Source organism: Metopolophium dirhodum, chromosome 7 (genome assembly GCF_019925205.1).
Source record: "Metopolophium dirhodum isolate CAU chromosome 7, ASM1992520v1, whole genome shotgun sequence".
Classification (NCBI taxonomy): domain Eukaryota; kingdom Metazoa; phylum Arthropoda; class Insecta; order Hemiptera; family Aphididae; genus Metopolophium; species Metopolophium dirhodum.
In genome coordinates, this window is record NC_083566.1 from 8,334,933 (window position 1) to 8,547,846 (window position 212,914).

The 212,914-nt window shown below is 29.0% G+C and overlaps 12 protein-coding genes and 1 long non-coding RNA gene across 25 annotated transcripts; 6 read left to right on the forward strand and 7 right to left on the reverse strand.

Annotated features, from left to right (window-relative positions):
• The first annotated feature begins 9,398 nt into the window (after positions 1-9,398).
• Positions 9,399-12,423, forward strand: LOC132948960 (endocuticle structural glycoprotein SgAbd-2-like). Its single transcript, XM_061019680.1, has 4 exons — positions 9,399-9,423; positions 9,951-10,108; positions 11,167-11,312; positions 11,644-12,423. Exons 1-4 carry the CDS (start codon positions 9,414-9,416, stop codon positions 11,948-11,950), a joined length of 621 nt encoding a protein of 206 aa, XP_060875663.1. The 5' UTR covers positions 9,399-9,413; the 3' UTR covers positions 11,951-12,423.
• A 4,687-nt stretch (positions 12,424-17,110) lies between these two features.
• On the reverse strand, positions 17,111-28,202 carry LOC132948155 (uncharacterized). Its single transcript, XM_061018504.1, has 8 exons — positions 27,665-28,202; positions 24,649-24,746; positions 21,542-23,138; positions 20,509-20,567; positions 19,590-20,109; positions 18,630-18,793; positions 18,412-18,552; positions 17,111-17,606 (listed from the first exon to the last, which is right to left on the reverse strand). The coding sequence occupies exons 2-8, from the start codon at positions 24,739-24,741 to the stop codon at positions 17,331-17,333; spliced, it is 2,850 nt and encodes a 949-aa protein (XP_060874487.1). The 5' UTR covers positions 24,742-24,746; positions 27,665-28,202; the 3' UTR covers positions 17,111-17,330.
• A 300-nt stretch (positions 28,203-28,502) lies between these two features.
• Positions 28,503-31,165, reverse strand: LOC132948158 (uncharacterized). Of its 3 annotated transcripts, none has more exons than XR_009665002.1 (5): positions 30,912-31,160; positions 30,713-30,850; positions 30,422-30,639; positions 30,178-30,270; positions 28,503-28,815 (listed from the first exon to the last, which is right to left on the reverse strand). It is a non-coding gene; the product is annotated as an uncharacterized LOC132948158 (long non-coding RNA). The 3 variants fall into 3 exon arrangements; XR_009665001.1 differs by having other exon boundaries at positions 30,430-30,639; positions 30,912-31,157; XR_009665000.1 differs by having other exon boundaries at positions 30,178-30,639; positions 30,912-31,165.
• Positions 31,166-31,325: 160 nt separating this feature from the next.
• Positions 31,326-34,753, forward strand: LOC132948157 (ring canal kelch homolog). Of its 2 annotated transcripts, XM_061018506.1 has the most exons (11): positions 31,337-31,964; positions 32,031-32,183; positions 32,276-32,504; positions 32,583-32,758; positions 32,831-32,927; positions 33,038-33,194; positions 33,277-33,389; positions 33,450-33,749; positions 33,818-33,958; positions 34,024-34,279; positions 34,357-34,753. In XM_061018506.1, exons 1-11 carry the CDS (start codon positions 31,939-31,941, stop codon positions 34,539-34,541), a joined length of 1,833 nt encoding a protein of 610 aa, XP_060874489.1. In that variant the 5' UTR covers positions 31,337-31,938; the 3' UTR covers positions 34,542-34,753. The 2 variants fall into 2 exon arrangements, with proteins under 2 accessions (XP_060874488.1, XP_060874489.1); XM_061018505.1 differs by having other exon boundaries at positions 31,326-31,964; positions 33,277-33,749.
• A 5,899-nt stretch (positions 34,754-40,652) lies between these two features.
• Positions 40,653-71,139, forward strand: LOC132949580 (phosphatidylinositol phosphatase PTPRQ). Of its 4 annotated transcripts, none has more exons than XM_061020550.1 (20): positions 40,653-41,052; positions 46,831-47,124; positions 47,997-48,272; positions 48,727-48,881; positions 49,148-49,271; positions 50,142-50,423; positions 52,247-52,576; positions 53,204-53,376; positions 55,576-55,714; positions 56,750-57,070; positions 58,161-58,328; positions 58,830-58,935; positions 59,491-59,705; positions 59,789-59,856; positions 61,226-61,360; positions 61,979-62,110; positions 63,297-63,439; positions 66,747-66,885; positions 67,586-67,664; positions 70,315-71,139. In XM_061020550.1, exons 2-20 carry the CDS (start codon positions 47,013-47,015, stop codon positions 70,392-70,394), a joined length of 3,177 nt encoding a protein of 1,058 aa, XP_060876533.1. In that variant the 5' UTR covers positions 40,653-41,052; positions 46,831-47,012; the 3' UTR covers positions 70,395-71,139. The 4 variants fall into 4 exon arrangements, with proteins under 4 accessions (XP_060876533.1, XP_060876529.1, XP_060876530.1 ...); XM_061020546.1 differs by lacking the exon at positions 40,653-41,052 and adding an exon at positions 41,681-42,021; XM_061020547.1 differs by lacking the exon at positions 40,653-41,052 and adding an exon at positions 41,681-42,021 and having other exon boundaries at positions 46,834-47,124.
• A 5,979-nt stretch (positions 71,140-77,118) lies between these two features.
• On the reverse strand, positions 77,119-132,322 carry LOC132949632 (bestrophin-4). Of its 2 annotated transcripts, none has more exons than XM_061020613.1 (11): positions 131,750-132,322; positions 120,059-120,169; positions 119,482-119,656; positions 118,559-118,688; positions 111,501-111,739; positions 102,524-102,658; positions 102,266-102,373; positions 95,098-95,346; positions 89,100-89,397; positions 85,855-86,021; positions 77,119-77,595 (listed from the first exon to the last, which is right to left on the reverse strand). In XM_061020613.1, exons 1-11 carry the CDS (start codon positions 131,818-131,820, stop codon positions 77,176-77,178), a joined length of 2,103 nt encoding a protein of 700 aa, XP_060876596.1. In that variant the 5' UTR covers positions 131,821-132,322; the 3' UTR covers positions 77,119-77,175. The 2 variants fall into 2 exon arrangements, with proteins under 2 accessions (XP_060876596.1, XP_060876595.1); XM_061020612.1 differs by lacking the exon at positions 111,501-111,739 and adding an exon at positions 114,669-114,907 and having other exon boundaries at positions 131,750-132,319.
• A 354-nt stretch (positions 132,323-132,676) lies between these two features.
• On the reverse strand, positions 132,677-139,823 carry LOC132949633 (uncharacterized). 2 transcript variants are annotated; one of them, XM_061020614.1, is made up of 5 exons: positions 139,512-139,823; positions 137,768-138,686; positions 136,068-136,209; positions 134,525-134,761; positions 132,677-133,325 (listed from the first exon to the last, which is right to left on the reverse strand). In XM_061020614.1, the coding sequence occupies exons 1-5, from the start codon at positions 139,542-139,544 to the stop codon at positions 133,265-133,267; spliced, it is 1,392 nt and encodes a 463-aa protein (XP_060876597.1). In that variant the 5' UTR covers positions 139,545-139,823; the 3' UTR covers positions 132,677-133,264. The 2 variants fall into 2 exon arrangements, with proteins under 2 accessions (XP_060876597.1, XP_060876598.1); XM_061020615.1 differs by having other exon boundaries at positions 134,496-134,761.
• Positions 139,824-147,331: 7,508 nt separating this feature from the next.
• On the forward strand, positions 147,332-157,657 carry LOC132948511 (kinesin-like protein KIF20A). The gene is made up of 25 exons (XM_061019013.1): positions 147,332-147,572; positions 149,039-149,268; positions 149,358-149,431; positions 149,488-149,642; positions 149,715-149,911; positions 149,979-150,255; positions 150,868-151,051; positions 151,118-151,246; positions 151,313-151,602; positions 151,676-151,734; positions 151,795-151,904; positions 151,977-152,088; positions 152,147-152,272; positions 152,340-152,402; positions 152,471-152,581; positions 153,657-153,752; positions 154,053-154,202; positions 154,260-154,287; positions 154,381-154,441; positions 154,510-154,627; positions 154,711-154,752; positions 154,819-154,883; positions 156,470-156,492; positions 157,081-157,202; positions 157,266-157,657. The coding sequence occupies exons 2-25, from the start codon at positions 149,062-149,064 to the stop codon at positions 157,338-157,340; spliced, it is 2,874 nt and encodes a 957-aa protein (XP_060874996.1). The 5' UTR covers positions 147,332-147,572; positions 149,039-149,061; the 3' UTR covers positions 157,341-157,657.
• Positions 157,658-158,547: 890 nt separating this feature from the next.
• LOC132948512 (serine/threonine-protein phosphatase 2A activator-like) lies at positions 158,548-161,217 on the reverse strand. 3 transcript variants are annotated; one of them, XM_061019015.1, is made up of 7 exons: positions 161,119-161,217; positions 160,830-161,001; positions 159,938-160,141; positions 159,652-159,869; positions 159,444-159,568; positions 159,172-159,380; positions 158,548-159,114 (listed from the first exon to the last, which is right to left on the reverse strand). In XM_061019015.1, exons 2-7 carry the CDS (start codon positions 160,899-160,901, stop codon positions 158,938-158,940), a joined length of 1,005 nt encoding a protein of 334 aa, XP_060874998.1. In that variant the 5' UTR covers positions 160,902-161,001; positions 161,119-161,217; the 3' UTR covers positions 158,548-158,937. The 3 variants fall into 3 exon arrangements, with proteins under 3 accessions (XP_060874998.1, XP_060874999.1, XP_060874997.1); XM_061019016.1 differs by having other exon boundaries at positions 161,104-161,142; XM_061019014.1 differs by having other exon boundaries at positions 160,830-161,162.
• Positions 161,218-164,484: 3,267 nt separating this feature from the next.
• LOC132948487 (kelch domain-containing protein 3-like) lies at positions 164,485-169,597 on the forward strand. Its single transcript, XM_061018973.1, has 8 exons — positions 164,485-164,945; positions 165,150-165,447; positions 165,536-165,697; positions 168,059-168,246; positions 168,322-168,535; positions 168,601-168,912; positions 168,988-169,087; positions 169,207-169,597. The coding sequence occupies exons 2-8, from the start codon at positions 165,297-165,299 to the stop codon at positions 169,301-169,303; spliced, it is 1,224 nt and encodes a 407-aa protein (XP_060874956.1). The 5' UTR covers positions 164,485-164,945; positions 165,150-165,296; the 3' UTR covers positions 169,304-169,597.
• Positions 169,598-170,211: 614 nt separating this feature from the next.
• Positions 170,212-175,195, reverse strand: LOC132948486 (protein croquemort-like). 3 transcript variants are annotated; one of them, XM_061018971.1, is made up of 10 exons: positions 174,873-175,195; positions 174,546-174,812; positions 173,989-174,142; positions 173,579-173,739; positions 173,296-173,437; positions 173,019-173,237; positions 172,702-172,916; positions 172,133-172,409; positions 171,142-171,215; positions 170,212-171,068 (listed from the first exon to the last, which is right to left on the reverse strand). In XM_061018971.1, the coding sequence occupies exons 2-10, from the start codon at positions 174,593-174,595 to the stop codon at positions 170,837-170,839; spliced, it is 1,524 nt and encodes a 507-aa protein (XP_060874954.1). In that variant the 5' UTR covers positions 174,596-174,812; positions 174,873-175,195; the 3' UTR covers positions 170,212-170,836. The 3 variants fall into 3 exon arrangements, with proteins under 3 accessions (XP_060874954.1, XP_060874955.1, XP_060874953.1); XM_061018972.1 differs by having other exon boundaries at positions 174,636-175,195; XM_061018970.1 differs by having other exon boundaries at positions 174,546-175,195.
• A 7,984-nt stretch (positions 175,196-183,179) lies between these two features.
• LOC132948107 (leucine-rich repeat serine/threonine-protein kinase 1) lies at positions 183,180-200,430 on the reverse strand. The gene is made up of 30 exons (XM_061018423.1): positions 200,125-200,430; positions 199,881-200,040; positions 199,768-199,808; positions 199,423-199,588; positions 194,328-194,487; positions 194,117-194,261; positions 193,922-194,058; positions 193,712-193,853; positions 193,325-193,627; positions 192,914-193,270; positions 192,552-192,842; positions 192,212-192,486; positions 191,948-192,154; positions 191,671-191,870; positions 191,415-191,599; positions 191,197-191,350; positions 190,860-191,137; positions 190,513-190,803; positions 190,207-190,456; positions 189,902-190,126; positions 188,422-189,806; positions 188,151-188,357; positions 187,693-188,086; positions 187,353-187,585; positions 187,091-187,280; positions 186,351-186,546; positions 186,047-186,292; positions 185,808-185,986; positions 185,250-185,383; positions 183,180-185,172 (listed from the first exon to the last, which is right to left on the reverse strand). Exons 1-30 carry the CDS (start codon positions 200,164-200,166, stop codon positions 184,888-184,890), a joined length of 7,458 nt encoding a protein of 2,485 aa, XP_060874406.1. The 5' UTR covers positions 200,167-200,430; the 3' UTR covers positions 183,180-184,887.
• Positions 200,431-200,599: 169 nt separating this feature from the next.
• Positions 200,600-205,003, forward strand: LOC132948108 (probable pyruvate dehydrogenase E1 component subunit alpha, mitochondrial). Its single transcript, XM_061018424.1, has 6 exons — positions 200,600-200,918; positions 202,992-203,057; positions 203,141-203,314; positions 203,473-203,691; positions 203,815-204,312; positions 204,518-205,003. The coding sequence occupies exons 1-6, from the start codon at positions 200,880-200,882 to the stop codon at positions 204,704-204,706; spliced, it is 1,185 nt and encodes a 394-aa protein (XP_060874407.1). The 5' UTR covers positions 200,600-200,879; the 3' UTR covers positions 204,707-205,003.
• Positions 205,004-212,914: the final 7,911 nt, after the last annotated feature.

The window sequence follows — 212,914 nt, forward strand, 5'->3', positions numbered from 1 at the left end:
AAAATCTTAATATTATTGTCATATTTATTAATTATTTAGTATTTTTGTAGGAAAAACTTGACACGTTCTACAATACATACTAAAATGTTACTTTTTCTGACTCTAAAGAACTACATATTAGTTATATGCATATAAATAAAACTCTAACCTTCATAGGTGTATCATCTTTTCATCATTGTTGATTTCAATGACACATATTTTAAAAATATTGTTCTAGATAATTAAAACATTTATATATTGCTGCATCTGTGTTAGAAGTGACATAAAATAAAAGTGGAACGATCAAAAATAAAAAAACGATAGGTGTTGACATTAAAAAAGTGGGTAAGTGGATGTTGCTCTGCTGTTCAGTAGGTTACATATTTCTGGCTCTTTTGAAAACTATTGGGAATTTTAAATTTTGACCTCCCCAATGCACCAACAATATTCACTTTCCCATCTAACAAGATAATGAAGTTGAAAATCGAAGCATTATTTCGACTAATATTATCGTGTACACAGACACAAAAAAAAAATAAATAAAAAAAACACACATCATTATAAAATCAATACATTCATCGTTTCACTCAAAATCTAAAATAGTTTTTTTTTTTTATTTATTTTTAAAAGAAATTTACAATCTATACCTTAGGCACAATAAGTAAATGTGAACAGGATATATATAAGGTATCAAAACAATTAATATTAATAATAAAAACAGTTTACAATAAATTATATAGTACATTAAAATCTAAAATAGTAGACCTACTTTATATTTGATTTATAACCTAAGCGTCCTAAGCATAAAAGATGTTCCCAAAATCCAAATTAATATATTTATATAATTTATTATAGAAAATAACCTCTTACCTATAGATATACCTAAAGAAAATTAAGTTGTAGGTTAAAATATAAAATATGTAAGTGAAAAAAAATAATAATCTTTCCGCTGTTTGTGCTTCAAATGTTGACTATTATTTTCAAATGCATCTTACAACACAAAGACTAAGGTTTACTGTTTAAATAAGTACCTTATAAATACCTATTTACTTTTTATAAATGAATTAATGTAAAATATGAATATAAATATCCAATCTAAAATTAACCAAATTGCAAGTTAAATATAATATAAAATGATCTAATACTAATCGAAAATATTTGTGATGGTATCACAGGTACCTACGATTCATTCAATGGAAATGGGTATTGCGAAAATCGCTTTCGCATGTTGTGAAAAAACCACAGTATGCAATAAGATTATCTTTACCTACATTGTGGTTTTGATTACTCGTCTCGTATTACGTTTTTCCGTTAGTATTATACTATTATGATGTTTTACGACTATTGTTCATAATATTTCAAGTATAAATGTATAATCGTTTATATTGTATATACAATATTATAAAACTCTTATTAATAAACAATTTAATTTTTTTTTTTTAACGAAGTACAAAAGTGATTTAACTAAAAATCAATATGGTTTAACTTACATAATATTATGAAAATCAATTTTAAGTAGCAAATATAGCCCTATATTATTCGTTTCCAAAAAAAAAATAATCATGCAATGCATTGTACAATATGCAAAGTGACTGTTCGAAGATTATTAGGATTTTCTATTGCTATATAGCGATACATCTAAGTATATATATTTATAATATATATATCATTGAAGTGTCGACGAGCGATTCAACCGAATTGTTGCAGTCAAAATTCAAATACATATATTTTTTAATCTTCAAGAATGTCACGAAGTTCGTGCAGACACATCCGTTAGTTGCAATAATCTAATCGGCCGCGCGCTTTTAATACCAGCTCGTATTACGAACAAATGGGCGGGCACGTGTTGCGAAAAAAAAGAAAAAAAATTAGAAATGTAAAGCGAAAGCATAATAATTCTATTTCTGACAAACCTCTCAAATGCATATCAAGACGGTATTAAAATAATAATAATAATAATAATGATAATAATGATAATGGTAATAAAAATCCGATCCCGGGGCATATACAATAATAATATTATGTGTAACGACGAATGTGCACCATACCGGCCGTGATGAAGTCACTTTAATTGTCCGTAGCTCAAGCATAATAATGCATATAGTGCTGTAGGCCTTCCTATCTATATAATTCCTTTACAGTATTGTGTTTACATATACTTGTGGTATAATGGCGGCTATTTTAAATTACTCGCATTATCATACGAGCGACTGATTTATGTGTTATTAATTGGACATATTATTATGTATGGAAAATGATTAGCGCATACGACCCTGCTGATCCGGTGGGATGATGTGCATGACCGGGTATGAAGCAAGACGATATATATATATATATTATATTATTTTCTGATTGCATCAGAACGATAGACAGACAGACATACAGACAGACCTTTAGTCATACCTTAGAATGAAAAGATATAAAATATAGAAAATGTACACAGGCGATTACATTATATTATTGTCTATTGACATTATACATACTGTGTCTAAAAATTATTAGTAAATACATAAAAAAAAAAACGTAAAATAATAATTATTTTTGTATTTTCAAGTAAACTGGTGGGTCGTAGGTGCCTTAGTGCTTATACAGTATATTATACAGAGAACATTTTAGCTTTAAATAAGAAATTGTACCTACCTATGTCATATACATTTTTATTATCTAAACAGTATTACTCAATACGCTTTTAACAATACAATTATATTAACTAGGTAGGTAATTAAAAAATAAAAAATCACCGAAATTTAGCTGAGATTACGTGTTAGACCGGTTAGTATATTCCCATTCTCATGATCCAGAGTTCAAACCAATCTGGTATACCTAAATAATATTATATAATAATAAATAAGGTACACTTGAATATTGTAAAAGCGATTAGTGGTGATAGGGTCCAGACCAGGGTAAACGGTAGGTATGTGAAGAACGACTAAAAGAGTGTCATAAGTTTATAAATTGTACATAGTTAATAAACACAAGTACAACAACACAAGTATTATACTATTGTCATAATATTTTATGGAAACGAGAAGCGGACTACATTTATATAAATAACACAAATACAAAATATAATAAAATAATATTGTTCACTTGTTCTCTATTATTATGGTAATAGTTTCAGCTGTAGTAATGACTCACCTTGATAAAATACCTTTATTTGGTTTTTTTATTTTTTATTTTATCCAGTCTTAAATGGAGGAAATCTGCGTTATACAGTTACATAATAGATACAAGATACTTATTATAGTAAATTACTATACTTCCATGTATACCAATAGTTATAAGTACCTAATCTTAATTAAATAGGTAGTTGTCGTCACTTAATGACATTTAAAAGTTTTTTAAAACTAAAACCATCCAAATAAATTTTTAACAGTATTTGGAAATAATTATACAATTTTATGGTTTTTAGTTTTTACTATATGCCGTTTATTACGTCTGATGTATCATATTATATTATTACATGCAATATATTATAATATGATAAATGATTATGAATAATGTTACCTTAAACTTTATGATTCATTATAATTTATAACTAGGTAGTCTGCATGTGTAATAAAACATTATAGTATTGCATTTTATATGTGTAAAGTCTATACTTACTCGTTTTATGTTTCAAAGTAATAATTGATTTTTGTACATTAAATTAAATTATAAGTAAATGTAAGGAATTAAATACCTCACGAAAAAATGCAAATACGTACAAATAATTATAATAATTTATAACCAAGTTATAAAACTATCTTATAAACTATTAGTTTACATAAAAGTTGTCGAAACACACTTATATGAAGGATACAAATTTTCAAATCGCTATTTAATTATAGTTAATAATACTCTACTACCTATATAGTTAAAACATATCGCCGTTACTTGTTAACATTTCTATACTTATTATATACCAATACAGTCATATAAGATACTATATTTTTTATGGTATTACTTAATATAAATCTTGAATAGATGAAAATTATATATTGTAATGGTTTACTATAGGTACGTCTATCATACCTACTATGAACGACAATCTATACATTTGGATTTGAGTATTTAACTATGATAATAATATGTATTATGTAATAGTTAGGTATTAATTTTAAGTACCTACATATAATAATTATTACAAAAACATTTATAACAGCCTCACTCTTTTTATAATAATTATAACATTACAATTTACAGTTTTGTCTTTGTAGATGCAATAACTACATTGAAATCCGCTTATCTGACACGCACAATTGTACATTAACTGTCCTAAACATATTTTACTGAGAAACTGAGTTAAGTCTAATATTTTAATATACCCCAGAGCAATAACATGAGTAAAAAACCCAGGGAACACGCTCCGCTGTATAATTTGTGTCTGCAGTACCTCGTTATTTAGATATTAATTATTTACTTTCATATTTACTGGTGAACCTGGGGACCCCTTTAAGTTTTAAATAAAGTAAACTTTTTATAAACTGTAAAAAAACACTTATTTAGCCTTTACACATTAGGATATAATGGGTCACTATTATAAGTATAATGAAAAAGGTACTGGAGTTATATATACCAGGCCTTAGTAACCAGGGATTCTTGGAGTTGTAATACTCCAATCTAGTGAGTGATTCGTGACTGTTTAAGTACACGTACTTATTAAGATCATAGGGTCATTTCCAGAAATTTAATAAACAGAGATTTATACTACGACCACGTGTACGATTTATTGGTAAATTAATTAAATCCTTAACAGAATCATTACGGTCACATATAATTGAGCTATGAAATCACGAATTGTCAAACAAACGATAACATTAATGATAATACGGTCTATAGGTATATTATATTCATGCATTTCATTAAAATAAATAGGTACCTACGCTCAATACTTTCACGTTAACTAACACGACGCGTGTGAACATTTATGTTAGCACACAGAAAAATTTCATCGTATTATATTCTAGTCGTTAGCAGTTGTTGACATTTTTTCATAAACGCAGTGCATTCTGAATCATAACTTTTATAATCGTATTTGGATAAATATTTGATCTTATCGATTGATAGAATAAATGTGTACATTTACTTGAGCTTTGAACTTATTAACAATAAAAATGACACTTGTGCACTGGAACCACATGTCCGATTGTCAAGTGATTTTGTCCATTTACTAATAATACTCTACATCACCCATACTCGACCATTATTTTACTTGGATCCCATATTACATATTTTAATTATCTAGATTACGCGAGCTACGATTACTATTGTAATTAAGGTCCTAGGGCAACACATAAATATAACATAAAACTTTTAAATATAAATTTACAATTTTATAATATTAAAAATTTATAACATTTTTATGATTCATCGTATAGTTGAATATAATTTAAATAAGTTTGATATTAATTTTGAGTTATTTTTTTGGGCCACATAAAAAAGCTTGGTGGCCATAAATTGCAAAATATTATATAGCTGTTCTGCTTTAAACACAGGTACTTGTAACAGGTACATTCTTAGTTAGCTTCTATATTTTAAAACATTTGGATACACAATTTCATTACAGATATTGCTTCTTTCGAAAACAATTTAGAAAACTTTTTTTCTTTTTACTAGGTTAGGTGATATAAGTATACTATTATTAGAATATTAGTTATCAATTTTCCATTTATCACTCAATCGGAAAACAAATATAACTATTTCAACTATTTCGAATACAATTTTCAACCCTGCCCTCAGACAAAAATTTATAATTTTAAAGTACCTATATACCTACTATCATAATAATATATTCATATGTGTCTGATTTCTAATTGACCTACCTAGTAGGTATATCTAAACATGTAGAGTAGGTGTTTTATTGGTTATCAGTTATGAGTTAAATAATATTTTATAGTGTTACTTTAATAGTACTCTAGTAAGAGACTTAAATAGATTATATTTTTTTCTATAAAATAAAAACATTTCAAGTCATGCACACGATATAACTATAATGGGTTCAAATAAAAGTATTTATTGCATAATTTTACAACAATTCTGCAGAAATATCAATTTTTACCCTGACATTTAGCATAGCAGTTTCAGTGGGTAGAATATTATTTATTGACGCATATTGATGCTAATAGGCCAAGTCTACATAATATTATAAATTATAGTACATTTATTATATTAGATATAAGTTTATAACTAAATGAAACATAAAAATACGATAAATATTAGTTCTATTAATCCAGTGAATGAAAATCCAACGCAGAACCACGATAAGTAACTATAATAGCGCGTTCAATTTAAATATATGACACGAAGTAAATAAGTGTATATTAAATATAAATTGTATATTAAATAAAAAACCTTTCAAAATAACTATTCAAACTGTTTGCAACATTCGTAATATTGGGCTTCTGCATTAAGGAATGACGTTCACATCATTCTGAATGACCTGCCCTGCGGCATCCGACCTGCCATTTACCATTAATAATGATACTGTATTCGATTTGCTGTTCGATCGATTTCTTCTGCATTTTTCCGACAAGGTTTTAGGTCAGCATTTTTTTAAAAATAAAATTTGGGAATTGCATAATATTCGATAAATTTAATATTCTAAGTAGCGAGACATATACGATATAATACGTATATTTTTATTTCAAGTTTTATTTTGGAAATTAAATCGGTAGTAAAGATAGTCGATATTATTTAAATATATCAAGTTTAATTATACGTAATACAAAAATTATAAAGCAACAAAAATCAAAATATCTTTATTTACTTTAATTTATAATAATAAAATTGTCAAGTTTTTCTGTTTGATTATGCGATGATACATAATATAACATATTGACAATCATATTCTATACAAATAATATAGTGTATGTATAATATTACTGGTGTACATATTATGATATAGGTACCTACCTAGTGAAAAATATGAACATCAAATAATAATTCCCAATTCACTTACCAATGTTTATTTATTAATCATGCATTTACATGATCACACGAGTAGAAAGAGGCTTAAGAATACATATGGGGTCAGTATACGCTAAACCTGTATAAGAATATAAAAATCAAATTATGTCATTGCATAATCATTGTATCGGAGATGGACCGATTCAATTGCAATATTGCAAAATATATAACCGAAAACTTGTTATTACTACCTAACGCGAATTCGGTGTGATTAAGATTAATTTAAGGTCTTTCGATGTCTGGAAATTACATAAAAATAAATAAAAATCTATGCAAAGTGAGAAACAAGAGTTAGGTGAACCACTACAGGAATACAGAGAGTACCTATCTGTTTTAAATTTTAAACATCTTCTGAGCTTAATTTACCGAAGAATGGTGAAGGTTTTTTTTTTTATTGATTAAGAAAACGCTTCAACAACAATGGTTATTAGCGTGTGTGATTAAATTTTTTTTAAACAGTATTATTATGAAGATATTTTGCTAAATAAGTTTGTACAAATAAGACATTTTTAAAAAAATTGTTATTTTGTTGTTCGCATCTTCGCCGGGTCCCAGGATTTCGAATAATTGTTCAGGCAGATTTATTTGTTTTTGTTTTGATTTTTTGTTTTATTGTTTTTCTTGTAGGTGAAGGTTTTGTTAATAACGGAGTACCTACTTGTTCAGATTGTTTGTAACAATTATTAATGCTTCACGGTTTTTTGTGAATTTTAAGAAAACAGTAGTTCAACAAATGAATATTATTATGACTTTTAATTTAATAAAAATACAATTCAAATAGAATTAAATAAATATTGAATAAATCTTTTCTTAAACTGGCCATAGCAAAGATGATAAAATATATATATGAAATGTACCAATATAATTTACATAATATTTACCTTTCATCTAGTAATGCTTGGTATTAAAAAATATATTTTACTCATTAGTTATTAAGCAATACAATTATAATTTAAATTACAATACCTATAGATATTTGTTATTCATTATTACTTTCGTAAAAATATATAACATTAAAAACACGTGTTTTAAATAATTAGACGGTTTAATCAAATTTTATAATTATAAAAAATGAAAGAAAAAGTGTAACCTCTGCTCAAATGAATTTATTAGTTATTTATATATTTACTATTTAGTACGTATGCATCAATGTATGTTAGTATATTTATATTCATTTTGTAAATTAACCAATACACACTATTATTCATTGTTGGGGCTGAGAATATATTTTTAAAGCTTACCTAATAAATAAATTGAAACGTACGGATTATTATACGTAGGTATACGTCGGCACGGTTTGTTTTATGATCAGCGATCACAGTTCACAAGACAAGTATAAATAGTACCTATTCTACCTACAGTGTACACGGTGTGAAAACCATACGAATTAAAATTTAAAACCCAAATACATACGTTCACGTCTTCGGCTAATTACATTTATCTAAAAATCATAATGTACAACTGTAGAGGTTACGTTTACGGTATGTTAACATCTCACATCTGTAGTAACTATTGTAAATATCAGTATATATAATATATACTATACCTTATCTGCTTATCGTTACACGTGAAGCAATGGATTCAATGTAAGACGAATACATTTAAAAAAAAAAATAATATTAAATACACAGAAAGGAAAAAACTATTAACGTAACCCAATATGGTTGTACATTTTGATGGTTTACGAAAAAGTCGAAGAATCTGACACTATGATAAATGATCGAATTCTTATGCACTTTGTACGTATACTTGTCTCGGTTTCCGAACCGCTTGATCGTCTACATTATGCTGCAGCGGACAACGATCGGTATACTCACTGTGGTGTTTCACGGGTATGATATAATAATATCGTTATCGTATACTAATATTGTGGACGGACAAAAAAAATTGAGTGAAAACAAAATATGGAAAATAAATGTTGACGCATAGTTTTAGTACAAAAGTACTGACCATCGTATATAATATATTATATTGTACAGTAAAACGCGTCACGGAAAAGAATAAGACCGCGAATATCATATATGGGTAGTGCACTAAAAAAAACCATACTACCATACTTAGTGGACAAAAAAATCGAAAACGGAGAATATAATATTAATATTATATTTATTATACGTCTCCTCGTTGTCCCATATAAAAAAAAATTGTATTGCGTCCTCGCAGATACTTAGGAAATATTATAAAAAAATAAAAATCAGCGTACGGCTTAGCGGGACGTAGGTATACATACACGTATGCACTGTTTCGACCGGCCGGTCGGTTGTGCTGAAGAGCTCTGGATACCGCGACCGTGCAACAGGTATCACCGCCGTCGTCGTGAATATATAACACACCAGAGATGACGACGACGACGACGACGACGAGTAGTAATAGAGTAACTTGTAGTAATAATCGCCGACACGTATGTACGAAAACGGCGGCTGCGCCAAGGAAGAGTCGTCGCCGCCGCCGCTCGACCGGTCATCTCCATCCGTCATACGCGACCAATGGTTATAGGTATGTACCATCATCCACGCCGCCGTCGTGATATAGTTGCGCAACACTTAGCGGCCCACGCTCGGGTTATGATATTTCTTTTTCTTATTCCATTATTATTATTTCATCCTTAAGGTCACCGGGCGGCCCCTCCTCGGCGACGCTTCGGGTTATCGCACGCGCGCGCGTAAAATCCGACACCATCCCGCGCTCGACCTCATGCTCTGCTCCTCATGCAGCTCATCATCCTCCCGCCACCGACCGCGTGAATTCGAAGGGGAAACATATCGCAGTGGTCGTCTCCGTTTTTTGTCTTTCCCCTTTTTTCTCATTTCTTATTCGTGTTGCGGTTCCTATTTTCTCTCTCGCACTCATCACCACACACACATACTCAATACTCACACACCACACTCTCTCTCTCTCTCTCTCTCTCTCTCTCTCTCTGCATCTCTACATCTCTCTCACTCGCTCTCGTCTCTGGACGTACGCCGTGTACACCGTGTATGCGTTTTTGATCTAGTGCGATACCTGCACCGTTTTTTATCCAGTCGCATCGCACCGGGGTGGGGAATTCGAGTATTTAACAGTTTACCGACAGCCAACAGACAATTGTGTGCGCTCTCAAGTCCGTCCGACAACAGTTCGCTTTACTCATCCAGACAACCGTCAACAAACACCAATCCAAAAAATCAAAATGTTCTTCTCCGTGAGTATATATATACCTATTATAATATTATTACCTACGTATAATAATATGGTTTTAATTTTTTTACACATATTATAATATTGTATGTTATAAATTACTTACATATTATACTTTTAAACCCGCCGCGGTTCGAACGCGAAAAACTTCGTTCTTTTTTTACGTTTTCAACGGTCGTTTTTTTACCTCGTGTTGTTAATATACATCTATACGTACTGCACGTCATTTTATTATATCTATTACATACAAATACGCGACGAACATATTGTGAGGCCGACCGTGGTGGTTTCATCCGGGAATCGTGTTGTTCGCTCGTACCTCATCGGATTACTACATTCGCGGGACATAATTATTATTATGGGACGCGATTCGAACTATAATATTATATTATACTCTACAATATCAGTGGTGCAGTTGCGACGCAGGAGTTGTGAATAAAACACTGCGAGCTTAAAAAAATTAATAATAATAATATTGTGCCGTGACAATGCGTTTTTTTTACGGGCCGCGGTGGCCAGCAATAATAATACACAAATATAATAAAAGCTTATTATTATAATATCGAGCCGAGCTGCACGATCACAACGGGAAAAAGAGTTTCAAAAACACGTAACGCACAACACTTCAGCGCGTCCACTTGTAATAATATTATTATCATCGAGTAATGCCCACGAATTCATTTGATGTACGCACAAGACGTATAACCGCCGCTTTTTTAATTATTATTTTGAGCACCGCGTTCGGCGTGAAGCACCAACCACGGCGACTCATATTATACATTATTATGATTACGGCCAACATCCAAAACATACTTAATGTACTTAGCACAACATACGTATACTTCAGCGGAGTATCGTACCGTGTATTATACTATTAGAACACGCAATAGATTTGTATGATTACAATGTTTTCTAATCGCATATAGTAATATCATAATATACATACGTATTGGCTATTATTATTATTATTATTATAAAATCGAACACAATTCGGGGGCACGACTATAATATGAGATAATAATTTTTTATTGTCCACTTAAATATCGATGTTTTATATTACAGGCTGCATTTGTCGTTTTGGCTTCGGCCTGCGCTGTCTTCGGCGCACCACAAGGTGCCTACTACGCCCCGTCGGCCGCCGTCACAACCCCCATCCCGATCATCGCCCAGACACAAGAACTCAACCTCGACGGATCTTACCAATACAGGTGAGTGATGGCTATTGTACCGATCATACATATACATAGTTACTTGGTACACGCAATAGTAGAATGGTAGTCGCGGTATATAATATAATATTGTATAATGTATTGTATTATTTTCCTCCACGGAACACTAAGAAAAACGAACAATATTACAATATGTAATCGACGAACGTCTAATACCTACATACAAATATACAATTATTATATTATCGTCGCCGTTATCATCATAATAACTCGTTATTAATAATAATTATTGTTACCAATACCATAATATCATCATAATATAAAACATCAATGACGACACGTGCCCGTTTCCTTTTCCCATTGTTCGCAGCTACCAGACCGGAAACGGAATCTCAGCCGGCGAATCCGGATACCTGAAGAACCCAGGCACCGAGGCCGAGGGACAAGTTGCCCAAGGGTACTACCTGTACACCGGCCCAGACGGCAATGTCTACCAAGTGGAATACTACGCAGACGCTGACAGCGGTTTCGTCGCCAAGGGAGCACATTTGCCCACACCACCACCACTCCCAGAGGCGTTGGTCCGTGCCAACGAACTTGCCTACAAGAACGCCGCCGCCGATGCCGGTCAATACGACGAGAGGGGTTTCCCGATCAACACCGCCAAACGGTATTAGATGATATATATTATGACGAAATCAACGAATCCAACAACTGCCGGACGTTTATTTGTGTAAGCATCAAATAATCGAACCTCCAACACTTCTTCCTTCCCTCGTCTTGAAAAAGAACAAGAAAAATAAAAGAAAAAAAATTCTACAATTCGGTTCGGTTCATCGTTCCGATGATTGGTTTTTATTCAAATTGTATTTTTATCAAAAACCCGAAATTCGGACTCAATTGAACTTTTTTTTTTCTTTTCGTTTCCTTTTCCTTTTTTTTATCTTTCCCGACGAACGCTATAAAGAAATGTCTCTCATAGTTGACGTTTCCGTCGTCACTTCTTTATGTATGTACTCGTTTGACGCATATAGGTTATATCAGCCTATATGTATGCCCAAACGAACATATTATTTTTGTTTACCATGTGTAATATGTATGTCATTATGTAGAGTTTAAGTTTGAAAATAAAAACAATTTGTACAACAAATGGGACGTTTTGAATTTATTTGTTAAAATCTTAACCTTTATTGCGTATACTTAATACACAACATATTATTATTATTCCACAATAATAACAACACACAACGATTAAAAAATATTAAAATGTCAATATCAGGTAAAAAAATCTGCAAACGATTACAAGACCATCTTTTAACGTCTATAATCCTTGGCAGTGCTCTTTGGATTCTCAATCTAAAACCAGAAAAACCGGGCGATTCACAATCGCAGACATAATAATATAATGGCTGAACAAATGCGTGTGGTTCGTTTCATGGGAATTATCCAAGAATTGACACATTTTTTCCGTAATCAAAACTGGTTTTTGGTGTCATACCAGAAATGTTAAAAAAAACTTTACTAATCGAAAAACACATTATTTAATAGTGGATTTCACAATAAATTACATCAGCCAAAAAAATAAAAGATGGTATAATGATGATACCGATTTCACTTGAAGTTTGCCTTGGACACGAAATTTTATAGTTGCAATATAAGTATCACTCAAACAAAGGAACCATTAGTTATTTTTTAAATGTTAATACACACTAAAAAACATTTTATGATACCTATACATGGATCCTGGGTACCTGCCAATAGTTTTAAAGTTTTATTAGTCACGAAAAATCATTCTAAATAATATATAATATTATGTTTAAGTATAGAAATTTGATTTGATGCCTACGAAATTTAAATAATTTTACATTTATAGAACATAAACCGAATGGTTGGATGTAAATGATTTTTTTAAGACTTATGTTGATATTATAATTCCACTTGTGCTTAGGTATCTATTTTTAATGAAATAATTTAAAATGTGCTTTTTGATTCAAAGTTCGTAAGTGATAAATAACAATGTACATGAAAACAATAAACTATGGAATTAAGGACCCGATACTTAATTTAGACCTATAATAGGTAGATTTAAAATAGAAGAGTAAAAAATCTAACAAAGCGGTTGTTAGCAGACTTAAGTGTGCAAAACAATTAACAGACAACAGTGTATTAGTAATAAAATTAGTATACGATACACAGACCAATAATTAATAACTAATAAGGTATTCAATATATCGTAAAAAAGTTACAAGATCATAAATGTCTATATTTTTAAAACTTCATTGTGTAACATTGTAAGTCTGTAGCCTGATTTTTTTTTTTTTTTGGGGGGGGGGGGGGGAATAATAGTTATACAAACTACAAAATATGATGCACCTATATACCTACCTATTTATATAATTGCATAGTAACTACCAACTAGTAACTTATAAGACTTTAAATACAAATTCTAAGTCTACAGAAATCCACATTTTCGATCTATAACATTGATTGCGATAACTTGCGAATATTTGTGCAATGTTTATTGCAATATACTTAAAACGCGTAATTTGAATTTTAAATAATGTGTCGAGGTTATTATGTATTTCGTGTAAATATTAAAACTACCGAGCAGATTAGTAGTATGTAGTATTTAGTGACATATAAATTATTATAATAAATTAGGAATCGCATAATTTTATAATAAATTAAAATTATCCGCTTACATTACAATATTATAATATATTAATCAAATCTAAATAAATTCCAAAGTATCCACAAAAAAAAATTTACAATATTTTCGAAACTTCTTGTTTTTATAAGCCACGTATAATTAAATATAGTTAAATTATTGCTATCACTGATTATTGGTTTTTATAAAATAATATTAGTTGTATAAAAAAAGCAAACGATTTGAACTTTACGATTATGACATTATACAATCAATTTGCCTATCTAAAACGCCTGATTTAAGGCAATGTCAGAGCCCGCAAGAAAACAAAACAATTTGATCTTCATTGAATATTTGATTATTAGGTATACGTTAAACGGTTAAACATTTTAAACTCAATATTTTTCACGGCTGATCAGATCAGCGGCCTATAAAATATTCATTTAAACGTTTGGCGTTCGCGACAATAATATTACCTATATGTAACAACAAATCGTCTGCCCTCATAGATTTTAAGACTTTTTGCGTACCTATGCCTACCTATATATATCATATACATATGATGTATAAGAAATTAATAACTACCGCAGAAACGGCCAATGAAAATCGAGTCCCGTCGCATCGTTCGGCAAATAGGTAGGTATAATACACTATTTTTTTTCACCGATCCGTGCCAGTTTAATTTATAATGGATTTTTGAAAAAAAAACTTTATGTCTTCTTTCCTATGTATACCTACCGGCCAAGGCCGCCGACTGCAAGTCCGTGCCAAGTGTATATACAGGTACTTGTACATACATAAAACATGCGACGGTTAGATTAGGTGGTTATAGGGCGCAGAGCGTGTGGAATTCATTGGACGTCATTATTCGGACACACGGCAGCCACTGCGGGAAACCGGTTGCGTCCTTATAACATTATTTGTCTGTGCGTGTGTGCCGCCATAGGTATATTATTAGTAGTTACCGAAGTATGAGATAAAATAAAATGCGATATTAAACGGCTCAAGACAATAAAATGGCGATAGTTAAGACACGTATACGCATAATAATATGCGCGTGTCACGCACATACACCGATAGGCTAAAGTGATGTACATTTTTATGAAAATATTTGTTTTGTGAACATTTCCGAAAACTGGATTATTTTTCATATTAATTTCTTATCAAATAAATCAAATTATATTTTGTATACAGCGAGACTCCCGTCAAACGAACGTCCATAATTTAACAAAATGTTCAATTTATCGAAATATTTATGAGAACCAAATTTATTCAATTCTATTTATCGAAATTCTGTGTAATACGAATTTTTTTTATGCATGATACACTATGGTCTATGAGACTTCGTAATATGGAAAATTCACTGTATAAATACTAGCTGTCCCGCCCGGCGTTGCCCATGACAAAGATTTGTTTTTTTTCATAAATATATTTTGTAAATTAATGTATACCTAATATGCGCGTTATTTCTATACTAATTATAATTATAGTTTGGTATATGATATGTACCAATGGGCAATGACAACCATTTAAATAAACAAAAAAATATTATTTTTTCGTGAGCTGAAAATAAATGTATATCTGATAGCTACCCTTTACTTTAATAGTGGTTGAAAAAAAATTTAAAAACACCCACCGAGTCTCAAGAAATCTATTGGTATAACTTTTATTGAAAACGGTTCATCAATCATCATGCAGTTTTGAGTCAATTAATTTAGGATAAACCAACATCTACTTATTTTTAGCTATATAACCACCCGACTTAGGCCGTAAAAAACGAAAAAAAATATAGTGCTATATAGCAGTGGCGTATTTACGGGGGGATCAATCCCTATAGGCTGTACATAATATGCAAAATTTTTCAGGGTCCTAACTTAAGGCATCCAACTTTAAATGCGGGGCTACTGGATAAAATCATATCCCCCCCCCCACGACAAAAACCTAATTACGCCACTGCTATATAGGTGTATCATGGACCATGGTTTTAGTGTACCTATCACAATTCACGAGCAAATCGGCGTCGCTGTAAGTCTCTTTGAGAACTAATGCGACCGAGATGGACAATTATTCACCTATGGCACTTGGTATAAATCAAACAGCGTTCAAGCTACACTATACATTTTCCTAATATCTCTAAAAAAAATTGAAATTTTCACAAAATCGGTCGAGTAGTTTTTGAGTATATAACTCACACACATATTTGTTTTAACTTTTTAAGATATAATTTCTCTGTTCAAGGCCATAAAGGCATATAGGGATGATTTGAAGCATGCTTTTACTTCATCTATACCCGAGTAACCAGTGGCAACCATTTGCATACCTACAAAATAGTACCAATGGCAACAAAACCATTTTTGATTTTCATTACAAAACTCGAAATCCTCGTAAGAACGCTATAATTAGTATAACAACATCCTCCAGGTTCCATGTATCAAGGAATCTATTGATATATAAGTATACAGCTTTCACTTCAATCAGTCAAGTGCTCAAGTCGTTCAAAAGGTACCACACGAACAGTAATATAATATAGGTACACTAAAAAATTATATATATATATATACCTAAATTATAATATTATAATATATTATGAAGATAGAAAAGCGAATGGCCGCCTATCTGCTGACATTTTAGAATTCCTAAAAAATAAACCAGTTTTCTTATAAAATGTATAAAAAAATAAAATTTTCATCAAAAATTTTTTTAAAAAGGTGGATACTTGGATGTCGCTCTGCTGTACAGTAGGTTACAAATGGGTCACTGTAATGGATGGTGTTAAATTTGAATTCAATGATATAATATCATTGTATAAGAAAAAGGATTCTGAGCGAAAACGGTCAGTCAGCCTATGATATTACCAAGTATATTTGATGATATTATTGTGAATAAAGTAATTTATATATAACCTATTTACGTGGAGCCTTGTTTTAAATTTTCAATCCTTAGCCATAAAAGTTAAACATTTTATACATTTTTAACTACAAAATAATTAATAAATTATAAATTTGAACTTTAAATGCTTTTAAAAAAAATTGTGCCTATGTATTTTTAATATTTTTCAACTGCTATTAGAACGATATATCAGGAGCCTTATATTAAATATTCACGCTTTTTTACCCTTTTTAAGCGATCAATAATATGTCATAATAATTAAAACATTAAGTAAACAACAATTTTTTTTTTATTAAGACAATTTACTGTAACTTTATAACTCAAAAAACTCAACATTTAATGCTTTACATTAAAATTGGGTAATCATAATATTTTTTTAACTTTTATGGTAAATTAAATTTATATAGTATTAATCAACACTTATGCATATATAAATTAAATTCTTGTATTTATACTAATATAATAGCTTAGAGTAAAAAATGATTTAAACAGGAATTTAAAACTTCTTGCATTGAATGGACTCATGGTTCTGTATTCTCCTGGGACAACTGTTTCATTTTGGTATAAAATATATAATCTATCTCAAGCTTGACATGTTGTTTAATAGTTGTACTTTTGATATTTTTAAGCCTTTGTGTTACATATTCTCCATACAGTTGGTCTCCATCAAGTTCACATAACTTTTTGATTTTAAAAATCTGTGTTTTATTTGTCTTTGGTGGCAAATTTGTTCCATCAAAGTTTTGCGATTTAACAATTTCTATGAATTCTGAGTCATTTTCAACTTGATTAAATACCTAAAAAAATAAATTTATACATCAGAACATTAAAATTATAGAAAACATCGAGAAGACTATTTGAGATTATTATTTACCAATAATATGTTTAATGTTTATGTATACTAACTTTAGGGCATACTGACATAACCGCAAAAAAATTAAAATAACATGAACTACCTATTTATTATAAGTTTGTAGGTACCTAATTCCTTATACCTATAATATATTGTATTTTAATTAATGCACTAACTGATTATTTATATAACACAGGATATAAAAGTAAACTTATATCCAACATCACAATATAATCATAATTATTGTTGGCTACTATTCAATAGCGTGTTTATGCAGGCATATAGATTATAGGTATTCATTAAATTTTAAACATGAATACTTACATTTATTTTTATTTAATACTATTAACTTATATTTTTTTAATGATTTATTATTAATACTAATTTGCAATACAATTAAATATCTACACTCATTATTTAAATAAATATGTACTTATTGTAATAAAATTAATTTTTAATTTATATAATTATTACATTATTTTCTAGTAGGTATATACATTATTTTGTGTTTTTTTTCACAAAAATGTGACATCACAACAAAATACTTAAAAACTGTAGAATATTTATACATAATCAGTGGCAAGATTTAATCTTGCACTTCACAGAAAATTCACCCATAGACTTTGGAAGTTGGAATAGGAAAATCTTTCAAATTTCTAGATGTTTTAATCTGTTTGGTTTTGATAAATGGTTGAGATATAATATTTTTTATCAATACTATTATAAGACCAATAAATATAATTTATTACCAAATCATTGGTTGAAACATTTACAAAATTAATGTTTTCAGTCATCTTCTCCACAAGCGCATTTGATTGATGTGGAATAGTCATCAATGTGTTAGCCAAGTTATTTGATGATGTAATTTCACTATGAATCAGTTTAGCTGCCTAAATAATAAAATTACATACATAACTAATATGAAAGTAACAAAATAATATTAATAATGACTAAATTATATTAATACATTGGAGGCATTTGTCTTATCGTTTTTGTGTTCGTGTTGACTTTCAGTTTTATCAAGTAACAATATAGTATTTTTCATCATTGGATCTTCCCTACTTGTACTCGGTTCTTTCATTAAAAAACAATCACTGTTTTTGCTATCAATATCTTTAGAATATTTTGATTCTATAACAAATATAAATAATAATTAATTCCTTTCAAACTAATTTATCTTTTAAAAATTGTTTAAAACTCATTGTTAATTGCCATGGAGTATATTAGCTACACCATAAGTGCATCTTGGTCTTTTCGATTGCAAGGGATCAATATAAATTTAAAATACAAATTATTTTATTTTAATTTAAAATCTCAAATTGTATAGAAATCAATATTATGATCATATTTACAAAATCGAATTAAAAAATATTATCAAATGATAATTTGATAATATATGATAATTTAAGATGGTCAAGTTTTACTGAATAAATAAATAGATTAATGGTCAATATGACCACAATATATCATAATATATTATTAAACATAACAAATTTTAGTTTTATTTTAATACTGCTAATAATTTTGATCTGATAAGAATGTATTTAAGTCTAAATACCTAGATATGAAAATATTTTTTTAATAGAAGATACTATTTAAGTGCAGTTGTTTTGGCCATAATGCGACAAATGACAGGTTAATATGAGTGACATCCAACTATAATTGACATAAGACTGTATAATAAATAGGGTTACCTGACACCTGTTTTTCCTAACAAACATAATATAAATCAAATGGTTTTTTTTTTAAATTTTCTGGTTTACCAGAAGGATACAAAATTTGATTCCTGGTCGTGAATGTGTAAAAATTTAAAAAACACTTATGTATAAAAAATGTAGTTTAATCTTAAACAATGCTTTAACAATTAATATAAATCAAGTACAAACATTTCTTGATAAATACTAACATTATAATTTTATTTTATTACCTTTGGCGCAATCAGTATTGTTTAACCCATTTTTTTCTTTTGGTTTTAGGTTTAAACAATTTTTATCTGAAGAACAGCTTTCAACCAATTTTACTAATGAAGTTTTTTCCATTAAGACTTCTACCGGTTTTAATGATTGTAAAAAGTTCAAAAGAGTACTGTGTTCTATTGTACGGTTGTGTTCTCCACCAACAACAAACATAAAGCATGTAGAACAATAAGTTATAGGTCTATTGCTATCTAAGGGATGTTCTGTTTGATTGTGTTTGTCCCAGTTATATTTTTCTACAGCAATAAAATCACATACATCACAATAGTATGACAAAGTTGTCGTGACAAGATCTTCATATTGTCTCAGCTTTTTCAATAAACTCATTTTATGTTTGAAATAGTTAGTGTATTGTTGCCATTGTTTAATGTGATTTGGTATCATCAACTTCCTGTTTTCATTAGACTTATTACTGCCCTTTTGTACATCATCATTCAATTTTTCAAGGATATTATTGTTTACAAGAGACTTCTGAAAATTATATTGAATTAATTTACTATTAGAGTTGAATTAATTAATTTCTACACATAACTAAAAAATGGGAACTGTTACTATATTTATACAAACCCAACCCATTCAAAGTACAATCAATGTTAAAACACCTCGATTATTTTTTGATACTAATTAATTACCAACTATATAAAAACTTCAAATTAATCTAAATACAACTATATCATGTTATATACTTAAAAAATTAAAAATATTAAAATAAATCAATCAAAAGAAATGATTATGATTACAATTGTAATATAATGATTTATGATTATAACATAAACCAGAGTTGATTTTTCAAATATAATAAAAATATGGTAATATTACTTTCGGTTAAAAAAATGTCAGTATATATAATTTATAAAATTATAATTATACCTGAACTGTTTGAATATTATCTAAGATTGTTCTTCCATCAATATCAAGATTTATTGGACCTAAAATCAAACATTGTGGATCAATATTTCCTAACTTATTTTAAACAATAATTTATAAATTATGAATTGTTACACCACTAGCTAAGAATGTTCATTATAAAATACAGTAGAACCTTGATTATCCAAACTAATTGAGATTACACCTAGTTTGGAAACGTGAAAGTTTGGATACTGGAAATTTGATTTATATATTTAATATCTAACACGAAAATACATACATAATATGATAATATATGGATATTTATAATGTATTATTAATATTGAATTATTATATACATACCAACTACATGTCTACAATATTATGTGTACAAGCTTTACAATGCTTATTGATTTTTGGATACATAAATTGCATTTAATATTTGTTTGGATAATAGAGGGTTTGAATAACAGAGGTTCTACTGTAATATTCTTAACATTTATAATCAATGTATACAAAACAAAACTGGTGTAAGGAACATTTAGTTAAAGAGAAAATATTTACTAAATATCTTGCTACTTAAAACATGTACATGATACTAGATACATTACATAAATAACATATTCAGTAATAACTATTTACTAATATTTATCATTGAATACTTACTAATAGTTAAAAAATAAATTTAAAAATGTTAGATCTGAAAGATAATTGTTAATCTATGTGTCCCTACATTTGTATACATCACTTGAATAATACTAATATATGTTTTCTATTATTTGAATGACCTATTATTAATTATACTTTTTAATTTTAATAAAAATATAAAATTGAAAACAGATAAGTATATACTGGGTGATTGATTTAAAAACACTCTCAATAATATTCTAAAACTGAATAAGAAATTTAAAATGTATATTATTTAAAAAAAGTAAAAACTTTAAAAAAAACTGTTTTCAAAAATATTTTAAATTAACTCAAATCGTATAAAAATGTATTTTAAAAATATTAAAATGAATTTTTACTCTTAAAAGATTCAACTGTACATAGCACTTACTTTTATTTAATTGTACATTTTGAGTTTGGTCACTTTTACTTTTGATTTCATCATATTTTTGAGATATTGGAACATTCTGTATTATACTTGGTTCTATGGTTTGTATTACTACATGTTCAGTATGGTTAGTTGTACTTACATTTTTTATTTTTTCCTTTTTATTTTTATTTCTTTTTCTTTTTCTTTTTTTATTATTATTCTTCACAGCTTTTGGGATTACAAAACTCAAAATAATATGTTCACTTGTAACTAAGTGCCAATTATAGTCAGATAATGTCTCAAATTTAATTTTGCACTTGCGACATTTAAACGATTCTGTTTTAGAACATTTTATTGGTTTGTCAGTACTATGATAATGTATAAATTCAACTCTATTTGCATTTTTATTAAACTCTTTGAATATGTTTGCCATAAATATAGAAAAAATAGGAAATACTATAGTTTTCATATTCTTATGACATAGTGTAATATGATTGAGAATTGCAAATCTGTAACTATACATATATCTATTGCATTCATTACAAAAATATGAATAGTAATTATTAGTATCATAGCAGTTAGAGAGATGTGAATGTGAAATAATATGCAATATGTGCTGATTCATACTATTTGTAGATTGATTGCATACACCACAATCAAATGTTTTCACAGTTGTTTTATTTGATTTTGTGAAATCATATGTGTACTTACATTCTAACAAATGTGATACTATAATTTTACTGTTCCAAATTAATGAAGCACCACATAATTTACAAAGACCACGATATTGACTGATATTTTGAAATCTTGTTAATATTATGTTTGGCAATTTTAGTGAATTATTTGTTAATACATTTTGAACATCTGATAAATTACTCTCATTATTTTGATTCAATTCTTCTGATAATTTTATTTTTTTTGAGTTTATCTTAGTTTTTGAGCATAATTCATCAAAGCACTTTAATGTCGTATGTTCTAAGCTTAATAAATGATAATCAATCATTTCATGGCTAGATAAAAATGTAACCCTACAAAACCTGCAATAATATTCAATAGGAATTTTTATTGCATTATTTAATAATTTAACATCTGTATGAATTGGCGTTTCTGCAAAATTTTTACAATGAGAACAGAAGTATAAAGGTTTTAGATTATCTGCTAGATATCGTTTCATTACTTCAGCCATTAAAGTTGACATACTAAAAACATCACCATTATATAAATGTTGGTCCATGTTATGTTTAATTAATAACTCTTTTGGTCCATACAATAATAGTTTGCATATTTTTTCGCAACAGACATATGAATACAAATTTTTAATTTTGTGACAATTCGCCATATGAGGTAATGACATAATATGACATTTCCAATCATTAAATTTAAATGTTTTAAAAAAACACACAAGGCATTCAAACTTATTTATTTGCTTATACTGATTTAAATTCATTTTTGAGTCTATTTTATCCCATTGTTCAACGTTGTCCAATAATTTACTAATATCATTGTGTAAATGTATTTGAGTGATTGTATTACACATAGAACAATCTTCACAATTAGTATTATTCCGTGGTTTGACTTGGTCGTTTATATATTTTCCAAAAGTTTCATAATTTAAAATCTGAAAAATTATTTATAACTTATAGAAAATATGAATTTAAAAAAAAAGGAGAATTTTCTCTCCTGTGTAGAAAGTTTAGACTATTTAGAGCAGCAGTTACCAACCAGTGGTCCACTGAATAATTTGAACATTATTTGCAATTTTATTTTATTTACCTTCCAGCTGGACTGTGTTATATAATAACCATTATGTATACAAATATTGTATTATGTCACCGTGTTTAGGTTCAGTTTGGTAAACGGCAAAAAAGAATGAAAGCGTAACAATGTAATTATCATTATCACATGTTATAAATAGAATACATAATATAAAGTTTAAGTGGTCTGTAGAATTTAGAGGTACGAGAGGTCCATAAGGTTGGTGATCGTTGGTTTAGAGTGCACCTAGTTATTGAATTTGAAGATACATAATTGTGTACGTAAAAAGTCAATACTAACAGAGGAGATGAATGGGATCACTCGTGAGCATCTAGTTTTAAGGATAGTTTATCAGTAATTTTATACCCATAAAATGTAGGTCATCTATAATATTAATCATATTTAGAATTTTCAGCAGTACGATTCGATTTTACAATAATGTGTACCTGTCAAAAATGCTTTAATCGTCAACTGAAAATGTAATACAAGATCTTAGTAATCTTACATATGTTGTTCTTTTAGCAATTTAAAAATATTAATTTGTTTTTATAAGCGTTTGAAGTTTAAATTTTGACAAAATTGGATATACAGACTTGTCTCCTTGAATGATTTATCATTGAATTCCAATTCAACACATCCATTACTCTGATTTACTCAATAATGAGGTCATAGTAGGTCAATAATGAGTCAGGTAGACTGAACTTTTACTGTACAAGCAGAGCTGTTACCTACTTTACCACTTTTTACTATTATTTCTATAACTAGATTTTACCAAAAATATCACAATCGGGTACCTTATAAGTCAATATTAACATACCTACCGGCTACCGTATTGGTATAAATATTTTGAAAATCATATCATGTCTAGAAAATGATAGTATAAATATTTGGTTGAAAATTCAAGTCACTACGATTAGTCCTTTCTGAATAACAACAAGCAACATAATTCATTTTAATGAGAACTGGTGTTTAGTTAATATTCCTATATTGCCCAAAATTGCTTGTTCATTTTACCAAATTAATAAGAAAAGTACTAAGAATTTCTTGCTTTTGGCTCTCCAAGGAACAATCTAGATCAGATTCACACACCAGAAATCAACCACAAAATTGGAGACTGAAGCATTAAGATTTCCTGAATCAAAACATAATGACAAATAAAAATATATAGATCTAAAGACATTATTGAAAAAAAAAATTGGTTAGGTTATCAAGCTTTTATCTAAAAATGATTAATAAATAGGTATGTATTAAAATAAAACACATCAATAAATGCATTTTAAGGAATTGGTAAATATATTTATCGACATTTTTAAGTTTTAATAGGGATTTATAATATGTAAATAGCCAATAGGTATTATTTAATACCAAATTACCTTTGTTTGTTTCTCAAAGTACACACGCTCTGCATCAGCATAATACGATTTATTGAGCCACACTTTTTCTTGAGCTAAAATCTCCAACGTCATTTCATCTAAAAAAAATATGTATAAACTTTAAAAAAAAAATCAACGAATCTAATACAAGTAAATACTATTAGGTTTTTGTAAAATGTAAATTAATAACTTTACTATTTATAAATATTTATAAAAGAAATACATTTTTTAACCCAACATTTCTAGAGACTATTTTAAAGTTCAGTAGGTACATCAGGGTGGTCCTTATTTTTCAACTTTAAAATTTTGTTTACAGTGCCTACGCAAATTGTTGTATAATATACAAAATAAATAATATTTGCAAAATGTTGACTTATTAATCAACCTCTTTCCATGCCTCAAAGGGGTTAAAGATTGAAAAATAGGAGTATTTTTTTGGATTTTTCTGTTTATTACAATAAATATTAAAGCTAAAAAAAAATTATAAGACACAAATTATATATTCCACAATTTCCCATAAAAAAGATAACCAGTATTATCTTAATCAAAACCTGTAGTAAAATAAATTACTTGAATATAATATAATTAATTATAATAATTCATAATTATAAAATCATACATATTAAATGTAGTGCATTATAATTTATAATATTTTACTTTTATAAGATGACTAGCTGATCCCGTGAACTTCGTTGCACAGCAACCAATAATTATTATTGTAATAGCTTCTAAATTTATTATTTGTTATAATTTACTATTTATTATTATATATTTTTGTATTGTTTTATTATCATTATTATACTTATTATTCTGTAATTATTATCTTATATATATTTAATTATGTCATTGAATTAATTATTTTAAATTATGTATTATTGTATTATGTTAAACTGTTGAATAGGGCCCAGCCCGTTAACAAATAAATAAATAAATAAACCCGTGGCAACCATTTATAAACAAAAATGTCCATCAGAAATCTCAAAATCTCTGTTTGACCACCTCCGGGGTTGGTCCTCTTCCTTTTTGAATTAGCCTATCTTCTGCCCAGAGGTCTAATCTATCTCTGAACCAAATGATCCTGTGCATTTTGTTGCCCGACAACCAATAATTATTATTATAATGGCAACCATGGCAACCAAAGGACACACAGATAGACAGACAAGCATTCATTTTTATACAATATAGACCATACAACTATATACAACTTTGAGGTTTATCTAATATTGAAATGCTCGTTACAACAAAGAGACGAGCGAACAAAGAGCAGTCATACTTTTATCACAGTTATCCATAGCAGAACCAGGTTAATAAATGAACTAAATTACATGGAAATTAATACATTATAAAAATTGTATGTACTAAATACTTATCTATTTAAATATGATTTTGATCACACAATAATTGATCTTACAATAATGTTTTTTTTTGTCTGTCATCACTCATCAACTTTTAGGACAGCAAAAATGCTTAGATTTAGGTTAGGTGCTCAACAGTATCTTGTGTGATAGGAAAGTGAATCTAGTTGGTACTTTGAGGAGGTCAAAAGTAAAAAATTCCTAATAATTTTCGAAAGCGCAGGGAAAAAGAAAAGCAAAATTTTTGTAAGTACTCCATTTTTTTTAAGTTTCCACAAACAATAACTGTATTGTTATAAATGACCTTGTATTACATTTTTTATTTTTTGAAAGCGACAAATTATTCACCGACAATAATTTAAAAAAAAAACTTAAATCGAAATATTCTGATGTCTATAAATAGCTCAAAATGAGTCGAAATATTTTGAAAGTTGTATGGTGTATATTAAATGCTATTATAAACATTCAGTAATAATTTAATGTAACTATTACGGTAAATTTTTTTTAGAGTTACACAAAAAAGGCAAAAACCTAAATCAAAAACTGATTTTGCTTAAAAGTTCCCGTTTTTTTATTTATCTCGACACTTATGGAGACAACTGGGAATTTTTAACTTTGACTTCCCACATGCACCAACTAGATTCACATTCCTACCAGAAAAGTTACTTAAGTTGAAAATTGATTCATTATTTCGACTATTTATCGTGTACCGACACAAAAAAAAAACATCATTGTAAAATCAATACATTCATACTTATTCTAAAATATGTACGTATTCCTATATACACAATACTTTTGATATTTCACGGAAATGCTGCATGTTTACAATAAAAATGTTCAGTGACACGTCACTACGTTAGTTAATGAACGAATCAACAAAATGTACAAGGTTCAAATGGGCAAACTCTGCTTTTAGATATAATATTAAACATTTAAACCACCGTGGAGCTCTTTTTTGTTAACTTAGCTATATAGCTGGATTTTACGATTTTAAGAATGATATCATATTTTATTATTTGTGCAAGTATGCTGTATGAATGTACGAATATCAGTGAGACAGTAGTCAGTAATCCAAATAATAATAATAATAATAATAATCCAAACAGTCGACTGGTTTTTGAGTTTTAGGGACTAGCGGGACTAACGGACAGCTATTCATTTTTATACATTATATAGATAATAACAAATCACTATTTGAGTCTATTTCACCAAGTTGCAGGACGAATGACGATATACCTAGCTATGCATAAAAATAGGTAGGTACCCGCCCCACATGGCCACATCACATAACCCGAAAAACGAGCCGTAAGCCCCCAATGTCTATATCTGTGGTAATCCCGTACCACTTTAATCTTTTTTTCTATGCCCGTAACTGAATAGAGCATACCAAAAACCTTAAGCAAAACATTAAAAATAATAATGTAGGTACCCATTGCTATTAGCTGCAATAAAATCATACCTACTCATTAATTGCTGGAGTAGGTGACAGGTAATACAAACTACCTATCTCAAACTCAGCGGATGAAGATCGCCGATGGGAAAAAACTAAAAAAGCACAAAATGTGTTAACCTAACCTAAAAATATAATTGGTATAGGAAATCGCTAAATTTTTATATTATGCTATTTTTGTCATAATTACAAATACAGACGTAATACTTACATAATACAGATCCAATCAAACGAGTATAATTTTCAGGGAAAAAAAATTCACAATATTAATTAAGTGTCTGCCAGTTTTTCGGTCTTCGGTATTAACTATTAAGTACTATATTAACTATTGATGTCTGCCGAACTGGCGGTTGGCGACATGTCGATATGCACGATTTGTTAAATTTGCGGCGTGACAAAAACAGAAAGCTAAAATTTGTTCCTTCGAACACAGAATGAATCAACAATTTCAAGTACTTACTACGGATTACGAAGCCCTAATCATATATAAAAGATATAATTGCCTTAATGGCCGAGTGAACCACTTTATTAGTTTTAAGTCTTTAAACGATTATATAGCAGCAACACGAAAAAGTGTGAAATATATTTCGTCAATGATAATAGATAAAGAATTTGGCGCGTAATTTTAATCAAATCCAACACATGTTTGGCAAAGCATCCGTCTAAAATCCTGTCGCGCGCGCGTTACAAAAACAGAAAATCACGGTATGGAATCCCCTTAGATATATCTTAAATCATGGATAGTACCGCAATACTGCATGTTATGTTGCCTATGTAATTATTAAAGGGTCCTACTAATAGATGAAGAAATATTATTTATTATTTAAGTACACAAAAAATTAAGAACATCTATAAATCCTAATACGAGTCAAAATATTTTATAATGTATATAAAATGATGAAATAAACATTTGGGAAAAATAGCAAGTACTTTTTTAATGTGTACATATTACATACACACAAAAAGAAAAAATCATTGAAAAATCAAAAAATTCATCATTATACACGGAATCTAAAAGATATAATTTAAATAGTAAATTATAGATACAATTTGACTGATATATTGCAATAAAATTAACTTTAAAGCTTATTTTTATTATTTGAAAATAGTCAGCATAAATTATAAAAAAAAACAAAAATATATAAAACAATATATGTCATCATAATTTATACAAAAATATGTTCATATTACTACTAAAAATGAGTACTTCTGTATGCTGATTAATTATAATGATGTGGTCTATCAACAACCACTTCACCATAAATGTGTACTTCATTTCTTGATAATATCTCCATGGTCCAAGTATTGGTGTTCGGGTTGTAAATTTCTACAGTATTAACAATAGATGATTCTCTTTCTCCGCTAAAAACATACAATAAACCATCTAGGTAATATGGCTACTACTATAATATCAAAATGTAATTTAAATTCAATATATAATTAAAGTTAGCTCTAAAATAATTTTTATTTTAGTCACCATGCTTGTATCGGGAGAAATACATATCAGCTACAGACGACCAAACTTCATCACTTGGTCTATAAACCTCAACATTTTTAAGATTTTTTCCATTGAAGCCACGTTCAGAAATACATATTTTTCTAACGTTAAAAAACACTCATTGGCTCATAAATTCAATGACAATTTGTGGGTTTCTAAATAGGCTTTTTAAGCGATATTTTTGGATGGTTAAATGAGTTGAGATGCAGGGGAAGAATAGAAATTTTATTTAAGTATTTCAGAATAAATTGATATTAGATAAATAAATAAATATACATATTTACCAATTTGATGATAATAATAAATGAATTAATGTTGAGTTTGAAATTATGATTTTTTATTTTGGGTCACCAAAAGTAAGATGTTAGGGTCACACTTATAAAAGGTTATAAACTGCAACTGTAGAGCCTAGACCAGTGGTTTTCAAACTGGGTGCCGCATGCATTCACCGAGTGTGCCGTGGTCTTATAAAAAACTTCAACTATTTGTCCAAGAATAAAATTATAAAAATAAAATTAATAAAAATTTGTTGGCCCATCCATCAAGCACACATTTCCAATTAAATGTATATAATTATAATTCAAAACAATTTTGTTCATCTAATTATTTAGTGCAAAAAAAAAAGATCAGTCAAATTTTTTGAGGAGCTTGGTGTTCTGTTTAATAAGTTTGAAAACCACTGGTCTAGACACCAACGGTACTGTACAGTAGAGCGATACTCACTTCCCCATCTTTTTAAGAGGACGCTACACCCACATGTGTTGTTTCCATCTTACAAATGTATACCCTAGCAAAAACTGTTTTGCGCGGGAAAGAACCGAGAGGCTACAATCATAATTAAGAAACGAGATTTTCACCACATAAAAGAGAGAACTTTAGCTGTGCAACGTTATTTTTATTTTTTTGATATCATTTATATGAAAAAAGTTTTTCAAGTTTGAAAAACACAAACAATAATGGTTAAACAGTAAGAACTTTTTTCATATAAGTGATATCAAAAAAATAAAAACAACGTTGCACAGCCAAAGTTTTCCTTTTTATGTGGTGAAAATCTCGTTTCTTAGTTATGACAGTAGCTTTCTCTGTTCTTTCCCGCGCAAAACCGTTTTTTTTCCATGTTGTACATTTGTAAGACGGAGATGACGCATGCGGGTATAGCGTCCTCTTAAGTTGATTTTCCATTTTCCATTTAAAATATTAAAAATTATAATTTGCAGTTTGCTTACTTTTTCTTCAAATGGAACAGCATTTAACAATGATTTTAATGGAGGAAATAAGTTTCACCAAATCTTCAGAAATCTTTGCCTTTAGCTACTTCTCTGGAAATAATAATTATTATTATTCCCCCAAAACAAGCTTATGCTTAAAGGGGAGTTGCAAACTTGTGTTCTACATTTCTTTGCATATATTAGTGCAAATTTATATTGTTTTTGTTGAAAATAAATTATTATTTTTATAATAATTAATTACCTACTTACTCTAATATAGAGAATTAAATTATGTTTATCATACAAAAAATCTTGTTTAATATATTCTTCAGAACTCGACAACAATCCCATACAGTAGTGTAAGTCAACAAATGCTTTGATATCAATACAATTTGATGCATCCAGTTGTTTCTGTAAAAACTCAGCACATGCACTACTTACATAATGTAATTGTAAGATATTTGCAGCTGGTAACAACCCCTTAGAAATCAACAATAATTCACATTATGATATGTTGTTTTAAGTTTATATCAAATCAAATATTTAATTATACCTGATCATTTTCTTTTGTGACCATAATTTCTCTAGTATAGATATAATCTACTAATAGCTGTAAAATAGTGGAATTCTTATGCCAATAACAGTTTTGCCATCTTCAGCTTCAAATTTAACATCGCATAAGACTTCATTTCTAAATACAAAAATGTAAGTGATATTTATTTTGAATGAAGGTGAAATAACTGTCAACGTACTTGAGTAGAAATTGTAAATCTTCTAGTATTCTTACAGAGTGAGAGTCATTTCTAAAATTAATTGGTTCATATTTATTTGATTTCAGAACTTGCTTAATGCTTTAGATTATTTTCACAAGATGGATGGTGTCCATTTCTTCTGAATATGTAATCTCTAAATAATGAATATACTCAATACTCATAGACTGATAGCAGATAGACTCATTACTCATAGACGGAGCACGGACTTAGTTCCAGCGGGCCCACTTGAGCGCGCTGTTCGACTATTACTTAATTACTGCACACATGCGCAATAGAATTTCCGGTTGGGCGTTCGGTTATAATTGAGTTTTAACAATTATTGTATGATAATGGATTGATGAATAATAATATTTAAAATTTTTATAGTTTCTGAATGAATAATATATTCATTTATTGAATATAATATGATTTATTATTAATCAATTATTATGGTAATTATGATTTTATAAATAATATGTATTTTTAATTTTGTGTTTCAATAATGTATTGTATAAATGCGAATAAACATATTTTATGTTGTCAGAAATGACAACATTGCTATGAAGATGGCGCACTGCGCAGTACAAGAGTACAACTTTACTGGTACAACCATTGTTCTATGGTACTAGTTTGGTGTCCTTATTTTAGTCTTCATGGATCGATCAATAATTTTTTGATATTCTTATCAGTCATCATCGATAAGTGATAACATAAATTCGAAAAATCACTGTCTAGAAAGTGTCCATTGTTAGAAAATGTGGAATATGGATCTTAATTTATAATTATTATTTATTTAATAGATACTTCTACATGTTTATTGTTTTTTGTTACTTCATAACTGTTATAGTTGTTAATTTAATAACCTAATCATTTGTTGATGAATTTAGTACCTATAGCGTTTCAACAAAATAACTTATTTTCGAATTTAGAATGATGCCATGACCTTTTCTATTTTAGCCTAGGTACTGCAACTATGTGTGAATGAACTAAGGATTTTTAAACTTAAGTTCTCACTGTGGCTTTCAATATGGAAAGCGATAACCTTTTAACAGGGTAAGTTTTGAGATGATCTGTGCTACTTATTCTTATTTATTAATGTCAAATTATTATTATGTTTAGAGGGATGGGTTTATTATTACGATATGCAAGTCAGAATTCATTGGATGAAAGTTCTCAAAAACAAGTACCAAGGTCAGGGAGACGTGAACGAACTCCATATAGAAATAGCTCTCATACAGTTCGTGCATTTGAAGTTCTACAATCTTTGCGAAGGTATATTGTATTGTTGTGAGAGATTTCAACTTTTAGTCTTTAGATAAATAAATATTAGGTAGTATAATTGTTGTAACATATTTTTGTTTTAGAGATGAAGTTTTTTGTGATATTAAATTAGAAACGGATGATAATACAGTAGTATTTGGACACAAAGTTGTTTTAGCATCTGCTAGTCCTTATTTCCATGCTATGTTCACGAGTTTTGAGGAGAGCAGTAAAGATCATGTAATTATTAGAGAATTGGATTCTACAGCATTAAAACTCCTAGTAGATTTTATTTATACTGCCCAAATAATGGTCAGTGAAGAAAATGTACAGGTATAATCATATTTATTTTTTATGAACATTGAAAACTAATTTAAATGCACTATTTTTAATTTATCATTTTATTTTAAGGTATTATTGCCAGCAGCAAATCTCTTACAATTACACGATGTACAAGATGCATGTTGTGATTTTTTACAATCACAACTGCACCCTACAAATTGTCTTGGTATCAAAGCATTTGCCGATTTACATGGCTGTATGGAACTATTGTCTAGTTCTGAATCATATATTCAACAACACTTTTCGTATGATATATTATTTATTTGTATGATAGTGTATGGAAATTGTATTAATTATTGTTATATTTTGATACTTAGAGAAGTGGTTGAAGGTGACGAGTTCCTATCCTTATCATCCGAACAAGTAGTTAAGTTAATCTCCAGTGATGAACTCACAGTTCCATCTGAAGAAAAAGTAGGTTTTAAAGAAATTGTTACATATAAATATAATACATCCGATAAAAGATTAATGGTTCATTTTATTTAATCTAATGATTATTATTTAACTCCTTAAATTTCTTTTAGGTATTTGAATGTGTTATTTGTTGGGTTAATTATGAATCAAGTTGTAGAAAAGATATGTTGCCTAAATTAATGGAGCATGTTCGTTTGCCTTTAGCATCAAAAGAATATTTACTTAAGAGAGTTGAAGAGGAACCTCTTCTTAAAAATAGTCTTGAATGTATGTTTTTTTCTTTGATGTCCCTATTTAAAAGGCTACTATTGATATAAATTATAATTTAATATTCCTCTAATATTTTTAGGCAAAGACTATATAATTGAAGCTTTAAATTTTCATTTACTCAAGTCTGAACAGCCTGGTACTATTCCAAAAACCATTCGTACCAAGCCTAGACAACCTGTTGGTTTACCTAAAGTAACTTTTTCTTGTGATTTATTTAGTTTTAAAATTAATATATCCATTTATACATTACAGATAATACTAGTGGTTGGTGGACAAGCGCCTAAAGCCATTCGAAGTGTAGAATGGTATGACCCAGCAACCAATCGATGGCAGTCTGGACCTGAAATGAGTACGCGCCGTTGTAGAGCTGGCCTAGCTGTATTAAAAGATCGTCGTGTATTTGCTGTGGGTGGTTTTAATGGTTCATTAAGGGTTCGTACAGTTGATATGCTTGATTTGTCATCACCATCACCTTGTTGGGTACCAACAGTTGCCATGTTAGCTAGACGAGGAACTTTAGGAGTGGCTGTATTAGATAATTGTATATATGCTGTAAGTTACCTATATTGAAATATGTCTTATTTCATGTTATAAACTGTAAATAATATAATCAATGTTAGGTTGGTGGGTTTGATGGCACTAGTGGTTTAAATAGTGCAGAAGTTTTTGACTGCAGCACTCAAGAATGGAGAATGGTATCTAGTATGTCAACCAGAAGAAGTAGTGTTGGTGTTGGAGTCCTTAATAATCTTTTATATGCGGTAAATTAATATTTTATTTTGTTATTTTAAATTTGTAAAGTATTTGTTTGAATTCAATCGAGTAGGTAGGAGGTTATGATGGATTATCAAGGCAGTGTTTAAAATCTGTTGAATGTTATCATCCCAGTACTGATACATGGACTCCAGTCGCAGAAATGTGTGTACGTCGCAGTGGCGCTGGTGTAGGAATCTTAGACGGTGTAATGTATGCTGTCGGTGGTCATGATGGACCTGAAGTTCGTAATAGTGTTGAAGCATATAGACCAAGTACTGGAGTTTGGACTTCTATTGCTGATATGCATATGTGTCGAAGAAATGCTGGTAAGTAAAATAATTTTTAATTTTCTTTTAGCAATTGTTTTTAAGAAACATTAAATTTAAATTATGTCCTAATATAGGAGTAATTGCATTAGATGGGTTATTATATGTTGTGGGCGGTGATGATGGAGCTTCTAATTTGGCTTCCATTGAAATTTACAATCCCAACACCAATACATGGTCCATGTTAACAGCCTCTATGAATATTGGCCGAAGTTATGCCGGAGTGGTAGTCATTGATAAGCCTCCACATTTTAATAATTAAATGGTATACAGGTGTATTATTGTTAAATTATCTAGTTTAGGTAATGTGAATATTTTGTTATAATGTTTATACATAATTTAAGTTAACAGAATAAAATAGAATCAAATTAGTAAGCCATGTAGTTAATTAAATTATAATATGAATATTAATATGTAAAAGTTTATTAATGTTTTTTCATACAATTTGATAATATACAATCAAACATGTTTTTACTTTAATAATTTATATTAAACCCTAAGTTAAGGTTAGGTACTAGTTGGTACTTATTGGTACATTCGTACTATTACCGGCCGACAAAGTTAGTACGATAACCAAAAAATACTTTTGAATATACTTTTTATGATGATAATAATATCAATAATATGATTATGAATACAATCGTCAAAAAGGTACTATATATAAAGTAGGGACTCGTGGCGTCGCACATAGGAAATAGTGAAGCTAGATCTCAAGCGCTTATCATATGTCTGTGATATTGCTGGTTGGCAAAACATTTCATTAATTATACAAAATGTATTAAGAATAACATCATTTTTTATGGTAAAATAAAATAATAAATGTAAAATATTATTTTATTTTTTTGAAAAACAACAGGTATAGAAATAAAAAACTACAATACAACATAAATCATAATTAATATCTACCATATAAAATACCAGACAACCAGGCTTCAGCTGATGGCAGTAGTTTGCTGTCTAGTACTTTATCAAAATTTGTGGTATTTATACTCTATGGTATAATTCAGTTAGTTGCATGATAACATTAATAACTCTTATCTTACATCATTATTTGTAATTTGTATGTATTTTGATTTTGAACTTTTTACAATAATCAGTTACCAAGTCAGTTATAGTTTACGGAAGAGTGTGAAATGTAAAAATTAAATTGGAAATTTGGAACTTTGCACTGTGCAATATATATATGTGAAATACTACGAACAAAGATAAATTAGCTTTTATGCTTATGGCTTCGAACAGAGATATTTTGAGTAATATAGATTCTAACCAAATAACTGAACTATTGAAAAACAAGAATAAATTACTTCTTACAGAACTTAGTTAACTTAGTTATTAAGGTTAATATACGTGTTAATAATGAGTAATTCTCAGTTACATGTATTGAGTAGTATAGATTCTAACCAAATAACTGAACTATTGAAAAACAAGAATAAATTATTTCTTACAGAACTTAGTTAACTTAGTTATTAAGGTTAATATACGTGTTAATAATGAGTAATTCTCAGTTACATGTATTGATGTATTAAAAATGTAATTATTATTACCTAATTTAATATTATCTAATTAAGAAACTAAAAATTGATAATTGTGGAGAAAACTGTCAATTATTTTTATACAGTTAAGAAAAGGCAATATACTATGAACAGTTTGAGAAATATTAAAATGTATACATATAAAATGTTTATATCATTAAAAGAACGTTTAAATACCATTCAGAATGTTAATATTTTTATTGATTACAACATTTTTAAGGATATTTTCTGTATCTGCGGAAACAGGTTACACTTTATCACTGATTACCCTGTAAATATTTTTCAATTCTGTTTACGGGACATTAAACTAGACTAATGGATCATACATTTCTATGACTTATAACTTTTTTAACTCATGTATATTGCGTATGCGCAACACAACTTCATTTATTTCAAATAGAAACCCTGTTATTTTGGATTGCTCGTTTTTTAAAATAGTTTTGATCTACCAACTTGTATTCTAAACCCAAAATCGACAAAATTAAAGCTAGGTACAATTAAAAAAAAAAAATTAATTAATTTACTAAATTTGATTATTTCCTTCTAAACACCATTATATAATCAAACTTGTTATAAATTAATTACTTTTTATGAATTACTATTTTATTTTATTATTACACATACCTAATGAAATTACATAATTTATTATTAAAACATGTATTTTAAGAAAACAAAATTCTAAATTTCTAATTAATTTTTTTAACAATTTATAATTTGCAATTGAATTTATAGAAATTACAAACATAAATTATTTGATAAATTGTTGGAAAGTCCCTCATTGTCTAGAGTGCATGCCTCAAATCTAAGTAGGTAAACATTTATTTAATTTCTAATTGTGTGTTTTTTCGTTCCATCAGAATTATTATTATTGAAACAATAATGAGCATTGGTCTTTCTATTTTTGTTATCTACCTATAGGTATAATTTTATGATATTATAATATCATTTGGCATTTATTTTCATATTAAGTATTATACAACTCATTATCAGGGTCATGTGATCTTAGCAGTTCAACGTTTTCTGTTCGTTATTGTCAATATTATAAAGCAAGTAACAGTTTAAAATTTGGTAAAATAAAAAGTTTTTTTTTTTTATATTTAGAGTTTATACAATCTGTAAAAAAAGTACAATAAGCATAAATTATGTTTTTGTTAAAATTATAATATACGTAGTAGCTTGAGTATCTTGAGGGAAGAACCAACCAGCTAAGGCACTTCGGTGTGAATTAAAATAAAAATGTAATTAGTGAAGTTAACGAGAAATGTAATTTAAATAAATATGTATAATGTAACAAGTAATACAATTTTTACCCTACACTGTGCATAATCATTTAAGAGCGTGATAATCAAATTCTTTCTCTGATTTTTTTATAATAATTATTCTAAGTTTGAGAATAACAATTATTTTCATAATGATTAATAGTACATCAATACACAATGATAAATTTAATTTGTTGTTGTTTTTTTTTTTTTTAAATTAAATACTTTACCATTTTGATTATATTATATAAATGTATAGCTGTATAGGGATGTATGGGGCCAGTATATACAATTAAACTGATGCAGATCCACAGAGGTAAGCATTCATTGTATTATATTTGGTATAGATTTTTGAAAATATGCATATTTTGGCTCTCCCTTTTTAAATGGCTAATTGTTATATAAAAGTTGTTATAAGTGTAGTACTTAATACTTATAATTACATATGAATGTACCCACATATTTGGATGTACTTGTACATCTGTAAATTGACATAACAATCTGTCTTCCAATAAACCTAAAAATCAACATGCGAATATTGCTTCCTGATATTTTATGTGACTTGGTGACATTCAAATTGATTTCTACCATTCCATGTTTTTATTACCCTAACATAACCTAACTATGAATATAATTTTAAAAATTTGCACTAACACTACAAGTCAAAAATAAAAAAGATTTAGAGTAATCTAAAAAAAATATTTGATCTAATTGTAGAAATATAGACTCATAGCAAGTATAGGCAAACATAAAAATATTGACAATTGTTATAATCTGCCAAATCTGACTATAATAATGATATTTATTTCTGGGAGGTTACAGTATTACTGTTATTTAAAATTTAAATAAAATATGGTTTTTGATTAAAAAACAATATTGAAATAATTATTCTATTTGGAAACCAATTTCAAATATTGGAAGAAACGATAACTGAACTTGTATAATAAAGAAAAGTAAATTTTCACCCTGTTCAAAAAAATTTAAATAAATCATCAAATCAAAATTAAATTTTTATTATAATATCTAAAATTTTCAACAATTATGTGGTTTTATATAAAAATTGAGTCACTTTAAAAAAAAAAATATTTTATGTTATTGAGTCACTATTATAGGGCTAGAATAAACAATTTATTAGCGTTATTAGTACTTATTTATTAACTTATTTTAAGCCAATTCGAGTTTTTTATAAGGTACCAACATTTAAGCAGGCCACTTTTTCTTCATAATAGTAAATACATATATCTTTTGTGTGTAAGGTATGGTATGGGGTGGAACTGTTGAAAGGTTGTATATCATACAATATTTTAATGAACCAACTCAAATTATTAGTTAACAACTTTTTGCCTTTTGATATAGATATTAATTAGGTGCCAACATTTAACCAAATCAGGGCCGTCCTGGAAATTTTCGGAGCTCAGGGCAGAGTAAAATTGCGGGGCATAAAATGTCATCAGTTGGCAGTTGCATATACCTATTATTAATTATTATGATGTATACAATATAGGGCCCAGGGCTTAAAAATATAGTAACTTGTACTTACAACTAGGGTTTCAAAATTTCATTTCCATGAAAAATAAAAATAAAATGTTTATTATATCTAAAAGTTTATAGTCGTCAAATTCCAAATGAACATTTTTAAAAGTTTGTTTGCCGTATGAAACAAAGAAAATATGTGACATATTTACATATAATTTATAAGTTGTTTAACAAATCTATAATATAACAAATTTAAACATTGCCTTTTAACTCTTAAGTTACAAACTCATAAACCAACTCAACATCATAACATATTGTTGAGAGGCATGGCTCTGCAAATGCATATTATACTATATTATATTCACAATGTATATAGACATAAACCACTCTTATAACAGTCGTGAATCGTGACCTTTTACAATATACAAAATATGATCTAAGTATTAAATAAAAGAGTCCAGAGCACCTTCACATAATCACATCACTCAGTCACATACACACACACATATACGACTTGTGTACACCTAATAATTACTTAAAATATACACTATTATTTCATTTACTGGTTGAAATTGACTTCAACTTTATTTCAAACCATTATCTTTTGGATCACTGACGGTCTGCACACAACAATATATCAAAACTCATAAAAAAGATGTTTTTACTCTCAAAATAATGCTAGGAATATTTATCAGCATTACATATAGAATATATACAAATATGAAATAATAAATCAACAAAAATAATATGTTTCTCTTTATTTCTAAGTGTGTAATCAATATATTATTTACCAAATCATTTATAACCAAACACGTTTAAAAGAAGAGAAAATATTTTTCATAATTTCATTAAAATATTTCAAGAAGAGTAAAATTTTCAATTTTGAAATATTTCAATTGAAAAATTTCAAATTCAGAACCCTACTTACAACAATATATGAATAAATAAATAAACAACACGTCATATACTGATATAATTAAACTTAAGAGGACGTTATACCCGCATGTGTTGTCTCCGTCTTACAAGTGCGTAACATAGAAAATTTTACGCTCAGCAAAACATGTGTAGTTAATTTTAAAATTAGAGTAATTTACCTCTTATAAAATCTAAAGGTAAGATTATTATCTATGCAACCTCATGGGCTTTTTAGTATATTTTAATTTTAAAGCGAGTTATGAGTATTTTAAGATGTATAAAAAAATTACAATTTTAAAATACTCATAACTCGCGTTAAAATTAAAATATAATAAAAAACCCATGAGGTTGCCTAGATAATAATCTTACCTTTAGATTTTATAAGAGGTCAATTCACTCTAAATTTTAAATTAACAGAGCTACACGTGTTTTTCTGAGCGTAAAATTTGCTATGTTACGCACTTGTAAGACGGAGACAACACATGCGGGTATAACGTCCTCTTAATATTGCCAATATAGGTAGGTAAGTACCTAATAATATTGATAAATTAATAAGTCAATAAATATATAGTGCCTAACTACTAAGTTGTATTTACCTAATACAATATAAAAATGTATTATAAATTACCCTCCTATGTCTTAAATCAGCAAGTGTGCCAATAATATCATAATATTTTAGTTGATCACCAATTTATTTTTCCATAAATATTATAGCTAAGTTTTTTGGAGACAGAGTGCTTCAAAAATAGTTTTTTTACAATTTTCAACTTTAAAAATTGAATTTTAATATTTAAAATTAGATATATTCATTTTACGTCAACTAATATAAGTAGGTAGGTAGTAAACAACTATTGAATGTATAAAAATATATAAATGATTTATAGGTATTCTTTTTTCATCATCGAGTTGACTTTTAGATTATTCTGAGCGGAGCATAAATGTATTGATTTTACAACGACGTGTGTGTTATTTTTTTATATTTATTTTTTTTTTTTTGTGCGTCATCACTTTTTAGGACAGTAAAAGTGCTTAGATTTTCTTCAACAGTGTCTTTTCTGATAGGAAAGTGAATCTAGTTGGTACTTTTAATTTTATTTTTTCAGGCGCTTTTGAAAACTATTGGGAATATTAAATCAAAGCATTTTAAAATATAAATGTTTTACATACTTATAAGTTATACGTTATTACTCACTTAAAAATTAAAATAACGTAAAAAACCAACAAGAGAACGCAATATATGTTCTGCAGATAATGTCGTTACTTAAAAGTTTGATGGACGGTACATTCACTCTAAAATCAAAACTCACCTCGCCCTATTGATAAAAGCGAACGTAAATTAGCTATGTCAAACTCGTGCAAGACGGAGACGACTCATGCGGGTGCGACGTCATCTTAATATTAAGTTTTAATAACAATAAAAAAATATAATTTATTGATATTCTTAGTTTACGTTTTTTGTATTATGAGTTTACTTTTAAGTGTTTTTGTTGGGGACCAATGAGGACATCTTGATAATATTCTCAAAAGCGCGAGGCCCTAGATAAATGTCACACAGCCGTCCCTGATCACGCAGACAATGTGAATGAAATCAGTAAGTGAAAATTAATGTGTAATATTGTAATAATTAAATCAATACGTCAAACTGATTTTTTAACCGTTATGATGTATGTATTTTTTGATTTTTATAAAAATCTGCCGATCATAATGTACTATGTTATTGTTGATTTAATAATTCTAATATATTTATATTAGTGTATTATAATAATCTATAATTTCATCGCCCGGGACATATATTATGTCCTACCTATAGGTATTTGCTTTATCAGTGAACAAATTTAATTGTTCAGTTAAAATATAGATTATAATACTGCGTTTGAGTAAGAAATATATTAAATAACTTATTATATATAATAACTTTTAATTAATGATTAAATATAAACAAACAATTTTTTTATGCATTATAATATCACATTATACATAACTTAAAAAACTTTTCTGACATCGAACGAAAAAAAAACCTCGTCTGAGCTCGCATGTAGAGCATAATATATATATATATATATATAATAATATACATTAGTGTTTTTCAAACTAAATATGACTTGTATAACACCATTTATAACATACGTATATAATATTCGACCTTTTATCTAATAATTTTTTTTTTATCGCGTTTAATGTTTATATATTCAATACACCGACCATTGGTCACCGCGCTAGTCGCAGTTGATTTACTTTCGAAGACGAATTACTATTATTTCGTGCAAAAAATATTTTATAACAACTAAATTGTGATTAGACGATAATAATAATGTGGTAGACAATTTTTGAATATTATAATATTATTGTGTATCACTTCAGTGGTATTTTAGTTGTTACACGAGACGACGAATCGTATAAACAGTCGTAACAGCCATAACGGCCATAACAACTATAACAGTAGCCACTGTTTCCGAAATGACAACCACATCAGACATGAACTTGTCTAACAATTTTTTCCAAGCGTCGTTAACGCTGTTAACGGTTTATGTGACTGTAGCTTCTACGCTACGCCAACCAGGTATGATAATGTTATAACGATATAGGTACTTAAAAAATATATTTGATACATTTATAAATTGAACATTTGTTGAGCCGACTGCAAGCCCTTGATCTAGACAGTGGCAATGAAGAATAAAGTCGGAAAACTATGATAACTAGGCATAAACTATCATAGAATGACTATCAGAAATGTACTCTTATGAATCGATAAAGATTGACAAGCTGATTGATGAATTTCAAACATGTTTGATTTTATAGGAAGATTGACAATCACGGTTTTCAGTGTATGTCCGACGCGGTGTCCTAAATAAATTCAACGAGTGTGTGCGATTTCGAATCTGGTCATGCTGTTTTGATCGTCAGATTCGGTGAAATTCAAGTTACTAGTTATTTCGTTTTTTGCCGGGCTAGCCGGAATTACGTAGGACACCGCGTAATCAATTACTAATTTATCATTATAAACTAAACAATACATTTTCGTTTTGACTTTTGATCGTTCTTATAAATTATTCCAACCCGATCGAAATGGTTAGACAAATATACGAAATTACTATACGAAGCTGTGCTGCAGTGCTGAGTGTAGACGATGCTTACAAGTCTTAACGTATACACAACAAAATGTGCCTAGGTGTACGAAGTCACGAAGATAAAAAGGATTTCCTGTGAGAACCAATGGTTTTTCACAACTCACGTCTTATTTTTATTACTTGATTTATATTTATTATGTGGTGCAATTTATGAGCTATTACAATATAACTAATAACACCTATATAATATTATTTAGTTTTATAAATTGTGGGTGAGACAGTGAGTAGTACCTAACTAAAATAATAAATTCCTGCAAAATATAGATACTTATACGTATTTGAAGTAATTAACATAAAATACAATTTCAACAATATTGTATCGGTCAAGTGGCAATTTTTAGAAATTCAACTAGGTAGGTATGAAAAACTCATAATTTATAAAATATATACGATTTAAATGATTAAAATATTTATAATATTATATAGGTATTAGTTATTGACATTTAGAAAACTGAAAAGTATAATGATAAAGAATAGAAACTATATTATGACGTATATTTTATTTATTGTCGACAAATAAATAAATGTTAAGTACTCATTTTTTGAAAATATATCGTATGCTGTAATAATATATTAATATCATACATTTAATTTGAACACGTTCAATATAAATAAACAATTTTTTGGTGGCACACATAATTACGGTAATACGTGATACACTAGTGTGCCGTGACACACCAGTTAAGAACCACTGGTTTAGTAGGTACCTACACAAATAAAAATTATTATATATTAATTTGCAACTGATTGTAATTGGTAATGATCACTCAAGGTCACACGCACTATGACATACCTATCTACAATATTAATATAATATTACTGATTTATTTTTGTTGACCCCATAGTACCCGACTACCCGACAATGGCGGATCCAGGGCTTAATTTTGGCGGGGGAATGGAGGGGGTGAAAGTACAAAAAGTACATACATTTGCTACAAAATTGGCTAAACACAGTGTAAAACAAAGGGAAACTACGGCGATTGAGGGGGGCAATGCCCCCTTTGCCCTCCCCTGGATCCGCCACTGCAGTACCCGAGTTGTTAGTATAAACAGTAATAACATAATATTATTATTGTGTATTTGTGCATGTATTTATGTTTTGAGAGCTTAGTCAATATTATAAGCAAACATATTTTCAAGTTTTTATTAATACAGCAATATGAGAACTGCAGTGTCGATAGGGTTTTATTTTTACATGTGGGTGGTAGACTCCGCTTATAAATAATATATACGAAATACCTATTATGTATTAGGTACCCAATTTTTTTGTTTTAAAAGATTGTTCCAATGTCGAAATATATTCATCGAATCTTTTGATATCGTAAAAAGTCTACGATTATATATGTTACCGGCAAAGTGTTGAATACCTATAAGTATTATTCAAAAGAAATCCTAATCAATCTATGTAGAATCTCTTGTATTATTTGGCAATGTGTTTTTTAATTATGCCTAGGTAATCCATGCAATTCCTAGGATTTCTATATGCGAATGCATGTAAAGCGTAAGTCGTTTTAATTAAGTCTTTTAAAAAAAGTATGAACATTATTATCGTAGCTATATTAATTATGTATTTATATTTATTTTATTGCAGTATACAGCTGATGAATGACATTTTGAACTGCATAAAATATTATTAAAAAAAAATTTTTTTGTGACATTTTGAATTGCATGTTAACCTATTGTCCAGTGTTTTCGTATACTACTGCAGGTTTGCTATTGTCCGTAAAGCAAATATATTTTATAAAGAAGTAAATTTTTTTGTGGAGACTGGAGATTTTAATAATAATAATAATATATTATTCGCAACAATAATATACAATAGATTTTAGGTTATATTTAACAATAGTTTACAACATATATTACCATATAGGCACACATCCATAGTAACGCCTCTCTACCTTTTTTTTTCATAAACGACAAACGAATACCTATCTAATTTTAGTAACGCTTATTTTTATTATTTACTGAACAGTATGGTACTATACATTTATGACTTAATAAGTACCTAGTGGCTAGTAGACTAAGTTCTATTAACTTTTTTATTTATTTATTTGAACATACATTTTGGGCTGATAACAATTATTTATGTATAATAATATTAGCAATACGCCAATACGACTGATACTAACATAGACCACGATGTATTTAAAATAAATGTATTAATAGCGATGCTAATAAGTAATAACTAATAGTGATAATAACCATTGACCTATTATAACAATAATAATAATTGAAAGTATGATAAATAATACACTATATCAGTATATTGTAGTTGTGGGCGTGTTGAACGTTTGGTCGTATTAAATTTGATATCAACTATTCCATTATATATTGTTACATATGTATGAATAATGGTCTCGTATGGAAAAGTGACACTGGCCGAAAAGAGAACGGTACATTTTGGCCGAAAAGGGGTCCGTCCGGCCTCGTAAAGACGTTTAATTTGGGGTATCACATGGTAAAATTTTAGGTAAAAAAAATTCATCTGTAAAAATTATTTAAAAAATACAATTTATAAATTTACCGGTTTAATATTGGTAAATGGACTTACATATCTAGTATTTTCCATTGAAACTTCGTCTTCAATCGTTATTAAAATGTGTTTGGCATATTATTTTGAATATCGAGACCTTGATGCTTATGAGCTTAAATATTTTAAAAGCCCGTACCTATATTTTTTTCCCTGTTTGAACCAAGAACCGGGGACGGAACTGCTTTTGCATTGCTTTGACCTATCCACATAATAACACCTAAAACATTTTTAGCGTCTTCGTGACGTTTTTCGACATCGGGTACAGAAACTCGAACTGTGTAGCACCGATTTCTGCCGGTTTAAGTTTTTATCTGACCATGTATGTAAAGTATATTATTTTATATACATTTAATACACTCCCCCCACTAGCGAGATTCGGAATTATATTGATAGACCTATAGACTATAGCAGAGGTGGCGAACCTTTTTTGGGTCAAGTGCCAAAATTTAAAATCAAGTTTTTTGAAATATGTTCGCGTGCCACCAACAAAAAAAATGAATTTTACTAGGTAAGATGAAAAGAAAAAGCATGCAATAATTACACACATTTTATTAGGTATATACTATATAATTTAATAAATAAATAATAAATAAATAGTATATATGTAAAGTTTTATTTCATTTATTAATGTGATTTCTGATGTTGGTTTTTAGAAGACGACATTTTAATATCTGGAGTATAGTTGGTAGTTTTCAGTGAAACACAAGCAGCACTAGTTTCATCGATTAATGTATTTCTCTGCTTCGTTTTTATTAAATTCATTATGGAGAATAAACTTTCACAAGCATAAGTTGACGAAAAAATCGATAGGATAGAATGAGCAACTTTTTTTAATGTATTAAATATGTTTGGAAACGGATTCCAGACTTTAAGAATTTCAGTATCTGCATTTTTTTACTATGTTTGCTTGAAGTCGGTTGATTTTTATTTCTTCGATTAGTTGTCTTAAGTCAATGAATTTTTGTTTCCACGTATTACAGGATTGAAGATCAATTAACTCAAATTCAAATGTACTTATTTATATTCATCCATTCAAAATAATGTAAATCTAATTCATCGTAATTGCAAGTATCAGGGCATTTGAGGAACTTAATATTACATTCAAACTTTTTAAAATCTATAAACTTGTTATTGAACTGCTGAATTGTTAATTTTATGATACTTAAAAATTGTTTATATTTTCATCTAATTTAGAATTTTTCGTTGATTTCAACCGGTCGCAACCGGTCGCGGTATCGGTAAATTTAAAATAAACTTCGTAATCGAATGTTGGGTACTTTGTACTTCTATCGTAGCAATAAGAGTACAAAAATCATAAATATTATTTATTATAACAATTATAAACACATTTTATTACAAACTTATAAATTTAATTCTTAAAATTTCTCATACTAAAGTTTTAAAATATAATATTTTTTTTTAAGATGAATAATATTTGCGTGCCACTTAAATTTGGTCAACGTGCCACTTCTGGCACGCGTGCCATAGGTTCGCCACCCCTGGACTATAGGTACTAGGTAGTCATTTTATTATAAATTGTATATTATACTTTTCTTGTTAGTTTTTATCATTGCATAGAGGGCCTAGGTATTATATAGAATGCCAGATTCAACACTTTGTCTGTAACATATATACACTATACAGTGATATAATTATTTCATTATTGAATTCTGTATTGTTTTGTTTTTTTTTTTTATTTTACAATTAGAAGATTTCCAAAGACGTGTCATTAAATTGACTATAGACTCTATTAGCCCGACAGCGTTTTATGCCGAATGGAGACTATTGCCAGACATCGACGGCATTGTAAATTATTCACTCACGTATTCCACTCAACTCAACACTGAAGTTAAGTTAACTAGTGGCAACAACTTAACACTGACCGGGTTGATGGAATGCACAGCCTATATAATCACGGTGAGGAGTTTATATTATGGAGCCGGTGAAAATGCGTTTGGCGGTCCATTTACTTCTACAGTTGCGCTGACTTCACATACTTCCCGTGAGTAAAAAAGTGTAATAAATTAAAAACCAGCATAATTATGTCTTAAATATTATCCTATAGTGGATGCCACTTATAAGACTCACGGGTTACGGATAAAAGGTTCAGTTGCTTATAACGCAGTGACCTACGTGATTCCGTCAGAAGCGACGAAAAACAAAACGGTTTGTATTTCGTCGCATTTGTCGGATTCACGTAGGATGCGGCGTAAAATTCAAAATTGCCCGGTTCCGTTAGGAGTGTATCTAAATAATTTTTTTTAAAAAAATTGGTTTTTCTAATACGACCAATTCGGTTATAAGAATATTTTTGGTCAAATATCGAAATAAATTAGTTTTTAAAAAGTTATTTGTGTTATATAGTGGTTTCAATTTATATGTACCTATGTCTTATATGCACAACAATATAGTTATCGTGTTTCACACATCACCGAAGCACTAATTTTCTATCGACTAATAGTCAAAATAGACGAAAGTAACAAAAAAAACAAATTTTTAATAAACATTAATATGTAAGAGTAAAGTGGCAATATAATTTGAAATGTATATTATACTTAATATTAATAATACGATTGATTATGAATACTATAGTATACGATAATACCTATTATAGATGTAATAAATAGGTAAAATTAAAAATAGCAAAATTAAGTCAGTAATTAATTGAAATTTATGATAATTGAGAATCTTTGTTTCTTGGAATCGGGCGATTCGTTCATAGACCTATCTTATTTCTTTAAAACTTCACAATCACCCAATGTGCTGGCCCCAATGTCTTATAAGTGGCGTCCACTGTATTTATTATTTTTCTATTGTGTCATAAAACGTGGATTAAAAAAAAATAAAGTCATGACTAATATATTGTAATTTTAGAATTGAAAGCGGTGAGGAACCTAACCTTAGTGATTTCGAGTCATTCGATTTTGATTTCATGGGAAAACCCGGCGGAACAGAAACTGTGTACGGCGAATTTTCACGTCTCATTGACTTCAATTAGGGACACTGGCCAAGAAATACAAACTGAATTTGACCATCACATAATGACAGCGTTAGAGCCCTGCGTCACATATTTTGGTTACGTTTCCGCGGTCGACTTCGTTGGCGTCAAAGGAAGTCCCGTGGCGTTCAATGTGACAACGGACACTGGAAGTATGTATATAGTACTTCAGACCTCTTTACACTTACCCGAGAAAGCCTTATTGGGTTTTCGAAAAATTTCTGAACACTTAACGATTACTTGACAGTAAACCGAGAGTATTCTATTTATAATATAGGTGTAGTTCTAGGAATATGAAATAAGGGTTAGAACTACACACAACATATGAACCTATACATATTATATAAGTTGTATAAATGTCAATTAAATACTCGTAGTATTATGTATAAAATATTGTATTCATATAAAGAGCCTGAAAATATAGCCCTTGGCACGTTAGTTTTTTCTTGGTCCTTGACAAAACATTGTCGTGTGGTTGTCATTATTTTAAAAACTGATCACACTGCACCTCAACGATTACTTCCCTTCATATTGACCGGTATGGTTAGGTTGACCATTTATTTTTTATTTGTGATATTTGAGTGTTTTAAAGTTTGTTTATTTCAGTACCTGGGCCTGTAGTGAAATTAACAGCTTCGTCAAATGGATCGAGAACTATATTCGTTAGATGGGATAAACCGATTAATTCGTCTTTCTGTTTTCGTCAATACGTAATCGTTTATTGTTACGATATGTTCGTTTGCTCTACAATTATAACTGAAGTACGTACCTACCTTATTCTTAAATCTAAAAACAGTTATGATAAAATGAAGTAAGAAATTAGATTTTTTTTTGCTCTAAAAATGTACTGATAATTCCTTACATGTATTATAAAAAACTCAAAAATTGACTTAGTAAATAAGTGTAATAAATCAGTAATAATTTAAACTAAACTATTGTTAATATTTAACTTATGATTATATTGATATACTATTTATATAGTACCTATACATTGATGATTGATACCAACATGTTAAATTATTTGCAGACCAACTCTTTGACTATTTCACACCTAATGCCTTGTGTAACGTACCAAATAACGGTCACGCCGAAGATGACTGACACCGAGAATGGCATGCCAGCCAAAACCAAAGCCACTGTAATCGCCGAAGGTATAATATTATCTAAGTAAAAATATAACTCAGTGTATCCACAGATATTCTACACTCCTGATCCATTGTGGTATCGATAATACAACATTTCTTTGTCCTACAAAATCATAATTTCTATAATATCATGATTCCTATACTAAAATTATCATTGATTGCTATTACAGCACCATACAACTCGAATTTGTTTAACTCATGTGGTCTCCACCAAACTAGCCACATCGGAATACTTCACTATTCACTTATTATCCTTTTATCTACAACTGATAATCATTTCAAGATAAATTGTATTAAGTCTAAGATAATAGTTAATATTACGATGACAAAAGAATCTTTTGAATATCGTATACTGATACATAGGTAATAACTAATAACTAATAGATATACTTTATGGTATATTATAATATATACGTCATCAAAGAACATTTATATAGTTTTATATATTATAAACTAACCTATCTGCGAAATAAAATAGGTACAGCAAAAATATTATTGATATTAGGTATATTTGAGAGTAATTTTGAAAAAATAACATAAGAACCAAATCTGCTTGAAACTTCCATCTACCTGTCTTTCTTATCTCTTTAAAGTTATGGTTCACAAATTCTAATATAATACACATATACTATATACATATTACATACTCGTATATATGTTTGATATAGGATGTTTAAAATAAATCGAGTTAGATTTTTCATAGTGTTTAAGGTAAGATGAATTTACAAGCGCAGAGAGCGACTTTGATATAATATAAGTATTCCCCTTTTAAAATTACGACTAACTCCCGCCTATGTGGCTGGTACTGCTAGAAAATTCCTGATCGATGAATTCTGAATTCGTAAATAAGTAGTATAATGAATGTTATTTTTTCAGTTTTGGAAAAGCCCAAGAATGGACGAATATTGTTTTTAACCAGTAATAACGTCACTCTGCAGTGGGATCATCCTATCGATTCCGTTTGCAATTTTATACACCAAATCGTAAACTGTTCGTATTTAAATACTTCACTCGAGATGACAACATATACAACAGTCCAAGCAGTGGTCATAGATAACTTGAGACCTTTCACAAAATACATTTGTTACTCGGCGTATTTTAATAAGCAAGGTTATTCAGAAAAGAGTGACGAAATCATATTTCGGACAAAGTTGCAGGGTAGGTATTATTATCATTAAATTGACAATATTATAGAACGATTTTAATGATTTTTTGACTTGTTTTAAGTGGTTACGGACATTTACAGTTTCCAAATTCTTTAGTTTTTTTTTTTTATAAATGACAATAAAATGTTATTCACTGGGTCAAAAAGCTTGTAAATTGAATAAAAGGCTCCTAATTTATTGTTACAATTGTAGTTGAAATATATTAAAAATGCATAGTTACTTTAAGTCATTTAAAGTTCAAATTTTGACAAAATATATAAAAATCACGAAAATGTGCAAATTATTTTGAGTTAGAAATTCGTAAAAAGTTTTCTTTATAAATCTAAGATTAAAAAATTTAATACAAGATAAGATTCCTCATAATTTTGTCTACCTTAAAAAAAATGTCTTTTGGAAAGTCAAATTAAATTTTTATGAGCGTTTGAAGTTTCGATTTCTCATGAAACAATTTTCTTATTTTGTTATAATTCAAAAACGCATAACTGTAGAATGTTAATAGAAATTTATACCATATGTTTATTTTATCAATTCCTATAGTTGATAAAATTTGCAAAATATTTTGACTCATTTTGGGCTGTTTACGGACATTTACAATTTTTAATTTTTTTATGTTTTTTTTCTTCAAATGTCAATAATATTTTATTCGTTGGGTAAAAAAGCTTGAAAACGTAGTACAGGGTTCCTGATATATTTTTACAATAGCAGTTGAAAAATATTAAAAATACATATGCACAATTTTTATAATAATACAACATTTTTAATAATGAATAATGATGTTTAATAATATAATAAATATTATTACTTTTTTTTGATAAAAAACAAGTACCTATGTACCAGCGAACCCAAGAAATTGCTTGTTTAAACTGGGCCATAATATGTAAATTATATCTAAAAAATCTAAACGTAATTTCTTTCAATTTTATGTTGATAAGATAATGTATTAATGTGGGGCTAGGGACGTATGGAAATTAGCATGTTTTTCAATAATCATTCAAAACATAGTTAAGTAATATTTATTTATCGTATGTAAAGTAATATAGAAAATTGTTTCATAATACTAGGAGTTTATCTTAATATTTTTAATTTTGATCATCTATCTTTTTTTCCATAAAAATGCATTATATTATGTGTAATTATATTCCAAATATATTTAAATGTAGGTAATATGTAATATATTTCATGGAAATATGCAAAAATAAAACACCGAACTAATAAACGAAAATGTATACTATATAATATGTGTATGAAATTGTATAATAAAAAGATATTAGAAGTTTAACTTATCCCCTCACCCCACATGGTATACGAATATACTTCTCATGCTTTCAAGACAGGTCCTCCATCCAGTGACTGTGTCTTATTTAATTATAATATCATCCTATCTCAAATCAGCCTTTTTCGTATTGGTTTCTTTTCCATTATCACGCATTCATGCGTAAAAGGTGGTTCTGCTTTGGCATGAGTGTCCAACCCACTGTAATATGTTTTGTTTCTGGAAGAGTCTCTCAAACTCGTTATTTTCCTTTGCTATCCATTCCCTCATCACTTCTTTCAAAAACCATCAGTTTCCTTTCGTCCGTTTTCTTTAGGATCTTACATTATTGCAAATTCGCATAGAACATTAACTGCCTATTCAAATTTATCAGACAACACTACATCAATAATATAGCATGCGGTTGAGGGTCGCCTAAAATGTTCGTCTCAAATACATTTTTTGATTGTGCTGCGGTGACGTGTATACAGAGTACAGAGTGGCATGATAATATTATAGTTATACGCAATATTATATTGTTGACAATAATATTATGTTGACAGTGCCAGACCCACCAACAAATTTATCGATCATTAAATTGTCCGCCAGCAGCGTGGTCCTTACGTGGGCAGCGCCTACTACGATATCGCACGATGCAATCGACGAATACCGTTGGACGGTTACGTTCAAGAATTTTTTATACGATCCACCGAATCACTGCGCTCCCCGAACCACGGAACCCGTGGTCACATATTTCGTTAAAAATGACCAGACGTACCAGTATCAAATTGCGAATCTATTGCCCGCTAGTTGCTACCTCGTAGAATTGAGCGCTGCAACAGAATCCGGTCATGGAAATTCAACAAATATTACGATGCACACGTTATCTTCGAGTAATGTATAAATTATAATTCCTATTGAATAATCTATCAGTTACGTATTATTATTTCACCAGATTAAATGCGTTTTTAAAATTAATTTCTTTTACAAACGATATACAGCAAATATAAAGTTAACTGGTACGTAGGTATACAATGTACTACTATAGGTACACTATATATTATTATCATCAGAGGTGGAATAGTACCTTTAAAGTATAAAACTTAATATTAGGTAAGTACACTAAATTTTTTTTTTAAACCCTTTTTCGTGTTATTGATTTATTTCTCATATAATAATAATATTAGAAAACATAATTATGTTTTTATCTAATCAGGCTCCTTGAATTTTAACTTCAGTTAAGATTTTTATTACATATATGATATTGTATAAAACACTTTAATTGACGATTTTCTACTTTTCTATACATTTAATTTATTAGACAATGTAGTTATTAGTTTAAGCTGTATTCAATTAAACACGAAACCCAATCTTTTTCCAGATGGAATGCCTCGCAATTTATTTTATGTCAACTTAATTTAATCTTTTATTTATATTCATTTTTAAATTTTTATAAATGTTATTGTTTATTGTTCCATAGATACTACCAATATTTAATCATGTTCTATATATTTTTGCAGCTAGTTCTCCGGTCAAAAACCTACAAGTCACATCGATAGAATTCAATTTGGTCGTCCTGAGTTGGAAGTATCCATGCATGCCAAACGGAAAAATTGCATTTTTCCACAGTACACTAGTGGGAGAAAGACTTGGATTTCATAATCACATTTTTAGTATTAAATGCGATATTTCAGTAAGAATAATTATTTTTAATATTCAATATTTATTAGGACAATAAGTTTGAATGTTTGATCAAAATGAAAATTCAATTTATTTTGAGCATAATGTTTTCTCCGAATATTAGTATTCCAACATATATTTCGTATGTTAATCATTTATACTGGCAAAGATTTAAAAATGCTTAACAGTTTTTTATTTTTAAAAGTTGTTTTTTTATTTAATTCATTAATATAATTAAATGTTATCTTTTACATAATATTATATAATATACAAGGCGGTCCATTTAACGTAAGACACTCATTATTTCTATAAAAACACAAAAGTTTTTGAAAGTATTTCTATTGCATAATTTTATTCAGAGTTTTAGAAAACTGGGCAGGATCCGGCCCATTATCCCAGAAATATAACAGTGGCCCTATTCTGACCGTAGGCGTAATGAGTTGGGAGCTAGAGGGGGCTTAGCAATCAAAATATTTTTTTATAATAATATAATGGCAAATTAAAGTAAGTAATTTATAATTTATTCATTATAGAAACTGGAACCATTTAACTATTAAAGTTTGATGACACCTCTGTTATCTATATATATAAAAATAAGTGTACATTTTGAATAAATTTTATAACTCAAGATCCACCAAACTGATTTTGATAAAAATTCCAGGACATATTAAGATTAATATGTAGATGATTTCTATGAAGTTTGTACGCTGTGGGATAAGTGGTTCCGGAGTTATGGCCTCTCAAGTGCACACCTGGCGACATGGCCAAAAACAACATTAACGTCTATACAATTATTTTTATCTATATATATATAACCCATAGCAAACATTAAAAAACAAAAATGTCTATCGTAAATCTCAAAATTCCTGTTTGAGAACCTACCGGGGGTGATCACTTCTCTTTTTAAATTAGCCTATGACACTCACAAAGAATGTGGCTTTGTATTGGTGAAAGAATTTTCGAAATCGGTTCAGTAGTTTATCCCGAACATACAAACAAACGCTATCATTTTATATATTAGTATAGATAAAAATGAATGTTTGTGTGTAGATTAGACCTCTGGGAAAAAGATGGGCTAATTTAAAAAGTGTTAAATTTGTTTTTTTTTTATTCATCGGACTTTAGTACGGTTACGTTAGGCTTTTGTATTAATTGATTAAATTAATCCTCCGTAGGTGGAATTAAGTAAAAATGACCAACTTGGTACAATTTGAATACTTTAGAGTTAAATTATACACTTACGTACAAACCGCACGGGGTCCGCGATCTACCGCAGGTAGATAGCCTACCTGATAATATACTGCTGCGAATCAAAATTTTTATTCCGGGCAACAGAAAAGTTAAGATAAATTTTGAACACCATACACCATACACCAAATATTAAATAACGAACCTAACAAAGTTTGAGTCATGTAGAATTGGTACATTTAATGGTCAACGAAGTGCCAGCGGGATCAGCTAGTATAAATATATAATCCTATTATGTTTATATCATATTACTATGTTTATGTACCGCGATTTCCTATACGATATATTCGATATATTCGTACCCCTTACAAGGCACCGGACCAAAACCCAACCAAAAACGGCCCACTGGGCTAGCCTCCTTTCCCGATTTTAATTTGTTACATAGCAACATTTTTGTAAAAGAAATTTTATTTTTTTACTATTTTTTATAAAGATTTTTCTGTTTTGAATGACATATATTTTTATTTCATATTCTGAACTTGAATATTATTCAGAGTATTTCGTTTAATTTATAAAACAAGAAGTTATAACTGTTATAAATGTTTGAAGTTTAGATGAGTGGAGACGTGGAGTAGTAGACAAATATTTTGCGGGATACCGCTATACCACTTCACTCCGCTCATCTAAACTGTAAATACTTATTAGTTATAACTCATAAGACGTAACTAAGCTACTCGTCCAAAAACTAGATTTTTTATACCAAAGTACTCCAAAATAAATTTTGCTTTGGAATAAGGAATGAAAAATCCATGTTGTCATTAAAAAAATTTAAAATGATAATTGATAGGTAACGATAAAAAGTATTTTTTTTTTAAATGCCGTTTTTAAAGGACTTCAAATTATGTAAAATTAATTTTTGAAATAGAGTGTCTTATGGTAAATGGATCACTTGCCACCTGGTATACATTTTTAATTTAAACCATTCGCGTAAACATGTTTTTGATAACAAAATATATTTTATCAGGACAATGAAACGGAATTCGAATATAGTTTAACTCAATTACTGCCTGAATATACGTACGTCTGTACGGTAGCAGCAATAACCGATTCCGTGGAGAACCCGGGTCAAGACAAACGCATTCGATTTATCACACCATCGACGAGTATAAAACATTTATATTATAATATTTAAATAAAAATTATAGTCAGGGTTTTTATGTTTTTCATCTTTATATCACCTAGTACTTATATTGTCTATAAGTAAATACGCATGCCTCATAGGGATTAGGGGTATATAAGAGTGTGGATCTATTTATTCAACTTATAAATCACATACAATTTTTTTTTTTGGCTCTAGGAAATATTTTAAATTTCTATTTTATATAATATTATTTGAGATTTTGAGAATATTTTGAAAATTATATTTTAGATTCTGAGCGGAGCGAGGAAACTAGTGGTTTTACAGTGATATTTATTTTTATTTTTATTCTGTAAACAAATTTTCTACCAGAAGGAGTGCTTTGATTTCAACATATATGGTGTATTATTTTTTAGCAAATTGGATCAAGATGTTACTTTAGAGAGGTCAACGTTTTCGATTTTGTTAATAATTTTTTAACCACCAAAATACCCTTTGCTAACCTATTTTTTTTCTAACGCTTTGTTATTGAATGTTTATCATCACAGAAACGAATTAAAATTTTAAAATTGCTGCTAAAAAATTAAAATGTATTATTTAATATTTATATTTATTCAATTTACTATTGAATATCAACATAATTTATGAACCTAATTTCAAATTATATAATATTATTTATCAAACATAATAATTTCTATGTATAAATAAATATATTGCTACATATAATTACCAATTTTAAAAATTGTACACTGATCCTTTGCTCAGATTCGTTTTTTAACGAATGCAATAATTACATTCAAATTGAAGACTGTAATAATACACTATCCTGTCCGAGGACTGAAGGGACATACTCCACCACGCTGCACTTACCCACTTTTTATTATTTCTTCTATATTTGTTAATAGTATTCTAAAATTTTAAATAGCCATGTACCATTAATTAAAAAACAACTTCCACCACTTCATTGCAACAACTGCAGCAATTTAATGTCAATAATAGGCTCTATAAGATTTTTAATTTAGCGCAAAACGATTTTTTTTTATTTTACATGATTTTATAGGCCCGGATTTACCTAATAAATACGATACGTACCGCAATTTACGAGTGACCGTGTCCGACAGTCATCTCACGCAGGTCCATTTGTCCATACCCGGCGATTTGTTCACGAGCGCCTCCGGAAACATTCTATACTATTCGATAATCGTTTACCAGGACGGCGGATTTCCGGACAAACCGGAACATGGCAATAGGTTGAATAATCCTCGACAGCAGATGGACGACGACGTCTGGCCGCCCGTAATGCGGACGTGGGCCGAAGCTGCGCCGTACCCTTTCATACTGGCGTACCAGACGACCCCCGACCGGTGGATGCCTTTCAAAGGTGAGTATTGGTGTACACTGGTGTACCTATTTTATTTTGGTGATACGTGTTTCGGAGGAGGAGGCGGGGGTCGTAATACTAGAAAACTAGGAGGGGGTGAAAATCATCCTACACAATATGAGCTATACATAAAAAAAATTATTATTATTTTAATTTTGCAGAGAGTGCTTTGAATATTTTTTGGGGGATAAGCCACACACAATCACCTCCTATGTTGCTATTATGTGCATGGTTGTGAATTTAATACTTTACCCTGTGTTCGTTTTTTTCCTACATAATTAAAGCAATAATTGATCGAGTTAATTAAATTTGTTTTACTTTATCATACTAGCATGATCAGCTATACAAATATGTGTTTGTGGGACTGAGTAAATATTTTCTTGTAGTTCTTATTATATATTTGTAAATTTAAATTATGGCTTATTTTAAATATTTTTTCAATAATTACCTATTCATTAATATTCTAAAATATATATTTTTCTAAATAGTTTGCCCTTTTTTATTCAACTTTTATTATTTATATTTTGAGAATTTAGATTTTTAGAATATACATTTTTTTATATATTTAAATGAACTAATCAGTTTTTCAGTGCATTTTACTAACAGTTAACATCTTTATAGTTTATATACGATATACCAGATATAAGCTGGTTCTAATTTATGTCAATATTTATGTCTAAATGATGTACATATTACTGCTTTATTTAAAATGTTATGTGAGATGGCCCATATTCATTTTTATACGACGATTTTTATTGTCCAATGGGTTCTGCGCAGAGTATACTTTGAACGTTGAATCCATAGAATTATTACGCCCCCGGGCACTCGATTCAAATACCACTCCTAAATATAAATATTACCTATATTTTTTTCGTCCATGATTTTTTTTTTTTTTTTGTGGGGGGGGGATCGAAATTCTAGACTTTTGTTCAAGCTAATAATATTTGAACTTATCAATAATCTCAATGTATTGGATGGATTTAACAATTAAAAAAAAAAAAACAATGAGAACATTCAGTAATTTTTAAGTTTCACATTTGATATATTACTATTATTATGTTATAATATTGTAATTTTGTTCGACGTTTAGATCAAAACGGTGGGGTTTTCGACATTGGCGCGGATGACACCTGTTCCATAAACGATATGAAAAGTTATTGTAACGGGCCGCTGAGACCAGTTACTAATTATAGACTGAAACTCAGGGCTTTTACCGCAGACGGGTTTCAAGATTCGTGGACTGTACCGTTTACTACGCGTAAGTTCTGAAAGAATACGTTAGGTAAAAAGTAGCAACAATTTATCAGCTAATGTAAATTTATCAATACTCAACCTCAATATAAAACGATCAAATACCAAAAAATACAACATTAATATAAAACTAATACATTATACATATCGCCCAGGAACTAAATTAACGAAAGCTGGACTTAAAGTATGTAAATGTTGTATATTAGAGTAACAAATAACAATTATAATAATTATTATATAATTTCGCATAATGGTGCAAAGCATAACTACTGCTCGTAACGCGTAAAATAATAAATATTGGACAAGGTCTGAAGTATTATTTCTCACATTTTCAGGTTAGCATGCCGGTATAAATATATGTGTTACCGAGCCGGTATATATAATATGGTTACTAGGGTGATAAAACCACCACAATAAGAATAAAAATAAAACCTCAATAATTGACCTGGATTTTTACACTTACTTACTGTGAACTTTGATGTTTTACTATTCGTGTACTGCATTTTAGGCGGAAAACCCACTGCAGTCTACTACTTGGTGTTGTATAGTGTACTGTTCGCGGTGATCATCACTGCGACCGGAATGTATTGTATACTCAACGAAAAAGTCCCATGGTACGTAAAACGACACTTTATAATAGGGTAATATATAATATACCTAACCGTGTGTCTGGCCAGTGGCGTATTCAAGATTTAACAGCTGTAGGGGCAACGAAAGTTTGAACAACCTCCCCACTCTTCTCACAAAAGTACAACAACTATAATATCATGAGTACCAACACTGCAACTATTATTGTACCTATAAAATATTTTATCGTGTTCAAGAAAATCAAAAATGTCTGTATATACGTATAGTTACTATAGTATCGTGAATTCGTGTACGAAAAAAAACTTTGGTGTATAGATCTGGTTGTATAGGTTGGTTTTTAGGTTGTATAGGTTAACGTCTTGACGTCTTGTTAACAAAGGCCACACAATGTTATCAAACAATTTTATTATTTATTATATTGACAGACAATATCCTACATTTTCACCATTTTAATATGTAGGTAGGTAGTTAAAAAAGCTAAATAATCAAATAAAAAAAATTCTGCCCGAGGAGATAGGCATCGTCCCTACCTAAATATGCCACAGCGGCACTGCGTACAGGTTTTTAATCGAATGAAACAGGGCCGTACAGTACAGAGTGGTACACCCGACTGGAACACGCCAAGAGCCCGGTTTGCCGAGTGACATGAACTTCAAACACCTGTGGGCCAAAACTCCTCAAGAAATCGAGGCCGAGTACGACCTACTGAATATGTACTCAAAATCAAACTTCACGACGGACGTGGCTGTGATGCCTCAGAACAAGTTCAAAAACCGTTACATCAACACGTTACCATGTAAGACCAGAACATTTAGCGATTTAATAATTTTACATACACTCACCCATCGTGTTGGTCTTGTTGTATAATATATTACATAGATGATTACAACCGAGTGATTTTAAGGTCCGGCGACACCAATGACTACATCAATGCATCTTTTATCGAAGTGAGTGATACATTTTAAGTCGTTGTTAAAATATTATAGTGGTACATATTCTAAAAATATGCGTTTTATATACACATGAACATTGAACATAAATATGTTTTTGGGCTGGGTACAGATATTTTTATTTGCTATCCAATTTTGCGCAACCCTCATTCGTTTATCACCCCATGGAAACGAATAAAATATAAAAATTACCTAATTCTCGCTATGTAGGTATATACTATATACAATTAGTTGTGACTTATTAATACATACCTATTTATGATTCATATTAGCATAATTTATATTCTCTTTTTCATTCCTCAAAATGAAGGGATCAAAGCTTCACATTCAATATTTCATTTGAAGTTGGGTTGTATAGTATAATAATTTTAAGGGATTCTAATTTTGTTCAAGTCAAAGAATCCCCATTCTTTTATTTTTTCAGTTCATGCCCAGCTTTTTTCTATAGTTGAACTACAAATAGTTTTTATGAATACTTACTGTGCAGTTGATGAGATTTTAAGTGCATTTCTTAAGGTTTTTTAATGCACAGTCCTAACGTTCATATACATTCTCAAGTCATAACAATTATGAATTTATAAAGTATTACCGGCAAAGGGTATCTAGATTCTAGAGAGGGCTTATAGCTCCCCTGAATTATTGGGTATAGGTATAGGTAAAACGCTAAAATTATGGCAATATAATACTTACTAATATTATCACTTTTGTAATTATTTATCACAGTTGTGTTTCACATCAGACCATAATAAATAAAATCATTTTAGATTCTGAGCAGAGTGAGTTGGTACTTTTGAGAGGAATAAGGGAATCGAAAATTCTCGGTACTTTTCTTAATAATGATTGGAAAAAATAAAAAAAAATAAGAAAAAACGAATATTTTTAATAGAAAACCACAATAATTTTTTATAAGCGTTTGAAGTTTAAATTTTTTGACATTAGTTATTCCTCAATCGATTTTTGATATTTTGTTGTAATTCAAATACGAATAATTGTTGATACTTGACAATTTCCCCAAATGCTTATATTAGCATTTTCTATACGTACATGGAAATAATTTTGTGGCCTTTTATATTATAGAAATTTAAAAATATTAAAGATACATAGTCATAATTTTTTTTTTTAATTTTTGCAGTAACACAAATCGGTAAAAGGGAGGGTATGAAGGGTAAAGCCCCCCATGAAACGCCACATCGTAAATTTATAGTGGGCTTCAGCCCTTCCAATATATTTTATCACCCTATGCCTATGATTACCTGTATGGCTGTATGTTATTTATACTTATGAGTTATGACTGTTACTGATGATCAGGAGTGTAAAACATTGAATTATGTAGATAATATTAAACAAATTATTTTCATATTTTCAGGATTCCAAAGGTAATCGCCAATATATAGCTTGCCAAGGTCCCTTGAAAAATACTTTCGTTGATATGTGGCAAATGGTTTTGGATCAAGACGTGGCTTCGATTGTTATGTTGTGTCAGATAAGTGAAAAAAACAAGGTGAAGTAAAATGTTATTCCAATAAAATTATAAATTTTTACATATTTTAATCCTAGCTATCTTATAGGTGTTTAAATCCACCATATATAATAGTAGGTAGCAATGAATCATATATCAGTGGAGCCAAGATATATCGAGTTATTTTTTTTTTTTTTGGGGGGGGGGGGGTAGGCTTTAGTGTATAATGAATATGATTTGCACATAAAACAATCAATAATATTGAACCGTTATAATGAGCCTGTACGGCTGTACCTATTATTTTACAAAAATGGCAATGGCGGTTGAGGGGGGGGGGGGGTATAGTGTTAAAAAACCTGGCTACGCAACTACCATCTACAATTTTATGCCACTTCGTCCATATGATTTTGAGTAACCAACATGGTATAGTCCTCTAATTTACAAGTTTCCAACTCTGATTTCTGTCCATTAGTCTAAAATAATATACAATTAACTTTTATTCTAAAAAAGACGTTATTTCGTCATGTTTTGTCAAGTAGATATACTGTGATAGTGTTTTGTATAATAAATTATAAATAAAACCAATAATTATAACCCAATTTAATATAAACTTACCAGAGTATTTTTGATGATTTTTAATTTATAAATAAAATTATTTAGATAAAATGCGATAAATATTTTCCAAACAGCAACGAAAAATTAATCTTTGGCGATATTCAAGTGAAAAACGACATTACGATTGTTGACAAAGAGCGTTATTCGTTCACAATCAGAATATTGACGGTTCTAAAAGTAAGTTCATATCAGCTCATATAATAATAATGTATAAGTAACTGTAAATTAGAGATTTTTAGACGAATTTAATTTTTCAAAAGACCTGAAAAGATATGAGTACTGAACTTTTATCTCGTAATTCACATTTTTAAATACCTATAGTTTGGTGCGTCGGGTTGGTAGTCATTATATGGGATATATAATTTTGTTTGAAAGTTACTATCAAAATTACGACTTATATTAGTGTATTTTTAAAATACTATTCCTTGCTTGGTCAGCATAATATTATAATGTACAAGAGGCAATGGCGCAACTAGGGGGGGGGGGGTGCTTTGGGTCCTTAGCACCCCCTAAAAAATCCCCTAAGTCAAAATTAACACCCCCTAAAAAATCGTTAGGTGTTAGGTCCCATTGAGTCACAAAAAAATTCGCGCCAATGACAAGTCGAGGTAAACTAGCTACCTAGATATAAGTAGCAGTTTAGACCAAATTTATTGTATGGGTAACCGAAAAATTTACCAATAATTGATTTCGATTTATCCAAGGTTAGCTGAACCTCGTTCAACTGTAAGGTATTGTCTACAGTCAATAAAAATGTATTTATACTCTTATAAAATAGTGATAACTATTTATTTGGTAATTCTTTAGAGTTTAGATCATACAACATTACTATTAAACGGTATTTATTGGTAGGTAAACCAATTATATTATGTAGTAATTAACATCAGGATTTTAAAAAAATTAACGGATGGACTAGATCGTTGCCTTCTAGATCCCATAAACAACGTAGTATTTATATAAAGTGTAACAGAACTATTTAATAAATTTACATTACAAACGTTGCTATATTTGTTAAATAGTCCTGTTACACCCTATATATTATGAAATTAATATACAATAGTAATAGTGGCCTGTAATACACATATTCGTGTTAAAAATCTGATTTTAAAAAGAATATTTGAATGTACAACACGTTCTGCAACCTTAACAGTTCAATATTTTTGCTTACACATCATTCTACTTACAGAAACCGCTCTAAAATTGAAACTAATAACAGTTTTGATATCGATCTAAATTGAACTACCAATTACATATCTTAGGAGTTAGGACTCGTGGATGTATGTAGCTATCGTGATGTATCACCTATCGTCAACAGAAAATACAAAATAATAGGTCAAAGTTGAAATAGGTCGTGTTTTTATAGGGCCATTTAAAAAAGACGATAAGACATTTTCAATTTCATGACTGGCCGGATTTCGGAACACCAAACGACCCGTCGAAATTATTGCAGTTTTGGCGTGTAGTGCAAGCAAAATCCCCAACTGGTCTGGTTGTGGTGCATTGTAGGTGAGTGTAATTTACAATATTAGGTATTATTTCTTTATCAATTAATTTTAGATTCTGAGCGGTGCGCTGAATGTATTGATTTTAAATGATGTGTGTGTTTTTATTGTGTCTATGTACACGCTCTAAGTTGTTGAAACAATGCTTCGATTTCAACTTTAGTATCAAAAAAAATTTAAGGAAAATCCAAAGTTTTTAAACAAAATCGATTTAGGAAAAAATCGATTTTGATTTTTGATGTAACTCTAAAAAAAAATTATTGTAAATACATGACATTTTCACTGAATATTTATATTAACATTGTCTATACGCTTTAATATTTTCAGAATATTTTTACTTGAGTTGAGCTATTTATAGGCATATAAAATTTTTGATTTTTACTATGTTTCGGTTTTTTTATATGTCAATAAAATATTATTTATTGGTCAAAAGGTTTGAAAAATAAATTCAAGGCTCCTCATATATTTTTACAATATCAATTTTAAAATATTAAAAATACATAGGCAAAATTTGATAGAACAAATTGAAAATGTACAAATTATTTTGTAGTTAAAAAATTATAAAATATTCTAATTTATACCTAAGAATTAAAAATTTAAAACAATGTTCCACATAAGAATATCATTCTGTAACCATAAAAACTAAAAAAAAAGCGGGTAAGTGGAAGTGCTGAACAGTAGGTAACAAATGGGTCACTGAAATGTATGGTGTTAAATTAGATTTCAATAATATTAAATTATTGTATACGAAAAACGATTCTGAGCAAAAAATCTGTCCTATAATTTTAATAAGTATATTTGATGATGTTATTGTGATTAAAATAATTTATTTAACTATTTCGCGTTAGTAAAATAGTAGGTTAAATACATTATTGCCAAAAAAATACATTGAAAATGTTACTGTGTTTTTAAAAAATAATAATATACTCTAAAAGTTTCATATACCAAATAATATTTTGAAATTACAACAAAATAACTAAAACCGTTATTCTTGGTTTTAATGTATAATTTTACCCAAATTTGAATCTAAAATGTCTGTAAAAAATAACTGACTATATATTTTTTAGATATTTTGGTTACAGTATGAACTATATATGTAGGTCTGTTTTTAATTTTCAATCCTTAGGTATAAAAAATTATAATTTTATAATTTTTTAATTACAAAAATATCAATTATTGATCATTTTAATGATTTTGATAAATTTTTAAAAAAATAGAACTTCAAGCTCGTATAAAAAAAAGGTGGGTAAGTGTATGTCGCTCTGCTGTACAGTATGTTACAAGTGGGTCACTGTAATGGATGGTGTTAAATTTGAATTCAATGATATAATATCTACATTGTATAAGAAAAACGATTCTGAGCGAAAACGGTCAGTCAGCCTATGATATTACCAAGTATATTTGATGATATTATTGTGAATAAAGTAATTTATATATAACCTATTTACGTGGAACCTTGTTTTAAATTTTTAATCCTTAGCTACTAAAGTTGGACATTTTATAAATTTTTAACTACAAAATAATTATTACATTTTAAATTTGATAAATTTTGTCAAAATTTGAACTTTAAATGCTTATAAAAAAAAATTGTGCCTATATATTTTCAATATTTTTCAACTGCTATTGTAACAATATATCAGGAGCCTAGCATTAAATGTTCACGCTTTTTTACCCAACAAATAAAATAATATTGATATTTATAGAAAAAAAAACTAAAAAAATTGAAAACTGACAATGTCCGCAAACAGCTCTAAAAGAGTCAAATTATTTTCAAAATTGTATCGTGTATAGAAAATGCTAATACAAACATTCAGTGAAATTTTCAAGTATCTACAGTCATACGTTTTTTGATTACAACAAAATAAGAAAATCGTTACATGAGATATCGAGTGAATATCAAATGTTGTAAAAATATGAATTTCAAACGCTCATAAAAATTTAATTTGACTTTCTTGTAGACATTTTTTTTTTTTTGATAAAGGTAGATAAACTTATGATTAATCTTGTATTACATTTTCAAATCTTAGATTTAAAAATAAAAATTTTTATGAATTCTCAACTCAAAATAATTTGCTGATTTTCGTGATTTTTCCGTATTTTGTCAAGATTTGAACTTTAAATGATTATAAATAAAAACTGTGACTAAGGATTTTTAATTTTTTTCATCTGTCTTTGAAACAGTAACCTAGGAGCCTTCTATTAAATTTTCAAGCTTTTTTACCCAACAGATAAAATTTTATTGATATTTATATAGAAAAAAAAAAAAAAATGGATACTGAAAACGTCCGTAAACAGCTCTAAATAATTGGAAAATGTTATGGTGTATAGAAAATTCTAATATAAACGTTTAATCAAAATTTTATGTACCTTCGGTCATTTGTTTTAGAGTTACACCAAAAACCAAAATCGATTTTCTCGAAAACTGATTTTGCGTAAAAATTCCCGTTTTTCCTTAATTTTTCTTTTTTGTTTTTCACGTCGCGTTTGAAAACTACTGAGAACTTTTTTACCCCAAAGTACCAACTAGATTCACTTTCCTATCAGTAAAGTTACTGTTGAAGAAAATCCAAGCACTTTTACTGTCCTAAAAGGTGATGACAGACACACAAAAAAAAAACACACATCATTGTAAAATCAATACATTCATCCCTTCGCTCAGAATCTAAAACTACAAAAAATTCAAATTTTAAATGTCTACAAATAACTCAAAATGATTCGAAATATTTTTAAAATGTTATCATGTAAAGAAAATTATAATATACACATTTGATAAAAATGTCAAGTACCTGTAGGCTGTACCTAATGTTTTTGAATAACAACAATATAAGAAATTCGTTGTATGAGCATTTATTAACTGTATGGGTGTATCCAATGTCTAACTTCAAACGCTAGTACTAATAATAACGGTTTTAGTTATTTTGTTCTAATTAAAAAATTTTATTCGTGGGTATATGAAACTTTTAGAGTATATTATTATATTTTATACACACAATGACATTTTAAAATGTAATATTTTCGACAAAAATGAATCGAATCTACTGTAGTAGGTACTAAAATAAATAACTATAATCACAATGATATAAAATAATATATTATACTTACTTAGTAATATAAACTCCGCTCAGAATCGTTTTTCGTATTCAATGATTTTATATTATTGAATTAAAATTTAACACTACCACTTCAATGACTCTAGACACCAATTTTACTGCAGAGCGTTCCCCACTTACCTGGTTTTTAGTCTCGATTAGTCCCGATCTAAATGCGTATTATTAATACCTAACTATGACCATTAAAAAATTGTTCAAAAGTGCTGGAGTCGGCAGAACGGGAACTTACATAGCTTGTGACATGCTATTGCGTCTAATCCACCAGGACAGAACAAAATTAAATGTTTTCAAAACCGTTTTGAGATTGCGCGAACAACGGACTAATATGGTACAAACACAGGTAAAATACTTACATCATTTCATAAACAATCAACATATTATGAATATATTGATTGTTTTGTAAAACATTATTATTTTACTCGAAAATACACTAATAATTATTATATGTGGCGCGGTGTGGCATACACTCATACACTCAACTGCGGAAACACTCTGAGTGTACGTATCGGCCGGTGTTGCTAGCTCCCGGATGGGTGACCACCTGGGATTTTTAGCAATAAATCCTTGCCACACATACAAACCGTGCTCCAACCACAACCATTCCTCCCCCCTACCAACAAAAACAGCTAATGGCCATAGTTGATACCAAGTGGTAATTAATTAGTATCAGTTTTCTTCTTCTTCCTTTTACCACTTTTGTCTGCACGGCTGCACTTCAATTTCGTTCAAAGTTTTTATAATTTTCTACTCTTGAGTATTCTTTGAATCGGATCTAATCATACTTCTTTTTCAGTATTCCTCGTGGTATTTTCATTATTACGCCCTGATTTCCTTACGCCATAATTCCATTATCCATTACTGCACTTATAACTGCTGCTCTATGCATAATAATCCCTCCTCGTCTCATAATGCGCCCTTTGCCAAAACTATATAGTAAATGATAAATTATAGGTTTTGTTAGAATAATAATATATGAAATAAGAAAAATATAGTGATAATACATCACGCACAAAATATTAATCAATTGTATAATTTTTTAGGCTCAATATGAATTCGTGTACCAGTTCTTATCGTATTGTTTAAATCTACAGACGAATTCGTTCAATACAACTACAGCGGGTCAGTAGAAGAGTTAAATATTTTTACGATTATTATTTTTGTAATATAAGTTAATTAACTACTTTGGGGTTCAGAAGGACCAAGTACTATTTTGAATCTCTTAAGTTATATATTATTAAGTTAAAGTGTATCGCACGCGTTGCAGTGATATAAAGCTTATCGATACTATGTGGACATACGATCATAAATTCATAATATTATGATGCAGAGCTAGAGCGGATTCAGGGTCAATTATATTGATATGGGTTAGTACCCATAGCCCCCCCCCCCACCCGGGTATTGGTACACGGGTACTCCATGTTGTCTAAGCCACCAATAAAATAAATTTGTATTATAAATTACGTATATTATATCTAAAATAGAAAGGTATACCCATATTCTTTTAAGCTCTAATTACAATTTTCTTGATCCGTGCCTGACGCAGAGTATCGCCGAGGTACATAATAATATTAATACTTATACAGGTAAGTTATTATTAGCAAATCGAGACTGGCACAATCGGCATACTTACACTTGCACTGTAATCGTATATCGATTTAATATTATTGTAAGTGATGTGTTTTATACGTATTATAGGTATGTCATAGTATATACATATATATACATAGGTACTGAATATTCAAAAATATTTACTGTTAAACAATAAACAACTGCAGTAGGTAGTTATTCACGTTTAGCTTTGTACAAAATATTATAACTAACTCTTTATATAATGCAAGACCAATTCGAAAAGTCATTATTACGGGTAGGTATACCTACCTTATTCCAAGAAAATCTAAACATTACAAAGCGTTTAGTTCATACAAATAAAATATAATATAATATTAATGTTAAGACTAAGTTACAGCTTATCCGGTACCTACTGTCTACGTTTATTACCTAAACAGTAAATACTATTAGTTATTACTTGTACAATTTATCGTGAAATAACTATACAAGAATGTATATTACATTATTAAGAATAAATTACTTATTATAAATTTATAATCTTAAAATATTAAACAATAATAAGTAGGTATTTAATAAAAAATGTATAATCAGACAATGCATATTGCATTGTATGGTTTAAAATGTTATTATAAACTATTCATAACAATGTTCTTTCAAGTACCTATAGGCTATAATAATAATGACAATAATAATTGTATGATCTATATACTGCTGCCCATGTAATTTTAAAATGTCTATTTTAAGTTTATAATTAAAGTTTAAGGTTAACTTCAATATTGTGGCAAGAGTTTATTACTTTCGTTTTTATAAACATTTTTAAAATATAATTTATATTATTGATATTAGAATCGATTTAAGGCGTATAATTAAAACAATTCCAGTGAATACTTACTTAGTAAAATAGTGACTTAAATAGTACTTAAATAGCTTAAAAAAAATGTCATGACATTTAAAAATCCAACTAATCGCCAATATTACACTTTGGTAGTGAAATGTATAAACTTTGTCAAAACTTTTATAATATGTTCGAATAACTTATATTTGTCTACTTGAATGGCATGAAATTTTTTTTTATTTATGCATCGTTTGTATTTATTTTGAACCGATCGTGCCTAAGCATTAAACTGTATTTATATTAGAAAAAAATTAATTCTTCTTCAGAACCGATAATTGTTTCAAAGTTTCACTATACGATATAATAATAATATTAATAATATGTTGTCCCAAAAATGTTGATTTTAGGTTTCTAAACACATGAGTTTATAGATTACCTTCTACATTACAGAAATCTTCTTAAAATAGATAATAACAACAACCCCCTATAAAGTTTTAGTCTTTCTATATAACAGAAACTCCTTTATAACGGAAAAACCAGTAGGCAGCTTGGTACCGATTTCGTTATAAGGAGGTTTTACTGTACATACAGGGATAGATCTTCGATATTTTGATAGGGGGGGGGGGGGGCACATATAAATTGTATAATTTTAATTTTAATTAATAATACATACATACTATTATTTTTAAGCAATAATGATTATAATAAATAATAATTAATAGTTGGTAGTGTTATTATTATTAAATGAATTATTCATTTATATAATACTCGTAGTTACATAAAAAAATTGTCAATAGAAAATTGACTAGAGGGCACGTGCCCCTGTGCCCCACCCTTGAATCCGCCACTGTGTACATAGTTACGAATTACCGATTGTTATTGATATATTAAGATACTAATTCTTTATTGTCCATAGTTACGATTGTTTGTATTAAGTAATCAAGATATTTAATAACGATTGATGATATTAAAATAACTACTAATTATCCGTAACTATAGTTACTCTACATAGTTACTATCGTGTTTAGTAAATATGTCAATGGCTATACTAGTCCAGTGGTACATAATATTATAGTTACTATTGTTATAGATGAGTCATATGATAGCCAATATTAAAAAATAGGCATAGATACCTGCCAAAATTAAAAGGTTATCAAATTCTTTTTATAAATTTTAAGTTTTGTAACAATTGTAATTGTTTATTGTACAGTATAAAAAATACGTAAAACCGGAAATTTAGCTTGCTTGCCGAGTGAACTTTCCTTAGTGACGTATATAAGAATTAATTTCGGGGGGGAGGGGGTTACTGGTTAACCCTGGCTTTCCTAACTTGTTTGATTTGAGTAAACTTTTATTTTGTTCCAGAAGACAAGCCGGAACACGTTTCTCCTACCAGTTCTACCAACGGCACGGACGCGTGTGGTACAAAATTTATACAAGCTTGAAAGGATATTAAAGTATTCAAATTTGTTATAATTCTATATAAAAAAAACCGAGAGTTCAATTATATGGTTCCGTTTATCTGCATTGGAGTAAAAATGTAAAATGTGTGTTACGCGCATACATTATTATTTATTATACATAATATTAAGAAAAATATCACGTCCTCGATAAAAGTATAATACTATCACGTTGGAATCCTTGTTTGACAATTTACAGTCATTTTTTTTTTTATTAAATTATGTTTGACAGTAAACGAAAATAATTAATCTATGATAACCGAGAGTACAATCTAGATGTATATTATATTGTATATACTGAATATTTTTATCATACTACTTATACTGATTATATAATATTAAAAAACATTTAAAAAAAAAATACTAATACCCATTAAAAATTAAACTAATATTTTAACTATGACATTTGTGTTAACCTAGCTGCAGTATAAAACGAATGATGACATAAATCATATTATACAAAAGAAACGCAGCACTGTATACCTATTAATAGTATTTACTGTTTACTATACATTTTAGTAATATATAAAAATAGTCATTAATCATATTGTAAGTAAATATTAATACATTTTAGTGGCTATATATTTTATATTATATACAAAAACGATTTTTATATCTTTTCGAAACCGTTTGTTTAAACTAATGGTAGGTACCTATGTATATTTTTAATATAGCGTAGTAGACGTTTATATTATAAACGTGTTTCGGTGTGTGTACAGTTTTCTTTAGCTTTTACCTTGTTTTTACGTTTAAATATATTATAGTTATTTTTAAAAAAAACGAAAATTTATTAATTAATAATTCATAAAACTAACACCAACAAAATCGCTAAATATTATATAATATTAAAAAATTTAAATTTTGAGGTAATGCCTTATATAGTTATCTAGTAAACAATTGTTTTTTCTATCTATATCTAGATAAATTCAATTTCTAAAGTATATCTATCCATATCTAGATAACTAGAACATTGGTGATAATATATCACGCCAGGGAGCAGACCTATAACACATAAATTGTTACATATAGGTGGTGAATCTTTGCTGATGGAGTATTTACTTTGGATGATTTCTTTGAAGTGGGACTTGATAACTGTCGAATTTGTTTCATACTTATTATACTTGGTTAATTCGGTATTGAGACGGGTTTTCCAAAGCCAAGGTGGACATTTTTGGATTGAAATTTTACTTTAATAGATGTATGGATTTTAAATTTGGTGCATAAATGGGAGAAGGTATCGTACATGAGTGGTATTTGTTTCCTAATTATTTTAGTTGGATTTATATTTTGGTTTTTGAAAATATTGTTGTATCCTATATGGTTAGGTGTGCATTTTCTTTTTATGCCTTAGATGAGTATGTCTTTTTCTCTTTGGAGGTTGAGGGGTACTTCTCCAGCGTAAAATAAAGTGCTGTCGATAGGGCTAGTTCTAAATGCGCCTATTGAAATGCGAATACCTTCATTATGTAAAAGATCTATTATTTTGAGTAGATTTTCTTTGGCAGTGCTATAAATAATTGACCCATAATTTATTCATGACATTAATGACTTATATATATTTAGAAGGATTTTTGTGTCAGCCCCCCAGGTGTGATGTAAATGTGTTTTCATTATGTTCATTTTCATTTTACAAGAACTTTTAAGTTTTTCTATGTGTTGAGTCCAAGTATATTTTATGATATTATTGCTACCTATTAAAGTAATTGACTTTACTTTAAGTAATACAATTTACAAGTAGGTTGAATTAATCTATTACGAAAATATTGTATTTGACAGTGTATCATTGTGTGTATAAAATATAATAATATGTTTTAAAAGTTTCAAGTTCCCATGAATAATATTTTTAAACTAATTGACTAGTTGGTTACAATTTCTAACGAATAATTAATTAGGTAGCTATTTTTTGTGATTATGTCAAAATTCTAACTTAAGACGCTCATAAAAAAATATTGTGGATTTATGTAATTTTTTTTGCATGACACGTAAACGTTTTTATTTCTTGAAATTGTTTTTGTGGAATAATCTGATTGTTGCATATATCCCTGCATAGTGCATTACCTTTGCCGTGTTAACATTTGTTTGTGGGTCGCGTTTGGTATAGACTGCGTAATAGAAAACGGATATAACGCGAGGATTTGAAACAGCGTAATAAGATTTGCATTGGATCATGTATTTATAATTATTATAATTTATAAATTATAACAATTTTGTGACTTTAACATACATTTTAATGATAAGAAATCGAAGACATTTAAACTTTCCTTATGGACACATTCAATTTACATATGATAAACAACCCAGGAGAATCTACAACGAGAGATGACACCACTATAATTGATGCAGTATTTTCAAGATATTTGGAAAAAATTACATCACAAACATCATACGTATCATATTTCAGTAATCACATGCCTGTAATTTCGATTATTGAATATGACTAATACAATAGTAATTAAATAGTAATAATAATCATTTTCATTTTCATTCATTTTCACGTTTACTAATTGATATTTACTCTTATTTTGAATGGTTCCACTAAATTGTATTTGTAATCTATAAAATTTGTTGGAAAAGAAACTACGTTTCTACCGGGTGTCCCATTATTGTACTACGTAGATACTTATTGCATTTGCTATAATATCGTTTGATAAATGTTATATTTACGATTTTAACTTATTTGGTCCCTACCTACTCAACAATTCATCTAAAAAATATTTTCACAGGCACCAATGATGTTGACAAAATAAAATTCTTGCCCTCCCCCCCCTGGCATTAAGATATGCGCACCCCTGTGGATATCTGAAGAATATCCATAATTTTAAATGTAATTTGGTCGACAGATTTGTACCTAAATTATACAACGTTCATTCAAATGATACAATAATAATATTATATCATTACCTATAAATCCTTATGATAATATTATGATACTCTTAATAAATTCTTAAAATATTATAGCTAATTTCCAACAAACTTGTTCTATATAACACATTATCTTCTCGAAAGACAAATAAATAAAAGAATAGTTTGATAATAATATATACCTGATTTGCTGCATCATGTTATATAGTTTTCAATATTTATTTATATTTTTCAGCCAGTCCACGTGAGAGTAGTTCGATAGTACACGCGTAATCGTACCTACTAATAAGCTATCATACATCGATATTATAATATTTATAAACTTAATGAATAGGTCTTTCATTTTATTAGGTTTTCACAACAATATACCTACTAAATAGTTTAAGAAATTCGCTGAGAAGTGTATAATTGAACGGGTTTTATTGTTTGTAAAATTATACATTAACCTTGGAAAAATGTACATACCTACTATTCATTAAAAAGTGAAATGAGTCGTATTTTAAAATTTTAATAATACGCCTCACACACAATAATAATATATAATTACAGGTATATAATTATTTTTCGTTTAAAAAGTTAGTGTTGCAGAGTATAAAAATATTATGGCGAAAAAGACAAACTCATAATATACATATTATATAATATATAATATAAAATATATTAATATTTATTATATTATATTTAATAACAACAAAAATGTGTGCAAAAAAAGACAAAAAAAAAAATTTTTAATCGTTTTCAAACTGTCCACAGATGATATCATATGATATTATAATAATGCATATAAGCACCGCAAAACTATTATGCTCCGAGATAAAATTCACCCGATGTTTTATGCGATTATTCCAAGGTTGAGTATACGTGATATATTTCATTATACCGCGTAAGTTTCATGCAATAATAATTATAGGTATACCTACACAGTCGGATAGTCCTAACAACACACTAATTGTGTACCGGTGCACACGAATCGCGTACCAGTCCCTCGAATTGCGTCTTACCTAAAATAAAGGTATAACACGAATTGCGTCCAAGTCGAGTTATTAAACATATTTTTGTTTGTATGGTTTTCAAACTGATTTTTAATTTTAAAAATACGTTTTTATTTTTTTTTTGAAAATAGGTATTATTAGTATTACAAAATCACCCAATAAGTTAAGAATATTAAATTAAATATTTCCTACAAACATTTTGTATATAGTTTTTAGTGGTATATTTTGTATGTCCAATAAAAATATTACCTACGGACAATTACAAATAAGTAAGTACATTAAATTGTAAATAACTTGTCAAGTGTAAATTTAATTTGGTATTATTATACTTTAGGAAGCACTTATAAATATGTAAGGGAAAAGAAACACTAAGGCGTCCCGGACTCAATTCGTTCAAGGAGGTACCGCTGAATTTGTTCGCAATTCGTGTGAGCCTAATAATGTTATTTGCCCTTACCCCTTCTAGGTTTTAAAATATTATTTTGTCAGATCACTGCGGCAGATTTCAGAAGGGACGTAATTAAAAATTGTTACTTATCGCGTGATATAATAATAAAAGGTAGGTAACGCTAAAATAAAAACATACTTATCTCAACTATTATAGGTTACACAATATTGTATATTATACTATACAGTATACACAGACATAATATATTATAATGATAGATACATTGGACGGCATATTTGGTGTTTTGATTAAGTATCACATTTTGTTCATATTATAATATAATATTACATTATACAGGTATAATATATTGCTATTTGCTAAAATCTAATAATTTAAACGTATCACTATAAGAATATAATATTAATATTATAATGTTTCTATAACAATGGTAAATATATAATATATAACATATAATATTATATACGCTTATAAAAATAATTATTATATATACAAATATTTACGTATAGTATTGTGAATCGTAAACATATTATATTATATACATAAAATATATACATAAATATATTTATCGATACGTGTTATTTTTTATAATAATAAAAATAATATGTGAGTTGGGTTAGTTCTTATAGAATATATATTATATTATATACAGTGGTGATTTATATATAGGTATACATAAAAATATATGTCTCTTTAAATTAATATATAATTGTTCAAATTGAGCAAAATTCATAATAATTTGACTCTTAGGCGTTACATAATATTATATATATTATTTTTTTATAAATAAAAAATGTACAACATCGTGTAATCTCGCGTAGTAGTCACGTACTATATAATAATACAATATAATATTGTATATCATGGTGGTAAGTTTCATACGTCAACAATATTATTATATTACTATTTCTACGTAACGCATAGGTACAATAATAAAACAAAAGTACATTAATTATTATTACAGTACAAATTCTTACCTAAATCACATATTTCATTACTCAATTAGCCTTATATACGATATTCGTCTCGTCACGATAGCTTCTGTTTACTATCTACGTGACACATTCGCACGAGTCTATAATATACATAGGTACCTTATAATATGAATTACGGTATACACATCGTAGTATTATTTCATATAATATATTATAGGGAAATTCTTCAACAGTCTGGGGCTGACGGTATATTATATACCTACTAGGCGATTTCGATTATATATACCACGCGTGGTATACACATCGTCAACAGTCTTCTCGTTCGGAATGGTACCATCTACCTACTATGGTACCATCTACCTACCTACATTATCATGAACGCGTAATAATAATTTATTACTGGTAGCGACTAGTGATGTAACAATATATTTAGGTAACAAAGATTTTTTTGAAAATATCTTATTGCGAATGATCCATTTATCCAGTTGTATAATATATTATAATATTATATTATATTAACCGAGAATTTAAAATAATACCGAAAACCTCACCGATACAGCATAATACCCAACCCTTGTAACAGCTGTTTAGCTGTATAACACATTCCGATGTACCAAATAAAGTGCAAGCCTTAACAATAACATAATAATAATAATGTATTATACATTATACATTATACTCCGAACCACGGACGTAGAGATAGGTACAGGGGTTTCACGATTGTCTATATTGGACCACATCGCTGAGCGGCACTGAATGTTCTTATAAAATCTGACAAAAAGTCGCGTCATACTAGCGCCGTCTACGGCCATTATAGATAATATTATTAATAAGTAACTAATAGGAGTGCTATTATATGACGCGACTTTTTTTTTGTATGTGTATAACATGTAACTTGATAAGAATATTGGATGCCGTAATAATATTATTGCTCGTTGTGCAACCATATAGTATATCTACAGGCAAATCTATCCGTGCTCTCAACTTCGAAATATCTGCAGACCAATGGCGTAATAGTAAAACGGTTATGAACAAAGAAAGTTTCAGCAGGAAAATATGGAAGGCTCGCGTCGAGGGCAGGCCGAGGGAAATGGTTATAGGAATAGACGATTTTTTTTCAATCAACTTAATTTCACTCTGTTTAATTCAGAAGTAAAAATTTGGCTTTACCCTTTTCGGCGAAGAAAATCGTTCTCGAACGCTAAAATATAAAAAATGTACACCTGAGAATGTTTACTTACGATACTTCAAAATAATAAAATCCACAAGGAACCGTATAAAATAATATTACGTCCCATAAAAAAAAGAATCAAAATATTATTATATCTTATTCCTCCCTCCCTCACCCACCCATGCAAGAGTCCAACTGCACCCTCCATTGACGGATCCCTTCCGCCGATATACATAGACTAAAATATAGACCTATCTTCGGAAACAATAACAACAACAAAAGAAATACCGTCAACCCCACGTCAACCCCAATATAACAAAAAACCAATAATTGTGCATTATAATATTATGAATTATATAATTATAATTAACGGAAGAAACGAGAAACAAACGAAACGTGTCTACACGTATACTTCGCCCCGCTTGCGCCTATTGGTCGCCGGTGTCTTCCGGTCGTCCGTGCTGGACACGCTGCCACTGGAACTGCCGCCACATGCGCTGTCGTCCTTGTCCGAGTGGTGCGCGTTGGCCACCGTGGCCGCGGTGACGTCGGTGATGAGCAGCCGCTGCGCGGGTGGCGTGGTCGCGCCGCCGCCCGGCCCAGACACCGCGGTGATGCCCAGCGACGACAGCAGTGGCCGGCTCATGGACACCGTGGACTCGACGATCGGGCTGACCGACATGGTGGTGTACACGGCGGTGCCGGCGAACGCCGGGTTCAGCACGCCCTGACAGACGCTCACGGCGCCGGTCACTCGGCGCTGGTTGTGGAATGTGCCCGACAGGTTGGGGTCCATTTCTTGGATTGGAGACAACACCACCTGCGACGACACCAAAAACAAATTTGTTTTTTCAATTATTTCAATTTAAAATGTATTATTAATAATAATTACCCTGAGATAACTAATAATATTATTACATAAGATTAACAACTGTCAACTGTACATCACTTGTTATTATTGTTTTAAAATTTATATTGTTACCTAAAAATTATGGTTTAACTGGTCAAAGTTAATATTTGATTGTTTAGATTGTTAAAAAAAACCTTTTGATCTAAAAGTATGAAAGAAAAATCTCAACAACTTAAAAGTCAACGTCTATATTACAATATTGATATATTATAATGGTTAAAATGTTAAAAGTTCGACAAAGTTTTAAAGTTCAATAATAGTTCAAATAAGATTCAAGTTCTGGTTGTTCAAACAATTCAAGAAAATAATTAAGTTTGAGTTCGTGAAAATTTAAGTTTCACCCATCCCTAATCTTGATCTTGATTTTTATTGTTGCATCGTACATATTATTTCAAAATAAGTCAAAAATTCGTAATAACTTTATTATTATTATTAACATTATAACTTATAAGTATAACGTGATTATAATATCGTATTAATAGTGTACAATTAGTGTACTACAATAATGTTTTTAAGATAGGTATTCGAGTTGAGTTCAAACTTCGGAACGTTCACCGGCATTTTTGTTCCCAAATTATTGACTTGAAATAATAATCGTAACGACTGGTCGTTTATACATTAAAAGCACCAACGTTTCATAAAATAATTTAAAGCATCAACTAATATTTTATATTTTTAAAAATATCAAAAATGCATTCATAATAATTACTGCGCGAGTAATGGGAGTTTAGCGATGGCTAATTTTATATAGGGGAGGACTATACACCTAGCTCACCAGTCCCCTCCGATTGACATAAATATCTATAAGTATGAGCAAATAATATTAATAATATTAATAATATAAGCGTTTAAAAATAAATTGTTATATTTTGCATAGGTATAACTCGCAATTAAAAGGTCAATAAAGGCGTTTGAGGTATTGAGGTGCCCTAGATAACTTACTAAGTTTGATAATAGGTAGGTCAAATTCACTCTAATATTAAGCTCTCTAATAATAAATAATCTTCACTCTAATAAAGATATAACAGCACAAGATAGGTTTTGAACGCTTTTTGCTCTGTTGATAGAGAGAATACAAACAGTGCACTGACATCCTACTAAATATAATAAAATAAAATTGCTCCTTATAAAACTACAAAATCTACTTATATATAACAAAGGAAAAAATCGCCCAAATAGTAGCTGAATACCTACGATTTTCAAAGATATCAATTTTGAGAAATACGTTTAAACTCGTTGGACAGGTATTTTCTAAGCATTTGGGAAATAGATTTTTGGTTTTTAATTTGGGTAATATATACGCAGTGTGACTACGGTATTATGATCTGTACTACGAATCCACAATGACTTTCTCGAATGAGATAGGTACCCACAACCTACCTATGTAACCGAATGATAAATGTTAAAACATTGTGATTTAGTATTGAAATGAAAACTTAAAAAATTGTCACTATATTATAATGCCCGTGTATAAAATATAAAGTCGTAAAATTTGTCCTTAGAAAAAACGAAAAGACGCATTATAGATGTGGTTTGAGCAAAAACGAAATCAGAGTTTTTATGCGGTTCGGACGAAAGCGGGTGTTGGGCGAAACCGGACCCGACCACACTATACATGATTTCGTGTTTCTATTATCAAACAAACCGTGATTAATTTAATTATTTACGATCGTATCGAAGAATAATTTTAAAAGTGTCAAATGAGTTCCGTGACAAACGCGGGGTAAGATAAATTTAAAAAAAATGTAAACGAACCGCGATTGAAGCGTTTATACAATGTTTACATATACGTATAAGAAAAATAAAAACGAAATAATAAAGTAAACGAATAATATGCTTGGATCACACAATATAGATGGAGCCGTATAAATCAGTACAAAAAATTGTTGCCTATATTATCAGCGACGAGTCACCGAATTAGGTGTTCGATATGGGCATGAGCGACGCAACTTCTTGCATGTTTATCCACAGATAGTTTGTTATCAAAACAACATAATATTATGTTTTGAGTATAATATTATATTCAAAAAATGGTATATTACCTACTGCAATAATATTATAATATAATTAACCACGCATGAAGATTTAGAATAATTCTGTAATAGTAACCTATGGATAATTATGCGAGCAGTTGCATCGCGCATGCTCAAATCGATCACCTTGCTAATTCGGAGATTTGTTGCAAATATCGGCCACAATATAAAACGCTGTGTACTTCCATAGTAATAAAATAGTGTATGAACTAAGATAATAATATGTTGTCGACTGCTTATCGTGTTGATGATATGATAAAAAAATCAAAGATAACCAGTTATTTTTTGACATTGGTCGTGAAGTGTGAACAAATTACGTTTCTTCTGACATAGGTCACTACATAGGTCACTACTGCATGATATGCGGATATGATGACTGCAAGTAAGGCAGCGATCTCCCGCATCGATCAGGTTTTTTTAACTGCTAAGCTACGCCCACGTTCTAATATTATTATTATATATATGATTTATTTTATAAAATAAAAGACAGAATAAAATAAAATAGAAGACAGTTTATTTGGTTTATACGGGAGTGTTGACGTATGCCCCCCCCCACCCACCAAACAAGGGTAATTTTTCTATTTGATATATTTTTGAAACTGTTTTGATGATTTTGAAAAATTATAACTGTAATAATAATACATGATTTTTACATGTTTTTTGTTTGGGTACGTACCTATATTCTTGAAACGATATAGAATTATTAACATTTTTGTTTTCTATAAATAGACTATTCTATAGTCAATGTTAATTTAATACTTAATACTATGGATAAATTATAAATGTGTAGCAGCTGGTACGTAAATAACTAAATATGTTACAAGTCGAGTTTTAGAATTTCTATTGAACTTTTTCATTTTTTCGAAATAATCACACCTTTACTTTTTTTATTCGACAGAACATATTATATTATAATATTGTATAAAAACCTTTCAGATACGTTACGACAACTATCATATTTTACTTGCCGGTAAGCACCTCTACCTACCCACATAATTTTAAGGTTATCGTGTTCGCCCGATATAATGTGGCAAGCTGCAGAAAACCCGAAACACGACTTTTGACTATAATATAATATTATATTAAATTGTATTTGAATACGGCAGCGGTGGGGGAATTTAAAAAACTAACGAATCACGCGAAAATTTACTGATTAAAATCGGTGGAGGTTTACCTCTATATGTAACGATATGATATATTGTGTTTAGTGAATTCGTTTTAAATAATATATTATATGACTTTGGCACACCCTGCCTGTGACTGCTGCGTGCAAAATTGCAAACACACTGCAAATTCGGTCTCGGATTCGACGCGATGGTTTATATTACTACGTATATAAGGTGAACAAATCAGTGACCGGAAATGTATAGGTCTAACATTATTATTATTATGTAGGTGGGTATAGATATTTTAAAACTTAAATTTAAGGAATTGTATTTATTCTAGCTCAACGATAAAATATTTACGTTTTATGTAGGTAGGTACGTCTTAAAGCGTTGGTAGGAAATGTTTGGGTGGAGGGACATTATGTTGTTCAGACAGCAGACTCACCCCAAATCGTTTAATAGCGTCATTATACAATGTATACAAATAATAAAAGACGTTTGGAGAGTGGAGAGAGAAAGATATTGTATATGGAGGGAGTGAGCGAGAATGACAGAGTGTGAAAAGAGGGTGAGAGGGTCTAACATTTTTGAAATATTTTAAATTCTGAACGGAGCGTGGAATGTGGACGACACCTGGGGGGGTCATGAAGATGTAGTTTTTATTATTTTTTTATTATACTTTTATCGGAACCAAGAATGCTGGAAATATTTTGTGTGATATTTTAATAGGAATTTGTGCAGACATTATTATTATTAGTATTATCGTATGGGATTCAACAAGCATTACAACTCAATAAAAATTATTAATAAATAAACTTAATTAGAATAGAACATAAAAATAAAATAAAATAGTAAAGACATATTGAGCCTAAACGACAGTACGTCATTGTTAGATCAGGTAAATTTCTAGTTTCTCAACACAGTTTTTCGAGTGTTGTCGTAAAAATTCATTAAAATTCCACTTGGCACGACGCATGATTTTTAAATAGTTGGTATTCAAAAGAAGCCGTTGAGTATGAACCAATTGGCAATTACCAAATATTTGATAAATATTGAAATAAAATTAACTTTATAGTATTAATAATTTTCAATCACATACTATAATATAGTGGCGATAATAGTGGCCATATTAAATATTATATACTGATAGATATTATTATAAACAATTATATAACATAACTTGTATGGTTGTACATAAAAATACTGGTAATTCATAAACACTTTAATTCAAAATACAGTTACATAATTCAAATTAAATATGAAATATATTGTTTGTAAGTCATAACGGTATAAATAATATATATACCTACTATGAAATATTAAACGTTTGGATATGTTTAGTTAATAATTTGTTGAATTTTATAGTTAATTTATTATTGGTTTTATAACAATTTCCAGAAATTTATTTAAAAAACCTTCAATATTTTAGTTAACCAGGTCATTTAAATAAAGTTACATCAAACTAGTGGGCAGAAGAAATTGTCTGAAATAATGTTTAATAAAAATGAGTAGGAATGATTAGCAAGCAATTACTAATATACAATATGACGTACTTTATCGCAATTTCCACGTAACTACATAATTCCAGTAACAGGTTTCTAAAATGTACAAAATAACCTTTTTAACAGTATTACCGATTACTTTATTCAGTATATGATAATTATTATAGTTTTATGATAAGACGTAATCTAGATTAGAGGTTTTCAAACTTTTTCATCCCACAGGCCACAGCTTCTTTGCGTGTTCACAATATTATTACAGTTTCCAAAATATTATGAAAAAACAGAAACAATACGCATACAATATTATAGCCAATATGGGTGATAATAACAGTGACTGTAGTACTAGAAATAAAACTTCAAATAGTCGGGTAATGTGTTTCATTATTGTTTCCATAATCGCTGTAATGATTATAAATAATATTAATATTAATTATACTTGACCTACATTAATTTGGTTTCCGGTGCTTTGACGCGACTCCCTTCGACAACTCTCGCGACGCCCCTGGGAGCCACGACGCACAGTTTGAATACTTCTAAGCTAGATGATTAAAAAAATGTTTAACACTTTAAACCAAAGTGTACAAAACAGCACATCATCAAACCGTGACCTTACAAAAAGACCTTATTTAAATAGACCTTTTTTTTTTAAAATTCTTGAGATTTTTTATACTACTTAAAGAGTAACTTGTGGAAAATGGAAATACAAATTTCTGTTTTTCAAACGAGAACCCCTTTTTAATAAATAACTGTGACTAGAGCTTGAATGTTGACCATTCTTATTTTTTATGTAAACGAAACACCGCACTGCTAAGAACACTACAATAAATAGTGATATGCTAATGTGCGATGATTCATTACACTACTAAGAATTTTAAAACACCCGCCCTAGTGGCCCACCAGAATCAGTGCATTTATTGTGTCGTAAAAATTATTCAAATATTATTCAATTATTCGTTGAATAATTTATTCGTACGACTTAATTATAATATTCTAATTTGATACATGCAATACCCAAGAAAAAACACAATTTACGAACATTGCCAAGTCTTGTTTTATAATATATATATATATATAAATGTTATTTATGAATTCCAAAATCAAAATAAACAAGCAATAATAATATTGTATTACCTATTACTTTTGACTAATTAAGTGCAATACGTTCAGTTTATACTAAATCAGGAAACACAACGAAACACCTCTTATAAAATATTATAATATAAAATACATATAATACAATACAAAGTATAGTCTCATGAAATAACTACTTCCTATTGATTTAATTTCTCAGATGCCGATTAAACGTGCATAATATACAGAACAGACAACGACATCTCAACTATCACGATGTATAATAATATTATATAGGCCAAAAAATATAGAGAAATAATAGCGTTTTATCGGATGGACACATTGGGGGAATAAAAGATAGGTATATTGTATTTGTCTAGGTGACCTTCACATCTAAATAGGTATTTAATTTTCGTTTCAACATTTTTCAAACTTTTTTATTGCTCAGATTTAAATAGTTGATAAAACTTTTAGCATTACATACTTAATTATTTCTTCAACATAATAGTAGTTATATTATGCTGTTGCCTGTTGGTATATGATTAACTAGTAAAGTTATTTTCCATGATTACAGCGTATTATTAAATCGCGCTTCTCTTAAATTAATAAATATATATTTTTAAAACAATTTTAAATACCTATTATAAAAGTTTGGACGTTATCAAAAAATTCATTTCAAGGTCTAGCGATTCAACCTGATTTCTATAATTTCAATACAACGTCTGCTAAACATTTTTACACACTAAAAAATGAATTTTCCACACAATAAGATGGTTTAAAACGCATCTGAGATCTTAATAAAACACTCGTTAAAAATGACGATGGTTATAAGAATAGTTATTACTTATTATAGTTATGCTGAAGAGAAGATATTTAAAATACTATTAAACTGCATGTTTCAAATTCCAAACAAGAATAAAATATCAAAACCACAGAACGAAGTACAATAAGATATGACGCTATATAATATGTGTTAGTGTGTTACTATAATAGTAGAAATATTAAATAGTCAAAATAATTAAATTAGTATGGCAGTATTATTTCTGTACACTACGAATTTAACATAAGTATAGGTATAACCTTGTATATTGCCTTAATTTAGGGTTCTGTCGCTGAATAGAGAAGTCACATTATTCATGTCAAAAAAAAAACTAACAGAAAGATGCGAAAACATATATATGAGCTTAGAAATATAGATTTATTATGTTGAATTTGAATAAAATATTCTTAATTTAAAACACGTACTTTCATATTATTTGTAGGATAGGATCGAACATTTTTGAGAATTATATATATGTTCAAATTTTATTTTTCAGAACACAAAGCGATAACTTTTAATAAAATAAAATATTTACATAAAAGGTAGGTACGCTACGTACATATTTACACGCATATATATGAAAGTGACAAACAAATTGAACAAAAAAAAAAATTACCTCCATAGAAAATTCACTCAGCACGAATTCCGATCTCGACCTACCAAGGTTGACGCCCAGTCCAACGTCCAACTTAGACTGTTAGTGGCAAAATAATTTTTGATGTTTTTCGAAAAATTTGAAAATATATTAGAATTTCAGGTATAAAAATCGCCTCTCCTTTTAATAATATAATAAGTACGAGGGTTACACGAAAACGATAACGCTCGAAAATTTTCACTGCTCAAGCGGAAACATCTGAAGGTTGTAACATATAAGATGTTTTCACATCAATAAAAATATTTTGTCAAAAAATATGCTTACTTCTTACTTTTTATTATGTTACAGATATTCTAACGATTTACGATATTTTTAAAAAAAAAAATTCCAAAAAATATTAAAATGAATCTTCATTTGTTTCTAGAATCTTTTACGCATAACAAATAAAAAGATTCAAGATATACCAAAGACAAGTATCTAGATTCACCTATTATTAAATGTCGAATGATACAAAGTATGTGTCAGTGTAAGTAAGTTTCAGATACTGCCCAGTGTTCCCGCCTACAGCCTTCCAGTCACCAGAAATCAGAATCAATAGCCAGGAGACAACCAAAAAGTATAGAATACCATATTATTACCATCGATACGAATGATGCATTCATATAACAGTTATTAATTATTAGACACTATTATTGCATTGGGCTAATTTTAAAATTAGATATATATTTGAGTATTTCAGACTTCAACACTAGTTAGACAGAATTGTTTTAGAGCATATACAAATATAGACATATTTTCAAATATTTGACTCATATATTATACGGCCGCATTTCTATCGGATTTACTCACAAGTATACTAATAATATATTATATAGGCTAATGACCTTAGCAGTCGAAAAATGTAATCCTAATAAAAAAAAAAAAAATAATAATAATAATAACACATTATGATAGACTAGGTACGTCACGTCTTTTTTTGGGCATTTCATATTTATTTATTTTTTCAACCAATAAAACTCATTTACTGTATATAATATCATACCTGTACGACTGCGGGCAAATCTGACGGATACGTTCCCGGAGGAATAGAACCGTTGATGGACATATTCTGTTTGTTGTCCTTATCGACGATACCGTCCTTTTGCACATCTGGCGTTGGAATTCTAGGCCTTCCTCGGGCATTCATTTGTCCATTAATCTTGTTCGAACCTAAAAGTAAAACGCAAGATATTTATTGTCCTCATGATAACGTGTATACTGTACAGTATAGGTAGGTAGGTACCTACTTATATTATGTATACATACGACTAACTGATTTAAAATGTGGAACGGCAGACACATAACGGGAATGGCAGCGGTGTTATAACCACTGCGATTCCTAAGAGTCCTTCGCACATATAGCTGGTAATCAAAATATCCTGATTGCATTCAATTTTTTTTTTTTTATATTACAATAAATAAGTGCTTCGTGTCAAACCATCATCTACCTACATATTATATTCAATATGATTACGAAATCGGTAATATACGAAATCGCCGTAAGTAGGTACCTTATACTTATAGAAGATAACGCGAAATAGAATCTGTATTAAAAATTATAAACTTCATGTACATGACCTATGGACTTTACATCGTACGACAATATTGTTAGGTATGTTAAACAGATCAAGTGCCGATCAAAAAGTATAAACGTGTTTGCGTCGTTCATTTACGTGTGCAATTAGGATGAATTTATATAATTTGATGTTCTATAAAAAATCGACTTCTATGGAGAAAAATTGTATAAAAATTAAAACCCGAAAAAAGCTCATTTACCGATTTTTCTTAATCGTTGTGTGATATAATATCAACGATAAGTATAAGTATTAACTGTTTAACTGATTTGAACACTTTTTAATACTATTTAATTACAAAATATTCGTAATATTTTAAAATAGACATTATTCAACATTGTATTCAATCAAATCACTGTAAACGTGACTGACTTGTCATAAACGAGACTATATTGTACGAACTTGATGGATTATAATATTATAAAATCGAAAGTTGGACGGCAATGTTGCTTTGTTACATGGACATGCAAATATGGAGCGAGACTATACAAACTATAATAGTTGATAATCAAACCCTGCATAAATGAATTTGTTATGACGTAATTTGTACCTATTTAATACCGCTCATTTATATATTTATATAGGTACTGAATACACTATGTTTTATAAGTAAATACAATTTAATCTAGTCGAATTGATAATTTTGATGTATTTCAATAATTGTTATAATTACATGGACATTTATTTTTTATCCATTTTAATAGATAATAACAACATTTAAGTACACGCCGGTATGTGTAAAAATAATTAGATATCAATTTTTTAGTTTTTAGAGAGTTTGATTTGATGTATTTTATGTATTAATAATTAAAAAATTTGTTTATTAATATAATTATAATTATTATAAATGTATACAAAACTTGGTGTGTCGATCCATTATACGCGTGACGTCTGAACACTTGTAACTTTTAAGCTCACAGTGTATACGTTATAAAGTATTGGGTACCAAACGTCAAAAAGTGCAGCACTACATTATAAGACACGACTGCAAAAAGGACAGCTCCACATTTCGTAATTAACTATTATAGTATTATACCAAATTGATTTTGTCGGTATCTGTAGTATCTACTCGAGCATATTCGCGTGCCTGAGTTGACGTATTGTACATCGTTCAAAATAATTGCAGTTTCGATTATATTGTCGTAAATTTGACTTTGTGCGGAATTAAATAGGAAATTATAGTAATTATACACGTCACGCAAAATGCGAATACGATAGTACCTACGTTACTCCGTATAATATTTGCACACAGCCCAATGAGCCGAAAAAAATGTTAATAATATTATTGCTGTTTGAATGAAGAAAAAAATTGGTACTCTGAGGCGTTAAGCCATTATAAAACGAATCAAATTCACCAAGACTTGTGAAAACTGATTTTTTTTTTATAAACGAATCACTCGGGTAAAGAATATATTATTTGATTATTAGCCGCCATATGAATATCATGCTAAAAAGTTGAAAAAAAAAAATGTACATTTTTATTAAGTTTTAATAAATCACGTCGAGTACCTATATATATATTATATAATATACAGGTATATAGATGAGTGGGTTGTAAATAGAAACCAAAGTAGACGTATGGGTACCTATATAAAGTGGAATTACTGATCGGCGGCTTCGGATTCATATTTAAATTTTGAAAAATTCCTGTTCTGCAGTTTACGTGCCCAATAATATAATATATATCATTATACGCCTATACATTATGACGTATAGGTACCTATCTAATATAGTAATATTCAAAATGGACGACACGATATTATTATATTCGCGTGTGGTGCAAAAAAAAAGTGAAAACCTGTAGTCCTACAGATTTATTGTAGGTACCTAAGCGATTACGACAATGATTCCGCGTAATTTTTGTTCGGAAATTCGCGGTAACATATTCAGATTTGGCGATTGGTAAACACGACAAGAAAGTTTTTATACCTTGGTAGCTATAATACTTCTATATGCGCGAACGATGATATGATTTCCTTGGCTAATGAGACACGATGATGACGCACTCGGGTAATAACTGCCGATTTAAATCTTAAAAACCGTACGCGTTTTGTCGATTTCTGTTCAATAAAAACAAACACAAAACGAGTTATTAACGCGACGACCTTCAGAACGAATAATGACGTTTAAAAAAGCCCGTGAAATATCAAATATCTAATCAGCGTTTTTTCCGATTTTTTACGTTAACGTCGTATAGTCGTGTAGCCGTATAGGTAGACACATTATAATAATATGTATTAAACATAGCTGTATAAAGGTAGAGGTACCTAAATATTATAGCACGTTAATCGAATGATCAACGCCTGGTTAAATAAAAACAGTCATAATATATAGGGTAAAAAAAAAAATGAATTTTAATTTGAAAACCGATTACATTCGTCTCATGAACTTGTAAACATGTAGGTATATCTAACTTGTTTCCAAATTTTATTATAGTTTCGAGTTCCTATTTTCTCGTTTAATGTGTCTACTGTATGTACACAACTGCGATAAAAACGTAATTTATATTTTATAGATATATAGGTATAAAATTAATTTCCAAATCTAATGTTTTTCAGCTATAGATTATATTGAAATACATTTTAGCGGTTAAAAATGAATTGTGTTCATTATTGGGGTTAATCTGTTGAGAAAATGTATTTTCTTAAGTTCAAGCAACCTGCAGTATAAATACCTTGCGTACTGCCCCGTCGACTTTTCATAGATTTCCTACCCCACAGTCGGTCGTACAGCGTTATCTTTTGCAGATGTGGTGTGCTCCCGTTAATGCCGTTGACGTGGCCGTGACCATTAATACCCGCCGACACGGGTAACCCATTTTCCGGGCTCGAGTACACCGAATTGTGCCTGGTTCGATTGAACAGACCGCCAGACGAATAAGTGGTCGACGACGATCTAATCGATCCCACCCGATGTATTTGCCTCTGGAACCAATTTTTGCGGCGTTCGGCCATTGGCGTGTCAACGCTTTCCTGTAAAAACAAAAAAAAAAAAACCACTCGCATAAATTAATATTTAGAAATTATACGTAATCACAAAATAAAAAACCATCTTTATGTATTAGATAGCAAAAATAGTATATAATATAGTAATTAGAAGGCAAGTAGGTTTACATTGAAGAGGATTGATAGGATTACATCGGAGTTGAAAAATGTTTGTTTTTAAGACGAATGACGGCCGACGGAGGTAGGTATCTATATATTGTATACCTACCTATGTAAAAACGGTGCTGCCAAATAGTTTGATTTTAAATCGGAAAGCAAATTATTTAACGATGTATCTTTTGTTGACAAAAATAAAGCGGTTCGTCGTTTTTCCAATATGTTGGATATCGTGTGTATAGGTATTGTATTTTTTACGAACGATTCTATATCTGCAGCTGCAGCCACCATGTAGTTAGAGAGATCTGAGAGCCCCACACACGTCAAGTGCCGCCAAAATATAATAATCTGGTCGCATTGCAAATATAATATAGCATACAGGTAAAATTCACACACACACGCAAATACACATTGTGGATCACACTGATATTTACAGCGAAAATGACTAACATTTAACAATCATCGGAGAGATTTCACCGGGGTCGATTCTTTTGTCACAGAACACTCACACTAATCCTATAACTTAACACCAGCTGTGAAAAGGTGGTTTGTTCTTACAGTCTTACGTCTTGTTTAGGTCAGTTTGTTGAGGAATATAGTGTTCTGTGACAAAATAATCACCCTATATGCAAGGGTGGACTGGCCCTACCCAGGTGTACTATTGTGTTGTGGGACACCGGGCTGGATCAATGTATGCGGCCACCTAGGCCGGGGACCACTAAACATAATTTGGCGATATTATTATAAATTGTTTTAAATGCCTAACAGTTATAAACCATGAATATTCAGCCAATATAGAGATGAGTGTATTACTATCTAGTGAGTTCATGATCGAAGTTTATAATATAAATATATAGCACCCAGCAAGTTATATGTATTATAAATTAATCAAGTATACATACATCCAACATCCATGTTTTAATAATGAATCCTTCATAAATTATAATACTTATTAATAGTAATGTGATAAAAATCGGATGTTAAAAATGGTCGTTAACCGTGGATGAGCGGAAAGATTTTTTGCATGAAAATTATACAAAACTTTGTTTCAAGTAAAATAAAATATTACACTATAGGTGTATGTCATTTTATATTCATATGAATAGTGAATATTTTGCTGGCGTTCCTAGTATGAACGGTAACAATGAATAATCAACAAAACATTTGACTACCTACTTACTTAAAACGATTTCCTCAGTAGTTGGGTATAGTATATAATATTATATACTACCCAACTATAGTATATAGGTACTTACTCTGAACAAAATGACTATTTTTTCTGCTAAAAGTATTAACTGTATACTGAGTACTTAATGATCAATAACTATACTATTATACTATTGCCTATAGGTACTATAATACAGCCAATACAGGATGTTATAATATATTTAGAGATTATTTTAATATACAAAATAACAACATAACTATACTCATGTAAAAAATACATAAATCAAGATACTATGGGACTGTCTATAAAAATAAAAATTCTCATTTTCACAGTTTTTGGTGGTCCCAGAAATATTCCTTCCCAGGATCGTTCCCGGGAATCTACAGGATTGTCAACCCCACGGCCGCAGTTTACAATTTGTATATTTAAATATATTAGTAATTATTACTAACATTAGTATATGTATACTATGTATAGTATTATAAGTTATAACAATTTTTAATTATTAATTTATTGTAGAATATTAATTATTGTTAATACAAATTTTTTTTCGTAAATAAATACCTAGTATTACTTTTTTTATTTTCCACCGATTGAAATCAAAAACTAAAATGTCGAGTATAAAAATATGATGGTTTAACCGCTGTTATAATCGCAATAATGAATTTTGTATATTTTCAGAGGTTTTACAAGAGTATACAAAACGTACGGCGTACGTATATTATTATGTTGGATACACCACCAGAAAAAGTTTGTAGGTAGTTTATTCAGGGAAAAAAAATGAGTGTATCAGTACGCACACCAGAAGTGAATACGGCCTATGGGAATGGAGCGGTGAAAATGGAAGTTGAACGATAAAATACAAACTTAACATATCTTTCTTTATTGTATATATAAATAGAAATCTCGTGTCACGGTCTTTGATCACACTAATCTCCGAAACAACTTGACCAATTTTAATTATCCTCTTTTTTTATCCAACTTGAGTGATAGCATAGTCATCTCGATAAGTGGCCCTTAATTTTTTAATTGCAAATTTAAGAAAGGATTTCGAGATTTACGAAGGAGGTTTTTGTTTTCGATTCAATAGTATACCGATAATAATTTAGAAAATTAATACCTATAGGTAACCAAGAAATATGTTATACATATGACAAAATATAAATAATATATAATATAGACCATAGTAGGTGGTAGTGAGGGCTTAACGCTCGGTGTTTAATGATTCGCTGTCACCTATAAAATATTCACTTCAAAAAAACGGCCTAAAACTATGTCAAACCTTAAATATTAACATTAGCCATTTTGATAATTTGAAATCATTCAAAAAATATGTTAAAAATCTTGATCTGTCTATTATATAATTAATATGTTGTTATAATTAATTTTGTTCTTCACACTCTTATCTTTTACTCTGTTTAAAATATTGTATATAATATATACTTTGCTACTTCTTAATGCCAACTATCACTAATTTAGAAGGTTTCATTGTAGGTATGAATCAATGAATGTATATTATATGATACCTACAATCTACTGCATACGTTACGTGGCTATCGGTGCCACAGCAGAGTCTTCTTCTATCTATACCAATATACTAAAGGTATCTTCAATAATTGTAATGGTTTTGTAAATATATAAAATCGTATAATATACAACATGTAACGTACGATGAATGACGATAATAGTATATTTTTTATTGTGTAGTATAATTCAAATGAATTGTTTTCCATTAGAAATTAATCACGTTAGATATTATATTATATGAGATAAGCGTCTCAAACTATCGAAACATTATAATAATAATATATATTGTAATATGTCATACACTCGATGATTACATTCATATAAACATTTTTAAAACATAAACGAAAGTTTACATACATATATAACATACATATAGACGAGCGCATGTTCTGCTTTCTCAAAAGCCACCCATGTATTTTATATCTGGGTAAGCATGTTGCATGTACACATTGTACACAAATTATTTTAATTATAACTATAGGTTATTATACTATTTCATTAGAGGAGTAGATGATTTTAAAACGATTTGACTGCGATTACGTGTACGCAATAGGCGCAATCATAATTAGAAAACGGTTCGATTTGTGAATTCAACTCGCATCGACGTCAAAACAATAATAAAAAAAAAAACCACGAAAAAGTTTCATGTTCGCTGTATTTAATGTTAATAATATAATCGACTAAAAACTATTTCGTATCTTCGACATAATATTTTAATTTTGAAGATATATAAAATGGCATACCGATAGCATAAAGAATAAATATTTGGATTTTCGACAGTGTTGAACGAATTTTTAAATTATTATACGTTGTCGGCGAGATTGAGCTAGTCCAGTAGTTCCCAACTGGAGGGGGGAGATTCAAATACTGTATGGTGGGAATATATAGTGATGATGCATTGATAACGACAATTTTGTTAGTAAAATTGAAAACAATAAATTAATTTTACTTATAATATTTAATAATATATAAACATTTATAAAATTGTAGGTATTTAAAAAAAAAAAGATCGTCTAAACTCTAATTAAAGGGGAGTTGTGAGATTTTTGAAGATTTACAAGGGGGCCGTAGAATAAAAAAGTTGGGAACCACTAAGGTAGACAGTAATATAAAGGGTACCTACCTATATTATATACGAGTATACCTACATACAGCAAACACAAATAATAATAATAATCGGACCGACCTAGTCGAGCGCTGCTGCTTCAGTGCTGCAATAATACGTATAGGTACCTATTATTTTTGTTATTATTATAACTACTATACTTAGTGCGTATGTATGGACTAATATTATACTACCGCCACCTGTGGCCTGCAGTGCGCATGGGACTCAGCGATATGCATTCCTACACGACTGCTTGACCTTCGATCGAATATAAGTACGTACACATGTTACCTAGTACCTTGTATCTACATAATATTATGTGTACGGAAAAAAATATCAAAACCAAAATATAAACACGGTGGACACAATAAATTATAATTTATAATATAGTACCTATAGGTATACTTACTACCCGTCCGGGTTCATTAATCTCAATATGGCGAGCCCACGGAGCGGTAAACCTACCAACAGGAGTGAGGGACGTACACAATTATTAGAATATTACTTCTACAACACGTGCAGGGACTGTTATTATTCGAAATACCAGCTGGTTTGAAAATATCTTTTAGTTCTTTCAAAAACAAATATAGGTACCTACAGCAGTGGCTATCCCTCTCACTAAATAAATTATAAATACGCGATTTATGCTGTTTTGGTTTACGCGATCCGCTTCGGTCTTTTTGGAGGGTTCGACACTATATTGTAGCATTTATTATTTGCAAGCCAGTGCTGTAAAGAATATTTCGTAAATATATTTATAATATTTAAAGTATTTGAAATACTTGTCGAATGCCTGATAAGTCAGTCTCTGTATTACAGGACCTACAACCCATGCAAGAATAGTAATAGAGTATCTATGTATGAATTAACGCAGCAAATAATTATTTCGATATAGTTACTCGAAGTTGCTTGTACGTGGTCCCATTATTATCATTTATCACATATTCACATTGGTCGATATTGAAATACGTTCATTCTCAATTATTCCCATAAGATTTTTATGGAATGGTATTGAACTCTGAAGAGTGTAGATCATTCAACAGTCAACACTTAGTAAATCATAATTTGTTTTCTACTACACGTTTTTACAGTAGGTACGTACTAGTATATACGCGTATTATGGTGCATATTTTAATGTTATTTTTTCTTTTCAAACATATTAAATATTAACTACCTATAGATATTTGATTAGTTGTTAGTACTTTAAATCTTAAATGTGGACCATAATATTATAAACGATCGAGTGATGAGGCACAAGTCGATTAAAGAGCGCGCGTATTTCTGACATGTTTTCGATTATCGTAATATCGTGTGCTGTGTGTGCGCGAGTAGGAAGTTTTACTGTTACCTACGTTGAAATATAAAACTATCCGTTGTGCAGGAATGAGGAAGCGCCGCTGTGCATCGTTTCGAATACTTTTGAAAAATAATAATGATTTTAACACCCGACGATTCGGTGTGGCACGTGATTCGCATGTAGGTACAATTATAACCCATAACGCGGTTACTACCGAGCCTTAAAAATATATATATATCGGCTCATCGGTATATAAGAGGGGATATCTAGGCGAGTGATTGGTTGTGTGGAGGGGTGAACCCTGGTTATGGTGTCCCGATGTCCACTATTGTCCGATGTTTGCACAAACGACAATAATAATAATAACAACGATAATTATTACAATTAACAAAATATAAACAACAATATATTATAATATCATGTCGATTAAGTAGGTACCCATATGCTATTATTATTGTGATAAATTGTACTCACGTAGTCTGCGTACACGTCCTCGGGCACCGCGGTCTTCCTGTGCATGTGATGCATCGGTGCCATATTCGCGTACAACGAATCCGATTCCTTGACCTTATAGCACTCGGCCGACCCCTTGGGCTCCTCGCGCCTGTAGTGTTCCGACGCCACTGTGTACGGCAGGTCTTTGGGCACCACCTCGTCCCAATACTGGTCTTTCAGCAGTTCCGGGTGCTCTTCGTGCATTTCGTCAACGATCATGTACGCTGCCTGTGCACATAATAATAAATAATAACATAATATATTATTATCATTATACGATATTATGCGTATATTATTGTGCTGTCCAACCCCCGGGTCATTTTCAATGATCGTATTATAATATATGGCACCCTGCTAAGTCAGACCGCAATATTTGAGCCCGTATACTATTGTCATAATAATACTATCGGACCGAACCTATTCCGGACCCGCAGCATAATAATATTCATTAGATACATGAAAATAAAAGAAATACCAAAAATCGTAGGTCAATCCGAGGACTCTTCCAATACACATAGTACATACGCCGAATGCGGGGTGAACTAAGACTTACCTATGTTATTATATGTTATTGAAATATATTAATATTATAGTACTTACATATATTTACTATTTTAACCTCGATCGACTCGATCATATTTTTTGCCCCCCCCCCTCCCTTCGGACTCAACCGATCACCCTCAATAGACTGATTTTCTGTGTTTCTACTTTCTATTCTTTACCCTACGGTATATGTAAGAAATCACCAATTGCATTCCATACTATGGCTTTCTATATAATTTGAACACATCCATCCCAAGGGTGCATTTGACCTGGGCCCAGGTGAGAAAGAGAAACTATTTTATTTTTTAAATGCACCCATTGAATACAAATTACCAATATTTTTGTTCTTTGCAGAATTAAAAATGTTTTACTATTAATAACCTAAATAACCTGAACCTCGTCTACCATAAAATGCTCATTTGAGTAAATAAATAAAAAATATTTAAGTGCAAATATAATTGAATAATGAAAGTTATTAAATACAATATAAATGTAGGTATACATAAGAATATTAAAAATATAAGTATCTATATTATATAATACATTAAAATGTTTAAATGAACAAATTTTATCATTTAATAGAAATAATACAAGTGAGCTAGTGAGGGGGGAGGTGCATGACTTAATCCCATCGACCTCCTCAAATACACCCTTAAAGTAGGCGGAAGAGATGGTTTTTGGTTTTCACGGTTTTATAATGTTGGTAATTAATGTTCATTGTTGATCTAATTCAACGGTTTCCGCTCGTATTTCACTATAATCATTATCATATCGCACTTACGAAAAATTATCTTTAAAAGTTTAATCTATGATATATGACCGTTATTTTATTATAATATCAACCGCTATAGGTACTCGCGTATATTATTATTAGGAATATTTAAATAATGTATAATTATAATATCGAAAATTGTATGCTTAGTGTATGTAAATACACAACAATCGTATACCTAGTACTGGGCTGCAGGTATAGTCTTGTCATATTGACCATTGCCGTTACCTGGTTAGTCATTATATTTTCACATCAACTATATAATATCATCGTTAATCATTATTATTGTGAGTTATCTATTGCAATATTATGGTCAAATAATATTGTGTATACTGCACAAGCAGCAGTTCCGACTTAAATCCACGTACATTACACTTATCCGTCGGACGATAAGACGTGTCGATAACACGCGATACCGAATACGTCACATTTCTCGCGTAGGTATATACCGCGTACGAACCTACCACGCATATCTGCGAATAATACACGTCTGTGGCTTAGTCGTACGTGCGATAACTACACATTATTAGTCATGTTGTACTATTGTTAAGCAGGTACTGCGCCGTATTATAATTATGATAATAATATGTATTATTATGTTTATCGCGTCGATAAAATAAACTATTGCAGCAGATAATATAATATACAGGGTGATACGTGCGGGTTCGATGCATATAAGGTTGCGCACCATTTTCACAGCCAATCCCTGCCGACGTGTATTGGGGGGGAAAAAAAAATAATCGTTTTAGGTGTTGGCTAAGTAGGTACCTATTATAGATGTCTTACTATTTTTCTTCGTAAAAGTAGTGTTTAAGTTTTTATTAGGTATATTTTATTGGTATTGAAATTCAAGGTTTTTTTTTTAAAAAAAACACAGTTTTTTGTTGAAATTGGTTTTGATTTTTTTATTGTAATTATTCAGAAATTAACAATCACAGAGACATTAGATGTTCACCAAATACTGAATATAGACTTATAAAGGTACAGTGAAACCTTCATATTACGAAGGCTCGAAGGGCAACAAAAGAAATTCATTTTAAGTTGTTTCGACTTGAAATTTTATGTAGGTAGGTATATTATAATTTTTTATAACCAGTACAATTTTTTGAATATGTATACTATTATTATAACACGAACCTATTCACACCATTCTACAGTACGCTGGTATTGACTTTTATGTTTTACACTATGTTTTTGGCAATAATTATTATTTCAAACTACCAAGTTAATAAAATACAAGTATATAATGTTGTGACATAAATTGTTTTTGGAAAATAATATGCTGCTCCACCCGTCTCCTTATAGCTTAGGCCTTAGAATCATTTTTTTTATACTATGATTTTACACATCATCCATTACAATAACCTGGTTAAAGACGACGTTCACTCGAACTTTTAAGTCTCGAACCCCTACCTATAATATATATAGCGTAGTTCGAAAATGGTATAGCTAGTTTCCCGGTTTTTTTTAAAAATTTTATTCCAATTCTGAAACTATTCTTAAACGATACACTTTTGTCGCGATATCATTTAGTAACGCTTAACGATTTTTTGAAGAAAAAAAATAATTGTTAAAATATATCCTGTTGTTTTTTGAAAACATTATACATTTTATACATACATATTTTACATATTTACAAATGTAATGTTAATAATGGTATAGGAAACTGTTAATTGTTTTACGTGTAAACAATTGACATAGTATATTATTATATTCGCAGACGTTATTGTTTAGAAATTTAAAATTTAACACCACGACTTCAGTTTCAGAAATAATAACTGTCAACAAGTGCAATGTGTGAGTATAGTTACTTATATAACAATGGTTCATTTCGAACCACAGTTTCAAATAGTTATATACCATTAACAATTAACGACGTAGTTTCGTCAACTAAATATTAATTTCCAAAAACAACCGGAAAACTCGCTTTGATACGACTGAATCTTACCAAAGTAGAATAAAGTTAATACTTATGAGGTAGGTATATGAAGTAAAAAGTTCTAATAATTAGTACAAATATTTTTAAAATGTCATTGTGTGTAAAAAATATTATTATTATATTATACTTAATGGTTAAAATTTTAAGTCTATAATATGGCTTTCATACCTATCAGAATTACACAAAAAAAAAATTGATGTCGTAAAACGTGTTTCGTAAATATCCTCATTTTAAAGATATTTTTTGTTAGTTTTTCTAAATTATTAAGAAATGTTCTTGGATTTTTCAATTTTTTACTTCACAAAATAGATGGATTTTTTACCAGAAACCACCCTCACAATTAATATTAAAACTAATTGTGCACCCTAAACGTGACGGGAAGGCTTAGTAAGTAGAAGCAATAATGAACAAAATTTCATACGTCACACGGTGGTTTACACGTGAATTTCACTTTGACTAGAAAACCGAATATTATTTTTGTTTATACATACTATATACAGTATTATGGTTGCCATTGGTTTTAGAAATAAAAGAGACTTTAATATAATTTAGACATAAATGTATATGTTTATAGGTTATATTATATAGGGTGGCCAGACGGTGGTTTTATACGGGGAATATCCATATTTTGAAAGTCTGTCCCGGTAAAAGATTTCGAGAAGCTTAACTATCCCGTTTTTTTTAAATATGTACCATTTTTATACTAATAAAAAATATGTGAAGAAAATTACAACCACAGCAGGTATTACACGCCAAATATGTATCACATTTTACCAGCGGTTAAGTAAAAATACCTATATATTAATATAATTTTGTAAATACTAAAAAAATCTTTTTTTATTCAATAAAAGACGATATAATGCTATTTTATTAAAAATAAACGTTTTATTTTAGTAAATATAAAATTAATAATTAATCTCTCTAGCCCTAACCTAACCTAACCTATCACCCTAGTTATATAGGTGCTTACTCAAAAACTTAAAAATTTTACTTTTATTAGGTTAGTTTAGCTTGACCACGTTCGAAAATATACCGAGTACTATATCAAATCCAACACGGGCTGATCTCGGTTGAATTAGTTTGTAAGGCTATGGCGTAGTATAATTACATTGAAACCGATTTCCGGTGAACTGAGAAACACTAAAACCAAAATACACCGCTATACCACCTTAAAATATGGAACTTAAAATAAATGTAAGTACCTATACCTATAAATAATTTTATAGTACCTCCCTGTGTATCGATGAATGTTGATTTTAAAATCAACTTTAACAACAATTTACATAATATAACAACTAGGTAGTTGTTGTTTATTTACAACTACGTAGTTTAGAAATTATTATGAAAATATTGGTATTGGAATTTACAACAATTATAATTTTTGTTTTTAATGAAATGTAATGTGTTTACTGCAGGATTATGTCGAGCAGTAACAAAATATAGAAACATTTTAACGCTTGAAACACGCCCGCTTGTATACAACTTTCGATTATTTAAAATACATTTCTAAAACAGTTAAAGGTATATTATGTAAAACGTGCTTTATAAATAGCGTCAATAATTTAATAAGTTATTTCAGATTCTGAGTCATGCGAAGAATGTATTATTATTATGATTTGTAGAAGATGAAAATAAACATAATATATTCATAATTTTATACCCATCGGCTATCGGAGAATCGGTTAATTAATTATACTTAAGCTTTAGTACAAGTTTTGTGTTAATCGACTAATTGAAATAATATTATGATTTAATCAAAATCGACTCTATGAAAAAAAAAACAAAAAAAATTTACGCAATAACATTATTGACTACCTATATGTTTGATCTTGCGTCTATACATTGTATTACATAAAGTCAATACCATATTTAGGAATATTAGGCATTTTGAAACATCTTTAAATTGTGTGATCGGAGTATCAAAGGGTTACGATTGTTATTTAAGTCCTTGACCCTAATTATGACTTTATTCATTTTGGTATTACGACAATACCATCGGTCGAACGATTAAAACGAAAAATAATATTATAATATTATTATAGTGCGGCCTCTTGTCCTGTCACGCTTATGTGCTTACCTCAAAAAAGAAACGAAAACCGCGAATATTGTACATTGTACGTACGAACGGTGATGGTTTGTAATTAATGTTTTAAATTATTTACTAACGAGAATAAAAAAAAACAAATAACATTCATTCGTCAGTTTCGGAAAACATTTGTCAACTGTCTAGGTAAGCATTGGTACCTATCTTATTCATATATTATCTGCTTTTGGGCTCAATGGACGTTAAAGTCTAAATGTGAAAGTCGTCCAACTATTGTTGTGCTTTAAAATTATAGAAAATAAATGTATAATATGAAAAATTTGCATTTGAAGGTACGCGTATTTTGTTTTAAAAGAAAACTGGAATAACTCGTTTAATTTTTTTTTTTTATGTATGTTTATGCATGACACTGTAAGACGATAGGATTCAATTGTTTCTGTTGCTATTGTTGGGATTTTGTTGGCTACGTATATACTAATATTAGTTATGGTTTCAACAAATATATTATATTATGTCTTAGTGGCGGAAGGCGCCCGTGTGTAAACGTTTTAAAATTCTATGAGTATGCATTTTTATAATATTATTTATTTATATAAATTTTCAACTCCTCAAGGGCTAGGAGTACAGAGTAAAGCTATATTAAAGTGCAATATGATAATAATATAAAAAACAAAGAATACAATTTAGAGATATAATTTTCTTATTATAAAAGGTACCTATAGAATTAAAAAATAAATCAACATCAAACAAATTATTTATACGGTGCATAGGGCGGTCAAAAGGACTTGCAAACCCAATATTAGTTGAGTGGAGTTTAATATTAAAAGATTGGTGCCTTAAATTAAAAAAAGAGACAGATATAATAGGTAGTCATGATAAAAAATCAGGAGAGTCAACCAAGTAATTTGTAGACAAACGAGATGTAAAATTCTCTTTGTCTATATCTACAAACGATTTAAAAGCCACAGTACCACCACATCAAAACGAAGATATTCTTATGTATTTATTGTTAATTTTATTTAATCGTTTAATAAATGTTAATTGGTGAGGATACCAAACAAAAGATGCATGCTCAATAATAAAACGTACAAGTGAAAAATAAAGTGTATTTAAGGCATTAATTTCTGAAAAATCATGGGTATAACGTATTCAGATTATAATTGTTTTTGAAGCTTCGTTACAAAAATAATTTCAGGGAATAATAAATTAGAGGAGAATAACTTACACCTATACTGCGCCCAGCGAGAGAACGCAACTGGTTCGTGCATGTCTCTAGGTGAATTTTTCCCACTACGTGGTGACCGGTGGTGAGCAGGCTAGTAAGAGATTAGACACCTCAAGTTGTTGCAATTTATTAATTAATAAAGTATGGTTAACGCTGTCGGATGCTTTTTGTAAATCTGTTTATTTTATAACATCAACTTGAAATCCAGATGAAATTAATTATCAAACCGATTATATGACGTACCTATAATATACAAATGTGGGCAATGTACCTAATTTAGTTAGAAATACCTAGGTATTATGTAGGTATAGTGTTTAGTGTATAACTGTTACGTATTTTTTTTAAATATTAAACATCCATCATAATAACAATCCGATGCCAACAATTTTTAAACTTAATTAATTATATTACCTATATGATATATCGTTATATCGAGTGGAAAAGAAATTATAATAATATAAAATATGATACAGTTAAATCGTGCAGATAACAATATTATGATACGCGCGAATTCATTATGAGCTTATTCACTTCCAGTTACCGTTTCCTACCTACCTACTACAGTTTGTGTAGTTTTGATTTTGCAAATGATAATATTTTTACAATGATGATGGTATTATTTACCTTTATGTGACGGTCGATCAACCAGTTAAGCTCGATGTCGTCATCGTCTTCACCGAAAGGTCCGATGAGAACTTCCGCCACTTTTAGCCATCCGACGAAGAAACAAAACTGAAATAATAATAATATATAGCTTGTATATAGACACACGACGTTCAAAAACTACAAAATAGATATTATAATATACAATCGGCGACGTCTGTATACAAATTAATAACAATATTAACGAATAATAATATAATATGACGAAAGACTGCAAACCTCGATAATCGTCAGGATTGGTACGTAAAGGTCGAACTCTTTAAAATCTTTGAAACCCCATTCTGGCGGAGGCTCTACCATCTGAGCACCGATGAGCTGGGCGCCAAAATAGGCGTACAACGACAACGTGACCACCTGTCACACAAAATCGACTGTTTACAAAAATATATAACGGGCACGTGTACGCCGTGTGCATATACAGGGTGTTTGAAATTTTATGTGGCCGTAGATTTCAGCAGAACATAGTAACGCTATTTCATAGTGAAATCTGCTGTCATATAAAATTTTGAACACCCTGTATATTATGGTATTATTATAGCAATTCTTGTGTTGTTGCAGGCAACGAATTACAAAATAAATATTGTACACACGAGCGTATCGTGGGTAAGCACGCGAATATATTACTGTAGGTACCTATAATACAATATGTATTACGATATTATAAAACAATAAAACAAGTAGGTATAAGTTTATTATGCATAATATTATCATGATCCGATGATGGTGTTAGTATTTAAGTTGCTTTAACCGTATACTCGTGTAATCTGGCACATATTTTATTTTGATACATATCATTTAGGTATATATCAGTACCTAATAATATATATTATATAGTCGAGTATCTCAAAATATTGTTGAATGATTAAAACGCTACCGGATATAGGTACCTGAATCCCTCGCGATCATTTCCATAACTAATTTTGACGGTAAATTCCTATGTAGTTTTCCGCGGTTGTAAAAAAAATAATTTAAATTCAACCGACGAGCAAGACTGTGCAAGATAGTAAACACGTGCGAGAGATATTGTATTGAAAAAAAAAAACAATTATATTACGCGATACGGTCTGTTGAGATATGTATGCATATTGATGATGCAAGTAGTTGTGGTTTACAAAAACTTATTTCAATATCAATCGTCAAGCCTTCAAGGCCGTTTCGACTTTTTGTAATTCGTATTTTCAATAATTTCACACGTTAGTCATGCATAATATAATATAGGTAGACACTGTAAAACAAATCGCAAATTTTAATTCCAACATTTTATTGAATATGGATTCGATTACTTGAATGAATTGTGTATTCTCTAAAATAATAATTATAACTATAGCAAATTGTGTGTAAGCTATTGTCTAGAGAAACCTGCGATGGCTCACCGATCACCCCGGAACACCGCTTATTATAATACTGCACGCTGTATGAAAACACTACGATAATAACTAATAACATATAATAATTTATATGTCGAGTCCCTACAAGGTCAGTGAGTACCTACAAATTATTGCCTATATAGACGCGATAGAAAAATTATGTAAAATAAGATTTTTTAAACCAATATATTATTATATACCTAATTATCATGTTTTTAATTAATTTAAACAACATAGTTGATATAGGTACATTTTTTGTTTTGAAATGATGATAAATCAATGTTTTTTTAAATATATTAATTTGATAGGTACCTATCAATTTTTACATTATTATTTAAATGTGTTAAAAATTAAAACTATAGACAGTGTAAAATAGAACATAATTTAATATTATTATAGAATAATAGGCGGAAATCCATTAAAATGCCGGAGGGGGGGGGGGCTAAGCCCCTGTAACGTCCCCCCAGATCACCGCCTATGCATATATTCTATTAAGTATGAAACATATTATATAGTTATCCATCCAAGTCATTTAAAATAACTGCTGAAAAATTCTCTCAATCTACTGCACGTATTAAACTAATACGTAGTTTTGATATATAATTTAACAAGTATGTTAATATAAAAATAAATGCCAATATAATAATTATAATCAAACGATTTTTATCAAATGATTTCGTATTATTTTTTCCTTAATAATTAATTTGAATTTCATATAAATTATAAATTTTTAAATTATGGTTATCTACTGTTGTAAAAGTGTTATATTTTAAAGCCACTTTGTGCCCTTCTGGTATTTCACATATAATTTTATATGATTGAATTTTTAAAAAACTTAAATGTTACACTAAAATACACGATGTTCATCATAATAATCGCACACATAATTATATTTCTGCTCTTTTTGTTATTATTATTACTTAAGGAAATAAACAATGAAATTAGGTACCACTAACATTTACAATTTTAAATTATGACTTAAGAATGGAACAAAAAAATAATGGTTCAAAAAACGATTTAATATTTTATTTTAACAACATTTTCAACATGATAAAAGTGTTCTATACTAATTCACCTATTCTATAATATAAGCATTATATTATATTCATCAATTGAAAATCAGATATAGATAGTATTCTCATAATATGATTGTATATTGTATAGAATTTCCCATATGTTAGCAGTATCGTACATTTCAAAAGAAATGACTAAAAAAAAAAAAATTTTAATTATTGATATCAGTGAAATGTTTGGACGTTCTATAATTCACTGATCATGAAATACCTAGTTATTTTTTTAAATAGTTGTTATGATCATTTTAGGGAATGCTATATAGATGAGAATTTTTCAAAATGTTCATATCACACACCACACATGTATATCCTTGAATTTAAAATGATATTATTATTATCATAATAATATTATGGGGGCGGGGGGATACGGTAGGTTCGGAACCCTTCCGGGAAATAGTGACACTAGACGGTGCTGGTACTCAGAACACGTTAGTGACTGAGCCAAACATCACGCCACACTATGATTACTATTGGTTTACTAGATATAATTTACTAACACCGTTTTCAGATTCTGAGCGAAGCGATGAATGTATTGATTTTACAATGATGTGTTTTTTTTTTTTTTTTTTGTGTTTGTCATCACTTTTTAGGACAGTAAAAGTGCTTGGATTTTCTTCAACAGTAACTTTTCTGATAGGAAAGTGAATCTAGTTGGTACTTTGGGGGGTCAAAAGTTCCCAGTAGTTTTTAAAAGCGACGTGAAAAACAAAAGAAAAATTAAGGAAAAACGGGAATTTTTACGCAAAATCTGTTTTCGAGAAAATCGATTTTGGTTTTTGGTGTAACTCTAAAACAAATGACCGTAGGGACATGAAATTTTGACTGAATGTTTATATTAGCATTTTCTATACACCATAAAACTTTAAAAATATTTTGACACTTTTTGAGCTGTTTACGGACATTGTCAGTTTTCAATTTTTTTTAGTTTTTTTTTCTATAAATATCAATAAAAATTTTTTTGTTGGGTAAAAAAGCGTGAAAATTTAATATAAGGCTCCTGATATATCGTTCTAATAGCAGTTGAAAAATATTAAAAATACATAGGCACAATTTTTTTTTATAAGCATTTAAAGTTCAAATTTTGACGACATTTATCAAATTTATAATTTATTAATTATTTTGTAGTTAAAAATGTATAAAATGTTTAACTTTTATGGCTAAGGATTGAAAATTTAAAACAAGGCTCCACGTAAATAGGTTATATATAAATTACTTTATTCACAATATCATCAAATATACTTGGTAATATCATAGGCTGACGGACCGTTTTCGCTCAGAATCGTTTTTCTTATACAATTATATTATATCATTGAATTCAAATTTAACACCATCCATTACAGTGACCCACTTATAACCTACTGTACAGCAGAGCGACATCCACTTATCCACCTTTTTTATTATACTAAATTCAGATAATATTTCGATTGTAAAATGTTCTGTTCGTAACCCGTATGACCGTATTTAAGCTCTTATACTTTACATATACCTTGGTAGGTACTACAGATTGTATATAACTCCAACAAAAATTTAAATTTGAAATCATTATTGTGATATCAATAAATATTTTATTTTTTTTTAGTTTTTATTTTTATTTATTCTTCAAGAAGATAATGGGCCCCACTGAACATATAACTAATATTTCAGTAAAACTAAAGAATAATAATAATAAAGCACTTTAGGTAGGTACCCATACAATTTTATTATAGTAAATATCGGCCGTCATATATAAATCTGTGAAATTGTTTTTCTACTTTGATTTAATATTTCCACAAACACGTATTCCATCTGTCCGAAATGTGTACATAATATTATATTAGTATTATAATATATTCTTAATTTATAACTCGAGGCGTTGAAATTATGTATAGGCGCGCGTATCTCATCGGATGTGAAACGACGGTGAGATTTGTGTCCATTTGATATGTATTATTATTTCCATATGACGTGATTATATCGCTCACATTTCGTAAAATTCAATCCGATTTTTGACTGCGCGTAGAAGAGCCTGCAGAGTTCATTGGACGAGACAATACGCACGCCGCCCGTCTCATCCGACAGCCAAACGCGTTTAATATGCGAACGGTTGCGACTCTTTGAAAACTGGTTGCCTCGGGGTTCGCAGCAACCAGTAACCACGCTCGGTATCGTTTGTCGCGTGCAACCACGATCCGCAACTCCGCGAGAAACGTAAAAAAAAACGTCAATGTTCGAAAATTAAATATTAAAGAAACGCTTAAGTATGCCTAATGCCTATATGGGTGGGTACCTACGGCTGTTTGCCAAACGATAGTTTGTCACTCGTCGATCACTGATCACGAAGACCAAAGAATAATTATAATTATTATTAACGCTTGATGGTCGTCGGCAATTGGTTATAATACTATAAAGGTACGTGTTTACTTCTATTTCTATAGGCCTAAAATGTTGATGCATTTGCTTTGTTTTTTGTTTTTTCCTGGTGTACTAAAACGTCTAAAACTTTGTTGGGTATGTGTGTGTGTAAATTGTGTTTTAGCTGCGTGATAATGTGGTATTTATTTAAATTTATATTTTATAATTTTTGATTCTTAGCAAACCTTTTCAATTTTATCTTTCAACTGTTCTCCATTAAAAAATGCATAGGAAAATGATTCACTAATATTCTGAAAATATGCATTATTACAATTATTGTATATAAATCACCTAATCTTAAAAAAATTATAAAAGTGACTGTTAACAAAATGTTGTATGAAAAATTGTGGGTATATTTTAAATTTTAATTCAGTTTACAACAGCGATTTCCTGTTTCTACAAGAAAAAAACCAGTATTATAATTTATAAATAATAATATTATATGCAATTTGTCATCAGTTGTTAGGCTGGTAGTTAAAATTAATTCGTTTGATAAACTTAGGAAACATTAAAAATAAGGTAGCATTGTTGTAACGCCATTCAAACCATAAAAAAGGTTCTGAAAACTAAAAATGTATTTCATACTAAGTATAGGTGGGTATACAAAAATAATCATGAAAATAGAATACCGTGTTTTAGATCATAGTGCGTCACGAAATAAAAATATATAACAACGTGCTCGTTCTAATATAAGCCCCAACATCGAAAAAAATAATATGCAAATGCGTATACGAATCCGAGCACTATATAATTATCATCATATCTATTATACCTATCGTATTGCGTCCATCGAGATCGATTCGATCGGTTCCAGTCGATCCCCTGTACACTATACGTAGGTACGAATAATAATGCTACCTAATACTAATAACATAATCTCGTACCGAATGCAGGATATAAAATATGTATAAACTATAATGCACCAGATCCGATTCGAATTTGACTATGGCTGTATGTCTATATACCTATATTATAGTGCCTACCTATACCTGGGTATCTACGCTAATATATTAGGTATGTATTATACCTGTACCTAACTACAATGTGCGAATGGCTGCACAGAAAAATTATACCGTCAAGGTGATTTTTACACCAGTGATACCGATATACTATAATCACTCGACCGAATACCTATATTATGCGCGTTACTATAATATATTAATATATTATTTTGTTGTAGAGTACAACATTTACGCATACGATTTTTTGCAATTTTTTTCCCATCGGAAACATCGCAGCATTGTTTCCGTAAACGGTATTCAACGGCTCGAATTAATGTACCTAGGTACAGAGCTAGTAACATTCGTTGTACATTTTTTTTACGTATACAGTGCATTCGGGCATCGAGTTACAGCCTTGCATGGTCCGATGCTTTTAAATCGGCGAGACCGAAGATAATCGTAAACAACAATTAGAATAATATAATAAAAAACATTATATACTATACGTTATAAGTTATAATACATATACAATAAAACAGGAACTTTACGGATGTAATTTACGATTACAACAACCCCCTTAACAATAATCGACACGTGTCGTTTAACATGTATTATATTGTTTGTACCAAAATTATAATAAATAAATAAATAATATTGTATTAAATTATTAGATTATTTAAATATATTTGGAATATTGATGTATACTATAATCTTGTGTAGGTACCTACCATTATAACAACTATAACAACCTAACATACTGGATCTCTGCAAACCTACATTTGACTGTATGACTGTATGTAATTATATTCATATAATGATATCGGTGGTTATACAAGATTATATTATTATTATGCATTATTTTATTATAGGTACGTTATTGGTCTGTGGAAAAACTCGTCCTAAAATTATTACATACTTACGTAAGAAATTCAATGAATTAAATATTGTTATTTTATTAAACTTTAACTTTGAGGGTCTACCTGTATAGAACGGCTTGATTTGTTTCGATTACCATAAATAATTATAGTATTATTATAACGTACCCATACAAGATATCTATGGTCATGACTAGAATACATTTTTGATCAAAATTGAACACTGAACAGTGAACAGTATCATAAATTGCGTGTTATTGATTCTTTAATCTATAGGTTACTGTATATTATTTAATAAGCACATTGGTTATTCCAGAAACACCTACACAAAATATAAAATATATCTGTATTATTATTAGTTTCAAAATATGTGTCAATGACAATATAATAAAATGCAAATTTTGAGGTCAACAAATGATCAACATTTGTAATAAGTACCATTATAAGTTCAGAACTCTTTGACCAAATATTATTACAATGTCATTTTAAACACTTTTATATTAATCTAAATTGATATTTTGAATTGTCATGAACTCATGAATCATGATGAATAATTTAAAAAAAAATTTTACTACAAAAATAAGTTTTTTTTTAAATTTTAGCTACATTTAAATTTAAGAAAACCAATAAAGTCTTAGCTTTTAATACATATAAATAATTGTAGTCTTATATTATTATATGCATCGTAATTAACCCATTCAAAACTGTAACAAACAATAAAGTGTATAGCTCGGCACGGGCTGAAATCAATCACGCAACATGATTGAGAGTAAGCAACGGGTACTGCTACTAGTTCCCGGATGGGTGACCGCCCGGATCCATAGTGGCAAAAATCTTGCCACACATACACGTGTTGCCAACCAACTGTATCAACGATACCAACCGTTTCAACCCTACCGACCGTAACCCTTACAATAGATAATGGCCAGTTATTGGGCCTAGACCAAAAAAAAAAAAAAAAAAATAGAAAAACAGTAAAGTATAACAAATAATAATACACATTTTAAAATTAAAAATGAACAGTCTTATTATAATTATTTACACTGTAATTTTAGTAATTATAATTTATCGGTTTTATTTAAATTAAACAATATACGATTAGGTGCTTGCATTTTCAGTTTATAGTATAATATTATTTTTTTTTTTTTTTTTTTTTTTTTTTTTTTTTTTTTTTTTTTATTGGGTAACCCGCGGCAACATAGGCCATTGGGTGTGGGGAGGGCACTGTAGGTTTTATATTGGGTAGGTTTGGTAGGTTTTTTATATTGGGTAGGTTGGTACACGTGTGTGTTGTGTTTGGCAGAATTTCTAATGGGGCACCCGTAGGTTTCTGCCGTGCCCCGGGGTGGGGGGATGGCGGCACTTGTTCTCCGGACACCGTGACTTGCACGGAGAAAAATGCCGCCCAGTGGTCGAGGATCGAACTCGGACCGGCTGTGCCGAATCCGTCGCGTTAGACCACTCGGCCACCTCGTCCCCAATATAATATTATTATTATATACTATTTTATTAGTTATAGTTCTTACTTATTTCTTATTACATAGATATTTTTTTAAATTATTATTATTTAATTTAAATTTGTATTCGATTTCTTGGAATTAAATTGTAAAAGTCAGTGAAAAGAATATGATATTGAATAAAAATAAATAAGCCCTAAGCATCTATATTTGTTATGGTTAACATGACGTTAATTAAAAAATCTTTACTAGATTATTATGACGTCATATCGTATGATTAGCGAAGTGGTAATTACGATTTACCGGGAGCGCAAAAAAGGTACGATGTCGGTTTGCCAAGGTATTAGGAACTTAAAAATTAGCACAAGCCGAAGGCAGAATCGACAATAACTGTAGAACGGCCAAGGTTACGATCGTCTCTGGTCGGAGTACAATAATTACAATATAATATCATATTTTATATGATATGACTTTGGTCGGAAGTACTCACTACCCATATACTTGCAATACACCTACCTTGGTTTTAAGTTATTTTTTGGCAAATCGTGACCCAGCAGTAATGTCTGTGCATAAATACATAATACGGTTTTCTCGTAGAATTTATGGCATAATAATCGACCGTCACGTGTCGGTGGTACGCGCAGAGCCGAACAGCCAATAAAGATATTATAGAATAATACTAAAAAATGTTTAAAAAGTTTAAGAAATCGTTTGGCGCGCGACGATCGAGAGTTGTGGATAGCTCACAGCCAGTATATATTATACGAGTATACGTTTACGCTGTTAATATACGCATTATAATAATATTATTATTATAGGTATATGAATGCACGCAGACTACAATATTATAATATAAAATGAATATAATTAATTATGTAAAATATTGTAAGACATTTAAATCACACACACTACACTACGATGATAATAGTTGCAGTACAGATAAGAGATGCATGCAAAAACACCTGCACCAAGGTAAAATGTAGGGCCTATACTTGCGACTAACAATAATATAATATGTACCTAGTACATAATAATTATTTGTAATTTGTATAATAAATTGTGCACATTGTTTTGTATGTAGTGTATACCGACCTGTGAATAGAGAATAGGAATGTTGACGTTATCGTAACCGATCAGCGATCCCAGCCTGTACCTCATGTCGGACATCTCCAACAGTATTGTCTGTACCATGTGATCGTTGGATATCAGTTTCTCTCTTCTGGCCCGGTTTATGATGTTGGTGGCCCAAGTCAACGGGATCCAGTAATTGGTCATCGCGGTCTTCGCTTCCACCGCTTCCAGTATCTCCTTTTCGCTATCCATCATCAAACCTACGCCCGCCGCCATGTTTCAACAAAAAAATGCGTTTCGTCTTGGATAACGTTTTGTTTTCGTTTTGATTTTATTAAACAATATCAACCGTCGTTATATTTTCGTATCCGTATAATATAATATAATTAATAATATAATATATTGTTGGCCAAACAGCAATATGTTTATATCGATTAAGTTGGTGGGGGGGGGGGGGGGGGGCTGAAAGACAATGCACATCTAAAGATAGCAGTAGTCGCAAATCATATATCTACCTAATGAACATTGTATTCGGAATTTTCGGAAACCAATCACGTCATTATATTTTATAGGTGTACTACACTACTACAACAGGAACCTTTTATATCTTACATAACAAAAAACGTTTTACGAAAGTCGAATTTATGAAATGGGAAGATCCGAAAAGAATAATAATTTACTGCAATTACAAAATGCGTAATGCACTGCACGCCCACAGACACACACGCTGCAGACATACATAGGTATTGTACGTATTTTATATGGGTATTGCACATAAATTTGAATAGAGCCTATAGTAGGTACCTACTTTTGTACGAAGTATTGTACAACATATTATAATATATATATATATTTAATTAGAGTTAATTAGAGTGGTGTTTATCGATAATTTACAATCTATACATTACATACAATAAGTAAATTTGATGAAAGAATTATAGTACAGGCTGTGAATGACTTGAAGAAAAACTCGCAGTCAAGTCACCTTATATTATAATATTAAATGCTGTGTGTTTTACGTAAGGTTATTTCAAGAGGAGATGTTTGTATAATACTATAATAATATATTTAGTCTATCGGCAAATATGCAAAACAACGGAACTCTGTTATGATTTTATATTAATGTGTTTACAATAATAATTCGAAATCGGTAGCAATACTTATAGTTATTAATGGAATGAAACTTGCACTGCACTGGTATGCAATAATAAAATAATTAATAATTTCGCTCGGAGAAACTATATAAGTAGAATAAAAAAATTATGAAGTATAAAAATAGCAACGGTTAAATATTTCTACGTTAAAATAACGTCCCTCTCTCTCTCTCAATAGTCATGGTAGTTGTGGTACCTACTACACTTTCTCCCGGCAATTAGATTACGTATGCAGTGAGCACTTATAACGACTAGCTAATATAGGTACGTACAACGTGCGCCTACCTATATAATATTGTACATAATATCATATTATTATATACTTGTACGCGTCGCAACGTAATCGGGTGTAAATCGGGATATAATTAACTACATATTTGTATATATTGCGGGGAACAATCGACAAGCACCTCGCGCCAATAATTATTATTATACGGCGATAGGCATAATAGTAATATCATATAATAGGTAATAATATTATAATGACGAATAATATCATGATTGATCTTCTGCTGCTGCTGTTGGTGGTGGTGCTGCTGCTGCTGCTGCAGACGAACAGTGAGACGCGCAAGTTTAACGAACACGGCGGCTGCTGCAGCTGCACACTCTGACAATACCCAAATCCGACTCGGACGCGACCGGTGTGATTTTTTGGCGTTATTATTAATTATTCTCGAAGAAATATAAAATAATAATAATATATTATATTATATTACTGTCGTTGTTGTTGTAGTAGTAGTATTTCGCGTTTGCATGCCTGACACATCTTGTGACAGGTGAAATTTATCTGCCATGCAAAACGTTCACCTTTCTGATGTTACACGCGGGGTTATCCTTACATTGTATAAACATATACATACATACACACCGCCATATATCCGACTGTGGTGTACATAATATATATATATATAATAATTTAATACGTAGATACATTATATACCGCGGTATTTGTATTGTTATAAATCATTATGACGTACAAGTACATAATTACGATAACACACATAGGTACTATAATTATATGTAGGTATATTACATACACACACACGCACATGGGTATCGATACTATATGGTTAAAGCGAATTTTGTGTAACACTGCGATTGAAAATTCAAACGCTGAGCCTCGGCTGAAGTAGCTAGCTGGTATATAATATTTATAAATACATAATAATATGTATGTGTTCCATAAAGCCTAACCAACTATAATTTGGTAGGTAATAGTGATATAGAGTATAGTAAATTACAATTACAATTTTGACTTGGACTAGATTCCCGTTGAAGAACGTAATAATAATAAATAATATTCCACAATCACGTTGATCGAGTTCGACCCAACTGCGGTTATGTCTTAGATCCTCGGATGTACATTTCTGTATGTAGTTGACGAGTCTAGGATCACCGGGTGATTCTTATGATACGACGTAGGTAAATAGTAAATATTATAAATAATAATTATATAAGCCGATATGTATCATGCACTTAATATTTAAGGATCCAATTTCTAAATGATTTTGTACGTGCATTTTTTTTTTTGTTAGTGTTTACATGCACATGCAAAGCTTAAGCAGCATTAATAAAAATAAATCACAAAAAGAATAATATAAATAATGTCACACCAAGAAATCAACACTTTTACTATTACGATTAAACAAATGAAATAACTACGGTTATTAATAAGTTAAATAATAATTATTAATGAATATTATGACAAGTCTTCCCGAGAGATCTGCTGAAATTATTAATATTAATATTTTCCATATTATTTTAAACGGACGTTTTATGATAAACTCGTGAAAGCAACAAGTGTTCGGTAATAACAAAAAAATTCATATTAAACGAGTATATTATTATGCTTTTTGAAGAGATGCGATTTATTATTCGTGAGAAATGAGAACATAAAATCAGCAGGTGACCAGGGAAGAACAAGATGTACGTTTTAAAATGAAATGAAAACACAATTAATGAAAACAAGAACGATGATATGCTAAATAGAATAGATTTATATAAATAGTCGGTAGGGTATTGGCAAAATGCTGACCTGTGTGTAGACGAGTGGCACGCAAACGGTATCATAGCTGATTATAGAACCCAGTCGGCGCCTGATGTCCGACAGCTCAACGAGAAGCGTCTGGACCACCTGGTCGCTGGATATGAGCGATTCCCTGCGAGCTCGGTTTATGATGTTGGTCGCCCACACCAACGGCATCCAATACTTGGACATGGGGCTTCTCTCGTCCATCATTTCCACGATTTTTTTTTCGCTCTCCAACATGATTCCTGTGTCATGTCCAAGTTCGTTACACGTTCAACAACATAGACCCACCTCCCGCCACTAACCCCCGAACCCGCGACCCGCATGGCCGTTTTCATCGAAGGGTCGACCGGCAGAAGTTATAATAATATTATATAGTAGAACAAGAAATATAATATGGTGAATATATTTTTAATTTTACTCTCACGCAGCCCACGAATATATTGTTGATTGACTTGATTATAACATAACTATGTAAATAAATAAGATAAAACCTTGAATACGTGATAAAATGGATACAAACCATCAAAAACTTTTATAAAAACATAACAATATAGTAACTGCACGTTTTGAAGAAAAAGAATAAAACAGTTTATCGAAAATTATAAAGGTAGTATAATAGGTTCCTAGTCATAAAAAATAAACGGATAAAGTATAATATTTGTAAAATCATCAAATCTGTGTTAAACTGGGTATAGTAAAGCAGGTACCTACTCGTAAAACAATAACTTTGGCACTAATTCAAAATTCGCATTCATCCACGAGAGATAACAGACTCGGAAGTGAAAATCCTTGAAACTTTGTTTCTATTAACAACACACATCATAGTATATCTATTATAATTTATAATACACCGTGTATTTAGAAACGATTCTGTGCACAACAATAATATTACAATAATATGCACATTGCACACACGTCACACCCCGCTTCAAAGGTCACGAGAACGAAACAATGTACTCGTGCACACCAATCATATAGGACGTTTTACAGCTGCCGCCGCAGTGATGGGTGGGTGGTTGATACCGAGTTGCGGTCAAGATTATAACAGGTAAAAAAAAAAATCCGAGTTGCGGTCGGGATCAAAACAGGTTAAATATCAAAATAGGTAAAAATCCTAGTTGCGGTAAAAAAATATGATTAATAATTATTATGTTTTAAATATTGACATAGTTACATATTATTATGCTAAATACAAAAATGAAACGGTCAAAATACAAATTTTGAATATAAAATATAAATTAAAGAAATGCATAAAGAAAAAACTGTATTTATTCATACAATTTTGAAATCAAAAACATTAGAACAAGATAATGCTTTCTTGATAAATTAAAAATATTTGAAGATTTTATTTGTCATACGTTTACATGGCAATAGTAAAATTCTATTAAACCTATTAGGTACGTAAACAACATTTATTAATATGACAAATATTTAAAATTTCAAAAAAGGGGGATCCTCGTGTTAATACCCCTCACTTTGTTTTTTGGATAGCGCTGGGAGTTTTTGTGCACAAACGTCGGGATCTGGTGCAAATTTCTGCACAAACGATGCACAAACGTTTGGCACATTCAAAAATCCAAATATTCAATGTGGGGGAGGGGCTACCGTTTCAATGGCCCCCCATTTTGTTTTAGGGATAGAGCTTTCAGTTTTTATGCACAAACGATTGGACTTGGTGCACATTTCTGCACAAACGATGCACAAACGTTTGGAGTGGTCAGAAGTTCAAATTTCGAAAGTGGGGAGGGGGGGGCATTGAGATGGACCTTGAAAATAATAAATTACAAAATTTTGGCAACATCGTATATTATCGAAAATTGGATAAGAGCTCATCGGATAATCGATAACCGGATACTGACCGCAATTAAGACGTTAATTTTACCTTCAATATTATTAAGACCGCAATTCGTCTATTGCGACCGCAACTCGGACAATACCGGGTGGGTATGATATGGGTAGGTATCGTAGTCCCGAGACTGATCCATTTGCAGATCTACGACCGATAAATTATATTAACGAGAACTTTGCCTCGAGCTTTGACGTGGTTTTCGATACATATAGGTAGATGACTGCAGAGTTGACACATGTAGGTGCGTTTGCGGAGAGACACTGCAGAGTTATAATGATTATATTATTATTATTTATTGGTAATGGATAATGGCGAACGACGACCAACTCATAAAGTTATAATATGACCATAATATCGTGACGATAATCGAGTAATCGTAAATAATATATTGTTTTCAGCGGCGTGTTTTGTATATTTTGTAATAACGCGTGTGTGACACACGTACAATATATGCGATCGAATTAAGAATAACACGATGGTAAAATTATGTCAGTCGACGATTGTTATTGTCAAAACTAATCCAATCGTAACGATCACATCCCAGTGTTGTGTAGTATACCTATTTAGAGTGTACCTACCGTATATACTATATTATATAGGTATATAGGTATACTATGGTATAGCCTTGCGCGTAAAAACACTATACCTACCTACCTACCGCTATTGGGCATTGTTCAAATATTATTATCCTGCACGCGTTCTACAGGGTAATCCATTTGACTGCAAAAATTATACTTCGTAGATTTTTGTAATTTTAAAAGAAAAAAATTGTATAATATCGTATTAAGCCGAATATTATATTATTATACGTATACCTAGGTATACCCCACTAAATGCGTTGACAAAAATATCTGTCTTTTCTATTACATCAAACGATAATATACATGTATAATAATATTGTATAACATTTATTTTCTTAAAATATACAAAAATTAATTTGGAAAATGAGCGCATAACCGTCAATCTGCAGGTTAAACGAATCACCAGTTACCTACCTACCAATATGTATATCGTTATTTCCATTTCAACACGGGGGATTGACGCTTTGCAGGGTTCGAAATCTACCGCAGGCGAATCCCGGACGAAAAGTCCGGATTCATTTTTTGATTGCCGGACAAAAAGTCCGAGTACATTTTTACTGTCGGACAAAAAGTCTGAAAATACAAAATGGTCTATTAAGTGTATAAATATAATATACCTAATACTATATAGATAGGTATTATATACATGTATAATATTATATATAGTCAGTTCATATATTATTAATATTTATTTAAAAAATATAATCTATAATAAAAAAAAGTAAAAATGTACTCGGACTTTTTGTCCTGCGATCAAAAAATGAATCCAGACTTTTTGTCCAACTTTTTTCATTCCGGACTTTTTGACCGAATACCACCGCAGGCACCGTGCAAAAGGCGCAAAACTATAATATTATAATATCTGCAGGGTCGTATTATACTCGAGTAGAGCTGATAATATTATATTGTACTTTGTACGATTAAAAAGTTCGCTAGAGCTTATTACGAAAAATGAATAATGACTAAACATATAATGACGGTTACCTATATAATATAACAATAATATGTCTCTTGCGCATAGGCGTATATTAAAATAATAAAGTTGTGCCTACAGCTGTCGCGATATTATTAAAAGGCGATGTTCGAATGTAAATCTAATCGATGTAAATCTACGGAATGATCCAATTTATTCTCAAACCGCTTCGAGACCCGTAACAGTCGCACATTCTTTGAATAAATTGATATGCAACAGGTTCTGGGTTAGTACTATGTGCGAAAAAAAACCGGTCGAGTCTCGGGCACCACGTGTGTAAAGATATAATATTATTATTAATCGAGTCGATAATAAACAATGTTCCGGCCATTTAAAACATTTGATAACGTAGTCATAATAATATAGTTTATTATAATCTAGGCTATCGCTGGCTGTTTATGTACCTATACTACCTACTTAGGTATAATTACAATATATTCAGACACGTCTTGCACTTTTATATATACAAACATCGAGATTGAGTACTCACCGGCGTCGACGATGTGTTGTAATGTGGGAAATCGTTTTTTCACCCTTATGCTCACTTGCTTTAGAGTGATGACATAGGCCAGTACAGCGTACCTCACTATGTTCCTCCTCATAAGCCGCCCTCTCTCGTCCTGAAATAAACAATATTATGTTATTTTTTTTATAGAGATTCGATTCCTTATAAAACCTTATAATATGCTTGCGTGCATGCCTTAAAAAAAAATCATCAAATATGCTTTAAAAATACACGCAATTGTTTGAATATGTTCGAACAGTATTTAATAAACTGGGTAGGTAACTAAACGTATCTAGTTAAAATATATCAATAACAAAAAACTGGCTAAAATATTTACCATCGTGGAGACGATCGTACCAAAGGTTAACAATTTACACTGTATACAAATGTATTGTCAGTAAATATTGTACTATAAAATTCTACGACTTTCTGGACCATTTATAAAGACTAATAATTAATGTATGCATTTCAAAATACGCATTTCTACTTCATTATTATTAACGTCTACATAAGTTTTGAACAAATACATTCAAACATTTAGAAAACCCTATAATAAATCTTATAGATCCTACTATAGGATCATCCTAGACTATAATATTATTATGACCATATAAGGCGTAAATTGGGGCGTTTAAGGATTATCCCCATATAAATTCCTGAAGCTTCCCCACCTCCAAATTATTTTCTAACTTAACCTCATAAGTATAATGAACTATGTAATTACGCGTGTTAATTTATATTTCTAGTCCTCTAGATTTTTAAACAATTTTGAGCCTATGATTATGACGTGCAGATATATACTCGAGGACGGTTATATGCGGTCCGTTAGAATATAATATATATTGTGTTATTATATAATATCATTAATTATTATGTTGTTTATTATATTATATTAAATAAGCACTTACCGTCGTCCCGGGTATCGCCGCACTTGCAAAAAGAGCCAACGTATCGGGCCAAGGTAATAACCTATACTGTTCCCACCATCGCTTTACCACCAGACCAACGTAGAAGCTCATAGCAAACGTCAACGGGACACTCGCAGAATGACCGGCCAAGTAACACCGGATTTTTATGAACAGCCTAAAAATACAATAAAAACCGTCAGTCATTACCTAGTTCTATATCGCATTAAAACGGATTCTAAGTACAATTGACTCATACAGAATAGTGCCATCGATTTAGAATGTTGGTGATTATAAACTTAGGTAATAGATTAATAATGTACTCGTATAGGTATAAAAACATTCTATATAATAATTAATTAATATAGGTATACCATCAATATCTGGTGTATAAGTATACCTATAATATACTTGATCGCTTAATTTTCTAATTTTAATTGCTTTCATTTTGTATAATATTTATATAGGATTTCAACTATATGAGTATCAGACAGAAGTCACCAACAATCTAAATGTTCACCTTAAGACACCGTTTAATATATGATATTTATTTTAACGTTATTTTTAATGTTTAACATACTTTTGCTGTGCTTCCGTGAATGCAAACCTGTATGCTAAATTTATGGCAAAATAAACCACTAAATAGGCTGCTAATTCCCTCCATACAAGCTTGTAGACGCTTCCTCGCCATCTAGAATAATGTTAATTATTATTTATCATCAATTAGGTATAAAAAAAAAATCAATAAAATATGTTTATAAATTATTAATATTTATGTATTGAAACATAAACATGTATGATTAATACAATTATTAATTGTATCATTACCGTCATTACAGGTTAATAATTGAAACTTCAAGTTTCAACAACTAACTTAAATATTGTTGTTTATTTTGTTTATATAAATTAGAACTTTTCTACTACGTATGAAACGCTATTAGATTTTATCATAAGTACTATTTAAGTGCGAGAATCTGTTTATTCGTCCATAGTATAATACCTTATATACCTATATAATATACTTTTATTGTATATTTTATTCTAACCTTTATATTTAACATACTTATAAAATTTATGAATTTTAAATATCAAAGTTAAAATATATTTTTATAAGATATCAAATGTTTGAATTACAGCAATATATTTATTTATTTATTCATAATATACATATATACGGGTTGCCCCAATTCAAATATTAAAACACTAAAATAGCAAATATTTAGCAAATTAAAATAGATAATAGGTAGTAAAAATTACACTGTAAAATAATAATAATTATGTGTTAAAAATGATTTTGCAATATTGCTATAAATAATACAAAAACCTCAAGTGATCTATCACCCGGTTACTATCTAATTATTAGATTATTCTAATATATCCTATGCTTCCATTTTTAATAATTCATATACACTAATAGCTAATATCTAATAGGTATATTATAACTAATTCAGGGCCCTAAATCGATGACCAGACTTATGAGTCGATAAGAAGTTAAAATGTTGTGAGTACAATATTGTAAAGCCAGTTATGGTATTAATCTAGTTACCTATTGGCTATTATATAGTGATTAGTGCCGAGTAATGTTTAAAAGGTTCTTAAAAACACTTGTTTACAGACATAAATGGCATCAGTAATATAAAATAGTACTAAATAATCACATAACTATACATAGGTACCTAATGATATTGGAGAAACCAAATAACTTTTTTATATTTATTCAGTAATTGAAAATTATGTTAGGTATTTAATTAAATATTTATTTTCATACATAATAGGGTGCATTTAGATTAAAATATAATAGTTGATGATTGTATACTTAATAGTGTTCAAATAAATTTATATGGTGGCCAGTTTATGTTTCTGGATAATACCTACCTCAATTGGAAAAAAATTTGACTATGCCGTAGAAAATCGCGTAGTTACCGATGCTTCTATCGTAATATTATCATTATCGATATACGCGTAATAAAGTGTACAATAACGAAGTACAATAGCTATTCAGTAGCGGTCAAATGATTTTGTTATATGGTGAAGGGAAGGAGATGTTGTTAATTTTTAAAATGTACTACCTATTTTATCATTAAAAAATATAATTTATGGTGATCATTAATATTGAAAAAAATTTCATGGGGATCTATCCCCCCACCCCCAACCGGTTAATGGCCATTGATGTCTCTTATTAGACTCATTTTTGGACAGAGCATATATTGATTTTTCATCATTAACCGAATGAGTGACTGAGCCAAAAGGCCCAAGACTAAAAATACATACAATATAATATGACATATGTACCTATTATACCTAATAGATATATATTTGTTATAATAAAATGATTTATAAGTGAAATAGATAAATTAGGCTATGTATGTCGTATGTGCTTCTAAATTCATTACATATAGGTATTCATTATTTTCACTAAATTATGCATATGTATTTTACAATTAGAGTCAAATCAATAAAAATGTTCAAAATATACCTCATTATTAGCCATTTATCCAATTACCCATGTAATAACTTTAATTGACCCCGTTAACCGGTGTACCGATTTTTTTTTTACTAGTGAAAATGGGGACCAGCTTGTTTTAGCCCAATAGGCGAATGAGTTAATAATTAACCGTGAGTTAACTGTGAGTTCAATAAGTGGAGACTACTAAATTATAATGAGTATTTCGTTTTGCATCCAAATTTTAACTTTTATATTATTATTATACGTTTAAAACGAATCAATGCAAGTTACAATAATTTTACTTAATATACAGTTACTTGAATTTAGCACGATTCCTAAGTAGTAAGTACCTATTATAATATATTACACTGAATATTAACAAACATTTATAACGTCCACACGATTATTTTGCAACGGTATCCGTATTCATCGATATCATTATTTTATGGAAAACGTCAGATGTGTAATTGTGGAATAATTAAAACAAACATTCAGTCCGTTTTTATAGTTACACATATATGTATTATAAATAATTAAAATTGTATATAGTTGGCCAATAACCACGCGGTTGATACCTTAAAATAATAATGATAATAAAAAAAAGTTACATATACCATTATGTAACTTCGAGCTAGGTATAGGTACGAAGTACCGATTGTTATCATAATGTCTCTTACAAAAGTGCATGTAATGTCACAGGTGCGCAATAATGTTATATGGCCTTTTTTATCCGGCGTGCTTTTTTTTTTTTACTTTCTTCGGGTCTACGCACTATAACTAAATAATAAATACAATAAATACAAGCAAGGCTAACCAGTTCAGATGATTTATGGTATCGTAAAATTATTTCAACGAATCTTAAACGTTGACTATAATACCTATAATGTATACTATACCTATATTTAACTACAGACAAATTCTTCTGCAGTGGCACTAACTACATGACAAGACTAGGTAAATTGACTAAAATCTATAATTATCAGTAACTATCACAGTGACACAGTAGTAGTTTACATAGTACTTAAACACACATTATTAGGTGCATTGCGGTCGATCGCCATCATATACGAATTAGGCTAATACATTTTCTATATTATAATGTATAAACACGGCTAATATTACATCGACGAATTTGGTTTTAGTTTTTTTTTTTTTAAATAATTTTTAAATGATATAATAAGTATATAATAATTTATAATATAAATAATCTGTTTTATAGAAATAATAATAATTTATAATACATTAAAACCTACCTATATATACTTGTACACATTATAAATAATAATCGTGCTTATAACCTATAGCCGGGCAGCCGGCGATGTTTATACATATATTGTTATTGAACGTGTTTCTTGATCATAAATTTATACTGTAGGTGTCTATTGTAGCAACTAGCAAACACCTTCTATATTAAATTACTACTGTTGTGATTTCGGATTCTAAGCCGCGGGGGTATATCACCTAGCCCGACCTAGGTATATGGTATATCTAATATCGGTATCCTCAATTTGTCCATTTTATTATTCCGCCGAAAAATTCGAAAATATCTACCATACGCCTATATAATAATGAATAACCGAGCATAATATAATATTATTCGATCACGTTTTGTAGGTGTGATCTGTACGAAAACCTGAAATTCAAACGTATAGTAGGTACTGTGAATAATAATAATAATAACAGCCAGTATAATATATTATGTTAATCCGATACCTCGTTTCGAATTCCGTGTTTTACGGGAATGACGATTTGCATAATACTATTATTGTCATATCATAACGCGAAGAAATACATATATTATATTATGCGACGACTTAAATGATAATATTATTATTATCACACAAATATAATAATAATAATATAATATACACAATGGTTTTACGGTGTATCGGCCTCGGAACGGGCGTGCATGGTCAACAAAGTGCATTCTACAAAGGATAACCGCATTTTATAGATACGATTTAGTACTGGAAATAGAACCGGTCACAATATCCTATACCAATAGAATATTATATACAATAAATAATAATATAATATAACCGGTCTATCGGACACCGCCCTCTGCGCAGGCAGGCACTACGGTACGTTCCGACGTGAACTAGGCTATTTATCTCACCTGGTTGCTCGGAGTCTTCCAGCTGCCCATTCAGATTTCCTGGTCCACAGTAGGTATAAAGTTTTGATTACATTCCGTTCAACTACACAGCACGCCGATCTGGACGATTTCGGTAAAACGACCAAATCAATAGCTGGATGAAAATATCAAGTCCGCGAGACGACTCACGAGTGTGTGTGTGTATACGTGAATAACGGGACGTACGTACAATAGTAACCATTTATAATAATATATGACTTATAAGTCAAGTATAACAATATAATACAAATATACAATAGGTGTACGAAGAGAAAAATAAAACCTACATGTATGGCGGAATCACTCCGACAACACTGGACAATCGGTGGACTGTCGCGCCACACCGGTCGAATTCAAACGAATCGATTAAAATGTTTAACAGTGTTCAATACGAAATATTTTTCCATATATTAGGCATGCGTTGAACGCCTCGGCCTTATACGACATTTTTATGCGACGCCTCACCACTTATTCGTCGCGTAGGAAATTATGCGTAAGGCCGAGGCGTTCAACGTATACCTAATATATATAGGAAATTGTGTATGTCACTGCACGTGTCCTACTAGGTCTAGGCGATGCAGATTATCGGGAGTTCCTTAGAACATGCGTTTTCCTTTTAATTCTCCCGAGACACGCGCAATGTCTGCCTTTTCTGTAGCCAACTGCAGGTATATACATAGCAATCGACAATATAATTTGTAACCATAACAGACTTTATGTCCGGTGGCGATTTTACGTCACACTGCAGGTACACGAATTATACATAGTTACCGGTGCAGGCATTAGAATGGTAACAAAAAATAAAGCATTCATTATGAAAATATTTTTTCGGCAGCAACAGACTGCTGCAGTCGCCTGCAGCAGGTCTGCGTATGTCAGATTATAAACAGGAAGAGACACGAAAACAAAATATCCCCGGGACAAAAACAGAATGTAGACCTATTTACACGCCGGAGATTATCATTGACGTTGTCCAGGCCAAAGATTTGTATTTTAGATTCTGAGCGGAGCGATGAAGCTAGTGGTTTCACAATGGTGTTTATTTATTTTTTATCCCGTATACAAAATTTCTACCAGAAGGAGTGCTTCGATTTCAACATATAGTACCTTATTTTTTTGCAAATTGGACCAAGATGTTACTTTAAAGGAGGTCATTTTTTGATTTTTTTCAATAGTTATTAAATGCTACGAGAAAAACCACCTAAAAATGGGATTTTAATTTCTAGCGCTTTGTTTATCACCATAGAAACCAATAAAAAAAAAAGCGGTTAAGTGGATGTCGTTCTGCTGTACAGTAGGTTACAAGTGGGTCAATGTATAATGGATTGTATTAAACTTGAATTCAATGATATAATATCATTGTATAAGAAAAACGATTCTTAGAGGAGACGGTATGTCGGTCTGGGTTTTTTATATTGTTATTATTTATTATATCCTTAAGTTGAATTAATATTATAATATTATAATTTTTTATTTGTTTCTATGGTGATAAATAAAGCGTTAGAAATAAAAATCCCATTTTTATCGATTTTTCGTAATTTGTCGGTGGTTTTTCCCGTGTCATTAAATAACTAATGAGAAAATTGAAAAATGACAACTTTAAAGTACCATCTTGATCCAATTTGCTAAAAGATAAGATACTATATGGTGAAATTAAAGCACTCCTTCTGGTAGAAATTTTGTATACGAGATAAAAATAAAATAAACACCATTGTAAAATCACTAGCTTCCTCGCTCCGCTCAGAATCTAAAATAATATTTTAATATTAATTCAACTTACAGGCTATAATAAATAATAACAATATAAAAAATATCCAGACTGACAAACCGTCTCCGCTCAGAATCGTTTTTTTTATACAATGATATTATCATTGAATTCAAGTTAAATACAATCCTATAAATACCCTCCAAGTTTCAAGTAATCTATTGATATTTGATATAACTTTTACTGAAAACGGTTCAGTCGTTTTTTGAGGCTATTAACTTCGGATGAACCAACATCTAATTTTAGTTGTTTAACCCGATTTCGTCATAAAAAAATGAAAAAGTACAAAATTTAGATTATATACGTAAGAAAAGTAGAAAAGTAAGTACATCAAAATTTTAAAAAAAATTATAAAATACATAAAATATAGGTGTGTAAATTATAGTACAAAAATTTAACAGGTACTTTTTTATAAAATGTTTATTACATTTTTATGCGGACAAAACTGTATGAATATACTTTTTGAACGTGGTTACAAATTACAACGAGATTTGTTCAATTCCTACTTATCTAATTTGTACGCTATAGGTATACATTGTACGCATTTCGCAATGAGTACAAAATGATATGTACCTATATATAACATATATCATTAATATTCGGTATAGTTGTTGGGACTCGCCGAAATTTTTATAAGCAGTTACAATACCAGCGATATTTCTTCTTTATTTTTACTATTGGTATAATATTATGTTTACTGTTTGGTAGTTTGGTTACATTTACGGTATGATTATAGTTATTCAAAAAGTAAATTTGAAATGTTTGTATTTAAATATGTAACACCATACACCTCATGAATAAAATCGACTATGAATTTGTTGCAAAGTGCATTATTTTTAACTTCATTGTAAAATTAAGCTTTCCTAACTGCAGAAAGTTTGGATTATCTATAGCAACAAATTCAATTTAGAAACTTTTATTTAGAATTTTTTAACATGTTTTTAATATTTTGGTAATGTCTTGTCTTTTTGGTCATTATTTCATGTTTTATTTTCCTTTACGTCATCGAGTTACGTCAATTAACATTTATTTACACATATTTTGAGTTATGTTTTAATTTGCATGGGTGATTATAATATGTAGCCATGTAGGGATGTCAACTGTGAATTTGTAGCAGTGCATTGATTTTTAGCTTATTGTAATTCATAGTTTTCTTAACAGAAAGTTTGAATTATGTAATAAAAATTTAATTTTGACTCGTTTAAGATTTAGATATCTAATTATGGATCAATTTTAAGTGAATTCTTCATTTTTATTGAAAGCTGAGCTTTTAGTGTTTCAATGCCTTTTTTAAGGTTTTAATAAAATTCACAATCCTAGTCATTGGCGTAAATAAGGGGGGGGGGGGCTTAGTCCTCCCAAATGTCGATCAAGTCCCCCTAGTTAAAAATCTAGTAATTAGTACTAATTTTTATATTCTGTGGTACTAAGCAATATGGCCTATGCAGAGGGGGGCTTGAGTCCCCCCAAACAATTTAGTCGATTTGCGCCTATGGTCCTAGTAAGTCATGAATAGGAGATACCCTATATTCATTAATATCACTTAATCGATATTTCTGACAACTTTAATACATTCCTAACGCCTCGGTTGCTCAGACAGTCAGTTAAATAAACGCCGTGTGCAGGTTTTTTAACAGCTCGAAATTGTATTTCAGGTGCGAACGATTATCGATGGTTTGATTCGAATCAAACATATATTATATATATTATATACAACTATATGCTATGTACAACCCTGCAGTATTTACAAAATTTGTTTATAGTATAAAATGCACAGGCGATGTAGGTGTACAACAGGTAGGTGGTACCTATCGAGTATGTCATACATATTACACGAACGACGCTCATATATTATATTATGTATAGGTACATTATACATAATATGTATAATATTATCTTATATCATGATACATTCCATTGGCCGTTTATTCGTGATGTAGCACTGCAACATATAATATTATACTATGCTATTATAGACACCTACCTGGTACTGGTACAATAGTATGGTGTTATCACGATAATCGTAAAATAATATTACGAGAAGTACGCGCATATTTCGTGAACGGCTCTGATTTCACAGTTGGCACATGCGCGGACAAATTAATTTACCTATTTTGTGTTCCATAAAGGAATCTTAAATGATTAACCATGCAGCACGTCGCTATGTAGGTACTAAGGTATACAGCTGGTACTAATAAATAATAACTCGTAGGTATATTATACTTACTCGTTAGACGTTTGAAATAAAACAATTTTTATGGAAAAAATTGTGTTTTGTGTGAAATAATTTAAGTGCTTAAAACAGCTGATACCAAAGTCACTAATATTAAATATTATTTTTGGATGCACGTTTGTATGTGTTTGTATACGATTTCTCAAAATTGAAACCTTCTTCAGGCTATAAAATGCTGCCGTATATACTATAATTGTACAATTCCACTATTTTCTCTATTTTCTCGCGTGTTTAAAGAATTTTAGAAACCTATCTACACAGAATTTTGTAAGTTAATAATTTGCTTATCTACATTTCATCGTACAATTTTTTAATTCTTAAATAGGAATTTATATCATATTATTTCATTTTTAATGTATATTATTACAATAATTTTCAGAGTATAAGTTTATAATCACATTAAAATAAATTCAAATCAATATAAGTTTATAGAATTAAATTTTCTATCACGTAGGCATATTATAGGTATTATATCCAACAAAACAGTTGTACTTCATTTTTATTACATTCTTTTGAATAATAAATGTAGGTAGGTTAGGTATACCTATAAGAAATCGGTGAAACCCAAACAAATGTAATCACCGGTCATGGATTTCGAAATCGTGTCAAAAAATGAATCATGATATTAATATTGTTATATTATGTCTTGTTTGACGGTAAAATGTAGTATTTAAATTTACTAAAAAAAGTTTATAGGACATGTGTACATTACTTTACGACTCAAATATTTCTAAAACGCACAGGTAACACTAGAAGGCTTTATTTTTTAATTACACATTTTGTTTGTCTATTTATCTAATAACACTACAGTAGGTCATAAGACACAAACTCACGTGTTTCGTCGCGAGGAAAAAAATCAACAGTAAATCACGTTCAACAATAACACCATTGTGTTTTCCAACAGAACGTACAAAAGCTTCGAAAAGGGCGTAGTTCATACATATTTGGGCGCACGTGTCTAGAAATTGAATGCCAAGTCGATTTCCGATCGCAATAATATGCGTATCTAATGCATCTGCGTACGTACCTCCATAGGTTTGGTATGCGTCGATATGTTAACCAGTTGTTAACAAAAAAATTACACAAGTTAAAACTATTATTATGAAAATGATAACATTTTATTCAGGATAATATAGTGAAATAGGTTGGTATATAATAAATGTATATGGTCTTAGATAAGTTTTCGATTAAAATAACAATGAGATACCAGCGAACCACCGCTATATAGGTACACGTAAGAACTGTATAGACGTTTTTCCTAATTTGACCTTGATAGTGTTTAACACTGAAAATAATTATTACAATTAAGAATAATTAGGTACGTATTATTTATTATTTATGCACGGTGCGAAAAGCCGCTATTGGTCCGACATTTCGATGAAAATAATATATCGTCGCGATATTATAATATTAGGTAAATGTATTACAATACGTAGCACTGTGGCAGGGTATACGAGGACAAACGTGCATCAAGAATATTATACTTAACAGGTATACCTAACAAATAATACATCTGATACATCTGAACAAGACCCGACTAAAAATGTGCTGTAATAACGATAAGGATCTATCGTTAGATCATTAACGGAGATATATTATATTATATTTGTTACACTTGAATAATAATACAACGATTCTTTGTAATGAAAACAATATATAATTATATGCATTAAAAAGTCACTGAAGAATACATTTTTTTTTTTTGTTTTGTTCGAAGATGGTAAAAAACCTAGTGACCAAGAATAAAAATGCCCCTTCGTCTTCCATGACCTTTTATTACAATAAAAAATATAAAAAGAGTTATTGGGAGGTAGAACCTTGGAAGTAATTACCATGCCGCGGTATAATTAAAAAGTAATGATAATTATACTGTTCAAAATATTGTTAATACATTATTTAATTTTGTAATGAACATTTTTAAAATGTATCATAACATTATGTTTTATAAGACCGGTGTGGTTTTTTTTTATGCCATGCAGGTGTTATCATTTATCGTTGTGTATCATTACACATTATTTTAATAATAAATATAATATTATTTACAAAATATAACGTCTATCGGAAATAATATAAACATGCCATTAGTGCCTATTTAGAATCCTATAGGTATAGTATTTTTGCGCCTTATAATTATTCAGACACGTTGAATTTTTATGGTGTTAATTTATTTTATAAAATTAGTATAGGTACTAATATGTACTATAGGGTGTAGATATTAGAATTCATAGATGACACTTTGGTCTATGATGGGTAACATATTATTATAACTATAACTTATAAGAATACTTTGTATAATATCCATATTGTTTCGAATTAATATAATGGAACAAACGATCAATTATTAAATAAAATTGTAAAAATGTTTTTTAATGCCTATATGAATATGAAACTTTAAACTTAATAGCCATTTGATCAATATTTCCAAAATATAACACACCTATAATATTGTACACTACGGACAATAAACGGGTATTTTCAGCACACCGTATTACACTACTCGAGTAAAATGTATACAATTTTCAATCCTAATTAAGAAGTAGTTAATAATGTTTAATATTTAAAAATTAAAATATGACCTCAAAATTTAACTGGAATAAATTCAATTTTTTTTTAATTATTTGGCCACTTCCTAAAATTGAAGTTCACGTAACCTATATACATTTTGATCGATTCGCAAAATCATCGCCGAAGGGCTTAGACCGACAAACCAGTTTCATCATAGATACCTACTCTGTGAATATTTTATTAATAATACAGTATACCTAATATTGTATAATAGTGTTTACAAAATCACAAATTCCTATTATTATTATTCATTATTACAGAGTATGTAATAATGATTAATTTGTATTATTTGGTTTATTCGAACTATCTGATATATTACCACCAAAAACATAATCGACGAAGATAATAATTATTTAATGTAATTGACGTATCAATTACTTTTGGACTATCCAAAACAAAATAATACTGTATAGTTTAGGACGTAGGTAGGTACTATAATATGTACATATTATTAAAGTTCGTGGTATTTATAATTATTATTATTCCTATTTGAAAAATAATACCTGGTAAGCAATCAATAAATGTATTTTGGACAATAACAATAGATTTATTGTGGGTACCAAACTATGATTAAATTTAACTATGTCTTATATATATATTAATATTTATAGTATTTAAAAAAAAATAATTCTTCAATTTTATTATAGACCCCTATTTGTCACAGAAATATTGTGCGGAGCTTTTATTTAAATTTTAAAATATCATATAAAATGATCTGACTATGTATTTACAAACAATATAAGTACTCAGTACTCGTAAAATTAAAAAGTAACCCAACTCATTTTAAAAATATTATGTAGCGTTTGAAGCTTATGTAGCCTATTATTATGTAAATACAAAAACAATCGTTTATATCTATCATAATGTAATAATTGATACTATACAATCAAAAGTAGCGTAAAAGCGTATAGATCGATCTGTTAACGTGGGAAAAATTATTCCTTCTGCAGGCGTATATGGATAAATTGTGGTAGGTACCTACTCATATACAACTACTGTCATAGTGTCACGGAACGAGTTAACAATAATAATAACAATAATAATATTGTCAAACTGCGTCCCAAGTGTAAATGTATTTTAATAGGAGAAAAAAATCGTTTACAATATACCATAAGACTTTCTACTCACTTGCAAAGTATACTGCCAAAACATCCAAAACTACTTCCGTTGGCTACGAGACGCGAGTACGAAACGGTCATAATTTCAAAGCGCGTAAATCCTCACGTAGATCGAGTATCCGTCAAACACCACGGACACTCATAGTCACATATTATTACTATTATTGTTGTTATTATAATTACATATCATGTAACTATTGTGCGACGGATCGCACTATGCCGCTCCGCGACAACTAGAATAATGTGTGTATTATACTAATGTATAGATTATCAGAGGAATATCACAAAAACGCCGAAGATCGGTGAACTTTTTTTTTGTTGGTTTTATTGACGATAAAAAAAAATATACTCTTATATTATTATTCAACAACACTTAGAAGACGTATCCGTGAAATAAACTCGACAAACTCGACGGAGATAAAAATTAATACAATACAATAATATGAATACGACTATTATACGAGTTGATATTTTATTAGTATTATTATAATTTCTATTACACACACGCGCGCGCTCGAACTCGCCAATCTGTCGTTCGACTTTCCGCCCGTACGGTTCTGCCACTTCTGTCGGTATCGTTCTGCGGACTGCGAGTTGCAACCGACCGCCAGGCCGTCGTCTGACTACGTATGCGTTATTTTCACTGCTCTCCCACCATCACTCCGATCGCTTTATGTATCGAAAACCTGCATGGTGTACCGGTGTAGTGTACAAGGTATATTATGGGTACAGGTAGTAGAGGTAAGGCAAACGCTACCATTATTATTATTATTATTATCATCATCATCATCATCATCACAATGCAGTCTAGGTACCTTTATATATATATAATATAATGTTTAATGTTCATGGATGGCGTACAACTTTATATAATATATATATTATAAATTATAATAAAGTAATACGCGAATGTAAGTTTAATATGTAATAACAGGCATGCGTAGGTATGACATATTGAAATAGAATTTAAGTGTCTCCGCGGTGGTGCTTATTGCTTATAAATATGTTGATCAGCGGGCGTAATTGCGTACCTATATACTTATGGTCGCTTATATTATGCGTCGTATTGCATTTTTGTTTATTTAAAAAAAAATTGTCTATTACTTTGCCTTATGTGCCTCCTCGGACGATTAAACAAATTATATATCATATTTATAGAGCCTACGACGGCATAGGACGATTTAACAATGGTATAATACACGTATCAACCCGAATGCAACATCCGCATAATCTATATAATAATAATATTATGTTCACGGCGAAGTTCTTCGACGTTTTCTTTTCACCCCGTACAGCAGGCTCTAAACCTAGCTATAATACATAAATATATTATTATTACCGCGTATAATAGTATAAATAAGCCTATAAGACAACGACGCAAGTCGGTATGTCGAAGCTAATATTATATAATATGTATGTAGGAACTTCGTAGTCGGCTATATGACTGCGATGGCATGTAACGATATCAATATAATATTATATAGGTAGGTATGTGATACGTTAAGTGTATGCGAATTGCATACGTCTATCCGAATAACAGGAGTTCGTTTTTTCTCAGTCTATATTCAGTCGGTGTTAACATTCCTCTGAAACACACACCGATAACAAAGTTCATTAAACACTATCGCTGAGATGCTATGATAATATATATGTAGGTATATAGGTAAAATGAGCAAGTAGGCCTGTAATTGGCACTCCCCCTAATATCTACCATATAATATGACCTGCGGCTGCGCGCACATTAAAAAATTAAAAAAAAAACACGGTCATTATATATAATAGGTAGATAACATTACAATATTAACTCTGTTATGTGTGTGTGAATAAACATTTTCTGTCATGCGAAGATTGAATGAAGCCATAAATGAATTTGCAATGGCTAACGGGAGAATCAATTTAACACTGTTTAGTACTAATTAATATAATAAAATAGTGCCTATATTAATTTTCTAGAAAAATGATCATAAAGTTGTTAAGTTTTTCGTTAAACAATTATAGGGCTGAAGTGGCCTGTTGATTTATAATTCCATGTGTGATATGTGTGATATTATGTGCACTTCTTGTGGTACATGCTGCCTGGATCTATAGACTATAGGCACAACTAAGGTAACATTATTAGAGTAATTCATTGGGCAAAATATAAAGATTTCCGCTTCCTTTAAACAACCGATATTACTAATAAGCCGTATGTTAACATACATTAATTTTTCTATTGTTTAAGCAAAATTATTAAGAATGCTTTGTTCATAAATTGTATTGGCAAGGTGACTTTATATGCATAAAATAATAATATAATTATATAGATTACAGATTTGAAAACCAATTTTGATGCATACCTATACTATTGTTTTAATCCTATGTTTTACTCTTTGCGTGGCCGAAAAGAATTTTTCATAAGTAGCAGATGGATACTACAGACATAATATTATATTATAGTGATGACTGATAGTAACTGCTTCAAACAATTTGTATAAATTGGAATGAATATAATCATTAGGTAATAACGTTTTTAATTATTCTAAGTTACGACCAGCGGGTTTAACATTATTTTCACAAATAATCTCTGCTATATATTTTTACGGATTGATTAAAAACACGATACCGAAAGTTTGAGAGTGCTAAATGTTAAGCACACCCAAACACCCTCCCTCACCCTATAGATGCGTGTACTCATAGCTGTGGAGTTTAAATCGTATTAGACAGCACAGCCACGAGTGATTTATACTACATTATACTATATATATATTATAATATACTTTCGAATAATATTCGGCACAAACCGAACCTCAATACGGTATCAAAAGTGACGGACACTCCTTTGGCCGTCATTTTCTTGAAAAGAGCCCAACATTCTTTCTCTTTGTCGGACTTGAGCATCGGCTGGCCGTCGAGTACGTCGCAGCGGACGTCGATCTGTGCGATTTCTTTGTCCCGCAGTGTTTCGTCATCGTCACCGTCGTCGCCACCGCGTTTGGAAATTACTACTTCTTTTACAACCGGCCCGTCGTCTTCATCGTCATCCCTGAAATGAAACGGTAACCTCGTATTTTAATATTACTACTTCAAAAGATCAATATTGCAGACGCAAAAGAGACGTACACGACATGATCGATTTTCATCTTTCGTCTGTCACTTTGGTATAGCGATGATAAAATACCTATATATAATATTATACAACAATACAAAACGAGGAGTACAACCGAAACACTACCAACATTTCGACGGGTTGATTTCGACAAGGCAAAATATTCGCGTGATATATATATTATATGGTTGTATGTAATTTTACCATCACATTCGGCATATTTTTTTTCAGTTTATATGTTATTAGGTACCTAAAGATACATCGATAGTATGTACATATATACTAAGTATATAGTTTGTCGTGTTTACACGCAGTAAAATTATTGCGGAAACTCGGATAATTTTCAATAAATTGAAATGATGGATGTATAGCATGCCGACCATACAATATGTAAGGTTTCATAATGTAGGTCATGTCGTTAAAGAAATATATGCGATTTTAACTATTACAAAATAAAGATATCTTCATAGTCCATGTGTTATACTCGATATAATAGCTGCGTATCATCTATACAATTCTAAAACGTGTAGTACCTATAATATCATTAAAAGGTAAACATGCACGTTATGACATTAAGCACACATATTATCTTATGATTTATACACATATATCATGAAAATTATTTTCTACAAATACAATTTGCATTATAACATTATCCAATTATTTTTTATACCCTTAGACTCAACATTATATACATTAGACGGAACAGCTATTACCAAACAAAAAAAAAACGATTGTTTATGTAAATAAATAATATTACGTTAAATGCAGTATTGTCTATTGAATATAATACAACTCAAATATGTATTATTAAAATGTTAGACAAGTTGAATGCCTTATAAAATATAACCCACAGCTCTTTGTTGTATATTTAGTTATCTACAGACTAGGCAAAACGATTAAGTTTCAAAAAAATCTCGATTTATATTAGATTATTAAATAATTACATTTTAATTATTATATAATATTATATCAAATCAATATTAGCAAAACAATATCGAACGTTACAGTTAGGAAGAGGTTCAGATATTTTTGTATCAATCTACAGTTGATACAAATTTTGTTTTTTAAATTTAAATTGATAATTTAAATGTTTCCCGGAAATAATAATCATATTTTTACGAATAAACTCTCATTTTAAGCACCTATATTACATTTTATAGAATGCATTATACAAATATGAAATACGTAATAAGTATTTACACTAAGTCAAATCTATATGAATAGAAATATTTTTTTATACCTTGTTATCTCTACTGTTCTTGATTTAATCAACGATTTTCCAACACGGTTGTTGAGAAGTTTTGGTTTTCCAATCGATGTCATTGCACTATCAAATGATTTTTGATGATAACGCATACTGTTATTAAATTGAGGAAATGTAACTATAAAACAATAAAATATCATTATTATAAAACGATTAATGATTGTTTCCGATTTACGAATTTCTGTTAAATTGTATCTATTTACAATGTAGTTTATTACTAACGCAGTTTCGACTAATTTTATTAAATGCATGAAAAAATAATTCTTTTATAACTATTACCTAAGTAGCTTAAAAAGTTTTAGCATAACGTGTAAACATGAGCACAAAAACTTTATTTTTATTTTGCAGTTGATAACGTCATTAACAACAAGTAGATACAAAGTTCAATCAATTATACTTAAGGGCACGTTACAGTGACATTCGTTGTCTCCCGTCTCCGTCTTACAAGTGCGTACATAGCAAATTTTACGCTCGGCAGATCATATTTATCTCTGTTAGTTTAAAAACTAGAGTGAATTCACATCTTATAAAATTTAAAGGCATGACTATTATCTCAACAATGACTTTTTAATCATTCATTTTTAGTTTTCTAGTTATGAGTATCTTAAGATGTACACTAAATTTTAAATTTTAAAATACTCATAACTTGTTTAAAATTAAAATATAATAAAAAAACCTATGTCATTGCCTAGATAATAATCTTACCTTTACATTTTATAAGAGATCAATTCACTCTAATTTTTAAAATAACGGAGATAAACGTGATCTGCTGAGCGTAAAATTTGGTGTGTTACGCACTTGTAATACGGAGACAACCAATGTCACTGTAATGTCCCCTTAAATACAATTTCATTTGAATTCGTATCAATAAATTAAAAATAGTCCACCTGGAATATTTTGGACAGTACCTAAACTATACTAAGAAATTGGAAAGAATTATTTTCTAAGCCAAACAATTGAACAGTTTTCAAAAGTAACGACATTCAATTTCATTAAATTGAACTAAGATGGCTATTTCAGATAAAAAAATAAAATCTTAGTGACCTTACAAAAAGATTATAATCTCTTATTTAATTTATTGGCAGGAATGTTTATGTATACTTACATACTTGGTCGGTATATAAGTTCCCAGGTGTACCTATTTTTATTAAATTAATGTATGCCTATAGGCTATAATAGTATGATACGAACCAGCTAGCAAAAACTGATTTTCTTAATAAATGTTCTTGATTTTATTGTTAACCTAAATATTATACTTATTATCATAGAAAAAATATGAATTGTTATTAAATTATTATTTGTCATTTATATAGGTAATATATTTAATAGGATACTGGATATCACTATATTATTTATGAATGTATGATTAATTAATTTCATGTTAATTTCTTTTTTATTTATAGATTTTTTTGATTATTAATTGATTACATTTTTAAACATCCTATATATTTTTCTTAATTTACGTAAAAGAATAAATTAGGCTACTTAATACTTATTCAGTTTGAAAATTATAGTAAGTATAATTATAACAGTTTGTAATTCGAAGAGAGAAATCAGCGAAAATATCGCACTTTTTTACATTTCTACCAATTTAACCTAACTCGATGATAATCGAATGGTATTTTTATTACTTATTGAAATTATCAGTTAATTAATTAAAACAATAATTTATTTACCGGTTTTTGTGGAGACGTCATCGGGTATTGGTGATTCCTCTACATCACTTCCAACTGGACTTAAAAGTGACATCATCGTTACCACTTCTACATTTTGATTCTTTTTGCCAAACTTTTGACCATTCGGCAGACGACTATCCACATCAATGCTTTTATGGAAAGCTTTACTCCTACAAGATTTCAGCTTCCTGGTCGGGAATCTATGAACATCTTGAGATTTTCTCCGTGAATTTGCCGAAAAAAGTCCTTGTGTAGGGTTCACGCTTTGTTGTCTCGACGAAGGCGCCGACATTGCTCTGGTAAAAGTTTGTCTTTCATTCTGTTGTTGTTTCGCAGACTTGTAAAACCTAACTCTTCTGGCGGCAGCCGAAAGAGGTTTTTCCTCCTCGCTAGAGTCTTCTGGTGAATTTTCACCTTCACCCGCATGGTTCTGAAGTTGTACTTCCAACGCGGTTCGACTAGGGTCTCTTTCCTCTTCTTGTATTGAAGACTCCTGTGCATGATCTATAGATTCCATCAAAGGATCTTCGATAACATTTCTAGCCAAATAAATATTAATACACGATTTAGACTGTTCCCGATCGATCCACGCCTGTTTTATTCTTTGTGCAAACTGTTCTTTAGATTCGTGTAAGACTTCCGGTTTTAAACATACTTTGGTCGGATTTGCTGTGGGTCTTGATTTTTTTTCATTTTTTAAAAGCCTATTAATAGAACGGGATATTACTTCTGTATTGCAATTATTATCTGTTTCAGTTTTATTGAAATTAGAGTCTTTTTGCAACCAGGCTTTTTTTGACAGTTTTTTTTTATCATCTTGACTATCTGCGCGGTTGTTTGACAATGTTTTGGACTTTTGACTATCTGTACAGTATTTATTAAGTACGTCTTTAGACATGCCAAACAATTTTAAATTTACCTAAAATGTGTAATTTACATATTGTTAGCTATAACATAATATATTATACACATGAATTCCTACGTAACCAAACAAGCCCAAGAACACTCGAAACATGAATTTAAATTTTTTGTTACAAACTTATCATGCTATAATTTTAATTACAAACTCGATCGTAACACATTTGAAAAAATAATTAAAATAAGGATAAGACGATTCAAAAGTAACAATAACAAAAATAAAATATAAGTTAAGAGATTAATATTAAGAAATTCTACTTTAAAATGTTGGCTTTAGTAAGTAATTAAATTTGAGGTCCATTGACACAATATTATAATAATTGTTCCGTTTTATAAAATAATTTTTATTCATGCCATTTACTACACATTATTAATAACCAAATTAAAATTATACCTAACATAAAAATGTTTTTGTTTATGGAAAAAATGAGAATAATCAATATAAACTATAATATTCACTATTATTTTATATATATATTATGTATGTCTAATGTCTATACTCTGTATATTATATATTATTATATATGTATACGCAAATTGTATTTATTTTAAAAAAATATTTCATAATAATTTATAATATACAATTTGTAAATCATTTTTAAAAAGTAGCCTAGTAACTAATGCACACTATAGAATAAACAATATATATATATATATATTTATATTTATCATAGACACCTGCAGAACTAAGCAAAATTACAAAAATGATATGACGTATGACACGTGATATGGTGAAAATATTGTATTATATTATAATTATTTTAGTATATGATTAATTTAAATTATTTAGTTAATTTAATATTTATTTATTTGGGTAGGTACTTACATATTTTAAGAATGATGCTTTGGACGCGTACATTCGACTCCGGCAGTGACACAAACACTTCTAAGCGTATTTGATTTGTCTTTTACATGAACTTCTCATAATTTATTGATCTTGAGAAAATATTGTTTTCACCGTATTTTCATGCGTTTTTGCCGGTATAATGACTTTGTTTATAATACGTCACCAAGACGACAAACCATCGACCAACTATATTTAGTAGCTTAAATGTTCATGCATACTTTTTTACTCTTCTTAACACATTTGAAGTGTCGTTATAATTAATTGTTTTTAGAATAAAATTGTAATACGTAATTTCGACGTTTGTCTAATGTTAATGAACTTTTCAACACTTTATAGTAAATAATTAATTTTAAAACTTTGTAGTTTTATTTTAATCGTTTGATGGACTAACTTTTACTTTGATCATTAATTATAAATTATAATTAACAAACTAGTTGCTTGTGTACTTACCGATTTTATTTCAGTATACACATAAGTAATTATTAATTAATTTAATGATTTTTAATTTAAATGAATCTAAGTTAATTTAAATTCACCGACGTCATACATAAAAACACACAACCATTATGAATAATAAAAATGATCCGTAATACTTACCTATTTTTCACGACTCTTTTCTGTACTCTACAGCAGCGTTTCCCAAATTTTTCCTCCGCTGGACCCCTTAGAATCCGGCACGTGGAAGTAATCCAACCGGCCCGTGACCATTTTATGTAATTAGAAATTTCTAAAGGTATTAAAACAAAAATAAAAATATATAAATAAGTAATATTAATTAGGAATTAATAACTATTTTGTCACTGAATATACCAATAATTTGTGAACAGTTCCTCTATTACCATATACAGTGATACAATTTGCTTAAAAGAATACCATGATATAAATATATTATAATCTCAATCCTCTGAATTTGCATGATTTATTTGTATTTCTTAAGCTGAAATTAAATAAATAAATAAAAATGTAATATAAATTAAGCATTTTTTACAATATTAGTTTTCTTTAAATACAACATTTACATATTATATATACTTCAAAAATAGTTTGAATTTTTATTTGACAATATTATATTAGATATTAATTAAATGTAATTAAATTAAATTAATGTACAATTATACGAAATACTTGTACAGTTGTATAGTTTATACTAGGATAATAAAAGTGAATGGGTTTTCATATAGTGTAGGTAGGTTCTACACAAATGAAGACCTGGGAGCAACAACAAAACATCTCCAACTAATACATTTTTTCTGTCCGTATAAATAGTACATATATAGCCAGTGACAATTGACAAAATCAAATTTGTATGATCTCAAAACCAGGAAATAAAACTTGGAGATATCTAATTATTTATAATATAATATATATACATATAGTGCACCGTGTACACTCGTAATAAATTAAATACTTTTAGTGCAGCAACAAGTCATCTCCATTCTTTATTTGTATATAGCAATCGGATTTTACTGGTTGCTGCAACAAACAACAAAGTTTTTAATAACATGTATCAAAAACATTGATATTTCAAAAAATTCTAAAAAAGAATTTATTTGACTGTATGATTTTTTTATATTTTTAAGTGAATATGGGGTGTGGGGCTACTTTTCATGTAATGTCAGGTGCCCCCCCCCCAATATTTTAGCCAAAGTTGCGCCAATGCGAACGATGTTGACCGTCGTACCATTTCACCACACAGCTGTGTTTTGCGCAGTCGCGCAACGGGAAGTATTCGTCATCCAACGGTACGCGTTTGAGTCGCTGACGTTTTCCCTGCAGGCTACAAGTGGTAGTAGAAATCGAGCCGATGGTTTTGAGTGAACTTTTAAGTAGACGTTGCATTAATGTATTAAATGATACCGGGTTTAATATTGTGAGTTTAACGGCTAACCTTTGATGGTTATGCTGTAAAATATTAGTATGAAAAAGAGCTTGTGCTATAAATTATTTCCAAAGCCTGAACAACTATTAACTTATTTTAATGTTAATAATTGTAAAGTAAATATTATTTTAGATCTTTTGCATATGACCAAGATTCAAGTTAGTACAAAACGCTTTAGGTGAAAAAAAATGTATTAATTTAAATGGTGAAATTGTAGATTTGAATTATATATATTGAACAATCTTTAATACTCCAAGAATATGAGCATACACATTTAGAAAATACATTTAAAAAAACAAGTTTTTCATTTCAGAAAAAAAATGTAAGTGAAATTAGCTACCTAACTTTTATCCTGTTCAGTTGCTAATTCATTGGAACAGTGTGATACATTTAAAATTAAGAGATGCATTTGATATACTTAATTCTCGTTACGTCACATACAAAGAAGCTGTTAATAATCAAAACTAAACATAAAATATTTTCTTCTATACAAAATTTTTTTCTCAAAGAGCTACAGGACTCTTAGAATTTTTAGGATATTTATGCTTAATTAAATTTAATGGACCACTAAGGGCCCGTATTACAATAGCTAAACTAAGGTTAAACCACCGAATCCTGCCGGTAAAATCAGTGGGTTAAGCGTAACCGAGGTTTAAACTATGATTATAAAACGGGCCCACAATCTTGTTTAAGGGACCATTAGCTCACTATTGATTCATTTATATGTTTTGTGCAACTCGGCATTAGTGTATTTATACTATCTTTATTAGTATATGCTCTATTACACTATCACACACACAAAACTACAAAAGTCGTAGAGTAACGAGCCACAAACTGGGCGCCACTTTGTCGTATATTAATAGATAATTTTTAAATTTATTTATTATACAGGATACAACAGCTCAGTCCACTACTCACTAGTTATTTGTTAATTTAGTTTACAGTAAGTATATGCTGTATATAATATCTATGGTTAGTGCTTAGTACCTACTTACTGTCTTACTACTTAATGATATAGTGCATAAGCGTGCGCAGACATTTCTGTCAAGGTACAGTCAGGGCCCAGTGTTAAAAATAAAAGTTTTAAATACCTATATAAAATTATAAGACATTACTTGTATAGTTCAATAATGGAACATATTCACTTTAGTTTCCACGTGTTTTTCTGGTTTTTTTTTGTTTTTGAAACATATTTTAACGAGCATTTACGATAGGTAAGAACGATAGTGCAAAAAAAAATGTGCAGGAATCATTATTGTGTAAGTTATATCGTTCCGAAGTTGGCCGTTTTCTGTTTTTACGCATGCACACAATGTTAAGGTTTACCGCCACGCACTGGCGTCTTTAACGAATTTTGATTTTTTTTTTCTAAGATTTTATGTATTTTAACGAGTTAAGAACAGCACATAATAATATTATAGTATATGCTAATAAAGTATGACAAATCGACAGTAGTCATTAAGTGCTTACTACGCCTACCAAGTCCGATCCAGTGACATAAATTCGTCATTTTTGTGGGGAGAAGGTTTAAAACAATTCCCCTCCCCCCGCCACCATACAAAAAAACTTTATATCATATAAACCTCTTAGTCCAACTATTGTGATCTGTAGTAAGTAGACACATGCATGCATTAAAATAAATAATTACATACCTACTATTTAATAAGGTTTTAAAATATACTTTTTTCTACTTTTTAATCTATCATGAAATAATCTGCGTATAGACGTTATAAATTCTCAAAATTGCAAACTTCAAAGGTTATAACTTATAACCATAGAACTAAATCCGACCGACAAATTCTGATTCCACCATTGTACTTAACTCGTTGAAATATACTTATAGGTTCCCGAAAAAAAATCCCAAAAATCGAGCTTAACTGCATTATTTCAATATATTTGTGCAATATTTCAATAGTGATTAGTGTTTATTACCAAGTAATATCATCTTAGTTACCACAGGGAATTTGGGTTTTTATTTGTTGTTTCTCAAATATACTATATCAGTAGGTATAATAGTACCTATAAATAATAATATTTATAAAATTAAATAAGTAGGTACATAAACATAGTTTGCCAGTTTAAAAAAAAGTCATAGGGGGATACGACACCCAAACTCCACACCCCCGTAATTACACCACTGGACCACTGGTCCGATCACCAGATTATTATGAATATCGAACGAAAATACCTAATTATATCTTATTGTATAATAATATAATATATATAGAATATACTAAATATACTAATATACAGTATATATAAAAATATATAAAAAATACCTATTACCTATAGGTATCGTATAATTTGTAATTAGATGTTCACAATATTTTTTAAAATACAAAATTTGTAGGTATGTATTTTAATTACATAATAATACAGAAAAAGGTTTAAAAATTTAAAATTTAAAAAATCATGAGCAAAAGATATAATTTTTTGACACTTTGGGGCATTTGTCTCTTTCGCGCTCCCCTAAATCCGCCACTGGGTACAGAGGCCTTGGTAGTCATACATAACACATTAACACACACACATATTACGTATATATTCATATTCACTCCTAAGTTATAAAAACTAATTTGGATGGGGTAACTTCATTTAAATACATTTACCGTAAAACCGTAGTAAAAAAAGTAATTTATAAACAAAAATAAAATAATATACAACCATGATAATTATTATTTGAATATTTTTGGACTGATAAAGTTCACAGAGTACTTAAGTGCCTACCACGACTACCCCGTGCGCAGGCTTATTATAGTGTGATACTTAAAAATTAAAGTAAGCATATCGTACCAAACTATCAACTGAAGTCATTAAATATAATTCAATATACCTATGTATTTCTTTTCATTAATTTTGAAACCAGACTATATTTTGTACTTAAAAATGGATTTTAGGCACGCACTGAATCATTATATCCTAACTCCAAACTGCGATTTCAAAAATACTCTTAAACGCCATTACACATTAATTTGGCAGTTTTGAATTTAGATTATAGGGGTGCTATTAGACGTCTACTAAACAGTATTTTTTTGACATTATCAAACAATAACAGTTCATATTAGGTAGGTACACTTTGAAAATAAAATCTGGCAGTACCCATGTTTACAATAATAACGAAGAGGTACCTAAAAGTGTAATACTTTGTAATTTACCTACATAAAGGTAATAATTTTTAATCAAATATAGTTGTACAAATTGAAATGTCGAATGTATAGTGGAACAAGTTTTGAGTGTTCATGTTAACAAATCGAGGCGTAGCGAATTGAACATTTTCCAGAGGCAAGTTACAAATATCCCAAGTATTAATGCATAATAATGTATTAATATAATATAACTAATTATATTTCAGATCACTATATTGATTAGGTACCTAGAGTACCTATATCATATTACATTTACTAGATGACTCTATTAAAAAAAAATCTCAGAAGCAATTGCCTTTGAAATTACCGTTCACCACGCCACTGTCAACTAACATGTAGTATACGTCATCATACTAGCTATTATATATTCATAATATAGTAAGTCAGTAAGATATTATTGTTTAGGTATCTTATAATATATAATATATTATATTTCTTCTGTCCACGGCTGCACCGATTTTGATGAAATGTTTTGTGTGTGTTTGAGTGGGTTCCTAGATGGCTTAGATTTACAATTGGACACAAACTGTCCAACCCGGAGAGGTGCTCCCACAAGGATTTTGAGATTTGCGATGGAAATCAAAAATTTTGTTGGTATATAAATGGTTTCTATTGGTTAATAAATAACAGCTTACAGATTATCTATAATAGGAGAAATTGTTAGTAGAAATTAGCATTTTTTGTTTTTCTAAATGATTGCCATTGGTGATTGATTACATATTATTTTACTATTATAATTTAAAGAAATACGGAATAGCCGCAAGCCTGGGCATAAAAGAGTTAAAAAGTTAAAGTTAAGTTAATTTTAACTTTTTAACTTAACTTTTTTAAATTTAATTTTCATTAACTTAATTTTTAACTCAACTTATTTTAATTGATATAAGCTTAATAAATAACGAGTTAATTTAATCAAATTCAAGTTAAGTTAATTTATAAATATTTAAACAATAAATATAATAAAAAATAAAAATTATTGTAGATGATGTATATTAAGTATATTACATAACCATTTACTAGAATAGGAAATTATAAATATAGTTTAATTTATTTATTGTTCCATTAACCAGAATTCTTCAAGAAAAATAACTTAATTATACCTTTAGAAATAGCCATTTAGGTGTATCGTGTATATTAAGATATACCATACCATACTGTGGCATACGGGCATATTGTAATAATAATAACAAGAATAATAATTAATAAATACTAATAAGTAATAACTAATAAGTAATATCACAAATGTACATTTATCAAGAACATAATATTATTAAATATTTTCGCCATAAATAAGTTATTTTTTAATTAAAATCAATTAGATTACTATGCTCATATATTGGCCATTTCTTGTGTTCAATAATATTTATGATTTTTATTATTTTAAACCATATCAATGGGTATTTATAAAGATATTAAAAAAAAAAAAAATAATAAAACTTAACTTAGGTAAGTTATTTGTAAGTTAATTGGGTAAGTTAATTGAAAATGTTCATATAATTTTAACTTAACTTACCTAGTAAAAAAAAAAATTAGGTTAACTTTAAACTTTTTCAAATTTAACTTAACTCAGTTAAAAATTATCATTAACTTGCCCAGGTTTTGAAATATATTAATAAAAAATATAAATCATTGGCACGAGCAACGTCGGGTGGGACAGCAAGTTGCTAGTATATGTATATATGTATATTCATATTTTGTAATCTGACAATCAAATTATTATTAATACCTACCAACTGTGTAAGCTGTTTTAAGTAAATGTTGAATACAATGACTAAAAATATAAGCCAATAATAGTTTTTTTTAATTTAATTGTCAACAAGGTATTAGATATTTGTTTTGCAAAAGAGTCTTATTGGTTACTTGTCACCAGGTCCTGGTACTTGGCAGTAAGACATTTGTCACCTGGTAGTAGGACATTTTATATAACTCATAAGGGTTTTAAAAGGAACCGTGTTCATGATTAAAAGATGTATTTTCATTACAACGTTAGTACTGAAAACTAATTAATATAATTTTACGCTAATAAATGAATTGTTTTTTATATTTATTTAGTAAAGGTCATAACTTATGACCTAACTAAACAATAACTTAATGTAATCTCTGGTCAGGTGACACTACTGAGGGTCTTCCTATTCGAATATTTTATAATGTTATATAAACTTTGTCATCATACTTACTGATTATTGTAAAATAGATTGTAAATATATTTTTCTAAAAAAAAAAAAAAAAAAAAGCAAGTTATAAAAAAAAAAAAAAATATTTATTTAGTAAGTATCACGATTTAAGGTATATCTTAAATCGTGGTAAGTATACTAAGTAGTAAGTACTAATATTATAGTTTGATAAGGTCTATGCCATATGGTGACAATAGCATAGATAATATTCTTATATTGTCTATGGACAATAGACTTTAGTATTTTACTATGAAATAAAATTAAATCATCTAATACAAACTAAAAATTCAAGTTGGTAAGTCAAAAATCCCTAAAATTAATTAATAATTATTATCTCAAATTGTCAAAAGTACCGCGCAGTCGATAGTGGTTCATGCTTGAATGCTTCACGCATAGAATATTCTATGCTTCACGTAATCACGTCTTCACTTGCTATTTTTTTTATCTTGTGCGTTTTACACACTGTAATTTTACATTACCGTGAGGGTGGTCACACTTGATCGGTTTGGATAATCTCATTGGCTATCGGCCATGACGTCCGTGTTACACACTGTTTACCGCGATCTGAATCTAATGGATTTTCGTGTTCCGTAATCCCTATTACCGTGCACCACTGCACCACTGCACTCCTTGAATGACCGTTAAATTTTTCGATGCGAATTTCGGGCTAACAGTTACAACTGAGCTACTCTGCCGTTTACCATTGAGATATTGACTATTGTGTATTTGTGTACTAAAGTATTGAATTGTGTTTCATGTTTGGTGCATACAGTTGTAGTTCTTGTGTTAACTTTCTAGTACTTACATTTAATCATTGTGTGTTTGTCTAATAAATTGTTTTTCCGTAAGTATCTGCTAAATTGTATATGGTAATAATATGCCTACCTATTGTTATAATATTATAGTACCCATGTTAACCTATTACTATAATTTGCTTAACCTATTAATTCTAGTTCGGTTGAATAATATTATGAAAAACAGTTATATTGTAAAAAAATCTATGTAAGAGTTTCTTGTACCTAAAATAACAAGTACAAATAAGAACAATAAAACTGATACCATAATATTGTGATAAAATATAAATGATTTTTATAAACCTAATATTATCGGGTGCATTTTTTTAAACTGTATAGCGGTTTTGATTCTAAAGATTTTTGCATTTAGCATAAATTATTAAATCTTATCACACTGTCAGTACATTACTGCAGTAGCAAACTCTAAAATGCAGTTGTCGATTTTGAGTTACACAATATGTATTATTCTTTTCTTATGGTAAAAATTATGTTTATTTTATCCAATCTATCTGTAAAATTGGATATCATAGTTTAACTAAATTATACAGTATAGCAATAATAGATACTGGATAGACTGTCTCTACCTATATTTTGAGTTATTACAGTGACATTCCACTATGCGCATAAAAATAATTATTATTTATTGTTGTACCTATTAGTGTTATATTTATTTTTAATTAGTGTAGGAAATACCATGAATTCACAATAATATATCTAAATTAAATAAATATTGTTATTAAAAGGAAGACATTTTTAAATATTACCATATTGGCTGATATGGAAGTATGATATTATGATACTTAGCAAAGATTTTATAGACCTTCATTTCTGTATAATAATAATGAAATACATTTGAACAAGAGGAAATAATATTAATTTTTGATACTGTCGCCTAAATGTGAAAAAATATAAAAACTGATATTAGCTAATGTAACGCCCTTCCGGAATACTAAACCATTGATGTACGTAGCTATGATAAATATAATCAATCTTATCCTGAACAAAAAATACAGAAAAAAGTATAATTTTACAATATGCAACCAAAGATGTTGGAATCAAAAATTAATATCAAATTTTGTTTTTAAATCGGTTTTATCATTTTATTGTCAGGCCACTTTTTTAAAATAGTAAATATAAATATTGTTTATACCACCAACAACCGTCGGTCCGTTGTGAACTATAATATACAGCCAGTTCCAATTAACACTACTATAATATACAGTTTTGATCGGCGACCGTCATGCACAATCGAGTGCGAGAGTGGGAGAAATTAGGCTCGGGACAGCTGTTGGCGCATTCTAAGTTTTAATCCAGGCCAATAAGACACAGAATAAAATAGGAGAGCTAAAGTATACCCTGCTCCCCCCCCCCCCTAAATGGTGCCGCCCCTGATTAAAACATTTTAAAATTTTATTCATGTATACCTACAATTTAAAATTTGTAATACTTAATTAAATTCTAATAAAATCTGAATTGGTAAATATTTATAAAAACACTTCAATTATCATGTTTCTAGATTGAAGTATTTTGAGAGAGATAATGAATGATTCAAAAGATCATCATTCAACTGGTTCTTATGTCGAACCAAGAGTTCCGAGTATAACCGGTTTTGGACAAAGAAAAATCAATGGCAAACCTAAGAAAGTACTGGATTATTCTTTAGAAAAATGTAATGACCATTCTGGAATTCCAAAAATTGATGTTTGCTTACGCTTAAAACCACGAATAAATAGTGTTCCTACTGGGGTAAGTTAATTAAAAATGATACCTAATTATTTATAAGTAGGTAGTAGGTATTAATGCATTTTATGCTTTAATAAATTATTTTATTCTAGGTTGATACTTTAACAATATTGAGTGATAATATTGTTGCTTGCAACAATGGAAATACAAGAGATGATGTTACAGAGTAAGATTTTTTTTGATTGTTTCTGATTGTTTTCTAAAAAATAAATTTGTGTTTAGGTATACATTTTCTAGTGTATTTGGTCCAAATGTTGATCAAAAGAAATTTTTTGATACTTGGGTATACGATAAAGTATTAAGATTTTTGAATGGAAATAATGAATTGTTATTTGCATATGGCACGACAAATGCAGGAAAAACATATACAATTCATGGTAGTTAATATAAACTTCAATTTGTATATTATTTTTTTAAATACTATTCAATATATTTTATATTATTCTTAGGAAATATAAATGATCCTGGTATGATTCCTAGAACTTTACTACTTGTCTTCAATTCATTAAATGAAAAGTTAATGTCAAAATGTAAGTACAAACCTGATAAAGTTATTGCAGCCCATATTTTGGATGAAAAGTTAATGGAATCTGAAGAGGATATTAGAAATAATATTTTAAATAATTGGTCTAATGAGAAAACCCAAGTAATTATTATAAAATGTATTAATGTATTATTTATTTTAATTTTTTCTAATTTCTTAAATATTTAAGGATGATTTTAAGTCTTGTGTGTCTCAAGTGGATGAATGTCAAACTATACATGGAATGGATCAACTTACTAATCATAGTATTGTAAAAATGTTTGATTATTTGAAAAATGATGGAGTAGCGTCATTGGATCATGGCAATGTCTCCTACACTGTTTGGGTTTCATATTCTGAAATTTACAACGAATCCATCTATGATTTATTGATAACTTACTCAGCTAACCAAAAACGAACACCTCTCAAACTGTCACTTGACCAAAATAAGAATGTATACGTGAAAAGTAAGTTTGATCACATTGATCAATAAATTACTCTTTGAATTTGAAAATATTATTCATTATTCGGATTTTTTAACGATATCAATATTTCGATTTGATATCGATATCTCAAACTTTTTTTCAGAAATTTAGTTATCATTAATCGATGTACAGCAAGCTAAACTGATTTTAATGCCAAAGCTTTTGAATAATTTATATTCAAAAATATATTGTTGAAGAAGCCTATTCACTATTATTATTTTCTGTTTTTTAATTTTTAATTATAATTGTTTCATTACTCATAATTTTAAAATGTATGCTTGTTTTCTACAATTATACTAACTACCTACGTAGTATGTTAACAATCACAATAAAATTCATTTTTTCCATAATTTATATTATCAATTTAAAAAAATCTATTAATATTATTTTTAATTTATTACAATTGTTGTTCAGGTTCTAAATTTTAAATCCGAATTTGTACTTAATGAATTCAAAATAAAAAAAGTAGATTGTGTACCAACTGAAAATTATGCATTTGTAAAAATTTTAATCTATTAAAATCAGCTCTCAAATGTACTTGAATGAATAATTATTATTTTAATAATTTACTTATATAATTTAACATTTTTTTAGATCTTACTCATGTATTTGTTCAGTCTGCCGAAGAAGCATATAAAGTAATGTCTTTTGGAAGAACAAATTTAAGAATTGCCAGCAACAATTTAAATAAATCTTCAAGTCGTTCGCATTGCATTTTCACATTAAAATTAATGAGAGTAGAAAACATTGAAGATCCTAAAACAGCTGTCATTAGCAGGTTTAATTTTGTTTATAATTTATACGGGCTATATAATTTCTAATAATTTTAACTTTTGGTTTTCAGTATTTCATTTTGTGATTTGGCAGGTTCTGAACGACTTAAAAAAACTATGAACATTGGTGATCGTCTTACAGAATCTAAAAATATTAATACTTCATTATTAGTTTTAAACAAATGTTTCTCCGTGTTACGGTATATAGATAATTAATAAGATAAATATATTTTTAAAATTTTATTTGAATAATATCATACTTTTAGTGAAAATCAAAAAAAAGGAGAAAATCATTTGGTCCCCTATAGAGAGTCCAAATTAACTCAGATGTTTCAAACTGCTTTAACTGGAAATAATAGAACTGGTATATCAATGGCAGTTAATGTAGATATGTCTCCAAATCTATTAGAAGAAACTAAGCAAGTGTTATTCATGTCTGCTATAGTCCGTGCCATTAATAAAACAAAATCAAAACCTATTTCAAAACCAAGGCCAAGTTTTGCTGTATGGGCTGCAAATAACCGAAAAAGCATAAAACAGGCAACCTCCAAACAAAGTATATTTATATTTTTATTATGAAATGTTTTTTACTTAGCATATTAATACTAATATTTGTTTCTGGCTATTAGGTCCAATAATTGAAGATGAGCATAGCATAAATAACTCAAAATGTGAACAAAAATCAGTGGTAATTTTAAATTTCAGTAAATTTTACTGTAAATATTTAAATATATTACTTTTATTTTAGATTTCTAATGAAGAGTTTGAAGCAAGATTTAAAGAAAAAGAAGCAATACTCCGAAAAGAATTACTCCAACAGTTCCATACAATTTTAAATAACAATAATACATTCCACACGTAAGTCCCTCGTTCATTTTTAAATATTATAAGAAAAAAATGCGTTTTTTAATATATTTTGTTTCTTTTTAGTAAACAAAAAGAAACTATGATAAAAAACAAAACAGAAATGTATGAAAACAAAATTAAACGATTAAAAGCATATTATTGTGAAGAAATTCGAGAGAGAGATGAAAAATTAGCAGTAAGTTGTCAAGTTTATTATTCAATTCACCCACGTTATATCATATTATTAATTTCAGCTTCATTCTAATCCCAACCTCACAAATACTTATGAAAACAATAAAAATAAGAGTGAAATGGAAAATTATGAATTCAGAATTGGAGAACTTGAAATTCAAAAAGAAGAGTTACTTGCAGAAATTAATGTAAAGTGTACAACCTTAAATTAAATTTAAATGATTATTTTTGTAATCCATGTTTCGACTTTAATAGGTCTTGAAAAATGTACATGATTTGAGGAAAGAAGATATTGATGTTAAGAACCGTGAAATTGAAGTAATAATTTTGTAAAAATATAGTTTATATATTTATTAATTATTGCAAATATTGTATATTTAATTTAGAACTACAAAGTCATGTTGGAAGAGGCAAATACTGAATATGAACAAATGGACGCAGACTTAAACGAGATGAATAATAAATTTGATGTATTATATCAAGAAATAGAAGATAAGGTATAATATTTACTTTATTATTTTCTATACATACATATGAAAAATGAAAGTTGTTTTTGGAAACAAACTATGGTATAACCTAACCTCTGTGGTTTAAACAATTTTTTTAAATCTTATTAGAGAGCTATAGTCGGTTTGTTAAATTGCTGGTGTGTTCTAATTAAAAAGCTGTTTTCCTGATTAAACAAAATAACCTAAAAACGTATATGTATTAAAGATTTAAGTTTATGTATTTGGGTGGAAATCCAAAACATGCTACTGACAAAATCAACTTAGATATTTATTCTTAATGAATAAACATGATTAAATCGATTAGCGTTTCCAGAATAGATCAAAACGTACAATTTCCTGGTCAAAATAACTGTTTGAAATTAAATAAAAATATTAAACATTTGAATTGTTTTAAATATAAATAATTTTTTAAAAAAACTTCAAAATGATTTGTTTATTTATAAATGTTATGATTCATAAAATCGCCCCTCCTGAAAAATCAATATTTTGGGGATGCCCAATGGTACATTTTGTACCACCCCTCAATTAACAATTGGATAACATAAATTATAATAATTCATAAGAAATTTGTGAAACTTATATTCAAGTTTATTTTAACTGCTGCTTAAACTGCACTTTTACATGCTAAACAGCTGTCCAGTTTATTGAGGTTTTACTGTACTAATTTTGGGGAAGATTTTTAACATCTTATTATATACTTGTGACCTGTCGCATAGCTTGATACTTTGCAGCTAACATTTTAGATTATATGTATACAACTAATTTTTTTTCAAGATTATACCAACAAAATTATTTTAAGAAACAAATTTGAGCTGTCAGGCATACTATAATATACAAATTAGTAGATATTTTAAACAATTCCGTAGTTTATATTATAGTCATATAAAACAAATACTTAAAAATTAAACCGAACAATAATAGGTCCAAAAGAATGTAAATCTAATTTATAGGTATTTTGGGTTAGTTATAATAAATATAAAACAACGTTCAAACTATATATTCATACTCTCCATGTTGTACTTAATATAAATATATATTTTTATAAGTAACTATTATTTTATAGAATTTAGAAATCGAACGACTAACTGGTTCATTAGAGGCAAAAGACAATTATATTACAGAAATGGAACTTCTCCAAGAAGAACGTACAACTGAAATGGTAAGGATATATTTATTTTATATAGTTGTTGAAATACTGAATATTTTAATATACACAATCACAATAGCTTGTTTTGATACAAAAAAGTATATTAGTAGGTACCTACTTAGCATTAATTAAATAGTTTTTAAATAATACATTTTACAGATTATTTAAACACTTTGTTAATGTTACTACTTGTTATTACAATGAAAAAAATGTATAAGTTAAGTTATGGTGATGTTAACTTACTATTCAAGATAATTAAAATAAATTATTTATGCAACCATATATGAAATTTAAACTTAAAAATATTTTTAGGCAGAACAAAAAATTTTAAAATATATGGATGAAAAAATAGAAATAATTGTTGGCTTAGAAAATACAATATCAAAACTAAAAACAAAAAATAAAAAATATAATGAAGAGAAGTCTAATATGGCAAAGCAATATCAAACTTTGAAACAGATGGTAATTTAGATCTTATTTTACTTGTATTAGTGATTAATTTATATTTTTTAATTTTAGTTAAAGGCCACAGAACAGTCAAATACAGGTAATACAAACGAATCTCATCAGTTTTTAAAGTTAACAGATTAATATTATATTACACACTATTTATATACAATTTGAATTATTTTATGTACAGATAAAGAATCAAAGATTGCAAAACTCCTAGAAGGAGTTCAAAAATTAGAATATGAACTGAAGTAATAACAAAATTTACCAATGAAATACTGATTTACTTTTGTTCTAATAACATTTACTTCAATTATAGGGATACTGAAAATAAATTTAATGAACTTCAGACCACATTTGATAGTTTAAAAGCGTCAAGTGTGAAACCACCAACTAAAAGTATAGGTGTAGTAACAAATTTAAGCAACACTCAATTAGTAAGTCAATATTGTGAACTGACGTCAACTTGAATTTATTGTTTATTAATTATATATTATTTTTATTTATATATTTATAATAGCCTTTACAAATGGTTAATATATTAGAAGAGAAAGAAAATTTGGTAAGATAATTTTTATTTATATAAGTCATATATAAAACACGATATACTTTATTTATTTTTGTTTAGCTTTCAAAATCAGATCGTAAACCTGAAAGAAGATGTAAAAATAAAACTCCATTAACAAATATCAAGTAAGCTACAATAATTGTAACATTAATAAGAATTTATTTATTTCTCCTTTATATAAACATTTATATTTTATGATGTATTATGTATAACCTGTCTTTAAAGCAGTAGTGCCATTTAGACAGCACAAGGTCTAAATTTTGAATTCAAGATCCAATATTATTATTATTTGGCCTAAAAAAAAAACTGAAATGACACCACTATTTAAAAGTATAAATTAATGTTATACAAATTTTGTTTGATTCATCATACTAAAATCTTTCTTTTTTTAATTATATTACTACGTTTGATTAGTAACTTGTAAATTAAATCTTAAATATTGCACTGTTATAAAGAAAACATGTTGAAAATGTTATTTTCAAAAAATATCTCTTGTCCTATAGGTAACTTCACAAGTTGTTACCATCTAGTAATATATAAATTATCGTAATATTGGTTTTTCGGCAAATCTATTACATCACTTATAACTAAAGCGCGGATTTTTAGGTTCTTAAAAGCTTAAAATATGATGCTAATTTGCTCTAAAAAATCCCCTAAAATAATCTCAAAATATTCCTTAAACTTGTAAATATGCAGATAATATGATTTTTTTTTTCTTAAATAGTTAAATAAAAACAATGAATAACTTGTATACACCAGTATCGGACCCAGAGGGGGAGCAAAGGGGCATTTGCCCCCCCCCCAAATCACCGTGTTTCCCTTTGTTTTGCACTATGTTTAGCCAATTTTTTTACTTTTGTCCACCCGCCCCAAAAAAAAATGAGCCCTGGATCCATCACTGGTATGCACCATTTTTTGGTAAAAGATAAATTATTATATTTATTATAAAATCATTCTCATCACGTCGTCAGTTGTCATATACGATAATGTATGGTACAATTATGGACTAAGAGTAACGTTGTATGACCAACATTATCACTTTAATCACAACCAAGTTGATAATTCAATAATTTTTCATTTTTAACATTCTTAAATCAAATTATTTTTTTTTTCTAGAAAAATCTAAACTCGAGAAATTAATAAAATATGCTTTTTTATATTCTAAAATATGACAAATAGGCTAAATGTTCTATAATGTCTAAAATATGCAAAGTAAATTTTTTCCTACGAACTCTATGATGGATAAATCGTCCACATATTTCATCCTCATAAAGCTGCATAAAGCCAATAAAAATATGTAAAAACCTAAAGATCCGCGCTCTACTAATAACAATATAAACCTATATACAGCTATCCAGGAAGGGATAATGTCATAAGAACATATTTGATAAATTTTGCAAATTTAAGAAAAAAATTATAGAATTTTTAAGGTATATTTTGCCTATTTTAAGTGCATTTTATTGGACGTGATCAGTTTTTTTGTATAAGCATATTTTAATTTTCCAATGTTTGTTGATTATTAGACATCAGTATTCAATTTTATTCTTTAGTTTTAATCTCTATATACAAAATTGTCCACCCATATTTGGAGGACAACATCTATATTATGACCATACCACATGTTAACAAATAAATTGTAGGGTCTAGTAGTTTATACTAAATTATATTCTCCATTAATTATTTAAAAGTTTTGTTTTTTTTTTTGTTTCAGGAAAACAAAAAAATTGAAAATCGGTAATTACAGATAATATTAAGGATAATCTATATATGGTAGTCCATTGTCTATTAATAAGTATAGGAAATGTAAATTATTGTATACCACTAAAGTGATATATAAATAATGTTAATTTGCTCTACTACTGTAGGTTTTTTTTCATCCTACAAACATACAATACATCGCATGTGTAATATTAGTAAATTTACCTATTATTAGATTCAAATTCAAAATCTATGTGTATTTATAAGTTGGTTTTTATGGAAAAATTCAATTATTTTTAGTGAATTTTGAGAATGTAAAGTAATAAAATTAAAAAAATGCTGAAAACTTAAAAGTATCTACATACATAAATGTTATAATAATACTACAATAGGTCAATGAACTGACAATACATAATTTATTCTACTGAGTGTAAATTTTTTGTAAGGAAAAAACATGACGTGTTGATGGTGTTTGGCATAACTTAATGAATTATAGACAGGAAACAAAACTTAGGCTTAAACAAAAAAATTTTCCCATTTTTAAACAAAAGTATTTTACTTGTGATTTTATATTAACACTTATTTTTTATTTTTAAACTTATTAACTATTCATATTTTTAACAGAAACTCCAGATAGCTGTGACAGAAAGATAGATGAAGCCATAGCTAACATTCCAATTAGTACACGGAAACGCAAGTTGTTTGATAATAAACCTCCGTTAATTGACAGTAGTAACATACCTTCTGTAAGAACATAACATTTTTAAATTTTAAGAAAGTTTGATTAAAATAACTTTATTTGTAAACAGGATAATTCCTTGAATTCAGTTCTTTCTCCAGTTCGGGCGCTACATCAAATATCAAAACTGCGTGTAAAACAATAATATTTTCGTCTCAGAATTATAAATGTATATATAATTTCAACTTATTCCATAATTATTTTTAATTGTATAATGATATATCATAATTTATTTTTTAAATTATTTAAATCATAAATTTATAAATAATAGAAATTTTTTTTTTTTGACATTTTTATAACATTTACATTTTTATACAACAACATATAATTAATTTTATCTAATTTATGCGATCTAAATATGCAAGTGTTTGTATATGATTATCTTAAATGTGTTTATTCCTGTATCTGATATCCTTGTAAATATTAGATTGAATATAATTAATTTGCATTTTCTACACTATGCTTACTGTTTTGTTTTTTTTAATCTTATATACTTAAAAGTTTAAATAATTAATTTTCAAGACATGAAATGTTAATATTTTACCTGTTCAGCAATGCTATTGATTTAATTTTTATTAGTTTCAATAAATTGTGAAAGTTAAGCATATCAAATTATTTTATATATAAAAAATAAATAATTGGCGAATGTGGATGTTTAATCAGGATTCATTAAAATAATATTCCCCAATACGTAAGCTAAATAAGCTACACAAAAATCTATATTGGATTAGTCTGAATAAGGATATTATGTTAACATTGCCTAGTTGTGAAGTAAATTAATACAATAGCACAAAAAATAATCTTTGAGTTTCTAACTGTTATACTCGTATATGGTGACTGATAGATTCAAAGCTGGAAATTTAAAATCTGTATTGTATGTATCTTAAAGACAGTGTGTTCTAAATGTAATGATACTACTAATTAGTAATTACTAGGCTTCTTCAACGATATATTTTTGAATATCGATATGGTTTTGAATTGTGTGATATTGAATCGCGTATCGAAAAAAAAATTTAGGTATCAATGTATCTATGACTATCATAAATGCCAATACTCAATTGACTGAGTACTAAGTAGTAACTCGTGGGTATTATATTAACAATTAATTGTTTTGAAATATATTTTTCAAGAGCTTTGGCATGAAAATCAGTTTTCTTGATGTACATCGATTATCGATATATTACGATTATCAACACCTAAATTTCTGAAAAAAGTTCGAAATATCGATATCGTTGAAAAAGCCTAGTAATTACTATACAATTTATCTGAAAAACAACAAATTGATTGAATGTGAAATTGGAGATGTAAGATTTTGACAAGGGTAATTACTAATTATTATTAAATACAAAGTGTAACTAAAACATTACATATTTTAATCTTATTATACAAATTAAACTTAAAAGGACAACCTAGGACAAATACAAATTGAAATCAAGAAAATTAATTATATATTATGTAAGGTTCATAATTAGTATTAATTTATAATAGTGAATAATATGTTATCATTATTCATCAACGATAAATAATTCAATGTAGAGATCAATGAATATTCATGACATTCAGCAGTGGCCATCAGTGATAGTTAGACATTGTCTTCATATTATGTTGGCGATTTTATTGGACTCATTGCATTGGTAATATTAAATGATTTTAGTATAAAGTAGAAAACTTAAGATGTAGCTGATAATTAATTCACATTAAGTATATTCACATTTGTATAAGTTTACAAATGTGACAATAATTTACTTATTTACTATATTTGGTACTGATTGGTCGGTTTTCTTTAGTTTTTCCAATAATGACAGTGCAGGAGTTTTCATCACTGATGGTGTAGCAAAGGGTTTTTTTTTTATACATTGTTTAAAATTAAATAAATTTCCAAAAGGTACATGTTGAATGATTGGGAATTTCCCCAGTACCTGAAATATTGATAATGTATGAATAAAAAATTAAACTATACAAATTTGTAATATTACCTCTTTTTTATACATTTTAATTAGACCTTCATTGATTTTATTCCAACTTTGAACACCACTTATATTCCAAAGTTGGTTAGAATGTTCATGAAACAATCCTTTTTTTACTTGCATAATGAAATCAATACATCCAAGGAACATATACTTTGATTTAAACTGTTGTACACATTTTTCATCAACAAACAAATTTGGATTAAAATCTGGGTTTTCTAAAAACAATAATCAATTTGGTTTTTAAAATCCTTAATAGTATTACAATAATTTATTATTACCGATTAGTTGTGCGCTACCCCAAACAAAAGGTACAAACTGGTAGTCATCTAAACTCCAAGCACCATGGCTTCCAGCTGGTTCCATTTGATATCTTAGTTGAAGTCTACGAACTATTTCTAAATATCTGAAAACGGTATAGTTGTAAACAAATCTATAATTAAAAAATCTATAATTAACTCTGTCAACATATGAATATAACCATTTAACCTTGAAAATAGCACGTTGACTGTAGCTTTACTGTCACTTTGTTTCAATACGTCTACTTTGTATAAGCCACACAAGAACATACAAAATGACATTTCGTGTCCAGTGCCATAATCGATACGAGTTGGATTACCAAAGCTGTCAACAATATAAGCGGTTAGCTCAATAATGTTTTGTTGGTCGACTGACGACAATTCTTTTGACAATATTTCGGGCAATCTCTGAAAACAAATTTTAAAATAAATCTACACCATTAAATATAATTTTTAATCAATTATTATTATCTAACCGTTTTTAATAAATTGTAAAATGTAGAAAAAGCTTTATTTCCAAACCTACAGCTCTCTTTCAATGGTTCCACTTCTGTAATCCAATCATCAATTGTGTTTAATACATTTAATAGCTGTGAAATCTCATTTGACAGCGTCAAAGTTTTGTTTGATGGTATGGCATACACGGATTTGTTCATGGCTGTTATGAATCCAATATAATCCTATAAAAGACAACAAACATGTCGTTATAGTTGTATACCCCCTGCTTGAAATTAGTTTATGAATAAGTAAATGAACGTTGTCATCAGATTTAAAAAAACAAACTCAACATTACATTATATAATAAGTTCAACACTGAGAAGATACATATACTCTGTTCCAAATAAGAAACCACCAGACGGCCACGGGCAAAACCGTAAATGCGTAAATCTTATTTGGAACAGGGTATAATAGAGCTTACAAGACTAGTAATCTATAATATGTTCCAGTAATTTCTCAATGAAATAGTTCAACGAGACAATGAGGTACATATTAACTATATCACTTGAACATTATTCATTTCCCATAGAAATTGAAAGTCATTTATGTAAATTAACTAAAAACAAAAATATACTACTATATTTCCTATTTCACGAGTTTCCTAACTGGGGCCCAGTATTCATTGTATGAAATTCAAATAAAATAAATAAACTAATACTTTTATATTATATTATAAATCAGTGTGCACACAGGATGAACGTGCATCGTACCTATTTAAACAGATCGTCGTTGACACTAGACAGACACTATAAACGATCATGAAGAAAGAATTAATATCATACACACAGACAAACGTCTGTCCTAAATCTTTGAAGATTTGCATCAAGTTTAATCTCAACGAGTAAACTCATAATATTGTCTTATACTTACGTCGTATGCTTCAGATGATTCCCATGCATCCATATCGCTTTCGTTTTTCACTCTTGTCTTGAACTCCTCCATATTGCCGCAAATTTAAAGACGAAATTCGCGTTCTGAGAGGATTGTAGTAGTCAATAGTCACGTTACTCTTGTAGTCGAGTTGCACGGCGGTATATGATTTCTGTTCGAGCAATTTAATTGAATTTATCATGCTAATAACTAACAAGTATTAAGTAATGACTAATAAGCATTTTTACTAATTTAGAATAATATGGATATTTACTATTTAGGTACGTACAGTGCTGGCTTTGTTATTATTACTTAGTTTAGTAGTCAGTACAAAAATATATAACTATTTTTTATTCTATTACTGATAAGAAAACTTGATAGTGTGGCTCAGTATTATCACAGATTATATGAATTCATATAATCTGTGGTATTATTATGGTTCTATGGTATTATTTTAGATATTATATACCATGACAAATTAAATTTGTCATGTTATATACTATATTATATTATATAGCATTATTCCATAGTTATATATACTAATATATGTAGTTATATATTATATTATATATATTTAGTATATGGTATTATAATGTCCCACAGACTTCTATAATAATACCCTTAATACTAGAACAATAATGATAATACTATATACTATATCTTAAATCGTTGTGGTGATATTACACTATTCTTGTATTCTGTGCTGTATGGTTCAAATTTTAAGTTTATACCACTACGAAAAGAGCACCAAAAAACATTACACTTTTTTTAACCCCCACGCATAAGACCTATGTTAATATAAACTACCATTACAATAACAAAAGATAGGTACATCCTGTATATAGAAATCTGTGTCTTGTTCACGATGTAGAGAAAATAATATATATTATCTTCTATCTTCTCCACATCGTGATCGAAGATCTTAGCTATGGTGTAAGCGTGCAGCTCTATGCTTACACTATGGTTACCGTCACTCTATGCTGCAGCCTGCAAAATTTAGTTATCATACAGTATACACTGCAGACATAGGTACTATAGGTACAATGCCTTTGCCCAGGCCCAAGTGGCGGTTTTAAAGTCTTGGTTGGAGAGGAGAGGGGGAGTAAGTCATAATTTTCAAAAGACCTTCGAAAACATAATATGTTTATTTTTATAATTTTTTTTAACTATATATTATTTTTAGAAATACGGGCTTGGGGGGGGGAGCGCCCCTAGAACCCCTCCATGGTGCCGTCCCTTTCATGGCATCAGGGACGCACCTGACGACCATTTGGGGCAGTAAAACTGCTTTTTATTTTGTTCGATGGGAAAGTGAACCTAGTTGGTAAGGTCAATATTTTTCAAAAGCACGGGAAAAACCAAATATAATTTGAGGAAAATGAGAATTTTTATGCAAAATCTGTTTTTGACAAAATAGATTTTGGTTTTTGGTGTAACTCTAAAACAAATGAACGTATAGATACATGAATTTGTTACTGAATGTTTATAATTTATATTAACATTTTCTATACACCATGTAATTTTCAAAATATTTTGACTGGTTTTGAGCTGTCTACAAGAATTTTCAGTTTCCAATTTTTTTAGTTTTTTTTCTTTAAATATCAATACAATTTTATTTGTTGGGTAAAAAGCTTGAAAATATAATACAATGCTCCGAATATATTGTTATTTGTTACAATGAAATTTTAAAAAGGTGGGTAAATGGATGTTGCTCTGCTGTACAGTAGATTACAAGTGGGTCACTGTAATGGATGGTGTTAAATTTGAATTCAATGATATAATATCATTGTATAAGAAAAACGATTCTGTGCGAAAACGGTCAGTCAGCCTATGATATTACTAAGCATATTTGATGATATTATTGTGAATAAAATAATTGATATATTATAACCTATTTACGCGGAGCCTTGTTTTCAATTTTCAATCCTTAGCTATAAAAGTTGAACATTTTATAAATTTTTAACTACAAAATAATTATTAAATTATAAATTTGATAATTTTGTCAAAATTTGAAATTAAATGCTTATAAAAAAAAATTGTGCCTATGTATTTTTAATATTTTTCAACTGCTATTAGAACGATATATCAGGAGCCTTATATTAAATTTTCAAGCTTCTTTACCCAACAAATAAAATTTTATTGATATTTGTAGAAAAAAAAAACTAAAAAAAATGTCCGGTAACAGCTCAAAAAGAGTCAAATTATTTTCAAAATTTTATCGTGTATAGAAAATGTAAATATAAAAAAACCAGTGAAAATTTCATGTATATACGTTCATTTGTTTTAGAGTTACACTAAAATCCAAATTCGATTTTCTCGAAAACAGATTTTGCGTAAAAATTCCTGTTTTTCCTAAATTGTTCTTTTGTTTTTACGTCGTTTTTGAAAACCCCTCAAAGTACTAACTAGATTCACTTTCCTATCAGAAAAGTTACTGTCTAAGAAAATCCAAGTATTTTTACTATCCTAAAAAGTGATCTGGACTATCTGGACCCTCCCCATGATAAATTCCTAAATACGTCACTGGGTACACGCATAAAGTCCGGCCACCAGGCACCACTACACGTCTGCATCACTGGTCACTACACACATAGTTACACAGCACTAACGATGGATATAGAATATTTCCTAAATCTTGACACTGATTGTCTATAGCATAGTTTTTCTGAAAATTATAAAAATATTATTTTTTGGGATGCAAAATGGTAAAAAGTCATGTGAACATAGGCGTAAATAGTGTTTGAAATTTGGGGGGGCTGTATCAGGTCTTTACTTGATACACTTATGATACTTTTAAATTATAGTAGTTAAATCATTAGTTTTGGGGAGGGGGCTAAGCACCCCAGTCCTATTTGCACCTATGCATGTGGATCATCCCCTGGCAGAAAATAATCCACTGGGTGGCGGGAGGGGGTACAAAAGTGTAAAAAAATGTGTATCTCAAGATTTAAATAAAGATGCCGATTATTAATTAGTACATAATATTTATTATTTATTAGAAGTTTGGTTCATTAAGTTTTTCCATTTTTTGTGTACGTTCAAGATGAATTTATAAATACACTTTGGGTACGCTAAAAATTTTATAATTAAACATAATATAATAATATACTTGGGAGTTAGGGAAGTTACTTATTTTTTGTAATTAAATTACATTACTAACTACTAACTCCTTATCAAAATTGTAACAAAATTATTTTTAAGTTACTTTTTTTATTTGGTCAAGTTACATTAGTTTTGAGTTTAAAAAGTAACTTAATTACAATAAAAGTTACTTTTTTTCAAAAATATCACTGGAGCTTAATAACCATGTTGTCAATACGACAATGGACAATACATAAACTAAATAATGACAATATAATAAATAATCAACAATATGAAATTATTAACAGATACTGATTTTGCTACACTATTATTATTATTTTTTTGTTTACTATACCTACATAATAATATAATATTATAGTAAATAGTAATATTATAATATACTATTATTGATCTATGATTAATATACTGTCTGTTCTATCACAGAATATTATTAATAATAATAATATTCTGTGGTTCTATAAATAATCAATGATATTATCGAGCTATTCCCCCACGGACCCACCAATGAACATGATATTATTATTATTATTATATTTGCCGATACCGCGTTTGATTATCGTCACTGCTCACCGGGAATACCTATCAATTTCGACAACTTTCCCGTTCACCGCTCACGACGGCTTTCGGCCGTGCAGTTTGGTACCTTGGTGGTGTTACGGGCCACCTGCGGTAGTGCGGTCCGTCCAGTCGACGACCGAATGTGGGACAGGCTCTAGGCGCCAACAGTAGGAAATAGGAATGTAGAATAGAATAGACCCACCAGCGAGAAAAGAACTGCCAACTGCGAACGGGACCGATCGACGGACGTGTGTAGTGTAGTGTGTACTGTATATACTGTATATTATTACCATGTAGTTCATTCATGTTGTTGTTATTGTTATTATTATTATCTTTTATTACGGTTTTTATCTATCATATTGTTTATAACAATTTATTTTTCAACTCATCGTACATTCGTGCTTCGAGTACAACTCACTACTTACTGCTCGCGTCTCGTGCTCTCGTGGATGGCAGGTAGGTAACTTCCTAGATCGACTGCTGCAGTTGTACACTAGCACCCTGAAAGGACGGTAATATTGTATAGGTAGTCTCTGTATAAATATATCCTGCGCTTGTACCTATTTTCGCAAGTCGCAGGTATAACGTCCCATACAGCTCCTGTAGTCTCGTGCTCCCGTTTTCACTCGCGGCCGGATTTCTAGGCACTTGTGTTTTCAGAAAAAAGTTTTTGTATAAAAGCTGTGTAGGAGTTCAGAGCGATAGGAGTTGGGTGTTTGTGTCACCAGTGCCTCGCGTTCGTCAGTCTCTTCGAACTCATCCGGTGGCGTGTCGACGGTTTCCATTAGCTCTACGATACCACACAATATGTACTGGACGGTTCACACGTACGGTGGTCCTAGACGGGTCAACCACGCAGCGGTCGCGATTGGCACGAGCATTTTCACGTTTGGTGGTTACTGCAGCGGTGTAGACTACAAAAAGTTCAAGCCAATCGACATACATATACTTGACACCGGTAAAATGTTGTAGGACGTCTAGTCTAGTGCTGCGTGCCCTAGTTTATTCCTAATGTAATTAATATCATGCTAGTTTTGTAATTCCAGAAAAATTAAAATGGTGGAAACTGGAGCTAAATAATCAAGACTGCTCATGTGTACCGTTCCAGAGGTATGGCCACACAGCAATTAATCTTGGATCTAATATTTATCTGTGGGGCGGACGTAATGATAATAGAGTTTGCAACACTCTGTACTGTTTTAACACAGGTAATTGATTGTTTTAAATCTTAATAAAAGAAAAAAAATCATATTTAGATAGGTACCTAAATGAAATTATGTTATTTATATTTTTCTTTATTATTAAAAAAAATAAGAAGACAATGTGCTTGCATGTGTTGTCTATTTGTCCAACTATTGCATAACACGCACCACAATGAATGCTCAGCAGTTCCTATTTTGTGTTAACTTCAATATATTAGAATAAATTGACTTATTCTCGAACTCAAAGGTCAAGATATTCATGTTCACTCATTGGTTTTTTTAACGATATTTTGATTTTATTGATAACAATTTTTTGATTTTTAACCAAGTTATGAGTATGATAATTATTAATACCTATTTAAAAATGCATATAACACGCAAATTTCATACGCCGTCTATTTTAAAAGCGCATGTAGGTTTAACGTCCTCTTAAGACATAGATTTTATGCTACTCGTCAAATAGGTAATTAAAATAAATAAATAATAGTTTCTATCATTATCTGGAAGCAATATATTATAATTAAACCAAAAAGGTTAAAAAGGTACTTTGCTAATTAAAATATTTCATTCATATTTGTACAAGGCAGTTTTAAAATCATAATTTTAATACTTAGCTTACAAAGGTATTGTCATGTTGTTATTGAAATTATTTATTCACTAATGAAATCATATAATAAATATGCATAGTTGAACAGATGATAAGTCTAGACTTGATAAATACATCAAGACAAATAAATAGCTGACCAGTTCATTATCAATTAGTTGAACAGTTGATAGAACCAAAATACAATTCAAATTTTCATACCCATAGTAATTGTTTCTATAAGCCTTCAAAATAAACATTATTTTATTTTTGAGCAGAATAAAAGTGTTAAACATTTTATGTTTTAAATGTTGATGTTTACATTTATTTTGTATCAATATTAGGTTTAAATTTTAGCCACTAAATATATATTTACACCAGGCTCTTTCTCCAGGTTAGTTGACCATCTAAAAGAAGTATTATTCTAATTAGTGCCAAAATCTATTGTTAGTCAAGTTGAATATTGATTATAGAAATATTATTAACATTGTTACATTGTTACACTGTATGTGATTTCGTTGTTTTGATAATAATAAATTATTAAATTTTAACTATTGATAATTTCCACATATTTGATTTATATAATCTTAAATGACTAAAATAATTTTAAATAACTAATTGTATGTAGGTATTCTTTAAGAATATTAAAAATATGTTATTTTAATATATTTATAGGAATATTAAGTAGATTTTAGACTAAAATGTTTTGAATTTTAAATGCATTTTTATGGTTTCATAGTGCATTTAATTCACAGCCCTAACTATGAGTACAACTAAGATTCTAACATCCAAAATTCATAAAAATTCTATAAAACTATTAATTACTGAAAATATAATATTTTTGTACTTAAATATTGTTGAACTATTGATATTTATAATTGTATTATTTGTATGTCTCTTACTGATGTTTTTTCGGTATATTTCTGTTTTGCCAGACACAATTTTTTTTGATTTAACTTTTGTAGTTATCATGCTGAAAAAAACGATGGTGAAGTCAGAATTTTATTGTCGGACTTGGTTTTAAAATTATAGGTAATTTAAATTTATAGTATTTTTGTATACACCCGATGTAACCACTTGCTCGCTCGGACAATTAAAATCAAATACATCTCTCGACTTGTAATGTAAAATCACTTTGGGTGGGTCTCAGACTTCAAAAAACTATAACTTAAAAATTAAGTATAACTGCCAAATTCTGACTTAAACATTGTCTTAGCTTGCTACATACGTTAAACAGTGGGTCTCAACTGGAGAGGAATTTAGGTACTGCAGGGGGGTTATAAAGTGATAAATATAACGAAAATTTTGCTGTTAAAATAATTATTCCATTTTACAATCAGTAAAATTGAAAACAATAAATTAATTTTATTCATAATATTTAGTATACAAATATTTATAAAACTGTATTTAAAGTATAAAAATAATATTATTAATTATTAAGTTGATTTTTATTTTATCACTAAAACAACAAAAAAAGGTCGTCAAAACTCTGAATTTAAGGTGGGCAAAGCATGAGATTTTTTAAAATTTAAAAGAAGAGCGTAGACTTAAAAAGATTGGGAACCACTGTATTAAAACAAAAAATGTTTTTGAGTAGAGCAGAAAAGTTCTGTTATTTCTTTAATAATATAAAAAATCAAATCAGAGCTTTATTAATGAAATATATTATCCGTAAGTAATCAACAGCCGGTCTGATTCTTGATTTGAAATATGTTTTTCCTAAAAACATTAAAGATGTTTGTAATAATTCTTGTGCAATAAAATATTTTTTTTTTTCAATTTAGAAACTCTAAAATGGACAACACCGAGTGTATATGGAAATAAACCAGAGCCGAGAGATGGCCATTCTGCATGTATTATTCAAAACTGCATGTACATATTTGGCGGATTTGAAGAACGCTCAGGTCTGTTTGCTTCAGATTTGTATATGTTAAACTTACACTCCATGGCATGGAGTATACTCAAAACAAAGGTATTATTTAATTATAAAATGATATCTATTTACCAGGTATGCTATTAACAATTTTTATGGGTTTATTTTTCATAGGGACGTCCTCCATCTTATAGAGATTTTCATACTGCAACGGCTATTGATAATAAAATGTATATATTTGGTGGTCGTAGTGATTGGGCAGCACCAAGACAAACTGATAAAGATAAATATTGCTCTGATATTTATTATTTAGATACTTCTAGAAGACAGTGGATACGTCCAAAAGTCTATGGTATTAAACCCATAGCACGGCGTAGCCATTCTGCATGTATGCCAAAACTATTTATCAAAAATACCATAATGTTACTAATGCAAGTGTTGAATTGTTTACAGTTGTGTATAATGGCCTTTTTTACATCTTCGGTGGGTTTAACAAGAACAAGGATTTACATTTTCAAGACATAAATCGATATGACCCAGTGAGTTCCACCTGGATGAAAATATTACCGAAGGGTACGCCACCGTGTGCTAGAAGAAGACAGATTTGTCAATTAGTTAATGACAGGATATTTATATCTGGTGGTACTAGTCCGATTTTTCCCAAACCAGTAATAATTACGAGACTGCAGGATTATGATCTGGGTGTACCAATGAATATTACTTCGAATCTCAAGGATCACGATGACCTTCATGTTTTAGATCTGAGTAAAATATTAAATTTTTTATAATTATTTGAATTACAAAAATAACAATATATTGTATTTTTTTCTTTTTTTATAGAGCCCAGCCTAAAAGATATGTGTATGGTGAATGTGTGGGAGAATATGGAAGAAATGAAAATTGATAATATAAACGACCTGCACATTCCGTTATCATTAAAGTAAATAAATTTGTTATAATTAGGTTGCTGTTACTAATTTTTACATTAATTTCTAATCAAGTTGTCTAATTTGGATTAAATTTCCACGTGTAATGAAAGACCTTTCTAACATTTTTCAGGCATGATATGACTGCCTTTGATCCTTTTGAAATAATGGAAACCGAGATCAACATGATGCAGTCATATGAGGAAAATTTTCCGGTTCTTTCGTTGTAACTAACCAAAACAGAAATGAAAAACGCACTGCACTCATTACAACATACAGCATATTTTAAACATTGGTCTAATAACCAACCTTTAATAATATTAAATCATTATTAAAACAAAAAATTAACCTAAAATTATAAGACATACTTTATTTATTAAAGAGTATTAAGTTTTCTATCCAATAAGAAACATATTTATTTGACCATGTCTTGATTTAATTTATATTGTTGTTTTTTATAACTATGTTAGGTTAGATAACTAAGGCATAGATACTAATATAATATAATTGTTTGTTACATTTTATTTTTTACTCTTGGATTTAAATCAATTAAGCAATTATTACTCTTTTTCAAAAATATTGATATATAGTTATAAGTTTTCCCAAACATTAATCCTTTATTCATAAAAGTATATTATTAATTTGATTGGTGCATCCAGATAGTGAATACTTTTTAACAATATTATAAACATTTGGTTCAAAATATCCGTCTGAATTCCAATCCTAATTTTTAATAAATATCCAACAGATTGATGCACAAATATTTTGTCATACCTAAATAATTAATAAAACTACTACAACTATTCTATGCCCGGCAAGAGAACACACTGTTCTACGCATCCCCACGTGACTGGTTCCAGGAATAGTATAAATGTCAAAATTCAATGAATATGGAAATGCTGAAATATCCTTCATTACACAGCAAAAGTTTAACAAATTTTAATATCTACAGAAAATATTGGAAGTCTGTAACTATTATTATTCATTATATCAGTAGATTATAAATAATTTTATGTTTAGTTAACATTGAATGTTCCTTTATTAAATACTGATTAAACAGTCCTTCATTGATTATTATTAAGAACCATTTACAATCTGGCAAATTTATTACATCTGGTTTATTCAAGAATAACCAAAATAAAAATAGTAACACATTTAATCAAAAATAAATGTAATATGGCATAACAAATATTATTTATTGTAAACTAATCCTAAAAATTGGCAGTAATTTTGAAAAACATAACATTTAAAAATGCAACCTTATCATACACATTAGTCAAAAAAAATTTTTTTTTCACTGATCTTACTATATAGTGTGAATTTTTCTGTCACGGCCTTATGCATGTAGAATGCCTTTTATCACTATTAATTTACATTCCAATTTATAATTTGCACACTTTTAATTTAACTTGACAGACATTTCAAAGGAGATTTACAATAGGTATTTAAACAATAAGAATAATATTTAAATAATGAAAAACATAAATAAAAAGTACATAGAATTTCTTAAAAGTAAGTAAATAATCTATAAGATAATAGATAGGTAAATTATGTAATTAAAAATGTGATTAAGTAAAGGGAAAGTAAACAATCAACAGTCAATTATGTCATGTTATTAACTTATCAATAATATAAGATTTAATACAATTTAAAATTATTTAATATGGCCATGTTAAAAATGGTAATATATCACCGCAAAGTGATGTTTTGAGTTTGATATATTTCTTTTAGGAATATTGAGATCGTCATAAAAAACTTCTATATCACATGGGGTCCAAGATGGTGAAGGATTCATTTTTTTTGCTCACCCATAGGTAAGTGCTAAAGACTAGCATTATACATCCGGATAATGCCAATATAAGCCATACGTAAGGAACAAACATTGGTAACACGTTAGTAACAATCAACAATTGGTCAGACATATTTCTTGGAATTTCAAAACTTTCAGAAAACCAAAACACAGGTAAATACATTTCTGGCATGTTTTTCAAAATTCTGAAAAAATTAAATTTAAGTAAATAAAAATTTGAATAAAAAATTAAAAAAATTAAATGTAATTAGTAATTACTTTAATTCCTTTATTGGTTTTGCTTTGATATTAAATTGAATTCTAGCATATACTCTGAGCGGTATTGAATAATCCTGTAACAATTAAAATAAGGTTATTTTAGATTCTGAGTGGAGCAATGAATGTATTGGTTTTACAATATGTTTTTTTTAAATTTTTGTTTTGTCTGTCATCGACGTTAGATGCTTTGATTTTAACATCAATATCTTGTTCGACGGGAGAGTGAATTTAGTTGGTGCATTGGGGAGGTCAAAATTTAAAATTCCCAGCAGTTTTCAAAAGCGCTGGGAAAAACAAAAATAATTAAGAAAAACAGGAATTTTAACGCAAAATTGGTTTTTGACAGAATCGATTTTGGTTTTTGATCTAACTCTAACACAAATTATCATAGATACGTTTATATTAGCATTTTCTATACACCATAAAATTTTCAAAATATTTTGACTGGTTTTGAGTGTACAGACATTTTCGGTTTCCAATTTTTAAAATTTATTTTTCTATGAATGTCAATAAAATTTTATTTGTTATGTCAAAATGCTTGAAAATTGAATACAAAGTGCCTAACATATTGTTACAATATCAAAAATATAAAGTTCATATTTTGACATAATTTATAAATTGTAAAATTTAAAATAGGGTTGTACTTAAATAGTTAATTCTGTCTAAAAAATCTAAAATATATATATAAACAGTAAACCCAGTTTTTTTAGTTATTTTAACTTGAAATTTGGACAAAATTACATATTAAATAACCAAGAATAATGATTCTAGTTATTTTTTTGTAATTTTATAATATTAATTCAACTCATCTGCTACTATTAATAATAAGTAATAAAAATATAAAATATCTTAGAATGACTGGTCTCTACTCAGTATCGTTTTTCATATACAATGATATTATATCATTGAATTCAAATCCATTTACCCAATTTTTTTAAATTTAAACTTTATAATAATATTTAATTATTGTAAAAATAAAATATTAACTTACATTTTCCAAAATCATTTTAAATTCATGCAAAGTCCTGTTGGGATTCATACCAATTACTGATTTTCTGTATGATTTATCAGCTAAATAGAAATGTGGAAATGATATGAATATAGGAAGTGCATTGTCTCCACATAAACTTAATGACCGTACCCCAGGTAACAGACATCCAGATGTTGGACAATAACAAGTATTGTTAAAAACATCAGATCCAGCAACAAATTCAACTCCTTTTATACCATTAATGAATGAATAGTTGTTGTTTTGCATAGTAATTGCACTAGAAATGATTATAATCTAGTAAATAATTATTTTTAAATTTATTTAAATAAATTAATATTTTAAAATGACACTAGTTTCATTTTAACATTTTACATAAGCATAAATAATAATTTTAGGCTACACAATTTAATAAAAGGTTTAATCTAAAATACCAATAAATTGAGATCAAACATTTTGGTTAATATAGAGATTTTTTTTCATTATGTTTATTTTGTATTTAAATTTAATTGTAAATTGGGATAAACAAGCAGTCTTGGAATTTATAGTTCATAGTTCATACATAAATTTACCTGCAAATGCCAGGTATATAAATTGACATGTTAGGTTGCATTGCAGTGTGTTCAGGCCATAGATCGCCCGCAGAAGCATTTGAATAACTACAATCTTTCTTGAACACATTCAACTTCGTATTGTAATTGACTGAATTCACAAGTCCAACATTTTCAATGTCATTTTTCCCAGTATACATATTGATTAAGCCATCTGACGAAGTAGACATATTCATCTGTAAATTCATTTGGTAATTCATTTTTAAACTAATATGAGGTTAATCGAGAATATATTATATTTTTAACAGTTTCCAAATAAATAAATAAATAATTATTACACCATACAACCATCCCACTTTTTTTAACGGTATGTCAATGGGGAAAAAAGCTTTTAGTTTGATTGCAATGTCCAAAAGCGGATCTTCGTAACCATCAAAAATTAATTCGCCAGCTGTCCTTGTTACATATGGTTTGTCAATGTTTGACAGTTTCAAATAGTAGTTCGTAAGAACATATATCCAATGTTTATTCATAGCTTGTAGTTTTTCACCCAAAATCTACAAAAGTTTAAACTAATATAGTTAAAATATTCAACATTTTTACTACAAAACTTACATTAACCACAATATTAATTGTGGTAACATGGTCAGATAATGAGCCATTTGAAAGAGATTGATCAAACTTCCAACTTTTCAACTGCATGTATGTTACTGTTTCATTATTGTTGAATGTCACATTCACTTTGGTACGGTTTTCTCTGCAATTATACATATTTTATTTTTATTGTTTATATAATTAATATAATATTGAAGAATTTTAAATTAAGTTTTCCAATCAATTTTTGATTCTAATTCAAAGTTCAATTAAATGTAAAGTAATGTTTATATTTCATAGGTACCTGAAGACGTATGGTCCTAACTGTTGCAATATTGGTAAATCTCCTGTCTGTAGCGTAGCTTCTGGGTTTGTCCAGTTAAACAAGTATACGCTCATGTACAATGGCGCTGGAATTTGTTTCCAATACTCATAAGTTAGTGTGTTATTTTCTAATTCAAGTTTCTAAAAAACACAAAACATTAATTAGAACTATAAGTTTAGAATAATTTGTATCATTCATAACATTTGTTATATAAGATATTTTTTTATGGGAAAAGTGAAATTCCAATAAACTAAATAGTGGTAGACTGACGGCAGTAGTAGATACGTAGCAAAAAGTACTAATTAGTAATTCTAATGAGAAAAATAACTAGCGTTTGTTTAATTTAACCTACGAGTTTATTCAAACTGTTAAATAAAATCAAGCATTACATTTTTCATTATGTTGTTAAATATCTGTGGCCACAAATCGGCCATGATAATTCCTGTGAATAGAAATATAATGCCGAGCAATGAGAGAACAAGTTGACACCAGAAACCAGAACATTTTGAGTCTTTATGCTCATCTTTGGCTGTAATCAACCTCCTGAAACAAATTACAAATTGTTAGATATTAAATTTAAAATGTAATAGTGAGTAACTAAGATTTATATGGACGTATCTAATTAAAACAGGTATCCCAACAATTGCAATCAATTATAATCTTGACATTTTTACATTAAATTGTGTAAAAGGTAAACAATATTCACAAAAAATAATTTTAAAAGTAAACAATCGGTATTATAACTGATTATTTACTACCTATAACAATATTTATATTATAATAAATCGTTGTTGCTCTAATAATAATAAGAGTCAGACACCAATATTTAATCAATATTGCTCAGAGTTGTACCACAGAATTAGGTGGATATTAGATGTTTTAAAATGTTTATAATAAGCTCGGAATAAACTCTAAAAACTGTTATGTTGTGATATTATTTACTTACTCTGTTTCCTCTATGTCGTGACTCATTGTCAGATGATAGAGTTTCACCATTAGCTGACAAACAATTATTGAAATGTATATTAATTTATACCTGATGATGTAAATTTTCTTTAAATCGCATTGCAAACCGTGTAAATTGAACAAAAATCGAACAGCAACGTGTCAGGACTAAGAGAATAACAACGACAATGACGAACTTGTATTAGTGTATTTCGGCTTAAACTGCTTAGAGTCTAATCATATTATATTCTTTCATATATTCTGTGGTCTAATCGAACAAATAAGTATTAAATAATCACGATGAAAACCGTAATAGTTATCGTCTCACATGGTCAATATCGATCGCACAATCGGTGTTTTTCAAGTATTTAAAATTAAAGCACGGTATGGAATAAATAATAATTTTAATCCTGAGTAATGACGATTGACGAATGACTAAAAATTATTCGCATCGCAGTCTGTTCCGATATAATAAATTTATATCTTATAATTTGTATACCTAAATAAATGTTACATTTATAAAAAATTGCTTACGATGTTGATGTACAATGTACATCGACACATCGTAACGCTGTTATCTACGAAATTATACAATATTACAACATATTATTTTAATTCAAGGACCATAATATATATATATTAACACAACAAATTCAATATTATTATATTATATTTATGATAGGACGGTCATAGATAATGATATTATCTACAAACCATATATATAGCACAAAATATAGTATATACACTAGAGAGCCTTTATTATAATATAACATTATCTATTATCATCACAGATATAATATATATAATAAATTAAATTTATTATATATTTCTGTGATTATCATTGAGTTTTACTATGTTTAACTCAATGCTATTATTTTTTTCTTTCTTTTTTTCTAACTAGGCTATCTAATATACAGATGGCAAATTATTATAATTTGTCATGAATACACCATAACTAGACGAGTGGACAAGTGTCAAGTTAGCAATAGATAACAACAATAAAATGTTTTGATCTTAGGTATGATTTGTATGAATAAAAAAATATAATACAATATAAATTCCAGCAAAGCTGCGCAATATAATTTTTCAAATTTTAAACTATTATGATGTCATTTTATTATATACCCCGCACCAGTAACTTATTCCCAATCCAACATAATCGAACCTTCTATTTATATTAACCATGGTCTAATACAATTCTTGTGTGGTGGATTACTAATATAGATAATAACACAAACATATTTTATAGTCCTTTATTTATTGTTAACTGTATAAATCATAATGATGTACATTAATACTGTCAATTTACTAATGACCAATGGACAGTCCCCACCCATCCCAATATCATACTAAATACTAATATTACCAAAGTGGCTTACATCAATGCTGCATAATATGCAACAAGCATAATAAATATATAATATAGAAAAATTATAATAATTATGTAATAAACAAGTTACAATGAATATCAGACACTGAGTACAATATGAAATTTTCTGATACGTAATATAAAGATTAAAGGTAGCCTGTTGGCTTAAAACAAATAACAATTATCAGGCTGCAGTAGGTAACAAAGCCCGTAACTAGTATAAATATAAACCACTTGATCGACGAATACTCTCACAAGTGTCTGTGTTGAGTAGAGGATTTCATCCCAACACTACCCGTATAAAATGTTTCACATAAAATATGACATAATCTCATGGATTATAGTTTATAATTTACAATTTACATATTATTAAGATCTATCCGTCTATTTTTATTATTAGCTATAAAATGTTCTAAGACAGTATCACTCTCTATGATATTAGTTAAGACTCTTTCAATGCTTATGAAAGCTAAATTTGATAAATGATCTTGTAACATTGTTGTACGTAGCTTATTTTTTACCCACCGCATAGCAGAGAATGCTCTTTCACAAGTAGCACTACTAATAGGAATTGAATAAACTATGTCCTACAATTTATACAAGTCTGGAAAATTGTTGGATGATACAATTTCAGTCATTTCCGCAGGTGTCAACATTTTATTATCGGTAGATTGTTTTTTAAGATTTTGTGCAACCATCATTTCTGCCTTTAAACTTTCCACATCAATATTCTATACAAAAATAAATTATTTTTGGGGGACAAAGTGGCCAGAAGCGGACTAAGGCGTCAGCTGCGACGCATTCGACCCGAGTTCGATTCCTAGGCCATGGGCGGCATTTTTCTTCGGACAAGTCACGGTGACCGGAGAACAAGTGTCGCCATCCCCCACCCGGGCATGGCAGATACCAACGGGTGCCCAATAAAAAATTCAACCAAACTAAACACATACGTGTTCCTCCCCTTACCGACTTAATAACCTACAGTAAAAACTAAAAATAGCTAATGGCCTCAGCTGCCGGGCTAAAGATCAATAAAAAAAAAAATAAATAAATTAGTATTACCATTCTTTTTTCATTAACATTTCATTTAAAAACAATTAATTAACTTACTTTATAATGGTTTATAAATTTAAGGCTTTTTGAATAGTCAAACATTAAAAAGCCATCCACACTATTAGCTAATTTCATACTTTCTTTTGAAAATCTCGTTTTAAGATTTATTATTACAATGTCCAAAATAATAAAATATTTGACAAGATAGCATGTCATAATATAATTTGTATGCTCTTCACTTACACCAGTATTTACTTCAGTAATATAATTACTTAGTTTATTTGGCTGTGGTCTTTTTCTCTTAGATTTTAATAAAATAAAAAGCCTTTAATTTAAACTAATATTTTTAACACCTAAAAACTATTTGCACAAACTGAAATCAAGCAAAATAGGAAATCTTTGTTACGGTTTGGCTTCGAAACTTCTTATTCAATTATCATGCAGTTTTTTTTAAATGAAAGAGGATATCTCGGAGCAGGTTTTAGGCATAAATAAAGTCCGATAATGTTAGTCAATAATTAGTTATCTTATTACAACTTCATTCTGATAGTCCTGCGAATAATGAATGTAATGATGTTGGTGTTTTATTGGAGACAAAAACTATTATCACTGATATCATAAGAAAACATTTGCTTAATATCTTCAAAATCGCATTGCTTTATTCGTTGCTTGACATCTACTGCCAAGCAAACATTACATTTAATAGGATTTGGAAAACCAATCTAGAAATTTCAGAAAAAATTAATATCGTTCCTTGTATGCCAAGACTATATCAGTGAAACAAACTTGTAGGTCCAACGTCCCATCTGATACAGTTGAAGATTATTATAGAAAAATTACCAAAGATTTGATAAAAATACTGTTCCGATAGCAATAGATCTCAATTAGATACAGAAGAACTACAAAAAGTAACTTCACATTTATGGGGAAGATATTCAGAATTACTAAATACGAACATAAGTACTTACAACAACGAAAATATATTCAAGTCTGAAGTTGAACTACGGAAAGCCAAATGCAACAGAAATAATACAATGTACGATGTATTGGATAATATAGAACTTTTGAAGTTGTATGATGAAGACATCTATCCAAATTGCAATTTTTTAATTAAAATTTTGGTCGTATTACCTGTGTAAGTGTCATTGGCAGAGAGAAGTTTCTCTACCATGAAAAGGTTAAAAGTCTGGTTGAGAAATAGAATGAGTGAAGAGAGATAGTTGGATTAGCTCTGCTGAATGTACATAATGATGTTGAAATTACGCCTGATGAAGTCATTGACCAGTTTGCCAAAAGTAAAAATAGAAAGCTAGACTTAATTCTTTAAATTTGAATTCAATATTATATTTTTATTATTATTTTATTGACATATTATATACTATTGTGTACAATGTAAATGTATGTAACCTTATTCTATTTTTATTTTAAATGTGTATTTTTGTTAGTTGGAATTTTTTTTATTTTTGCTGTACATGATCTATAAAATTAGTGTAGTTTTTTTCACTATATAAATGTTGTTATTGGTACAAGTTTGTAAGAATAAATTCAAAATAATGATATTAAAAAGTATGTTATTAAGTAGGGGAGACCCGGGTAAGTTGACGAGCTGGGTAAGATGACGAATTTATAATAACTGATAGTAGATTATATTAACAGCTGATGTTTTACAACAAATGTAAGGAATAATGTTAGGAACAACTATTTTACCGATAAGAAATAATCACGATAAAGACCATGTGTTTTTATTTACGATTTTCTGTTATCACCGTACACACTTTAATTTTTTGTGTTTTGAAATAACGTTTTTCCGAAAAAAGGAAAGTGAAATCCATTATATATTGTTTTTAATCAATAAAGTATAGTTTAAGCTTTATTTTTATGTATAATTAATGTTTATTACGTATGTTAAAATGACAAAAATATTATCATGATTAAAATATTATCGATCGGGGCAAGTTGACGTGGGTAAGATGACTATCGTCAACTTATCCCATTTAATTATATTTTATATTAAATATTTTTGTTAATTCGTGTTTATTCACGAACTTTGTGCAGGAGTTGAATGTTGGAAAACATTCACCTGCGAGTTTTGCAGAAAACATATTTTATAAGTTGATTTTCATATTACTTTCATATTTTATAGGTATGAAGACTGAATGTTTATTTTTAGACTGAAGGAATTTTATTGTTTTAGATATTTGATATTAAGGCTCTTAGAAGGTTACAATTTTATTTTATTGTTTTATATATTTTAATATATTTTATATTAAGACTGAAAACGTTACAATTTTATTTTATTGTTTTAAATAGGTATTTGATATTAAGACTGAACAAGGTTACAATTTAATTTTATGTTATTTTATTTGATTTTCAGACTGAAAGAAAAATGTTATTTTATTGTTATTTGTCTTTAAGTTTTTAAGACTCTTCGAATTTTTTAATTTTTAAATATATGCACTGAATTTTATAAAAAGTATATTTACTCATTAAAACTTAATATAAATTATGCTTTGTCAACTTAACCCGGCAAAATGTCAACTTACCCCAGCACATGGGTAAGATGACGAATTCCAAATTATTTTTTATTTAATTTTTTTAACCCGTTAAAAAAAAAAATTAAGTCTAACTTTTAATTTTAGAACATTCTTCAAAAGTACCTCTATCTATGTGTGTACAATTTACAAATATATATAAAGGTAGTATATTTTAAAAATACACCGAACCTTAGATTCGTCAACTTACCCAGGTCTCCCCTATGATTAGACGAATAGTATCTGTTAGATACATTTTAATTACCCCCCCCCCCCCCTTGATAAATTTCTGGATCCGCCCCTGGGTCACTTGACATTAAATTTGCTCCATCATAGGTTTGTGCAATGATTACATTTATTAATATTTACTGGTAATAAATTTTCGTAACACCATGTGGGAAACCTATCTGAATTCTCTTGAAGATTAATTTCATTATTCTGATTACTAATAACTTAATAAAATTTAGTGTCATCTGCAAACATTAAGAACTTAACTGACGAATTAAAAACAGATGGTAGATCATTAATGAAAAGAATGAATAAGAAAGGTCCCAAGTGCGAACCCTGTGGAACACCCGAGCAAACATGAATAACTTCTAAAAATGAATGTGATAATTTAACAGTCTGGCTTCTATTAGTTAGGTAAGAATTTAACTCTTTAAGGAAATTGCCATTCAGACCAATTCTTTGAAGTTTGAATATAAGCAAATTATGGTTAACTCTATCAAAAGCTTTACTAAAATCAGTATAAACTGTGTCAATTTGACATCCGTTTTCAATAGATGAGATTAATGCAGCGTGATAAATGAGTAAGTTTGTAAGAACAGATTTTTTAGGATTATTATTAAATTTTAAATAATAATACAATTTTTTTTTTTTGGGGGGGGGCTAAATACATTTTGGGGGGCTAAGCCCCCCCCCCAGTTGCGCCAATGCCAATGTTAAAATTTATAAATAACAAGAGAAATGAAGACTTTTGGGACAATGAAATGAAGTAATTGCTAATAACATGGAAAAGAAAGTAATTAAAACATTAAAAAACAATGGCCAACACACATATATTATTCATTTATTTGTGATAATATGTTATTAATTTTCTTTTTTTTTTTGTAAATTGATGATATTATATGAGATCGCTGATTAATTGTTTAATAAGTTTATAGTATGCTGTATCTATGTTTAGTATAGTTATTACTAATTGTCTTTAACGTTTTGACTATCACTATATTATAATGTAAAGTGTACTCCCTACTATATTTAATATAATATTAACTGTTTATTATTTATTTTTAAAAATTATATGTTATTTACTTGTAAATAATGATACCTATCGTATTAGGAGAATGTAAAAAATATTAAAAAACGAATATTATTCTTTTTTTGCATTTTTGCCAAAGTTGCCAACCGAGGTCGGCCAAAGTTCTTGGTGAATATGACTTTTCGTAATATTCCTTACAAATTACTGAAATTGTATACGATTTCATAATTTGCAAATAAAATATAACCAGAACGTCTGAATACCATTTCAGAAACTTGTCAGGAATATTACGAAAATTCATATTCACCAAGAACTTTAGCTGACCTCGATTGGCATCATTGGCGAAAATTCAAAAAAAGAATAATATTCGTTTTTTGTTATTTCATACATTTGCCAATACGATTTTCATAATTTTGTTCTTCTTTCAGCGCGGAGTGTTATGCTATCACAGAAGCGCTAACACTTATCTCAAACCTTGCTCCGAACAATTACCTAATAGCCTCCAACTTCATGCCTTTCCTACTTGCTCTCAAATCCAACCCCTTTAACTCCCATATTTCCCCCTAAGAAATTACCCTCTATTCCTAGCCACATAGGGTTATATGGTAATGAGGTAGCCGATAGTCTAGCCAAATCTACGTCCAATTTTATGCGTCCCTCTCTTACCCAATTTCCTCATACTTATTTCACTCCATTTATGCGTCACCACATAAAACACCTCTAGTCTTCTCAATGGTCAAATTTCCCAGCAGATTTTGCCGCCAGATATAAACATGTTTTTCGTTTTTGGCCGTTGATGTAAACATGGCAGTGGTTTTGGAAAATTGCTTATAACTTTTTAACTACTGTCCAAAAAATTGTAAAAACTTTACAACAATGTCCAACGAAATTGTTGGATAGGTTTAATTGAATTATCTTACATAATTGCTTCTAAGTTCACATGATAAAACGCATAATACTGACCATACATTGTAATAAACAATAATAATAATAATAATAATAATAATTATACAAGCTATAATATTTGCGATATTTGATATACACTAAAATAAAACACAAGAAACATACAATATAAAATGTATTATTAAACAATGTTGTGTGTGCAATGTCCACGAGAGCCCGGTCGGCGTTACACAATACACATGCCTTATAATTGATAACATAATTGACAGACATTCGTGAAGTTGACAATTAATTGACTTCAAAGCAATGATAATATTTTGTGAATATTTTAGATTCTGAGCGAAGCGATGAATGTATTGGTTTTACAATGATGTGTTTTTTTTAAATTTTTTTTTTGTGTCTGTCATCACCTTTTAGGACAGTAAAAGTGCTTGGATTTTCTTCAACAGTAACTTTCCCAGAAGTGTTCAAAAGCGACGTGAAAAACAAAAGAAAAATTAAGGAAAAACGGACATTTTTACGCAAAATCCTTTTTTGAGAAAATCGATTTTGGTTTTTGGTGCAACTCTAAAACAAATGATCGTAGGTACATGACATTTTGACTGAATGTTTATATAAGCATTTTCTATACACCATAACATTTTCCAAATATTTTGACTTATTTTGAGCTGTTTACGGACATTTTCAGTTTCCATTTTTTTTAGTTTTTTTTTCTACAAATATCGATAAAACTTTTTTTGTTGGGTAAAAAAGATTGACAATTTAATACTAGGATCCTACTATGTTGTTACAATAACATTTGAAAAATATTAAAAATCCTTAGTCACAGTTTTTATTTATAAGCATTTAAAGTTCAAATCTTGACAAAATACGGAAAAAACGGAAAATACGGAAAAAAATACGGAAATTATTTTGAGTTGAGAATTCATAAAAATTTTTATTTTTAAATCTAAGATTTGAAAATGTAATACAAGATTATTCATAAGTTTATCTACCTTTATCAAAAAAAAAAATGTCTACAAGAAAGTCAAATTAAATTTTTATGAGCGTTTGAAATTCATATTTTTACAACATTTGATATTCACTCGATTTCTCATGTAACGATTTTCTTATTTTGTTTTAATTAAAAAACGTATGACTGTAGATACTTGAACATTTCATTGAATGTTTATATTAGCATTTTCTATACACGATAAAATTTTGAAAATAATTTGACTCTTTTTGAGCTGATTACGGACATTGTCATTTTTCAATATTTTTAGTTTTTTTTTTCTATAAATATCAATAAAATTTTATTTGTTGGGTAAAAAAGCGGGAAAATTTAATATAAATAAATATTTAAAAAACTAAGTGAAATAATTGATTATTGTTTACAAGTAGACATATTTCACACATTTACACAGTATTAAATAATAATTGTATTACATATTTTTAATTTATTAAAATTAAACCACCACAGTAGTCATTCAACATTGCTGGAAAATGGAAACAGAGAAAATAATAAATAATAAATTAAAACAATTTATTTTTGCAATAATTATTTTATTATAAGTAAACAATAATAATTTCAATACAATTAATAACAAAAATAATTATCAGGTAACTTAGTATGATTACTTTGCTCGATAAAACAAAAAGCGGCAGCAGTACTCAACAAAAATTAATACTACCTTATTGTAAGGACGAAGCAATTATGTAAAATAAATGTAAAATTTGTGAAGAATATTAATACTGAAATAATAACAATCCAGTCTTTAATTGTTGTTTGTTACAGATTGTGCAAAAAGCTAAACATATTTTATATGTAACATACATGATGGATATTAGTCAAAATTAAAACAATAAACATAAAAAAGTAGGTTTAATAAAAAAAAAACTTAACTAGTGTACCTACGTACTAATAGGAGTTAGACAAACAAACAAAATGATATTTTAAACATAGTAAGACAGAACGAGATCTATGCGCGTAAATAAAAATAAAAATAAATGCAAAAAAAAAGTATCACATATCTATTCGTTTATAGTAATAATTATGATGTTGAATTATTTAGAATCACAGACATATATTTAGTAATTGGGTTTTTTTTTAATTGCTTTTAATTTCAAATACCCTTAAAGTGCACTTTTATATTATTCATTAAAAATTAATGAACATAATATTATGTATATATTTGTATTAATTAAATTTGGAACAAATGTAAATGTTAAATGAGTAGTGGAACAATTTTAAAATAAAACATATCATATACAGGTGAGAAACCTGTAATTTATGTAAAGAGTATTTTTTAAACATACTGTGTCGAGTGGATATTTTACAAATAACAATTAAAACATATGCTAAATTATCATAATACATGTGATTGGACTGATGCATTGGTGATAAAAAAAAAAAAAAACAATATATTTAATACATATATAATAAGCGTCACCATTTCCCTTTCACTTAGAAAAATTATTTACTATATGATAATTATTTTGAGTTTGTGTTGAATAATTTAATTTTACTGGTTGTCACATATTATACTGATGCACTTTAGTAGCCAATACAAAAATATTAATATTTAGTAAATAATTTCCATTTTTGTATTTTTACAGCATGCACAAAGAGTGTCTACATTAGTTTGTTGTTAGCTTATTTATCACACTTGATTATAGGTGAACAAAAATTGTTTATATATTTTATAATTTAATTGAGAACAAATATTTTCTGTCAAAAACTTTTAACTATGATTAGTTTATTTACTTAAAAACTCACTCTTTGTTTAATCCTACATTTATTAATGAACTTAAAGTTAACACATTTACACATGATTGAAGATAAAAATACTTTAACTATAACTTAAACCTAGTTACTCTTTAAATTCAATAACAATACAATGCAACAATATGCTAATCTGGGAATGACAGAAAGAAACAACAAATCAATATATAGCACTGTAGCAGTGTCCTTTTATAAAATCACATATAGCTTTACCAATATTGTAATAAAGTAATGATTTTCATTGATAATGAGTGTGTTAAAATATGTTATTAAGGAAATAGAGTACTTCAATCAAACTTGTTTGTGCATGTCATTAAAAAATTCAAAAAGTTCTAAATACACTAGTACTTTTGGTGGGTACCTACTGATAAATATATTTTTTTTTCAATGTTTTAAAGAGAAATAAGATGTTTCAAGTTGAAAATAATGTTGTTAAAACCCCAAATATCTATTGGGTTAAATAATAAATTAATAAGCATTCCAGTTGCGTGTTGACCAAAGTATTCCAAATGTTGTACCTGTTACGTCGGCCATATCGTTACAGTGAGATAAGTATCTTTTCAATAAACTTCTGTATCCATGGCCAATACTTATAATTGCATTACCTTCACAAGCAGCCGTCATACACGTTACCTCTTGCTCATATGGTCTAAATACAGTTATAGGTCTAGCAGTGTCTTGTTCAACAACTACAATGCAGCCCCAAGCAGTGCCTAAATACAGTTCATCGCCTACAGCACAAATACAGGTGATCTGAAATATCAAAAGTTATATTACAATTTATGGTTAGTCCTATTTTAAACTAATATAGTAATATGTATATATATTACCTGACATTTTCCTGGACTTAACCGTTCTTCTATACTAATAGATTTTAAACTTTCTGAACACGGTATTAGTTTTGAACAATCCAACTTATTCATTATCTTTCTGGTGACTACATCCCATTGATAAACAATACAACCTGTACAATTAAAATGTAATAGTGAAATAAACAAATATATTATCATATACAATATGAACATGTTAATTGTCATGTGACCACCACCAGTCACATGGTTGTTTTTCCTACAGGGCTACGTTTTATTTTTGATGTCATGCATTTTAAATATACATTTTTTTTTTATTCATCAGCAGTATTTCATACATTTTTAATCTGTATGACAACTAATATGTCATTTGATATGAAATTTTTTCTTGTATACCATCATTAAAAAATATTATAGAATCCAACGGCAAAATATTCCATTGATAAATAAATATGTTTATGACAGCCCACAGTCATTTGGCATATAGATAATAACAAGGTGCGACTGCCGGTATTTTTAATAATACTTTTATATCCTGATACTGTGTGTTATTAATACAATTTCAATATTACTACTAACCTGGATGTACATAGGACCATACTAAATTATGACCACGTGAAGCACTTAAAGACATTACTTGTGTCTCCAAGCCAGTGTAATCAAAATGTTTAAGAACTTCGTAATTTATTGCCACATTTTGTTTTATAGTGTATACAGATATTCGGCCTTGATCTTCTCCACACCATAGTTCACAAGTCCTAATTCAATAATACATGAATAATGAAATAATATCAAACTATTGTATTTTATTGACATACTTATTACTATCGACTGCTATAAAATCAAACAGAATGGTAGAACTACCGAGTTCACTCATCACAAAACTTCCTTCTCCCATGGTTGGAGCCAGGGGTGACATATCACTTCTTACAAGAAATATTCTTCCATTTTCCAAACCAACTGCAACCCTATGCCTATCTTTCAATGTTACTATGCGCTTCACCCCGACTTCTTGATCATCTGTTGTAAGTTTGTAGCTAAACATGTACTTGCTATCATTACTCCTAAAAATAAAATATATTATCAGTTATAACAAGTTTTAGTTATTATAAATATACATACGAGTAAGCATGAATTTGTCCTTCTGCATCACCTAACCAAACACTGTGATCGTCTACTGTACAAATAGATGTAATTTTATGTGAAACATTTGTACTTCTATAATGAAACCAATTTGTGATGCTAAATGCCAATCTATCAAGTTTTCCATTAGAACAAGGTAACCATATTTCATCACCGCTATTCTCGTTATCTTCACCTACAAAACCAGAATATTAAACATTTACTTAAAAATTATTAGATTGTTATATAACTAAAAGGTGATTCTTTTATCATTAAACACTCATTATTACAAGAAGTGTAAATGTTTTTGAAAATATTATTTTACATAGTTTCAAGTTGTTTACAAAACAACGTTTTTATTAGAAAATTATATTTTCAAATATTTTTTATCCTTATAGTTTTTTAAGTTTTTTACTTTTTTGAATGATAACAGTTTTAATTTCATATTCCAAAGCAGAATATTTGTCTAAGTATTTTGAAACATAAAAATAGAATTTAGGACAAGTAGTTTATTAGTTATAACTTAAAAGTATTTAAAGTTTAGATGAGCGGATTAGTGAACCAACATTTCGCGGGATGACGGTGTACCACTCCACCCCAAAGGGTTAAACAATCAGTTTTTATTTTTATTAATAAATATTTAACACATTTTTTTTTTATATTCGATTAAATATTAGTTTTAATAAAAGTTCCTTATATAATAATTTAGCTAAGAGAAAAATAAAATATACTATACATACTAAGTGGTAATGGTATTCGAGTACAAGAAATTACATCAGCTGAATGACTCAGTGAAACTACATCGTATAAATGAGTAAATTCGGGAGCTGACACTATAGAAACAATTTGGCTGGCTGAAGGACGTTCTTTTGGACTTTGAGACCAGCATACCGCCATTAAATCAAGCAAATAACTTGGATAAGCTGTTTCCTGAAAAACAGTAAAAAAATATTTTTATATAAAAAGTAAGAAAATAATATTTGTACACGTAATTTTTCTTACTCTATAAGTCAATGCTGGTCGATGTCCTTCTAATATACTTTCTTTTACAGATTCGTGATTTTCAAATGGTTGATGCATTGTAATCAGTTCATAAACAAACATACCAAATGAAAAACAATCTACTTTTTCAGTATATTCTTCTTCACCATTGTATTTTATTATTTCAGGAGCCATAAATCCTTCTGTACCACCAAAACCTTTGGTACCAGATGGTAGAGATAAACGACTAATTCCTGTTAAACAGTTGTTGAAATTAGTTTAACATTAGAATAATCATTTAAATAATCATAATTTATATATATGATAAATGTAGATATTAATAAAATTAAAATATACCAACCGTAATCTGCCATTTTAACATGAGTGTTAACTGCATAAGGATCTTGAAGTGGCACTGGGATAGACCAAACAAGAACATTTTCACTTTTTAAATCTCTATATATAATTCGTTGCTGATGTAAATATTCTAATGCTTTTGCAATTTGAAAAACAATTTGTTGCAGAATATGAGGGTCAAATTTTGAACCAGATCTTCGATAGTTCCTTAAAATTTGATCTAATGCTCCCATTGGAGCAAGATCAAGAATAAGTGCTAGTGGTTTTGTACAAACACCAATTAATGGAACAATATTTGGATGTTTCAGATTCAGCATTATATTTAGTTCTTGTCTAGCACTACAATAAGATTTACATGTATATTGAAGAGGGTCGCGGTCCCATTTAGCTTGAGCTCCCTAAATGGAGAAGTCAAAACATTGTAATGATTTTATTTTTTTAAATGTTCTAACATCTACTCACTTTATATGCTATAACAGCAGACTGACTAGCATTAGGTCCTGGCGGTACAGGCTGGAGCATTTTTATAGCAATTTGTATACTATTACCAGGTTTTTTTCCTTTGCACACACCTTTAAAAACAAAACCAAATGCTCCTCGACCTAATAATTTACCTCGTATAATATCTTGATCATTAATGACTAATTCTTCGCCCAAATCCAAAAATACCTAAGCAATTTAAAAAAAATTTATACATTTATTTTTAATTTTGTTAATGTAAATAGAAACATACAGTATCAGGAGCAACCTGTGCCAAAGCTAAATCTCCATGCTTGGGACATACAACACAGAGTTTATCCACTGATGATGCAGCTAGAATACAATCTTCCACTATCCATCCATAATGTATACCACCTTCAACTTGATCATCTGATGCTAAGGGATGACCTTCAACAGATACTTTTCTACTTGATTGTGGACTAATATCATGTCCAAAACCACTGTCACCCCCGTCAGAACCGTTGTAACTTTCTTGTGATTTGCGCACAATGTTTTTACTGTCCAAATCTCTCTTTAAAAATTCTTTAGAAATATGGTCTATTTTATTCGTACCATCATTATCTTTTAAATCAATTGAAATACTATCAGCTTCAACACTTCCAGCTAAACATCTTGGGCATGGAACAAGTCTAGTTACTAAACATTTTCCTTCAGATGTATGGACAAATCGGGTACCTAATGTTGGATACCAGTCTTCAAGTAGTACATCTATATGGTCCACCACTAAGGCCAATAATTTTGCTGCTTGTACAGGAGATGGGTCTAATGCAATAGCTCTGAAACCTATGTCTTCTTCATCTTTATTTTTTATTGGTTTCTTTATAATTACTGTATCTAAGGGTAAATAAGTTTCGAGGATAGAAGAAGTTTTTATTGGTACATCATACCAAGAGTTTTCTTGGTAAAGTTGAAATCTTAAATGCCTATAATTTATAGGAGAGTTTCGGTGTAATACTTCTTTCATACGAAACAATGTAATTTTATTAGCAAATTTTAATTCGATCCCAGTTTGCCATAATATCCAATCAAAGTGATTTTGAAAATCTGAACACATAAAATCATCACCATTTACCACTGTTGGCATAAAAAATTGTCTGATCACATGAATAATTGTATCATCTCCAAGAATGCGAGTTATTAGCCGAGACCAAAAGCCTGATGGAAAGTAGGACATGAGTAATAAACGGCGAACCGATACTTCTGGATCAGAACGACTTGTTATATGTTCTCCAATATCAATTAAATCTAACATTGGTTGACTTGAAACTTTGGTTCGTAATTTATGAATTTTTGATTTCATAGGGACTTTAATAGATACTGGCTGTGCTTTTTGACCATACATATCTTCTTCGGATGGTAAAAGGGATGGTATTAATAGAGATCTACTGTCCCAAGTGAGTGCTACTTCAAATTTATTGAGCAAATTAACAATATATTCTCTTGTACATGTAGATGACTTCAACACAATTTGTAGATCATCTAATTTCATTACACCTGATCGAGCAAAAGGATTAATTTCTCTAATTGTTACCACATGTGCTAACATGTCACATAACCACTGTGGATCTAAAAAATATAGATCTTTTAATGTTGCATCATCATAATGTAACAGTACACCTAATAAAAATTTAAAAATTGAATAGTAAATAAATATTTATATATATTTTATTTACTATAACTTCATTACTGAAAACGAATACTATTCAACAAACCATTTTCATGTAAGAACAATATTGCTTGGTTAAGTTCAGCCATATCTCGAAATGATTTTTGGTACCTAGATAACATTTCCGCATTAACTGCAGTTCTAAATTGATCCAAGTTTAAAACGGGATCCATGCCAGCTTGTCGTCTTTCAGATCCAATATGGCTCACAATGTCTTCTAATGCTAAATATGTTGCTGGAACTCTTTGTTCCAATAAAAGTTCTTTGCTTCCTAAAACAAAGAAAAAAATGAATAAACTGATAGTAAAGTATGCTACACATCTAATATACACAGGCAAAAAATTTATTTACCAGGAGGTCTAAGACTGAACACTGTATCGTAAATAATATTACACAAAAGTTTAATGTTATGCTTTGTTTTACAACTGATTTCAATTGTATCCAATACTCTAGGTAAACCATATTTTTCTGCATCCACTATATTAATAAATCGATCTCTAATTAGTTGCTGTAATTGTTCTGAATGATATTCAGGAGACATAGTACTTATGACATCATAGTGTGTACCAATTATTATAACCGGTGAATTTGGTGCACGAGCCTGTAAAAAAAAATTACATAAGTTTCAATTTTTAAATGGTGATTTATTTAAAGTACTTGTATGTTGACAAGCCATTGTAAGATTTCTGCAATTCCTCGATGACCATCTGTAATTTTCCAAACCACGATGTACAAGCTTCTTTTTGATAAGAAGTATTGATGTGTGGCATAGTATTCATTTTGTCCACCAAAATCCCAAGTTCTAAACATAACTGGGCCATATTGAGAATTGCCTCTGATTTTCTTTTCATATACCCAATCACCAATATCAACACCAACTGTTGAAATATTTGTCCCTTTATTGGTCTTTTGATTTATATTTTTATTTCCCATACGTTTTGCCCAATGCTAAATACCAAAACGCTATTAGTCTAATATTAATATAAAATATATTTATGTCTTACATCAACAGGTTTTTTTTTATAATTGCCAGTGCCTTCTTGCCTGAGTTGGTCCAATAAAGATGTTTTACCAATTCCTTGTACACCAACAATCATTAACTTCATGCGAGCATAAGGTTTGGCATCTTCAAGAACAGACTTTAAATAACCAATAACATCCATTGTTTTATACTTATTTGAGTCAATCATGGATTTGAGTGGTTCCTGCAGGCTACAGCCTCTGGTGTTTAAATTCCACAACCGTGACAACAAACCCATTTGTGGAGGTAGTTCTGTTACATCTGGAAAAGTAAAATCAATGTGAAATATAAAAATTTGATTTTAAAATTATAATTCTTACCTTTGTTTCCACTTATGTTTAAAACAGACAAGTTAATGAGTTCATTTATATTAGCAGGAATTTCTTTTAATTGATTATTACTTAAATCCAACATGCTCAAGTTAGGAAAAATTAATTTTGATTTTGAATGTCCCAAAACTGTTCCTCCTGTTTCCTATAGCAAGGTACATATAGTAATAGATACTTAATATGTCAGGGGAAAAAACTATTATAAATACCCAGTCATCCAACTCATCAGCTGAATCGTTTGAAACAGCAGAAAATCCATCATCATCAGTTGACAATTGTATTCTATTCATACAGTTATCGGCTAACATTAATGTTCTTAAATTTTCAAGCCTTAAATGACGTCTGTGTGAACATACACGATTTAAAATGTTTGCTCGTAATGACATTCTTCTACCTTTTAATATTTTAGAAATAAATAGTAATACATTTATTAATGTATCAACATTAAATTATTTTTAAACATACTAGTTCGAATTTTTGAAGGTACAGTTGATTTGGGGACTTGTCCTGTTTCCAGTCGATAACACAATAGATTTTCTTGATCAGGTGTAGCCTCTTCTAGATTAATTTGAGGTAAACTAGGCCAAACACATATTTTATTGTGGCTTAAGTCTAATTGCTTGAGTGAGCTGGGATATGATGTTATGTAACTCATTGTCCTTAAACTAAAAAGAAAATACTGAAGTCATAAAATTAAACATTGAAAATATAATTGTAAATTTAAAGTTGGAACAAATATTACCAATTATACGATATGTTTAGCCGTGTAAGGTTTACCGCTAAACATGATAGTACAGGAGGTATCGAGCTAAATCTATTATGTGATAAGTTCAACGATGATAATTGTGAGCTGTTAGATTTAACTTCAGATGTATCATCAACTCTTACGATTTGTTCCATTATTTCAATAGTGCGATTCCAAACATTATGATGAACCAATGAGATACTTCTAAAATAATGATTTTAAGTAAAATAAATTGAATTTAAAAATGTTTATCTAGCATACTCATCAATATCATTGACATCAATTTCTTTAACTTCATAAGCTTTGTCTAATATGGGGATTCGTCCAACAGATTTTTCTCGTAAACTTCTGGCTTCATCTTCTGATTGAGCATATGGAAGTTCTTTTACCAAATTAAATGCCATATTCAGATCTTTTAGCTTTGGCGCTCGCCACATTTGAAAAGGTATAGAATGAAGTTTGTTGTTAGATAAGTCAAGTGTAGTTAATGAAGGTAATCTGAATAGTTCTTCAGGAATTTTATCAAGACGATTATCCTGTTGGTTTACAATTTTTAATCAATTCATAAATAGATAAATATATTTTTTTTTTCATAACCTACTTGCAAGTAAAGTTCTTCTAGAACATTGGCCGTATATATAGATTTGTATAGTTTGGACATTTTCTTGCTTGTAGGGGAGGTTACTTGATGAGAGTCTTTTGGATCGGGTAATTTTTCAATTTTGTTTTGAGCTAAATTCAAATACCTCAGACTTTGTAATTGAAAAATGATTGCCGGTACCTGGGTAAGCGAATTATTTGATATATCTAATCTAGTTATGGCAAACAAAACAATTTCTCTACTCCGGGGATTCATTTTCAGTCTTGGATTGATATGAAGAGCGCCGTCAATCTAAAAAATAAAAAATAATTAATTTGTTTTCTTACATTTTCCCATCATGAAATATAAAACAATATTCTTACCAGCCACTGTGATTTTATGGATTCAAGTTTACATCTTTGACTATGCCAATTTATCATAACTGGAGTACTAGGAAATATGTTACTGTATGTTAAACTTGATAGACCACCAAATTGTGAAGCAATATTATCTGTCATTGCCTTTTTATTAATCTTGTGTTCGGGATCGGCAAAAGCTTTAGTTCCAAGCAATGTTGTAATTAAATGTTGGTTTTTAGTTAACATTGCAGCAGCAAGAGCTTTACAATCATCATCTCTTGCACCATGTTTTAACAGTAATTCAACAATAGCTGTATCTCCTTTACTACATGCTAGAGTCAATGGAGAAGTACCAGCTTCTCGGACATCATCATCTTTTTGCTGTTTAAATGAAATCATTGAATAATAAAACTATTTCACTAAAGAAAAACTTACTTTGTAATCAGTAGCTGGTTGTAAAGTTAGAAGATTAGGATCGGCACCATTTTCAAGTAATGCAATAACCACATCTTTATATCCGTTTCGTACAGCAGCATGAAGAGCTGTTTCTGGAGCTTCTTCATTACAATATACATTTATTTCTACAGGTCTTAAGTTTTTTTCATTCAAATCAATTTCTTTTGTCATACTCCCTCTCAGACGAGAAACTATTGACTGTATACCTTCAGAAATACGACTACGTTTTGACATGTCATTAATATTATCATCTTTTGCAGAAATTCCATCAGCGCAACAAATCTGAAACACAGATAATCAAATATATCATAAAATATACTTCATTAATATTTTTTTTATACATGTCATAATATATTTAATTTATACCTTTATAGCTTTCACTTGGTATTTTAACAGTATGTCAACAATTTTTGAGTTTCCCAAGAGACAAGCCAAGTACAACACTGTTTGACCATTGACATCTTTAGTGTTTATGTCAAATGGAACGTCAAATTCCCAATTATCTTTTCTATAATTTAATTTTTTTAGAATCATATATGTCATTCAAAACGTTATAATTATTAGTATTAGAAATACCTTAATTTTATCAACACGTTAGAAGGATAAGGATATTTTAGTAGAAGCTCTAAGACTTGAATATTTCCATTTATACATGCCGCATGGATTGGCAACCATTTTTCAACAGTAGTTTGTCGAATGAGATCAGGGAATTTCTGAAATACCATTGAATTGATTAGCTTAAAACTAAATATCTAAGTTTATAAATTGTACCTTGAGAAGGATTTCAATAACATCTTTTTTGCCTTTGAAAGCAACAACGTAAAGAGGAGAATACCGAGTGATTGGATGTATTCTACCATCAGCTTTATGGTCTAGTAACATTTTCACTAAGTCTTTTTTACCCACTTCACAAGCACTAAGAATTATAATATTAACAATAATAATAATAATAATAAAAATTGCAAGTATTTTAAATCAATACCAGTATAACAATGTAGTGGTACCATTAGGTGCCATGTTAACAATAAATTCTTCTTTAGATCCGAGTTCTGACAAAATTGTTTTGGTCGTACTAACATCACCTCTGCAGATAGCATCTCGCAAAGCCATATGAATCGTACTTTGTGACTCTTCCCAAGAATCTTTAAAAAATATGAAATGCAAATAAGAAAATGTACACATATGGTAATGTAAAAACGTGAATTTGTTACAGAATAAGAGATTAATTTTGAAACTGCAAGAATAAATAAGATTTTAGGAAGTTGAAGTGGTAATAAAGTAAATGTTCAAACATTGTTTTATATACATTCAAAATCCACATATTATTATGTCTTTATAAATAATAGTTCTATAAATAAAAGCTTACCATATTGACGGGTTTCGTTAATAAAATAAGCACAAGCGTCTATACCAGTTTCTATTCTCAAACACTTATTTAGAAATGGACCACTCGGGATCAACCAACTAAACATTTTTGTATCATTGCAAATACGTAATATTCTAGTTTGACGACGAACGATATAATAATATAGGTATAAATATTATTGTAATAATGTTTATAACTGTGTCAAAGGGAAATAATATTATAATAATAGAAATTTCCACGGCGGTGTACAAACGCGCCGTGACTGATACAGCGTGGACAGAGGGGACCTTGCAGTACAACGAATCAAAACGAAAATAAATTCCAATGATTATTATGCGTACTATTGTAGTAAAAACGAAATTACTTATATACAAGTATTATTTATTACACATTTCAACGAGAAAATAATCACCCATTCACTCACTACGAAATAGTTTGCGACGATTGTGTATATATAATGACATTTTTCAAATCGTTATTGACACAATTAAGTCAAAAAGTAGGTAAGTTACTTACTTAGTGGCGGGTTTGGGGGGGGGGGGGGTCCAGTACTCCAGTACCGACGCAATAAATATTTATGTTATATTATATACACCAGTATAATATATTAATATAAGGTTATATTTCAAATATACGGAAATAATATACATGTATTGTTAAATATTTATTTTTAATTTTTCAACATTTATACGTTTATAGAAATAAAAATAATAGGTTAGGTACCTTTGAAATATATATTATTTTTAGGAGCCTCCATCCCCCTCAGAAAAATGTTAAAAATCCGCCACAGAGTAGGCATGTAAGTACTCAAGTGCTCTACGGCCCACGGGGTACATTACGTAAAACTGAATAGGTATTCATAATTTTAAAAATTTTAAATGCGTTATAAATTTGAAGTATATTTGAACTTGACATGAACAAATATTGCAATTTTTTGTTATGTACAAGGAGTAAAATAATATGGAGGCAGGTGACTTTTAAAATTTGATTTGATCGAATGAGAAAACTATATTTAATATTTCTTTCACAGGCAACCAACAACCATTGTAATGCGATTACCTGCTTGAGAAATAATTTCGATACGGTTTTAGTTTTAACTTTTAGCTATTGACATTGATTGAATTACACAACAATAATAATCAAGTGTAAGTAACCTGCAGGGCAGTTAGATATCGTTACTTTTAAGGCAACTAAACTCCATGCGAGTTACATAAAATTAACTAAATATACATGATACTTTTATATTTTATACAATATACAAGATCTACGTAAATACCAAATACGTAATAATACTTTTGTGGTAATAGCATTATTTTCAATCGATTAGGATTAACACAAAATAGGTATATAATAACAGTCCTCACTTCACGTGGTATGTTCTAACTGGTAACAGGGGCGGCTCCAGAGACATGGTTAGGGGGAGGGGGGCAAGTCATAATTTTTAGAAAATGTCGATGATTTTTTTTTATAATTTTGTTTTTAACAGTAACGATCGTTTAGAAATACTGCAGTTTGGTTGAGGGGCGATTCCCCCCTGACTGGTAATGGTATCATAAAATTATTATATAGGTAGTAATAACTAATAGGTACGTAAATTGTTAACTTTTTATAAAACGAAATAGTTTGTTAGTTTCAAAATATAAATAAAAGATACAATCAAAACTTGAATCCATATAATAACTGTATTATTAGATTTTGTTTAATTTGTTGAATGAAAAATTGAATGTAAATCCGCAATAATTTTTTTAAGCTTCTGAAGTTAAAATGTTTACAAAATTCATCAAAATCACGAAAATTAGCAAATTATTTCAGGTTTGAAATTCATATAAAATTTTTATGTACCTATATCTAACATTTGAAATTTTCATACAAGATTCCCCTTAGGTTACCACTACTGTGGTGGTTTAATTTTAATAAATTAAAAATATGTAATACAATTATTATTTAATACTGTGTAAATGTGTGAAATTTGTCTACTTGTAAACAATAATCAATTATTTTGCTTAGTTTTAAAAAATATTTATTTATATTAAATTTTCCCGCTTTTTTACCCAACAAATAAAATTTCATTGATATTTATAGAAAAATAAAACTAAAAAAATTGAAAACTGACAATGTCCGTAAACAGCTCAAAAAGAGTCAAAATATTTTCAAAATGTTATGGTGTATAGAAAATGCTAATATAAACATTCAGTGAAATTTTCAAGTATCTACAGTCATTCGTTTTTTAATTACAATAAAATAAGAAAATTGTTACATGAGAAATCGAGTAAATATCAAATGTTGTAAAAATATAAATTTCAGACGCTCATAAAAATTTAATTTAAGTTTCTTCTAGACATTTTTTTTTTGATAAAGGTAGACAAACTTATGAGTAATCTTATATTACATTTTCAAATCTTAGATTTAAAAAGAAAATTTTTTATGAATTCTCATCAAAATAATTTGCTATTTTTCGTGATTTTTCCGTATTTTGTCAAAATTTGAACTTTAAATGCTTATAATTAAAAACTGTGACTAAGGATTTTTAATTTTTTTCATCTGCCTTTGAAACAATAACCTAGGAGCCTTCTATTAAATTTTCAAGCTTTTTTACTCAACAGATAAAATTTTATTGATATTTATAGAAAAAAAAACTAAAAAAATTGAAAACTGACAATGGCCGTAAACAGCTCAAAAAGAGTCAAAATATTTTCAAAATTTTATGGTGTATAGAAAATGCTAATATAAACATTCAGTCAAAATTTCATGTCTACGGTCATTTGTTTTAGAGTTACACCAAAAACCAAAATCGATTTTCTCGAAAACAGATTTTGCGTAAAAATTCCCGTTTTTCCTTAATTTTTCTTTTGTTTTTCACGTCGCTTGTGAAAACTACTGGGAAATTTTTACTTTTGACCCCCCCGAAGTACCAACTAGATTCACTTTCCTATCAGAAAAGTTACTATTGAAGAAAATCCAAGCACTTTTACTGTCCTAAAAGGTGATGACAGACACAAAAATAAAAAAAAAAAACACACATCATTGTAAAATCAATACATTCATCGCTTCGCTCAGAATCTAAAAAAGTTGAGAGTAAACCCCCAATAATTTTTTATAAGAGTTAAAAGTTAAAATGTTGACAAAATTCATTAAAATCACGAAAATTGACAAATTATTTCTAGTTATAAATTAATAAAAAATGTTCTATTTATATCTAAGCTTTGAAAATGTATTACAATATTGTCTTTAACATAAAAAAACTTTACCGGAAATTTTTACGAGCGTTTGAAGTTAGACATTGGATATTCACCCGTAAATTAACAAATTCTCATACAACGATTTTATTATTTTATTATTATTCAAAAACTAATAACCGTAGATACTTGAAATTAACAGCAGGTGTTTATTTTATTATTTCCTATACTTGATACAATTTTCAAAGTATTAAATATTTTGACTCGTTTTGAGCTGTTTACGAACATATTCAATTTTTAATTTGTTTAGGTTTTTTTTTATACAATTTTATTTGTTTGGTCAAAACCTTTAAAATTTAATACAAGGCTCCTGATATATTGTTACAACAGCAGTTGAAAAATATTGAAAATACATATGTACGTTTTTTTATGAGGATTAAAGTACAAATGTTGAAGAATATTATTAAATTGAAAATGTACAAATTATTTAGTAGTTATGAGTATTTTAAGATATATAAACAATTTACAATTTTAAAATTAAAATTTAATAAAAAGCCTAAGTGATTGTCTAGCTAGATAATATTCTTACTTTTAAATTTGATAATAGGTCAATTCACTCTAATTTTTAAACCAACAGAGCTAAATGTGATCGTTTGAGCATAAAACTTGGTATATTACGCTCTTGCTTGCAAGACGGAGACCACACATGCGGGTGTAGCGTCCTCTTAACACATCCATTATAGTGACTCTAGACACCTAGTGTACAGCAAAGCGTTACCCATTTACCCGCTTTTTATATTTGAGTTTTTAGATACTTCCAAAAATTGGACTCCATAAGAACCCATAGAAGGAAATTAGTAGTTTCATGGAATATTTAAATAAAAAATAATGGTTTTTGGTTATTTCGTTGTAATTTATAGAATACTAATAGTAGGGATGGGCTTGAAACTTTTTATCTTAACGTACATTATTATTTTCTATAGACAATAAAATATTAAAAATATTTAGACTAATATTATAACTTATAAGCTATTTATACCTTGAACTTATTCATATTTATCTACAGTACGTCTCTAATGAATTATAAGTTATCAGTAAATAACAAGTTCACCAATGGTAATCATTTTATTCAAACTAAAATTATGAGAAATAAAGAGATCTTGCATCAATGATAATTTATGCTTACTTTATGTATAATACTGTAATTAAGTAAAAGTTCTATTTTTGGTTTTTTCAAACCAATAATTAAATTACTAATATTACTAGTTATATTCTTTAACTGTAGATAGTATATGTAACGGTTGAATTTACCAGTAAAGTAATTTAATGACTAACATTAGGAAGGAAAGATATAAAGTAAGGTTGACTAATAAAAAGGGCTTTATGATATGAAGAATATAATAATGAACTAGGTTATCTATTAACTTTGAGAAAATTATGTCATAAGACACATTATCTTTCAGTAGGTCATCTCCAAGATATTGGTGGAAAATATTATTCTATTATAATAAATATGAATTCATTGTTCATTTTACCTGAAGCATCTTTCAGTAATTTGCTGCAAACAGTATTTTCTGCATTAAGAGCTATATCAAGTGCTGTAAATCCATTAGAGTCTTGCAATATTAAATTTGCATTGTGATTTAAAAGTGTTTGGATGTTTTTCGGACATCCAATGTGTGCACTTATATGTAATGCTGTCTGTAATAATGAAAAAATATATTCATTTTAAATAAGTTAATATTAATTTAATATAATGTTAATTAATAAAGTGTTATGCCTTTATTTACATTATAAGTAATCTATTTATAAATGATATAACATTTTTATGTAATGGTACTTTAAAAAGTATTTTACACAATATAATAATTATTACAAACCCTGGACTCGCCACGAGGACCACATGGTGTATCTACAAGAGCTAAAATCAAAAAAATATAAAAATAATTTTGAATAAGAAACCAACAGTAACCATAAAATAATGAAATATTACCACCAGCATTGAGTAATATTTCCAGACAACCAGAACCTTCGTTTGAACATGCTGCATGAAGAGCAGTGCGTCCCCATGAATCACGACTGTTTATGAACTTTTTATGCTCGTCGTCTTTGAGGAGGTCTGTCAAGAAGTCTACATTGTCCCATAATGCAACCTACACAATTCAGATTATGCTTAAAAAATAAAAATGGGGGTGGGTATCGACAGTGAGGCTCGCAAATTGTCTATGTCAGCATACCTGGTGTAACAGTCGACCAGGAAAATCCTCGTCTTCGGCCATAATTTTGAGACGCTGGTGGAAAATATGGAAACCCTCACATAGAACATCCCACGAATCGACATATTTTATCGAATAGTTTACCTCGGAAAAGAGGCATTTTATTATTTACATTTACATCACAGGTTCATTCACACACACACCTGTGCAAACATAAAATCAACAAACACAGTAAACCTATAGTACGAAATACTGTGAAACGGCAAGAGTTCATAATATTATATTATTAAATAATAAATATTATTCTGAAATCGTGAAAAAATTGAAATAATTTGTTATCAACATATTGTATTACTGTAATCGCATTATCAATAAGTCGAGATGAATGAAGTTAGGTTCGGTTTCATTGGAGTATGTTTTACTATATCATGATACATAGCTACGAGTAATAGTGAGTTACGACCTGAAACTTTGAAGGATTCTCCATTCATATTTTGTTAAGTATTAATTATTTTTAACCTATTAAAAAACGAGAGCGAAATACGTCCCATCCTATCAGCATTAATCAGCCTGCTGCTGCCCTTGGGCTTGAACTCTTATCGTTCCGTTCAGACCGTTCAATTGGTATTTACTATTCAATCACCATTTTACTGGGTAGTGGGTACATTCCTTTTTTCACTCTTCGTATTTACTGTTAAATATTTGTATATTTCGTTTTACTAACTGTATATGTGAGTAACCAAGTTTTTCAGAGAAATAAATCAATAGTTTGCAAAATGAACGGTTCGTCGGTATTAAGAAAACACAGTCTTAGGGTAAGTAACACGTTTTATTTTAATACATGATTTGTATAGAAATCCAAATAGGTAACACACTTTGTACCGGTTTATTTAACCTACAGAAGGTCAAATCTAACATATAGAATATTATAAAATAATAATTTATAAGCACCTAATATCTATTGGTTTTATAATTTAAAATTTTTTAGTTTATTAATATGACCAAGTATTTGAGTTTAGCATTAGGTTTAAATGTTCAATTAATGCTAAATTGAAACCATTTGTAGTAATAGTTTAATCTTGCGTCATCAATATTAAAAATACTGTTAATTTTTTTTTCTAATTCATTTTTTTAAAAAAACTTCTAGTTCCCACTAAATAACTAATTAAAAACAGTTACTACCTACTGTTGTATTTTAATGTTCAACGTTAACTTTTTGTGACAAATTAGTACTTTTTATTTTTATTAAATTACTGACTTATGATTTAAATGATGGTATATTTATTTTATAAGTATCTTCTACATACAGTTTTTCTAGTACTTAAATATTAATATGGTAATTAGAGCTCTATAATTTGAACGTGAATTAAGATTCACCTGATCACGTGTATTTAAAACATAATATTTACTAAACGTATTAAATATAATAAAATATTTAAAAAAAATGTTAATAATTTCCTTAACAAGCTAAAAACAAAAAAATCTGTACGATTTTATTTTTATCTATTTTTATTCGATTACAATATTTTTGAAGCGAAATTTATGAACATTTTTTGCACTGTTCAATAAATTTGAATATTTTTAAATGTATGTAAAATGGAAATAAATTTATTATTATTGGAAGATACTACCTAAATGTATTGAAAATAAAATTCCACATGTAATAATAAACACATAATTTAATAACAAAATTCACAGATTCACGTAAATTTAACTACATATGTGAAATAGAGACCTCTAATGGTAACTGTTAACAGAGAAAATTGGTTAGGTAACAACTTGAAAGTTGTATTTCAGTATACTTAAACAATTAATAATATCTAAGTATGAAATAATTTTTGAGTAGAAATTTAATTTAATTCAATTTTACATCATTGATTTTTCAATAAAATACTTTTTAATTGAGATGTAGGACTTATCCAAATAATTACTAAAATTAGTAAAATTATGTACCAATTTAATATTTTTGCATTCAAATTCTAAATACACAATTTGAATTACCTTGCAGAATACGTCAATCCAGATTTTTGTAAAATGTATAATACATTTATCAGTGGTATATTATCCAATGTACAATGAGTTCAATAACTTAGTGATATCTATTATTGGATTCAACTATTAAGCTATAAATTGTCAACGTCTGTATATTATGATCAACTAAAAAGTATTTTAAATTATGTATAATATATATTGTATACCTTGTCCTAAACCTATAATATTCTTTGTACAGAGTACCTACATAAATACATATCGGGTACATTAATTGCCTATTTTAATACTAATTAGTTACCTGGTACCTAATATAACAAACTTGAAACTACCTTTGAAATTCAGTAACTTACCTAGGTATAGTAAAAATATGATTTGTCAATAAATGTTTTAAGCTTATGATTTCTTTTATGAATATAATATAGATTTTTGAAATTGATTGTTATCAAAACTAACAGCATACAATTTAAAATAGTGAACAAAAATTTGGTATGTCGCACATTAAGAAGACGAAAATAACAAACGCATCTTATTGATGAGTTGAATAATTCAAAACACCAGTAACTAGGAATAAAATTTAAATTTTATTTCAAAATTATATTTCATAGGTAGAATGAAATACAATTATTTACCAAGCACTCCTTTTATATCTATTAATCTATTAATCACATTTATTATCTTCATCATATTATTGAATAAAACAAAAATAATTTTTTTACAAGTTTTTGGACTGAGCATTGAGCAGGTCATCTGTTAGTTTTCTTTTAATTGTGTTGTAATATTATTTATTATTATTTTAGCATAGAATGTTTTTGTATGTTGAACTAACCTAGATATTTAACAGGTTTTTATTTTTATTTTGTACAATATTTTTACACTAATTTTGTTGTTCTTTACAGAATGTGTTATCTATCTTTGAGAGTCGTTTGTTTTCAAGCACATCAGAAGCCACTTTTGAAACTAAGGTATAAAAACATTTTATGTTTAGATTGAAATAAGTTGATATTTTCACCAAAAATATTATTATGTAAACTATATAATTTTTTAGCCATTTAAGTTGCATAAACTTGAAAATGGTCCAAGTTCAACCGTCACCTTGTCTTCAGAAGATGCTATTAAATATTATAAACAAATGCAAACTATTCGACGAATAGAAACGGCTGCAGGTAATTTGTACAAGGAAAAAATAGTTCGAGGTTTTTGTCATCTCTACTCTGGACAGGTAAATTAATAATTTGTTGAAAATGTCCAATTGAAACAATATGTAGACAATAGTTTAAATATTATATTGCTATCTAATTTAGATTGTTTGCTGATTTAAAACCATACATCATAGTTCTTTAAAGAATTAGTATGTATCTGTATAAAATTTGTTTCTAGGAAGCATGTGCTGTAGGAATGAAAGCCATGTTCCGTGATACAGATTCAATAATTACAGCATATCGGGCTCACGGTTGGACATATCTTATGGGTGTGGATCCTTTTAATGTATTATCAGAATTAACTGGACGTAAAAGTGGAAATGCTCGTGGTAAAGGTGGTTCTATGCATATGTATGCTAAAAACTTTTATGGAGGCAACGGAATTGTTGGAGCACAGGTAAATCCATTATTCTGTTTTTCATACAGTTAAAATTTTAGTAATATTTATATTTATATTTTCTAATAAAAAAAACTTTTAATTTTATAGGTACACTCTATTTAATAATTATTTCATTTTCAGGTTCCACTTGGTGCTGGAATAGCATTAGCTGCTAAATATTTAGGTACCGGTGGTGTGTGTTTTACCTTGTATGGTGATGGAGCTGCTAATCAAGGACAAGTATTTGAGGCTTACAATATGTCAAAATTGTGGGATATACCTGTTGTGTATGTTTGTGAAAATAATGGCTATGGCATGGGAACTAGCTCTGAACGTGCATCTGCTAGTGTAGCATATTATACACGAGGAGATTATATTCCTGGTATCTGGGTGGACGGTATGGATATTTTGGCTGTTAGAGAAGCTGCTCGTTTTGCCATAGATTATTGTACTAGTGGTAAAGGACCACTAGTTTTGGAAACAGCAACTTACCGATACTCTGGACACTCTATGTCTGACCCAGGAACATCTTATAGAACTCGTGATGAAATTCAAGAAGTGCGACAAACAAGAGATCCAATAACATCTTTCAAAGAAAAAATCATAGGAGCTAATTTAGTTAATATTGATGAATTAAAGGTAAATATATTAATCTAAGCTTAAGTAGGTATATTAAACACTAAATAGTAGGTATTAAAGTAATAATTGTTCTATAAACCATCTTGTTTTTCAACATCTTGTTTATTATTATTTTTTTAAACTATAGTGTTGTGGTTTATTAAAATTCATGTAACAATATATGTCTATAATATTTGATAATAATAATAAATTTATTATTGTTTAGCAAATTGATAAAGAAATTAAAGCTCAAATTGACGATGCAGTGAAGAGAGCAAAAGCAGATACAGAAATTCCATTGTCTGAACTTGCAGGTGATGTTTATTCAAAACCACTTGAGACCACAATTAGAGGAGTAAGTCCGTTTCAGAGTTTGGAACACATAAGAATTGGACCAGCTGTAAATTTAAATTAAAATTCTGAAAATGTATTTATTTATAATTCTTAAAGTTCAAACTGCACATTTATTAAAATATTAAGTCCATTTATTATATTCATAATTTTGTTATTAGTTATGTTTGTGTATGGAATAGATGCTCTAAGCCCTAATTATTCAATTTTACAGTTTCACTTATAGTACAAGGGAAAAAATATATTTTTGTTAGACAATAAAAATGTTAAATATTTGTTTACCTAAAAAAATTCTGATGATATTTTAAATTTAAATGTACCTATATTAGAGCAATAAACCGTTGTATTTGTTAATCAATAATTAATATGGTAATTATTATTAGTAGAGTAATATTTTTTTTTTTAATGATGTGTTCGTTTTTGTGGCGTTCTGATAGGGTTGCATGGGCCCATGACTTTAAAGGGCCCTTCAAGAAATGTCACAAATCCAAAAAAATAGATCACCATTATTACAAAATTAAAATATACGATGATCTTAAAAAAAATTAAATTCTTATAAAATTGAATTCATTTACTATTTAGAATAATAACTGACACACAGTTATATTTTATAGATTATTTTACCTGGTATAGCAACTCATCTACGTTGGCGATTTTGTAATAATTGTAGAACAGTTAGGTTATCCCTTTGCTAAAAATGTAGATGGTAGATTCTTTTTAGAAAAAAATTATTTTACAGTGTCCAAATTGAGTTTAAAAATCTGACTTAATAGCTGTGTTATACGGTTATATTAAAAAAATTATGTTATTGTAAGTAATTCAGGCTATTATTGGTGTGCGTTGACTTTTTTGTAGGGTATGCCGGTTTTCATCAGAATTCATCTCATTTAAACGACAGTATGAAAACCTAAATAAAATATTATGTATGAATATGACTTTAGGGGTTTGTATATTTTGTGCACATAAGAGGGTACTTCAAAAGAAGAATATTGTAATAAAAAGTATACAAAATTGTTTTTCCAATTGTATAGTTTTAGTTTAATTTTTCAAATAAAATCTAAGGGTGACTTACAAACACCATTAAAACGCATAAAATACGTAAAATGCAGTTTATCTTACTTCATTTGGAAGTTATGGTCAACAAACTTAAAATGCTTAATTTTTAGGGTTCCGTATGGTGAAGCGGGACCCTATTACTAAGGCTCCCCTATCCGTCGTCCACCTGTCACCAGGCTGTATCTCATGAACCATAAAAGTTAGACAGAATTTTCACAGGTGATGTATTTCTGTTGCCGCTATAACAACAAATACTAAAAATCTGTCAGAATATATAATATACTATAATGGTACGAAACCCTTTGTGGGTGAGTCCGACTCGCACTTGGCCGGTTTTTTAATAACATTAAAAATAAGTAAGATAGGTAGGTAAATTCTGATTTCACTAAAATGTTGAGCATGTAAAAATATATTAATATTTTGTTACAAGCCAACTAATGGGCTTGAATTGAATTTTCAGAGATGTTACAAGTATTTGTATTTTTTAAGTCGGTTTTGGTCAAAAAACTATATGGAAGGTCTTATTCTATTCATTAGACGTATGTGGAAATAAATATAATTTTTGTAGCCTAGTGCGATTTTTTTAATCTTATACTTAATACCAAGAAGTATGTAAAATCGTTTCAAGTCACATCGAATGACGGTATATTAATATATTAATTAGGGTATTAATTTAATCATTTTTACATTTATTGATTTGCATTGAATATTATTGTTTAATAAACAATAGTAATAATTTTATAATTAAACTTTAAATTTTTTGTCAGGGAGAAGTTGTCCCGTTTGGGGGGGGGGGGGGAAATGTTCTAGAATCAAATTTCAAGTATCTACACTTATTTGTTTTTGAATTACAACAAAATAAGAAAATCCCTACATGAGAAATCGAGATAATATTCAATGTTGTAAAAATTTGAAGTTTTAAGTGCTACGAAATCCCAACCCTAATTATTACTTATATCACCTCCCCCCCCCTTGTATTAAATAACCAGCTATTAATACGAGATTTCAGAGTCCTTTCATTCCTGGAGACCCGCTCAGACATTTCAAATGAGAATTGTGTGGTGACCTTCTTGACCTCTCAACTTAAAACAGTCTGTTCACTATCGGTAAAAAAAAAAAAAGTAAATTGTGAGTGTCAATTTAATGGATGATTGTTCTCACATCAAAGGTTATCAGAACGATATAATAAACTTATAAACCATACCTATTCGGGCTCTTTCTTATTATTTTAGTTCAACGTATTAATGTATCCTATACCCTTAAGTCTTAATACGCATAGCCACATAGGTATTATACTAATAATTGTTCCCCTTAGATATATATAATATATATATATATATATTGCAAATAGTAAAAAATCATGTGTTTAGTATTTATACTAACACAAAAACCTATATATTATATAGGTACCCAGCTATTTTTTAATATGCGTGTGGGGAAAACCATGAGGCAGTGCCATTAACGAGTTAAAACTTAAAATGTTTTGAGAATTATTTTTTTCATGACAAGGTTTTATGACGTACTAACCTACCTATCTATATCAACTAAAAAATATAACGACTAACCTTGATACTTTTTACAACATTGTAAACTATATAGGTAAGCTTACCGAGTTATTACTTATTAGATACCTAAGTACTTATTTTACCTCACAAAGTTACTTTTCATCACGATATAAAGTTAATAATGTTTTTATAGATTCTGACTGCAGTGGCGCAACTAGGGCTGAAATGTTGTGGGGGGGGCTGTAACCCCCACCTGATATTACATGGAAAGTAACCCGTGGGGAAATGCCCCCACGTCCCCATATATGTTCACTTAAAAAAATACAAAAATCATACAAACAAAATCAATTATTTATTTACTCAAGTATTTAATTATACATTATTTCTTAATATTTATATTATAATTTTCAAACATTAACAATAATATTTTTTGCTTAATACCTTTATATTATATATTATCATATATCACCGAAATAAAATATTACGTTTCCTAATAATATTTTAACAATATGTAGGTAAATAATAATAATTATTAGAAGTAAATTTTACAAGTTTTACTTAATATAGGTAGATACAATATTTAAAAGATAATAAAATAAAAATTTTTCGAATGATCCATAGGTACATCAAATAAAATAAATAATCATTAAACAAATAGTTAATGAATGTAGGTACCTAATCAGTAATCTTTTAAAAGAACTATTAACATTTGTAGTTTCACATCGTGATATAAAATAAAACACTATTATTGTTAATTTTTGAATATTATTATATATTAATTTTCTAATTGAAAACTGAAAAGTATACCTATATTATATAAGTATAATAATATATTTGTAACTAAATATTAATAATGTAATAATTACACTGATTACCTTTTAAAAATGTCATGTGGTTGTCAGTAATATTGTAGTCTGGAGGTTATTTTTCCTATGGTCGGGGATTTTTTCAGGGGATTTTTATTCCACTATTACCTATCTCTATGTTATAGTTCAGTGTATACTGTAAAATTATGTGTTATCACTTATCATCTTACCAAATACAAAATAATTTTTATTATACCGACATAAATTGTTTCCTTAAAACGAATACAAGCATACAGATTATGATATTTGCTATATGTATCATAGGCAATATATTAAAAAAGTTTAAACCAAAATAAAAAAAATTAAAAAATTAAAAAATAAGAAATACTGTTTAATTTTTAAAGATTTGTTAATATAATAATAAATTATTTATTTTAAGGGGGCTAAGCCCCCCCCTCCTCGTTGCACTTATGATTTTGAGCAGAGCAATGAATGTGTTGCTCTTACGAGGTCACAATGATGACATCGTAGATTTTGTAACTTGCAATGTAATACAAATAAATTTACCAATGTTTTCTTGGGTGACTTTTTTTTTGAAGTTGGAAAATCAAACGACGAAATGATAAAATGACGAAACGTACCTATACCTTCATGCAGCTAGGCGGTTATAGATAACTTTTGAGCTGTTTTCGAACAGAGGCTGAACAATGTACCTAACTATATAGTTGTTACTTGGTGCCTATCGTAAGGTTACCTATTGTTAGGTGTAGTTACCTATTGTTAGGTGTAGTAACACAGATCTGACTCGCATTCACATTTCCCTTTAAGTCATAAAATAAAATTATTCAATTATTAAGCTATTTATAGGTACCTAATTAATTGGAAATAAATTTTAAAGAAGGTGGAAAACACTGAATGTGTTTGAAAAAATCGTCGCTCTTTTCTATAACGAAAATTATACCAAAAAAAAGTAGTATTTTGTTATTTTTTTCGAGGGTACCATGATGTTTTAAAAAATTAATTGTTTTCCGGTTTTTTTGGTATAACTTCCGTAGTAAAAAAGAGTGACAATTTTTTCAAGCACATTCAAATTCAGTGCCTTAAAACACATATTTTGAAAAAAAAAAATTTGATAAACGACCTTGGACCGTAAATTAATTAGATTAGATTCCACCACTTGTCCACCTTTTAGATTCTGAGTGGAGTGATGAATGTACTGATTTTACAATGATGTGTGTTTTATTTTTCTAATTTATTAATTTTTAAAATTTTTTTGTGTCTATATGTATGGGAGAGTTGGTAAATCCGGGTCACCTAAGGTAAAACTCTATTATATCTTACCAAATATAACTCTGAAAATTAAGTCAATCCTCAATATTGATTTATAAACTAATAGGCTACAACATATTTGAATTTGAGATTTTTTATATTTTATTTTAATTTAAAAAAAACTGCAAATAACCGGTATACCCTACCTGGAGGGTAATACCGGTCTTGTTTGAAAATTTAAATACATGTAAATAGATAGGAAATACCATTTTGTTAATCATTTTGTAAAAATGAATTTTGTTCTCAAATTAATAAGAAATTTTATTTTAGAAATAAAAAAATAAAAAATACACCTTTAAACCTTTAATATAAGAAATCATCTGCACGATGAAACGGATTTTTATTAATCTTTGAGATTACCTATGTGATCAGTTTTTGTCTCTGACCGGTATTCATCCACTCTCCCCTACACGATAAGTAGTCTAAATTTTTTTTGAGATTTTTATATTGATTATTGAACAACTTATTGCTCGTGTTACAATTGTACCCAGTCTCCCTTATACTAGTATAATTGTCATATACCTATATATACTAACTTAGCTTATAGGTCTATAATAATTAATAATTATTATTTATAATTATTAATTATAGTGGTCTATGGTCATTACTCGTAAGGTATATCTATAATATATATTATGATATAATAGTTATATTGTATGTTAAGAGAAAAAAATATAACACATTAAAATTGTCTTATTGTTTTACATGCAATTTTAAGATATTAATAAAACTAATAACCCGTGAGACTTATTAACTAGTTAATATAGGTCTATATGGTAATAATTCATTTTTGACGAATTTCATCTGAAAATAATTTATTAATTTTATTATTTAACAATTTTCGAGGGAGGGGGTTACATAATAATCGGAGTTAAGCTTGGAATTGTTTTCAAAATGCTAAGATTTATCATTGTTTATCAATCAAGATTTAAGAATACCTATTTAATAGTAGCTGGTTAGCCAACCTGATATCATGTATACGATTCATACTATTCAACTTTACATCTTTCAGCAAGTTTAGTGAATGGAAACCAGTTAATCTTAATACTTCTTAACACTATGTTTTTAGTACCTACTTAACATACAGATGTTTATCTTAATAACTGTTTCACTTTAGTATAATAATAATATCTTAAGACTTATCAATCACCATCACTTTTTCATAAGAAATTATTATTCATAATTAGACGATTTCGAGTTTTGACTACATATTCTAGGCCACTTGGTAAAAGTGTGGGATTCCCATATTTACCAAGATCAGTTGCTTGAACCTATTTTTTACCGGTTTCTGTAATTTTACTGATACATAATATGATATTACACAGACATACCTACTACAGTTCAACTGCAGTTGTAGCTACTTACCTATAGTACGTGTATATTGTTTATGTAGGTATATTATGTTTTTTTTTAAAAAACAGCCAACGTTGAAATAAATATTCATATTTATATATAAACAAATAACGGAATAACTGGGGAGATAAATTTATCGTAGATATCATCTGTGTTTGTTTTTAATAATAATCACAAATTTGCATACGGAGCATAATATAATCAAAATATCCATCACATTTCTGTATTAAAGATAGCCATAAGGTATGGGGGCTCGTCATGTATGTATGTATATGTTTACATTTTAATAAATTCGAATTCATGATATTTGTAGTTTGTACTCGCCTACCTCAAGATCACGATCATAATATTATTATTACGTCATTGGAAAAACATGGAACTTTTTGCATCACTGTATTACAAATTATTTATATACATACATGAACTATGGTCTATGAGTATGATTGTTTCCATACAAATTCTACTTAACTGTTTAATAATATGCATGACGTGAATCATTTATTTGTTTTCGTTACTCATTAGACGTTCAGATTTCTGTAGAAATTGAATCACCTCTTGATGTATATTACAATATTAATTAAAATATGATTAATAAATGTTAAATTACTTTTTATGAAGTTTTAGGTAGGTATATCTTTCTAAAAGTATACAAATATATCAACCTATAGTACATAACACATAAGTATACCTATTATACATTCATACACATTACATAATATATCATAATAATTATATAGAATATATACATGTAAGGCATGCATATTATGACTTTTAATGATAGGTATATAAAGTATATAATGTATATAAGGTATATAAGGGATATTACTCTTAATCAATTTTTCAAATTTGAATAAGTTTGTAAAAAAAACTGAAATATTTCTAATCCAACTATTAACTAACCTAACATACCTAGGCAGATCTAGAAGTTGTATTCTGAGTATTTAAGTATAAAATCTTAATAATTAATCTCCCCCCAACTTGTGGAGTTTTTCCTCCACGCTGCTTTCATCCTACCATATCCATGCATTTGTATTTATTTATATTTACAAATTTATTTATTTACAATTTAATAATACATTATTGCAAAAAAAAAAAAAATACAACTCTTTTTAAACTATTAGTTCGTTAAATGTGTTAAATGTGGAAATCTTTAAACACTTCAAATTTGAAATACTTGAGCACAATTTTCAGAGTAGGAAATATAATGAATCTTCCGTATAAGTGTATGATGAACTTCCATTTAACGACATTTTCGGTTAAGGAAATAATTTTGAGAACCACAATCAAATTAGAACCAAATTTATGTAGGTAACTATATTTAATTATATTCACTATATAATAATAATTGTTTTCCTTTTATCAAATATTAGTGCGTGATTCAGCTGCATATCCTACACGCCCTGTGGCTTCACCTATTTAACCTAACTTATTACAACTCAACAATAATTGCTTGATTAAAAGCGTAATATTCAAGTTGGCCGATTATTAATTAGTGAGTGTATTTTTCAAAATAACTCAATTAGGTACCTATATCTATTTAATTACAATAGGTAAGCCTTAAGCAATAGACTAATTTGCCTAATCTCAATAATTTCATGTAATTAATTAAAATACTATAATATATATTTATTTTCTCAAATACATATTATATTATATAAGATAATGTTATCACTTTCTGTTAATTATTTGATTGCAGTTTTAATTATTTTACTATAAATAACACTATTGTACATTATTGTATCATTTGTATCTGTGACATTCTGCGTTATATTATTATATTATATTATAGAAAATAATATATGGGCTCTGGACTCATGTTCTCTAGAAATTTAAGAATTCAGCAATATTGTTTTTTAATAGGTATCATTAAATAATATATAGACTATTAAGTATTAGATTATAATTGACATTTTTAAAACAAATGGTAATATTTTTCCAGAGAATAATAATTAATAGCGATGCGTGTTACTTGTTTCGTACTAATAGTAATTTTGTAAAATAGTTTTGTCTTTTTTATTTATTATTTTTTGACTTATAACAGACGTATAAGTTATAATAATATACAAACTTGGGTGGAATGTGGAAACAAGGTTAGGGATATGACACGTTCTCAGAAAAAATAAGTTGAAATCACCTCATTTACGGATGGCTAATTTATATTATCAAAATAGTAAATGAATGTGTTTAGATAATAAATAAATACGCGTCGCAGTATACCAAAAT

What these genes read in the sequence shown, in the direction of transcription:
- LOC132948157 (XM_061018505.1), top strand. Translation starts at nt 31,939, where the DNA reads ATGGAAAGCGATAACCTTTTAACAGG. An exon ending in TCAGTGAAGAAAATGTACAG is followed by an intron (nt 32,505 to 32,582) that starts GTATAATCATAT and finishes TTTTATTTTAAG; the next exon opens with GTATTATTGCCAGCAGCAAA. An exon ending in TCTTAAAAATAGTCTTGAAT is followed by an intron (nt 33,195 to 33,276) that starts GTATGTTTTTTT and finishes TAATATTTTTAG; the next exon opens with GCAAAGACTATATAATTGAA.
- LOC132948487 (XM_061018973.1), top strand. Translation starts at nt 165,297, where the DNA reads ATGTACTGGACGGTTCACACGTACGGTGGTCCTAGACGGGTCAACCAC. An exon ending in CATACATATACTTGACACCG is followed by an intron (nt 165,448 to 165,535) that starts GTAAAATGTTGT and finishes TTGTAATTCCAG; the next exon opens with AAAAATTAAAATGGTGGAAA. An exon ending in TCTGTACTGTTTTAACACAG is followed by an intron (nt 165,698 to 168,058) that starts GTAATTGATTGT and finishes TTTTCAATTTAG; the next exon opens with AAACTCTAAAATGGACAACA.
- LOC132949580 (XM_061020546.1), top strand. Translation starts at nt 41,919, where the DNA reads ATGACAACCACATCAGACATGAACTTGTCTAACAATTTTTTCCAAGCG. An exon ending in ATTTCGGACAAAGTTGCAGG is followed by an intron (nt 50,424 to 52,246) that starts GTAGGTATTATT and finishes TTATGTTGACAG; the next exon opens with TGCCAGACCCACCAACAAAT. An exon ending in TTACATCAACACGTTACCAT is followed by an intron (nt 59,706 to 59,788) that starts GTAAGACCAGAA and finishes TATATTACATAG; the next exon opens with ATGATTACAACCGAGTGATT.
- LOC132948511 (XM_061019013.1), top strand. Translation starts at nt 149,062, where the DNA reads ATGAATGATTCAAAAGATCATCATTCAACTGGTTCTTATGTCGAACCA. An exon ending in AACAATAATACATTCCACAC is followed by an intron (nt 151,905 to 151,976) that starts GTAAGTCCCTCG and finishes GTTTCTTTTTAG; the next exon opens with TAAACAAAAAGAAACTATGA. An exon ending in ATCAAACTTTGAAACAGATG is followed by an intron (nt 154,203 to 154,259) that starts GTAATTTAGATC and finishes TTTTAATTTTAG; the next exon opens with TTAAAGGCCACAGAACAGTC.
- LOC132949632 (XM_061020613.1), bottom strand. Translation starts at nt 131,820, where the DNA reads ATGACCGTTTCGTACTCGCGTCTCGTAGCCAACGGAAGTAGTTTTGGA. An exon ending in TGATCGACCGTCACATAAAG is followed by an intron (nt 95,347 to 102,265) that starts GTAAATAATACC and finishes TTATGTGCACAG; the next exon opens with GCAGCGTACATGATCGTTGA. An exon ending in AGGACGTGTACGCAGACTAC is followed by an intron (nt 89,398 to 95,097) that starts GTGAGTACAATT and finishes TTGTTTTTACAG; the next exon opens with GAAAGCGTTGACACGCCAAT.
- LOC132948960 (XM_061019680.1), top strand. An exon ending in AAATCAAAATGTTCTTCTCC is followed by an intron (nt 10,109 to 11,166) that starts GTGAGTATATAT and finishes TTTATATTACAG; the next exon opens with GCTGCATTTGTCGTTTTGGC. An exon ending in GACGGATCTTACCAATACAG is followed by an intron (nt 11,313 to 11,643) that starts GTGAGTGATGGC and finishes CATTGTTCGCAG; the next exon opens with CTACCAGACCGGAAACGGAA.
- LOC132948108 (XM_061018424.1), top strand. Translation starts at nt 200,880, where the DNA reads ATGAACGGTTCGTCGGTATTAAGAAAACACAGTCTTAGG. An exon ending in AAGCCACTTTTGAAACTAAG is followed by an intron (nt 203,058 to 203,140) that starts GTATAAAAACAT and finishes ATAATTTTTTAG; the next exon opens with CCATTTAAGTTGCATAAACT. An exon ending in ACGGAATTGTTGGAGCACAG is followed by an intron (nt 203,692 to 203,814) that starts GTAAATCCATTA and finishes TTTCATTTTCAG; the next exon opens with GTTCCACTTGGTGCTGGAAT.
- LOC132948107 (XM_061018423.1), bottom strand. Translation starts at nt 200,166, where the DNA reads ATGGCCGAAGACGAGGATTTTCCTGGTCGACTGTTACACCAG. An exon ending in TCGAATACCATTACCACTTA is followed by an intron (nt 186,547 to 187,090) that starts GTATGTATAGTA and finishes CTGGTTTTGTAG; the next exon opens with GTGAAGATAACGAGAATAGC. An exon ending in GGACAAATTCATGCTTACTC is followed by an intron (nt 186,293 to 186,350) that starts GTATGTATATTT and finishes TTTTATTTTTAG; the next exon opens with GAGTAATGATAGCAAGTACA.
- LOC132948155 (XM_061018504.1), bottom strand. Translation starts at nt 24,741, where the DNA reads ATGACGTTGGAGATTTTAGCTCAAGAAAAAGTGTGGCTCAATAAATCG. An exon ending in ATAATATTCAAACAGTTCAG is followed by an intron (nt 20,110 to 20,508) that starts GTATAATTATAA and finishes TATAATTTTCAG; the next exon opens with AAGTCTCTTGTAAACAATAA. An exon ending in ATAAGACAAATGCCTCCAAT is followed by an intron (nt 18,553 to 18,629) that starts GTATTAATATAA and finishes TTTATTATTTAG; the next exon opens with GCAGCTAAACTGATTCATAG.
- LOC132948512 (XM_061019015.1), bottom strand. Translation starts at nt 160,901, where the DNA reads ATGGAGGAGTTCAAGACAAGAGTGAAAAACGAAAGCGATATGGATGCA. An exon ending in TTTACAATTTATTAAAAACG is followed by an intron (nt 159,870 to 159,937) that starts GTTAGATAATAA and finishes ATTTGTTTTCAG; the next exon opens with AGATTGCCCGAAATATTGTC. An exon ending in GTCAACGTGCTATTTTCAAG is followed by an intron (nt 159,569 to 159,651) that starts GTTAAATGGTTA and finishes TACCGTTTTCAG; the next exon opens with ATATTTAGAAATAGTTCGTA.
- LOC132949633 (XM_061020614.1), bottom strand. Translation starts at nt 139,544, where the DNA reads ATGTACGCGTCCAAAGCATCATTCTTAAAATAT. An exon ending in TGACGTCTCCACAAAAACCG is followed by an intron (nt 136,210 to 137,767) that starts GTAAATAAATTA and finishes ATTGTTTTATAG; the next exon opens with TTACATTTCCTCAATTTAAT. An exon ending in ACTTTTGATACCGTATTGAG is followed by an intron (nt 133,326 to 134,524) that starts GTTCGGTTTGTG and finishes TGTGTGTTTCAG; the next exon opens with AGGAATGTTAACACCGACTG.
- LOC132948486 (XM_061018971.1), bottom strand. Translation starts at nt 174,595, where the DNA reads ATGGTGAAACTCTATCATCTGACAATGAGTCACGACATAGAGGAAACA. An exon ending in TTAACAACATAATGAAAAAT is followed by an intron (nt 173,740 to 173,988) that starts GTAATGCTTGAT and finishes TGTGTTTTTTAG; the next exon opens with AAACTTGAATTAGAAAATAA. An exon ending in TATATACCTGGCATTTGCAG is followed by an intron (nt 172,410 to 172,701) that starts GTAAATTTATGT and finishes AATCATTTCTAG; the next exon opens with TGCAATTACTATGCAAAACA.